Source organism: Pezoporus wallicus, unplaced genomic scaffold, assembly GCF_028554395.1.
Source record: "Pezoporus wallicus isolate ANWC-B61680 ecotype Strahan unplaced genomic scaffold, APGP_CSIRO_Pwel_v1 contig_8837, whole genome shotgun sequence".
Taxonomy (NCBI): domain Eukaryota; kingdom Metazoa; phylum Chordata; class Aves; order Psittaciformes; family Psittacidae; genus Pezoporus; species Pezoporus wallicus.
In genome coordinates this window covers 181,490-431,387 of record NW_026636730.1, presented here as the reverse complement: position 1 = coordinate 431,387, position 249,898 = coordinate 181,490, and the positions used below count along the sequence as shown (strand labels likewise).

The 249,898-nt window shown below is 46.3% G+C and overlaps 2 protein-coding genes across 10 annotated transcripts; both read left to right on the top strand.

Moving 5' to 3' along the window:
- Positions 1–6,317: 6,317 nt before the first annotated feature.
- On the top strand, positions 6,318–150,458 carry SLC4A11 (solute carrier family 4 member 11). 8 transcript variants are annotated; one of them, XM_057401250.1, is made up of 21 exons: positions 6,318–6,497; positions 71,131–71,181; positions 82,720–82,872; positions 93,232–93,278; positions 97,730–97,961; positions 98,600–98,662; positions 99,192–99,273; positions 108,479–108,602; positions 111,786–111,989; positions 117,494–117,578; positions 124,927–125,052; positions 125,808–125,921; positions 126,835–126,967; positions 127,281–127,354; positions 131,838–132,087; positions 132,846–132,952; positions 134,117–134,285; positions 137,053–137,226; positions 142,115–142,310; positions 144,700–144,869; positions 147,770–150,458. In XM_057401250.1, the coding sequence occupies exons 1-21, from the start codon at positions 6,356–6,358 to the stop codon at positions 147,831–147,833; spliced, it is 2,760 nt and encodes a 919-aa protein (XP_057257233.1). In that variant the 5' UTR covers positions 6,318–6,355; the 3' UTR covers positions 147,834–150,458. The 8 variants fall into 8 exon arrangements, with proteins under 8 accessions (XP_057257233.1, XP_057257234.1, XP_057257235.1 ...); XM_057401253.1 differs by lacking the exon at positions 6,318–6,497 and adding an exon at positions 52,393–52,549; XM_057401246.1 differs by lacking the exon at positions 6,318–6,497 and adding an exon at positions 57,044–57,451.
- Positions 150,459–162,329: 11,871 nt separating this feature from the next.
- On the top strand, positions 162,330–174,899 carry LOC130594957 (5-hydroxytryptamine receptor 7-like). Of its 2 annotated transcripts, none has more exons than XM_057401245.1 (3): positions 162,330–162,442; positions 163,338–163,891; positions 173,277–174,899. In XM_057401245.1, exons 2-3 carry the CDS (start codon positions 163,380–163,382, stop codon positions 174,049–174,051), a joined length of 1,287 nt encoding a protein of 428 aa, XP_057257228.1. In that variant the 5' UTR covers positions 162,330–162,442; positions 163,338–163,379; the 3' UTR covers positions 174,052–174,899. The 2 variants fall into 2 exon arrangements, with proteins under 2 accessions (XP_057257228.1, XP_057257227.1); XM_057401244.1 differs by lacking the exon at positions 162,330–162,442 and adding an exon at positions 162,476–162,608.
- The last annotated feature ends 74,999 nt before the right edge of the window (positions 174,900–249,898 follow it).

The following is a 249,898-nucleotide window of genomic DNA, read 5'->3' as shown; positions in this document are numbered from 1 at the left end:
GACAGTCAAAAAGAAACATGGCTAAGTTCACTCAGTTTGGTCTATGCTTCAAAGGCTTAGCAGCTGACGGCTGCAGCTACTTCTCTTTATCTCAGAAGCTAATCTCTTGGCTACTGAGAATATGCAGAACTTTTGGCTACTGAATTCAGAAAAAGAACCCCACACGTTGTGCTGGAACCTTGATAGACAATCTCCTATCAGTCATTGGGCACCCTTGGTTTGCAAACTGCCACAGATAGGGAATTCATCCTTTGCTTCATGAGCTTCTGCAGGTGCCACTGGGAGAAGGTTACACCTTCCCGTGTAACAGACATCTGCAAGTGTTGTCAAGAACATTTTCATTGTGACTTCCTCCTTTTGTATTTTTTCCTATTGGAAGCAGCTTTGGAATTACATTAAATCTAATGATGAAATTAAGATAACAGTGATCTCATTTGTTGACTCATTGAAAGCCCATGGCAGGGGGGTTGGAACTTGATGATCTTAACATCCTTTCCAACCCCAACTATTCTATGATTCTATGATTCTATGACAAATCTACATGCAGCCTTACATGACATTCTTCCATTTTGCCCGCAAAGGCTGGCATCAGAAGGTGCCCACACTGACACATTCAGTCAGCCTTGCTCCATGAGAGAACGTCTACTTGAGTTAATACAACAAAAGCAAGTTGGTTTTACTCTTGGGAGAAGGTGTGAGTTTATATAAAGTGCTGAAAGCTGGGTGTCTTTATTCACAGCCTTGACTAGGCTGCTGACTGGGACAGATGTTGTCAAAACACAGTCTTTCTGAAAGGTGATAAAAGGGAGAGTTTGGGAGCCACAAATGTTTCTCTGCCATTCACTGTTTCTCCAAAGTACATGGTGAAATTGCTTCTTTACTCCAATGTCAGGGTGTGCATCTTCTGTGCTCCTTGCCAGTCATTGGCCATGTAGCTTTTGCTTCCCTCCTGCTGGTTTTCCCAAGGATGGAGATTCAGCTGCTACCTATTTTGACAAATCCACCTGCACAGTCATATTCTTTCAGCATAAATGTCATCTTGGTCTCTTGATAGCACTGGCGAAGTTAATTCTATGATTCTATGATTGTCTTCTCAATGTTGTCCTATCAAGGGGCATGTGTTGATCCCATGCTGGGGAGATACAGTCAGCTGCTCCTCCAGGCTTTCTATTCTGCTTCCCAATTGCTTTTCTTCAGCTCTCACCCCACTGGGCTTATAGTGATGTGCTTTTAACACTATTGCTGTTACAGTGATGGAACAACCCACACGCTGTGTGTCTCCTGGTGCAGTCCAGCTCAAGCCAACCATGAATTCAGATGTGTTTCACTGTGAGCAGCATGAGGAAGAAGCTATCAGGCCTTTTTTGATTCAACTCAATGTCCATTTGTTGTTGTTATTGTTGTTGTAGGCCATCCTGATTTTCAGCTTCCATTTCCACGGCAAACTGCCTTGTGAAATAACTCCCAGCAGTGTGAAGACATTGACAAATGCCAGCACTGCAACAGAACAGCGTCACTACAGCTGGAGATTCTCTGGGTGTTTTATGTGGTTCATGGAGAATGCACACTACAAAACTGCAAAGGCTTTCTAGGAAAATGAAAGAAATGTTTTATATGGCACAGGGTACTCAGCGCATCCAGTTCTCATGGTCCAGAGCAAGTCCAGTTTGTGTGCATCATGCTCCTGTCTCACTTACAGCCTTGGCTCCATCTTGCCAACACATCAGCCAAGGTGAAATGCCACGTAGGGCATCCCAAAAGCCACATCACCAGCCTGTGTGGTGGGACATCCAAGTGGGGCTGGTCTGCTTCTGATGGGCCCAGGATACAGTGCAGACACAGAGCAGGACATCAATATCAAACTGTGTTATGATGGTACCACTTCCACTAAAGCAATGACAGCAAGGGGGGTGCAAGTGATCTCTGTGCTTTAACCCACTGAAATCCCTCCATAGAGTTTGGATCCTGGCTTAAAAGCCAAACTTCACCAAAACATCACACACAGACCTCCTGCTCCCATTCACATCTTGCTCCTGCTTACTGGCTAAGTAAGTAAGTACAATGCAAGAGCTGTAAGACTGCTTTATAGTGCATAACTAACTTCTAGAGAGGCTGTAGCTCACAACTCTGTCTTTAAAAACATATTTTACAGCCCAACACCCTTGATTTCCAGGAACTCATGAATAGAGAAGATATATTGTTCTTGGTAACTAAATAATATCGTTAGAACCGTTACGAATCCTGCAAAGATTATTCCTGTCTACCTAATTTAATCATGTAACAATGACTATTACTAACTTGCCTTGTGCTGTTGCCATTTGAGATTATGGCCCTGGATGCGTGGGTAGCTATTATATGATCCAGTTCTTGTAAATGTGCATTACCCTTAAGTGCTCAAGTGCCTGTCTTTCAGTTAGCTCCCTGAATTTACCCATTCCAGGGCACTATGGTGAAACTGAAGAAGAAAATGAGGAGTTCAGGGAACAGCAGAGAGATTAACTCCTGTCCTTGGCATATGGATTAGCGTCTCATGGCTGAGTTCTCACCTCTAGTCACACAAGAGATCCAGTTGAAGCTCTTCCTATGATCAACAATAACATCCCTCTGTGTGGCTTCTCGAGTGGCTATAAAAGGCTTGAACTCCTCAACAGCATGGTCACCCCTATGCGTCCTTAAGGAAAGTTATGTTTTTGAAATCCACAAGTTTCAGTTAATTTTGGCTCCATACTCTCAGGCTTTTGTAGCACAAGTTGTCACCTTCTGAGGAGAAAAAGTGAATCCTTGTCTGTCCTCATTGTCAGATCTTGACAGTGTGCTCCCAGCCTTCACCTCAGAAATGTGCTGTATTGAGCGGACGGCACTCCCTTGTGCGGCTGTCTGACCTCCCCCTCCACACACAGCTTCATGTCACAGGCCTCATTTCCTTAGGAAACTGGTTTCTAGGGGGAGAAAAGTCCTCTACCCATTTCTCTCCTTCCTTGGTAAGGAAAAAACAGTGCATTTTTTCCCTGATCACAGATTTGAGCTGAGCCAGCCAAATCCATTGGAGTCCCACAAATAAAAAAGAATAATAAACATGAAGTCTGCTTTACTTTAAGGTGAAATCACTGTCAGGACAGTATCAGCCTCAGCAGAATATGTTTCATGCAGTCAAAATCCCTGCAGAGAACAGAGCAGGACTAGGGCTGGGGTTCACCCGGGTCTGTAAGGGTGACCGCTGAAGGAGCTTAATGTATTCCATCTCACTCTCATTTCTCTGCTGTAGTGGTGTTTATCCTCTGCGCTACAGGAGCAGATAACAGTAGTTTCTAGGCATCTCCAGCAGGAAACAATGGTGTTTCTGGTGTAAAGAATGGAAAATAGGAAACATTAGCATCCTCCTTTACTAATGCAATGGGGCACATAGGAGCATCCTGTGTGAACGTACATGTTATTCCCACCCAGCTCCTCCCTGGTGTAACATTTTACTCCTTGTCCTGATTCCAGCAGAACCACAAGACTACTGATTTTCTGCAAGTTCCATTAGAACAGCTGAGCAGAAGTGGGAGACCACAGAAACCTCCTATGCACTCTTGCTCACATGGCACATCCTTGTGGATAGCAACACACATCTCCTCACCCCAAACCCATAGGAAAGCAGACATCTGTGTTCAGTTATTGCCACAGCTATTCGGTTTTGAATCTGGTTTTAAGTGAGAAGGGTTGAGGATGCCAGATTCTGCTCTGGATGTAGGTGTTCACATAAGAGCAGCTCAGGTACTCAGTTACCAAGACGTGTGTGATGGCATCCTCCTGCCTTCTTGAGCCGCTACATGTCTTCATTAAACACTAAATGAATGATGCTCCATCTTTCACACTGACAACACCTCTGTGGAGTTATTGCTTTTACTATCAAAAATAGCAAGACAGATCCCAATTAGGGGTTGTAAATGAGACCAGCCAGAGGAAATCCCACTTGATGGATGACCTGATCTCTGATTTGAGTCCTAACACGCTGCAGCAGAATGCTGGCACCAGTTGTGTTGTATAGTATAACCTAGCTGTCAGGGGCAACGTGTTTGAGAGCTGAGGTAATTTCCATGCTGGGTGGAAACTATTTTCACAGTGGAATTCTTGCATCTCATTAATTATGAGTGATTTTACAAAGCAAATGGGCTGGAGGATATCCCCTCCCCGTTCCTGGGCAGCGTGGTAGAGGTGTGCAGTCCTGGCTCTGTGCCTGCCAATGAGTCAGTCCCTGTAGAGATTTGCCACAAAAGAGAGTCACCTACAGAAAACAGGGGCTCCGATGGAGCATCTCCTCCTAATCTCCCAGGCTCACTGCAGCAGTTATACAGAGGGAGTAATAACACTATCCCCATCATTTCAGAGCTCTTTGCGAGTCCATGTATACTACCATACGCAAACCAACATGGATTTTGCTCTCCAAGAAGCCGTGCCATCTTCAGAGCCAAGACTGAACAATGGTCTTTAAGTAAGACCAGCTCCACACTGAGTATGGAGGAGATAAAGACATAGCAAATCGTTTTCTTTTTAGTGAAAGGCTCTGATGAGAGGAGGAACCCCTAATATCTGTAATTGAGCAAATCCAGATCACAGGTGAGAAAATACAGGTGGGTAAAGAGCAAAACCTGGCAACTTTAATGACGTTTTCTGGATTATTTTTTAGACCCAATGTAAGACCCAATATAATAACACAAGAGGGACGTGGAGCTGTCAGGGCAAGTCCAGAGGAGGCCACAGAGATGCTGTGAGGGCTGGAGCAGCTCTGCTCTGGAGCCAGGCTGAGAGAGCTGGGCTGGGGCAGCCTGGAGAAGAGAAGGCTCCTGAAGGGGAGACCTGAGAGCAGCTCCAGTGCCTGAAGGGGCTGCAGGAAAGCTGGAGAGGGGCTTGGGACAAGGGATGTAGGGACAGGCCAAGGGGAATGGCTTGAACCTGCCCGAGGGGAGACTGAGCTGAGCTCTTAGGCAGAAGCTCTTCCCTGGGAGGGTGCTGAGGCGCTGGCACAGGGTGCCCAGAGAAGCTGTGGCTGCCCCATCCCTGGCAGTGTTCAAGGCCAGGTTGGACACAGGGGCTTGGAGCAAGCTGCTCTAGTGGAAGGGGTCCCTGCCCGTGGCAGGGGTTGGAGCTGGAGGAGCTTTAAGGTCCCTTCCAACACAAACCACTCTGATTTTATGAAGAAGCAAATGATGAATATTTGCACCTGGTAACATGAGGACTGTGTGACACAGCCCTATATCATATAGTACAAAAGAATGAAATAATGAAATAGATGCCATTTAATACAAAAGAGTGAGATTTACTGTCACTTGAGTAGGTATTTGTGTGTACGTTTTTTCTCCTCAGAAACTGGGATTAAAGCCTCTCCCTGAGATACAAAGTCTGTAATGATACTGACCAGTTGATTTTCATTTCTTTTAGTATGGTTCCTTGACATTTTCTATCTTATCAATATCTTGTCACTTTTGTGAGAGAAAGATAAAGAAACATGCTCTGATACCAGGACAAGAACCTTATTGTGGAGAAGTATCAGGAGTGTGGGGTTGTACCAGAAACCCTATATATAATCCAGAAAAACATCCCTTGGAATAACACTGAAAAAGCAGGGAAATGAGAAAGAGCTAAATGCAAACTTAGCTGTATGGTCTAAACTTTCCTTGTGTATATATATAGGGAAATACATATTATATATATCATACATATATATATTTTTATATATATGTTATATATATATATATACCTTCAGGTAGTTCCCCAAATATCCCAATTCCTTTGGGGATCTTTCCCTTTACTTATCACTAACTATAGTTCCTCTAAACCTCTCCCTTCCCTAAACAATACCCCTGTAGAAGAGGCCTGGTCAGCTCCTGCCTCCAGGTGAACCCAGTTCCCCCATCAGGCTGCCCAGCATCACTTGTGTAGCCTCCATCCCACCCCAGTTACCTGTCCCACCCCAGTATCTGCTGTGTTTTCAAACCCCATCCCATGAAGCAGCAGTTAACCCATCACCACTGCCTCATCAACAACCCATCAAGCTGAACATCTCCAGCTACTCCTCATTGACACATCACCACTGCCTGGAGGAGAGATGCTGTCTGGCACACCAAGTACTTGAGTTTAACCTCCCCAGGCAAGTGAAGCCTGGGCTGTTGGACCACTGAGTTTAACCCAGTGAGCTGAAGAGCTTCCCGCACCATAAAGTGTAAATTAGCTTATAGGAAACAGCTGAGGGTAAAGGCTAGGGTGGGTGGGGAGGAAGATAACCTCATTAGAGGACCTGGCCACCTTACTCTGTGCCCTTTTTTCTTCTCTCGTGGTGGAGGGCAGCTCTTTCTCTAGGGCTTGTGGTGGGGTGATGAATGGGGTGGCTCCTCTGGGAGTCAGCAGGAAAGGGGGAGAAGGAGGGGGCTGCATCCTCCATCTCCTGAGCCCTGGGAAGATGAAAACTGAGTCAATAGAGGTTCTGATTGATGAAAACGGGTTTTCTGCCCAGCAAGGTAAGTTGTGCCTTTTGTCTTTTGCTGTTTTCTTGTCTTTTTGTGGCTGGTTTAACTCAAGGGAGAAAATGGAAGCGATGCAGTGAGCGTTTGTGTTTTGTGTGAGGCTGGTAGAGCAAGTGGAATGCTGTTGAACAGCCTGGTTAAAGGGCATCTGGTTTTGTTTTGTTTTGTTTTATTTTTAAAGGACTTGGGGAGTTTTAATGTCTTTTTGAGGAGCCCTGTTTGTCTGTGGTGCCTTTCCTGAGAACAGCAATGCTCAGGGGTCATCGTAGAGGCCTCACTGTAAAGGGAGGAGAGTGAATGGGCAAAGCTGTGGGATGATGTGAACCAAAGCAAGGGACAGAGGTGAGAAGTAAATTCTTTCCCTTGAATACAAAGGGTGATGTAGGGGATTGTTCATTCAATTATTATTAATCTTCTAACATTAAGTTGCTATTAAAAACCCCCTCCCTGTTATGCATCCCACAACTGACTTGTACTTTTAGCTTATAAAAAGCCATTGGCAGAGAGGCTACACCACAGCCTGGGAAGTGGGGAAGCCAAGGTGATGAAAGGCTCTGTCTCTTGTCCCTTAAGTGGTGGCATCTCTAACTGTGCTCTTCAAGAGAAAAGGTGGCTATTGCCAACAGCTCCTGGCTTGCTGCTCTTCAGAGGAAGAGCCAACAAAGCTCCTTGTGCCTCCTGTGGTAGCTTAAGCTTGTGGACAGGGTGATGTACGAGCTGTTTGGGTTAATGCTAAGATTTTCCTCGCTGGGAGAAGTTAAGTGTATGGGTTGGAGACCAGGCAATGGTGGTGCTTGGGGGTTTCACACAATGCCCAATGAGAGCCTGGGCTGGAGGGGGATGAAATAAACTGAGTGTGAAAGGAGCTACAAGCCCTTGGTCACCAGGGATGAGGCCACAACTTGTGTGATGCTGTGTTGGGGGCCTGGCACAGCTGCCTTGGGAGACAGAGATGACAAAGCTATGGGAATGGACCCTGTGCCACTGATTGTTCCTCCATCCACTTATGGGAGCAGCCCTTGGGCTGTGCATGTTACCTCTGGCTGAAGAGCCACCTTTATATGAATACTGATGGTAGGGCAATGGGGAGACTCATTGTTCCAAGAGTGATTCTCTTCCTTTATCTTGATGAGAAGAAACAATAAGTAGATCTTGGTGGGTGAGGTTACTCCTGAAGAGAAGGAAAGAGGGATGTGGGTAACCATGAGGTGGGATCTTGTATGTAGGTGACATGAAGGGAATTGAATGTCTGGTCCTTTCTTTAATCCATACATCAGGTCTGGGGTACAGGCAGCTGAGATGAGCTCAAGGGAAAATGTTCTGAAGTATGCAACGAGATGTTTAGGAAAATACCCTCAACCCCTGAGGTTGCTGTTGATGTGGGGTGATCTCCTACCTAAAACCTTGTGATTGTAGCTGGTGGGCTGCTGTTTGTGAGAGGCTCAGATGTGTCTTGGCACATAGTAGTTAATTCAGTCACCTGCTGAACCCACCTGTGTGTCACTCCTGCTCTGGAGTTCAGATGTACTCTGCAACCCAGGCATCCAATACTTGTTTCTGCTGCTTACGACTTGATTACAGGGTAACAGCTGTGAAAGGAGGCACTTTGCCTCCTTCCCAGGGGATCTAGGTATACCGCTGTGCCCTCTGCTATTGTAGGGGAGAGGCTATAGAGGAGCAAACTGTCCTCCTTGGAGCTGGAAAACTTCTCTCTGCATGGCCCTGGGAGACAATGTGAGACTGAACTTCCCCACAGTTTAGTCTTTAAAGCAGTAATCTCATTTGCTGAACTGAGACATGGAACTGACCCAGAATATGACAATTGCCTCCTGTTCCTTGCAGCAAATAGGAGCTGCAGTTCAAGAGCTGAAGGCCCCTGTTATCTCCCTCCTGATGAATGTCTCCTGTGATGCCATATGCTGTCCCTGTAGATCAAGCTACGGGGTGGGACTCGCATGGGAGCCCCATGGAAGACTCTGGGGAGCAGAGAAGACATTTCCCTTTCATAAATCAATTGGTCGTGATAGAAGAGCTCCCTTTGGGGAAGCAGTGGTTGGGAATCTTCTAATGAAGTGTGCCCCGCCAGGCTCCCCTTCCTGGGAAAGCCATGGTTCAGTGGGTGCCTTTCAACTCTGAACTTCACAGTTCTCTGGTATTTGAAGGTGCCATTAGCTGGAACTCTATTCTACTGCAAGTGTTCCTCTAAAAAAGGACCGGCACTTAAAACTTCAACTCAGACTTTAAAATCATCCTTTCTTTCTTGATGGGATGAGATGCATCATCTGCTTGGTCTGCAAGTTGCATTCCTGTTTCCCTGGTTGCCCTTTGTCATCCATCCTTAAAAAACCAAACCCTAAATCCTCTGTTATTTAACCCACTGACCAATCTTGACTGTGTTTGGTGGGAGTAGGCAGCCTGGAGGTTTTTTGGTTCCTTGTTCTGACCACTTCTGTAATTATTATTTCTAGTAAAATGGGAATCTTCAGTTCCCAAAACCTGCCAGCAAAGGAGAGGGGGGTGGAAACTGGAGTTGGTTTCTTTACTACATTCTGGTTTGCAAACCTAGGGAAGGATTTCCCATGTCAGAACCAAGGGCAGATGCTCTAAACCTTCTTGTCTGCATTACCTTGGACTGATGTGTAGTGTCTTGAGATTAGCTTGAGGGAGAAACGGACAGGATGCTTGTTTTGCCTTATAGGATAAGAGTGAGAAGCACTGGATAGCCTCTGGATTGGGGTGTTGGTACCCTGTCTGGGTAAAAATGGAGGATGGTGTTCTTGTGAGGCCTCAGGTAGATGGTTTGGGGGAAAAACTAGCCACATCCTACTGCTTATAATTGAGAAGTGATAATTCAATCAATTGGGCGTTTGACCCTTCATCCCAGTGACCAACCTAAAGTACAACTACTCAGTCAGTCAGTGCCTTAGAGGGTTCAGCAGCTACAGTTACCTGCCAGAAGCTTCTACTTCACACAGGTATATGCACATAGAGTGAGCTGCCCTTTGCCAAACCCTTGTTCAGTCCCATAATTTACTGGTATTGATGTAGAACTGACAGTTCAAGTTTCCCCCCCCTCATCAGAGTGCAGGGTCAGAATCAGGTGAAGTAAGATATAATGTTAATCATCCCATCTGCATGCTCATGGCAGGAATTGAGGTAAGGGACATGCTGATATCCTCAACCATACAATATATATGCTAATGTAGGAGACTGAAGGGTGATGTGGGCTCCAGCTTAGCCATAGGCTTCTCCTGGTCTTGGTAGGTGACAGACTTGCATAATACAGAGGACAGGAGGGGTTCCCGTTGTCAGAAACAGTGCCTACACTTAGATATTTCCTTGTGCCTGCTCAACATCTCTGGTGTTGCACCTTGGACGGGTGTGTGGTATCTGAGATCAGCTTGGAGAGAAACAGAGACTCTTCATAAAGCAAAACATCAACAGGATGTTTGGAGAGAAAGAGAGACTCTTCATAAAGCAAAACATCAACAGGATGTTTGATGTTTTGCTTTATAACATTAGAGTGAGAAACACTTAATAGCCTCTGGTCAGGGATATTGGTGGCCTCTGGGTAAAAATAGAGGTTGGTATTCCTGTGAGACCTCAAACAAATGATGCTTGGGGGGGGGAACCAAACCACATTGTGCTGTTCATCATTGAGAAGTGAGCTCATAGTTCTTTTTATTTTCTTTATCTTTTGGTTTTTATATTTTTATTTTTTAAATAAAAAGATATCTTCATCATTTAATTTTTTAAAGGGGGGTATTCCCCAGGGGAAAGCTCTTTTGTGGAATGAAGGTTGCTGTGTTGTAAGGTGTTGTAGCTAGCACCTACTGACCTCCATGAACCTACTGAGAGGGTATGGATGTACTAGGTATAATGGCTCAGCAGTACTCAGCGAGGAAGCTATGTGGGTGCAACATCCTTCAGCCACACACCTGGTGTATGGACAAGAGGATATGCTGTTGGGAACTGCATCTGCTCTGTAAATGCTATGATAAAGCAGCTGGAATGGTCTTCACTCATCTCCATCATAAGCCCTGGCAAGGGGCTGATTCATTCTCATATCTGGGGTTTACTGATCTCACTGTGGCTCTTTCTAGAAGCTCTGGTGCAGTTGGAATTAATGGATGTAAGTTCCCAGAACAAAAACACTTACATCAGCTGCTCCCATGAAACGGAATTAAGGCCAAAACCTCCAGATGTCACGCATTGGGGTTGTTTTATCTTCATTTGACTATAGGAACTCTTCCTTCACAATTCTCAGCTAATGAATAGAGCAAAAGGCAGAAATCTGCACTGGGTTATAAAGAAATGAATGTGTTTTTAAAAGCATAATGCATGTTGACATGGGTGTGTTAGGGCTTGTGGCTGTATCCATCTAGGCAAGGGGTGTATTAAGAACACATGGAAGCTGTGAGTGGTGCCTGGATGGCCAATCTAAAATAGCCTATAGGTATTCCATCTGAAACATCCGTTCTCAGCATGTGCAGAACATCTTTGCTGATGGCAGCTCTCCTCCTGCGGGTGGTACTTGTGCTGTCGTGCTCTTGCTCCCGCCGTGGCAATGTGATGTGTGTCTAAACCCGTTAGCTGGAAGACTGACTGGTCAGGACCCGCTGCTCCTGCTGTGAGAACATCTTGATTGCTGGCTTCCTCATGCTAATCGAATCAAGCTCTTTGCTTAATTTAATTGAAACAAAGAGGGATCTGATATGTGGCATCTGTCAGCAACTTCAGAAGGAGGTAGGGATGCAATTTGTGTGGTAGGCAAGAGCATTTGAAGTATTTCCTAGAATGCCATATTTCATGGGAAATGCCTTTAATTGGGTTTGGATATTTCCATGCTTCCTTACCAAGACTGCAAGTGGGTTGCTCAGCTTGATGCCAGGATGGAACAGCTCCTTTGTCAAGTTAATGAAGAAATAAGCTTTTATAAAATAAAACTATTACCTGGCTAAGCTTTCTGTTTCCATAGTTGTCTTCTTCAAAATGTGTTCAGTGTACGTTAAACATGGTTATTATGCAGGTATATAATTATACATGTGTAATTGGTAATGAAAAAGTCACAAAGCTTTTGCAGCACAAGGCTACTGCAAACATATAAAGAGGGGTTTAGAGGAGGGGAGGTTGAGGGGTGATTTTCCTACTCAGAGTGTTGACTGGAATTGGAGCCAGTGATACAAGGAGGATGAAGGCTGTGAAATGTTAACACCCTGGTTGGTGGATGCCATTGGAGGATCCAGCTTCTGCTCTTGAACATGGTGGTGGTGCAGAACTGAACTGCGTAACAACTGCCCCCAGTTGCCTTCCTGGTTTTGGTGTAGGGCAGAAGGAAAACTGAGGCTTTAGCTCCCTACAAAAGTCTTTGAAAAGCCTCAATTAAATGGGTAGCATGAGAAATGCTGCTCATATACCTAAGCAACTTCTTGTTCTTAGATGAATGGAAGACTTTGAGAGCAGAGGGACTTGCAGCTCTCATGGCTGGTGAACGTGTTGCTGGTAGATGTGGTGTATCTGTCCCACCAGCCTGAACTTGCATGGTCTGTGATGTGTGCCAACCATCCTCAGTCATTGAGCATGAGCCGAAATTGAACTTGCATGTATTGAGCTTTGCTTGGAATGAAGTATGTGCAACGACACGTGCAAATGCCTAACTGAATGTGGATTCTTCATAAAGCTGGTTCAAGTGTTGCTTCCCTAATGCTTCTGTACTTGATGCCTCCTGATGCAGGGCTGGGAGATGCTGGTCTGTGGATGAGGATGGTAGAGTAGATACAGGAAATGAAGCTTTGTGGTGGGCAATCAAAATGGGTAAGTTACATGGCAGTGCTGGCTGCACAACATGAAAGGATGCAGGGGTGAGAGGCTGGTGTGATCAGAGCTTGGGAGGCTGCAGATGGGCAGATCTGCAGATGAACTCCTCAGTTTACCTGCACCAGCAACCCTTTCCCCCTCCATGCACTCATTTTATGATGTTCACGTCTCTTTAAAACTGCAAATGGTACAGGCTCTTTGCATGCTGATTTAAGTTATTGAAAGGAAAATGTCAGGTAACTAGTTCATCTAGTTGAAATTTCCCTGCTGATTGCAGGGGGGTTGGAGTAGATAACCTTTGAAGATCCCTTCCAACCCAAACCATTCTGTGATTCTAATCATACTTCAGTGGTAGAGTAGTGAGAACCCTGACTGGGATGGCTCCATTTGTCTTGCTACTTCCAGGAGTGCCTTGCAGCTTTGTCAGCTCAGGCTGCCTGGTGTTTGAGGTCACTTGCACGCTAGAACAATGCGTGAACTCGTATTTGTTTTAACCCAGGCCGGGTTGTTGGGAGCTCCTGTTTCTCCTCTTAACCATGCAAATGTTTTATGAAGTGAGTATAAAGTCAATAAACACTTCCTGTTTAATGTCTGCCTCGCTGCCTTATGAAAGATGCTTTATAAAAACATCGGATCTCTCGCCTGGCACACGGCTTATCTCTGGTTCCCCGCTAAGCACGCTATCAAAACTCATCTAGTAGGGAGAAAATAGCCCAACTGAAAGAGAAAATAAACTTGTGTCTTCCTCTCAGCGATGCTGAATAGATGATGCACTAACACAGCATATTGAAATTGCTCTGAAATTGGGTTCTGGAGCCAGCTGGGCTTCAAATGCTGATGGAAAAGCTCATGGGGAAAGCTGGACTGCATCTAGTGAGGAAAAGGAGCACCCAGCTTGTTTCTCTCTCGCTGCTGTTCAGTGTGACAAATGAAATCTGAATAATTACTATGTAAACTGAGGGCAGTTGTTGAATCTGAGGGCTGAAAAAATATGTGCTTTTCAGCTCTGTTTGCTCTGTTGCCGATGTCGATCCGCGTTGATCGTGGTTGGCATCTTAATAGCGTGGAATACGGCAAGCATTCCTATTCAAAGAGGTAGGCAGGTTCCTGGTTTGCATGACTTTGCAGAGTTGTGTTTGGCACAGTCAAATCTGGCACAGGCTCACGGCTGGCAACAGTCTGATACCAGCAAGAGCTTTGTGCTGCCAACGTCCGTCTGCACTTGGCCAAGGCAACCCTAGGCCAAAGGTGGGTGCAGGTATAAATGAGGTGATGCAGATCAGAACCTTGTCTTTGCTCTTCCTTTTGTGTGAGCTGTTGGCAGGTGTGTCTAGTAGGTATTGGCTTTGAGTTTGCTCTGCTTATGTGTGTGTGTATATATATGTGTGTGTGTATATATATAATATATATGCATTATAAAAAAAAAACTTATTTTTAATTATTCCCAGACCTCTGTAGTACTATTTTTAGTTGAGTGGAATGGCTCCTGTGGGAGATGTTATTCAAGCTTTTACTCTGCTCCATCAGGTGAAATATCACCGCACAAATGTAGCTAACACATAATCTATGAAGCAAGGAAGATGACTTGGTGAAGGAAAACACTGATAATTCCTTTTCCTTAGTGGTTGTGTGTATGCTGGTATCATATCTTAAGATGGCAGTGATTTGTTTCAAACTGTCTGATCCTCTGGAAGATATTTCATGACAATAATAGGATAGCAGCTGGATGGGGCTTGGAGCAACCTGGTCTAGTGAAGATGCCCCTGCCAGTGTCAGGGGTTGGAACTGGATGAGCTTTAAGGTCCCTTTCTACACAAACCACTCTGATTCTACAAGATTCTTTATTCTGTGCAACCTCAGTTCTGATTTGCAGGGCTACTGCACCATTGGCTGTCTCTGCTCAGCAATTCTAACTTGACTTGTGTATTCAAACAAGGTTAAAAAGGACCCCAGCCTCACAGCTGCCTGTAGCTGAGATACTAGTAATGGGATGTGGTGAATTTAAAAGTCAGGTTTATTCTTCCTCCAGGTTCTTTTCCTTTCTCCACCTAAAGCTTGGAATATATAACTCAGCCTCTTGTGCTCCTATTGCAGCCTGGACTGCTGAAGAAGTTATGCCTGCAAAGTTTAGTAAGGGCAAACCTAGTTCTCCCATCCTCTGTGATATTTCTGACTCTTCTTCCAGTAGGCAGCTGCACTGGATGTGCCTTTTCCCTCGCAAGAGAGCCCCTGCTGTTCAGCTACAATGATTGCTCTGATGAGACCTTACAGGTAATGTCCTCTGTGTTTTGCCCTGCGTGGGAGAGGCTGAGTGGAGATGAGTTTAACAAGTAGCCTCTAGCACAAATGCTGTTTTATTGCTCTAAAGCTCCTTTGTGCCATTATAATTAAAAATAAAGGTCAGGCTTAAGATAATGCCTCCCACTCTGAATGTGTTGTATCATAAAAGTGGACAGGCTGTGAATAGACAAGGCAGCAAAGCTGCTGGAGGTGGAGCTGTCAGGCTGATGTTGCTGTACATGCATGACTGCTTGCTGGCTTATGCAAATCTGAGCTTGCATTGGGCTCTCTGGTTTCAGAGCCTCTCAAATAGGTTGGAGATGGCTCCCTGCCTCTGAAGTGCACATGAGGAAGGCTGCTGATAGGTGCTGACAACATCCCATCCCTTGCCAGGGTTAGTTATATGCAGCCGTGGTGAGTCTGGATAGAGAGAATCTGATTCCCCCTTTGGATGTGGTGAGGTCACAGTCAACAGACACCGTGTTTCACAACTCCCATCTCAACAGCTCCCAGTCTGAAGGAACTGGGATGTGTGATAGCTGGAGCCTGAAGAGGATTGCTTCCTTTTGAATGGCTCTCGGTGCAGATACAATCTGCTGTTGCTTTTGAAACGGCTTGCATGACAGCAGAGAAATGTTTTGGTCCCTTTCCCACCTGGAGGGAGGGACCGAAGTGGATGTGCTTAATGCATCATCTGGCTGAGGCTCCTGTGTTCCCTGACGCCTTTAGGTGATAAGATCTGGTAGGTAGGCTCCAGAAACCCTGCAGGGAGTCCTAGCTAGCTGCCCTTGCTGGCATCCAGTTTGCCAACTGCAGCGCTATAAACCAATGCCCAAGAGAGCAGTGGAGAGTGGCTCCAGGACAGAAAAGAAGCCACAGTCTAGCCTTGGTTAACACTTTTCTGTTTCATGTCTGTGTTCACAGCAGCCTGCAGTTAGGCTGCTGTTTGTGATCTTTGCTCTGAGGCTGTGATGCTCCCAGTGTGACCATAAGCATCTCCAGGGACCCACTCTCCTCTCGCCTGAGAAGGCTGCTGAAATCTCAGCTGAATACATTTGGTTTGATGGGGGGGGGCACAGTTACCTTGTCACTGCTGCTGAACTCGGTGGTTGTAGGCTTTGAAATGCAAGTCACGAAGACAGTTGAAAGGAAAATACCAGCATGGGTGTAGCTCTTTCTTTGAAAGACCCCTCTGTTTTTCATTAGTGTTCTGGGGCTCTATAAATCTCTGTCGTTAAAAGCCTTGAGGTGAGACAGTGGACTCCTGGTGGTAAAAGTATAGTCATGATGGCAGTAAGAAAGTACATGTTTTGCTGCTATGCCTTGGTTAAGGCATACAATACGGCAAGGGGAAGCTGTTCAAATGCTTCTCAATCCAATAAGCCACTGCTGTGTAGAGTCTGTTTGCAGGGTATGCCTTGGCTTGAGGTACTTGGGGGGCAAACACCACTAGTCCAGATATGTGGTCCCTTACTGAGTGGTCCTCCCCTATCCCCAACATTCCTTAGCAGACTAACCAGTGTTGCTTGCATCTTACAACTAGAATTGTCATCCTGGAGTGAAAATGGGGGGAAGCCAAAATACACATTAAAACCCTCAAATGAACAAAAATCCCACACTAAAACTAACACACACACCCCCAGCTTTGCTGTGTTCTCTGCAAAAGGACTGCATTTTCTTCCTCTTGCTCTCCCAGAGTATTGCGTGTTGTCTGCCTCTGATTGCTATCTCCTGGCAGGCAAGTCAGGGTTTCCTTTGAGTTGGCTGGGTTTGGGAGCTGTAGTTCTGCAAGGAAATCTTGTGACTGGCAGCTGTCAGAAATGCCACTTGCTTCACGTTTGAGTGCTCGGAGGTGGAAGAGCTGGCATGGGAAGGGGTGTGTGTGCTGTATCTGTCTGCAGTCCTCATAAGAAGAAGGTTAGGAGGAGATGAATGAGATGAAACAGAGGGTGTTTGATGGGGCTTTAACAGAAAACGTGTATATTCCATTTCAGCCGTGAATCCCAGACTGGTTTGTGTTGGAAGGGACCTTAAAGCTTATTCAGTTCCAAACCCCTGCCATGGGCAATATGCAATTCAGTCACTCCAGTCTCACCTCAAGAGTTACCCATACAAAGGGAACAAGTGTGGGAGATCCTTGCCTTGGCTTTCTTGCAGCTGAAAGGCAAACCCCAACTGCAGCATCACTTTAGCCCTGTTCTGCATAGAAATAGCTGTCTTGAGGTCACTCTGGGTAAGCTTCCCAGCCTGTTCTAAGCTTCCTTTAGGACCTGTTGTTTGGTCTCGTACTGTGACGTGACTCACTGGTGCTTTCAGCATCAACAGTGGCAGATTTAGGCAGTGTTTCCTATAATGCTTAGTCTTAATCTGTGCAGGTGTCCTGTTTGGGCTGTGATAGAGTTAATTTTCTTCCTAGTCGCTGTACAGTGCTGTGATTTGGCTTCAGTCTGAGAACAATGCTGATAACAATGATGGTTTAGTTGTTGCTCAGTAGCACTTACCCTGATCAAGGACTCCTCAGTCTCTCATGCTGTGCCAGTGAGGAGGGGCACAAGAAGTCAGGAGGGAGCAGAGACAGGACATATGACCCAAAGGTATTCCAAAAGGGATATTCCATACCATAGCATGTCATGGTCAGTATATAAGCTGGAGGAGGTGGCTGGCCAGGAGGCACTGATTGCTGCCTGGGGACAGGCTGCACATCAGTCAAGCAGGTTGTGAGCAGTAGTATTGTGCATCGCTTGTCCTCCTTGGGGTTTATTCCTCTCTCTAGCTCCCTCTTCTTTAGTAGTGTTATTTTGCTTTTTAATCTTATTTTACTTATTAATCTGTTCTTATTTCAACCCATGGGATTTCTCTTCTTCCAGTTCTTCCCATTCCACTAGGATGGGGGGAGAATGGGCAAATGGATACCTGGTACTTAGATGCTGGCTGGGGTTAAACCATGACAGCAGGATAGAGAAGTCTGGAGCGGAATTGTACTCCACCTGTGTGGATGCTGTCCTAAGGGGAAGGTGCCTTTAATTTCTTGAGCAAAGATTGGCAGTCTTGGTAAAAATGTATGTTTTATTTGTAGAATAAGTGAGGTTGGAAGGGAAGTCTGGAGGTCTCCAGTCCAACCCCTTGCTCCAAATGCAGTGGTTTTTAAAGCCAAGGTTTCTAAGAGCTTGGTCCAGTCAAGCTGTGAGTAATTCCAAGGATGGAAGACTCTCCCACCTCCCTGACATGCTGTTCCTGTGCTTAAACACTGTCATTAAGGAAGAAATAAAGAGCCCCACAATGTTACTAAGTTGGCATTTCTGGTTTTTACAGCTAGCGTTGTTACTGCACACCTCTGAAGTCTGTCTTCTCTGTTGCCTTATGCTAGGTAGCTGTATGCAGCAATGTGTTACCTTCTTAAGCTGAACAGATCCATTTCTCCCACTCTTCTCACTCACTGTTTGGTCCAGTCCCTGGTGGTTCTGGTACTTCCCTGTTGGTTTCACTTCAATAGCCTCTAGTTCTGGAGAGCCCAGGACTAGAGAAGGTCACATCCTGAGTGTTACATCAGTCCTGACCAGACAGGAAGCATTGCCAGCAAGTTACAGAAGAGCTTCTACATCCATGATACATGGCAGAAGATGCCAAGTCAAAGTCCACTGCTTCCTGAGGTCAGAACTAGCATGCTCTCAAACAGAGGCTGTCTGGGATGTTGTCAAGTAGCAAACCTGAATTTGGCTCTGTGTTGATTCTTAGTCACTTTTAGAGTTGCTTGCTTTAAGACAGTGGTTAAAAGCCACACAGCAGACCACAAGGGGAGTCTAGTTTTCCTGGTTGGTTATCTCTTCAAAAGAAGACGGGCAGAACACAAAATAGCATAAGATGAGACAACTAAGAGCTTAAATCTTACTATGAATCTACAAAGCAATGGTAGTAATGCTACTTTGCCTTGACCTAAACACCATGGGCTCTTGGTAGTCTGAAAGAAAAGTGGTCCTCTACTGCAACCTGGTTCATGGGTGCCTGCCAAAATGAGATGTCCCACTGAGTTATCCCTCATCCTTGATGAGCAAACACACAGCTTTAGCTGCTTCTTTGGATCTTGCTAGCTCAAGAATGTAGCTAATAGCATCCCCTAAGGTATTTAGAATCATAGAATAGTCAGGGTTGGAAAGGACCTTAAGATCATCCAGTTCCAACCCCCTGCCATGGGCAGGGACACCTCACACTAAACCATGGCACCCAAGGCTCTGTCCAACCTGGCCTTGAACACCTCCAGGGATGGAGCATTCACAATTTCCCTGGGCAACCCATTCCAGTGCCTCACCATCCTTACAGTAAAGAACTTCTGCCTTATACTCAATCTAAACTTCCCCTGTTTCAGTTTTAACCCGTTACCCCTTGTCCTGTTGCTACAGTCCCTAATGAAGAGTCCCTCCCCAGCATCCTTGTAGGCCCCTATTGTTATTTCAGGAATAACAATAGCCACCCCACATCTCTGGTGCACGTACATTCTTTCCATAGTTCTAAACATTGGCATTTCCCCAAATAACTCGCTTCCTCCTCTGTTCCTTTAGGAGCGATGACGCACTTGCTTGTGAGGGAGGCGACCTGATGCTCAGGCTTCTTCTTGTCTTGCATTAAGGTGATAAACAAAAGGTTTAAGGCTGCAGCAAGCAGGCTGAAGCTTGGTATCGGCTCTCGGATGACTCATAATTGAAAGGTGTAAAACTTCATGCACCAGCTGCTGCTTTAGCACTAAAACAATAGGCTTCTCCAGGCAATTAGCCTGGTGACTTCTGAGCTGGAGGCTTTCACCTGCACAGACAGTGAGACCAGAGGACTCCTGGGGTGATTTCCTGGATTCCTTTGTATGTGGCCAGGCTTGTTCATGCGGTAACTCTGCCTTGGCAGTGCCTTGTTTCCTAATCTGGTGGTAACTCTGTCATGACAAACGCTGCTTTCAAGTGCAAGTGTCTGTATCTGACGTCTCAGTAGGGTTTCAGCAGTGTTACGCAAATGTCTGGTCTTGTCCTAACAGGAGGTCTGAGCCCATGGCTGTTACAGTTTGCCTGTGCTTATTTCTTGTTAGGAAGTCAGGCTACTACATTACTGCTACTTGTTATAGGTCCAGCTCTGCTCTGGTGGGAGCACTTCAGGCATTGATATATTTGCCTGTGTTGTTTGGTTCAAAGTGGGTCTTTCTGGGATAGCCGGTTTATTGCATGGGGAGGGCCATTCCCTAGATCAGAACAGCTGGATGATGCTGTATGTCTGCTGAAGCTGGCCTCAAGACTGTTTGTTTTACAAGCTTGATAGCTAAGTCATCTTGCTGAATCAGCAGCAAAAGGTAAAATAAGGGAGTGCTGGGATTTTCCTGCTTTTCTATCACATGGAGCTTCTGCCAGTGTTCGTCCATAGCACTGCTACAGGCATAGAATGGTTTGTGTTGGAAGGGACCCAAAGACCATCTAGTTGTGTCACAGGCAGGGACCCCTTCCACTAGAGCAGCTTGCTCCAAGCCCCTGGGTCCAACCTGGCCTTGAACACTGCCAGGGATGGGGCAGCCACAGCTTCTCTGGGCACCCTGTGCCAGCGCCTCAGCACCCTCCCAGGGAAGAGCTTCTGCCTAAGAGCTCATCTCAGTCTCCCCTCTGGCAGGTTAAAGCCATTCCCCTTGTCCTATCACTAATCCAGACCCCAAACTTCCTTCTCCTGTCCCTCACTGGTAGGTTAGGATGCTGTTTCTGCTCCTGGGAATGGGGCAGAACACTGCAACTGGTCCCTAGGGTGGAACTGGTATGAGGTACCATTCCCCTCCACCAATCTGTCTGGTTCTGCTGGTAATGGCAATATCTATTTGCAGTAAGGTCTGGCTTTAGAGTCTAACAGCTGAACAGTCGGAGCCTCCATGTATCTACGTGTATGTTGCACATCTGTGTCTGCTTGTGCAAAATGGTCCTTGGGCTGATCCTGGAGGCTGTTGGTTTACTGATCTCTGGATTCCTGTGTTCTTGCAGTTATGGCTTCCCTTCAAATTAGCCATTCTTCTCTCGCAAAGCAGGAATGTATCTCTATGAATAGGAGGGTTTGGCTCTCCAGGCCCTATCAGACTGCTGGCATCCCCCCCCCCCAGGAGAAGGGAATTAAGGACTGGGTTTATAATAACAAAACAGCACAGGGATGCCTTGTGCAGCAGAGATGAAATGGCTGTTTTGTGTGCTGGAGGCTTGTAGCTGACAGCTTGCTCAGCCTGGGGATGCCTTTTATTTCGAACCAAAGCAGAAATAAACGTCAAAGCCTTTGCAAGCTGTTGTTGTGACTGAAGGAGGTACTTTGTCCTCAGAAATGTTCCCCTGGATTGTGTGCCCCATGAGCTGTCACAGTCCCTGAAGAATCAAACTTGATTGAGCCCCCAGCACTGTCTGCATCCAGATCTTGTCACTCTGAGATCTATTGTAGTCTCTGCACTGGGTGTTGGAAGTAGGCTAATAACTATGGAGGAGATGCTTTTAGCTGCTTTACCCCCTAAAGGAAGCAGGGTTTATGTAATGGTACCACGTGTGTCCTTCCTCTCGCAACCAGCTACAGCTGGACTTGACAGGTGATTTCAAAGCCTTTCACAAGACTTACAGGGAAGGGGTGCAAAGAGGCAAAGAAATAACTAGCATCCTGCTAAAGGAGTTGCTTGTGCTATGGCTGATACTGAGGAATCCACCTGTGATTCTGATTCCAGGGGTAAATCTAAGTCGCTGACTTTTGTTCTGCTTCTCAAGGAAAGACTTGCTTATCCAGTACTAAAGTCCTGTCCAACTCGGATTGTGGAGCTACTTCTAACTAGCCCCCTCCTTTCTATTCCTTGATGTAGGAGAGGGTTAGAGGCCACCCTTTTGAGTGTTCAGAGCGTTGCAGTCTCATCAATATTTTATTATTAAATAAAATGAAATAAAAGCATTATTAAATAATGCTTTGCTGGATGGATAATGGTTGTATTAAACTTTTATTCTGACAAGCTCCTTAACTCTGTAAGTTGAACCTTTTTCCCTTGGCTGTCATTTCGTGATGAGCGATGGTTCGTGACACCACAGCAAAACTGGCTGGCAGTGTAGCATAGCTGACACGAGGTGGGTGACAGTGATGCTGGCAGTGGGTTCAATCCTCACCAAAATCCTGTTTACTCTCATATTGGAGCATGAGCACAAAGCAGTTGTGCGATTGGGTTTAAGTTGATTTACTTTCAGGAAAAATGAGCTGTTTGGAAGAAGGATGTTTTGTTGGACATACAGCCATGCTCCTGTTGCTTCAGGAAAATGGGATACATCCGCGTTATTTAAGACCTGAGAGCAGATGCATGAGGGTGAGAGACTCAAGGTTTGAGAGGCCTTGCTGGTATCTCCTGAAGCAAAGCCTGTGTGTACACCCAAAACCTATAAACATCATGTGGCTGAGCTGAGAGCTGAACCTTCCCCAACGTTGGTGTTGACCAATATCTCAACTTGTCAAGGCACTATCAGTTTGTGTAAGAAAAAGTGGATGTGGGTGAGGTTATTCTTAAGGCTGAGATAACTTCCTGTGATTAGGATGCTAAAATGGGCAGCAGAGCACTTCTAAGACACAAGCAAGCAAAGGAAGAGCTCTGCAGCTGCCTGTCCTGCAGGACCATGTGCCTTCAGGCGTTTACTGCACAAGCACAGAGGAAGTGATAGTGTCACTTGGTGAGAGTGACATTTAGCTCATCTGTTCATAAACCTCTGCAGCTCAAACCTGGTTAATGAGGCAATGTTACAGCATGGCTGGAGGGAAAGGACCTGCTACCTGCTACTCAGTCCCTTTCCAGTAAGGAAAAGGTTGTGATGAGCTGCAGAGATTCATATTGGCATGAGAGGATGGATGTAGGATTGTTCTTCGTGTCACGTATGGAGCTATTGAGTCTGGGCAGAGCTGCATTTGATCTTTGTGGTTGAAATGAGAGAGATGTAACATACATGGGGAGCTTATAGTGGACTTCTTAAAGCTTAGTTAGAAGGCTCTTACCTCTGTAGATAAAGAACCAATCCTTGAGGATGAGATTGGGATTTTTAAGAAAGAAGCTGATATAAAGCTTCAGGATCTCCTGAGGAAGCATCTTGTGGAAATAAGACTGTATAGAGTGAGAGCAGTATCCCAACTACTCCCCATGGCTGGAAAGCCAAGAGATCGCCATCTTAATTAGATGAGACCCATTCTCTAGCTTGGTACCATCAGGTTTGTAGGGTGTCCTCTTTACCTTTCTGCTAGTCTTGTTATTACTCTTCAACTTCCAAGAATTTCGAACAGTTTTGCTATGCCCAGCAGTTGTTATAAGGATGATCTTGCAGAGCCAGTCGAAGTTGTTTGACATATTTGGGTCTTAGTTGAGATCATTAACAAGCACTTGCCTTGACAGAGGTTGGCAGAATGACTGCTTGTACTGTAAGCACAGCTGTCTAAAGCACAGTAGGATTACAGAACTGCTAATGAGGACTCTGCCTAGGTTGGGGATCCAAAAAACCTCATTTGTGAAAGCAATCCCATTGTAAACAACCTTTTTTTGTCTCAGTAAATAGACACTAAGTGCTGTGAAATTGCAAATGGTGAAACTGAACTGCAAGGGGTAACATTTAAGGGTAGACTCCTGTTTTGGACAGGCTTCATTACCATTCTGCAAAGCATAAATTCAATAAAGCAGTGTAACAGATCCATTTCTGCAGTGTTTTCAGATGCTATCATGTGTTTACTGTACCCCAAATAAGTCATGAAAAACTTTGTGTGGATGAAAAGCTGGCAAGGGCTAGAAAAACAAAGTAAAAACATATAAAGTTGACCTTCTCAAGAGTGTAGGCTGATGGAAGGGGAAGAAAGAGCTGCTGGGGTCAGAACTGAAGGTTAAGTTTGCATAAGTTGTGTACCTTTAGCTGCTTACACTTCCAATATAAACCTCGAAACACTTGACAGGATTCTCCCTCTTCAGCTCAAAAATGACACTGTATAAATTGAGGAAACCCAGTCTCTATAGAAAAAGTTGGTATGTTACTCTAGGTCAGAGGCAGAGTTTCTGCCTTAAAGATGTCATTGGTTAAAAGCAGGTTATGCTTGGCTGTCACCAGCAAAAGGTGAAATGCTCAAATACTGCAGTTAACCCTTTGCAGTTGCATTAGACACTCATTTTAAGCATGAGAAATCATAATTAGGTGTTAGCAGACTTTGAAGCTGCTTTGAAGGAAGAAAAGATCAGAGTTCTGACTTCTCATAAAGCCTCTACCGCACAAGTAAGACTGCTTGAAACTAGTGTGTATGTCGTTGGTGTAAGATTTAAACTGGAGGTGTATCCTTCATCTCCATGTTCTAGACATCAGATGGCCAGACACTTCACTAGGTAGCTGTGTTTATAACCTTTGCACCTTGCATGGGTAGTTTACAATGTACAACTGGTTTCTATCTTTGGGTATTGTGTAGATCCTTCTCCACAGAGCTAGAAATCCCTGGAGCAATCTATGGTGTTAGAATCATAGAATGGTTTGGGTTGGAAAGGACCTTAAGCTCATTCCGTTCTAACCCCCTGCCATGGGGAGAGGCACTTCCCATTAGACCATGTCAACCTGGCTTTGAACACTGCCAGGGATGGAGTGTTCACAACTTCCTTGGGCAGTCATCTCTAGTTGACTTCATGCAGGAAGATGTGACCTTAGCTCATCTCTGTTCCAAAACATAGAGGCAAACCGAATAATAATCATCTATAAGGTTCTACAAACGTGCAGTAAGGCTCAGCAAACAGTACTGCTTCGGATCTGTTTCCCTTGAGCATAATGCCCAACACTCAACTTCATGCCAAACTGCTAAAAACGCGCAGGCCACAAAAGCATCGCTCGAAAGCACAGCATAATGGAACTAATGCTGTGTGTTTTATGGTTGGATAATTAAAGACTGACTTACCCTCTTTCCCTCACAAAATAAGAAAAACTTGCAGAAGCTAATTCCTGCCTGCTTCTGTGAAAGTGTTTCTCAGTGTGCCTCTGGCGGCAGCCTTGTCCATCACTAGGTTTGTGTTTCCAGAGCTGCCGAGCAGGCTCTGCTCCTGGAAAGCAAAGGGCTTTCCAATTGAGCAGCAGTGGATATACACATTTTACTTTGGCCAACAGCTCTCCTGACAAGGAGAAGGGGTGAAATGAGGATCCCCCCCCGATACAGAAGGCATGTTCTGTGGTGGACCTAGCAGAGGACTTCTTGTCGCACCCATCCAACACAATCTGTTGTTACAACTCTGCTCTTCCCAAGCTGTTACCTTGGCCTGCTGGCTTCAAACCTGGGTTTTCAACCTCCTTCAGTCACCAATTATCTTGTTAGATCTCCTGCTGCTGCATATTTTCTCGTCTCTTTTTCGCTGGCCCCTGTTCTTCTGTGTGCCCCATACCTGCTTCCAATTTCACTCAGCAAAGCCAAAACCCTCGAGTCTTAAATTCTAATGTCTAAGGGTTGTTGAGCATATGCAATTTAGTTGCTTTTCCTTCTCCCCTCAAAAGCCTTATAATTTGCCTAGGCTTTGGCGATGACAAAAATTAAATTGGACACACAAAGCCATCCCCTGCTCATTAAAATCCCAGTTCTAAATCATGGGTCCGAGGCTTTTCAGAAGGGGTGGGGGGGGAGTCACCAGAAATTGAACAAAACAATGTGTTTATTCCCATGCTGCTTTCTGAGAAGCAGTTGAATTCACATGTTCCAAAACAACTCTGCCCGAGGCAGACCCAGCTAGCATGCAAACTCCTATCGTGAGCAGCCAGGACTTAGTGAATTTATAAGCAACTGAAAACAGTACTGGGAAGGGTTAGGCAGCATTAATAATATTGTCTAAAGACACTGTTTTGGGAGGAGGGTTATCTCTTTAAAATGTGTCCTTTTAGAAACATAAATGAGAAAATGAATTCCTGAATTCCCATAAGAACACGAAGGGTTTAATTCAGCCCTGCCACGCTCTTGCGCAGACCTCCACGGACCCCACATCATTCCTGTTTAAACAGGCCAGTATTCTTGAGTCCACCACAATAGCACAAAAGACAAATGGAAACGTTTGTGTGCTTGCAAAGTCTCTTTTCTTTAATGGATGCATTTCAGGGGTCATGGGCCATGTGGCCCTCCCTTAGATATACAATCAGGCCCTGAAAGAACATTGTCTGCTGGAGGACTTCCTCTGCCACACCACCCTGCTGAAACAGCATGACAACAGAAGTGTTTCATTATTCAAAGAGCTGCATTCAGCCAACTTTGCAATTAGGACAATGAGGAATACGTATCTCTAAAGCAGAGTGTCTTTTAATAGTTGATTTATTTTTAAGAATGGGTGTGATTCAACAGCTTCTTAAAAACTTCATCTCCTACTGTCTGTATCTTAAGGAATAAGCCTGGTGTTGATCTAGTGATTCTTTAAATGGGAAGCTGGAGTTGGGTGACTTCACTGTTTTGAATGCGTTTTGCCAATGTTATCCCAGTGTCTGGGTCCTCAAGACTTGCTCCTTGGCCTCTCTGTTACTGGCAGTCTCACAGTGTGTTCGTCTGACTTGTTCGAGCAATGGAGATGTTTCCTGTGAGAGGTCAGTGGCATTTGTGTAGCCTGACATCCGTGTGTGAGCTCTGTGTTAGCCAGCATGAATGCCTATGTGTTAGATGGGGTTGTGTTGCCCCAGTTTTGGGGGCTGAAGGGGAAAAGAGCAGTGTTCTGGGGCTTTTTCTGCCTGGGTAGGGGGTTATGGTGTATCACCTGGTGCTTCACAGTGGGCTTTGAGAGAATGATTTTAAATCTCTATTTCCATTGGTTTGGCCATCGTGTGTAAAGGCTGTAGCATGTTGGCAACTTCTGCAGTTCAGACTCCCCACAGTGGAGGATCCTTTCCATCCCTCAGGCTGGATGGGAAGGAATGAAAAGATGTTAGTTGTGATGCTCAACTAGGGCTCCTCTTCTGCCTTTGTTCTTTTAATGCTGCATCTGCAGTACTGGAGTATGAGGGACCTCTGCTTAGATCCTTTTCTATGCCAGGCCTCTCTGCCCTCCTCTTTCCTTACTAGGAAGTGCTGATGTGAGAGTAATCCTTTCATACAACGCCTCTAGACTCCTTTTCCCAGGCCTGAATTACGCTGGCAAGCAAGGTATGGTGCTGCCAACAGGGTTGGCATTGGGGTTTGCAGTAGGAAAGATGAACTGCAGTGTGTGATCTGGCTCTGCTAAAATGGTCTTGAGTCTTAGGTTAAGTCAGCTGCTTTATTCCTCACCAGAAGAACTGTCTCTCAAAGCTCCCTGATGCTTTGGCTCCTTGGGTACAGTAGTCAAGCTGTTGCTGTGTACGACTGCTATCTGTAAAGCTGAAGCCCTACATCTCTTCCTAAGTGTATCAGTCTGTCTTTTTCCTTCCTCTGTACTTCTCTCATGCTCTGAGCCTTAAGAGCAGTTGGGCATTTAACATTCAACCTGGGATGAACATAGGTGCTGAGCTCTGAGATGAATGAAGTCAACCACTTCTTTCTCCACCCCTCTAATGGTCACTTTGAATTCAAGCTACACTTGCTGATGGAAACTTACATTGCTCGTGGCATTTTGGGTGGGCTGAGTATCTCCCTGACCAGTTCTTGAAGCATCTTGATTGGAATAATGTTCCTCAGTGCTTGGTGTGGGCGAACAGCGCTGAACTCCCAAGAGAGCTCCATGGTAACAAGCAAAGGGATTAACAAGGAAAAATAGCCACTTCTGCTCACTAGCTCTTATAAAATAGCCCTGCAGCTGGAGGAGCAGATGCCTGGCTCAGGTGTGACCTGGGTTCAAACTGAAGTAGCCACTAATGCCGCTTTGTGGACCTACAACTCAAGTCTTGTTCTTCTCATAGGCCCTTGGTCTGCTCTGCAGGGCTCCTCTGGTTCTGGAGTAAAGTTCAGAAAGGGACCAAGAAATAGCAGGCAGTGAGCATAGTGATAGGCATCCATTTCACATGCACTCCAGCTACTGCTGACTCCTTAGAGTAGCTAGAAAACTCTTTGATTTGGATTTCAGCATGACCATCCTAAGGGTCTTGCCATTAGGATGTGGGATGGGGAGCAAAGGACAAAGGTTAATGAAACTGGATTTTCCCAAAGCCCCAGGATTTCCATTTCTTATCAGAGGGTGGTGATAGCTGGCAAGCGTTGGTGAAGATTTGTTTGTTTCATCTCCTCTAACTTTAAAATGCTTCTAACAGTACATCTTGTACTCTTGAAGCTAGTTGGCTTCTCAGGAGTTCCAATTTGTGTGTGTGAGTGCCACCTTGAAAGGCTTCACCTTCTGTGCTGAAAGAGTTGAGGATCTCCCTTATGTATAGAGAGACCTCTACCTGAAGGTGAAAACCATCAGGTTGGAGGAGACCAGCTCATGTCTACTGGAAACACTGCTCAGTGCCTAGAAACTGGCCAGGACTTGAGCTGACCAGGCAACATGAGCTATCACCAGGCTTTGGAGGCTTTCTGCTAACAGTGCATTGGAAATGTGTTGCTTCAGCCTTTAACACTCCCATGTGCTCATCTTTTACCTATTGCATATGAGAGCTGCATGAATATAATCTAATAGGAAAATAATAGGGCCACAAGGCACAGCAACCAATGAGTTTGGGTACTGAAATTGCAGCCTGGATTTGGGGTAGATGATGTAGGATCAATTTGAGAAGGGTTTGGGCATTGGTTTCCATCACCGATGGGCATTAAACTTAGCAATCTGCCCTCCTGAAAGTGCTCAGTCATTGAGCAATGCTTTAGCTCAAACTTGAGAGCATGCCCCATATGTAAGCGTGTGGATGCTGGTTTGCAAAGGAAACTGTTGGAAGTCGCTCTCCCTCTTGGTGGGGCCTGGCACATAGGGAGTTAGTGTGGTACATCTGGCCATGTTCCCATGTTGTGTGGTAGTATGGAGGAGCTTAAGAATAAGCGTGGGCAACGAAAGGACTGTGTGTCCCCTACGCAGAGGTGAGGAATGATTTTGAACATTGAATTTCTTATGAACATTGAATTTCTATTGGCAAGAGCAGAATCCAGTCACTGATTTTCTTTCTTGTTCCATCGTTTTGTTCGTTCAGAGTAGAGTTAAACCTGAACAATGGGAGCGTTGCTGCCGAAGCATTAATCACCTCTTTCTGACAAGTTAGGGTTTTCCTGTTCTTTGTTGTTGCTGGTAATGAAGATCTCCAAGATCTGACTGAAGAGCTGTAACAAGCCAGAGTACTGCTCCCCACTGCATTTTGTTTTAATGTAGATATGACTCCCATCTTGCTGATTAGGGGAGGAAAACTCTACGGATAAGATACAGCTGATGAAAAAGCACTTGGAAGAAAGACCCTTTCTTTATGAGAAACTTAAATGATTTTTCCCTGCTGAATTATCTTGGCTTTTCTTAAAATGGCCTTTTTTTAATACTTCATGGTAGCACTTAAATAACACTTTATATCTCAAAAGTACTGAGTGTGCATTAAATTCTACTGTAGCTGTTAGGAAATAAAGCTTCTGGCTACTGGCAGAAAATGAATGGGATGCTTCTGTATTGGAGTCATTTACCACCTGAAACAGTAAAAGATGGGGGTCTGGCAGGCAGTTATGTAGCCCAAGTGACACGGATAGCTAGTAAGGAGACAATACAGATGGGTATGAGAAGATTGAAATAATGAGCACTAATTCTCTGAGGCAGGTTGCTATTAACATGACTATTTCTCGAGTAATTTTCAGCTGTAGCTCTTGTCTCACTCTTCTACATGGATATATTAAATGGTACATGGTGTACCAGGGACCAAGAAATGTGCTACAGGGAAGGGATATATCCACACTGTGATGTGGATTCTTCCCCTAGCAGGTATGGGTTTATAACCAGGACTGCCAAAATACAACGACAGAGACTGGCTGTGTGAGGATGTTATTGGTTTTGCTTGAGTTGCTTTTAAATAAGCAAAAAGGGTTTTTTCTGAAGCAAACCTTCTTTGATGGAGGAAGAAAAGATGTCTTAAAATAACAAGGTTCTTGGCTTAACTGACATCCTCAGCAGTTCATCAGTGCTGTGTATTTATGGGTGACAGCTCCTTTCTCCTGAAGGAAGGAAGGTATGGGTAGTGATTACACATCTTGGTTTTGTGTTTTCTTCATTGCCATCACTTTACCCTCTTGCTCAGCTGATACTGATGTCTTGTTAACTTGGTTTATCCTTTTCCCTTTTCGAAAACACTCTTTTCAGTTCTTTTAGCAAGCTGCAAAGCAGATTCATCATGAATTCTGATTGTATTTTTGTGTTTACCCGCATACATCGAGTGTACCTTGTTCCTATAGCTGATTTTTATGGGGGCTCTATAGCTCTGTATGTCCTTCTGCTTTTCCTCTAGCTGCTATTAGTTGCAAGCAGGAATTCAGCTCTCTTCATGCTGACACACATCAGTAAGTTATTTTCCTGCAGAACTAAAAATCTCTGTGTGCAGCTGGGTATCAACCTGAGCTCAGTGTAGCTTAACCTTCATTTGTAGTACCCTCTTCATCACCAAATGCCCCAACCCTCCTGTTCAACTGTTCCGGGGTGTCCTCTGTGCCATGGGTCTCCTGTATCTTCACTAAGAGACGGCTTTTGCCCAATTTCCACCTCCTAGAAGGTGGATTTTTTCCACCGATCTAAATGTGGTTTTATACACAAGCATCTGCTTATGGTGTTTCAATCTTGCTCTGCCTGGGAGGATGGTTAATTATGACATCCCTGATGTAGGCAGTTCCTTCAGAAGATGGGCTAGTGCTCATCAGGAGTGATACTTGACTCTGAAAACAAAGCATCTGGAAGCTGAGCCTCTTAAAGCCTAATTGCATAGAAATAGGAGCAGCTTTCACCTTCCAAAGGCAACAGGTGACAGCTCTAGCTCAAATTGATCAGTCTGTGCATAGATCACCAAGAAAGTGTATTTCAAGCTCAACAGAAGCTCTTTAGAAGATTGGGGTCTCTATAACATAAGTATTGCCCCATGAGGCAGAGGAAATGGTGTCTGTTAGCAAAATACATCTGTAAAAGTTCTACTAGAAATCCTAAAGCTTGGTGTGGGAGATGGGTGACTTCATCCATGCTCAAATTCCAGCTGCAGGGGCTCTGTTGCCATCCTATGCCATAGGAATAGTTAGATGGATCCTGACGTGTCGATGCTGGACTGTTGCCTTCTCCCAGAACTGTCAGAAGGCATGATGCAGCTGCTGTATGCAGTAGTGCAAAGACTCTTGGAGAAGAAGAGGTCTGTGCACGTATGTCTTAACCTGACTCAGTTCTTTTAGCTGCATGTGAACTTTGAGTGGAGAGCATTCACATGCCATGAATGCACCGTGGTCACTTGGTGTCTCCAGCTTTGCAGATGAAAGAATATGAGAGCAACATCTTTTTAGTCTTAAAGGATATGCTGATAGAGCGTGTCAACATTCATCTGTAGAGGCAGGCTGTGTGTCCTGGAGAATGGAAGCTTATTTGCTCACTTGGATGATTGCTTAACTACCACTTGCAATGGGAAATATGAATTTGGAGAGCAACTAACAGAGTGGCTCCAGTGATGGAAGGACATGTGGTTGTGGGGTAGGCTCTCCCCACTGCTTGTTTAATGATTCTGTTTTAAAGGTTGAATGCAGGAACACAGCTATGCATGTGCATCCTCTGTAACCCTTACAAGGCCTTTGACTGTTGGATTCTCACTTAATTGTAAGTTTTAGTTATACTGAGTGGGTTTGTGTGAAAGAACTGGGGCAAACATTGAAAACAGCATCCTGGGAAGTCCTGGAGGGACAGCACTGCAAATTTGATCTCACTTTTCTCTTCTGATGGGTTTTGAAGCCTTTGTTTAAGTGTATAAAAGCAAAGAGCACTGCTCTTTGCCTCTATGGAGTGAGAAGGAGTGACCTTGACCCCCATTGTGATAAGTCATCCATCAGCTCTTCACACAGTTATTGCTGAGATGGGGTGATGGGGTCTGCTCTATCTGACTGATCACATGGAAGGGCAGCATTAAATACATCTGTAATACAACTTCAGATCAAACATGCTGTATGAATGTGGGTTTAGCTGCATTTATAGTCGAACTGAGAGCCAGCCTGGCACTGACAGCTTAAAAATGAATGTATGGTAGGAGCTTTTCTGTGTTCTGTCTTACTATTAATAAATGAAATTGGTTTTCTCTAGCCAAGCACTGGCAAAAGCAGAGCAGGAGATTAAAAGAAGTTAATACCCACCTCACTTTGCCTGAAAACCTCTTAGAAAACACAGTTCCGCATGATGGACTGAATTATTTACAAGTCTTTCATTGCTGCTTGGATGGGAAGAATATAGCATCTAAACTCTTTGACTTCTGCACAAACTGTGGATAATCCAGAGCACTCGGCTGTAGGTCCCTGAATGCCCTTAACATGAAAAGGACAATAATGTCCATGAGCCTGCCCAAAACAAGCTCTGCGACAGTGGCTGCCCCATCCCTGGCAGTGTTCAAGGCCAGGTTGGACCCAGGGGCTTGGAGCAAGCTGCTCTAGTGGAAGGGGTCCCTGCCCGTGGCAGGGGTTGGAGCTGGAGGAGCTTTGAGGTCCTTTCCAACCAAAACCATTCTGTGATTCTATGATGTGATTCTGTGACTGCCCGCAGGTCCCTCCATAAGGGTGGGTTTAGTAGTCTTAAGGTAAACCCATTCTAGTTGTTCTAGTCACTCGTACCTGAGCTAACAGTGCTTTCAAAATCAGGAAGCAAGCCTTTCTGTGAGGTTTACCTGTCAGGGTACTGTGATGCTAGTAAGGCTTGTGTTAAATGGCCACTAGTGATGATCTTAATGAGGGTGTTTGAAGTTGCCACTGGAAAAGTATAAGGCTGTTAGTGTTTAAAACAACATTCTAATACCTGCTTGCATTACCAGTCATTATATTAATACAGAAATACTGGTATCATCTGAGCACTTGAAATTAAATTTGCCTTAAGGGTCTCCTCAGGGTAAGGCAGTATAGAATATATCTATTACACAGTACTCAAAATATCCTGTCTAAGGTATCTGAAATTCCCTGTGGGTTAGCCAAGCCTTTGGCTCATTCCACGTGTTATTGCAGCAAGAATCTGCTAACCGAGACCAGCCTGATCCACTTAAATCAGCTTTTCTCTCGATGCCATTGGCCATTTTGGGCTCTCCTCTTGAACAATACACATGGCCTCTGGTCCCTCATCTACTGGGGAAGATGTGGGAGAAGGGATCATCGCTGTGGCTTGCATTGCAGAGCAGAGGGGTTCCCTGTTCACCTCTCCTCGGTCAGTGCTGGGGAGGCTTTGGGATGCTCTGCTCTGCCTGTGAGCACTCCTCACCTGCAAAATGAGGGATGATGGCTCCGTTAAGGAGGAGTTACCTGTAACAGGACATCACTTTCACAGAGGATAGGGTGGATGAGCTGCCTGTGGTCGCACATCCTGCATGAGCCTTCGGTCAACTAATGCACCCAGATGTGTTAGCCTAATGAATTCCTCCCATCTCTGGCAGCCGTGTTTCTATCAAACCAAATGAACTTTGAGATGAAACAACTCTTTAATGTCAACTCTTTGACATTAAAGTTTCTTAAGCTTAAAGCACTCCTGAAGTCATGCTGGGTTGCAAGATAGGTCTGAGTTTGCAAGCTTCCTAAGAAGTCTCCCATTTGAGTCATTTCTGCTTATTATAAAGCTAAAGTTAACCCCTGGGATAACACCCCCATGTTACAACCAGAGAACAAATTTATCTCTAAGGTGCTGAGTGTTTAATTCCTCCAGACTTGGGACTCTTGGCCCTTTATAGCAGATCTGAGAGTCTTTTGAACTTGGGCTCCCACAACTCTTTCTGGCTCAATGTCCAGTTTCACATCTGCCTGACTTCTAATTTGGAGTGTGTGAAAGCAAATGCAAAACCTATCCAGCCACAGTCCAAAAGAGCCAGGAGTTCAGGCCCACTTCAGAGGGCTTTTAGTCGAGCAATCCTACTTTATGGCTTGGATGCTCAAATCATACTACAAGCCTGTAGGCTAAGGTGGTGTCGTAGAGGAGCATGAGAAGTGGCTGTGATAATGATGTGTGAGGCTGGCAAGGTTGCAAGGGCTGAATCCTGTGAGATTACACACATGAGACTTTGCTATGAAGCAACAGATGTTACAGCAAGGCCAACAGGAATGCTGGCCAGAACTGAGCAGAGCACACCGTACGTACCTATTCTGGACTTCGTTTTGTTGGCTTATACAAAAGCATGGTTGTTGTATGGTGGTTGGGGTTCCTCTTCAAGCTGCCTTTGGCTCTTCTGGCTGTACGAACACGCCATCCCCCGAGAAGCCTCTGACACTCAAAGGCACTCATGCTGGGAGATGTCAACTCTTGAAAATGCTCTTTTGGGGGGAAGAAAAGCAGAACTCTGCAATTAAATTCAGTCCGATTCAAGATGTGCAGAACAGGAATCCTATGGTGTAGGACAAAGCAGGACATGCTGTGCTGTGTATTCTGCTGGGGTTTCCTTTCTTATTGAATGACTTAACAGAAGGAAGTCATAACCCCACTCTGTGTTCCTTCTTTGTGTGGAAGAGTTAACTTTGCAGCACAAGACCAATCCAGCACAACAGAACAACAGCATGGAGTGCAGCATAGCAATCCTTTTGCTAAATGGTGGGGTTGCAGAGTGCCTCTCTCTAAAAGAAACTCTTAGGTTACTGCAGGGGTCTTTTAGATGTAGCAAAGTCCATTTTGACCAATTCAAGATGTTTCATAATGTGTGACCTTGCTGCAGACTGCATTAAAGTGCAGCTATCTATTGAAATGGCCTTAGTCATCAGCCACCCCAGGAGCCAAGGGTCTATGTGCAAGGATGGAGTGGGCAGAGGGAGCTGGATGTGAAACACTTGTCACTAACAAAGTGAGGGAGCAAAACAGGCTGCACTGTGGTTCCTGCCTCTAGAAAAAAACACCCTCAGGCTGTTGAAGTGCCTTTTGGTTTTCCTTGGAGACAATACCAAGAGGGAAATAACCAGAGAGCTTATCTGGCTCCAGCTAGAGAAGTGAAACACACTGGAGATGGATGAGGGACCCATTCAGAGGCAAGGGTAAAAACAGGGCTCAAGAAAGGTGTTAGTATAACTGGTGTCCCATGCTCTTGAGGAGATGAGGAAAAGCTTTGTATTGGGTTTAAATGGCAAGGTTTTGGTAGGCAGGGCTACAGGGGTGCCAGAAGCTTCCCTTTGTTCAGCTGAGCCAATGCCAGCTAGGTCGAAGAAGGACTTGCCACTAGCCAAGGCTGAGCCCATCAGTGACAGCAGTAGAGCCTCTGGGATAATGGATTTAAGAGGGGAAAAGGGAGAACTGTGCAATGACAGCAACAGCTGGAGAAGAGAGGAGTGAGAATATGTGAGAGGAGCAGCCCTGTAGACCCCCAAGGTCAGTGCAGAACGGGGCAGGAGGTGTTCTAGGTGCTGGAGCAGAGGTTCTTCTGCAGCCCTTGGTGTAGACCCCAGTATGACAGGCTGTGTCCCTGCCTTCAGGTCACATGAAGGTGTGTTAAGGTTTAGGTTTATTTCTCATCATCCTGCTCTGATTTTATTAGTAATAAATTAACCTGATTTCCCCAAGCCCACCCTGTTTTGCCCCTGATGGTAACTGGTGAGTGATCTCTCCCTTATCTCAACCCATAAACCTTTCAGTGCATTTTTTTTCTGTCCCCATCCATCTGAGGAGGACAGTGACAGAGTGGCTTTGGGCACTTGGCATTCAGCCTTGGTCAATACATCACACAGCCCAAATGACTTTGTGTTCAAATTAAACAAGGAAAGGTAAGGTTGGATACAAGGAAGAAGTTCTTGTGAGGGTGCTGAGGCGCTGGCACAGGGTGCCCAGAGAAGCTGTGGCTGCCCCATCCCTGGCAGTGCTCAAGGCCAGGTTGGACACAGGGGCTTGGAGCAAGCTGCTCTAGTGGAAAGGGTCCCTGCCCGTGGCAGGGGTTGGAGCTGGATGGGATTTAAGGTCCCTTCCAACCCAAACCAATCTGGGATGCTATGATCTCTCCAAGGTCAGTTTTAGTACTGTGGTGTTGGGGTAAAAGCTACAGAAATTGGGGGAAATCTGGAGAACAATTTCAAATGAAGATGAACTGATCTGCAGAAGCTTTTCTGAAGAGTATTTGCTTCCATCTGCACCTGGTTAGATCTCTCAAGATTGCTTTTATTGAGCACCTTAAAGTCCATTACAGATATTCTGCTGCGTTTAAGCATGTTGCATTCACTCCATGTGCATCTGGATAGCTGGAAACCTCAAGAGCAGGCTTTGCAGGCCTACTCCTTTAATACTTCTAAGAACTAAACGCTGCAAGCAGAGTGTGTTTGTGCTGGGAATGTTGTGACACTCGAGTGACACCCTTAATTGGGCTCTGCCTTATAGACAAACTCGCTCAGTAACAGAACACAGCTTTTCTTACGCACAGTTCTGAACCTTTTAAATATTTTATGATAATTATTATTATTCTCCCTTATCCCCTTGAGCCAGGAAGCTTGAAGTGCATGTGCTGTTCTCAGCTGTAGTTTTTCCTCCCTGCTGTTCCCAGTAGGAGTAGCCTTTCTCCAAGAAATAGCCCCTCCGAGGGCAATAAAGGAACAGGGATGAGTGCCAGGCTTATCCAAGCAGGAAATGAGCCACAGGGCATTGAGAAGATGAAGGATCACCCAGATGCGTGGCTGGGACTGGAGAGACCTCAATTTTGCTCCTATTGCTCTGTTCCCCTCTTGAATTCAGGCTTGTGGGTTTATCTCTGCTTCAGTCTCCTCCAAACCTTTCTTCTTTGAAAGGGAGTAAGGAGAACCCCATGCAGGAGTTGGGGCATCTCAGGAGATGCTGAAAGGATGAGCTGCTTTTGGACGCTATTATCTGCTCTTGTGGCTTTGTTCCCAGTGCCCAAGCACGGTCCCTGGACATGGGTAATTGTTAAAGCTGAGACAAAACATGGCCAGCACAAACAGCTTCCCTGGCCAGCCCAGCCAGGAAGCTGCTGAGTGAGCGCTTCCCCTTGGAGCTCCTTCCGGAGGCAGGGGGTCTTCCTGCATGGGGATGCCAGCCCTTTCCCAGCTATATTTGGAGGATCCAAGCAGCACAGCCCTGTGTAACTCCCACTGCATCGGCCCAGCCTTGGACTGCTGCAGTGAAGAGGAGGAAACCCCACTTATGGGTTAGGGTGAAGCAGCAGGTGTGCAGGAGGTAAGGTGGTGGAATAGCTTCCCCCAGCAGAGGTGGTTATGGCAGGGCTTGTATCTCCATCCCTGTCTATTGGGTCCTGAATGCCTGTATCCCAAGGAGGTGAGAAAAGGCTTGGGGATTGCATTACCCAGCAAACGTGACAGCCACTGATTCCGAGTTATCCCCATGGCATTGCTTCAGAGTACAGCGAGGCAGCTGGACTGTGACAGTTCAGGTAGCAAACTAGCACTGATTTTGGATGGAGAGGCTGGAGGCAGGACTGTCAGCAGGAAATCTGCTCAGCTTATGTCTTTCTACCTCCCCCTTGGGGTAAGAGGCTCTGAGGGGGCTGTAAAGCAGATGGTGAGAGTTTGTCCTAGTGCAAGTTGGTTCTTATTGCTTTCAGACTCACTATTAGAGTGATGAAGTGTCATGGGTTAGTGGTGGCCTTGGCAGTCCTGGGGTAAAGGCTGGACTTTGTGGTCTAAAAGGTCTTTCCCAACCTACTTGAATCTAGGATGGTGAAATAGAAAACAAGATGTATTTAAGTGGGTGAGCATCCTGTGGGTCAGATGGGACACAATGTGATGCAGAATGCAGTTGGGGATGATGTTTCTGCCCTGTAGAGCTGCAAGGTGGATGAAGGAGGACATGGAGGGCTTTGCTATACCCAGTGCTGCTGGTGCTGCAGCTTCATTTGTGTTCCTAGAGCAGGTACACAGGCAGCAGCTCAAGTTGGCCAAGACTGGGATTCCCATCCCTCTCCAGCTCTCAGGAATATGGGTTGGCTGGGAGCTGTTCATGAAAAGTACCTGGAACCCACCCAAAAATTGCTGGTCTTAAACTTATGGAGAGCTTCCAGCTCTAAGGAGCTGGCTCCAAAGCAGTGCAGGTAAAAAAGGGTTGCTGTCATGTTTTCCTGTGCCAAGGAACTGTGTTCCAAGACTGTAATGGTGTTAAAGGCAGCTTTTGGCAGCCTTGGAATCTCTTGGATATTGGAGGACGCTCAGGTCATCTCGGACAGATGTGGTGTTCCCAAACACTTACCAGAACTCGAGTACCCCTCTCACACCAGCATGAGAGTCTGGCAATGGGAATACCACCCTGAGGGCACTGTCTGCTCAAGGAATATGAAAGCCCCCGGTGCAAAATGCAGGAATTCTACATTACAGGTAGACTTGTTGCTTCTCCTGTCCTGATCCCACTCCCCAGTCACCCTGTCCTCAGGGACGGTTGATTGGAAGTACATCTGTGTGTATCTCCCTCTAACAGGGAAGCCTTTACCTGCGGGAAGCCTGCTTCAAAGCACCTTGGCTCCTTCCTCCATAGAGCAAACTGTTCTGTTTGTTCTGGGCTGCCATGCTTTGTGCCTTCCAACAGCCTCTTCCAGATGGCTGTAATCACTGTGCAAATCACCTCGCTCTGGAGCAGAGGTGCTATTGCTTCATCAGGCACCAAGTTTTTGGAAGCCTTTTGTGTTAGCAGCAAGTATTCCACTGGGATAATAACTGGACAATTTAAATCCCAGCTTTAGTTCTGTGGTGCTCTCTGTTAATCCATGCTATCTTCATTAAACTGTGCTGCAGTGTCATTACTGGGGCGTGATTTACGGAGCGGACTGGAACATCAACTTGTGTTATTGAGCTAAATTTGCTTAACCTACCTAAAATAGTCTGTCGAAGTTGTGTTCCTCCAGGCCACCACTAATTCTGTTTGTGTGGCTGAAGATCTGACTGACTCCGTGTGATCTAATCTCCCTTTGATTTAGGGTCTCTTGGTTGCTGGAAGTGCAGTGAGAAGTTTCTGGCTTACACAGACAATAATGGAGGAAAAGCACTGTGACCTCTGGTAGGCAAGGAGAGGCATCTTCATGCCTTTGCTTCCCTTGTTCCTTTAAACATGGCTTGTACTCCTGTTAAATGCAGTGCTTCAAAATGCAGAGGTGCCTGTACTGTCCCTTGGCATCACTGGAGGTCAGAAAGGTAACAGGGATGGACAAGGTCAGAAATGGCTTCTGTACAAGGAATAATGCAAAGTTGGATTATCTCCAACTTGAAAAAGGTCCCAAGGGAAGAGACTGGAGAGTGCAGACCAAGGTGGGAAATGCAGGCACATTAAAGATCTAGCAAAAGGAAACTCTTCTTGTGCACTGTGCTAAGCTGTGGAGCTCCCTGCTGCAGGGTTTTGGAGATGCTGAAATGCAGATGACCTCAAAGACTGAGTGAACCCTTCAGTGTAAGGGTTACCATGCCCATCATCAGCAGTTCCCATTGTGTTCAAAGGTTAATGTACTGATAGCAGCAGTGCTCCAGGCCTTAGTTTTCTCTGCAGAACCAAAACCTTAATGGGATGTTTGTGTGGGAAGCATGGCCCACAGCTCATGGATGTTGTAAGGAAGATGGGCTGAGTCTTTACCTTTCTTCCCTAGCTCTTACTAAGCTGTTCTTTGTTTTTCATAAGACTTGCTAAACTCTTTCCTCATAGTTTCTGTTGCTTGTTGCTGATCATAACCCTTCTTACGGAGGAAATGTACCAGGGGAACCTCTTAGTCTATCAGAAAGTCAGATAATAACCTTGAATCTGGCTAGGATGGTGCTCTCAGCACTTCAGTGTGCTTTGTGGAACTAGTTAGTGATTTCAACCTTTTTAATGAGTGAGGCTTGAAAACAGTCTCAACCCACACCAGATGTAGCCAGTGATAAGCTTGATACAGTCTGAAATCAACTGCTAATTGTGCTAAAGTGTTCAGAGCTGGAGCATGTACCTTGGGCAATAAGGGACAGGATTTTGGTAAGGCTATGAACTGCTCTAGAGCTCTCAGAGCTTTTACCTTGCTTGGGGTAGAGCTTGAAACCTTGGTAGGTTTTGGTATTGAGACAGAACCAGCCTGTTTCTGATGAGGACAAGAATTCCTTCTCCAGTCTGCTGCTGAGGGACCAAAACCAGGGACGTGACATCTAAGCAGGGTGCCTGGGGAGAATAGCTCATGGTGAAGGCAGATACACAAGGCTGGGTAGCAAACTCGGGTCAAATCTTCAGTGAGGATTTCTTAATAGGAGTGATTTATAAGAGCCTAATTTATAAGTGTGAACCAAGATGGAATATGTTCATCCCTATCTATTGGGCACTGAATGCCTGTATCCCAAGGAGGTGAGAAAAGGCTTGGGGAGGTTGTATTACCCAGCAAATATGACCGCCATTGGCTTTTAGTACTTTGTGATCCCCATGGCATTGCTTCAGAGTACAATAAAGTATTTAGACTGTGATAATTCAGGTAGCAATCATCAAAATAGCCTGGCTAAGCAAGAGAGGAGTCTTGGAGCACATGCTGACAGAAGATGGCTGGCAGTTAACTGCTGTGATGTTCTTAGTGTATAATCAATAAAATACTTGTAATGGCATGCAAGCCCTCTATTGAAATGCTCCGTGGGTATCTGCTTTGTATCTCCAGGCTGAAAACAGCCTGCCTGATTTGCTCCGCTCTTTCACCAGCTGACTGCATTACAGCCTGTTGGTAGCTTAGTCTGACAGCGAGAGAAAGATTTGAAGGAATAAAGTTCCTGTCAACCATGACTCAGGTAAGGGGAGATGGACAAACATCTTGAAATAGCTTCATGGCCAAGAAGGTGAAGTAGATGCAATGCAGCTTCTTACCTGAATCACTGTTTTGGGGATGAGCATTGCTTGATGCGCAATATGCGTTTGCCATGGTTGTATATAAGGGCAAACATACTTGCAGGAATTTTTGACAGGTTATCTTCTATGGATCAGCAGATTGGGTGCCTGGAAGGGGATGGAAGGTCAACCTCTTGCTGCCCTGCAGGCAGGTTGATCCAGGAAAGGCATCACTGAACCTTTCCCTAAAGCCTAGAGCAGTATGGAGTTACAGTAAACACGATCACTTAAGGGCATCCTCCACGGTATCGTGCATTAGTTGGCTTAATAACATCAACTCTGTGACCCCAATTCTCGCTACTTCTCTGGTTCCCAGCAGGTCTCAAGCTCAAGATCTCAGTGTTCAGAGACAAAACGATCTGAGGCTGGCGCTGTGCTGGGGAAATAAAATGCTGTGAATAGAGGGGAAAGAAAATGCTCTTAAAATCAAAGTGCTGCCTACCTTACGGGGGTGTAAAGATACTCTCTTGAGGGAATAGCAGTTCTGCAGCCCGGTCTGATCAGCTGAGTGTAGCTGCCTCTCTTCATAGCAGCAGTTTCCCAGACACCAGAGATTTTCAGATCCAAGATGCATCTAAATCTTGTGTTTTTTATCAGGCAAAGAGCAATCCCCTTAAATTACCAAGAGTATTTGCCTTTATTTAGAGGCCACATGGCTGTTCTGCAGTGGGTGTTAAACCAGTCCAAGGGAATATTCCCTCCCTATAATGGGGTAATGGGTTCAAACTTAAACAGGGGAGATTAAGGTTGGATATAAAGAAGAATTTCCTTACTGTGCTAATGGTGAGGCTCTGGAGCAGGCTGCCAAAGGAAGTTGTGAATGCTCTGTTCCTGGCAGTGCTCAAGGACAGGTTGGATGGGGCTTGGAGCAACCTGCTCTAGTGGAAGATGTCCCTGCCTGTGGCAGGGGGGTTGAAACTAGATCATCTTAATGTCCATTCCAGTCCAAACTATTCTATGATTCTAAGTGAAGCCCTTGTTGTAGTGGTTCTGGTGCTGAGAAATCAGGAATTACGGTGAGGCTCCTTCCTTGTGGATGCCTCAAAAGAAGAGGAAGGGCATGGTGTTGCGATGGAGTTGTTCTCCTGACACGCTTCAGTCTCTCTTCTTGTGTGTATCAGTTGCTGCATCCTAGGACTTCAGGACCGTTCCTCCCCACTGTGAGGCTGGCAAAAGGGCAGGGCACAGCATATGGGAGCTCCTGAGAAGGGAATTACTGTCAAGTTGCACTCTGCTTTAATTTGAGTCTTTTCTACCTACTTTCTCAGGATTCCTAGCCAGGAGCCAGTCTGTCTGTGAGAGGAAACCATCCGAATATGGATGACAGCGTGCCAGTGCTTCTGTAGGTGGCTCTTTGAAGTCTACTTGTTATCTTCAGCTAGGGCACCCAAAAAATATCTAGCAGTGAAGGACAAGGGGTAGGTGTTGTAGGTGTTGTAATTGCAGCTGTCTGCAGAACAGGATCTGCAGCTTGGCATACACAAGTCTGTCATGGTGAACGATTCTCAATGCAGCTCTCAAACCGGCAAATAAGGGTTGGGTTTTGTCAGGTTGGTGTACAAGTCTTGTTTCTGCTCATTGTTGGGGGAAGAGCTCTACTTTAAGACCTCTCACATAGTTCTGTAATCTCAAGTGGGGAAGGAGGAAAGGGGAATATGGATATGCTATCTAAAACATAGATTAAAAAATGAAGTGATGGAGTCTTAGAGACATTAGCTTGAAGCCTTCAAGCTTGGCTGGACACTGTGGGTTTGCTGTTGGGCACCAAAGACTGAGCGTGCTCATTCACATCTGTATGAGCTGAAATTACCTGGATGGATTATGAGCTCTTGCACAGAAAAGAAAAGCTTTCAGTTGCCTTGTGGTGTCTGTGTGTCTGAACATGGTTGAATCGTTGTGTGTAGTTGCAAGGTTTAAGAAATTAATTCTACATTGACCATATTGCATCCCTTTATGTGCAGGGATTTTTCCTGTGACCAGGAAGTAATTTTACATTCTTCTAGCACAGGGTTGAAGGCAAGACACTGAATTCAGAGATAAGAGCCACTTGTTTCTCTTGCAAATCTCTGCTATTAAAAGAACATGACCACACCAAAAACCCTTGTTTGCTCTATGGCAACCTGTAGGTTTTTCCAGTGTGTGTAGGAATAATGCTCTCCTAGGACAGGATGACTGAGCTGTGGTCTGAGTGGCGTAATAGTTGAAAACCTTCTTGTTTGTGAGCCAGAATCACCTTGCTTGGTTTTGCTCTGTTCCTTCCCAGTTCCTCTGTCTCAAAGCTTGTCCTCAATTGTTTTCAGGTCAGTTTGCTGAGAAACCACAATAATTTTATAGCTTGCTCTCAGTATCCTCTTTATCTCTGCCAACAATGCCTGGAATGAGTGATTCCAGCTGCAGGCTCTAAATCTACCTGCCCAATGCTTCATGCCAAGCAATGGAGCTGAATTATTCAAGTGCCAACTATTAATGTAGAGCTGCTTGATTATGGGTATGAATGGGACAAATGCGAGGCACAAAACAGGCACAGAATCTTTCTGTCTACCTGGAATTTTTCACACAACAGCTTCTCCTTGAAGTTTTTATAGAGTGGCAAGTGATTTCAAGCATCCTCAATTGGGTATCAAATGCTTAAGAGCCTTCCCCTTTGTGTCTTGCAGAGACTAAGAAAGCTACAAGCCTCCAAATCACTCTGAAGCAGTTTATCGCTTTGTAAAAAGCAAGTTTCATCTTTCAGTTGGACTTGATGATCATTGTAGGTGCCTTCCAGCTGCAAATACTCTACCTCAAGAATGGCTTGTCCAACTGTTTATTCACTCTTATGGGGAAAATGAAGAGTGTGGCTGGTGTTAAAGAGGGGAAAAAAACCCCAAACCAACCAGTGGGGTGGTGTTTGATGATGAAGGTGCAGATGGTTATCACCATCTACCAGCCTCAGCTAGGTAGGTCTGTTTCTCTGCAGACCCTTGGAGTTCCTGCAGAAGGTTTCTTCTGAAAGCAAGCTTGGTCTTGCTGTTGTTTCAGTTAGGAAAGCCTTGGGTTGAGGGAGAAGTGGTTGGTTCAACACATGCCATGGACAGCTTGCTGTGGAATGGTGAACTGAAACACAAGGTCAAGAAGGAAAGCCCTGAAGTTAACTTCATCTATGCTTAAAGCACAGCTTCAGAGCCTCACTACTTGCATTAACCAACAAAGTGCAAATGTGTGCTTGAATAAGAAGGTTATTTGTAATGCTTTCAGACTCTTTCCTGCGTGGCCTTATACTTTGTCACTATTCACAGGGGGAGTAGCAAAGTCCCTGCGGCATCAACAGTCTATGGCATTTCATGCAAAAATACAACTATACAGGTACTGAGCTCCTTCATAATAGCACCAAGGGCTTTGTTTATCCAGTTCTCCAGGTGGTGGCAATGCTACTGATCCAAACTAGTTTTAAGAACAAGTCCTAATAGCTTGTATATTTGCGTCAAGCTTTTAACATCAGGAGAGACTGATTTTGTTTAATATGGCATTAGGGAAAATAACTTTTGCATGGGAGGTGGATTACAAAATGCTGACCTTGCTGTTGAGGGGTGCTACTAGTGTTGATGTTGGAGTGATGGCAAGGTCTGTGTGTACCAGCATCCTAAACCATGCTGGGTGATGGTCCCTCTGCACCCACGTCGCCTACCTGTGTGTGGAAATAGGTAAAACTCTGGCTTCATCTTCAGGCAGTGGCTCCTGCAGTCTATTATGCACTAATCATCAGGCAGTTGATTAAGTTTTTGATTGAGAGCACTATTTTAATGGCCTGTGCTTCAGTACGTGCATACCCAGCTACTGCTTTCATGCTCTAATTAGCTCTGAAAGGCTGACTTGTAAATGGGAATATTTCTACCCTGTATCTCTAAGGCTGGAATAGGATGGAAATCTTTTATAATTATAAAACTTGAGCTATTTTATTGGCTTTTTTTTCTTACATGTATCAATGCTGCCTGGCTGCTCTGTGCTAGAACATTTCCTACCAAGGAAAGTGGTGGAGGCGGCTAACATCTTAGCTCTGTAAATGACCAAAGTGTCATTCATTCTTTAGTGGAGATAAGGGACTGCAAGCGAGGCAGCTCTAAGCTCATCCCTTAGGGCCCCAAACCAAACTGAAGCTGCTATTAAAAGGGTTTTGTCCTAGCTATATTGTTGGGGTGCACTGCTAACTACTACAGCTTCCACTTAACAGTAGGAAAATAGTTCCCCTTGTTGCTTTCTTACAGCAGCCTGTATTTGTGCTAATGGTGGGGTGGTAAAGCCATGAATTGTTCTGCCCAGAGCTGAGATTAAGTTTGGCTTAATCTGAGCATCTATTACTAAGTCCAGTTCTAACACAGCTTTATTGCTGGTGGAGTGTTCTGCTCACCATAAACCTCTCTATCTAGGTAGTCAAAGAGGTAATCCAGTAGGGGCCAGATGCTGGCATTTGCATTCCCTTCCTCATCTGTTAAGATGAGCTGAGTCCCAGAGTGTTGCTCCACTGTTGGCTGGTGCTGTTGCAATTAGCTTTTACCATTACTTTACTTGTTTTGGAGGGTGTCCACTCAAAACTGATGTTGCTTTGAAGTGATGAGCTCCCAAACCTGAGCAGATGTGATAACCCATGAGTATGGGAATACCCGCTGCTCTTGGTGAATCCACAGAGGATACAATGCCCATTCTCTACGGACCTGGACAGGGACGATGCCTTTCTAACACTCAACTCCAACCCTTTGGCTACTTGACATGTTTATTGAAATGCCTCTTCTGTGGCATCCCCATATCCAGTTCTGGTCTCAGTCTTCAGTGTCAAAGCTGGAGGTGTCAAGTTGTAATCACTTGGAAAAAACAGTGCACCCCTGCTACTTGTACCCTACTGTCCCATCACTGGGAGAGGGTGGCCCTCAAGGAAGAGAAAAGAGAGGGGCATTTCATGCAACTTCATTCCAGTTAAAGAAGCGCAGCAAACTGAATCTGGTTCAGCAGCGAGTAAAACACTGGTTGGGCTTTGAAGCTTGTCATGGGACTTGAGGGGCTTTTTTTTCAGTTCCTGTGTGTTTGCTGCTAGCAATTGTATCTGCTCAGTGAGATGAAAGGCGTCATCCCGTGGTGTGAAGAATCGTCAAAACCGCATCCCAGATGATGATCCCTTTTTTTGTGTTAAAAGTGGTGATTTTAGCTTGTCTGGAAGCTGTTAGGGCAGCTCCCGATTACCAGTTCCTCCGTGCTGCAAGTCCTTGTGAACCTGCTGCTGAGTCTTTGCCTGGGTAACGTTGGTCTTTGTTAGGCTTGCCTTTGTTAAGCTTGTTTCCATCTCTGCTGCTTCCCGTGTGGTTTTGCTTGGCACGAAGCTGTGCTCCTTCCTGGTGCCCTCCTCTTCTTGGTCATGAAGGTTTCAGGTAAATAGTTAGATCCCTTTCTGTGGTGTAATCTAAGTGCATGTGTTAGGCAAGGGGCTTTGCAAGTGTGCATAGCTAAGACTGAAGGTTATTCCTTATTGCATCTTCAGATGTTGCTGAGTGTTCCTGTTTTTTATCTGCTGTCCTCAGTTGTGTAATTCCTCATTGCTCTATTACATGACATCATCTGGATCTGCTGCTCTAGTCTGTTCTTTGAGCTTCATAACACGTTCAGCTGAGTCTTGGGTAAGGGCCGTAATTTATGTCTAAATCCATTAGAGTTCTGCAAATAAATAAACGCCATGCTAAAGCCCTCAGTGCCAGCACGCTGCCTCCAGCAGCAGTGAAAACATTCACATTGTCTGAGTGGCTGCACACTGCAGAAGACAGGCTGGGTTCCCAGTGCCTGCTCTAGTGACTGAGGGGGTTTGGAGTTTAGATTGTGCTCTTGCACAAATAAACGCCTGGCAAGTGTGTTCTTTACTGGAATCAACAACCTCTTCATGCTCGGAGGCTGAAGTCAGCTATCAAGTGGTGGCTCTGTGCAAATCTATTGTGTTTAGCTCTGATTGAGACCTGCTCGTTGTGCTTGTAGGACTCTTTGGGTAGTTGTAACATCATTTAAGGGTAGGCTTTTCCCATGATCTTACCAATGTAGAAACCAAAGCAATGGAAAATCATCCTCTGAATGTCACTGCTCAAGTGGCATGGCCAGGTTTGCTAATCCTGTTGTACAAGTATATTGTGTCCTGTAAGGATTACGTGCTGCTTCTCAGGCATATTCTAGCAGGAGGGAGATGGAGCTTTGGGTCCAGGGAGCAATGACGCAGGCAGAGACACTTTGCCTTCTTGTCATTGAGCCATGAAATAAAGGCAAACATGGAGACATCCTCTGTTTAATTGCAACAGAAAGGTAAACTGATGCTCAAGTGTTGAAGCAGCAGGCTGGAGCCTAAGCTGCTGGTTGGAAGACAGATTTCAGTCCCACGTTTCCTTAGAATAACCTTTTCTTTTAGACCAAAATAACCATGACCAATGTTCCTCCAGTCTCTGGTTCAAATCTTGCCCTTGGGTGGAACGTGCTCAGGGGCCCAAGGACAGACCAAAGCTGTAAGATCAATGAAGTTCGTGTTCTATTGTTTCTCTCTTGTGCTGTTCTTTCTGCATCATCCCCGTTAGCTTCCTTCAGCTTTCCTACCCTATTTAGGTGTGATCAATCTCTCCTATAAGAGGTGGAAAGACTTGATGGTGTTGGTGTGTCGTAGAACTCCGAGGTCTGGCTTAGATTTAGATAAGCTTTTGTGTTGGCTCTTCCATAGGGAAAATAGCCCTTTATCAGACCTCTGAATGTCTCTCTTGCTCCCTTTGTGTCCAAGTTAAACCCAGCTAGTGTGGACCTAGGTCTGATGGAGTCTTGTCTTAGTGTTGTGCCCTTATCTTGCTAGTAAGGTGTGAGTTTGCCTGGTGTCAGGCTGCCTGATCTCAACCATGGCTTGTGAAAATAGGTGGCTGGATGAGGAGCATCTCTGTATATCCCTACAGAGGGGAAGGCTTGAGCATCCCTGGTTCCTGCACACATGCTAAGTGTGGTTTTCTCACTGCATGGTCTATGCAACTTCCAGGGATGACCCAAGTAGTCTCTAGTTAATGTTTTGGCCCTTAGGGCACCAGATAAGGAGAACAGAGCTCATTCAGTCCCTGCTAATCAATCAGGAGACAGAAGCCCAGGCTGTGTTAGTGTCTATAACATGAACCACAACTTAGTATTGCAGACCTTCCAGCTGGGGTGCCTAGCTTTTGTTAGGGAATCCGTATTCCTGCTGCTCCTGTCGATGTGAGACACACCTGGAAGCTCCTCCAAAGATGCAAAGACTTATTCCTCCTGCTATCCCTTCCCCACATTCCTCTCCCTTAGGAGAGCTGGAGCAGGGGCTTTGCAGTCAGATCCTCTCCAAGCAGTTCCCTCCTGTGGCATTCAGCTCCTTCCCATGAAGACAATGGATGTGTGAGAGCTGCTCCCTTTATGTGCTTGAAAGAGACCTTAAATACCTCCTGGAGGTGATAGCATCTTTTTCCCCAAGAAGAATGAATCCTGTTTGGGGGGCATGGGGACGGGGGCTCGCGTTTTAGGGGACGGGGGCTCGCCTTTTGGGTAAGGACTGTGCAGCAAACACAATTACAGTGTTTGAGCGCTCAGTCCTTTTCACATCTCCCTGTTCTAGCTGGTGGCAAGGAGAGTTGGCTGTGCAGTCCTGGCCTAATAAAACCTGCATGCTGGCATAACTCTTGCCAGGGAGTTTCTGCCTCTAGCTCTGGCAGCGCACACTGGAGGGACTGGCTGCCTTCCCAGCTCCTACCAGTGCCAGGAGGAAATCACCATCTGGGTGCAATCTGCATCTAAAGGAGCCTGACCTTCCCAGCAGCTCGGGGTTGGAGCACCAGCTCTGGTCCCTGCTGGCTCTGCGTAGCTCTGAGCATCTGATGATGAGAGCCAGCAGTGATTTGAGGGGCTGTGGGAAGGTGTATGAGAAGAAACTACAGGAGGGGAGACAAAGGAATGAGTATTTGACCATACAAATACATTTGTAAATACATATAATGTGCCTCTTAAGTATAATTAACTTCTTTTGCCAGACGTGGCTGGCTGTTCAACTTAGTTGTGAACATGAGCAAGGAGAAGCAGAGTGCTGTGTCTTTGCCTTAAAGCGTTAGACTTATGGGTCAGCTCCTTGTGCTGCTCCTTCTTAAACTCCCCTGATCTCCTTCCTCATGCTAAAGAGACTGTTATGCCTTTCCTTGGAGTTGTTTTGTGACTGTTCCTGTGTTCCTTTCTCCTATTTGGATGAGTTTCTCAGGCATGGGGCAACCCTAAAAGATGTGACTCTTTTATGTTATCCTGAGATGTGCTCCCTTGCATCTGGATGGAGCAACACTGTTCTGTCTGATATTGATTTGTGCCTTTGTGAGCTAAAGGACAGGCACCAAAGAGTAAGGCAATAGTTGCTACGCTCACCCCAGTGTCTTCATTTGCAGGCTGCAACTGCTTGAATCACGAGGTCATTATAGCAGCCTTAGCCTCTAGTATTGAATTTTCTTGTCTCAAGAAGCAAATCTGGTGCCACAAAGTAGCCTGGGTCTCTGCAGAGCAATTGGAAATGCACGTCCTGAAGTGGGATCCTTAATGCTGCGGTTGAGACCTGTGGGATTCAGCTCCAGCAAATAGTGCTGTGATAAACACTTAAACCCCTTCCAAATGGTAAGGACTCAAAGGGATGCTGTTACCTGGTCGTTTCCCCCTCAAGAGGGGGGTTCCCAGCAGGACACTGCTCCCTCTGCTGTGCTGCAGCATTTATTGCACTGTCCTGCATGCAGAGCTGGTGGCACAAAGCAGGGGCTTCACTTGGGAAGCAAGCAGAGGATTCACCTCAGGTGCAGTCAAAGCAGCAGGAGGTAGGGAAGGGATTTATAGGGGGGCTATAGGGATGCTAGAGGGGCTTTAGGGATGCTGGGGTTGGACTATCCATTAGGGACTGTAGTGACAGGACAAGGGGTAATGGGTTCAAACTTAAGCAGGGGAAGTTTAGACTGGATATAAGGAGGAAGTTCTTTACTGTAAGGGTGGTGAGGCACTGGAATGGGTTGCCCAGGGAGGCTGTGAATGCTCCATCCCTGGTGGTGTTCAAGGCCAGGTTGGATGAAGAATTGGGTGCCATGGTTTAGTGTGAGGTGTCCCTGCCCATGGCAGGGGGGTTGGAACTGGATGATCTTAAGGTCCTTTCCAACCCTAACTGTTCTATGATTTAAGAAGTTCAGGGCATGTTTAAAACAGAATGAACCATCTCTGACTGCAGGTACGGTGACTTTTGATCCCATGATCCCTTTGCTATTGTTTAGTTTTGGCTGTGTCATAGGCATGGGGATCCCAGTGCTGCTTCATGCATGAGGGCTCGATAAGGGTTTCTCTGCAATGCTTGGGTCCACCTAGTGTTTCTTTGCTCCAGACTCTTGCAGTCTCCAATGCTAGCCCACCAGGAACATCAGTCTTGGCAAAAGCCTCCTATTAGAAAGCAAAAATACCTGGGGTTTGTCCCTGGCTTGGGGGAAACCTTGAGTGCCTTCTGCTCAGATACATGGCTGGTCCTTCTAGACCAGGCCATCAGGTCCTGTATGATCTGGTTGTGAATGCAAGCACACATCCACTTCCTACTGGTTCCTAGCCACAAACCAGCCTTGGTACAAAGAGCTGCTTAATGTCAATGAGACAGTCAATAAGGAACAAGTTGCTAGGAGGGGATAATGAACATCTGCCTTGAAGGGAGGTGCATCAAGTTAGTAACTGGCTGGAGGAGAATACTCAGTGAGGCTCTTCAGAAGCTGAAGGGCTTGGGATAGGGTGCAATTCCTGCTTCCTGGATCCAGCTCCCTCTGGGTAGCTCTGCTTAGCTGGGCCAGTGGAGACTGCTTGTAAAGAGCAGGTCTGGAGACACAGGGGTAGACCAGTGAGTACCAGACAGAAGGTATCTCTGGTGCCCGGCACCATAGCAGATAAGCTGATACCTTGCAGAAAGCTATACTGGCATGGGGGTAATATTACTAGCAAGGGGTACCTACTGATTCTTCATCTTCATAGAGAAATATGGTTTGGTTTGACATATAAAAGGGAATTACTGCAGGTCCCATTTCCCACCGTTGGCTGTGTGCCCATAGGATGAAGGGCTTGAAGGAATCCTGCAACATCCTGCAGGAGACCTGGGTGAAATGCAGCCCTGCAAAGCCATCCTTGCATGCTCTCGCATGTATTCCCATAGCTGTCTCCTTCCTGGTTGTCTTCTTCCAGGAGGAGCTGGCAAGGCATTAAGTTTGTACTTGACAGTGTGTTGTCTTCAACGTATGCAGTCTAAACCACTAAACCAAGCATGAACTTCTGCGCTGCATGCATTTTCTAGACCACCATAATTGAATTTGAACCAGATCTTCTCGCTCTTCTTCCTATAATTTTGGGGTGGGAATGGGTTTCCCTTGTGAGCTCAAAGGTGGAACATAACATTTGAAACTGGGAAATAAGCCCTTGAAATGAATCTAGGTGCTAAATAAGCATAGATGCTCTTTTTTTGTCTATACAGTAGCTTAAACCTCCAAAGCTTGAAGGGGGGTTCCCACCTCTACCTGCAGTGATGTCAGATGGTTTTCTAGGTGCATGTTTCTGGATGCGGTTTGCTGATTTAGAGGATAGGGATGGTTTGCTATGGATATGCAGATACACAGATATGAGACAAAGATCTGCAGCAAATCACATGTCAAGATATTCTTAAGATTTCTTTAAATCTCCTTCACCCTTAACTTCCAAATGGCTTCTTGGAGCTGGATCAGCTCAAACCCTTCTGGAGGAAGGAAAGATGGAGAAACAAGACGGTCCAAGTCCAGTCTCCATGGTAGTAGAGCTATTGATCCTAATATGATACAGTGTACAGACCAGAGGCTATGCATATGTCCTCTTGCTGCTCTCCAATTGCTGCCTTGCTTTTATTTCAGTGTTAAGCTTCATTCACCACTTCCCCCATTGCTCTATGTCCAGTGCTGCTGGTGTTGGCACCTACCTCCTGGGGAGAGTGATTTGAGCAGGGAGGCAAAAAACCCCTCACCAAGTCTTGCCTGGGTTGTGAGCAAACCAGGCAGCAGTTGGGGAAAACACACAAAAAGAGCAGTGGAGTGCGAGACCCTAAGAAATGGGCTTGTTTTATTCTTCAAGCCAAGGCTGCAGATTGAGAGCATCATTCTGTGCCCACTTTTAAATGTGGTGGTGGTGGTGTTGTAAAGGAACTTGAGTTGCATCCCTGTGCTGAGCCCCAGGGGGTGATTATTAATCCCAGTTGACCCTTTGGGGCTCCAATGTGCCTGTGCCAGTTCTAAAGGGGCAGAGAGAAGCTTGTCTGAATGATGGGACCCTGTAGTGTGCATCAGCACACTTCATGGGAGAAGCAAGATCTGTCAGCTCAGTGCTTTTCCCCAGCTCCGAAGCCATTAGCAGCATCTCACCTGACAAAGCTTCTGATATCATAGAATAGCTTGGGTTGGAAGGGACCCTAAAGCTCATCCAGTTCCAACTGCTGCCACAGGCAGGGACACCTTCCACTAGAGCAGCTTGCTCCAAGCCCCTGTGTCCAACCTGGCCTTGAACACTGCCAGGGGTGGGACAGGAGCATCTTCCATGAGCAACCTGTTGCAATGTCTCCCAAAGCATCTCTCGAGAAGTGAAAACTGATTTGTTGCTTTTAATTGAAGTGAGCAGCCTCAATAGAGGAGGTGCGTGAGGGGAGAACTGCCTTCACATCGTCTCCTCCGGAGCGCACCAGGAGCCGGACGCGGCGCGATGCGCTCCGGCGGCGGGGCGGGCGCTAGGACCCGGTCGGGGGTGTGACCCCTCTCCGTCCCCTCCCACTCCACGGGGAGCTCGTTTAATTCATTAATTAATTTGGGGGGCTGTGCTGCCTCCCTTTAATTTGCCTTTATGAGGTTTGGCGGGGAAATAAATAACTGACCCCCCCCCACACCCCCATCTGAAACCACAAGAAAGCCCGAAAAGCGTCGTGAGGATGATGATGAGAACGGGATGAGCGGAGGAACCGAGGCAGCCATGGCAGTGAGACGGCTGTTCCACCTCCAGCCATGCGGTGAGAGGCAGAGCTGTCCCCGTCCCCCCTCCGCGGGCATGGGGGCACAAGTGTGATGAGTTTTGTCCGGTAGCCTGCGGGGTTTTCCCTTCCCACCCCCTTATTTCACTCCAGTTTTGCCTTATGCAGCAGGGGAGGGATAGGATGCGATGGGGAGGATGTAGCCTGCTTTCCCTTCTTGGAAGGGAGGGGGACATGTGGGAACTGTTCGGTTTGCATCTCTGCTTCAAGGCTTTTCGGTTGAGGAGCCTGTTGCTGGTGGCAGGGATGGGGGGACACCTGAATCTGGGCTGTAGCGGGATGTGTCAGCCCACATACAGCACAAAAGTACCACCAAAGAGTGGAGGAGCGTTGGTAACTTAAGAGTTGTTTGTTCTGGGTGTGTTTTTATATACTTATTATACCTAACGATGAGAGGAGGACACTGTGAGGGGCTCAGCTCCGCGCCGGCACTTGCGGATGCGGTTGCCTGACTTCATGTTGTAAAGGCTGCAATAAAAAGGGGGAAGAACTAAAAAGGTGACACCGTGGCTCAAGCTGAACTAACGTAAAGGGCTTTGGGGAGTCGTGTGCATTGGCAAAAGGCTCAGTGATCCTTCCTTTTCGTTGGAAGGAGGGAAGAGGGTGGGTTAAAACGCACGTTGTGAATTACATTGAACTTTGCAAGCGGTTTTCTGAGTGCTTCCCCCTCGCCTTAGCAAAGGAAGCACTTCCTTAATCAGCATGGCTGCGTGAGCACGGGTTTGACACGAAGCGAAGTGACAGGGACTTGGGTTTGTGCAGGATAAGCCGGGGTTTTGCTCTGGAGTAAAAGCAACTGTAGGTGGCACAACAGCTTTGCTGCCCGCCGAGCAGCGAGCGGGAGGCTGCTCCTCTGAATTGTCTTGAGGATCTTTTCTCCGGGAGGATTCTGCCCTTCGGGCTTCCCCCCCCCCCCCCCCTTCCAGTTTAATGGGAAAGTTCTGCTTTGGATCTGATGCTCTTCCTTAAAGATTTCTTTTGTGCGGCTTTGTCATAGAATCCCAGACTGGTTTGGGCTGGAAGGGACCTTAAAGCTCATCCAGTTCCAACCCCCAGGGACACCTTTCACTAGACCTGGTTGCTCCAAGCCCTGTCCAACGTGGTCTTGTCATGGCCACGTCTGTCCATCTCCCTCTTAAACCAGACAGTGCAGGCTGTGCAGCAGCAATGAATATGGGAACAATCTGGGAATATACAACTTTGTTCCCAGATTACTGCACCTTGTCATGTTTGCAGGACTTCTCATGTGGGTTTTCTCTAGGTGTGAACCCATCCTTGTCCCTCCTCTGCAGTTATTCCCCCTCAAATGCTATAGCTAAAGTATGGGGTAAACTGCTTGATGCAGGACTGGATAAATCCAGCGGTGATTCACCCTTCTTACCAGAGTTGCCATTGTTGGTTTTTGTGGCTGGTGATGTGGAGGCTGGGAGACAACTTCGATGCAAAGCTTCAGTCCTGTCTGCAGTCACCTCACTCACTGCCAGTCACCCAGAGAAGCTGTGGCTGCCTCATCCCTGGCAGTGTTCAAGGCCAGGTTGGACACAGGGGCTTGGAGCAAGCTGCTCTAGTGGAAGGGGTCCCTGCCCGTGGCAGGGGTTGGAGCTGGAGGAGCTTTAAGCTCCCTTCCAACCCAAACCACTCTGACTGCTACCACCCTATGAACCATGCATCACCGTTTCCCTGCTCTGGAGATGTGTTGGCTAATCCATACCAGCCAGAGCCCTTAACTTCCGAAATATCAGTGGCTTTTAAACAGTTGCTGCTCTGTAAGAATTAAGTACCACAGAGGAAGTTCCTCTCCAGCTCTTGTGCTGTTCCTTGCCGATTTGAACGCTTCAGCTTGTTTAAAGGAGTGCTAGAGATGTGCTGGGCTTTTAAATGGAGCCCTTGTTTCACTCCCTTGGTGGCATAAGATAGCTGTATGTAAACTCACAGTGCCTTGACTTCCAGTGAAGCTGTAGTAAATCATCTGAGGGTGTAAACAGCTGTTAAAGCAAGGCTCACTTTTATGTTGAGTGGATGTGAGAACAAAGATGACTTGGTTTTGAAAGGAAAAGGATCTGAAATGGGAGCTTTCTTTATTGGCTTAGAAGTGCCTGTGAAAAGTTGGCCATTTCTTGCAGAATGGAGCTTGAGGTGAGCTGTGAAGTTGGGTTTTAGTCCAGAGTTTTATCAGACTTAACCTGGTGCTGTTTTATTTGCCTCTATGAGACTCAAACCTCAAGCCTTGTCCTTGCAGAGCTGAGGTGATGCTCTGTGTGTGTACTTTATGCCTAAACACAGGTGATAAATCACATTACCTTTGGGAAAGCTTTTCTTAATGAGTAATTATAATACTGTGCTGTGATTTAGGCTTCTCTGTGAAGCCCCAGTGCTTATTATAGAACCATAGAACAGTTTGGTTTGGAAAGGACCTTAAGATCATCCAGTTCCAACCGCCCTGCCATGGGCAGGGACACCTCACCCTAAACCATCTCACCCAAGCTTTCTCTTGCTGTAGTTTGGGTGGCCCTTGACTTACCTCTTCCTAATGCAAACCCACTGAGCTGCATCTCCCTAATGCAAAACAGCTTCCAGAAAGGTCCCTTTTCCTTATGTAGGATTTCTCTGTGAGTAAACAACTCTGGGACATTTTAATGACTCATCATCATGAAACTGTCATCTCCCCTCTAAATATGCAAATAGCTGCCAAGCACACCAGCAGATACCCAGCATACCTTAAATCCAAGCTACCTTTGCTGTTAGCAGCAGCTGGGGCACAGCATGGTGCTGTCCCTGCTGGTAGGGAGCCTGCTGGGAGGGATGCAGTACAGAAAGGTTAACAGCTGGGAATGGTGAGGTAGTTCCTTCAAGTTCATCCTCATTTGGGTCTAAGCAGTGTTTTGTGGGCAGGAAATCTGCAAGGCAGCTCCTATGGGAGTTTGTGCTGGGATCTGGTGAAAGAGCATCTTTTTCTCCTTATTTTTATTATGGCAATATAACTTACTAAATATGATTTAGGATAAGCTCTTCGTAAAGCCTGTCTGCAGAGCATGGTGACATGCTGGCCCGGAGCAGAGCACCGTGGGCTTCTGCATCTGTCATTGCTGGCTTTGATATCAAAGCACTTAGCTATCACTTGTAACTCTGTGGCTTTTCTATTCCCTGTTTCTAAATTCATCCCTGTTTCTGACTTGCAATTAAAAACCCAGGCAGTACAAAGGGCTTCAGTCTAACTCTGTGGCTGAAGAATCTAACTCCGTTGCTGCCTTATCCTTAGCAGTGTTCAAGGCCAGGTTGGACAGGGCTTGGAGCAACTTGCTCTAGTGGAAGGTGTCCCTGCCTGTGGCAAGGGGTTGGAATTGGATGAGCTTTAAGGGCCCTTCCAACCCAAACCACTCTGGGATTCTAACAGGAAGGGTCTGCAAGCTGTGATGAACCAGTGGGAGCTGTGATTTGGGTAGGACACAGAATAGAGTCCAGTTTCAATCCTCATGGATGCCTTGCTGAAAAAACTGCATGAAGATGGGGAGCAAAGCATGACAACCTGATACAAACCACTGGAGTGGGTAATACTGACTTTATACTTGTGTTGGGCAGGAACCTTTCCTCCCTATGCCATGCTTTTTGGTTCCCCATGCTTGAAGGAGCTGATGCAAATGGCAGCAGAAGTGCTTGTGGGGCTGTGGGTGCCCTGGGGGCCATCTTTGCAGCCATACCACAGTGGGGTGGATGAAGACTAGTGATAATGTGGACTTTAGCAGGGTGGGAAAAGTTAGATTTGAAGATCTCAGCTGGCCAGTGCTTGGAGCTGGGCAACCTTCGTGCCAGTGTGCTGCGGGTGGGTTTTGAACAGTGAAGGTGATGGAACAACTTATTGCTCACGCATGGGGGCAGATAATAGGATCATAGAATAGTTAGGGTTGGAAAGGACCTTAAGATCATCAAATTCCAACCCCCTGCCATGGGCAAGGACACCTCACACTAAACCATAATAAGTGGAAAGTTAGGAGGATGGGGCAATCTGCACTGAGGATGAGGTGGCCTTCCTCCCCCTTTGGAGCTGGCACCCTGCAGCGGTAGGAGCCGCCACGTGGGCTCACCCCTGGAGGGGGGGGAAGAAGCATCCCACAGGGCTCAGTGTCAGGCATCAGCTTTATTCTCCCTTTCCTCTTGCCCGCTGCCATCTCCTCCTGCTGGAGTTAAACGCCTCTTCCCTGCTCCGAGCCTAATTGCGTCCCCAGGGTTTAACACGCGTGTGTTTGTTTTATTCCACCGTGTTGGCTGTTCCCACCGGAACAGGCTGATTTTTTTAGGGATTGAGCTTTCCTTTTTCTTTTTTTTTTTCCTCTGCTTATTGTGCACAAGAAGCTCCTGCACAAGACATTCGCTTGGGGGGGAGGAGGAGGAACTGTAGTAATGCCAATACTTCTTGAATATTATAAACCTGGCTTATCAGCCCGACGCAGAGCTGGAATTTGTCTCTTCCTGTGCTGCATCTCTGCTTTCTGAGAGGGGCGTTTAAATACAGGCTGGAGACGCAGTCTTTCCAGTGTGCTCTGCTGGGCTGTGACAGCAGCAGCGGGGCTGCTCGAGTGGCTTTTATTCTCCTTCTTTTTTGCACTAATTCCTCTCTAAAAAAGGAACTTTTTGGGGGGAGAAGGCTGCGAGACTGCATGTCCCAACAGTACCCGCTGAAGGAGGTGAAGGGAGACGCGGTTTGCTTCGTACCTGGCTCTCCTCTCTTCTCCGTCCTGATGGAGCCGGCTTCTTTTTGCTACCCCCGGCTCACCTTTCTCCGCTCGCCCTATGGCCAGTTTGGGGCAAGTGCTGGCTCTTCCCAAGATTTGGCTCCATGGCCACAACGTTTGGTGACGCAGAGATGGACCAGGCCAGTGGACGGTGCGTTAATGGGGATGGAAGGGTTGGGGTGGCAGCGAAGCCCACTGAGATTGAGGGGAGGCTCTGGATGCAGTGGTTAAGGAGGGAAGCAACGCAGGTAGGACTTGATGGGTGCATTGGTATGGATGTATTGATGCACTCTCCTCTTGGACCTCTCCTGATGGTGCTTGGCTGCTGTCATCTCCGCTAAGGGGCAGCTCCGGTCCCTGTTACACCCTCGTGCCCAGGCAGGATGGCCAGGGAGAGGTGATAAACAACCTCAGCATGGGAAAAATAAAAATAGAAGCTGATCTTAGCCAGTCTTTTTGTTACATAAGCCTGTTCTCTTGCTGAAATGAATCCGGGGTTAGGAACCTGAAATACCTGCTGGAGGCTCGTTTCGCCTTCAGGGTTGTGATGCTGTCGACTCTGTCCTTTAAACTGTTGAAGGTATCAAGTGTGGGTATAGGGGTAAGGTATTAAGATTCTCTATAGCAGATTTATCTTGCTAAAAGGAGAAGTACCTTACAAGCTTCACTTGGAATTTTACATGTTGCTTTACTGCAAAGCGTCTATATGGGGAGACTTAGTAAATCCTCCTGGTTGAGGAGCTGAGCGTGGCTGTAAGCACTGATGCCAAGGATGGGAGCGTTGACTTTGTGAAACTTCTTTGGGAAGGTATCAGGCTTGATGAGGTTCTGAGCAGCTTGATTTAGCTTTAAAGGTGATCCTGCCTTGAGCAAGGAGTGGGCTGGAGACCTCCAAGGGTCTCTCCTGCTCTAAGACTCTCCATGAGCCACAGCCTACCTCCTTTACATCTTGTTAACAGCCTGAATAGGATGCGCTTACCTGGCAAAGCTCGTCAGGTGGCATGCAAAAAGAATATGGAGGAGGCTGGATGAGCAGTCTCAGCAGAGAAAACGTGTAGGAGGTGTTTAAAAACATGCATTGCCTGTGGTTTCATGCAGCGGAAACAAGTCTGAGGCAGGGACTGAAAACGGGGCGATGTGGCTCTGACTGAATCCCGCTGCTGCAAGTGATGCTGCTTCCCGAGCCGTGCTTTGTGCTGGGAAACGTTTGCTGCCGCCTGGTAAATAGGATGAAACCTTTACTCAACTGACCCGTTCTTGCCAGCATGCGGATAACTCGCTGCTTGTTTCCGTTTCGTTTCTTTTTGAGGATTCTGCCTTTTCTAAGGCTGACTTGATGTTGCTTTGGGGGGAATTAAGGGGGTTTTGTTTCCTTTATTTTTGGCCAGGGTAGACCATTCCTCTGGGCTTTAAATACCCAGCTGGGAGAGACTGGGCTTATTGTTATGAAAATCCTGAATTGTAAGGAAAGTGAAGCAGCAGAATAGGCTGGAGGAGGAGGGGGGAGTGGATGTGGCATCTTCCCTCCGAAGCTTTTCAGGCACTGGGCAGACGGGCTTGGATAGAAGTCTCCGATGAGATGAGGTGAGGTCTTTTCAGTTCTTATTCTCTGTGACTTGCTGTTGGAACACAGACTTACCGCCCTGCTTCTCATTCCCTTAGGCAGGCTCCTCACTGAATGCATGCATTAACCCTTGCACTGCTGCTGCCAGTGAACTGTCATGCTGAGTAGCACGGAGAAAACACTAGAGCCCCGGAATTGGGCAGGCACCGCACTCGGAAAGTACAGCAGCTGTAGCTTTAAGAGATCTGTTCTATCTACCTCTTAGCAGCAGGTTTTTGTTTCCCCTCCTCTTTCTCCTCTTTCTGCATCTTCCCATCCTCTCGTTTTCCCTGTACTTCTGTCTGTAAGGTACAATATCCTCTCACTTCAGTTGAGCCTGGCTGCCACAAAGCTTCTTTCCTTCCTTAAGGAGGAACACGGGCTTTCTCCCTACAGCATCCAGCAAAACCCTTCGGCTCCGAAGCGCAGGGGCACTTTAAGTGCTCTATCCTTCCTCCTCGCTACCAGAGGCGGATAGCTCCAACAGGGAGTGGGACCTGGGTGGCCGGAGGAGAAAACCCAAACGCCACAGCCCGCGGTGGCAGGTAGAGCAGTGCTTTTGCCAGTGTGAAGTTAGCGGCTCGCCGGCATCGCTGCTCCGGTTGGGAGAGCCGGGTTGGAGGTGTCCATCTGGGAGCTAATGGGTTGTGCTCTCACTCCACCCATCCGCCGCTCACCAATTGGAAGTGAGGGAGAAAGATGCTCTGGATGGATTAATATTGGAGCCATTGAAAAAGCAAGAGCCATTGCCACCGTGGCCACCTGAGCAAGTGGTGTTGGGAGACAAAAGTGTGGTGGCTCCGGGGGGGGAGCAGCCAGGAGGGGAGCGGAGGCTGTTGGAACAGCATCTCTATCAAAAGTAGTGCAGGTAAGTTGTAGTCTTAAGGGGGAAAAGCCCCAAACGGGAGCACTACTGTTGCTGGGTGATGCGTTTGGACAGGAAATGTAGAAACCCAGCTCTGCCAGCTCTTGAATTATTTAATTCACTAAAATAAGACAGTACTTGATGTGTTTCCAGTGGGCTTTGCTGCTCAGTGATAACATCTATTGCCTGTGCCGGATGTCTCTGTGCTGTTGTGTTTAAGGCTGGAGAATACCTTTTGAATTCAATTTACATTAAGCAGAGTGCTGTCTGTCAGGCTTTGAATTTAGTTTCAAGATATGCAATGGGGAGAGATGAGCGCAAGAGATCCTTACCTGCTTCTGGTTTTTGTCTAATTAATGCTAAAACATCCTCACAGCCTGACTGCGAGGCTTTACATGCTCATGTTTCACGTGGGGAGAGGGCAGTGCTGAGTGAAAACAAAATGCATGGCTGTAATCTAAAATGCTAGCAAACATCAGCCCTGGTGCTGTAGCCATGGAAGCCGTGTAGACGAACCATAAACAAGGTCCTAATGAATAACACTTCATCGTTCATTGTCAGACTGCAATTATTTCACCACTGGATAAGGGGCATCTTTATTTTGGGTTGATGATGGACAGCAAAATCAGCTCTGGTGCTGCCGGCTCTGCCCCCTCCTATGTTGTTGTTGTTGTCACTGCTGCTGTTCTGTGGCTCCTAGACATAAAGACTGGAATGGGGTGATGTGTGTTATCCTGTCAAGCCCGTTGAGATCCAAAATCCCTGCTTCTGAGGGGATGGTTGAGGTTGCAGAGCATCCTTTGGACTGCTCTTACTCTAAATAGCAGGAAGAGGCTTTTTCTTTCTGTATCTTGCCTGGAACCACAGCTGAAAATGTGTTTGTGACCCAGGTGGCTGAGTTCACTGCTTTACTTCTGTGTGTTTCTGTGTTTCCAGTATAGAGCTTGAGTTTTGCCGTAACTTCTGGTTTTGTGTGAATTGGAGCTGGTTTCCCGTTTCATCTAGATGCCTTCTGCGGGGTGGTGATGGGAAGGGGTGCAGGAATCACTTTGTGAAAGCTTGGCCTGGCCACTGCTGCTGTTCTCATTTCTGGTGATAATAAGACCATAAAATGTTTGAGTTGGAAGAGGCCTTAATAGCTCATCCAGTTCCAACCCCTTGGGCAGGGACACCTTCCACCGGAGCAGGTTGCTCCAAGCCCTGTCCAACCAAGATTCTGCTTCATAGAAATGTACTTTGTTCCAAAATGGAACCCTGGGGGGGATGCTGGAGTGTGAACCTGCTGGTATTGAAGCATCTCTTCCAACTAATCCCTGACTAATCTTATAGCTGCTAGTTTACACCTAGCTCTAGTTTAAAACACTTGGGCGACTGCAGGGAACGGCTCCCTTCCTCTGAATAGCCCCAAGCAAGTGAAACATTGATAGACTGTCTCATAACCATTCTTGCATGTTTTACACAGTACCCTTGCAGATAAGTGGCAGGTGGTGGCCTCTGGAAGACCTGCCCTGTCCAAGGGAAGCATTTCAACAAAGACACATCTCAGGCACCTTTTTGAATCCATGGTCAACCCTGACCACGATTTGGGACCTTTGTGGTGTTTCATTTTATTAAGAGTTATGAGGGTTTGGACAGGGCCCTGCAAGCGAAAGAGCTGTCTGAAAAACTGTCAGGAAGAGTTAATGCTTTCTAAATTATTTAAATGCTTCAGGAAAAGTCTGGTGAAAAGCCTCAACCGGTCTGTTCTTGAGCCTTTGCCAGCTTGTGGGATCTCTGGAGGTATTGGCTTTCCTTTCCCTTCCATGTAGCACTTATGCAAGAAATCCTCGCAAGTCTCAAATCACTTTTTCTTTAGGAAGACAAATGAAACCTCCCCCTTCAACCTGGACAAGAAGAAAGGCAGACAGGCAGACAGGCCAAATTCTCTGTCCCGCAGCCAAATCCCAAAGTGTGGTTGTTCTCCTGCTGCCCAGCTTGTCCTGCTCACCTGCAAAACACTCGCCAAGAAACCCAGCTGAGGAGGAGGAGAAGCTGTATCCTGTCAGCAGAGAGCACGGCTTTCCATTTCCAGGGTTGTTTCCTCTTGTAGCTCACCTCTGGGAGGCACCCTTGGATATTGATTGCTTGGGTGGGCTGTGTTGTGATGACTCAAGCTGGACAGGCTGCTGGTACATCCAAGCATCACTGATACCAACCCTTAGTGTGTGTGAGATGGGAAGCCTCTGGTAGCTGTCACTGCTGTGATCTTTTATTAGCTGGATTTATTGCAATGGGTGTTCTGGAGGAAGGTGGGGAAGGGATGAAGAGGGGAATTGTTCAGTGCAGTGAGGGAAATGCTTTGAAAGCAGACATGTCTGATCCTTGAGCCTGTGTGTGGGTGTGTGTTTGCCTGGAGTGAGCAGGCAGGAGGATGTTTCCTGCTTCATCCTTTCAATACGATGCTTTTGATTTTCACAGCCAGTAGCTGTGAAAATTAGTTCTGGGATTTCATTTACTGTGGCATGATTGAAGACCTCCTCACACCTTTTGCTTTCATCAGAAGAATATCCAGCCCCTTGCATTATAATCCCTGATTTGATGTTTCAATGCTTCCTCAGCCTTAGAATCACAGAGTGGTTAGGGTTGGAAGGGACCTTAAAGCTCCTTTAGTTCCAAATCCTAGTCATGGCCAGGGACACCTTCCACTGGACCAACCCTGTCCAGCCTGGCCTTGAACACTGCCAGGGATGGGGCAGCCACAGCTTCTCTCATGAAGCTGTAAAGGTATGTTTTCTGCCTGGCTTGGGACTGGCAGGCCAGGGTGGTCACACTGTGGTGGAGGATTCCATGGGTAGATCCATGGGGCAAAGCTTTACGTCCAAGTGACTAGTGCACTATGGTGGAGGACCACGGAAATATCAGAGGGTTGGAGTCATGCCTTGCAGAAGTCCTAGAAATGGGACACTGCCCAGGTGTGTTAGAGGTGTTTGGGTTTTGTAATCCAGGCCTCTTTGTCCTAAAAATGAGTATTTTTTGGTAATGAAACCATGGTAGGAAGCAAAAAGGTGGTGAAGATCCTTTAGGGATACTTACAGCAAGGGGACAGGGGAGACAAGTGATGCATGTATGCAATTCCATGAAAGAAGAGTGTGTCCAACATACATAAGTTATCAAGAGGACTCTTTACTAACAGCAACACCTGCTCTTGTAAGCTTTGTCAGAGGACTTGGCTGTGTCTACACATAAAGAAAGCAAAGCTTGTGCCCCTGCAGGGCTGAGTGCTCTGGCTAAGCAGCAATTTGCTATTGGGTTTTTGGATCACTTTAAAAGCACCTTCCTCCTTTGTGCCTGCTTTGGCCAACTACTTCATCTCCTAAAAGCTTATCAAGGTGAAGGGGTTTGGAGTATAGGCTTAAATCTTCCTGGGTCATGGATGTCCTGTAGACTGTTTTCAAGACCCCAAAAGTTGATTTCTTATAGGTGCTTGCATGCAGGCAGTGTTTTAATCAATCCATTTAGGTAAAGGTCTCCAACAAAAATCCCTGCTTTATTACAATGGGGCACCAATACCTGCAGGTACTGCTGCCTGCATTAAACCTCTAGGCATGCCATGTGGGGATGTGTCCCTCACCCATCCTTCAGCATCTGGCTGTGTTTTCCAAAGGCTTGACAGGAAGATATTTAGACATGTGTGATGGGCATGTGGACATAATCAGGGGGAGGAGGAACACAGCTGGTTCTTTGTGGAGTTTGTCATGGGGCTGTGCAGTGATGCCACTGAGACAAATAAAGGGGAAGCTGAGGAGGGATAGGGCTTTGGTGTGCCTTGTGAAAGGGTTTATTCCCATCCTCTGCTGGGATGAACTGTGTATGGATGTGGAACTTATATGATGTTAAGGTCCTTTCTAACCCTGACTTTCCTATGATTCTATGTGTGTATGCACTGAGAAAGCCCGTGTGGTGCTTGCAGGGGGAGTTAGGCTGTGAAGCTGCGATGATGAGTCCTTTAGTTGATCATGACTCTTACCCCTTCAAGTTAAAACTCCCTGTGATGTAGCAGTGCTGGTATTTCCCATTTAATGACTTATAGAACCATAGAATAATTAGGGTTGGAAAGGACCTTAAGATCATCCAGTTCCTACCCCCCTGCCATGGGCAGGGACACCTCACATTAAACCATGGCACCCAAGGCCTCGTCCAACCTGGCCTTGAACACTGCCAGGGATGGAGCATTCACAACCTCCCTGGGCAACCCATTCCAGTGCCTCACCACCCTCACAGGAAAGAATTTCCTTCTTATATCCAATCTAAACTTACAAAAGGTCTTTTTATCCCCTTGAGCTGCTTTCTGTGACGTTTTCCTTTGCCTTCTGTGACGTTTTCCTTTGCCTTCTGTGACGTTTTCCTTTGCCTTCTGTGACGTTTTCCTTTGCCTTTATCAATAGGAAGTGTTGGTCTGGGGGGAAAGGTCTAAAACTGGGCTTGCCACAGGCAGCAGTATGTACCTGGTCATTCTCCTGTCCAAGTATTAACAAGCACATCTTACTCATCTTACACTTCCTTGAATTACAGTGGCTGGTTTTGAATCCTGACTTGTGAGGTTTGGGTTTTTTTCCTTTCTTTTGTCATGCCTCTCTAGGTGTAAAGAAAACCCAGTAAAATGTCAAGGTTCTGTCTTGTCAGTTGTTACTGCCCAGAGCAGAAGCAGAGGGGCATGTTTCACATCTCTGACTGGGTCAGGATGAGCTGTGCTTTCACCAGTGTTTTCCAGTTCAAGTATGCTGTGGGAAAGGGATCAGTTACTGAGGCGTAGATAGAAATGAGACGTGGTGACTTCAGGCAAAATGGCTTTCTGCATGCTGCTCTCCATTCATTCTTGATGACTTGGATGGTCCAAGTTTCACCCTGCAGCGAATGCCTCCACCAGGAGACCTTGCTGCTTGGTTGCTCCCTGAAAACTGCCAAAATCTCATGTTTTAAAAGCACAAGTGATGCTCTGAATGATAATGCTGCAATATTGTTGTATTTGGAATTGATCAGATTTGCTGCCTGTCGAGCTCTTTCCCTTTTCTTCTGCAGTGATGTGGTTGTATTACAAAAGGAGTTTGAGGCTTCCTCATCCTCCTGCTGTTGAGCTCTTGCTGCATACAGAAAACACTAAACTCTCAATTGTGGATTCCTTTCAGATGATGCTCCACATAATTTGTTTTTAAAAAGTCCTCTTCTGCAGATTTCCCTTGGGATATTTCTTGTGCGTGTGGCTCTTTCTGCTAAGTCTGTCGGCTTTTCTGCTGACTTTGGGTGGAGGGAGGAAGAAGCACTGTGTGGTTATTAGGTATCTGAAGCACATAAGCTGTGGCTCTCCTCCTGCCCCAAACTGCACCATCCTGGGTGCAGCTCCCAGGTTACTTGCGTAGCTCTGGGCTTCCTTGTCCTGTGATGTTAATTCATGGTAGGGGGGAGAGAATTAAGAGTAAGAGGTGAGCTTGGAGTTTAATATTGAACGCCAGGTCTGGTGAAGCCTTGGATAGGGGTGGTTCTGCTGTCTTCCCTCAGGTGTAAGCCTTGGATGAGACAATATATTTGGTTAAAGAAGAGATTCAGAGCAGCCCAAAGAGAAGGACTTGGGGGTGTTGGTTGATGAGAAAATGAACATGAGCCGGCTTCAGTGTGTGCTCACAGCCCAGAAAGGAACCCTATCCTGGGCCGCATCCAAAGGAGTGTGACCAGCAGGTTGAAGGAGGTGATCCTGCCCCTCTGCTCTGCTCTTGTGAGACCTCACCTGGAGCATTGTGTGCAGTTCTGGGGTCCTCAACATAAAAAGGACATGGAACTGTTGGAACAAGTCCAGAGGAGGCCACGAGGATGATCAGGGGCTGGAGCACCTCCTGTATGAAGACAGGCTGAGAAAGTTGGGGCTGTTCAGTGGAGACCTCAGAGCAGTCTTCCAGTATCTGAAGGGGGCCTGTAGGGATGGTGGGGAGGGACTCTTCATTAGGGACTGTAGTGACAGGACAAGGGGTAACGGGTTCAAACTGAAGGAGGGGAAGTTTAGATTGGATCTAAGGAGGAAGTTCTTTCCTGTGAGGGTGGTGAGGCACTGGAATGGGTTGCCCAGGGAGGTTGTGAATGCTCCATCCCTGGCAGTGCTCAAGGCCAGGTTGGATGAAGCCTTGGGTGCCATGGTTTAGTGTGAGGTGTCCCTGCCCATGGCAGGGGGTTTGGAACTGGATGATCTGAAGGTCCTTTCCAACCCTAACTGTTCTATGATTCTATAAGCTGGACTTGGCGCTGGATATGTTTGAGGTAGTGACACTAACAGCAATGTTCCCAATCATGCAGGGAAACCGATGCCCAACTATTTAATGGCAGTGATGGACACTTTTGACACTGACTAACAAACTCCTGGAAGTCAGCTTGAAGTGGCCAAAACCTTGCTTCAAAGCTAAAGCCCTAAGTGTCTTCTGGGAAGCAGGGTTCTTTCCAGATAACTGGGCAGCTCAGTTTGTTGTACTAAGAACTGGTAATTCCTCCTGGGAGGAAACTGGGAAAGTCTGAAGTCTTTTTCTGCTGAACAAGTGATTTTTGTTTAGCTTCTTGTTCAGAGGCTCAAGTGTTTTGCTTTATCAAATTTAAGGCAAGGCACTGCATGAGCTGATGAGCTTCAGAAATGCCCTCAAAGGGCCAGCAAAACAATGTTGAGGAAGGCAGTGGAAATTGGGATACTGGAGCACAGACGGAGTAAAAGATTATGGAGGTACATAATGTTTTCTCATTACTTATAGGGTAACTAAATGTTCAGAGACAACCCAAGAACAGCCTATATTAAAGGGCTTGTAAATGCAAAAACCTTTCCAGTAATTCCTTTAAAAGTGGCTTTGTCTCAAAGTGAACTCCAATTAAACATCAGGACACTAGAACTTGGAGGGATTTACTGGAGGGAACTCATAAAAGCCAAAGTCTGTACTGCCACTTGTGGAAAGCTTGTTCCAGAGCTATGTTTGCTTCAATATAAGGCTTGTGCTGCAGAGGACTGTTTACTTGGAAGATGCCAGCAGCAGAACATTGTAATTGAGTTACTGGAGTATCCAGAGAATGTGTTTTTATTTGTAATCCACTAATATTGCAAGGCTCGAGAACTTATTACTAACCTTAAAACAAGGGAGTTAAACCGGGTTATTAGCTCTGAGACACATTTCCCACAGGAATTTAATAACGGAGGATGGTATGGTGGGCTTTTGTCTCGTTTTGTTGTTCAATGTAAATCTAAAAATGGTAAGAATGCCAGAAATCAGGAAGTGTACCCACTTTTTGTCTGTGTCCTGCTAGAGACCATGTGATTCATCCTAGTCCTGAGACCAAGAACCTTAAGCTACAGCAAATGCAGTTACCAGTTCAGTAAACTTCATGTACCTCCCCCTTGGTGGCTCTTGAAGTCCCTTCAATTGCTTCAAAGGGCAGTGGCTTATTTCTGAAGTCTTAAGCTGCATCCTTGAGTCTAGAGAAATAGGCTTTGTTTTCCACTCTGCAGTACTTCAGTGCTTCAGCTCTTCTACCTTTTAATTCAGTGCTCATGAAGGGATGAAAAACTAGTCAGAAGCTTTCATTTGAAAAAGCAGCTAAGTGGTGACACTTTCACTTTAGTCTCATCTAATAGATATCCCTGCAGGGAATAAGGGCGGTGGGAGTCAAAACTTACTTGCTGCAGTAAATTCACTCATAAAAATTGAGAGCACTGCTTAAACTGTTAACAGAACTATACCACATGGGTTTTGGCACATAATGGAAGATAGCTTCTTGTTCTGCCTTTTGAGAGGGAGAGAAATTGGGAAGCCTGGTTGTCCTTGTAGGTGCTGGATGAGAAAGCAGAGTCTGGAGAGTGAAGACGTGGACCTGGGTTAATACTAGAGGCATGAATGTGGATCGCTGTGCTGTGTGTGTATCTTAGCTTCTTGGGGTAATGCTTCCCAGTTTTGTCTCTAGAAGCCTGACCTTCTGTCTTGCTGAAATTGCTTTGTTTGTGTTAAGTGATGAAGTCTTAGAAAGAAAACCTGGGGGGAAAGGAACTGGTTGATCGAGGGAAGTGGTGTGCCAGTATGGAGAGGGGGAACTCCCACACCTTGGTAATAAAGTGCTCCCTGGACCGTAGTTCTCTTCCTCCTGCCTGCAAAGGCTAGTGCAGGGGTTGATTCATACTTCATGGAATCCCTTCTGCAACTTCAGGCATACCCTGGAGCACTGTAATGTTGATCTCTTATGTGTCTGGAGACTTGTATTCCTGCCCAGGCTTCCCCGAGCTAAACACTTGCATCGGTTATTGCAATGTTGTATAACTGCCCCTTGGTTGAGTGCTTTTAATTTCAAGAGTGGAGCTGAGATGGGGAGAGGAGATGTGGGTTTGTGTGTGTGCATCAGGCTGTGAGTCTGTACCTTATTGCTAGAGAAAAGAGGATGCTGCCTTGCTCTGTTCTGCATAACTCGAAACCATTGCTCCTGTCTCCAGCAAAACATGACTAAGGAGCCAAGACCTTGGATATTAAAATCCCATAAGCCTTGTGAAAGGAGAGGCACGTGGAGCCTGCTGATATGTTTGCCTTGCTGGCTGCTACTGAGCATGCACTTAAGCACAGTCTGGCTGGCCTTGTCCTTAGCTAGCACCCCATAAACATAAGCTATGCTTGCTTGTGCTAAACTGATTGGGGAAATATGAAGAGCAGGAAGAAAGATTAATCACACTCTCCAAATCTGTCTCCTTTTATTCTGCTCAGTTAAATAGTTGGATGCCACTTTCTCTAGATTATCAGATGGAGATGATGTAGCCCACAATTTACCCTTCCTACCATCACTTCTGCTAACATGATGACCTTTAAGCTAGTCCCATAGCTCCATGCTTGTGTCTGGACTTGTGTATACACCCCATCACCTTTTACCTCCTGGGCATGTTACACACCATTCCTGATGTTAATGTGCGCAGCCCCTTCCGTAGGCTCCAACAAGCCTGTTTTGAAGTCTGAATCCCATTGCTGCAATGGGACAGGATTATGTAGGGAGAAGACAAATTACCAGGGCTGGACTTCAGCCAGGACATGGTAGGGTGGACGCCTGACTCTTTTTCCCAAACGTGCCATTGCATCTTTTAATTACAAGGTTAAGACCTCTGGTTTATGACTCATCTGAAAAAACAGCACCTCCAACATAATTGCCTGAGCATGTTGCCTAGGGGACTATCGCTCATTAGTGACTCAAAGCAACGAGTGCCACCTAATGAAATGGCACTGCCTGCTGTAATACCCCAGCCTTGCCCTTTTCATGCCTAGTCCACGCAGCGACCAAACCAGAGTCTCCCATAAAGGCGTGAAGTCAACCCAGGCAATGCTGCAGTTAGAAGATGTTTCTAATGAAGAAACCAATCAGCCAGCCCTGAATTCCTGCTCCTTGGGTGTTATCAGCGCATGGAAAAAGTGTGTTTGGTTAAAGAAAAAGCAAAGAGTGTCTCATTTTGCCTAGCGAAGGATGAATGTGTTGCTTCAGGCTCCCTCAGAAGCCATAGTAGGAATGAGAAATGGATATGCCATCCTGGTGGGGATGTCACTTCCTTGGGTAATCTGTCTGCTTAGGCGTATTCTGTTTGTTTCTCTGAAATACGTAAACGCAATCATTACACAATAAGAGTGTCTTTCTTTAGAGAACTTTCCTTTGATCCTTACCATGCTAATCAGCCTGGATGGATCTTCTCCTTCCCTTCCAGGTGGAGGGAAACAATTGTAATGGGTGCCCCTTGGCCACTGCGCATTTGTTCCTCCAACCCATTGTTCTGGGATGGACTTGGAACATCGTGTTTCTCTCTTGGACCAGACACTTGAACTACCCTCGGGTTTGTGTGGTTTGTTTGTTGGTGTTTAAGTGGTCATCAGGGTGTCCCTCCAGGAGCCTGTGCAGTTAAATGCTGTCTGCACTGAAAGGTCTGAGCCACGCTGGGCTGTGACAAGTGTTAGGGCTGGAAGGTGCTGTCGTCAGTGGTGTGACTTGTATCCGCCTGACAAACAAAGGCTCCCGGTGGACCAGGATGAATTATGATGCTTGAAAATGCGGTGCACTGTAAAAGCAAGGGGGGGAAAACCCACCCCTGTAAGCCAGAAGTTATGGGGTAGAGAAAGTGTCTTTGGGAAACGGTCTCATACCTCAAACGAAAAGCAGGAAGCCTAATCTGTAGAACAATAAAGCAGGCAAAACCTCTTTCCTTGTTGGCCCAAAGTCATCCCAGGCTTGCGTAGGTAATGTTTGATTAGCCTAATGAAGTGGGGAAAGACAGAGTGAATCTATTCCTCTTTCTGATTGCATTTTGGCTGGGAAGAAGCATGTCAAGAGGCAGCATCTAGGAGCAGATTTTGAAGGGACTGCTTGGGTGTCTCTTGCTCAAGGCTTGATATGAAGAGTTCTTCTGATCTGATTTTATGGTTATCTCACCGTAAAATAGGGCATGCACCTGTACTGGAAAGCTGGTGTTTCTAGCCCACACAGTCTGAACTGTCAAATACTGTTAGTATTAAAAACAGCCAGGCTGGGTTTGGGTACCAGGCTGATCACACCTGCAAGCAGGTGCTCCTCTGCTGCTGGATCATCTCTTTGCATAATAAATACCCCGTTTGCCAGCAGCTGTTTGCAGAAATGACTCGCCAGCAAATAAAGTGTGTTCCATGGGGATTCAGTCCTGGTGCTGCTGTGTTTGTGGGTTCACTCTTGGTCAGCGTCACTTCCCATTTGTGGCTTGTGAGACCCCACTGGTGCAGATGGTGTTTGCTGCAGGACCCCAGCTCAGGAAGCGGGCCAAGGAAGGCTGCAGCATTCGGGTGCTTATCTTCAAGTGCCAAGCACTGTTTGGGGATATCCTAATGATTAGGGAGCAGCAAAATAGGACATGGAATCCTATTCCCAGCTAAATTAAGTTGTGTTTTCTAAATTAAACTGGTTCTTTTTATCTGTAGCATAAGCTACAGCTTAGACTTCATTATGGCACATAAAAGCCTTGTAGATACTTAGCTTCTATTAATGTTTGGATGCCCTTGTTCAGGTTTGATCTGTCACCAAGATGATCAAGCCTTGTCCTGATCTTTAGTCTTGCAGAGCTGTGGTCCCAGCCCAGGATGCCTGAGACCGCTTAGCTTATTTTCAAGCAGCAGCTGTGACTGTAAGGGATATTCTGGTAGATGTTCAAGTCGATAATCAAAAGGTTAAAGTTTCCACATTCAGGAAAACCTAATGACTGCAGTATTTTGTGACTGGCTTTCTGCTGTAGTCTATGCTTATGGTGAGTTTAGCAGTAAGATGAAGACATTCAGCGTCTTGATGATTCTTATGCCTCCTTTCTTTCCTGTCTTTTTAGAGTCTCCACCAGCAGCAATGTCAAGAAATGGATACTTCTTTGAAGAAAGTGGCAAGTATTATTTGTCTTATTTGTACCTAGTATATCACCTTAGCGGAGGGAGAACTTGGAAGAGGTGATACAGCATCTATTTAGCTTAAGCAACAAGCAAAGACAGTCTTGCATGGAGGTTGTGTAATCTTGTACTGGAAGCAGACTCTGCATTTTTAAATCCCGTAGATGTTGTAGATATTCAAAGCAGTAAATAATCATCTTCATGTTGTCATCAGTGACTATTCTGGGTGGCTCCTTGTTTTTCAAGTTCTTTCATTATGTTTTTCCTGTAATACAGGCTGGCAGGTGTATTTGTCTCTGTTTCTGGAGCGGAGAACAGATGTAGGTGTCAGATCCCTTCGGAGACATCCTGCCAAGAGCATCAGGCAAATGTCGGATGGCTCTGGTAAATGCATATTTATTGCAAAGGGCTCTCCAAGATCTGTTTTCTTTGAAGCAAGATTAAGCTTTGGTGTTTAGAAACCTGTGTATCATCTGCCTAAACAAAAGTGCGTGAGTTCTTGGAGATATTGTACTGATCAAGGGGCAAAGTATCATACAACCAAATTGGAAGTGCAGTGAAGTCCAAGCTTCTTTACTGGATTTGGAGGAATAGTATATGTGAGGGTTGTTAGGGATAGATCATCTTCAGTGTTCAACTCAAGAACAGCCTCTTTGGGATGTAGTCTCTAAGGGTTTGGGCTTCTTGCCCTTGAGAAGGTGCAGTGCTTGGAGTGTTCAGGGTCTTCCAAAGGGTGAGAGCAGAAGACTTAAAATGCTCCAGTTAAGTCTCTAGATGCTTGTAAGCTGTCACAAGGCTCATCCTTTTTGTTCCAGGGGTTCAAGACTTAGGTTAACCTGTGGGAAGGGGAAGCTGAATGTCTGCCACATCAGCTGTAGTAAATCCATCATCACTGTTGACACTGCTTCCTTTGGCACTGCTTTCTCTGAAAGCATTATACGGAGCCAATTTCTAGGAGTAAAAGGATGAAACTGGAAGCAAACACTCTTAGCTCTAGTAAGAGGTCTTTTCTGAAGGCTGGGCTGAGTTGCAGAAGGGCAGAAACTAATGCCTGCTCTTAGGCTTTTTGTGGGCATGTGGGGCATGGGTAGCCCTGCTCCTAGCTTCTGTAGCTTACTTGTGGCCTGATGGGATGTTAGTGCTTTCTTGAGGACTGGGAATGTAAGAGTGATCCAGATTGGGACCTAGGACTAAGCCTCCAGCGTCTAAGGGCTTGGGTAGAAATGCTGCTGTGTTTAAAGAAAGGACAAAGGTGGTCATCTTCTAAAGCCACCTACTTCATCCCAAGCCCTCCTGCCACCCAGAACACAAGCACAGCTACTTGTCATAGCGTCTTATGTGGAAGGTCTCTTCATGTCCTCTCTTATGTCAGTCTTGTCTTCCTCAAAATACCCAAACAAATAAATCCAGACCCAGATCTCTGAATGTTTTTAGAGCACACATCTGTAGTTGTGCAAAACTCTCCTATGAGATACGTTTTTCTTTGTCAACCTGGTGCCATGGCGGTGAGCATTTATTTCTGCCCTATTTGTGTTATTACTCAGCTTCCTCTGTCTTAAGGAGATACTACCTTTGAGCTACTATTAAGGATTTAATGAGTCTCTATATACTTCTTTCCTGTTTCTGCATGGTTTAGGGGAAGGAGGTTGCTTGCAAGTTCCTCTTCAGCCTGCATGTGGTATTGAATGTTGTATTAATTGACATTGAAAATACAGTGCATTTCTTGGTTATTTCATGCTCAAATCCGCTGTCATTCTTGCTTCTCATTATAAACTGCCCTTTTTTGATAGCTGAGTTGCTGGTGAGTGATGAGTCATCTTCTACTGCCTGATTTTGCTCAGGGCTTGTTTTTTTCCTGCACAGAATACGTGGACAGCACATCTCAGGGGTTGCCGGTGTGAATATTCACATCCCTCTGCAAGGCAGTGCTTTGGTGCTTTCTGTACAGAAGGTTCATGCAGTCGGGTTCTTAAAGGCTTACCCAAAAGCTTAATCAGGGCTAGAGCAACCAGCAGGGAAAGAAGTCACCTTTTCACATGGTTTCAAAACCGTGCGTCTTGAAACAGAGTTATGGAATCATTAAGTGTTTGTTGGCACCACTTGATCAGATCTGCCAGTTGATTATGGAGAACCTGTAAATTAAAAACCACCTGTAAAGTAAAATAAAAACCAATCCCCTAAGCTGTGTGTTGGGAAAGGCAAAGAAAAAACAATAAACCTCTTTGATTCCCTTAGCACTTAGATTCTCAGTAGAGAAACACCTTTTGGTGCTATTGCTCTTTGCACAGCTGAGCTTTTCCCTTATCTCCTCCTAAGATCTTGCATATACATATGGCTCTCTGTATCCTTAGTAATTAGGATGGTTTTGTTTCTGACCATATCTGAAGCTCTGTTCAGAGACTGTGCCTGTCTGCCAGCTCACTCCTTTCTTTTCATGCTCTCCTTGTGCTCTCAATAGCAGCTGCAGCAATGCTATAACTGAAAAGCTGAGGCTCCAGTTTGAGTTTAAGCTGTTGTAGTGAGGGTCATCTTGGCTGGGGCACCCAAGCAGTGCTTTGTATGAATCTCTTGGCTATTTACTGTTCATAAAAACTTACTGAAGGATCTAATCATCTGTAGCTCTGCTGATTACTGATGAGCTGAGGAAAGCCCAGGAAGGATTTTCTAGTGAACAGATGCTAATATATGGCTTTTCTCAAAAGTTAGAGAATTGTTATGGCCCCAACTACGTAAAACCCTATTTGATAACTTCTTAAATGGCTAAAAGTCTGGGAATTTAATCAAAGGAGTCCCTGTCACAAGCTACAAGTTCCAGTTTCCAGCATATGCTGCTTTTCCCCAATGGCTAGGAAGAACTTGACTGAAAGCCAGCTTTGTGGCCTTTAGTGGATTGCAGAAGGTAAATGCATGTAGTATGACTGGGGAAAAAATAAGCTCTTTAGTACCTTGCTCTGTAGAGGCAACATTAAGAGGAAAAATAAGGAAACAAGTTTGTGCCTGCGCAGCTAGAAGCTCCTGATTGGAGAGTGTGGTGGCAGAAGGTGTGATGGCAGTTGTCGGCTGTGTTCTGTATTCAACCCATGTACGGTGTCAGTTATAATAGTTGTCCTCTGACACGTCTTGCTGATGAAAATCGAGGCCTTTACTCATGCTTCTGAGTCTGGACCAAGCCTGTTGCACATGCAAGTGAACAAAGTATGGTATGGCCCAGTAATAGTTGGTGTCCCCTTCCCACCCCATGAGCAGGCTGTGTGCTTTCCACTTGAATCTTCAGCAAGGTTGATTTGTCAAATGAGTTTTCAAATGAGTTGGCAAATTTAAGTGACTAATGAGATGATTGTGTAGACCCAATCCAGACCTGAAGATAATTGGAGTCCTGATGAAATGCAGCTTGGCAATCAATGTGCAGAATAACTACTCATCAAGCCCCACATTGTCTCTTGGCTGTCAGCCTCCTGCACCCGCTTTGGTGGTGATGGGGGGAGTATTCAGTGCCTGCTACAAGTGGATTAGCTCTGAAGGCACTGGTATTAGCTGTAAGTGATTAAATCATCAGTATATGATGAGGTCTTTAATTGACCCAAGAACTTTCCCTGATAAGATGCAAAACCAGAGGCTTTCTAGTTCCTCTTGGAAAATGCAAAGGAAGGAGTGCTGCTATAGTGCTGGGGATGTCTGAATTGCTGCATTGTTTTAAAGCTGGCTCAAGAGATGTTGCAGCATAGATTTGTCTTCCAGAGAAAATCCCTCACTGCTTGGGTCTCCTCTGACTTTTTAATTGGTGTTGCTGGCACAATAAACTGTAGTTGTGTTGAAAGTCCCCAAGGCCTCGGTCTGGCTTGGGATGCTTGGCTGTATTTTGCCTGCTTGTTTTTGTTGTTCAGTTTGGTATGCTGTGCTAGGGGGTGTTTTTTTTCTTCTTCAGATTTGCCTTTATCTGCCTTGGAGTTGTTTCCTTAACTAGGAGATTAATCCAAATGTCTTGGAAACAATCCTTTTGTGATGGGTTTTCCTCGATGAAATGCTCCTTTTACCAGCAGGAGATGCACTACTGCTACCTATCAACAGCCCAAGGCTTGCAGGTCTCTTGCAGGCTTTTATTGCTGAGAACTAGCAGGAGGCCTGTATGAAAATGAACGCTCCTGGTTTCCGTGGGTTCTGGTACAGAGCTGCAATTCCACGTGCTGCTGTGTTTTGTGAAAACAAAGCAAAGAAATAAAAACAGAGCCCCACTGAATTACTTGGATTATTCACAACATTTCCTAGAAATCTGGCTGCAAAAATACAATACTGGAATTAATTCAAAAGTGCCTGGGTGTTGTTTTTTTCTGTAGCAGATCAGTTCTTCCAGTTCTGGTATGAGTTATTACTGAAGTGGCAGAGGAAACTTTATGGTTCCATCTGGCTCTTCCTGATGCAAGTGTGACTTAAGTAGAGTTGGAAACGTGCATCTGAAGTTATGGCCAATAGTAGCGGGAGTTATTTCAAGAATGCAGGTCTGGTTTTGGTGACTCACCTGCTAGCCTCTTTATACCTCTGTTTTGGCAAGAAAAGCTTGATCTGTTGTTTCAAAGCACTCTGAAAGCTTAGGTAATGGATTGACATCTCCATAGCAGGTGGCTACTACTCCAGAAGGGTACAAACCCGTATCTGATGGGCTCTAATGACTGCTCAAGAGCCAAGAAGCATCATCCAAGAGTTCCCCAGATCTTCCACCCATTAAGCTACCTGTGGAGGGGCTGGGATTGGAGGATACTTCTCTAAATCTCATCTAGATGACCCACAGAAGTCACTAGTCTACCTCTGCCAATGTGTAATATCTGGTTTAATAAAGGAGGTCTTCTAACAAAAGCATGGGAGGTTCAGGACCCCTTTTGCCAGTAAGCTGTTAGCAGCAAACCCTCAGTCCAAGAACAGAGTGTGTGGATGACCCCTACCTTCCCTAGTTGTCTTCTCCTGAGCAGGCATAAACCCTGTCCATGTGGCTGCCTGCTGCATGACGGATAAAGCTCCTTAGGACAAAAATAGTGAGCTTTGCCAAGGAATCTCTTGACTGTGAACCAAAGGAAAAGCTTAACATTCTAGTGAGCACCCAGCTGTATGCAGAGAACTCCCTTATTTAATCAGCAGTGCTTAAATCTTTAATTCTGTGGGAGACAGCTTTGTAAGATGCGAGCTGATGGCAGCCTTTGGAGGATATTGCACTGTGGGTACAGCCCTGCAATTGTTCTTGTCTGTGAAATGGAGTAAACTGTTAGGAAGGAATCTTAAACGACTGCTTTTCAGACTCTTGTGAGCCAAAACAATAAGTAAACCCCTCAGCAGGAGCGTGTACGAGTATTTACCAAAAAGATGCTGTTCCACCAATGCGCTTGCTCTCTTTTTGTCTGAAATAGAACTATTTTGATAAGTAGGTGAGATGCATCGACATATGAGATGGGATCAGAAGCTTGTCTTGGTTAGTGTGTGAGTGGGATGCTGTTTAAACCTTTCTACCTAGAATGCTGTGCAGACTGGAGGACTGCTAACACTTGTACAAAGTTCTTCCCTGTCTCTCTTGAATCCTTTGATTGCTTGATCCCTGCTAATTTTAACTAACTGTAAGGTTATCTAACCTTTGGAGGCAACACAAGTCCCTGTTTTTGTGCAGAGTGTAAAGGTCAAAATGGAGGTGGAGGCTCCACTATTAATTGAGTTTCCTTTTGCACCCAGTGTTGGGGATTTGGGTATTTTCCGAGTGACGCAGTGAGGCTGCAAGCCTGCAGCACTCGGGGAACAAAGCAAGAGCTGAAAGCTTAGACTGATCACTTCAGATTAATTAAAACTTCATGCTTTTCTTGAAAACGAGTGTCTGCTGCTGGATAGAGCAAGTTGAAAATCCATGAGTGGAAAAATCAGCTGAAGCTGACTTCTTTTTAACTTAATGCCAGTATCATGACAAGGGTTTAGGTAGATTTAAGACTTAATTCTCTCTGAGTTCCTTTACGGTGTTGCTCAAAGAACCAGACCCGATTTTAGGGTGATGCCCCCTTACCTTTAGAAGCTATTGAATATATTATTGCTTCAGTTGCCCTTTTGTACTTGACGTGTAATTCTTCTGAGAAAGTTGATGTAAATAGCTCTTGGGCCCTTCCAAAGCAAGGACTTGCCAATTCACTTGACTGGCTGTTTATGTAGCTGTGTGAGGTTTACAGCTGGAAATGCTGAGTGGGGCCAACCGCTGGATTTCAGTTCTGAATGGATCAGGATGAGTGACAAAAATAGCAGAAGCAGTGATGTTGGGAGGAAAGCCTTTGCTTTTCCCAGTGTGAAATGCCTGAGGCTGCTGAATCCAGGCGGAGCACAGCGTGTACTGATGTTCCTATGTTCTGGCAAGGTGACCACAAATGCTGTTTCACATAGTCAATAAAAAGGGCTGTCCTGCAATTAGCTGCCTTCTCTGCCTAAAAACTCAGCTGAGAAACCTGGAACTGCTAGTTGATAAAGATGGATTGCCAGTCACAAGAGCTCAAAAGAAATCTTTTAATGTAACTTCAGCTTTCTGGCTTGTTGAAGACACTTTTTGTGGGAGGAAGAAGCTACCACCTCTGAAGAGGAGGCAATGTCATCCTGGAAGCAGGGACTTGCTTTTGGCTGAGGGCATAGGTGTAGCTCTGCAAACAGGTGCTATAAATGAGAATGCTTTTCCAGACTTAATGCAGACTACCTTGCAAGAGGAGGGTGAAAATCAGTGGTTTCCATAAGACTGCTTTGAGTATTCAGAGTGTTAACACAGCATATGTGGTCCTACAGAAACCGAGGCTGCAACTCTTGCAGAGACTTGGCAGAGGTCGATAGCTTTTGACAAGCTTTGATTTTTCAGCTTTCCTATTTTGCCCTGCTAATGTCACTACATGAACACGTACCTTAATCTCACCCCTGTAAGTTTTTGCTGTTAAAGCAATAGCAGCAATATATTTGCCTAAATAAAATGTGTAGCATGCGTATGCCCAGAACTAGGCTAATGCTAAAAGGAAAAATGCCTCATCTCCACCCCCAGACCTCCTCAGTTATTTTGTCTAGCTTTACAGTGTTAAACTGAGTCTGCAGCCAAATGAGGGTAAATGGATTTGCACTCCCAGCCTCCTGGTTAGCGTGCATGCTTGCAGATGTTGATTTAGAATACCATGATTTGTTTTGTCCTCTCTGAGGCTCACTGAGAGGTTATGCTGGGGCTGTCTCTGGTGTAACACTCATAACCTGGGATGCAAGATGATGTAGTTGGCAACAGAGCTGCTTCTCTCCCAGGAAACTTGAGTTTGATTAAGATTTGGCTTTCTTGGAGAAGTCTGCAGGCCCTGGGCTGCAAGTGCTGCTCCCACAGAGCACTTAAACCCTTCTAGAGAGCATATATGATGTGGCTGAAGTTATGCTTCCTGCTAATTACTACTGTGCTGAGCTTTATCACTCCAGGTGCAGCTGCCAGTGTCACCAAAGCAGTGGTGGGAGAGGCAACGCCACCTCCCATTGCTGCTGTTCTGTTCACTGCCTTTCCCCACAAAACCCTGAGCTCTTAAAGCTCAGCTCAAAAGCAAAACAGCTGCAGGGCAGGTGTGTTGTCAAAGCTGTGAGAGGGTTTATAGCAGCAGGACCAGGGAGATGGAGTGCCTCTGAGGAGGTGATGAAAGGAGAGCAGGCTAGGGATGGGTATTTTGATGTTAGGGCAAGACAGGCCTGGGCTAGCCATGAATTGCAGGGGAAAAGGTGATGCTTTAGGGGAGGATGGATAGAGAAATTGCATTTTCTAGCTTTGTTTTCCCAGCACCTGCATAAAATGGGAGATAGTTTAATATTGCATAGGATGGGCTTAAGGTATCAGAAGGCTTGGGGTCAAGGCATGAGCTACTCACGGCTGTATGGAGTGAGGAGTGGATTTAGTTCCTGCAGCACTGAAGGGTGGTGCCTTGCTGTCCTTTGCCCTCATGTACTTTCAATGCTTTTCCATTTCTCTTTGCTGTAAGTTGTCTTGCAGGGTGGAGTGAGGGGGATGGTCATGACCATGGTGTTCTTTTAAAGGTGCTGGAGAGCGACACCTATTCTCAACCAACCTTAACTTGGTTCCTAACTCAGTTAAATCTCTTTTCTGTACTGCTTTTAGACCCTATTTCAGGCTGAAGCTGTGCTCAGAGGTCTGACTTGCCCTATAATGTATCTCATGGAGCTTCAACAAATGTTGCCCTCATATGAAGGTAGCAATCAGCAGTGATAGGGATGAGGGGGGCACCACTTTGGAGATCTTAAACTCTTTCCCAGCTGATCTGAGTCAGTATGCAAGGGTGTCTGAGTCTTCCACCTCACTGAAGCAACTGCTCATAACACAGGCTATAAAGCATTACTAAGACAGTGCTTCCATATGGAAACCTGACTGATATTTAGACAAATGATGCACTGGCCTCATCAGATCCCACTCTGAACTTCTGCAGAGCACCAATCAGACTCTGAGAAGAGCTGAACAGCTTCTGCTGTCGCTTGTGGCATCTGCTGCCCTTCAAACAGCAGGGGTGGCACTCTGTGATCATCAGGCCATGGGGAAGAAAACAGCTGCGAGGCTGGAGGCAGCTATTGAGCTGTGCTCAGAGGGAAGGGAAGGTGCATCTGCCATGCGCACAGCTTATCTCCTCACCTCGAGGTGACCCTGCCTTTGAGAGGCAGAAGTTGGCTCACGTCTTAAAACAGCCTGGCGGACTGATAGGCTTGAAGGATTCAACCCAGGAGTGGTTTGAAGCCTTGAGGTGGTTTAGTGACAAAGCAGACACCTGCCCGGGAGTGCAGTTCCTGTGCAGCCCAGGTTTGGGATTATTTGCAAGCTGAGTGTTTTGTCCGTTCCCTTGCCCAAGGGACATGAGGCTCGGCTGCCTTTTGTTCTGCTCTTTCCTCCCCTAAAGAGGGAGGAACAGAGGATGCTTCCCTTGCCAGAGTCCTCGCTGACCTCTGCCCAACCCTCTGATCCTACTCCACCCTTGCCCTTCTTCCAGCTCCTGTGTTGCTTCTCGCCTGTCTCTGCTCTCAGGGCCCACCACTGCTGCTGTGCTTATACCAAGCCAGTTTCAGTGGCCCTGGGAAGTGAATAAATACTCTTCACTGCTTGGCTTTTACCCACTTTCCCATCTGTGCCTTAACTGCATTAGGACAGCGGGGAAAAACTCAACCATGTTCTGAGCTGTGTGCTCAAACCATCTTACCCCCATGTCCCTCCCATCTGACCCCAAAGAGGGAAGGATGGAGAAGCACTAATCTATTGTGACAACTGCCCTGGGGCTGCGATCATGGATATGGCTGAGATGGAAAAGGGTCCCCTTTGGGACATTGGGAAAAGGGTTGTGGATTTGAACCTACCCCAGGCTGACTTTTTTACTTTGCAGGGCTGCCCAAGCTCTTCTGGCACGAGGGCGACTGTGACCATTGCTTTGATGAGGAAAGGTTATGGTGTCTATGATGTGTTTCAGAGGAACCAGCCCCCACATTTGGTGCTTTGTTTGGGAGATGCTTGCACGGGGCTTCATAGTACTCCTGCTGCCAGCAGGCACCCTGTGTAGGTGTTCTCCATTCCTCTAGGACATGTTGCCCCTCAGTCCTGGCACATCTGCCAGCCTTTGTGAAGGTATTTCATCCTCGGTGGTGCCTGCAGTGCCATGGTGCTTCAGGTATTGTGTTCAGGGCTTTCCTGTCATTCCCTCACCTCACTTCTTTCTGTCTTTGGATAAGTTGGAAAGTTGGGGCTGTTCAGCCTGGAGAAGAGAAGGCTGCGTGGAGACCTCAGAGCAGCCTTCCAGTATCTGAAGGGGGCTATAGGGATGGTGGGGAGGGACTCTTCATTAGGGACTGTAGTGACAGGACAAGGGGTAACGGGTTCAAACTGAAACAGGGGAAGTTTAGATTGGATCTAAGGAAGAAATTCTTTCCTGTGAGGGTGGTGAGGCACTGGAATGGGTTGCCCAGGGAAGCTGTGAATGCTCCATCCCTGGCAGTGTTCAAGGTCAGGTTGGACAGAGCCTTGGGTGCCATGGTTTAGTGTGAGGTGTCCCTGCCCATGGCAGGGGGGTTGGAACTGGATGATCTTAAGGTCCTTTCCAACCCTAACTATGACTCTATGATTCTAAGTGTCTGTTGTGCAGGGACGGCAACAGCTGCCTAAGCTCCACCAGCAGCAGAGGATGGCACCCTTGATGCATTTTGCTGTCTGGCAGGCTGGGTGGGGATTGCAGCACGTTGGATGCTTTTTGAAGCCTTCAGAGTGGTTCTGATGGGGACGATTCCTGTTTATTCCTTTCAAGCAGATAAATGAAGGAGGGAAACATTAGGAGAGGGAATATTCTATGAATGAGTTTCTTTGCCATGTTTTCCACACCTTGAATAAGCAGCTCAGAAGCCACCTGAAGGCTTGAATCCCCTGCATGCCCTTTGCAGAGCTCTGAGCCCTCCCGGGCACACGACGAGTGCCTGTCATCTCGCTGCTCGCAGCAGGAAGTGCTGCAGCCCCTGTCCTGTGTTGCTGAGTTCCTGTTTGTGGCCTCCCTGCTCCGGGCTTGTTTTTGTGGTGGCGAGCTGTGGTCTCAGGATCCCTCCGAGGCTCTGCCTGCTGCTTTCAGCTGCTGCCGCCTCCACGTTTTGCTTATCCGAGCCTTTAAAAGGCATCAATATTTTAGTTCCCATTCAAGCCTCGAAGCTCACCCTTTTCATTGTGCTGCTCGTGAAATGGATCCCTCCTGCTTCAAATTAGGCAGAAAAAGACTTTGTCAGAAGCTGCTGAATAATCCCGGTAATGTAAAAAATTGACATTCTATAATGTTCCTAATTCCCCTAATTAAACACGATACACGAGCACGCCACAAGAGTCCTCCAGCTGCCTCGTTGCAGTGAGCCAGCGTTGCTGTCGAGTGAAGCTAGGTTAAACTCTCATTAGAAGCCTTGCAAAAGGCTAAGAGTTGTCTGCTGTAATTAAGAATCTTGTCTCGCTTTCTCAGCGCTGCCATCTCCAGTGACTGCTCCTCTGCCCCATGGGGAGCTCCGGGTCCGTCCATCCCTATCAGGTGTCTCCTTGGAAACTTTTTATTCCCTTTCTTGTGCCTCCCCTCCTCCTTCGGTTTCAAACTGCCCGGCGACAGCTGAGGGGATGGAGGTGCTGGGTTTGGGGTGGGCTGAGGCGGCGGTGGCTGCTTGGTGATCTTTATGGCTTCAGGTTGGGAGTTTCCAGTGTGGATTTGGATCCGAGGGGAGCGAGGTGCTGCCTCTTGGCTTTGCTGCTCGCACCCCGGGGGTGAAGCCTGTGGTCTCGCCTCCATAACAGCCCTTCAGAGCCACACCTGAGCTGATCGTTCCTCACTTTGACCCTCCACCAGACTAAGGGACAAAGAAACCCGTCACGAGGCGCTGGGTGCTGCTGAGGCCTCTGTGCGGCCATGACCAGTGGGTACCGCCGCAGCGCAACCAGCGCCAGGACCCCAGCGCCGCCGCCTTGTCCCTAACCACCCTCCCCGTCTTGTCACTGTCCCCAGGGTACCTCAAATGCGACATGGACGACGGCTGCGAGGCCAAGGAGGAGACGGGGGGCGAGGAGCTCTTCGACGCCGTGAACAACACCGTCGTCTCGGGGGACAGCATCCGCTTCTTCGTCAACGTTAACCTCGAGGTGCCGCCGAATGCCGCCGGTGAGTGCCATGGCTGCCACCACCACCCCAAAAGGGTTCTGTGGGTCACGGTTGTTCCTTCCTGAGCAACTTGGGAATGATATCATGGAAAACCTGAGGAAACAGCAGCATGAAGTGTCCTGACTCCTTTCCCCCCTTCCCTGTGGTAACAGGGCTGTGGGTTTGGGGCCTGACACCCTGCCACTGCTCTCACTGCTGTTGCCTGGTTGCTGCAGAGCCATTTCTAGCTGGGAAATAGGGGTTTTTAATTTTTTTTTTTTTGTGGTATATGTGATCCCTATAGATCGTTCAGGCACTGCTCTGGGGCTTCCCAGGGATTTTGGGGGTGTTTTGGTCATGTTTGAATTGGAACGCTGGAGGTGAATGGGAGCCATGGATGGCCTGGGGCAGTCACTGCTCTCCGCAGCAAATGGAAAGGGAAAGAAGAGAGTGTTTTGGGGCTTATGGCACCTGCCTTTTGGGGTTAATCACCCTGGCTTGGACACAAGTAATGCTTATACTTGCTGTGTGGAGGCAGATAGCAAACATGAGGAGATAACCATCCTGTTAGACACCTTTGATGGAGGTCAGGCAGCTGTGTCTGCACTCGGGGCATTGCTATTGTGCATTGTGCTCTATAAATACAAACTACCTGCTCCAGGTGAGGGCCAGTGTGCCAAGTTCATCCCCTAAATACACTTTAGTAGGATCTGTACCTGCTGCAAGCTTCACGCAGGGCAGGAGGACAGGGTTTGCTTGTGGTGGTGGGGCCTGCAATGCTGTTTGGGGCTGGGGATGAATCCAGCAGAGAAAACTCATCCCTAAGGCTTCCATCCTCATGGAGCTGCAAGTGTCAGCTTGGAGTGGTGGCTTTGCTCCTATGTGCCAAGTGATTTGGGAGGGGGTAAAGGAATGCTGATCTGAAAGCAAGCAGCAGGGAGTGCTTTGTCTAGCAGGGGCTTTAAGGCTTTACTGCTGGCAGTGGTACTGTGCTGCTCCTTGACTGAGAATAGACAGGTAACCATGTAGATGGACATACCTACCCCAGACAGTGCTTTTTGTGTGCTCCCTACCAAGCCAGCATCCTTTAGAAGCTTTGCCCAAGGTGAAGGGCAAAGCCTGGTTAACACAAATTGTGTAGCTACCTAAACTGCTGTCTATCGAGGGATAAAATCCCTGGTTTGCTCTAAAGGTTGCTTTTGCCTCTAGCACACTGTTTACCATCCTCTGTAATGCATGTGCTAAATGGTGCAGCTGCTGGAAAATGCAGCTCTGGGAGATGGCAGCAGCCTGGGTTTCATCCCAGCAGCTGGAAGGCATCCTGGAGCCTGTGTGGGCACTATTTTGGATAGTAAATGAAAGGGCTTTGGATTACCTCTGGAGTCAGTGTTGGAGAGTCCTTTAAGTTATATTTAGATTACAGTTGACCTATAGTGAGTGATTACTGGAAATGGTGATGCAGAATAGGCATGGCCCAGACCTCTGCTTGGCCCTCTTGAAGTCTACTTTTTGAACCAGAGCAGTGAATTTGACTTAGGAACAATATCTAGCAATTTTCAAGCCTGCAATTTTACAAATGCCATCTTAATGGAAAGGTTTAAAGGGAGCTGTGCTCTGCTATGGCAAGTCTGGGCTTAATGCCGTGGGGTGCATTGTTCTGGGATGAGGAATGTAAGTGCTGTGGATTCTTCAGTGTCTGAAGAAGCTGACTTTCCTTGTGTGTCTTCCTGGGCTTTTGATAATTGTTTTCCCTTCCATTCAAAACAGGACAAAAAAAGGCTTCCTTATTTCCCTGCAGCACTGATGTTTGTGAGGGTGGTATTAGTCCTGTTGTTCAGCTGAGATGTTTAGCATTTTTAGGGAAAAATGGACTTCTGATGTGCTGGAATTCCTTTACAAATGTGAGGATGCAGGTTTTAAAAGTGGGCTTCAGACAGAATAAAGGTCCAGACTTTCAATATGAGCAGGTCTGAAATGATATTTATTTTTCCTGCTTTTCCATGACATTAAAGCAGTCCAGGTAGCCAAAACCCAGATTCTTCTCTATCAGGCATAGGATTCCTCAGACCCCAGGTGCTTGAGTCTCCTATGCTGTCAGCTCTTCCTCAGAAGCAGTTTTACTGAAGCATCTTCCAGAGTGGATTATATACACACAAAGTCAGTCTCTGGCTGCAGAGAGTTAAGTTGATCCTCCTGGAAAGCTGACTTCTGAGGTGGTTGAAAGTGGCTGAGAGGAGCCCCTTAAGCTCTTCTAATGAAAGTAGCCTGACCTGTTGGAAAAAAGACCTTCTTCACAAGCTTCCTTATTGAGCTCTGCAAGGGGATGCTTTCCAAAAGTGCCCTTGCATTGCTGCTGCTCTCTGGGAGTTTTGTTTTATACTCAACCTTTTGCATCCCTGGAACAGAACTGTGGAGCTGAGCACTTGCGGTGCTGAAAAGAGAGCAGGTTTTGTCCCGGCAATGCAGCCATCCCCTAAACACCTCATTTCCAACCCTTAAGGGACCTAGTGCACCAGGATCCTACAGGATCCTCTGGGGCGCTTTAATCACAGAGGAAAAGCAAAACTAGGAATGACATCTTTCCATCACCACCTCATTTTCTTGCTTTCTCCAAGCTGGGTGAAACCTCTGAGCCGAAAGGCTTCCTTGTGCCAGAGAGCTTGATATTATGCTGTTGTGTCATGCAACACCTGCTGAGGCTTGGGCAAAGATGGACTGAACATGGGCCCTCTTGTACAAAGAGGGCTCTCCAGTGCTGCTTTTGTTGATTTGCTCCCTAGTGTCACATATACTTGCTGCATGAAATACATTTGCTCAATCTCCAGCAGGGAAAACCTCTAGGGTGACTTGAAACAAGACAAATGTGGTATCTGTGCGTGTTCCAGGCATCACTGTTGGGATTCTTGGCTGAAGGTGGTATCCGAATTCTCTCCTGATTGAGACCTTTTCCAGCAAGCTGCTGTGAGATTGCTGCTTGCCTTGGTGTAGGGCTGAAAGATCCAAAAAGTCCCATCTGGGGAGAGGATAAGTTGGTACCCCAGGGTCCGGGTGCTGGCAGGCAACCTAAGTGGAATTACAGATGCGGTGACAGCTCTGCCATCATCCTGTCAAGCTGCTAGTCTCTGTATGATGTATGTACAGCTTGCTTATGAACATAATTGGATGCACTTTACTATAATTCTGTTTTAAAGAGATCACTGCCTGGGATTAAACGTTGAGCCAACAAAACATAGCACGTCCCATAAAACTGTGACAATTAACCATTGTCATAAAATGCTGGGCTCTGCACACAGCTGCATATAAAACAGGAGAGCTTGGAGAAATCCAGGGTTTAAGGTATGGCCTGTCTCATTTTTAATGAATACTAGCTGCAGTTGCATAGGATGTTGGGCCAGAATCAGTGCAGATGCCTAGGCACTAATGCTTCTTAATCTTGACACTTGGGTCCCTTCTCCTGGGTATTTTGTTGCTTCCTTGCAGTAGCTGATGACAAGCACTTTTTGTTCTCTTTGGTCTCTCGTCTTTCTAGCTTAGGTTTTGGTGATAATGCTTGTGTTTTCAGCAAATGTTAGCAGCTTCAACATGAAGGTGAGTCTTCATGGGAAGCTGGATACTTTTTGACCTGGGATCTGCATTTGTGGGGGAAGATCAGGATGGCTTTACAACTGCTTTCCCATTATCTCGCTTAGCTAGGAGTGTATTAACCCTTCTGTCCTACTGCTATCTGGATGTCAATTTGACTATCTCTTTTTGTATTTTATACATGGGCTTTTCCATAAATCCCTCTGGAGCCTGGGCTGCAGGTATACGTACCTGCATCCCTTCAGCTTGTCGCAGAAACATCAAACTAGTGATTTCAACCATCTTGCTGCAACCATCTGTAGCATGCTTGTATTCATTTGCAGGGATTTATAGCCAGCATTTTGGTTTAGGTTAAGCCTTAAAGTTGGTGGACAAGCAATGCAAGCATCATTTGTTGCAGTAGGTCTGTGAAGTGTGTAGAGCCATAGCCTTGCTGTCAGTCACAGTGTTCTTATCTGCTTGGCAGCCCCCTTAAATCAGCCAGGCAAATCTTCTCATCATTTGGACCTTATTCTTGCAGTTTGGGGGTTAAAAACAGTCCTTTGGAGCTCATTCTTGTAGTTTGGGCCTTAAAAACAACGCATCACCTCCTTTTACCAGATTGCAATAGAGGTGTTTGCACAGGGGTTTCCTAAATGTGGACACAACTTAGTAGGGATTTGTGGGGCTGTAGCTGCTCCACTTTTGCACTATGCATTGTCACTTAGAGCTGATGCTTGCACCAGTGGGTTTAGCTGCAGAGAGGTGCCTGAAGCAGTTTCTTCTGGGGGGAGAAAGCTAAGTCCTGATGGCAGTGAAAAGCCAATTGGAAAGCAGGATGTGGCTTTGTCAGGGTGTGTGTGGGGGGAAATAACGGAACACGATTTACGCTTCATGAGAAATTAAAGCCTGTTCCACCCTCTGGACAATTGATCATTCCTAGATATGGAGAATCAACAGTTTCCTGTAATCCACTCCAGAGGCACACACGTGCACGCCCGACGCTGCTGCTCGGAGCAAAACACTGTGCTCTAACTCCTGGCCCAGCCCCTGCTGAGATGACTTTATTCTTTAAGGGGACGAGGAGAAATGCTAGATGCTGGCGCCAAGGATATTCCAGAGAGAGTAGCGTCCAGAGACAAGTGGTCTGGGCCTGAATGGGTATCATTCTGCACACAATAGTCACATTTCCTCACATTAATACCAAGGTCCTTTTTATGTCTCGAGGCACAATGCTGACCCACGCGTTCCATCTGATAACTCCTGTTTTAGCAGTTTGATGTCAGCGTGGGATGTTGGGCTCCTGAAGCTTCCTATACTCTAATGGAAAGTGGATACGCTGGTTGTGTTGTGGGGGGGGGAGATGACCTCCCTCCAAATTTCCTGATGAGGGTGTTTTCAAAGTGGTGTTCACAAAGCCAAGGGAGGTGTATGTGTGTGAAGGGGGGGTTGGGTAGCACGAGTGGTTCTGCACAAAGGCAATGTTCTTCCTTTTAGGTGCTTCACCTTGAGTTTGCTTTGGGGCAGCTTCTCCTGGGTTTTTTAGTACCCTGTCCTTGCAGTTGGAGGCAAATTGTATCCTGGGGTGTATCAGGAGGAGCATGGCAGCAGGTCGAGGAAGGTGATCCTCCCCTTCTACTTGATTCTGATGAGCCCACATCGGGAGTGCTGCGTCCAGGTCTGGCCTCTTCAGTTCAAGCAAGACAAGGACCTACTGGAGAGGGTCCAGCAGAAGCCACAAGGATGGACAAGGGGGAGCTCTCCAAGGGGGATTTCTCCATGCAGGATCTCTACTGGGAGGAGGGATTGCTGAAGCTAGGTCTCTTCAGTCTGGACAAGAGCAGACTGAGCAGGGATCTCATCAATGCAGATCAGCATCTCAAAAGTGGGTGCCGGGTGGATGGTTCCAGGCTCTTTTCAGTGGTGCCCAGTGACAGGACAAAGAGCAGGGGCCATAAACTATAACACAAGAAGTATGCTTTCAGCATGAGGAAGAACTTCTTTCCCTTTAAGGGTGGCAGAGCATTGGAACAGGCTGCCCAGGGGGGTTGTGAGATCTCCCTCTCTAGAGATATTCAGATATTCAGAACCCACCATGGGCACGTTCCTGGGTAATCTGCCTTGGCAGGGAGGTTGGAGCAGATAATCTCCAGAGGTTCCTTCCAACCCTAATGATGCTGTGAAACCTATTGCAGCTTTTCTTTTAAAAAGCACAAAGCAAATAAGCTGTTTGTGCAGTGCTTGCGTGTCTGAGGAGTTGCATGTGACAAGTGACAGAGCGCTCAGCACCCTTATCTTGTCCTGGCTCTGTACAAGAGCCCCGGTCAGTCTGTCTGCACTGTCGTCTTCTAACTCCTAGATGATGTCCATAGTGCAGTGCAAGATGACAGTCCTTCACACCCCCAGCTGTTGTGATGTCTGTGCTGAGCATTACTCAGGTGAGGCTTTCCTCCTCACCCTGCTTGCTCCTTCCCAGCCTGCTCCACAAACTTGTTACTTATTCACGTTTGCCTTTAACCTGGGTTCTGGTTTAAGAGGGGTGAACCCAGCTGATTTTAGGCTTTCTGCTGCAGCTCAGCTTGCTGCCCTATTGTGGGATAGTTGGGGCACCGTTAGTTATCTAACAATATTTAGCCTAAATTACTCGGGTCTGATGGGGATGAGTCCGCACTCAGGACAGCCGTGGCAGGACAGCGAAGCAGAGGATCCCCTTGAGATCCTGCTTGTGATGAGTTAGAGGTGTCTTCACTGATCATAACAAGCTCTTGTCACACTATGTGATAATGTTCTTACTTTTTAAGGCAACAGATTCTAAAAGCAGAATGGTTTTCTGCTCACAACGTGATCCAGTACAAGTGGTTGAGCTTAGATTTGCTCAAACCCCTGAAGAAAACCCAGATAAAATAGCTTTTTTTTATACTAAAACTTCCCATACCTTAAATACTTACACTTAACACCAGATGCTTGATATTTTTCTGAGAGAACCATGGAAGTGCTAATGTATTCTGCTCTGATTTATCAGCCTGTTTACCATGCAGATGCACTTGGAAGTGAATATAAATCTAAAGTAATGTCCACTGAGACCTGCTCAGCCAAAATTTCTGCTTTCTAATTTCCACTCCTTTATCCCAGGGAAAGATATGGTCTTAAGATGCTGCAAGCCTCCAGTGGTGGCTTCACTCCAAAGACTTTTGGATCTTCTCAAGTGTTAAGGGCAGCACTGGGGACCTGTAGCAGGGAAAAAGGGGATCTTAAGTGAAAGGAGATCTCTTAAGGCAAGGTGAAAGGCCTTCAACTTTGGCATATGACTTTCATGGGTTTGTTTTCAGGGTTGCCTTTGCATAGAAGATGGCATTGCCTAAACAGGGGGTGACAGGGATGCAAGTAGGGGATTTAATTTCCCTGGGCTGCTGTCAGGGATGTTATTCGAAGGGCAGTGTGGATAAAACCGCTTTGGAATACAGCAAATTTCCCGCTCCATTTCTTGCTTCCAAGTATTAAATCTCCTTGTTCATCTTAAAGCTGGATGGGCCCTGTTCTTCTGCAAATGGTGGGAAATAAACAATGGAGACGTGCCACAGTGCCTTGGCAGAGCTCTCAATGTGCTGACACAAGGCCACAAGTGTAAGTCCAGCGTTGGCAGCTCCTCAGCTTCACTTAAAACTGAAGTGAACTCCCAGCGAGTCACTGCGAGTAGAGCTGCGTGCCTGTGTGCACGCGTCCTAGGAATTCGGGATATGAGTGTCCCCTTGATGTGCCTGCCAGGGGATGCTGGAGATGCGTTGCTGGCTTTTTGGTTTTCCCTTGGGCAGAGCCTGGAGCACAGCCTAACAGATAAGGTCGCCCACCCCTGGCAGCTCTCCTTTAACTGTGTGTGAGGACACACACAGTAATGCCCGTAGCTAGCTAGCTTGCCTAAAATAGAGTTTTGCAGCCTGCTTTGTCCAGCAAGGAGGACTGTAAAAATAGAAGTGAAAAGTTCTCATGGCTCTGACCTCTTCTTTCTGTTTAAGTACGCTTAATCCTGACATTCAGGTGCGAATTCTTGTTGTTACTCCTTGTAGTGAGATGTAACTGATGATTAATGGGTAGTTTCTTCTTTGTCATAGAGGGTGGATTCATGGCTTTCTGTATCTGTTTTGTCCTCGTGAAGGGCTGGCTGCTCCACAGAGAGGCAAGGCTCTAGGGTGTTGCATCTTTTGAGCTCCTCCGTAACTGGAAGGAAGCAATAATAATGCTTTGAAGGAGGAGAAAATGGGTGAAAGGCTAATGGTGGTTGGTCTTGGGCTTTAGCCAAGCTGTCTCCCGGTGGATGCGTCATGAAACATCATACAATCATAGAATGGTTTGGGTTGGAAAGGACCTTGTCATCATCCACTTCCAACCCCACTGCCACAAGCAGGGACACCTTCCACTAGATCAGGTTGCTCCAAGCCCCATCCAACCTGCCCTTGAGCTCTGCCAAGGTTTTATCCCACATTGCCTAGTGGATTCCCCCACAGTAAGTAAATGGGTGGCTCATAAGTGAGGTAGGAGAGCACTTGGCAAGTCTGTGTGTATTTTCCTCCTATTTTTCATGTTCCAGTGGATTTGCTACTGTCCCTGAGTAATGTTATAGCACTGCAGTGGGCCTTTATGATAACAACCCAGAACTGGCATGGCTATATCCAGCTGTCTTCTCTCTGTGGATCAAGTCTGAGTGGCATGTTGCTTGGATGAAATGATGAATGAGGCTCCGAATCATCACCTCCATACCCAGAACAGCTTTTCTGAGAAGCTTGAAAGATGCTAGTCCAACAAATGTAATTAGATGGTTTTGCTTGTGGTGATAAAACAGCACTCGGTGCCCATCCGAGATGAGTACCTGAGAGAGCTGTCAGTAGAGAAGACTGAGACATGCTTGACACCGATAAGAGGAACCAAGAGTTGCTGCGTGATAGAAGGACAGCATGAATTTCTGTTGTGTTTGCAGGCATCTGTAAGGACAGACTGCAGATATGCAGATATCTCTTTAGCACGTGCTTGCCATTGTGCAGGGTTGGGGGTATTTTTTTGTCTCTATAAAACTATTTCTTGCAAGAGCCGAAAAACCAAAACATGTTTTCTCCTCACTGAATATTTATGGCTTCCAAATTTTCCAGCATACTTTTGCATGTGTAATTAGGCTGTAAGTTGAGTAAGTGAGCCATGGAGAACTACAAATATAAGAGCCTAGGGAAAATGCTTGATGTTTCTGGTTTATTTGGGTGCTTGCTTTTTAATAATAAATAGCATTCTTTAGATAAAACAGCTTGTGTTTTCCAAAAGATGCATCAAAAGCACAGTAATAGTTGGGACCATTGCACCAGCAGACTTGTCTAGTTAAGTGACGTTTTTAATCACATGTACAGCACCCAACTTCTTCCAAAGTTGGGCGATGTATCCAAAGCCTCTGGTTTATTTTGTTTAGTGTGAGATAAGGGAGATGAAACCCTCTTCTCTACTGCAGTCAAATCTGCTCCGAGTTTGAGTTGTAGCCTTTTAACCCTACTATGGGCATGACTTGAATTCCTGTTTGATCAGGGATGGTGCTGATTAAAGCAGCTTTCTCTGTGCAAAAAGTGGTTGGGTTGTTTTTGAGTTCTGGCCTTGTCATGTGAATTGCATCCTCAATCAGCTTATATTTTGGAGAGTACAAGGGCTAGCCTTGAAGGTGCCTCTGTGTGTGTGTTCAGCCTGTGAAAAGGGATTGCAGCAGTTCTTATAGGTTAGGATTTGGAAGCCCAGATCTGGAAAGCAAGCAAAACCCTCATCTGAGTAGCTGTAACCCTGTGTTAAATCTCTGTACTTTTCCACAGCTTGGCCTCTGGAAAAGTTTTTGGTCTTCAGTGGGTTTTTTCCATGCTCATCTGAACGGCAACTGTTCACGTGTTTCATGTATTTCTTTGGTAGCAGCTCAGTCTTGTGGGCTTTTTTTTTTTGGAGGGTGAAGATGAGGACTTAAGGAGAAGGATGCACAGACAGCACTTGTGCTACTAATGATGCTACAGAGAAGCTGCCTTGGATGCAAGCAGTATGGAATGGACTTGTGGCTAAACCAGCTGATTTTTCTTAGTCTTTTAGCTTATACCCCAAAAGTTGCTTCATAAATACCCAAACAAAATGTTAACATTGGTGCTTGAAAGGTTTGAACTGGGAATTTCCTTGTACCCCTGCCCTTGTATCTCGGCCACATGTTAAGTGACACTTAATAGTCTCTAAACAGCAGTTTTCTCTCCCAAGAGCGCCGTTGCTTTACACTGAGATTTATAGAGGCAGCGTGGTGAGTTGACAGGACATTAATTTGCTCATCTTGGACTCACTGCGTGTGATCTCTTGCAGCCTGCTCCCTTGGAAGTGCCTGGGTGTTATTGTTGACTCTTTTAAGGAGGACAAGAATGGTTTCCAACTGAGCGTGACTCATGCAATCTTAGCCTCAATCTATCAAACAGCGATGCATTGGATTAAATGATTACCTACAGGATTAGGAGTTAGTTGGTTTTGGGAGGCAGGGGGTAGGGAAGAGTAAAAATACATAGCAAATCTGAAAGTAACCCCCCCCAAAGTTGCAAGAGACAACCCCCTACTAATCAGATAATGCTAAATGCTGCTTCTGCAATTGGTTTACACTTCCAAAATGGGAAATGTAAAAATTGAATCTCTGCTTTGCTCTAGAGATCACCCTCTGCCAAAAGAGTGATACTACACCTCATTCTGAGCCTTCTGCTTGGTTCCTGCTGCCTGTCAGGTACCTGTGATAGCAACACTGTTCTGATTGGATTTTATTTTTGCCTTTCCTAGATGAGAATGAAAGCGCTGGCTGCGTGTTACTGCACACATCAAGGAAGGTAAGTAGGGATGCTGCATGGTCAGTTTGTTCTTGTGTCATCTAGAAGCAGAGAAAAGGACCTTAAAACACTTTGTGGGAGTGGGGAGATGTTTATTACTGGCCTAGACAGAGGGCATGTTAGTGCCTTTTTCCTTGAATTCCTCTTTCTTTAAACCTAACAAGCCATGTGCTGCCCATTCTCCAGTGTCTCTGTAATTCTGATTGTTCCACTGCTTTTTGTCTGAGACAATTCCTTGACATGTTAATTCATTGCTTTCTCTTCTGCAGCTGCCTGCGAAGGGATCCAAGCATACACCATAGGGATTCAGGCTGCTGAGCTCCTCTCGAGCCGAAAGCAGAAACACCCAATAGACATTGCTGTGATTTTGGTTTCCTGTTTATTCCAGCTAATCAGGTCTGCCTTCATGAGGTTCAGCAGGAGTGAATTCCCTGGAAACACACAGTCTAGGAGGACCATTAGGAAACAACGCTTAGTTTACACTTGCTCTCGAGACTGTAACTCAGTAACAATAAGGTGAAAGTGCAAAAAAACACTCATATAAACTCTCAGTTATTACAAACCTCTGACTATGAAAGCACACAAAGTATGCAGGGAGGAAATGGGTTGATATCTAATACCACATGAAGTCTTTGGGGTTGTGAAGCTTTGAGTTGTCTTGAGTCTTGCCTCATCTGTTGGTTGGAGGGGCTGGCTGCCTGCCTGAGAACTTGTAGCATCACTGATCCTGGTAAATCCTATTGCAGGCTTCGTTGAAGGTTGTTATCTTGGGTTCTGAAACCTATGTACCAAAGCCTTAGGGGCTTTTTAGGGAATCACAGAGAGCTCTTTAGCTCTGCTTTGCTTTTAGGCCTTTAAGCTGAAATCCTAAAAAGTTATTTAAGTGGGCTGAATTAATAGGGGGAGGAAAATGTGTGATGGCTTCAGTAGATGAAACCTTTCTCCCCCTAAGTTAAAACAAAAAACCCCAACCCCCCCCCCCCCCCCCCCCCCCCCCCAAAAAAAAAAAAGAAAATCCACCACCATCAAAAAGAAATTAAACCTTGTTTGCTAGTAAGCCATGGAAGTTAAAATTAGTTATTCTGTGCTCCAGAATGGAAGTGTCTTTGTCGGTAATTTGTCTTGTCTAATACTAGTGCTACGGTTCTGAGCTGTATACACTTGACTGAAAGTAACCTAAGAACCTAATCACTTAAAGTGCAAATTCTAACCTCCAATGTAGGATCTGCCTCCCATAAGAAATACTTTAAAACTGCTAACACAGAAGTGTCTCTTCTGTTTAAATTTTCCTTTTCAGAGCTGTAGGATTCCTGCTTTTTCTGGCCTAGAGTTCATGCTTGAGCATTGTAGTGAGCTGTTGAACAGCAAATACCAGAGAGCTAGCGTGCTTTAGCAGGGCTTGAGAGAAGATGCTATTACCAGGTTTTGCCTCCAGACAGGATGAGTGGAAATTTTGTGCTTTAAATGCAAAGGAAACTGGGACCTGAGTCACAGAGGAGATGGCTTCAAGTGTCTGTGAAGAGCAGGAAAGTGGTCAAGTCAGAAGCTTTGTCGAGAGATGTTTCCCTGCTAGGTTGTCCCTGTGTCTGGTGGTAGCCTGTGGTACTTGTGTCCCTTCAGGAGTGCTGGAAGGGCCATCTGTGCCTCAGGCAAGTTGCTGTCCAGCGTGGCACTTGGTAGGCATAAATAAGGAGCAGCTCGTTGGTGTGATTTGAACTATTTCATTACGATCATGGTGTGTTTCTGAGCAAATTTGCCCAAGTGATCACAGCAATAGCACGGGTAGAGCTCTGCCTGGGACAACATGGATTTTGGATGCCCCTTTTTGTAAGGCTCTTGCAGTGTCTGTAAGTGGAGGTGGTCTTCAGAACAGCCAACCAGCAGATAACTTGCATTTCAGACCTTGGGTAAGCATTGAGTGCTCTTTTTTGCACAGGTAGTGTGTGACTTTGGCCAAGAGACATGCCCTAAGTTGGTGGTGGCTGTTTCAACATGTTCCTAGTTGAGCCAACAGCCTCTGTTCTTGTTGCCATGCACTGTGCAGCTTTGCAATCAAGGATACTCAGTGCTATTAAAATGGCTATTGGGTAGCTGTCTTGGGTTTCTTGCTAAGTGGTTTCCAGCATCAGGTATCCTGGTGTGACTTAACTATCTAAGGATAGTTAAGGAAGGAGCAATCATTAATCTCTCCTTAAACCACCAGTGTCCTGACTGGAACAGTTCTTTCTGAGCTATCTCTGAGGTGTTGCTGTACCAATGCTCCCACTAATTTGATTTTGGGTTGTCTTGGGGAGGAGGTAATGTATTTGTATCCTTCCAATGTAGTTGCCTTGTAATGTTAACATCGAGGAAGATATGTTCATTTATGGTAGTGATAACCAGGATGGATATTGCCCCTATTTCCTGTAAAGGAGCAGGGGAATAAAACAGGAGGATAGAAGGATGTAGCATGGAAAATTACTTACCCAAGGCATTGCCTGAAGCCTGTGGCAGAGCTGGAGCCTCATCCTTATGACTTGCAGTAAGCTGCTGACAGGGCTGTCCTGCCACAACAAGCAAACGATGCTGTCACGCACAGCTTGCTGGAGGATCAGAAATGATTGAGATGATGTGGGCAGATAATAGCTCTCTTCTGAATGCCTTTGGTTCATTTCTGTTCTCTCTCAGCTATCCCTCAACTTTCCCCTTCCAGTGTTCTGCTTGTGGTGGCTTCTCTCAAGCATGGGAGAAGTTGGTGACATGAAGCCACTCTTCCCCCCTGGCACTCCTAATGCTCTTAACCTTCCTCATACCTCCATGGATATCTCCTCTGCCATCTGCCTTGTTAAATCCTGTCTAGGTCATTTGGCCTCTTTGCTGTTTGAACCTACAGCCTAGTTTGGACTCTGCATGCCAGACAAACCAAAATGAGTTACATTTGGAAGGTGGTTGCTGGTCATATGGTGACCCCATGAACACCAGTGTTACAGATGGTGATAGGTGTTTTAATCTGCTCTCGTGCTGTGATAATTTGAGATCGACGCGGCCACTTGCAGTTATATGGTCTCTTTTAGGTGGAATTTAATGAAGCTGTGTCACTGTCTCCTCTCCTAAGAGCAGATGGTAACAAAGCCTTGGGGGTGGGAGCTGAAATACTTCAGAGAATCCTCCCTCTCCAGAACGCTGTGTAAGAAGTGATTGATGCAAAGTAAAACAGTGCTAATTGCAATGGATGTGTACTGACAACTTGATAGTTGCTGTGATAATTACAGTAATTAGTGAGATGTTAGCATTTTTTTTCCCTGTGTCTAGGCTATAAATGGAAAAGGTAGAGAGGGTACGTGTGAGAGGAGGGGATCCATGAGTCAGGCTTAGGGGTGGCCCTTTAACCTGGGGGAAAACGTGCCAAGGTCCAGGTTGTGAAGGCAACTTGACGACAGATTTGTGAAAGCAATTCAGAGATTGTTACTGAGCTTAAGGGGAGCTGAGGTTTAAATGTATCTTGACAATCTGGTCCTCAACTTCATGAATTCAAGCCTGGCTGCTTTCCCGTCGGAAGGAAGATCCATATAACAAAGTGCAGTTCCCATTTCCTCACTCAATCTTAAGCTGTTGAAGGAGAGGACAGAACTGTCGGTCCTTCCTGACCAGCACTGTGAGTGCTAATTCCATGTGTGGATTTCCAAAGACTGTGAAATGGGAACCGTGCATTTGCATTTTGATCGCTCAAGTAACAAACTTCACAGTTGACACATACAGAAAGGAGTTGAGATTCTGTAATACCGCATGGGTGTTTCTTCCATCTCAAGGCCAATGAGCCTGGTAAAACAGGGGGAACCAGCAGAGAGTTGAGACAGTTTCAGCCTCTGTCTGCTGCCCTTCTTTATTTGATTCAAAGCTAAACGTTATGCACAAAAGAAGAAACCATCTCCCATTTCAGGCTCCCTAACTTGAGCACTGGGGAGAGATGGTTTGAGTAGAACTGGGTTAGATTGCACTGAGATGCATGCTGGTAATTTTTCATACTGCTGAGCTCAGTTTCCTTCCAAATAACTTCTCCTACATTTCTGTGAACTTCCTGAATTATTTAAACCTGAAGAGGATTTTAAATGCTACCTTTAGGCATTTTTCTTTTAGGCTAACTTATGTGCTTTATCCTAGGCAAAAAAAAAATCCTAATGTTTTTTATATCCTGACATAGAAAGCAGAATTAATGGTGTCTAGGCATTTCCCTATGGGTACTGTGTTAGAATAAGCATTGAAAAGGCAAGCCTTCAATGTATTAATGCACAATGCATCAATGCATAAACTGCCTTTTCTTCTGTAATGTGATCTGAATGGTCAGGTTGATTGCAGAATCACTGGTTGGGTGGCAGTAACATCAACAAAAACTGCTTGTGAACTACACAGATCCTAGGCCTTTGCTGTTAGGTGTTGCATGTATCTAATGCTGTGACCTCTTCTTAACACAGTATCTGAAATTAAAGAATTTTGAGGAGGAAGTCAGAGCCCACAGAGACCTGGATGGGTTCTTGGCCAGAGCCAGCATCATCCTCGATGAAACGGCCACCTCCTTGGACGATGTTCTTCGTGAGATGCTGAAGCACTTTGCTGAAGATCCGGAGAACATGGAGCCAAGCTGCAACTTTGAAAAAATCATGAGCACTTTATTCACGGATTCAGGGACCCCACGAGAAGGGAATGGTAACCAACTCTTGACTTGCTTTTGCCTATGGGTTACTATTAAGTTGTTGTCCTTTCCATTGGTGGTGTGTTGAACACTCAGTACTGTGTGGTCCCCGGCCTTGCATGTTGCATGTGACACTGGGGGTTTATTTTGCCATGTCCTTTAGACTGAAGGGTCTCATGTCTCCAGGCCTTTTATGTTTTGATGGAGTCCCTATTTCTTTAAGATAACACGTAGTGGTGGTCTCTGGGGTGAGAAGTTTACCCACTGGATTGTCTTGTCTGTTTGGACCCATTAGGTGTGCTTGTCCTTGGACAAGTTTGCAGTGCTCTTCAGCACAGAGACACTTGATGGTGTCTCTTCAGAAATGGCTCCTTTGCCTTGTGATTGTTTTTCCATCTGAATTCACACAGGCTGGGGAATTTTGCCTGCTTTGGATGAGTAATTGGTTGGGGAAGGCTGAGCCTTCATGTTGCTACCCACTGGAAGGGACAAGAAGAGCTTCATTTTCCTCCAGAAACTCAAGTGGGGCAGCTGTAGCCAACGTTGTGAAATATGTTACCTAAAGCTATCAGCAAATGTCATAGCATAGTCTAAGTCACTACCTTTTAGCCCAAGATGTGAAGAAGCTTAACCAAGCATTATTTCTCTGTAGGCACCCATGATGTTTCAGACTCAACAGGAGCGAATATACAAACATGTACATCGCACCTCAAATGTAACTGTCACAGCCTGAGTGAATTTGTTTAACAGATATGTCAAGTCCTGAGCATGTAGTAAGCATGTTCATGCTTTGGTTACTTCTTGCTACCTGTCTTAAAGCTTTGCATTTATGATCTCTTTAATTTAGGCTTTCTGCCAATAAAGAAAAACCTAAGCAGTGCTACAAAATAAGAACAGTAAATGGGAAGAGGGGGTGAGAGGGCAGGGGATTCAGAAGATGCCTCTTCCAGTCCTGTCTCTGTGTTGCGTGTGTTGAATAATGCTAATCTAATAGCCTAATATTGCAGTAGGTTAATATTGGGAGGAGCAAACAGCTGCCTTTCCAAGCTGTGAATAGCTTAAGGGCAGAATTCAAAAGCATCAGGATAAACGTTTCCACCTTTGTTGTCACCCCCTGCCCTTGCATCAATCCACTGTGCAGATAAGTGTGCTTTGTATTAGTACTCAGCTTCCATTTGAGAGAAAATGTTATTTGCAGTGACAAACCCAACAGTCTGTAATGTTTCCCTCTCTTCTCCTCCTAGTTCACCTCTTATCAGATACAATTCAAGGGGTCACAGCGACAGTCACAGGGGTGCAGTATCAGCAGTCCTGGCTCTGTATCATGTAAGTACTTGGGTTAGATTAACAGAATCCTCTGGCTGCTCAAAACTTGTCGCTTTTGCTGCTGCTGGGAAGAATAATGCTTCAGAATGTGTCCTTGTAGGTCAGGATGGTGATGCCCTCTTCATCCACCCTGTAGGATCTCAGTCTCAGCATTGGGATGCTCCTCTTGGACAAGCAGTAACCTAGGCAGAGGTGACCGCAGTCTCCACAGGCCATTAAACTCTTGGATGCTATAGAAATCTGGTGTTAACAAGCTAAGAATGCTGAAAATAAATTCAAGCCAGAAAATCCTAATTACTGAGAAATGTTAATGAGAGGAACTTCTGAAGGGGACAAGCAGACTTGTTGATGGACTACTTTGCCTGCCAAAGTCTGGGAACTTGTACCAAAAGATTTCTTGGGTCCTTTGATGAGAACATCTAAATTTTGTAACTGAAAATTGAAGTCAGAAATTCTGACACTATTTAGACAGTGATTACTTTGTCTGGCAATTAATTCAGGCGCTGATTAATTGTCAACACTGCTAAACGTTGGAGCAGACACTTAAGACAGTAAGGACTCTGTCACCTGGGATTTATGAGACAGGGTGGCTTCACCCCAGCTTCCACTTGACCAAAAGTGGGTTTTGAAACTATTGTCTCCAAGTCGAGTGTGTTGGGCAAGCCAAACTGTCCCTTCACAATTTGGCTTGCCCATTCTTCCCTGCCAGAACCTGAGTCACTGAGCCAACCAAAGCATTGCATTTTGACTTCTGGCTGTTGCTTTATGCATATGCAGTCTCTTAAGCTGAATTGTCAAGAAGGATGTTAATTCCTAGAGAAATTACTAGGATATGTTGGATAGGGGCCTAAAGGCTTGGGGAGTGCATGCACATATTTTAGCCTTCACAACCAGTTTGCTAGGACGACTGTCACAATAGTTTTCCTTCTACTATCGGTTCTTCTCCTACCCTTTGCTTATGGCTGGGAAAAAATGTGGAGTATTCTGCCTTGGAAATAGATGATTTAAAAGATAAAAAGAATAATAAATGACCAAGAAGCAACAAAAAATCCACCCTTGTTTCTAACCCCTTAAAGACAACGATATGGTTTAGTGTGAGGTGTCCCTGCCTATGGCAGGGGCGTTGGAACTTGATGATCTTAAGGTCCTTTCCAACCCTAACTATTCTATGATTCTATGGTCTCTGTGTAAAAAGGGAACTTGCATATCAGGGCTCTGTTCTTTGTGAGTGAGCTGGATAATATCTATGTTACATGTGCTACTGCTGGCTCTGCTCTTATGCCTGGTATGTACAGAGCAGCTTGCACAAACTAGGAAGAGTTTATACAGTAAAATGCTCTTTCCATGCTGATCAACAAAGAGGCTTTTGAGCAGTTCTGTCCACTTCAGATGCCATAGGTAGCAGAGTGGCAACAAGGTTATGTGCATCTTACTCTAGGAAGGATGGAGGGTGGAAGTTTCTACTGTGGCATGTGACATGGCTCTATGGAGGGCTTTGGGGAGCGTTGACTTAATAACAAAGCATTTCTAGAGATCATGATACAAATGCTGTGATTATATACATGAAACTGAAAAGGGTAGGTTCAGCCTCTCTGTAGAAAGTGTGCCAAAGCTTTAAATGCATCCATGTGAGTAATACTAGCTTCCATGACAAGACATGATTTGAAAACTAAGCTTACAGCCTGAAGGTGTCTTGTGCAAAACTTTCCTTGTTTCTTCCTTTTGTTACTCTGAAGAGGGAGAAGAAAGTGGTGGGAAAGCAGTGATGAGTTATTAACTATAATTATCTAATTATTGCACTGTATTACTGCTGTAGCTATTGTGCAACAGATTGTGAACCATATTTTTAGATCTCACATTTTTCTTGAAGTCAGATTGCAAAACGATTTCCAAAGCTCTGAAGTAAAAGGAATTTGGTGACGAAAAGAGCAGGGAGAAGCTTTTAGATATCTGTTGTTCTTCATTCTTGCATTTAGCCTATACTCTTGCCTGGATTTTAAACCAGTACTGCTGGGTTTTGTGCACCTTAACCAACTTGTTATTCCTCGTGGATGAGATAGGCTTCAGTATTGTTCTGGGATACAATCATTCATGAGGAAGAGCAGCTCAGAGATATGGTTTTGGCAGTGTTGGAATTGGTTCTTTCCTGATGGTTTCAGGTCTGTTGAACCACCAGCAAGGTCAGATGTGCTATGTGGATCTGGGCTATAGCCACATGACAGAACAAACCGTTGAGGAATTGAAGATCTCAAGGTTTGAATGTTCCACTGAAGTCCAGGGAAACAACTGGCTTCTGACCCGCAGGAGGCTTTTTTTTTGTCAGGAATGACCAAAACCTGCTCTGGCTGAAGCCATACCAGGGAACATAAGTTTATGGAAACCTTGAGACTCCTTCAGTGGAATTCCATGTAGCTGAAATTGTAGCACAGTCCTGCACAGCCTGCTAACCAGCAGTGTTCAGCTTGGGAAGAATTGCTATGTGTTTGTGTATGTCATGGTTTCCTAACTTGAAAACAAACTTCAGAGTACAAGTTAGTCAAGGACATGATCTTTTACCTTGGAAACTGTGGACACAATTCTTTCTTCCTCCTACTCATGATATTTGCTGGAACAGCAAGACACAAGCTGGCATAGAGATCTCTTGCTGTTCCACTGTGAAGTTGATGCTTGATTGTCTCATTAAAGAACTTAGGATGAGGGATAACCAGACCTGTCCCAGAATGGAAAGTGCTGAACTGTTATCCTCAGACTTAGTTATTTACCATGAGGAAGCTCTGCTGTTGGTAGGAGCCTAGGGATGTACTTTGGTACCCTTCCAGCATGCAGTGACTGCTGCACATAGGTGTACTGGTAAGAGGGTGCTCAGAGTTCCCTGTGAACCACCCAGACCTCTCATGATCCAGAGTCTGGAGCAGTTAGACTGGATGCTTTGCATGCCTGGATCATGAAAGGTGGGGACGAAACCTTTGTGAAAGCTATAGGTTTTGGTGTTGCACAGTTTTGTAGCTCAAAAAGCCCAGTGAAGGCCTCTACCCTTATCCAATGGGGAGAGTATATGGGAAACTATCTCTCGTCACAAGCTAAAGCCCTATCACACCTAATTGCTTTTTTCACTCTCTGACATATAAAGATGCAAAGGCCTATTCTAAACTATTTTTTCACTTCTAATGAATGAAACCTAATGCTAAGAATGTTAAAGTAGCTTTTAACTGACTGCTGGTGGATGTCTCCTTGAAGTCCTCTAGGAGAAACACCAGCTGTATGGGTTATTGAACAAATGCTCCCTGAGCTGAGTGGAATTCCCCAGGCATCACAACTTCCAGGCTATATTCTTCTCACCAGGAGATACATATAATTGCTTTCTTTCAAAGCTGAATCCTTAGAAAAACAAGAAAGCAAGCTGCTTCATAGTCTGGATTGAGCAGTTGAAGAGCAGTATCCTTTAGCTGCATTGCTGAGGCACGTGGATTGGTGAAGGACATATTTGCAGTGCATTAAACTGATTTGCTAAAGCTGTTTTAACAGGCAAAGCAGAGGGGGGAAAAAAAGCCTTTCTGCAAGCAAACAGTGGTTTAGTGGTTTGAGTGTGCTGTGTTGCTATAAAATTTCTTACTCTCATATAGCATGTCATTGCAATGATTCATGTGAAGGAGTTTAACTTGGAAAAACCCAGGTAGCCTTTTGAAAACAGGTATTGCAGGGCTATGTTGTGAATATCAAGCAACACTGCTGGCCAAATAGAGTAACTTTTGGGTAGTAACTTATGAGATTTAATGCATGATGGTTGTGTGAAACTCGTAGAGAGATCTGTTGGTAACATAAGTAATGCAAAGCCTGTTTCGGGTTTTAAAGATTTGTGTAGACCCAGAGGTTTGTGGGTCTATAGAAAAGCCATGTTCCTTCTGATTCAGATGTTGAGTAGATTTCAAGTAGAGTCCTTCAGTTACTGCGTATTCCTCAGAATATTGCCCCCTCTTTCAAAGAGCTAAATTGGATGCTATGGGAAATTAAACAGGTCAGCTGGTTAAAACAAATATTGCCCTTCAGATTAATGATTACGAAACGTGGAGTCTTGTTTACAAGAGCCTCTTCTCCAAAATTTATCACCATCATCTATCTGAAGTGTTCTTTGGGTTCAAAGAACTGATTAATTTCCTTCTAAGTGCCTGGCCACCCATATTGGGCTCTCACAGGTTATGCAGGAGAGCTGAAGCTCTTGCAGGTGCTGCATTAGGAGAAGGTGTTCTCAAATTCCTATGGAATATGGATCCCTGGGAGGATCTGTTGGAGAGAAGGATGACTTGTTTCAGTGCGTGCAGCATCTGTACAGAGAAGATGAGGTGTCTCTTTCTGCATTGACCCATAGGAAACGCTCTCCCCTAGAGAGATTAACTGCTAGAGAGGATGGGTCTTTCTGGAGCCCAGCAAAGTGCATTTACCAGTCCAAAATGATCCAGCTTGGAGCGACTTTGTTGCTGTACCAGCTCTGTGCCAAGCTGCGGGTGAGCTGGCTTGCTGGTCACAGCTTCATTCCTCACTTGCAAATTCTGGTTTCTGAAAGCTTGTGCCTGGAGCTGCTCCATGGAGGAAGATTTATGTGCAGTGGATGAGAACAAGACGTGTCATTGTTGTTCTGCATCAGGACAGGAAAAGGCTGGCTAGCTGATTACCTCTGCTGAGCACTTTTTCTTACTGCAGGGGATCATTTGTTTCTGAATTAACTTCCTTTCTTGCCCTGTTTAAAGAGGGTTTCTGTTTCTCTTGGGTCTCCATAGTTTGACCCTTTTGATGATTTGGTTGAGAAATGTGTTATTACTCTGATAACATCTTGGGTGTGGGGCAGACCTGCAGCTGTGCGTGACTCGGTGTATCTGTGATTTTGGTGGAGCGTTTCCAGTTCTCACCATCACAGTGCCACACTCAGTGCTGCTGGATACACAGCCTGGAATGAGAGGAGCACAGCGAAGCAGAATGAATGCTATAATGTAAATGCCCTTTTTATGAGCTCAGTTATTGGAGGATCAAGATGAAATTGCTGAGAACACAACCTGGCATCTCATTAAATCATAGCCCAGCTTTGCCTTGTGTGACTAATACTTGGTGAAAATAGATTTTTTTTCAGCTTTCAGGCCAAACCAAAAGGGAATCAAATTTAGCTCAAACCAAACCAAAAGGGAACTTGGAGACTTTGGCCAAACCAGACTTGATTTAGAGTCAGCTGAAAATGTCTTGCTAGACCTTAAGCTTTTGGGAGCCTTGGCTATTTATCCTTCTGATTATTCCTTCTTTTTTTCCTAGTAGGAATTTACTTAAGTGCTACTTGAAATAAGTTGCTTCACTTTGAAAGTGACTCTCTTCTTGGCCTGAGCTGTGCTGAGTTTTACCTGCACTCTTGCATAACGTGGGATTTCCCCATGTGAACCAAATAACTTTATTTCTTTTTGTGCTTTACAAATATTTGCACAAGTCTGGTAGGGACTGCAGTTTGGGTTCTATTATATTTGTTTCTGGATTCTGGAATAGAAAGAAAAGTGGGAGCTCTAAGTGCTACACCAGAGAATGTGATTTGAGTCGGCTAAATAATGGCTCAGATTTGAAGGAAAGCTTGAGATGCTGAATGGTGCATGTGCAAAAGTGACTTGTCCTTGCACTGAAAGTACCAAGACACCTTTTTCCCCTCAGATAAATGGAAATTACAGAAGGAGACCAGGTTCAGAGAAGATAAGGCTGGATTCTGTACGCAGGCACTGCTGCTGCTCCTCTTCTTGCAGCAGTGCTTAAGTGCCTCAGACTTTCTCTGTGGCACCTGTTTAAATCTGGTTTAGCCTCACTAAGCCTGATTTATGAAGGTGTTATTGACTTAAGTTGTGTCCATACATAGACCTGAACTAGGCTGCTGGTCCACTAGCTTTACTGGTGTAAGTGATGCTGACATTCAGATGCATGTGTTGGTGTCAATAATGCTCCTCACAGAAGAGTTGGAAGGAACTGCCTCATAGGTGTGAGAAGTTTCAAACTCCAGCACTGAAGATAAAACTACTTCAGATAAAAATGAGTAATGATGACAGTGGGTTTCTTTGGAGTGTTATAAACGTGCTCAGTGTTGCTAAATCTTCCAGTACTGCTTAAGTGCTGCAAGATCCTCTTGTTGCACACTTTCCCCGTCCCTCTAGTTAAGGAAAAAGTGGAGTCCTGATTCATTGAAACACAAGGTTTTGGCTTAGCTGCTAGGAAAATTAGGTTGTATGTGAAAGCGATCCAGTAACAAAGAGCAGCCTTTTAGAGTCAAGTTTTCCCTTCCATACCCAAGAAGTTATTGAACTGAACTGTGGTGTAGCCCTGTGGACTGGCACTGTTCGCAGGACTGTCATTTCTGGAGAGCACAGCCTTAGGGACTAGTTACTCGTGCTGGAACATAACCCTGTCACTTTGGGGAGAAAACTAGCTGCAGAAGAGCATGTGGCTTGCTTAATTATTGCACTATGTAATAGGTTTTTCCAAATAACTTGCTAAATTGCAGCATGACTTCATGTGTTGTAGCTTGAGGATCAGGGCTCTCGCACAGTGGCTTTCCTGCCTCAGGTAGGAGCAGTTGAATACTGGGTTTTGTGAGGTTTCTGTTCTTAGATTTACTCAGATTGGGTGGGAGCAGGCACTGCTAAGAAGCACTGCCAAGAGATGGCTGACAATAACTTGTACCTCCACAACACATACATAAACTTACCTGCACGTGCACAACTTGGTATCCTGCGCCTCTTCAGGCACCGGGGCATGTGCTGGTGTGATCAGCCCTTGCCCTTTAGTAAGTCTTCTCTAGTCATACTTTGTATGTCGGTAGTTTCTTGCTAGGGCAAATACATGGTAGGAAACATGTAGTAGACATGGTAGGAAAGGGATGATATCTGGCAAGTGGAGTACAACTAAGTGTAGTTAGTATGGCTCTGTGAGCAGTAGGTATCTGATATCTGCTTCTGGCCATCTCAGGAACAGAAATGATGCTCTGAATGCCCAGAAAGACTTCCTTTTCAAAACAAATAGATGAATTCAACAGCAGAGGTGTGAAAATGCTGAGAACAGAGTTCAAAATACAAGAATGTTTGCTCAGTGCATTAACCGTGCACTGTTAGTGACCAGGTGGCTGAAGGTGAGAGAACTTGAAGGTTCTTATCTAGTCTAAAGCCCAGAGTTCATGCACCTTCCCCATTGACTTGTTGAAATATAACACAAGGAGACTTGTATGCTGTCCAGCCACAGCAGGATTGCTATTAAGAGCTTTGATTTGCTTGTGAAATAGCGTTGTCTGTGCTCATTTGATCCCTTGGGAGGAAAGGACAAGGGTTGTTGCAGACCCAAACTATGGGTTTAGTCAAGAAGATAGCTTACGCTCTGTTTCTAATTACTTTAGAAGAGATTTGCTCCTAACCTTAGAACCTACTTTAATCTTTCTCTTTTCCAAGGCTGATTCAAGTAGAAAAAGCACAAGGGACTGTGATGGAGGAGAGTTGAGAAATAAATGAAATACAGTCATCTTTACTCATGACCTATATTGTTCTAATTAAGCTGTTTGGTTGTTCTCTGACAAGTGCCTTTGTCAGATTAATTTGTGTAAGTAGGCTGCTTCCAATCTGTGATCAGGAAGTCAATAAGAAAACACTTGGTGGTGTGATTTTTGCATGCAAATTATTAAGAACTGAATAGAAAATACAACACGCTCCTGATGAGTACATCTCCAGTCAAAGAGATGGCTCTTTATTGCTTCAAGAGTCATTGCTGCAACTGCCTTCAGGGTGCATGGGTGTGGGGATACATGTGGAAAGGAAAGAAATGAAAGGAGCTAGGATTGCAGGAGAGAAGTTAAAGGAGAGATGAATCCTCCTACCACAGAGGACTGAGATAGATGCTTGCTAGGTGAATAAAATGAAGCGAGCAGTCGAAGTGACTTTGAACCAGGAAAAAAAAGGGGGAAACTCACTCTGAGGTAGGAAAATACACTTCCAGACCTCTTTCATGTCAACAGGCAAACCCTGTGTACATGTTTTACCAGTGCTTTTCAGAGGAGTTGGGAAGTAGTAGGTAGCTTTAATAGGAACAGAGTTGCAGTCTAGGCTGGTGTCAGCTACCTCCTGCAACTGCACCAAGCCACTTTGCTGCTTAACCAGAGTTTCCCAGCAGGAAAAAAAAAGATGGCTATTCAGGTCACAGCTCTATTTAAATATCCCATTCTGCTCTTTCACAGCATCCAAAGATGCTTTGTGTTTATTTCAACTTGTTGCTAGTCTTCGTTACGGGAGTCAAACAGCCATCACATCCAGTAGGGCTGGCTGGACTGAAGCCAAGGGTTTCCCTCGGGGCAGTAATCCTGCCTCTGTTGATCCTGAGCAAGGAGGTCAGCTTGGTTTCTATAACTCACCTGTACCAGAAAGGGAAAAAATAACAGCTGAGAGCAAAGAGGGAAAACCATTCCAACAGAGAGAGCAGCCCAAGGCGAAAGTGGAAATATGTTGGTTTGGCAACTTGCCTTGATGTCTCCAAAAGCACTTTGGAAGATGAGGTGAAATGAAATGAAGTGTAAACTGCTTTCCAATAATGTTTAGGTGGTGGTTGTTTCGAAGAGGGCTTTTCTGTAGAAGCTTCTGTAGCACTGCAAGTACTAGGTTTGTTGTACTCGCTACCTTTTGATTTCTTGGCTATTAAAAAGCAGATGGGGAAGAGGGAAGACTGAAATCCGTAAAGTTATTTCCCATAAAACATGGATGTAAATTTATACAAGAGTTAGAATTGGGCTGATAGCAAGTTAAAGGCACTGTTTAAGGGTTCAGAGGTAACCCTTTAACAACCAACATCTGGTGTTTCTTAAAGTTGAAATGTGTGTGTGAACGTTGGAAAGAGCATTCCATAGTCTCCCAAGTGACAAGTCATAGGACAAGAGGTAATAGTCTCAAGCTGTGCCAGGGGAGGTTTGGCCTGGATGTTAGGAGAGGGTGCTCAGGCACTGGGATAGGCTGCCTGAGGCAGTGGTGGAGTCACCATCTCTGGAAGTGGTCACAAACCGTGTAGATGAGGCCCTCAGTGCCATGGATTAGTGGTGGCTTTGGCAGTGCTGGAGTAATGGTTGGACTTGATCATCTTAAAGGTCTCTTCCAACCTGGTTGATTCCATGACTGTGTCATAGAGCCTAGTATAACATTGCCATCTTCCTTGACAGTTGCACTATAAAGTCCCTTCAGCGACGTCACGTTTGCATCAGCCGCCTGGAGAGGCCTCAGAATTGGGGTGAGAACTCCTGTGAAGTGAGATTTGTGATATTAGTCCTGGCTCCTCCAAAAATGGTGAGTATTGTTTGCTTTTACCCTGGTGCTTCAGAGTGCTCTCCCAAGATTGCTTTTCCTTGGTCCCTTAGGGTTAATGACAACATATTATCCTTTTAAACACAAGGGGATGTGAAAAAGCCCGAGATCATCTCAGTAGCTGTCAAGATGATTGATACTGTGTTTGTGAGGGGTAGATTAGTCAGCTGCATTCTAGTCTCATCCCAAAGAATGGCCTCTAGCCTGACTGGGAGGAAAACATTACAGATCAAATGTGTCTTAGTCCCCATATACTTTTTTTGCTACAGCTACAGTGATGCATGCTTTACTCCACAGATAATGCACTTTTTGCATGATGCGATGCATGTGTAACTCCATAGATCTCCCCCTTCCAGCTTTACCAGTTTAGCTACTACTTTCAGGGGTAAGGAATGCCATTCCTGGCTCAAGCCATGCCTGTGAGTCTGCAGCTGATACCCCATTGCAAAGATCGGGGTTGCTTCCCAGCAAGCTCTCTTGATGGAACACTGAGTCATGCTGCAGATGTGGTTGCAGCAGTTGCAGATGGTCTGATGTAACCAAGAGGAAGATGTAATTTTGTAAGCTCTGTTACAGTATGGGCAGGACTACTTGGGGGCTGGGGTGACTGTAGGCTCAGACTGTCCTGAGGCCCATTGGGATGTGCTTTCGTAGCTTTTGGCACTCGAAGGAGGAAGGTTAATACTTGACCAAATGCACTGGTTCTTTGGTGTAGGCAAGTCCAACAAATAGCATGGTATTACATTTACTGTAATATCATGGGGGGCATCAAGGTTAATTGAGGATTGCCATCCTGTCTTCCTAGAAAGCCCTGGCTTGATGAAGATGATGTGTTCTTCTACCTAATGGTTGAATGGTTCAAAGCTCAAGACCTTTTCACACTTAAGCTGGCTGTTTACACCTTGGGTCTACTAGGTCTCTGCTTCTGGGAGGTGCTGGAGAGGCTGGAGATCTTGTCTGGAACAGGACACATCCTGATTCAGTTTCCTGCTCTTCAATGCTGTCTGTGTGACCTTGGGACCTTCTAGTCTGGTCTGTCTCCTCTACCCCTCCACCACCACCCTTGTTTAAATGGAAATACTGGTGTTTCCTTATTTCCCAGGATTTTTGGCAGATTTCTCCCAACTGAGCAGTTCAATGCTTTTGGCATAGATCTCAAACCCAACAGGCTGAAAACATATTGATGTTCCTTATAAAAAGCAGCAGGGAAACAACTAAACCCGTGTGCAATTGCATTGATCTCTCTTTCATTGTATGGCAGCTTGCTTATCTCCAGCCAGCTACGTGCAAAGCACCCAGCGAACGGCTCTGCATCCGCTTGTAGCTTCAAAGTTTGCATTTCCGATGGACAGCATCAAATTAAGGGAAGGGAGTGGAGGCCAAGCAGAGCTGCAGTTGCCAATATGCTTTTTATTTTAAATGAGTTTATCTAAGCCAGCTCTAAGTACGCATTTCTGGTACAGCAGTTAAAATAATTAACCTGCTGACAGTAACAGATGAAATGAGCCTTGCTGGGGAGAGGGGAAAAAAAAGCCCAGAAAATGGCATCTGTTGTGCTAAGGAATCCAGATCCTTGGCCTTCTCTAATGTGGAGAATGGAAAAAAAAACTTGTTCTTCTGCAAATCTCTCTGCTCTTTCTCTCTTGGAAAGCAAAGAAAGGGAACAGCATTGGGAAGCCTGGGGTAACTGCTTGCAGCATCCAGCCCAAGGGCCACTGCTTAGAGGTGAAAGAAGACTGCCCTGTGATGGGAAATCCAGGCTGAAAGAACCAAGCTTACAGTTTCTGCTCCCAGAGCAGATTGTCTTAATCCAAACCCTTCCCTAAAAAGTGAAGTTGAACATGTCCTAGCAATCCCTCAAGGGATATTCTCTGTGACGAAGAGAGGGTGATGGAGGAGGATGGAGGCAGGGCAATGTCAGTGACGAGGAAGTACAGCGTTAGTGATGCCTCTGGGATTAGTGCAATGCCACCCACATGTCCACGCTGTCTCCACCAAGCAACAATGAATTATTTGGTTGTGTTCATGAAGAGTTTGTTCATCTGCTGTGTTATGAATCATGCAAACTAATTCAGATCAATCACACATGCTCGCTACTACTTTTCACAGTACTCCGAGGAGGTTGGAGGCTGTTCAAAGGAGGGTGGTTGTTTGGGTGTCTTTGGCAGTTGCTGCGTGGTGAGTGTTGAGCATAGCTAAGGCAGATGGGTTAAAACTTTGCATCAAAAGAAGCTCTTAATGAGCTATGGTTCTACATAACTTTGCCTTGGCAAGTATCTGTCCTGAACAAAGTGGTACAAGCAGTTGAGCAAGTCAGGGGTGTAGAGCTTTGGATATGGTGCGTTTGCGTGGGGATGGGGAGCTCAGTCTCCTTTGGTGTTCCTTTGTGTCTAATTACCAGTGTGCTTGGATACTGTTGAAGCTGGATCCTCAATGATCAGGTCTGTGGCTCACAGAAAGGTTAAAACCCGCACATAGCGTTTGTTCCTCTTTTGTGTTTGCACGTCTTCTGCCCCTTCCAAGCATTTAATGAAGATAGGGCAGCTCATCTGCACGCTCAGCTGCTTCTTTCTTATGCTTTCCTCTGTGTGAGTAGTTATTTCAGCTGAGAGCTCTAAATCTCCACTTGTGCTGCCAGAATTGCCCCAGAGAGGCCAACTGAATTGGGTTTTAATGCCCCCAAAATGGGAAGCTGCTGAAGCAGATACACACAACGATCTCAGTCTTACAGAAAAGACATCAGGACACTTGTACCTGCAGGAACCTTGACTACAGCATCTTTCCACCTTCGTAGCAGTAATAATGAGATGCTGGAGGATAGTAAAGACTCTTTGTTTAGTCTTAGCAGCTTAGAAGGAAACCAGGGGTAAAATGGATGTTTAACACAATTCAGATTTGGATCAATCCTGGGAAGTTGATCAGGTAAGATGGGTCAGTGCTTCTGTATGTTGATGAATTCACAGGATTCTTCTGTGGCTGGTGTGTTTGTTTGCAGCAGCTGCCACGTGTACCCTCTTCCACTGGGTGTCTCAGGTCCTGGAAGCCAAGCAGCTTGCTCTTCAGTGCCCTAACGGGGTAAATCAGTGAGTTTACATTATAGAAGTGAAAGGAAATAGTTTTATAAGTGGCTTTTTTTTTGTCTTTTTTTTCCTTTTTCCTGTTCAGAAAAGTACCAAAACAGCCACAGAAGTGGGCAGGACCTTTGCCACAATGTTTTCAGACATAACCTTTCGGCAGAAGCTCTTAGAAACCAAAACGGAAGAGGAGTTCAAGGAAGCCTTAGTCCACCAACGCCACTTACTGACGGTGGTGAATCAAAGACCTTCGATAAGCGATGGGCACAAGTCGCACGGCTCTAAGCCACTCAAGGTAAGGCTGACCAACATCTACCTTGCCCCTGCTTCAGAGGTGCCCAAGTGCATAAATGCAAGGGGGTTGGGTAAGATGATGAAGCTCTTGGGCTGCTTGCATTTACTGGGCTCCCGTATCAGGCTGTCAGCACTGATATTTCTACACGCTGCTTCTGTGTCTAGGTCCACTGTCCTTAGCTCCTGCTGTAAATCTAAAAGAGAAAACCCACTTCAAAGAGGCAGGTGCTGAAGGGATGCAGAACAGTAGGGGGTTGAAATGGTTACAAGACTTTGATTCCAGATGCTCAGTCAGGGGTGGGATTAATGGATCACTGTACATTGTCAGTCCAAGGTACTTAATCCTTAGAATCAGCAGTCTCTGAAGGAAACTGCTGCTTGTCTTTTCCACAGCCAAAAGACTTCTTGGCCATCTCTGCATAGTAATTTCACTTAAAAGTTGCCTGTCAGAATTTGGCCTGACTTCTCGCTGTTTGATCTGTAGCTCTGTAAAACATTACTTGCTCCGTACTTTAAAGTACGAGGGAAATGCTGTAACCCTGCTTTTTTTTTCCCCTGGAATTTCCTGTGTGTTGGTCATTGCTTTGTTTTTCCGCTCAGAAATTCATTCTTTAAGCAGACAGCATACCTGAAAAACAAACCGTGCCATCTCTAGCCTGCTGCTCCTGTCCCTGAATTACAAATAACCTTAAAGCTTTGAGTTGCCTGCGGTGCAGGAGCTGGTTAACTTATCACTTCCACAGCCCCCGGGTTTTGATCTGCACATCTGGAAATAAGCAAAGCTCATGTTTTTCCTGCAGAATCCCTTTGCTTATAGGTACTGCTTTGAACTTTCTTACACCCCATACCTGCTCTTAACACAGCAGAACAAGTCCTGAAGCCCTCTTTAAACCTAGGTTGTGCAGAGTGGTAGTACTCAAGAGTAGCTGCCGAGGTGTCATTTAGGTAAAGCAGGTTTAACCCTTTACACGTGGTCTTTCAAAGGAGTTTTTGTTGTAGCAGTTGAAGCGTCTGGCTCTGTCTTCTGCTAAAACAATCCTGTAGAGGATTTTCTGGTTTGGTGAGCAGGAGGGCTGGATGCATCGCTGAGCTTGGTAGATGTTGGCCCTGAGAAGTGGTGGCTCCTACCTGCTTTGCTGGGCAAGCAGCCTTGTCCAGGCAGGCTTCTGATGGTTCTGAGCCAGTGCTGTAGATAGTGATGCTTGTTTCTTTAGTGCATGCTCTTGGCATTGATCATTGGTCTGGATTAGGTAAACTGTTGGTTTTGAAGCAGCTCTCAAGAGACACAGCCTGTGTTAGCAGTCACTCTTTCTCCTGTCTCTTTGAAGAAGTTATCCCTCACCCCACCTTGCCAGCATAGACCTTAAGAGCTGGTTTAGGGATTTCTTTTCCTGGCAAGCAAAGATCTGCCTAAAGAAGTGAGGTTGATTGGAGATCATAACCTGTGGCCCTCAGTTCCTATGAGAGCCATCTCTGGCATCTCCTCCCCCTCTGCCTGCCCTGAGCAATAGCCTTCTAAAAGGAAGCATTTAATATGAGCACAAACTCATATGAGACCAGGGGTGTAATTTCAACCTGTGACCCCCCCCAGTGAAATAAATACCCTAAGCCAGAGCCACTGTATTATTACAAGTGAGCCCTAAGGAGGGACCAGGAGGGTAAAGTCTCTTGGTAGCATAAAAATCTGCCTTCTGCAGACCTTTTCCACCATTGGCCCTGAAGTGATGGGGGAAAAATGGGCCTTAAATGCTCTGATTGCAGGGTTTTTGCAAGTGCTCATTTTTACCTCTGCTGAAATGCTGAAGGAGACATGACAGTTGCTTACCATGCTGTGCTTCCAGCCCAGTCAGTTTGCTTTGGCTCATGTCTGAGGACTGTTTAGGGAAGTCCACAGACTCAGTCATAATTAAGTCAGCCTGAAATCCTCTTGTTTACTGAGACATCTAATTGTGATTTTGCTCATGGAGGAGCCTCTCACAGTTGTAATGCTTTCTGGCTGTGATTTGTGTCTCCGTTTGATACCTGTATGGATTTCCTGAGAGGGCTGGGTTATACTTGCTCAGCATTAGCAGGAGGGAGGATAGCGTGGGTCCCTGGTCTATGTAAAATAGTTGTGCAGCCCCCCAGTACTTCAGGGGAGGATTTAGAAAGAGTGGGTGGTACTGGAACAGGTATTTTCTGTTTGACTTCTTAACTGCTGTTAAGAGGTGCTGGAGCAGGTCCAGAGAGGTCAGTGGAGCTGGTGCAGGGCCTGGAGCACAAGGGTGATGGGGAACAGCTGAGGGAGCTGGGGGGTTCAGTGTGGAGAAGAGAAGGCTCAGGGGGGACCTGATGGCTCCCTACAAGTGCCTGACAGGAGGATGGAGCCAGGAGGGGCTGGGCTCTGCTCCCAAGGAACAAGGGATGGGACAAGAGGAACCGGCCTCAAGCTGCCCCAGGGCAGGTTTAGATGGAGCTGAGGAACAATTCCTGCCCCAGAGGGTGCTCAGGCATTGGAACAGGCTGCCCAGGGCAGGGCTGCAGTCACTGTCCCTGCAAGTGTTCACACAGCGTGGAGACGAGGCCTCAGTGCCATGGGGCAGTGGTGGCCTTGGCAGGGCTGGAGAGCAATTGGACTGGGTGAGCTGAAAGGTATTTTCCAACCTGGTTTATTCTATGATTCTAAGTGCTGGCTTGGCCTCTTCCTTTGACACAATCAATCTTCACTTATAGGAAGACACTTGAGAGGATTCATAAAATAGAAAGTTGAAATTCATGAACTTTCTCTAGGTCTTTTGTGTGTGTGTGTCCTTTTGCTGTTCTCTTCTCCCTTGTGTATTAGGAGCAGCATGGGCAAAGCACTGGAAGGACTTTCAGAAGAGAATAAGGAGAGTGAAGGAGGATTAGGTATTGGGAACCTGAGCTGTGGCTCCGCTAATAAGCCTTGAGCTTGGTGTTGGGGAGGGATGCAGCTTTGGCCTCCTGGATAAGGCCACACAGGATGTTAAATCAAAAGACACTAGGGCCATGATAGAGCTGCCACCATAAATAGGAGTGGAAAGCCAATGGGTCAGCCAAATGTGACCCACTAAAGGAGAAGGAAGCAGGGAATGGCAGTCCAAGAAATTCCCGTCACTGGAGTGTATGAGGAAGCCGATCAAAAAGGGGCAAGAATGAAGCATCAACTCTGTCCTTCCCAAGGGTTTTTGAAACTTCACAAGGTGGGAGCAAGAAGGCAGGAGGCAAAAGCCAGACTGAAACATGTCTGGAGTGGAGTTGGGCAGTGAAGATGCGTGGTGGATAGGTTGGGGGATAAAAATAAAACCAGAAAGAGCAGTAACTTCAGAGGTCAGTAAACTCGGTCTTTTATCTACTCGGTGTAACCCAAGTTAAGTGTGAGGTTAGTAGAACAGAGAGGGAAGTTAAGAGGAAGATTAGCTGTACAGAAGAAACAGGTTTCCCCATATTTAGATGAGGTTTAGCTTGGCATCCCTATGTCCAGCTCTCGACTAAACTCACACACATGCAAGCAATAAATGCATGAAAGTATTTGGTATCTCAAACGTAACTCATTGGCTCACCCCTCTATCAAAGTTGGCCTCAATGTACCTTGCAGGATGAGAAACTGGGCAGGGCTTTCCCCTTCTGCACACTCACTGCTGCCTTTGGACAGGCACTGTTCATGAGTGCCCCTTCCCTCCCCACCCTGCACTCAGCCCCAGGCCGGCAGCGAGCCTGTGGCTTCTGCACAAGAAGAGATACCCCAAGCATTGTTTTCCATGTACTCACTGCAGCAAGATGAGTAAACATATTAGTCATTACAGCTATTGTGATTCTCTGGCTGACTCGTGCCTTCTGGAATCTCTTTCTAGGGGGTAGAAATTAAATTGCTTTTCAAGTGCATATAGCTTTGATGTCCAAATGCGTCTCCAAATATGTTTTAAGCTCCTAGCTTTTTTTGGAAATGCTTAAAATGCAGGTGTTTGTCTTTTCGTCCTGATAGTTTCAACTCTCTAACCTGAACAATCTGAAGGTAATACAGGTGCATTGGCAAAATGCAACAGAACTGACTTAAGTAGCTGAAAGATGATATATCAGCGACAGATGCAGGAGTTGGTCCTCTGAGGTATCTTTTGTACCCCAAACGTTAGTGCTTGCTGTGCCCAGTGTATTCCTTCTAAAGCAGAGGTTTCCTTGCTGTGTTTTACTTATGGCTTTGATCTTCCAAGAGCTGCAAAGCAGGTGAGTCCCATGAGAAAGAGCTTATCTGTAGGCTGTTAAACAAGCATTGTAGTATTGAGTCCTTTCCAAAGCAGTAGTTAGCAGTTTCCACATGAACCATCCAAAGGAAGATGTCCATGTTGTGTTGAGCTGATGTGTTGAATGTAAATTTTGGATCTGTGATTTCTTTTCCCACCCTTACAGAGGTAATCAATCTTGTGTGTCTCGTTCTTCAACAAACAAGGAATGTTTCAGAGGAGACAGCTGGAGTAATTAACACTGTATAAAGGTGCATTTGATTTCTAGAGTAGAATGTGTTCTCTGAGTTGAGGGTAACAGGGAAAACAACTGACAGGTGCCTCATTTGCAAGTGTTGCCTATTCTGATGCTTTCCATGTGCTTTCTGTAAAGATGTAGTTGTAAGAATTGGGAGGCTGTAAGTCAATAGCAGCTGTCACATATTTCTGAGAAGCTCCTTATTGCCTGTGGGGAGCATCATATCCTATAAACAGTCATACTGCACCTTGCAGGCCCCCAGACCAGCAATAAAGGGAAGATGTTGGGTATTTGAAACCTTTTCACAGTGATCCTACTGTCTTTTAATGGGTAGCAATTATGGCTTGCTTATATGAAGTTATTCAAGCTTTTGGTTGAGTTTGAGGTCTAGACAGTTCCCTTAGAATCACAGAATAGTTTGGCTTAGAAAGGACCTTAAGATCATCTAGTTCCAACCCACTGCCATGGGCAGGGATGCCTCACACTAGACCAAGGCTCTGTCCAACTTGCTTTGAACATCTGTTTGAGATCTCCTTTTCCCATGGCAATGCCAAAGAAGGGAGCGCTTGCTGGGGATCCCCTTTCAAAGGCTTTACATGAATCTGGGGAAGAGTTTTTGTGGTCGTATCCAAAGAAAAAGAAACTTGCTGGAGGGATGGGAAAGGCATCTCTGACTTGATATTTAACCCCAGGGTATGCAAGGTCTAATCCAGCTGTTGGCCAGGGTGTTTTCAGCGAGTCACACTGTGCATCAGCTCCCTCACCTGCAAAGCAAACATGAATGGGAGGGGAAAAAGGGAAGGAAGGGAGGAAAACAGAGTGGTCTGGGGGATTTTTCTCTTTCACAATGCTTCCGAGGATATAAACTGAAGTGCAATGAGTTTATTGTTATCATCATTACAAAATCAGATTTGAATGCCCTATTCAAAATGACCAGTTTTGCTCCTATCGGTATTGAATAAGGAGGTTAATCTCTTTTAACAATACATGAGCCTTTCAACTGACACAGCACTTCCTTCCTTTCTTTAGTTGCATGAGTTTCTCAATGTTGGCAAGGGGATTTCTGATGACATTGCACGAAGATTTCCAGTGTACGCTTTGGACTTCACTGATGGTATGTTGGCCAATGTTTATGAAAGCATTGGCCCGATCTTGAATTTTTTGTGATGTGATGTCCTGTTTACAGTGTGCCTTGAATGTGTTCTTTGATACGTGTAATACCTCTCTAACTCCTTGTTTAACAGCATCTTTTGACTAAAGCCCGTGACTAGGCAGCGTGGCACACTATGGATGAGTCTTGCAGTCTTCCCTTAATGAAGATGCTGGCTGTATGTAGATGAGGATCTTAATTTTTATTAAGCAATGAAGCGATTAAAGGGATTGATTGTTGTCTTGTGTAGACACAAATCAACTCGTTGTAACCTAACTACTCAGCTCTGGGCTAATAGACCCTTACTGCTGTCTTTGCAAGCCAGCATCAATAGCAATTATGGTGATGCTGGGGGAGTTGAGAATGCTTAAACAACTTCTGAGCTGTAGTAACTTCAGCTCAGTGCTTTTAAAAACAGGGATATAGCTTGTCTATTGTAGCCAGATCACAGGAGTGTTTATACCGAGCCTCAGGTTTCAGGCTTTATCTGGCTCCCACAATGGCCTTGTTTGGTTTTAAGAGTCACTTTCTCCCTTTTTTGCTGTCAAACTTCCACTTTCAGAGATTCTTAAAGGCTATGAAAAATTTTCAAGACAAACCATGATTACAGAGCCTCAGGTTGACATCAAAACATGTTCAGCTCTCATAGCTTATTAGAGAGTTGGTTAATATATTCAAGTATCAAACCCCGAAAGCTTCCATAAAATGAAGTGTTGGCAAGGAGAATCTTGGGGCTCTATCAGACGCCTTCTTGTGTTTAAATCCTTCTTAGCTTGAGACGCAGTGTCCCAGCCTTCCCCCATGCACCTCTGCTGAAGGCTCTCTCCCTTGGAGTTGGCATAAGAAAAGAAGATGCATACCTCAACCCCATCTTGTAGATAAGTCTTCTAGTGCAAAACCACCTTCCACAGCTGCTTAAGCTTGAGAGCAAGCATGAGCAGGGTATGGATGTGTGTCCTTCACCACATTTTGACAAGGATGGTCACCACCAGCAGAGAAAGCATAGGAATCGAGTAATGGCTGCCCAGCTGAAGGAGATGCATGTGTCTGGGGGAGCTGCCAAGCAGTTGTTTCCTGCAGAGATCCAGCTTTGTTGACTAGGAATGCTTCATCCACCACAGTGTGTTTTGCAGTTAGTGGTATCCACTGTGCTGGAAAGAATAAAATGGGATGAGATGCTGGCTTAGCACAGTGGTTGAGTGCTGGATGCTTTCTCCAGGTGCTTTGTAATTGCTGGGATGAAACTATTCTCAGGAGGCTTGGGGTGATAGGAGGGCAGGCTCTGTCTCAAGTTAAGATAATACTATATTCATGGGGGATTTGAGGCTATGTTGAGGAGGAAGGGGGGGACAGGGAGTCTGACAAAACAGAATAGCATGTGCATCATTGGCACCAGATGTGACAGGGGACTTATGCTGCTAATCTGGAGACCTCTGGAGTGGGTTCAAGACACTTCATCTCTATGGCTGTTGATTTGTAGTGCTAACCTTTCATTATATAAGGGATATTGAAGCACTTCAGAAGGGAAGTGCTGCAGAAACACCTTGTAGGGACCCATCGCATATGTGCTGTGGCTGTTGGTGTCCCAGGCACAGTAGGTTCACAAGCACAAAAGCATCATATGATGGTCCTGCGGCCAACTTTGGCTGTCAACAAATTTGGAAATGCATTTCAGGGCTTATGTTTTGGCTCTCTATGCATCCAAATTAACCTCTGCAAGCTGCCTGTCAGCTATATCCAGCTCCACAAGCTTTCAATGAACTGATGTGCATAGCAGATCAGGCTTGGCATAAACAAGGTGTTGGGATTGACTAGCTTGAAATAATTGTTCCCTTGGGTCCATCATACATCTGCCCTGAGTGATAAAACACTGTCATAGTGAGAATCCAGCGTTACAAGCATTCCAGAAAACTGATTTTGGTATAAAATACAGGTATGGGATTAAAAGTGTCAGAGCCTTGTTATACAATGTCTGGAGAGAGGAAAGTACAAAAACAATCCAAGTGAAACTCAAGAACTACTGGAGCTCAAATGTGAAGTTATCCACCTTAGGAGCAGTTGTGCTCTTTCAAATAGGATGAGGAGAAAAGAGGATATTTTCCAGAAACGTATATGTTAGTATATGCCATTTCTTCCCCAAAAATCAGAAATTAGGATGAGTTCTTTAAGGAGCAGCATGGAATGAAAACCAGATGGAGCATAATGCACCTGCATAAACCACCAAGACTGAAGGTGATCAGGAATGTGAAATTCCTGGACCATCTCAAAGCAGCAGCGTACCAGAACATTGGGGATTTGAGCCATCCAAATGTCTGCACTCCAGACAACAACACGTGCACCATCAAAGAGCTCTAAAATACAAAGATGCCTTTCTCAATGGTTGGAGTATCTAAATCCTCACTCTGAGAAGCATCCTGGGGTTTTGGGTTAGACAGATGAACAGGGTGATAAACAGAAAGGCTTTCGTAGAGCCAGCAAGCATTTGGTCAGTTGGATGTTAGCGGGATTCGTGGTCTTCACACATTGCACAAGTCTGGCCATTAAATTATCCTTACATTATGATTTGGGAGAGGAAAGAAAAATCTTTCTAATTTCTTTTACCTGCAGATTAGGAACTTGTCAAGTTTGTTTTGGGTTGTGAAGTCTTGTGCATTCTGTTGAATGTGCAATGGATCAAGGAAGAGTTCGCTGAACTTCTATTGATAAGTATGGCTTGTAATAGGTTTCTTCCAGTGGGAGCATCTGAAGATGAACAATTGGGCTATGCAGAACCTAAGAACACCTATTATTTTCCTTTTAATTTAGGATTTACACCATTTGGCATGTAGTTTCCTCTTAATGACTGCAACCTTTCTTTATGGGATTCTGCCTTAAAAAAAACTTGTACCAAATGTCATTCTGATATTGTCAAATAGGCTTAAAAAGTGTGTATCGATATTATTAGTCTTTAAAACTTAGTCAAAACTCTAGGAGCTTCCTGAATGTTTTAATATTGAGGCTGGTTTGAATGGAGGAAGGAATTCTGCCTGGACTCAGCTCTGAGTTTCCTGAAGCCCCTTAAAGCTGCTACATTTATTCTTCAGTGTGTGTTTCCTGCTACAACATGGAGGAATAAACACTTATGAATGGAGTGCCTGGAGTGCCAGAGGGGAAATTTGATGTGCCTGAGAATCTTATGGTGAGCTTTGATGCTGTGTTCTGTTGTATCCCTTCCCCTCTTGGGGAGAGAGGGTGAAGGGAAGAGAAGAGAGCTGAGATTTATTCTGCTTCCCTCTGTTTTCCTGGACCTGTGTCCTCAGCACACATGGATGTGGTGAGTGAATGGTTCAGCTGGAAATGTGGATTCCTCCCTGTCCTTGGTCCTGCAGAGGGTCCTTGATCAGCTCCTGCAAGTAAGGCATCTGCTGGCAGCATCCTTGGGATTTGATGGTGATGGTTTGCAGGAGGGGGAGCTCTTCAGAGCTCCCTGTAATGGGAGCAGGCTTAGAAGGAAGGCTTGAAGGCACTGGAAAACTGGGATGTGAAAGGGAAGTTTTGTTTTACTGGTTGTCTACAATAGCACAGAGCTTAAACTGCTGTGGATTGACTGTGGCATGTGCCAAACCTTCACCGACTCTCCCACCTCATTGCACTGACTACTTTGTTTGGCTGGATCGTATCCTTGAATAAGGAAGGAGAACAAAGGGATTGCATATAGGCTTTTTCCCTTCAGTGCCTCTGCTGCCCTCTGTTAGATGATAGGGCAGCTCTTGCATCACTTTGCAACCCGAATGTAACAGTTCAGTTGGCCAGTTGAAGACAGACTTGTTGGTTGCTCTGGGTCATCATGACCTGGGTTACTTTTGAAGTCTCTCTCTTTGTTCATGGCGAATGGGAACACATCAAAGATACATAAAAACATCTTGTTTTGTCTGCAGATGTTTCCTTCCAAGAGGCTTTATGACAAATGGGCTGAAAGAAATAAGAAACAAAAGCTGAGCCCTTGATTTGTTTGTTCATACCTCTCTGGTCTGAGAACGTGCTTGGCTTCTCTGCTCCAAAATCAGTAAGACTGGAGTTCCTTTTCCAGTTCTTAGTCTCAATTGTACTGTGATTTCTCTTTGCAGGACATCAGGGGAGACTGATCTTCTCTTCATCTTCTGAAAACTGGGTAGAAACCAGCAGCTATTAACATAAGTTAAAGTCCAGCTTAAGGGCATTAGCAGAAGTTTGTAATGCTTTGAGTTTTTATGGCTCAAAACCTGTGAACAGCTATCCTTACTGAGCTTTAGCACTGAAAGGTGATGTTTTTAAATCAGGGTTTGAATAGACACATCCTCACTGCTGTGCTGCTGATCAGTGTAATTAAACTTGCTTTGCATTGGATATTTCAGAGAATTGGGAAGGAATGTTAATAGACATAACGTAGAATGTTCATCTGTCTCAATTTTGCTCCAGTAAATGTACAATTAGTAGATTAAGGAGCTCTAGTCCCAATCTCTGGGTCTCTTGGTCGTTAATTTATTGATGAAGCAAAGTGAGGCCAGCAGTGCTTCAGTTTTCTCTGCAGCTCTAACCTTGTCTTTTAAAAACTACGACATTTCAGAAATGGAAGCAAGTGAAATAGAACTGTCATGTTGATGCCCATAATTGCCTCCCATTTCAATGCGTAGATGTACCTAATTTCAAGGGATTGCTTCTGTAATAGTCAGCTACTCCAGTTTCACAGCTGGACCCAGAGCTGATTTCTCTGCTACACATTTAGATTGTGCAGTTGGAGTGACACGTTATTCAATGGCTTTATGAGCCTGCTGCAGATGAAATGCCATCATACTGCAGCCCACCTTCTTTTCAATGAAGTCATGTCAGTCTCTAGATCGCAAATAGACCCTGAATCTGTTTAGCCAGATGTTGACTTTAAAAAGGCAAAAGGTAAATTGTGGTTAATACTGCATTTTTAGTGTTTGTTTCAGGTGCATCTGTACAATGAGGCTGTATTTCACCATGGTTTTAACTGTAATTTATGTGATTAATCGTGTTTGTGAAAGGGGATGTTCAATTATTGTCTCCATTATGAAGTGAATTTTGCTGCCCACCAGGAGGGATTCTTTGCTCCTCGGATCTCATCTGACTGATTATGGTCTAACGGAAGTATTGCTTTGTACAGGAAGTCTTGCATCCAGCCATGATGTGGCAGAAGGACCCCCTTGATCAGGAAGGACTCCTGCTGCTTGCTTTGCAAGGACAGAACCTGAAACTAAAAGCCATGCACGAGCTTTTGTGATGCTCTTCAAGGCTTCTTCCTTCCTTCAGCCCTCTCATACTATGGTTTATCTACCTGAAAGGTGTTTTTAGAAAGCACCTCATCATTTATGTACCTTTCTCTGCTCAGCAAATGAGCTTTTCTTTTGCTAACTATTAGTTGTTTCTTTGGTCCCAATTGCCTGTCATCTTCTGAATGATTTCAAAGCTTTCAGGCATTGTTGCCTCTGACCTTTCATGTTGGAAAGTCTCCTTTGTCCAAAAAGCAGTGTTCTGGAGCGGTACAGAGTCCTCTGAACAAGGATGTGACCATCTCTATGTATAAATCTGCCACTCAGTTCACTGTTTGCCCTGCCAAGTCTTTCCTTTCCCCTCAAGGTCTCGGGCACTTGGGAGTGTGAGGTAGGAGCCTACATCTGTTGGACTTGAGATCACATGAGAAAGCTTCATCTGCAAGAAGTAGATTTCAGGCTCTTTGGTTGCTAAGAGTGGTCAGGAATGTGGTCTGTGGTTTCTGAATCTTCATAGTAAACTGAAAGGAATCTGCCTGGAAACAGCTGGTCCTATGACTCCTGGAAGGTCAGGCTCATATTTGCATGCTTGAGATGTCTCTTGTCAAGTTTTAGCCCCTGCCCTTTATTTTGAGGCTGCTGAGCATCAAAAGTCCTCTTTTGTCTGTTTCTCCTGTCTGTGAACAGGAACCATCGCAAGGTGTCCCTTTATTCATGTGGCTGCCTTTTCATTACGCATCATCTTTGATTTTTGGTTTCTGCATCCTCCTCCTCTCCTTATCTCTGCACAGCAAATGGTGCAGAAAGCAGATGTTAGATAAGATCCCAAAGTCATTGACTGAAATATCATTCCAGTGATGCAGTTAGTCTGTGACAATGTCCAGATTCTCTGTGTTGCACCAACAGCCTCTAATGCAAAGCCCTGCCTTCTCTGGTTCAACTCAGCAGCTTGTAGCTCTCTTGGCAAGGGGCTGATGCTTGCAGAAGCTGAGATGAACTTTTGGGAGCTTAGAGGCAGATGCCTGTGTCAGAGTTAACTGCTAAAGAGGCTTCCAGAAAGTGGAATTAGGCAACTCCAATCTAGTCCAAGTGTCTTGCAGCAGAAAAGCCCTCAAGGATGGTGGCACAAGCAGCTTGAAGGCTGCTTTAAGGTTTCCTCTGAAGAGGCTGTCCTGTGGAAAAACTGTTCTCCTCAAGCAATATCAGCTGTGGCCATCTCTTATCCTTTCTCTTGTGTGATATGAGCTCACTGGGGGATGCGCATCAGCCTGAAAACAGGAAAGGGAAGGGAAGCTACTTCAGAGGCCCTTAAATTCATATTATGACACTTTAATTCTCTCTCTGGCTGCTTTTGTTTTGGCCTAGTGTGTTTTTTCCGATAGAGATGAGAGGGGGTGAGTGGATGGAAAAGAAAGAAGCCATTCTTTTAGAAAGGCTCTTTTTTCTAAAGACAAAACTCTTTAACATACACATTCCTGACCTCTTGTGCTATTTGTTTTTGTAAGTCTGCTAGCACTAATTGGCTCAGCATAGTATATTATTGATTTCAAGCCTATAATCTCAGATTTCTGCCTAAGGGAAAATGAAGTGCTTCATGTTTTCCTGCCCAAGGTGTTGTGAGTTGTGAAGATGAGCGATCATCATGAAATTCATTAGGGGCATAGACTGGAATACCTATAAAATTGATATTAAAAAGGTAGGGATAGGGGGTTTATAAAACCTAAACTTACGATTTCTGCTTTGATCCTATTCCAAGCTTTTGGGGCTGGCAAAACTGAATGAAAGGCTTCGAGTATTTCCTGCTTTTATGATGCCAGGAATGCCAGTTGAAGCAAACTGGTGGCATGTTGGTGCTTCTCCTTCTGGTCCCAGATGAACATGGTTATACAAAATCAAATGTTAAAGACCTACCTATATGTTTAAGGCTAAGTATGGACTGAATATCTACATCTGCCTTTCAACATGAAAAGAACTTATGGTACATGTGGCTGATTTGAGTAGGGTTTGAATGCTTTATAAATGGACAGTACTAACCTGACTTTTGTTATGGTTTACACTAGGTATTATTGGAAACAACAAAGCTATAGGGAAATACATCACAACTATGATCTTTCTGTATTTTGCCTGCCTCCTTCCTTCCATTGCTTTTGGGTCACTCAATGATGAAAATACCCGAGGAGTTATTGGTAAGTTTATCAGTTTTGCGCATCTGTTATAGGATTCCGTGTATTCAAACTGGGTAGCGCTGGACACAAAAAGTTGTGATGGTTTTCATTTACTGAAAAAAAACATAACTGAAGGTTTTCTAATTGTATGTTTGTAATTATTTCTTGGAAGACTAGATAAAATTAACACTACTTTGGATAGTATCATCTGACCTGAACTTAGATACATGCTGCTGTGTTTTTAAATGATGCTCACTTTATGACTATGTAATCTGCACGTTTTTCCTAGTACAAGCTCCTGTGTTTTTGATCTGATTCTGATTGCCAGTATCCAAACCGCTGCTGTAGCAAATGATTCTTTGCTCTGTCTCAGTTGTGGCCCTGAAGCAGTTCATACTGCTGTTAAGAGTCCATAGCAGTCTTAGTTGAAATCTTGTCCTGAAGGCCTCCACAAACACTGGTTATGTTTTTATAGCTGTTCAAAATAGGTGCTAAAAACCAAAACAAAGGAGGGGAAAAAAGAAACCAAACCCCCAAATCAAATAAAAAACCCCAGCATTCACAGTTTGACATCTGGAAACCTGATGGCCTCCTAAATTACTGGTTCAAGTTTGTTGGCAAAGGATCACTTCTTGCTTTCACAACCTTACCTCTGTACCCTCTGAACATCACTCTTACTCATTAGCAGTTGGCTTCTCTGCCTCATGAATGCTTTTTGGTCAAGGAGGTGTTGGTTTAAAACCCTGTTTATTTCCTTCCTTCCTATTTGCTTGTAGATGTGCAGAAGACAATCGTTGGCCAGTGTATTGGAGGGCTGCTTTATGCACTCTTTTCAGGGCAGCCTCTAGTTGTACTCCTAACTACAGCTCCTTTAGCACTCTACATTAATGGTAAGTCTATTAAACATGTACATCATGGGACTGGTGTGATTGGGTTTGATGGAATGGGACTTTGTGCAAGAGCTTTACAATCCTGTTAGAGCTTTAGTTGCTTTTGTTTAATAAATCAATGTTAAAAGGATGCTTCTGGTGCTGAGGGAAAGGGGAGAAATTTGATTCAGGTTTAGTTAAAATTGGTTTCTAAAGGAATCATTTTGTGTAGAAAAAAACACTTGTGAGGTGAAGCAATGAAAAGAAATGCTTAAGGGAGGAAATATTTTTCATCTAATGGTTTTCTTATGTGGCTGCCTTTAACAAACTTGATGCTAAGAGCCTGAAACGAAATGTTTCTTGTTGTTTGGTTTGGTAGTTTTTATGGGGGGTGAGGTGGGTTAGTTTGTCTCTTAAGATGTGGTTAATAACTTTCTAGTTGCAGTTGCAAGCTGATATTACTGAGCCAGAGGTGTGAAGGAGCAAACTCAGTATCTATAGGAACAATCAGAGGCTATGATAAGCTTGAAAGGTTTAAGACATGAGGTTTTGTCCATAACACAGTGGCTGAGTACACAGGGTGCAAAAACACGTATGAGATACCTTCATCAACAGCATTCTGGAATGTCAGTGAGAGCAAATTCCAAGGGCTGATTTTGTGGCCTTAATCCTTAGGAAAGATACTTTGAGCAGAGAATAGTTTTCCAAGTGCTTCTTCCTATTTCTAGTGGAGGAAAGGGGTGGGGAAGAGTAAAACAGTTTGGGTTGATCCTCTGTTCACTTGGATTTGCAAGAGCAGGCCTTTAATAGTATCTGCCATAAGTCCATTGGGGTGAAGTCTTGAAAATGGTGCTTTTTGCCATCAAGCAGATGGTGATCACAGGGTGGTAATAACAGAAGTTTAATCTGACATGTGAATGCTTCACTTTTGCAGTCATCCGAGGAATCTGTGATGACTACAACTTGGATTTCAGTGCTTTCTATGCCTGGATTGGACTGTGGAACAGCTTTTTCCTTGTGATGTACTCCCTCTTTAATTTCAGTCTTCTGATGAAACTCTTTAAAAGGTAGCTATTTTCAAGAAGTCATATTTTGATCAGATTATTCAGCAAATGGAAAAATTATACATTCCACAAGCTCCTTAATTACAAACTTACTGCAAAATGTGTTTTACGAGATGAAGCTAGTATCATTTCAGCTTATTGTTCCAGCTTGAAAGAAGCGCTTAAAAGATTCACTGGGTTTTGTTTCCTGAGTTGGAGTTTAACTAAAATCGGTGTAATTTCATGTAAATGCATGAATATGCTGATTTTCCCTTTGAATGGAGTTGAATGCAGACTCTGCTAATGGCTGTATTAATGCCTGGGATTTTTTCCACAGGTCAACAGAAGAAATAATTGCACTTTTTATATCCATCACATTTGTGCTTGATGCCTTCAAAGGCATTATTAAAGGTAAGTTCTCCAACAATGTTTTTCAATGCAGATCTCTGCTTTGCTTCCTTGTCAGAGAAATGTAAGGCTGCAAATATGCATGATGTTTGCTTGTTCCATGTTCATTCAGGGTCTCCGAGGGGAAGCTAAATCAGTGTGAGATTGAAACAGCGCATTGTCAGCAGTTTACCTGGATGTTCAGGATTTCTATCAGATCTAATTTCAGTTAGCTGAGATAGGATTTAATGTCTTAACTTTTACTGAATGGAGAAACCATAATAATGTTACTTTGGAAGTCTTTTCTTGAGAGTCTCTTTGGTCCTGGCAAAAAAAAAATGATCCATTGTAAGTGCAGGGCATCTAGACCTCTTTCCTAACCGTATTATTAAAACTATATGGCTTGAGATTGCCCATTCTAATGTGAGACCCTTCCTTAATGGCAGCTTGAGGACTTAGTGCTTTCCAGTACGCTCCTAAAGCTATTCTGCCCTTCCAGTTGCTTGGTCCTCTGTTAAGTTCTAGGTGAGCAGCCCTGGGATGTAACAGATTTCTCTGGTACATCTCTTCCCATCAGGATTGGCAGGATGTGTTTGTGAAGGTGGAAGATGTTGGCAGAAATGCCCCGTGGTTGGCAGTCTCTCTGTGCATCCCAGTGGGAAGTTGTCAAAGTCTACGTTCCTTGGGTTTTGTGACCTGAGGGATAGCCAAGCTTGGGCTATCCTTTGAAATCCTTCAGGATGTACCTAAGCACACTGAGCTTGTTTTCAAGATACTTGGGCTTGGCTCATTATGGTATCTTGCATGCAATGAGAACACCTTCAAAGAGCAAGTTTGACACTGCAAAGCAAGTTGAAGTCAGATACTTCCTCACTTCATTAGGAGTCCTTAATCTGGCTTATATGTGCTTTGATTGTGCAATAGGAAGGGGGTTTTAACTCTGCAGAACACCTGCATCTCTCATATACCCTGTTTAGACAAAGCTTGGTGAAGGAGAAGCTGCTCTGGGATACTTTGCTTTCCCCTTGCTCACCATGTTGCTTAATGTGTACTGTTAGTGCCCTGTTCTGGAGGCATGGGACAGTCTCCCTGTGGCTTTTAGGTGCCCCTGAACAGAACATTCAGCTACTCTGTGTAAGTGAGCAACTGCAAATGTTCACAGTGCTTCTGTAGGAGAGACCTGATTTCCCATAGCAGGGGCATGGAATGCAGGTTAAAGGTACAGAAAGCATCCATTGATCTCAGCTGCCAGACTTCCAGGAACATGCAAGTAATACATGAGTATTTGCTCAATACAAGAATACTGCAGTAGGAACAGGAGAGGCTTTTGGAGGTTAATTAGTATAATTAGTGAATTAGTGCCATTCTCCCTTGTATTTGGGAAGGGCTGAATTTGTAGGAACAATGGTAACGAGATCAAACCAATGCTCCAGCCATTTTCCAGCTCACTCTGACTTCAGCTGCATCTGGGACTATCAGTGCATCAACAGATGGGACCCCAGATCCTGCCGTGTCTTCAGATGGAGGGCACCGATGCTGCCGGGCACAGACTATTCTTAACCTCCTCAGTGCTCATATTTAAACACAAAACAGTGCAGGCCATGTCTGCATGCTTGTCTGTCATCCTTCACTCCTTGTTTTGTAGCAGGAGGTGATGGCTGCTGCTGCCTCCTCCTCCTCCCACTCGGAGCTTCAGTTGAGCAGTTAAGCAGAAAGAGAAAGCTGGTAACCTTCTCCATGCTGTTCAATGTGTTCTGGTTATGGCTAGGCAGCTGACAGCAGCTTTGGGCTTCCTTAATGCCAAGAGGACACTTTCTCCTGCCCAGATATGTTTTCCTCAGTCTGTTTATAGCCTTGATTTTTTTGCAAGGTACTCATACATGTGCAGGAAAGAGGGGGGTAGGGATGCAATACCATACAGAGGAATCCAGCCGTGTGCATTCATGCTATCCTGGTGACACTTTGTTTTCGCCGCGTGGCCCAGCCACCGAAGCTGTGTTTGTTTGATCTTGACATCTGCACTCTGCAGGAAACAGTGGTGAACTGGCTGAGGCAAACAAAGCGAGTTAATGTTGTTGGAGGGAACTTGAGCACACGCTAGGCTTGAGCATGGCTCTGTTTCAGCAAGGGAACCACCTGCTCTGCTGCTCTCTCTCAATGTGGGCAACCAGATTCACTTATCTCTGCTATAAAAACAAGCTATAAATCTGCGGGAGTCACATTATAGCAGGTCCGTGGTGCAGGATGAAGGCCTCCTCTAGCCATGTTGGCATGTTTTTGATGCTTTAACTAAAGAGTAAAGTCAAAGTTCCTTTCTCGGTATCCAGGATTGAGTGGAGCAATCCTATCTGTTTTTGAGGTGGGTGCAAATTGAATTGCAGCCTGAGAGGGAGTGTAGGTATAGTCAGGCTGAAGGCAGGGCACCAAAGATGTGCTCAACCCTGAATGTATTATTGCACTATAGCCACGTGATCTTAAAGGTCTTTTCCAACCTAGCTGACTCTATGATTCTAAGTGTTGGGAAATTGAGCAAATCCACAACACCCAGAACAAAGTAACTTGTTTCTTATTCATTACAGTTCAAATCTAAATGCAGAGGAATGCGAATACATCCTGCGTAGTTGCTGGGCTGCGCATGCTGTTGGTTTATCACATGCTCAGTAACTGTATATGTTGTTAGGATTTAGTAACACTTAAGGTCAGTTGAGATGGTGAACAGCCAGTTAGCCCTGGCCAGCTGCTAATCCCCAGGAAATGCTGCCATAATCACTTCTGTTATGACAAAAGTGTCCTTTCATGTTTAGAGCCAGAAACCACAAATCCTCCAACAACCTATTCTGTACTGGTACATGGGACATGGCACTGCTCAGTGCCTCAGTTTACCTCTTTGCAAAGCAGGTGTGGGTGTCCCGCTGGGCTGGATGCAGCTGCGAGGATGGAGGGAGGAAATGATAGCAAAATATCTTCCGCAGCACATGATGCAGGAATACTCAGTGCTAACTGAGGCTGTCATTGCTCCTTGCTGGGGGAACCTTTCTCATGCTTTAATAGTGCAATGGTCTCCTTATTTCTGCTACTGAGAATAAATTGAAAAGTTAAATCTTGAACTGTAAACCTTCTATGATCTATAAATCCATATACAGAAGTATTGAATATGAAGCAGCCAGGGTTTCTTTTCTCATGAGCTGTATGCCCTATTGACTCCATCCACTTGTCAAATGCCCGAACTCCTTTTTAAACATAAAGGTGGTAGAAAAAGATTATTACTGCTGTTAAAATCACAAAATAGCTAAACAGGGGGCATTTTACACTCGGGTGAGCTCCAGTCCAGCAGTAAACTGTGCTTCAGCCAAAATCAAGGTGGTTGCAAATACCAATTGAGCTTTGCAAGAATGTGTAAAGTTTTTCTTGGTTTCAAATATTTAGAATTCCAGTTTGGTTTGCCTGCTTTTCCTGCTGCAGGTGAGAAAATTGGTTGTTATTTGGGGCTGGGGGGAAATGTTATGAGGAATATTGTAGCCTAAGCTACAGATTGTTGTGTTTTTGGCTCAAGAGTATTGAGTTTCTCTGTACGAAGTTCAAGGGGTATTTTGACTAAAGAGAGAAAGGTAGAGAGGCTGCAGTGCTCTGTTGTGGTGGTTTCCATCCTTCTGTATCTTCCCACTGGTATGGGGGGCAGTGGGTGCTGCCTGCTGCCGTCTGATCATGGGAGCACCAAGGATGCAAAACCCAACTTCCATCTTCTGCTTTTATTTGCTCCTCGAAGCACCTCAAGCTCTTGCTTCCCAAAGAGGTGAAATCACTTCAAACCCACATTTATATGCTGGGAGCTAGCCAACGTTATAGAAATGGGAACACAGCTGCCTAAATGCTCAAAAGCAAGAGTGCATTTTCAACTGTTAATTACTTATATAAATGCTTCTGAGCTAACCTAATACATTTATGGGTAGTTCCAAAGGTGTTCATGGGTGTTTCGCTTGTACAGGTTTACTTCGGGTACTCTCTAACTCATTTTCCATTTGAAGTGTAAATTCAAATGTTCTGCCAGGTTTTGCATGCCATCAACACTTACCTTTAAAATCTGGACCAGCCCTGGGGGAAAAGTAATTGCTGGACATTTTGAGGTCCATTGAAGTATCTGTGCAGCCTGGCTGCTCTTAATTTCTATAGAGATTCTGATGGAATTTGTTTATCAGGCTGCTGAAAGTAAGTGTTAAATATATATATGAGCAGTGATTCCAGTGCTAGGAACAAAATCGCATTGATAATTAGCACTGAAAGTCCTTACAGTTCAAACATGTTGCTTTAGATCAGCTTGACTTCTTAGCTATTAAAATAAGAGAAGCAGCACTCATGATCTCTTTTCACTGGTTCAAGGGTAGAGCTATAAACCTGGTGAAGCATAACATTAATACTGCATGATCAAGCAAGGAAGAACCACTTTATTTTACTTGCTTTGATTGTCACAAACGTATCCTAATGCTTTGCCTGTTGGTTGTTTGTGCAGTTTTTAAGAAATATTACTACAGTGGGCGCACAGGAGAAAGTTACTTGGAAAAAGCACCAGCTGATGCTATTCCAAGCCTCGGCATCAATACCACCTTCTTGATGAATTCATCAGTGAGCAGATCCATGTCCCTAGAGAATCAAACAGGCACGCATGATGTGCATTATGGACGTGAAACTGCCGTCCTTAGTCTCATGTTGATGCTGGGTACCCTTTGGCTTGGTCATACGCTCTATCAGTTTAAGAAAAGGTGAGTTACTTCAGTCTTAGAGCTCAGACTACTGATTATCTCGTATTACCTGTTGAGGAATCACTACTGGTTTAGATCATGTAACCCAGAAAAATCAGATGGAACTCTTCCATTAGTGCTGGTGGAAGCCAAAGCCAGACATGAACTTGGCTGGCCACCTGGAAAATGTTTGCAGCACAACAAAATGTTCAGTCACTGGACAATGTCCTTCCGTATTTGGTTTGGCGTCACAAGTGACTTGTTAGAAAGCTTTGGGTGAACCATATATTTCATATTGGAACCCCTGTAACTCCCTCAAAATAGGCATTGAATCATTTTGGAGGGCAAAAATCACTGATGGTACTGGAAGGTCTACTGGAAATGTACCTTCAGTGTGCTCTTGGGTGTCAAATGCCCGGCTGTAGTTTGGGATTTACTCCCATTGCTTTTAAAGCTCTTCATTTGAGATGCTTGTGTAAGCAATTAAACTAAAGTGGAAATGAGACACAAATTGGTGTTTGGAGGACTTATTTTCTAGCTTGCATCTTAGTTTCTTCTTTCTTTATGGGTTTTGCGTATGCATTCATCAACCTTCAAAGGCTATAGATTCCAGAGGATTTAAAGCTGATTTGCAGACTAATTTTTCACTCCAAGTATCTCTTTAGAATTGCAAGACTGGACTGAATTTTCACTTGTTAGAGCATTAATGCTATCTGGATTGCATGATTGTCCCTACAGTGTGGTGTTGATGGAAGGTTTTATTTGTCTTTAAATTGCAGCCCTTATTTGCATGCCAGAGTACGGGAAATTCTATCCGACTGTGCCTTACCGATTTCAGTTCTGACTTTCTCTGCTGTGGGTTCCTATATCTTCAAGGAAATTGAAAGTAAGTTATATTTTTATGCTCTGGAATAATGGGATACATGAAAAAGAGAAATTAAATCCTAGGAAGGTTTTGCTAAGCAAAAGAAATGGCAAATATAACTCCATCCAACTTCACAATTGCCGTGTGTGCCTCGCACCACCCAAAGAGCTCAGATTTCCTCAGTATTAGGTTTAATTAATCCAAACCCCCTTAATCAAATGAGCCTGGATGAAGTTTTTTTTCTACAAATTATTCCAATGTGCCTTTTCATGTCAATGTAGTTTAAAGTACATATCTCTTACAATAAAGAGGATCAACAATTTCTGGCCAAGAACAAAGGGAAGAGTAATTAGCAGGCAGGAAGGGTTGTTGCCAGTCATGCAGGCGTAGAGTTGATGATCCCAGTCTGTCCTCTTTGTCTCCAGTTTACGTTTTCCTAATTTAGGTGAAATGGTGCAGAGCATCTGCGCGGTTTGAAGTTAACACAAGGAAATCTAAATATGAGGCACCATTCATTGGCCAAATAGATCAGCTTTTCCATATCAGGAAGCGATAATGGGGACAGGAATTGCATTGTCCTGTGGTGACGTGAGTGGGTGATGTGAGGAAATGTATGGAAACAAATAAGAAATGTCTTTTGTTTTTTTTCTGTGATGGCCATTCCATCCAGTTGGATTGTAAAATGATGTGTGGCCATGTGTGATTTATCCCTAGTCATGGATTTCTTCCAATGACAGGAAAGTAGGGGCATTTCATACTCAAATGCCTTGCACAGCTTGTTGGATATGAGGAAGTTTTGAAATGCCTCTGTCGGTTGATTAACTGAGCAGGAGGACGATCGTGTTGTTAGAAATAAGGTTTTCTAATCTAAAAATGCCTTGCATCTGTGGAAAACAAGTTTCCCTCTTTTGTTTTGCTCAAATGTGTGTAATGCCTCACTAGGAGTAGCAGTAATCTGTCAAATCAGGATGGCAGCCAAGTTCTAAGAGGATGGAGGAAAAAAATAAACTAAAACAGCCAGATGAGCCTGTCTTCTATGGCCTTCTGTCTCCCACATGCCAGACCATCATGTCTGGTTTGCTGCATTGGTTCCCAACAGTTCATGATGTGTATAACATTACTTGAGTCCATGTGGATGGTTGGATGAGAAGCTGCCTCCTAACATCATTCCTCTCCTCTTTCCAGTGTCCAAATTCAACTACAATCCATCTGAGAGCTTGTTCGTGCTCGCCCCAGTCCAGTCCCTGTCCATTGGGTCAGTGATGAGTGCCATGGGGCTAGGGTTCCTCCTGTCAATGCTCTTCTTTATAGAGCAGAACATTGTGGCGTCACTCACAAACGCACCGGAGAACAGGTAATGCTTTTGGTACTCCTCTGTGAAGGGATATACTTAGCCTCTTCTCAGCACTGCTTGTCCAAAGCTTGTTTGAACATCGGTTTTTCAGAACTTCTGTTGTCACAGATGAGGATAACTCTACTACTTAACTCCTCACCATCCCCAATACCCAGTACTGTGGCAGTAAGTCCAACCCACAGAGCATCTATGAGCTCAACACTTCGGCATATTTTTTCTTTGCCAATGTGTGAATGTTATGGAGATCTTTTGTATGGTCTGAGGTCTGCAGATACCTAGGGAGTCTAAAACTTGCGCTGCTCTTGCACTACAGGGAACTTTATGAAAATGAGAAAGTCAATGACCTGCATAAATGTCATAACATGATATGCTGCAGCTGAGCATCAGAAAAAGAAGTGTTTGGAGCTGATAGTCTCCAGCTGAGAAGGTGGAAATAGCACAGTATGTCTAACGTCTGAAAGGTCTGATTTATGTGCAAACTTGAGTTGAGATGTTGCGCTATTAAAATATTCCCTCTGATGTTTCTGTGCCAGCTGCAATCGGATATGATACCAAGAATGAACGTGTATGACTTTTCCAGGGAAACTACCATGTCTCAGAGGATTCTTTTGCTAATGTAATGTGTGGGAGGGTTCTCTCTTTGCATAACCTACATTAATATTCTACATGCTGTAGCTAGACTGACACCGAGCAGGGAGAAGACAAGCTCAGATTCAGCTATACTAATTTGGTTTTCTGTGACCACTTGATTTTTGTTCCTCTCATCTTTATTGTATCTGTTTAAAAGTGTTGCATAAATTTGTAATGTAACTGGGTCATCTATTTCCTGATAGGAGTTTCTTCTAAACTTTTGTGGGTTTTTTTCCACTAAAGCATCTTTAAGGAATGTAAAATATTCTTCAGTGTTTTTCCTAGTGTTTTTCGTAATGCCTTGTTATGGGACTGAGGAGAAATCAGGGCATGGGTTTTTAGAGATGGAAACAACAGGGCTTGACAGCTTCTGTTTGTGGTACCATCACATAATGAAAATACCATTGTCTGTACCAGCCAAATGGAGAATGTACTTCTTGGTGTCTTAATAAGTGCAGTGATTTCCTCCTCTATTAAGAACAGGGAAAAGACGATGCTTGCCTGGAAGTACACTAATATGCTTTGTTAATAATCAAAGCAAGGGTGTAGGACAGTCCAGGGAATACTGGGCTGGATGGGCTATGTGAAGATAATCTAGGATAAGGCATCTTTGCATGTTGGGCTGGACAGGCTCAATGTAGCCTTATCCATTGGTCAAAGCAGGTGTGTACTACACAGTTCTAGCAGGTTGCATCCCAAGGAGGCTAAAATGATGTGGCCTTTGTACATAGAAAGCCCTCTGAAAAGGGCAGATGGGATAATCAAATGATAACCCTGGGGATGCTGGAGATGCCTTTGCTCTGAGAAAGCAGCACATGAGCGGGGCAGTGCTTTCAAAGTGTGAGCCAACACGGGAAGTGTGTTTACAATCCCACCCTTCCTGCCAGCACCTTCCAGCTTGAGGTATTGCAGTGTAGACATCTACCTGACCTAGTCACCCTATGGACTCTTCAGTCAATGGAGGTGAGCACTTCCAATGAGACAAATCTTTTTGTTTCAAAACCAAACCCCACCCAAGATTTCTGCTGCCTAAAAAATGGCTTATACTCCTTTTTGAGGTAGGAACTAGGCATAGATCTTCATGTGCTGCGTCATGTCTACTAGCTCCATGCACCTCATGTCTTGGAGCATCTTGGATGGCTCCGAGTGTCTGCTTACATACTGAACAGAGATTGCTTGGTGACATTAAGACACCTAAATGGTGGTTCCTTTCCAATTGATGGTGCCTGGAGAGCAATTCAGCTGATCCTTTGTGTGAGGGTACCAATTGCTGTCTGGTCTGATGGCCAGGCAGAAAAACAGCTATAGACTTTTAAGTGAGGTGTCAAAGTCTGAGAGCTAAATCCTTCCCTAGCCTTTTTCTAAACTTATAGTATCTGAGGAGTTGTACTAGATGGGTACATTGAGAAAAGGGGCAGACCTTGCATAAAAAGGCGAGGTTAAACTAGATGTGAGTTCAGTGCTAGTAGCTGCTCTCTATGTAGTCCTTGCAAAGGGAAGGTCAGCTTCCTCGATGATGAAGGCTGCCAGTTTCCTCTGTCCTCTAAGAAACAAAACAGAGGTTCCCCAGTATTCACCAAAGCTAGGAGCATATCTCCTTGTTTGGCTACAAAGGAGGAGCTGAAGTTTAATGAATTCATGTCTCATTTCCTTATCATACAGTAACATTACACAATGAGGCGATTACTGCAGCACATGTTCTGCTCATCAGGAAGGAGGGAGGCCAGAGTTAAAAACAAGGCAGATGGGGAAACTTCAGCATCAGTAGTTAGGCAACCCATGCCCAGGTTTCTAACTACTCCCTACATGGACTCTGCTAGCAAGTATAGATGTGTATTTTGAGTGGACTGCAGTAAGCATAGGGGCAAAATGCTGTTAAAATCTACATGGGCCGTTACTTGAGTGGGTTGCCTTTCTGCTCAGTGTTGTTCTTTCCAGGAGATGACTGCTTTGGGAGCAAGCTATCCAGTTTTATTATGTTTTGTGTTCATGTAGCACAGACTGTAAGGCAGGAGGTGTGAAATCACTCGGTGGATGGAAGTGCACTTTGGTGTTTAGCATTGCAGCTCAGGTTCAGCAAGGGCAGTCTGTTAGCTTGTACTGGGTGTAACTGCTGTCGACAAAAACCTCGTTTCAGGTTGGTGAAGGGAACAGCTTACCACTGGGACCTCCTGCTTGTTGCGCTGATTAACACAGGGCTGTCTGTCTTCGGCCTTCCATGGATCCATGCTGCCTTCCCTCATTCCCCAATGCACGTCCGCGCCCTGGCTTATGTGGAGGAGAGGGTTGAAAGTGGACACATCTATGAGACGTAAGTAGGAACCACGGAGCTGTCTTGAATATCTTTGGGTTTATTTGTGGCTTCCTAATCCTTTTGGGTATCGTGGGTTACATGGCTGAGGAGTTAGCTGTCATCTTGAGAACCTGCAAGATATGGAGGTAGAGGGGGAGATGTGCCAAACGAAGCCACCTCAGCCAGCGTGATCTGTGACCTGGCTTCATCCTCCTTCACCAAAGTGCTTGGTTTTAGGACAGAGGTTTATGCTCTTTATGCAGTCTGCAGGGGTTCCACCCACTGCAGTGCAAATTGTCCTCTGGAAGAGTCAGCCAAGGCCTTTTTCAGGTTTATCCTTGTGGAAAGCTGAGGAGAGATGCTTTAGGCAGATCTTTCCAGATGTCTCCACCAGAAAAAATCCAGTCTGATTCATTGGCTGAAACCTGTCTGGTGGTTATTACGAAGAGTAGGAAAAATGCAGCATTGTTTCAGAGCTCCCATAGCATCTCCCGCCACATTCCGGGAATGCAAAACGCTTCTTAAATTCTCTTGCTTTTAAGCAAAAGCAACTCCAAAGCCATGCCCAGGTCACGACTTCCTATTTAAGACGAGCTTTTGGGCTGTTCTGAGTTGTCCAACACACTCTTAACAGAGACCTATTTAAAGAAGAAGTAAAATGAAATATCTCATTTCTCATGAAACCTCCTTCAGAATAGGGAATATCTGGTCTGTTTGATCTCAGGATTTTACAGTTGAGTGCTTTTACCTCAGAAATGGTAATTTCCACTCACATACCATTAGTTTTAATTATCCTGCCTTGGTTTCCATTTTCAGAGTTGCCACTTATGAAAAGTGAGGCTAAGTGGTCATTTACTTTGGGGGATGGAGTGGGTCAGTCTCTTTCATTTCAGTCTCACCTTCATGCTGTTTTCTGTGTCAGTTGGCCCAGCTCAACCTGCCACAGCTGCTTTTTGGGTCAGTGACATACAGATTTCACCTTCCACATCTGGAAATTGCTGTCCTGCTGCTCCCTCCAATGCTTTTATAGACCTCTCCTGGGAGATCAGTCCCATGGGCTTGTATTCCCGGTAGTATGTGTTGGTAGTACTTGTTCCCACAGCTATATCTGGCTTGAATAAATGCTAAACCCTATTTTAAAGCTCCCAACAACTTTGCAATTTGAGTTCTGTAGGGTGCCCTTTATCCTTGTGTCCCTAATCATAGAATCCCAGACTGCTTTGTGTTGGAAGGGACCTTAAAGCTCATCCAGTTCCAACCCCGGCACCTTCCCCTAGAGCAGCTTGCTCCAGCCTGGCCTTGAACACTGCCAGGGATGGGGCAGCCACAGCTTCTCTGGGCACCCTGTGCCAGCACCTCAGCACCCTCACAGGGAAGAGCTTCTGCCTAATTTTTTTCCTGATCCGCTCTAAGATATCTTTGATCTCCATTTCTTTGTGAAAGGCAGAATTTACACTTTGAAATCCCTGTACTAAGCCTCCCTCCTGTTTCTTCCATTGTCAGCTTTAATACCTGGTAGCTATTTCCCTGTTTTTCTACCCACTGTCTTGATTCTGCATTCTGGCTGCTTCTTGGCAAAGTCAAGTTCCCAGCTTGAATTAAGGTCTACCTGCTGTCCTTGTCCTCTTTTACCCAGCTGCCCAAAACTAGTGTCAGAGAGTCCTCTTTGGCCATGCTAAGCTAGGTACGGCTCCAGTTGTTATCCCAAAAGGGCAGAGGGATGCCTTCATCTCGCTAAGCATGTTCTCTCATGGTACAGCTCTCTCTCTGCTGGAGGTAAGTTGTCAGGTAAATGAGTGCTTTGAGCCTGATATTGGGAGCGAAAGAGGGAACAAGGATTTCCTAGCTACTTGAATTCCCTTTGAGACAGAAGTGGTTTTGTTCTCTGCAAAGCACCGAGCTATAAACAGGAGGCTCTAAGCAATGTTGTCATCTTTCTGCTTTGTTTTCTCCTAGTCAGTTCTGCTGAAAAAGAAATATACTGAAGCTCAGTTAGAAAATCAGGAGTTCTTTCAGTGCTGGCTCCCCTGGCAGGCTCCTTTCCTGCACTCAAATCAAAGCTCTTATTGAGGATGATGATATAAACAAGGATAAAGACCTGTCTCAATGAAAGCAAAGTTTTCTGCTCCCCTGTAGAGTAACCACTCGAGTTTCATGTAGCAATCTGCAAATAGGCTCTCACTGCTCAGATGGAGGAGGTCAGGAATGGCTAATCCTGTGCTAGCCAGATTTAAAGGATTCTGGGGAAATGAGCCTGGATTATGCTCTTTTAATTTCCATTAATTACTTCTTTTCCATTGCAGCAGACTTTCTGGAGCTGTTTCCTGAAGGCTAAAAGAGATTCTGAACACATGCAAATTACGGAGTTTCTGCTGTTGACTTAATGTGACTGTGATGTCCTTACCCTAGAAATAAGAAACATGCTAGAACTGACAGAAGACCAATTTGAGACTTGGAACTTTAAACATCTCAAGTTTGGTCAATTATGGGTAATTTTAGCTATGTTCCGATGAGAAGTTCCAAACTACTTTAAGTGGCACTAGCAGGAACTGGCAGTAGTAGTTGCAGTACATTTTATATGTGCTCAAACACTCTTTAGTGCCATGATTGCTGCATCCCAACAGTTCACAGTACGAAACTTCATGAACTTCAGAAATCCATTACTAAAGGGCTACTACTACAACCTGTTCTGTACTTGCAGGCTTGTATCTGACTGAAATGTGGTGGCTTCATATCTGATTTTGATCCTGAGCTCTTCAGCTTGTGTGACTTTGAACCTAGCAGATGTGTATGCTCAGACTGATGCTTGCAGGTCATGAGCATCCTCAGCAGCAGGTTTGATCTTTGCCTGAAGTAGCAGAAATACTGCTTCTGTAGCTTGCCCAATTTGGAAGCCAGGGAAACTCTTGCTGTACCTGGGTGAAGCTGAATCAGTTGGTGCATCCTTTCACTCCTGCTTTACTGGGCCACTTCAGAGCTACCAGAACCACTATGAGCTTCTCAAGTAGTCTGACCACTCTTTATCAGGCTATCGAATTGTTCTGAATTAGCACTTGCTATTGCACTTTAAGCTGCTTGGCTCTGCTCATCTGAGAGTCTTCTCTTTTTGGGGTGATCCAGACCCTGGAGACAATGGAAAAGGTGCCAAACTATATCCACCTAGGTGATGTCCCAGTTCTTCCAAAGCTGGAAAGAGCAGTCTGCAGATAAGAGTCAAGTGCTCTGCTCTCCCTCAGCTTCTTTAAGCAGTGGCAGGGACCCCTTGACATAGGAGGCTTGCAAGAGGATGTGAACGAAATCTGTGTTGAAGGAGGAAAGCTGTGGTTTCTGCTATTTAAACCTAGTCAGGGGAGGGGAGAGGTTACTTAAAGGTTAACACCTCCTGTGGCTCTTCTGTGCATCCTCTCTTGGTAACACTAGATAATATGTATGACCTCCTCTGTTACCCATCAACAAATTCAAGCCTTGTCCTCAGGACTTTGTGTACTGCTTGGGATATCTGTTGCTCTTGAGCTCATGTTAATTCTGCCATGTTATCCAAATCCTGAGAGCGAGCCTTAGGCTGTTACCCTTCCCTTTCTCTCTAAGTGTAGAAGGCTCCTTCATCCCCACAGCTTCATCATGCTCTTGAATGTATTCACAGATTTGAAGTTCAACCTGACCTTACTTTCATAAGCAAGACTCAAAAAGTTAATATTGAAAGAAATCACTGAGAAGCAATCTTCTTTAAACCAGAAGGGATTATGAAGTTCCAGCAGTACATATGTAATAGAAGGAAATGTATTTTGATAGATCTCATGGCTGGTTCTCGTGTTAATCCTCAGGATATTTTGGGTATAGGGTTATCTGGGATATGAAGTCTTGCATTCAGGGAATGAGGCCACTAGATGACACCAAAACAGCCTACGGACATTCATTTCTCCTGGTAACAGGGGGATTTACTCACTAGTTTATCCACTGAAGGGGTGGATTTATCTTCTCAGAAGAAGTTAGGAATCCTCCTTTTCTTTATTTACAAGTAGTCTTAAAAGATGAGGTTTTTCTTTCCTCCTGTTGTTTCTGGTAATTTGCTTCAAAGTAGGAGGAGATGCTCACAGGTTTAGCTGAAGTGAAAAGAAAACAGAGCAACCTCCCCTCATCTCCCATGTGGGCTCTGAAAGTTGCTGCTTGCTTTCCTGTCAATCGCCCCCACTCCTCCACCCCCCAAAAATCAATCTGTGCTCTGCCAGCTATGGAAAACTTGCATTAATTAATTACATGTTTTGCATGGTAATAGGCAATTTGCAGTGCAACTGCTATTATCCACATCAGAATTGGCTTTCTAGCTCCCTCCGTAGTGCTCTCAGCATTCCCTTCCATATAAACAAGGAGATGCTCATATACATCAGAAATGCTGACTCGCAGGCAATAAAATGCAGACTTCTTTATACAAGAGGTTCATTAGTTCCTGTAGAAGTCAATGAGTTTTCTTCTGGATAGGAGCCAATTGCATATGCACTGGGTAAATTGAGGAAAGGAATACTGCCCAAGAGAAGGATTCTTAACTAGTTGGGGGTTTTAGTTTGGTTTTGTTGGTGTTTCTTTACTTCAGTGTGCTGAACAGAATTAGTTTAGAGGGCAAATCAGTTCAGGATAGGGTCCATGGAGCTTTGCAGAAGGGGAATTGGGCATTTTTCCAGCTGCTGTGTTTGAGCTGTGGATTAAGTGCCTGGCCTGGATCCAGCAGAGCTCTGCCTTCTCAGTGTCAGCACGAGGCCAGAAGTGCTGATCTCAGTGCAGTGGAGATGAGTTTCCCTTTCCCGAGCGGCACGTGTCCTGCACCTATGCACAGTGAGCCCCAGCGATAATCTTATGTGGATACTGCAATATTATCCTATTCCCCTAATCCCTGTTCTCTCGCTTCCAGGATTGTGAGTGTGAAGGAGACCCGGCTGACAAGTCTAGTGGCAAACTTCCTGGTTGGCCTCTCCCTTCTGCTCCTCCCCTTCCCTCTCCAGTGGATCCCAAAGCCAGTGCTCTATGGCCTCTTCCTCTACATCGCGTTGACCTCCATTGATGGGAACCAGCTCTTTGAAAGGGTGGCGCTCCTGCTCAAAGAACAGGTAACCAGACTGGGGCACCAGACTGGTGGAACAGAAAAGGAAACGTTATTTACAACCTTTATTTTACCACTTTAGCACCAAAATGCGGCAGGAGCTAACATGGAAAGGTGCTGGTGTTGGGAATGGGACTAGCCCTAAAACTCATGTTCTCAGCAGGCTGATTTCTAGCTCCAGTCTGAACCTTGCATCCCTTTCACATTTCTCTGCAAAGTGGGAATGAAACTTGATGTCTCCAGTTTAGCCTGGTCTGCCACTGAGACAAGAGCAAGAGATGCCCTTTTCATTAAAGGGGACAAGTAAGTGGGAGAATAATTTAGTGTCAAACAAGTAAAGTGGCATGGTTGTTCTTGGGTTAAAAAGAGGTGGTAGCTGGATTGTTCAGAGAGTGGCACTGCATCTCGTCTGTCTTCTAATTCTGCATTAATTGCTTTCTGCACTTCCCTGCCACAGAAGTGTTTGAGCTTTCCTGTTCAGAGTTGGTATCTTGGGTATTGAATCATAGAATAATAGAATGGTTTTGATTGGAAGGGTCATTAAAGCTCATCCAGTTCCAAGCCCCTGTGTCCAACCTGCCCTTGAACACTGCCAGGGATGGGGCAGCCACAGCTTCTCTGGGCACCCTGTGCCAGCGCCTCAGCACCCTCCCAGGGAAGAGCTTCTGCCTAAGAGCTCATCTCAGTCTACCCTCTTTCAGCTTTAAAGCCATTTCCACTTGTCCTATAACTAGGATATTATATTACATATAATCCTTCTCAGTCTGCTCAGAATTGCTATGGGGCTTCTATCTCCAGAAAGTGAAAGCTAGTGCATGGATGGAGTCAGGATAGCTGCTATCAGTGAAGACCTGGTGTAGACCACACCAAAAAGAGATCTGGGCAATGCCTTTTGAAACAAGACAGTTGCACAAACTGCTGCTCACTGAATGTAGCATGTTTGTAAGCTTTAAAACCCCTCTGTGATGCTGTCAGCTGCAGAGTCCATGTGTTTTAAAACCAATAATAACAAATATTAAAGAGCATAGGCATGATGTCAGTAAATGGTGATCTTTGATTTCCCCAACAGAACTTCAGAACAGGTGACTTTTTTGCTGTGTTTTACACTTTCATTTTGACACGTGTGAAATGCCATAAGATTTTAAACTCAAAATGAAATTACTTATGTTATTGAAGCCCTTGTGATGTGGGATGAAAACAAATCTGGAAGATGTGTTTTCAAGCTCCCTCTGTTACAAGTGCTAAGAAGGTGTTAGTTTGCAGTGTAGGCGGTACCGGGGAGCAATTGTGAGTTTCCATCTTGCCTTCTTTTATGTAACAATGGTCAAGGGCTTAAAAAGCCCAACATTTCGCTCTGCATCTCTGCTAATCTGTCTTGATCTCTAATATTACATCCCAGAGGTCAAAACCAGTGAAACCTGGGTAAAGATTACATTTGTCATGTCCATTTTTGAATGAGGATTGAATGATTACTGATGTGTGTAGAATGAGACTTCTGCCTTTATTAGAAATAGTGTGGAATTTTCCAAGCTGGAAAATTAAAAACTATTCTCAAATATGGAGATCTCCCTTTTGTGGAAACCTTTTAATGAGTCATGGCACAATCTGAAATCCATTGAGTCTGTATCGGTGCCAGCAGACAGTCGCTCATACTCTTCATTGATGTATAGACAGTGAGTCAAAGCCTGTGCTCAGACATGAGCAAGGAACTGTCAAAAGAAACCACGAATGATATTTAGCCTATTAATGTCACTTCCCCCTCACCTTCTTTCTCAAAAATTAATATCTGATATGACTTAAGAAAATCACTGCACTGAATACAGCCTCTTCTTGCACCTCCTCAACCCCATCTCCTGGTTCAGCTAAAGAAGTGGGACCACTAGGGGCATGGAGATGGAGTCTGGTCAGCAGAGGACAGAAGGCTATAAAATAATGAGGAGCTGCTTTTCAGGTGGAGAAACCAGCCAGCAGTAACAGAACCTGAATGCATCTCCTTACCATCACCCCCCCCCCCCAGGCCTACAGGCACTTCACCTATTGCTGCAAAGCCCTGATAATCCTACTCCAGGGAATCTTATTACTGCACTTATCAAGATATGTTATTGCACTCCAGATGCTCCCAAAGGCAGTCTTAGTTCTTTGGTGTGCCTTTTCTTCTGCGGGTTTCTAGTGCCAGTCATCTTCTGTGTGTTGCTGCCAGTGCTGTGGTTTAAGACACTTGCTTTAACCCTACAAATCCTGTGTTCTGCTGCTGAACCTGTTGATGCTGATGCACTCTGTGTGTGTATAAATTGATGACTCCTTTAAAACCCTTGTGTTCGAAAGCCTGGGCCCTACATTCTGCAGTCACAAGGCTAGGTTTCTGCCTGTCTAACATGTAATTCTTCTCTTCCCAGACTGCTTATCCTCCGACCCATTACATCCGCAGAGTGCCCCAGAGGAAGATCCACTATTTCACAGGCTTGCAGGTCCTGCAGCTCCTCATCCTCTGTGGTTTTGGCATGTCACCATTGCCCTACATGAAGATGATCTTCCCACTCATCATGATAGGGATGATCCCAATCAGGTATGAAGCTTGGCTGCACTTTTTTTGTCTCTCATACCTTTTGTCTTCAGGGTTGAACTGTAGGAAGTCCAAGTGGTCTGGAAGTGCAACCAGCACTTTCCTGAATAGCCAGATGCTAGAGGTGGATGATGGTGACCTCTCCTTTACTAGTTGCTCAGGCTTGAGGAGAAATAGTGCAGGGAGCCTGTGATTTCACTGATGCTGGTGTTGTGCACAAGGCTCTGTGCTGGCCACGGACTCTTCTTCCAGCTAGCAGAGAGGCAAATAAGCCTCCCTTTGCAGTGCCTGTAAGATGCCTGGTGCTCCTGAGAAGCTGTAGGCTGAGCCTTGCCCTAGGTGGCATTTGATAGTGTTCTCTTTGTCAAAGTGCGTTGTAATTTGATTTCCTAAGCCCTGTGCTTGGAGCAGAGCTAGAAACTTTTCTTTATCTCTTATCCAGAGCTGTGGTGACCTTTCAGACCTCCTGCACTGCTAAATGTTATTGCCAATAATCATTTAGGTCAAACTGGCCAATATCTTGCAGTCTTGAGAGAGAATCATAGAGAAATTTAACTAATTTCTTCCTTAATGCTCATTAACAGTGACTGCCCATCATTCTTCAGTTAAATCATTCATGCTCTCCATCCTTTGGCTATAATGAGAAGCCATAATAAGATCTTGGAAGGAACAGATCTGTTTCCAGTCCATTTGATTATTTTTAGGCCAGGATGGTATCCAGTGATATCTGGTTGTCTTTGAACTTGCAGTCTCAGAGATTTTTCTGTCTGATCTCAAAGTTCAGAGCTACCAATGTGATAATCTGCAAAAGCAGCTATTATGGTGTTTTCCTTGGTTGATAAAGGCGAGTCCAGTTCTTTCCAAAATAAAAGCAAATGTCAAAGCTTACCATGGCCTTCAACAGGATCAGGTTAGATCTGTTTGGCTTGGATTTTTAGAGATAAACAGTCTTGGAAAACACTGGAAGTATTGCTCCTGTAGTAAGAGTCTGTCACCCACCCGTCACATAGGCATCACTTTGGATGACTGTTGAAGTTGCTGGTAGAGATTTCAGCTGTGTGCAGTGCTGGATGATTGACTCTTGTGGGAATTGCAGGTCTCTGCACAGAGCAGCTCAGTATAGAAATAAATGTGGGACACTCTTTGCCACACACATTGGACATAGTGTAATAAGCTAAATCAGTGTGGAGAGAGGGTGCTGTCAAAGAACCTGATTTTGTAGTAAGAGCTAGATAATTTAGTGCTGCATATATATCTTTACTTTTAAGTAAATAAGATCCTGTCATCTTATCCTGCTTCTGCTGCTGATTTCCCTTTACAGAGCAGCTTTTTCTAGTAGCTGGATAATCAGACCTGCTGCTAAGGGAAAGATGGTGCTACCAGACACAATACAGAGATTTGCCCTCGGCTTTCGTCTCTGATTTCTTTTGCCTTCATGTAGTTCCTGGGGACTCCAGCAGAGAAGGCAGCACCATGATGTAGCTCTGTAGTTAACAGTGGCTTTTCCACAAAGATTTGGCACTATAAATAGATGAGACAGAGTAGAAGATATTAAATCTCTCTTTTCTTCTTAAGAAGTGAAGGAAGGAAGAGGAGATGGGACAGCAGCCAGGGGTCAAAGTCTAGAATCAAACCCAGATGAGTGAGTCATGGCTCAGTGTCCTGTCCAGAAAAACAGTTATGTTACTTATCAATTTTAAACCCACGTTTCCATCTGTCCAACAGCATTAGACCCATGATTTGTGTTGTCATTGGTGAGGCACCAGTGGTGTAGTGTTAATGTGAAAGTAAATGGATTTCAATGGCTTCTCATTATTGCAGGGGAGAAGTGATCTCTCTGGGTATTACCAGTTCCTGGCTTTGATTCAAAACTTTGGGATGACTGGAGTTTAGTTGCTCAGAGAGGAAGAATCTTCTCTCCAAGTTCTGTGATGCTTACCTGTTCTCTCATGGCTCTCAGTTTTATCTCATGACAGGTCTATTTAAGCAGATGCTGGTATTCTCAGTAGTAAGTGCTCTTTAGGATCTCTTGCATAGCTATTGAAAGGGCCCTTCCAGGCTTTTTAGTGCTTTGTGCCTTATTTTAACAGCTGAAGAATAGCTTCCTGTTAAGTAAAGAGAAGTTTCACAACTAAGCTTGCAGCAGGACTGAATGAGAGCAACCCCAAACCCCTAAAGTAAGGGAATTGCTGTCTCTATGATCCAGTGGGGAATCCAGACACTGGATGGGGATGAAGTGTTACCAGCAGCTGGAGGGATGAATATCACAGCCCCTTTTTAGCCTCTTGTTATGGTCTTAAGTCTTGCTAATATATTTGGTGCTTCTCTAAAGAGTAAGACTTCAGGGTTGTCTGTTAAAGCTTCTTTGTGGTGAGAGCTGAAGGGAGTGATGTGGCATACTTGGAGAGCTAAGGAAGCACAAGACAATCCTTGTATGCAGGTCTTTGAGACAACATACCCACTATAGGGCAAGTAAGTGGTGAAGAAAGTTGTAATTGGAAATAGAGGGCAATTCTTGGCAAAGTAATTAATCCACTGGCAAACTAGAGGCAGAGGCAAGTTACTAACTGGTTCCCCAGCACAAACCAGGAGCATAGCAGAGGATGGTGACAGGATGCTCTAGGTGAGTGACTTTTCTCTTGTGAGGGTGACGATGTTCTCTTTCTTCTTCAGCTGAAATGAGGAAGCTTCTTGCAGGAGGACCTCTGCACTGTTATTCCTCTACATACTGTGTTTGCCTGCAGGATTGGCTGTTTTTACTTTGCCACATTTCATTTCCCCTTCAGCTGGGTGAATGTGTTGTATGCATGGCCACGGACAAACTCAGCTGAGAGTCTTGAGGCAGAGAAAATGTTACACGACTATAAGCAAGTACTAATGCTGTCTTTCTGGTTCAATCCTAGGTATAACCTGCTCCCTAGGATCATCGAAGCAAAGTACTTGGATGCTATGGATGCAGAACATTAAATGAGGTCCCCTGCACACAGAGCAGTGAGGACAGCTCTGTTAGAGTTGGAAGGCGGCTTTGCCGAAGCGTAGAACAATCTATCTGCAGTTCTTTCTTTCACCACTTTCTTTCTGCTCTAATCCAGCATTGGTAATGCACACATATCAAAGATCAATTGAGCGTTGAAGTGTCAGACCAGACCAGCCTTGGACTTGGGAGGCCGATGCTCTTTGGAGCTGTGAGGCAAGCAAGCTTTATGGAAAATGCTCCTTTCCACGTCCCCAAACTGGAAACCCCAAAGATCAGCATGTCTGTATGGTTGGAGCATGCATCCTCAGAGTTGTCATGTGGTCCCCTGTTTGAGGGTGGGGGGAATCTCTTTTTATGCGCCGTGTCCCTTTCTTCTAAAACACTATGAGGACAGCAACTGACCTTTCTTTTACAGAATGCCAGTCCTGTTCTGGCCTTGGAGTTCAATTTCCCATGTAACCAGTATTCCCAAATTGGTATTCTGGGTGGGATAGCCTCATGCTAAACCACTGATGTCAGGAGAGATGTCTGGCCATCTCTTCAGATTAGCAGGGCTGGAGACAGATTTAATTTGTACTGATACAATCCACAGCTTTGGATGAATATGTAATTCCTACAAATGAGCTGGAAATGTTTCGAAGTTGGGCTCACATGGAGATGTTGTTGAAACCACATCTGGGTCTAAGCTATTTGGGAATTATTTTGGGTGGTTCTACCATTACTTCTCAGTAATCAAAGACAGAAGGGTAGTTTTGCACAACTGCAACGTTCTTGCTTGCACCCAAAGTCAGATGCTGAAGCTTGTCAAAGGGCAGTTGTGTTAATGATTGCATATACATATGTACAGTAGTGCCTATGTGTACATATATACATATGGATTTGTGTATATATTTTGCATAGATATACAAATAGGCCTGGTTCTTTCCAAATATCAAGTGTTTTGTGCAGTGTTACCCATGATGTCTTGACCACATGCTCGTTCTCTGCTTCAGTGCTGCTTTTTTCTCATTTGTGATATGGTCACTTTTCAGTCACTGTTTTTGTTCAGGTGTTGCTTTGTTCAAGGTGTTCTTTTGCTTTCTCCTTCCCATGGCTTGAGGCCTTCATCATTCTGTCTGGATGCTCCAATGTGTGAATTTTGCGTTTAATTTTAATGTACAGCATGCAATGAAAGCTTTCCTCTTTTGCCTAATCAATATTTGTCAGTCATTTCATTTGTTTCTGTTTTGTAGCTCATCTCCAGTTTCCCCCACTCCCAGACGTTATATTATATTTCTGGACGAATCTAACTTCTGCTGTCTTTTTATATTTCAGTTTATTTAAAGTTGCTTGTATTATGGTCAGTTTTCTGATTTGGAGTACTGTGAAACAGGCTGCCCTTTAGTTCAGTGCTTGCCCTTTGCTGCTCACTACAGATAGCAGGTAAAGTGTTAACGAAAAATGTGGACCTCTGAAGGTAATGAACTTTCAAAAGAGTAGAAATGAGGGAAGAAAAGTAATGTAAAATGAAATCCAAATATACTATTAGCACAGAGAAGTGTTACTGACCGATTGCTCGCCCAGTAAATGGTGCAGGCTTCTTAGCAGCACATGCCCTACTGATTGGGTGTTCCTCTGCATGATGAGAAAGACCAGCTCTGTTATGGGGGAGGACTATGCTGAAACTAAGCCAGAATCAAGCCACTGAAGATTTAGTGTATTTACACTAAATATCAGGTGTTCTTTCATCTTAATGTAGCTGCTTAGGGCTTTAAAACATGTATGGAAAACTGAATTTTAGGCTCTTATGAAACCCTTCATCTCTGTACTGATATTTGATGGAGGAGATCAGTAAGTGTTCCCAAGAACATGGCCTTGGTTTATATATCCCCAAGCGATCACAGGAGAGAGCACTCAGCTTAGCAAGCAAAACAGCATTACATGACCTTGAAAGCACGATGTTCATATTGCACCCACCAACTCTTTTGCGAGTCTCCGGGTCGGGATGGCCACCCCAGTACATCAGCAGGTAACACCGTGTTTGGCTTTCAGTCTGTCTTGGAGGCAGCAGGGGTAACTCATGCCATGTCTGATAAGTGGTGTGACAGCAGGTATAAATCTGTGTGTGGATTCTGACCACCTTCATCAATATTTCCTGGCTTTTGAGTCATTGACGTGGTGAGATCAGTAATAGCTGTTATGAAGGTCTACATGTAGAAGCAGGGTGCAGACAGTCAGCAAACAGGATTTTGGGGCAGTGCAAAAGCAGAGGTGGTTAAAGGATGTCTGATCTTCAGTCAACAGAAAAAGAGTAGGTGACAGCAAACAGTTCGGTACCTGCTATAAGACAGGGAGTGCAAAGGCCTGATGATGCTTAAATAACACGCTTTTCCCACGGATGTCAAAAGCTTTAACCAAAACTAGAATCAAAAGTGTTTGAGCATCCTCTGGTTGAGTAAGCTATTAAACACACGTGTCCTGGCGCTGCATTTCTGGTGTCTCATCTCCTGGCAGGAAGAAGCCACCCTGTGGGATGGTTTAAATCATACTGTGGATGTTGTGGCTGGAGGGAGGAGAGGATGTGCCCAAGGGAATACGGCTCTGCTCCTTTTTGAGGAAGAGCAGAGGGTTTGGGTCTTGCCAGAGGAAATAGCTTTGAGACGCAGCCTCTATCCCCCTGCTTAGAAGGACCAAAAAAGCCCCCATTTAAAGCCGTTTTGACAGCATCCATTTCAGGCAGTGTCAAATGTTGCTAACTGAGATAATTTAAAATACAGATAGCTTGGGGGTGTGAGTGTTAAATATCCATCACAACTCTTGTTTGTATCTTTTATTGCTGTTGCTTTACCACTATGACTTCAGTGTTCATATTTGCCTTGTAGCATCAATAGGATTCTGTTTCATGGGGTTTTCTTTCTACAGAAGTCAGGGGCCAAAGGATCAACTGATGGGAAATCAGCACAACTTGGGAAGAGAAGTTGTGCTGGCTTAGACTTCTTGAACATTTGGACCCATGTCTTAATATATGGGTAGAAGGGAGATGTGAGACTCAAGGCTTCTTGCCTAATAAGGGGTTGTAATGATCCTGCAGAGGATTTTATTTCATACAAGTACCTTTTCTCTTCTTGTTTGCTGCTGGTTTTGCTGACTTAAGTGCAGGCGTTTCCAGGAAGTAGGCTAACTAGGGAAGGAGCCGAGAGTCGATTGAGCACTTTAATACTTCTGTGAAGGTTAAGACAATTAGAATGTAAAAGAAGTTTTATTATAAGCTCTTTATATACGCACAATGCTATGTATAACTGTTGCCAAAGAACTGGGTTTGAAAGATCTTGATGGCTATCAGGAGAGTCCACGATGTTCACCTGGAAGCGCAGGTAGTAAAAAGCTTCTAAAACAAGTGGGTTTTGGAAGTTACCTTTTGACAGCTGCCATAATGATCAGAATCTGGGGATAGGATAAACTTCTACCCTTAAACTTGTAGGTTTTGATCGTTGCATTGAATGTAGGAGCTAGACATTATCTTGACAATTAAAATTGGATTTATACCTGAATAGCTTTGTTGGTCTGAGACTGATTTTGTTGCCTTCAAAAATACTCTTGACACGCTCTGTATGGAAATAGATGTGTTTCTCCATGTGAATTAAGGGAAGCTGGTGAAAACATGGACTGCTGATCAGGCAGCATTGCACTTTCTAGATTGCTTAGGAAGCGAATCTGACAACTTCACTAGCAACAATCCCCAAATACCCTGGCGTCAACATTGGAAGCTATTAATAAATGTCAAGCTCTACTTGGATATGCATCAGTACACTGCTGCGAGAGCATGGGCATGGAGTAAATGAATTCAGCTGGTTTGCTTCAGGGCTGGTGACGTGCTTCATGATGAGCCCAGTGACTGAGACATGGGATGCTCTGGAAGGAAATGCAGTAGACGGTCACGTTTCCATATACCGTAGGTCAAACGATTCTCCCCAAAAGTCCACATCCTCAGCTGCACCAAAAGACTGAAACTGTAAACTTGTGTGTATTGTATTTGGCTGCTTTAGAAACTGCTGCTGGACTGTGTTCTGTGGATACTCTTGGAAGAAAGATGAAGTTGGCCAAAGCTGGATATAGCTGGAGAATGCTTTGGGGTGGGAGGGAAGGGGTTTTCTTGTTTGTGGACTTCTCAGCAACAAAAAAGGGACCAGAGACATGCCATGTCACCAAAAGCACCTACCTTTTCCAATCTGTGTCCCACTAAGCATGTATCTACGCTATCTGTTGACGCATGATCATGTTACTCCTTGATCAACCTTTTTATCTTGTTTGTTGTGTTTTATATCTGCCCTTTGCAGTGTTTCTACCCACCTGGAAGGTTAATGGGCAGAACCAGAGTTGGCTCAAGCTCATCTCTTGTGTTTGTACCCCCAAACTTCAATGCCAGCCACTTTGTCATCTCCTGACCCAGCTCTCACCTTCCCCAGCCCTTCTCTGGAAGCTGGATCTGACATCTCCACTATGGAAACGCTGCCAGAATGGGAATCTTTCTCTGGAGAGCTCAAGCCTGTGGCTGAGCAGCAGCATAGCAGCGTCAGCTCCTTTGGGACTCACTTTGCCATAATAATAAGTAATTACAAAGGATTCATAATTGTCCTACAGTTGTACTGTCTTCTTGCATCTCTTTAGATGATTACTTTATGGCGCAGTGTTCCGTTTGGGCTATACTCCTTTCATCTGTCAAGCTTCCAGAGCAACTTAAATAGACATAATGGGATGGGTTTGCCCCATTTTCTATCTATGCTGAGGCCTGTGGATGTTAGAATAGTCTTCTCTAATTGTTTTCATATCTAATTAAGGCATTTAAGTACCAAACCCTGTCCATTACATTTACTGGCTGTGGATCTGGTTGCGAAGAGCAAACCATCAATATTGTGTAAAGAGCAGACAGACGAGGGAGTTGCTGGAGTACAGGCTTTAGAAATACAAATTAGCACTTTCCTCCTCAGCTTTTGTCTTGGTTTGAAAGGAAAACACACAATCCTTGGCTGTGCCTGCCTTTCCCTTGTAGAGAACTCTGCATGAGCTCGGATCACTTGGCGCTGTTCTAATGTCGCATTAAATGTTAAGAGCCTGTCCTGGGGGACATGCTGCCTTCTGCTCCCCATCTGTATCTCTGCCACGAAGAGCTGCTCACTGACTTGGAGAGCTGAAGGAGGAGAAGAGGGGGATGCATGTGGCACCTCGGTTGGTCAGATCCTTGCCGCTGTAAAAGCGATTGGTATCCCTTGTTCTAGCTGCAGGAGTCCGAAAGGTGAGCAAAACGGTGAAGAGTTGGAAAAACCAGCTTGCAATTAAATTCTGTCCTCCTTGACCTGAACTATGCTGGAGTTCTGCTCTTAGTATGGAGAAAAGAGAGCTCTCTAGCAGTGAAGTATTTGTTATGTGACCAGGGTTTTGCAGGAAATCGGCATATCAAATTCAGTGGTATCAGTTTCTGTACTTGGGAGGCCGGGTGAAGGGCTGAGATCAGTTCTTGCTCTGCTATCAGCAAGCATGGGTGTCTCAGCACGCTCTTCCCAGGTATCAAATTTAGATAAGTTTCACATGATGGGAAGGCTTAGATGGTTTCTGCAAGTGTCCATAGGAGTGATAGCAGGGTTTACAAGGCATACTGGTCTCTGATGGATATGGCTGGAACACGAGGTGCATCCCTTGGTGCCGTGGGAGATGGCATCTCCAGTTTGAAGGTGAACTCTTTGCAGGAGGTGACTGATTGACATCTGATTGACAAGGCTGAGCTCATGCAGTGTACCCTGCTCCCAGTGCACTGCTTATCTCTGGAGCTGTCTTGGCCACCTTTCTGTTATTTAAAGCATCATGTATTTATGAGCCTCTCAAATCTGGGACCAGCTCTGCTGATTCCAGACTGCATCCCCAGCAGAGTTCCAGCATGAACTGGCCCTTAGAAGTGATTCACATCTTCATTATGGAGCTCCATTTGCCCACCTAGGTGTTAGCAGCCACCTCCCATTTCCAGCCCTTCTGATGCCTAAGTGTAATTAGAACTTCGCATTGAAGTGCCCATGTTTAGAAGCTGTGGCCACCAGGATGTGCATGGGATACGCTCATTCCCAGCCAGGTCTAAATGGATGAATTCCCATGGGACAAAGCATGATTCAGCTGCAAAGTGTGCACCTTACTGTGCTGTTGACCCTTTGAGGATTTAGCCTTTCATGTTTGGCAGAGCTCTCTGATTTAGTCGGGAAGGTGGCTTAGTGCCCTGTTATTTTCAGAGGTATTTAGCCCCTCGGTTCTCTCTGCCCTTTATTGATGTGGAGCTGTACCTTGTTCCCACACAGTTGTTGTCACTCAATAAAGCAGGAATTCTCCTATTGAAGTGCAGCAGCTCAGCTGCTAAAGAAACACCTTCTCCAAAGTACATGCTCTTGAATATTAGAGCAAACCAACCCCCCTTCCCCTTGGTCTGACCTAAAAGGGGCTGTATCTTCAATACTCCCTCATTTTCCCCTCCTGAATCCCTTGGAAGGGATGCAAATGCAGGATAAACTCTGAGGATGTGATTTAAGGAGAAAGCAGAAGCAGATCCAGCTCATCTCAAATCCCCCATCCCTTTTCCATGCAGAAGACCAGCAGTGGGTTGGTTTCCAGCATGTCCCATGGCACATAACTGGTTAAACGTGTCTGTATTTGGTGACCAGGAGGTTTGTGTCACAGGCTCCTGGGGACTGTTTGAAGTGAGGGAAAGCACATGTTCCTGTTTAGGGAGATATGGCCTATAGATATTGCACTTGCTAAATCCGCTCTTAAAGCGCATGCCTCTATCTAGTGTTGATTTTACAGTGAATGATTTCTTTTTGATAAGAGTTGCTTGGGGCAGGGGTGGGGAGGGAGAGGGAATTCCTTTATTGGATAAGGAAACTCTGTATTTAAAAGCAAAATAAAAAGAAATATACTGTTTATATATTTCTACTCTGTGCCTAATCAGTGTCCTTTATTTAACCTGACATTCCCAGTGTAGCTTAGGCTGCTCTCCCAGTGCTGATGTGTGTATTTCTTTGGTGAACTGATGGGGGTCCTTGTAGTAGCTGAAGTATTCTGTAATCCCCAACACTTGTAGCATTCTATGTGTAGAATGTAAGGACACGTGTTCTTACCCATGGGAGCCTGGGGAGCCATAAAGGTGATTCCTTCATCCTTTAATGGGGCAGTGCTAGAAATGACTGCAGTTTTTACCTGATGTGGTGCTCTGAGAGCAATTGGACCTTGTGGCTCTGACTTCCTTGGCATCATCCAACCCAGAGATGAGCCCAAAACCCGGAGAGTTTTGTCTTATGGGAGCCTGAGAAGGGTCCACTTCTCCAAGGAGTAAACTTGCTAGTTGTCCACTGGGATCCAGGCCTGGATTGCTCCATCCAAGCCCCTCTAACTCACCAGGAAAAGCTCACTTGGCAGAAAGAGGGGTTTTTTGCATGTGAATGATGCTGAGGGTTGGGGTAAGGGTAAGAATGAGAATGACCATGTGGGGCTGGCAGTATTATCTGAGAGGAGACGGGTCCAAACTTGTTCCTTGCCTCCATCCACTGCATCTCCAGGTCCTGTGGGTTTCCTCCTCCATGGAGAGGTCCAGTTCTGGCCTTTAGCAGCCTGAGCTGTCCTAGAAGCAATGTTTGTGACCCTCATATATATATATAAATCAAATATACATGGACAGGCTCTCAGGACAAGAGGGAAGCAGCCCTTGCAGTGTTAACTCTGGAGGCTGTTAAGCATGGTGGCAGGCTCATGTGAGACCTGAGCTGCTTGGCCTGGGGTCCTTTGCCATGCATCAGTCCCTGTGGTAGGGAAGGAGTGGTCGGGCTGTGTTTGCTGCACCAGTTACCTACCATCCCCTTCTGCAGCAGGGTGAAGCAGGAGCAGGGCCTGGGGAGCCTCATGACCCCTCTTGCAGCTCTACTTTGCCTTCAGGCTGTAGGTTGCTCATGCCCCTTCACAGCAAGGCCCAAAAAGAAGCCACATACTGGTCCTCAAGCTGGTCCAAGGACCTCTGCGTCGACAGCAAGAAGCAGCTTGGGGTGGGAGGGGAGAGGGGCATGTAGCAAACATCTCTCCCTTTTGAGGTCTCAGTCTGGGAGGAAGGATTGCATTGGTGAGGGAATGGCCCTGAACACCCAGGAAACCTCTTGCAATGTGACTGGAGACCAAGAGTGCTCTTACCCAAGCCTGCTCCCTCCTGGTCAGGATGGAAGCCCCAAGAACAGGACCAAAGCATGGGAAGGACGTGGTTTGTGCGCCCATGAAGTAAAGCCTCCCAGGCAGCCCCATGGTCTCTCTATGGTAGATGTCTTTCTCCAGCCCATGAGGGTCTCTCCCTAGGACAGCCCCCAGGTTCCTGCCTGGTGCCCAGGAGCAGCCTTGGAAAGCTGGGGATGCTTTACAGCACCTTTGGGCTCAAGTGGGGTGTAACGAAGGGCTCAGTGCTCCACCAGGACCATAAATACAGAGGGATGCAGCGAGCACCTCGGGATGGGTACTGAGGAGCAGGGAAGAGGAGGGCAGGACATGTATGGAGGTCACTGCATGGAGGTTTAGCAGGTGGGCATCTGCTTGTGACTGAGGGCAGCCTGGCAAAGCCATAACCCTGCGAGGTGCAAAGGGCCCCGATCAAAGCTTGATGTCTAATAATAGCAGGTTTAAATGTCAGTGGTGGCTGGTGCAGATACAGGGTGGGGAAGGAAGGGGTCAGATGGGGACGTGTTTCCCTACTGTGTCCTTCCTTCCCCACCAGGACATCGCAGGAGGGGTTTAAATAGTTATTGGCCAAAAATCACATGGATAAAGGGTTCAGAGGGGAGCCCTGCATTGATTTAAACTGAAAAGGGAGTTGACGTCTTCCTCCCTGCGCTTCCCAGCCCTGTAGAGGACTGAAATATCTTCCTGCAGTGCTCCAGGTCTGATGGGGTCTGTCACTGTCTCCATATATGCATATTCTACTGCAGAAGAGGTGATGAAAAGCCCATTAGGTCCTGTCTACTTCATTATGGGAGGGATTGAGGACCCAGAGGTGGACCCGGAGAGAAAGCAGTTGCAGTGAGGGGTCAGTTATCTCAAGCTCTTAGTGTAAGAGCTGAAAAAGCCATCACTTATAGCTGCTATTATTATTATTTATTATTATTATTATTATTTATTAGCACGATGTTTGGGATGGGATGTTCTGTTATTTGTTTTCTGGCCGGCAGTTTGCAGCCCTGAGCTTTCCCGTGCACTGAAACCTGCTGTTTTCTCATCGGGTTTAATCTGCTGAGAGCAGGTGCCATCTAGGGGACAGACAGAAGAAGACAAGGAGAGGCTTCATCCCCAAACCTGCACTCTTCGCTCCACCACCCCAACACACTTCCATCCTCCAAAGACCCTCAATCCACCTCCGCTTCCAGTCATTTCAGCACCGAGCGTGGAGAACCCTCAGGCTGACGATGAGGAGCCGGTGGGTGCATGGGTCGATGCAAGCTTAGACAACCCCAATCCTGAGCAGGAAAGCCTTTATGCAGCTCTCATGCCCAAAGCCATGGACCAGAGAAGTCCACACTGAGGTTGCTCTTTGGTGCTTTGCTCTGTATGCAAGAAGAAGCCCCAAGCAAGACAGAGACTGGGAGCTTACCTTTCTATAGGCATCACTCATGTTTGCAGCTCTATGTTTGCCATCGTGTCCTCAACCAACCTTCCCTCTTCCTGCTGCTCTCCAGAGGACCGTATCCTGCTGGCTTGTGGAATAGGTTTGCCCAGGAGTGCTTGATGTGCATCACTTCTCTCCCTCTTGAATAGGGATGGTCCAGAGGTGCAACACCAGGACCACGCATTGAGTGGGGCTGGTTTGGCATTGCATGGCTTTATCTGAGCTGAAAACACTAAATCAGCACCTACCTCGCTGCATACACTTAAGTGTCAGACTCTACCCAAAGCCTTGGGGATGGCAGATAGGAGCATGGTAGGTGGAAATGCTGCATGTATATTGCTTTGAATCAATAATGGGCACTAGTGATACCAGCTCACTAATGAAAGTCTGGTAAATGAGTAAGGCAGAACGGAAGGGTTTGTGTTGGAAACCTCAGCTACATCACTCGGTTTTCACCCTTTCCTCTCCTATTTCAGCCTTTAGGGTTTCCTCTGCTGGCTTCATCAGCTCGCCATGGAGATCCTTTTAGCACCCACCATAGGCAGATGAGGGTGGACAAGGAGGGTCTGCAAGGCCAAAGGTTCACTGTTGAGGTTCATCTCGCTCCATCTCACCCCCATGCTGCAGCAAGCTCATCCCCATCTTCCCCTGCAACAATGCCCCCTTTGCAGGGCATAGGGATGAGGCACTGGTGCTCGTCCTGGCTTTAGCTGTGATGGGACATGGAGATAATCCTTTAAGAACCCAAACTGACAAACCTCTTGTGGATTTAGGCACTAAAAGCTGCCTGTTGTCCGTGCAGACTCCAGCAGAGGGAGTGTGGCTGCATCCAGCAGCTCTGATACCCGCTTCTCTTCAGCAAACACTGTTTTGAGAGGAGCTATTTGGATGTCTCCTCTGGATTGCCTTTTCCAGCACATTCCCCATTACTCCCCGTGCACTCACCCAGGGATGCCTTTAGACATAGATGTAAAGGTCATTTTTTCTTCTGTTTTAGGGAGATCCAATAAGAAATAAAGCAACCAAAGACCCAGCCGTGAGAGTTTTAAGTCACAGGTAACTCGTCAATGCTGGTAGGGTCCCATTGCTGAAATCCTTTGGCTACCAATGCCACCTCTATGGTACTGGTCCCCTGGTCCCCACAGGGCACTTTGAGCCATGTCCTTGCTATTTGTCTCTGCCCCAGAGGATGGGTTTCTGCAAGGACGTAGATCTCCATTGCTGCTGTGGTGTAGAGGGATGCCAAAGAGATGGGAGGATGCAGGGATGCTCAGCTGGGCTCAGGGCTTCAAACCAAACTGGTCCAACCAAAACTGGTCCGCTTCAACCCTACTGTGCCTTATTTCAGGACTCTCCTTTGAACTGCTTTTGTCCTTTCTAAAATTGTGTGTTTATTGTTAGAGGATGTGTGTGTTTTGAGAGCTAAAATGCAGAGTTTTGCTGCCTTCTGAGACTTCCTGAGTGCCTCAGTTTCCCCTTAAGCTCTGGTTCGTTTGCCACAGATCTCTGCCAGCCCCACTACCCAGCCCATGGGCTGAGGGGCTGAGACTGGCCACGTTGGGCTGGACCCTAAGTGAGGGGGTCCACGTCTGGGAGACCTAAACATCCCTTGGATACCATTAAGGTAGTGTTAACTGAGGAGCTGAGATTTAATGCCCACCAGGAGAAGATGGGGCTGGTTTTGGGAGAGGGAAGACTCAGAGGGAAAGCAGGACACGTGCCCAAGGAGGGGACATGGTGCTTTGAGTGATTTGGGTCCCTAAAACACCTTGACCATCATTACTCCTGATCACAACCAGGATGCAGATACCATGGACAAGCACCACAGTATCTGCACATGGTCGGGTTATTGGCCACCCTGTTGTGACAGTGGGTAGAGGTCCTCAGTTTCCAAACCAGAGAGGGTTTAGATACCCCCGACCACTTCATGGTGAACTTCACTGGAGGCAAAAGCAATCCTTAGCGATGCTCCTTGGTAACTGATAGCATTGAGTGATGCGTTTTGCCCATCTGGGCAGGCTCTGGCTGCAGTGCAGGGAGGATCGCTTTGGGTGCAGGTCCTGAAAGCACTGAGAGGTTGAGGACCTTGGAGCTAATGAGATTTCTCAGAATCTGCATATTAATAACTGTGCCTATTACCATGCCATTAGCGTTAATAGGCTGTAATATTAACAACTAATAGTTAATAAAGTAGCCGCTTTAATGGTCATTTGCATATGAAGATGGAAGGATATATCTGGGCACTGACTTCACGAAACAGTGGGAGGACTTTGTTCATCTCCCCCTGCACATGGAGGGGGAAAACTTTGGGTATTTTGTGTCTTCGGTTTCTCAGCTTTATTTTTTAGGGCAGTTTCCTTTGGAATCATCCATCTTGCTCCAGCAACATCGCTGTGCCTTCAAATCAGTGCTTTCTTATCAGCTAGAGAGCAAATGATGGAGCTAAGGTGCGTTGGCCTTCCTCCCCTACTTGCCACTAAATGCGATCAGTGCTTCCAGGCATTCCCCAAGGAGCGAGTGCCTTAAGAAGGTCATCATGGCCTGCAGCTGGAGAAGTGCTGCACTAAGAGTTTTAGGGAGAAGAGGAATTGCTATTGTTAATCCTTCCTTCACACAGAAATTGGTATTTTCCCTTCTGGCCTCCCAAAAATGAGCCCATACAGAGAACGTGCCCTCCAGCCTCTTAGTGTGTGTCCCATGAGCTGGATGTGGCTTTCTGCTCTTGTTTCTCCAGGGATTTTCTTGCATCCCAAATTACCAGAGCAGCTCGTTGCCCTGGAAAAGTGGGAGAAAGCCCTCCTCTTGCGTCCCCAGACCCACAGGGATTTGGGGAGGGAGAAGGTATAGGCTGTATCCTACAGAAATGAGGCTGGGATGGGATAAAGGAAGGTTAATTCTGCTCCGTATAGCAGGATTTTGAGGCTCTGCCATAAGCAGTGTAAGGAGTTGGCCAGAGCAAAAGGAGCATGAGGTTCATCACCTTTATTGCACCTTCTTCCTTCCTCTGCCAGGACATGAACCTGAGCACTGTGCATTAGGCGCCGCTTCCCAGCAGCACATCGATAGGGAAGCAATCCCTCCCTGTCTCTGCTTCCTAACGCGCAGGAGCTGATGTTGTGTTCCTCTCTCAAAGGCAACCTCCAGGGAAGCTGGAAAATCCCCTTCTGAGCATCCCCACCCTGTATCCTTCCTGCCAAAGCCCGCACCCAGAGGTGGGAAGCAGGGCAGCTCATACACACATGGGGCAGACTGAGATGAGCTCTTAGGCAGAAGCTCTTCCCTGTGAGGGTGCTGAGGCGCTGGCACAGGGTGCCCAGAGAAGCTGTGGCTGCCCCATCCCTGGCAGTGTTCAAGGCCAGGTTGGATCCCTCTTTCTCCTTGGAAACACCGATACCTTGGGTGCATTTTCCTGCCCAGACGCTGTTGAATTCAGACTGGCTGCTGAAGCAGCCCCTCTGCACAAGGACCAGGCTTTGCAGGCTGTGTCTGTGTATCAGCCCCATCCATCCCAGCACGTCACCACTCGTGAGGGGCTGAATATAACCCACCTTTAATGCAAGGAGCAGGAAAACCTGGCGCTGCCACACAGCCTGCCCTGGTGAGGAAGCTATTTTAGCCAGCCTCCCACACAGGCTGTGCTGCTTGAGCAGCAAAGGAGAAACCCTGGTGTTAAGCACTGCATTAAGAGCCCTGTTGCAGCTCATCGGTGCTTTCCTTGCAGATGCAGGGTGCATCTGCTCCCCAAAACCTCTTGGGGTTGGTGCCTACTCTGACCCGAGGTGATGCAGAGCTCTGCACCTCAGAGGTTTAAAGGTGGTTTTGCCATAATCACCCCTTCATGATGTCCCCAGGAGAGCTGGAGGGTGCCAGGGTGTTTGCACAGTGCTGGCGTGGATGAAGGAGCTGGGGGCACCAGGGATGGAGATGTGCATCCTGCTCCCAAAGTGATTAACATGGGGCAGGGCAATGGGAAACACTTTAGGAGCTTGCAAACAGCCCCAAAGACGCTGCTTGCATTGCTTGTATCTGAACACCTATCACCTCAAAGGGTGCAGGATGTGGCCTGTGCAATGGGAGAAGCCCTACGCTGTTGTCCTCTCCTTAGGGAGGCAGCAGACGGGATGAGCCCCTGGGAAAACTGCCTTTAGGAGCAACCACATCCAGGAGATGTCCCTGCTCCTCTTCTTTGTACTGGGAGGAACAAGCAGCAGCTGCCTGATGCCCTGGGTCAAAGCATCCCAACACCAAAGCGCTGTGAAGCATTTGGTGGAGAGGGAAAGGGATGTGGATCTCCAGAGGCTCTTTGCCTGGTTGTTTTGTTCCCTCTGGGATAAGGGAAAGGCTCATCTTTAGGGATCTCCCTCTCCCTGGCTGGCTGCTGCTCTTCAGCACGGAGCTGAATGAATCATAGAATGGTTTGGGTTGGAAAGGATCTTAAGCTCATCCAGTTCCAACCCCTGACATGGGCAGGGATGCTTAAAAGCAGGGGGATGGAAAAAATGCATGGAATAAGGAACAAAACCCTCTCCTGTTAAAAATCAGCCATAACAAGTAATGGGGAATGGTGCTTTGAAGCAGCCTTTCTCTGTACCCCCGCTCTGTGCCCTGCTTCCCAAGCTTCAGGCTGCTCCTCCTGCGCCTGCCTCCGCATCTTCCCAACTTCCAGCCTTTCCTTTCAGCTCCCCGCACTGTGTCCCCCCCACCCCATCCATAGCTGCAGGGCTGGGGGTGTCTGCAGACCCCATCCCCGGTGCCTGCGGCTCCCGAGGGCTCAGAGGGAGCCGGGGACCATCTGGGTCCCTGCCCGGGGGAGGCGAGGGGAGGGCGGTAGGAGGGACCGGCGAGGCGGGGAGGGGAGAAGGATGCTCCGGGGGTGGCTCTTTGCTTCCTCCCCTGCCCGGAGCTCGCAGGGGCTCGCCTGGAGGATGTCTCACCCCCTCGGCACAGGTAACTGCGGGACCCCCATCGCTCCTATGAGGAATGGGATGCAAAGGGGAGGAAGGGGTTGGAATCCTGCTTTGATTTAAACGAAACTCCCTTCAAGGGGAAAAAAGGGCTTTGGAACAAGAAAGAGGATGCAGGATGTGCGTGATGCTTGGAGCCCGGCATAGGGGTGAACCTTGCCCTAAAGTTGATGGCTGGGAAATACTTACAGGGGTGAATACCCCGGGGTGGAAGCGTGGTACCTGCTCTCTGTGCTTCTCTGCTCTGTGTGTGTGTGGTGATGCTCACAGCACCGGGCATGGGCTGGGATGCTCTGACCGTGCGTGGTACCCCGGGGATGCTGCATGTGATGAATACGCTCCCACTGCACCCTGCAGCTCTGCACCATGCTCCTGTGTGTACCTGTGGTCGTGTGTTTCCATGACATGCCATGTGCATGGATTTACAGGCACAGCTCTGAAGTTCCTGTGTTAAGGCACGCAGGTGATGTGCGTGCACACGTTTGTGGCTGAGGCTTGTGTTGCCACACGCTCTCTGATAGCCACGTATGAGAACATGCATGTGGCTGCATGGGATTTCAATGTGTGGATGCACAGGAGAAGTGCACAGCTCGGCAGCAGCACGTCGTACCGTGGGCATTTATACCATGGGCTGCTGGTATCTATCCTGCTGGAAAAGCAGGCAGATGATGAGGCAGGCAACGCAGGCTCCTTTAAAAGTGGAGAGGAGCTTTCCTCGAGCATCCTTCAGTGTGTCTTTAAGGCAGACTTGGGAAGCAGCTTCTTGCCGAGCACGTGAGACCCAGCCGCATCCCATGCGAGAGCTGGGCTCGGGGTGAGGAGGGGGATTTTGTGTGCTTATCGTGTGTGAGACACCATGCTCTGGTTTGTCACTGGAGGTGTCACTGCTGGGAGTCCTGGTGCCGCGGTGAGCTCAGAGCATGCTGCTGAGGGTCAGCCCCAGGCGGTTCCTGGAGCATCCCCTTCTCTTCGTGGAGAACGCAGAGCAGCAGCAGCACCCGGCGCAGAAACCGCTCCCGAAGCCATTCATGACTGAGGAACCCTCCATCCCAACGGAGCCAGAGCTGCCCTCCTCCAACCTCACCAACGCCACGGACTGCGGCGAGGAGATCCTGCTCTATGGGGACACCGAGAAGATCGTCATCGGAGCCGTGCTCTCCATCATCATCCTCATGACCATCGCTGGCAACGGGCTGGTCATCATCTCCGTGTGCATCGTCAAGAAGCTCCGGCAGCCCTCCAACTACCTGGTGGTGTCCCTGGCTGCCGCTGACCTGTCGGTGGCCTTCGCTGTCATGCCCTTCGTCACCATCACAGACCTGGTGGGGGGAGAGTGGCTCTTTGGGAAGGTGTTTTGCAACGTGTTCATCGCCATGGACGTTATGTGCTGCACCGCCTCCATCATGACCTTGTGCATCATCAGTGTGGACAGGTAAGGGAGGGCATGGAACCTGCCGTGTGTTCATGTGGGCTCGAATATAAGGGTGTTTCGGGAGGTTGAGGGCCACTAGAATCATGTTCCTGGTTGGATTCATGCTTCTGATTGTGTTGCTCAGGTTCATGAGGTTGCTGAGGGATTTCTGTAGGAATTAAGGTGCCTCAGTCCCTTTGGAAGAGCTGCCTTAAGGTGCTTTCTCAAGCAGCTTCTCTAAGTCACTGGCATAACCCTCCCCCTCTAGGCATCTGTTTCACGTTGTTCTTTCTTCCTGTAAGAAAGCTGGAGAGGGGCTTGGGACAAGGGCCTGTAGGGCCAGGCCAAGGGGAATGGCTTGAACCTGCCCGAGGGGAGACTGAGATGAGCTCTTAGGCAGAAGCTCTTCCCTGGGAGGGTGCTGAGGCGCTGGCACAGGGTGCCCAGAGAAGCTGTGGCTGCCCCATCCCTGGCAGTGTTCAAGGCCAGGTTGGACACAGGGGCTTGGAGCAAGCTGCTCTAGTGGAAGGGGTCCCTGCCCATGGCAGGGGTTGGGACTGGGTGAGCTTTGAGGTCCCTTCCAACCCAAACCAGACTGGGGTTCTGTGACTCCTTGGCTTGAGGAATGGAGCTAGAGAATAGAGCCATGACCTGACCTTCTCCATGGGTGGAAGCTGGGCTATAAAATTACTCAAGAAAACAGAAACCTCCAACAGATGCACTTTGAAAACCCAGGTTATGGGGCTTCTGGACCCAAGTCCTATAGGATGCTCTGCTGGTCCCAGGAGTTTTGCCTCTGCTGGGGATCGTAGAATCCTAGAAGAGCTTGGGTTGGAAACAACCTTAAAGCCCTTAAAGCTCCTCCAGCTCCAACCGCTGCCACGGGCAGGGACCCCTTCCACTGGAGCAGCTTGCTCCAAGCCCCTGTGTCCAACCTGGCCTTGAACACTGCCAGGGATGGGGCAGCCACAGCTTCTCTGGGCACCCTGTGCCAGCACCTCAGCACCCTCCCAGCGAAGAGCTTCTGCCTAAGAGCTCACCTAAGGGACATCATCAGCTCCCTCCACCCCATCCCGATCCCCGTTTGAGCCCAGTGCAGGCATTCTTGAGGCTTTGCTGCCTTCATCTCCCACACCTGAGGCTGGGAGGGAAAGGCTAAAGACAAACTGGCAGGACTCGAGCAAGTCAGCACCTCCGTGGCTCTAATTATAGCATCCTGCGTCACCGGGGCCATGGCGGTGACGAGCCGGTGGGGCAGAGCTGACGCACGTGCTGGCTTTCATGGGGCTTGGTTTGGGTTTATGCTGGCACCGCTGCGCTGGGCTGTGATCAGCAGCTCGGGGACAGGAGGCTGCATACGAGCTGTGTGCCTTTAGCTACGCTCTCAGCCTCCCCAGGTGTGAAACGGGGTGACAAAGCAGAGAGGACAGAGCCAGTCCTGCTGATGGTGGGTGATGTTACCCCCATCAGGTGAACAGCAAGTTCTGCCCCATAGTCCTCACCCCATAAGCTGCTGCTCCCCTATGAGCTGCCTTTGCCCTGCTCAGCTCAGCACTGCTGGTACGAAAGCGCAGTCACTCCCAGGACCGACGGCAAGGTCCAGCTCCTCTGCTGAACTGGCTTTTCCTAATGAAAAGCCTGTCTGTACAGAAGGCAGGTGAGTGTCCAGAGCTGACAGAGGCTGGTTCTGATAGAGGGCAGAGAGTAAATGCAGTAATGGAACATGTCAATGCTTCCTCTTGATGAGTGAGGAGCAGGGAGGCAGCTACACACTGATCAGACTGGAAGTGCTTTAAAATTTCCCCTTCCTTTTCCCCCTTGATTTTCCCCTTCCTTTTCCCCCTTGCTTTTTCCCCCTTGCTTTTTTCCCCACTTCCTTTTTCCCCTTCCTTTTCCCCTCTTCCTTTTCCCCCTCTTCCTTTTTTCCCCTCTTCCTTTTCCCCCTCTTCCTTTTTTCCCCTCTTCCTTTTTCCCCTTTTTGTTTTTCCCCTTCCTTTTTCCCCTTTTCCTTTTTCCCCTTTTCCTTTTTCCCCTTTTCCTTTTTCCCCTTCCTTTTTTCCCCACTTCCTTTTCCCCTCTTCCTTTTCCCCCTCTTCCTTTTTCCCCTTTTTGTTTTTTCCCCTTCCTTTTTTCCCCACTTCCTTTTCCCCCTTCCTTTCCCCTCTTCCTTTTCCCCCTCTTCCTTTTCCCCCATTTTGTTTTTCCCCTTCCTTTTTCCCCTCTTCCTTTTTCCCCTTCCTTTTTCCCCCCTTCCTTTTTCCCCTTTTCCTTTTTCCCCTCTTCCTTTTTCCCCTTCCTTTTTCCCCCTCTTCCTTTTTCCCCTTCCTTTTCCCCCTTCCTTTTTCCCTTCTTCCTTTTTCCCCTTTTCATTTTCCCCCTTCCTTTTCCCCATCTTCCTTTTTTTCTCTTCCTTTTTCCCCTCTTTCTTTTCCCCCTTTCTTTTCCCCTTCCTTTTCCCCCTTCCTTTTCCCCTTTCCTTTTCCCACTTCCTTTCCCCCCTTCCTTTTCCCCCTTCATTTTTCCCCTTCCTTTTCTCCCTTCCTTTTCCCATCCCTTTCACCTTTCCCCTTCCCACTGATCCCATCCTTTGGCAAAAGACTTTTCTGCCCACTGACCCCATCCCATCTCATCCCATCCCCTGGAGAAAGCCTCTTGCAAACATGCAAACAAATGGGACTGGCCTTTCACAAACATCATTGCAATCAATTCCCATTGTCCATCACATCTGTGCACAGGCAGGTGCCTGGGGTTGACATCAGTTTATCTTTCCCCATTGAAATGGGACCAGGCAGAAGGTTTCTGGGTTACCAGCATGGGGGGATCCAGTGCTGATGGCCATCAGGAAGACAATGGGTAGGAAACTGTTCCATGGAGGATGGACATGAGTTTCATCTGCATAACTGAAACCCTTGGCTTGAATGGGAGCAGCTCAGAGGAGCCCAGGAATGGGGCAGGTTCAAGTTGTTGCTGCAAAACTCTTGCTGCCAGTGCTGATCTGTAGGGAGAGAAAAACTTCCCACCCCACAGCGACACTGAGCCCCATCTCCCATGGCTCTCAAATGCTCATTCATCTCCTGCCCCATCCCTGGCAGTGTTCAAGGCCAGGTTGGACACAGGGGCTTGGAGCAAGCTGCTCTAGTGGAAGGTGTCCCTGCCCGTGGCAGGGGTTGGAGCTGGAGGAGCTTTAAGCTCCCTTCCAACCCAAACCATTCCATGATCTCTGCTGCACCTTCTCCATCTGCCAGCCATGCGATCCCCACCATCCTTTTTGGGTGGTTTAGAGGAAAATGGAGCTGCAGGAAAGGAAATGCTGGAGGCAGCAGGTTCCTTCAGACCTCTCAGCAGGGGCATGAAGAAAGAACCTGTGAGACAAGAAGCTGCCATAGAGCCTGCGTCTTCTTGGGCTTGTTCTTGGGTGCATTTGCACAGCAACTGCACTGTGCTGGGAGCCCCGATGGGCTACAGCATTGCTGTTTGCTCCCAGACCTTCCAAATACCTGATGGTGGAAGTTGTGCAGTTAGAGGGCAATTGCCCAAGATGTGTTTTTAGCTGGGGAAAGAGGAAAAGAGCAAAGGTTGTGTTTTGAGCAGAAGGAGGACTGGCAGGGCATAGGAAGAGGGTGTGCTGTGCCACTTTGGCTCTAGGTGGGAAGAAGGGCATGCTCCAAGTGCAGGAGGTAATGGGAATAATTGGGATGCTCTCTGATGTTCAGAGCAGGAATAGGTGACTGGGGCACCAGCCTGCTGCTTTCTGCTTCAACAGTCAGTAGGAATGGGCTGCGAGTTGTGTGAGTTATCCCAGGGCAGTACCTTGAGCATCCTGTAAGTCAACATTGCTCCACATCAACCCATCATCCCCACAACTCCAACCAGGCAGTTGATGGAGATGGATTGAGGGAGAGCGCAGGTACAGGACCACTCCTGGGTGTCCTTCTCCAGACTTGGGATGGGCAAGTTTTTGCTTTAGCTCCTGTTGGAACCATCTCCAAAAGCACACTTTTCCCTTCCTATGATGCTACAAAGCAAAGCCAACCACAGAGCGAAAGCGAAAAGATAGCTGAGTTTGCAGAGAGCCTGAAGAGATGAAATGGCTTTTCATCTCAGCAAGGCATTAACTGAAATTCCCCCCCCTCCTCCCCAGTGATGATGGCAAGCTGTTCCTCCTGCCCTGCAAGAGACAAAAGGAGCAGATCTGGTGCTTCTCGGAAGTATAAATATCTCCTCTCATTCTGTCCTCAAAGCCAGCTTGGTCAGCACTGTAGGTACCTGCCTCGTTCTGCCGAAGAGAAGGTTGGGTTTTATTGATGGCTGAAGTGTCATCATATTTGGGTAGCTCAGATATACAAAGGGGTTGGTTTGCCCAAGATGATGAGCCCTATTAAAATGTAGGCTGCTCTTATTGATTATTAATGCAGAACGCTTTCTAAAAGCCTCTTGATTGGAGCTGGTAGAACTAATCTGGGCTGAAGGCAGATTTGATTGATTTTCTTTTGAATCCGAGAAGAAATATGCTGGAAACATCCATTTTTCTCTTACATTTTTCTGATAAAAAAGCCTGACAATGCTATGGGTTCTTTAATGCTACAGAGCAAAAACAAGATGACAAGGAAAAATCCCCTTTTGGCTGTTTAGCTTTTGATGAAGCTCTCTGTAAAAATGCCAAGTGGCTGACAAAAGAAGCTCCCAAATCCCACATATCACTTCAGGTTTTCCTAACAGAGAAAAGGTCTCCATCCATTTCCCAGGCAGCCCTACTGGGGCTCTCCCATCTCCTTGGCAGGTATTTTTTTACCCCAAATCAGATGATCTAACCCAAATTGGCATTGTCTTCCCTAGAAAGGATGCCTCCCAAAAGAGCATTTTGCTGGCTTGCCTTTCCCTTGTCCTTCATCTGAACATGTCCCAGGCCCTGTACATCCCTGCGCTGCATCTCCAGTGAGCTGGGATGCACCCATGGGATGCTCCCACCAAACCTGGCTTAGGACATGGGCACATGAAGCCACAGGGAGCCTCCAGTTGCCCTTTGCATCCTCCACCTCACTCTCCTTCATCAGGATGGGGCAGGCATAGCATCAGCTTGGGAATCAGGTGTGGAGCTTAAATAGGGCCAGGAGAGATTGAGCAAGAAAGCAGTGGGTTCCAAAACCTCCCGACTCTGGGTTCCTTTGGGCTCAGCCTGCCTGTGTGAGTGGAGGTTTGTCCTTTCCCAGAATGGAGAGAAGGGAACCTTGGAGAGCTTTTGTTTTCCTTTATTATTTAATCCTTGACAGAAGGATTCAAGAATTAACATTGATCTTACTCTAAGTGCACTGAATTGGGGTTGATGGTGGAGCACAGCTTGGGGCAGGCCTCCTACCCTATGGTCAGCACTCAGGCTGCCAAGACATCCATGGGAGCGAGGATATGGAAGGAGTTTATTGCGCAAGGAGCAAGTGGCTGCACAATCAGCTCTGCACGGGGGGGGGGGGGATCCTACAGAGCAGCACAAATCAGTGCTCCGGGTACTGCCTTTCGTTACCTGATTACCGCTAAACTTGATTAACAACAAGACAGACGCAACCAGAAGAAAAACAACAGGGGAAAAGAACCGAAGGGAGAGAGTTTGATTTGAATTTCATGGCATGCCTGTGCAATCTCGCCTCCCGCACTGCTCTAAACGCTGGCCTATTTTGAGGTCTTCCCGCTCGCATCGGAATGATAAGCAAAAGACCTCAAAACAGCCCCGTTTCCTCCACCCGCAGATGAAATGTGTCAGCTTTGCCTGCTTTTTAAATCTTGTCACTGTGCATTTGGCTTGGCTAGCGTGTAAATTCCTTGAAGTTTTCGGCAAATCCCGAGTGGATCAGCTTCTAAAAGGAAACCCAGTAATAGCATAATAAAGGATATCGCACCACACAGCATATATTAGTTTGCAAAGTTCTCAGCTTGGGATATAGAGATGAGTGATATTTTTAGGTGCTGAATTTGCAGATGCAACAGCACGGGCATGGTTTTCTCCCAGTTTAGAGGGACATCAACTCTCTTCTTCCTCTATAGCCCCTTCCTAGGACAGGCAGATTTCCAACCCAAACCATTCTATGATTCTATGACTATATAGAATACATATACATATAATCATAGAATGGTTTGGGTTGGAATGACCTTAAGATCATCCAGTTCCAACCCCCTGCCATGGGCAGGGAAGGGGACAATGGTGTGTATTGGAAGAACAGCACCAAAACCCAGCTCTGTTGTCCACATCTCCTCCTTCACCATGCTGCTGGGTATTGAAGCAACAAAGGTGGTCATGGGGGGTTTTGCTTGGGTTTTGTTTCTAAGGCCAGGTAAAGAAAAAACAGAGGAAAACAGGAAAAGAATAAGTCAGTGAATGAATTCGAATTCATTTGATCAGGGAGGCAGGGGAGAGCACTTTGGGCTTGGAATTTATTTAGCAGTCAGGAGGCAAGGGTGAATTGGATTTATTTTTACTTTATTTCCAATCTCGGGGAATGATCTGGAAAAGGGAAATAATCAGGGAATAAAAAAATCTCCAAACACCTGCAATGAGGCTGATTCTCAGAAAGGAAACAATGATACAACAGGGGTAAAAGTCACTCCAGAAATGTTCCTTACGGGGCAGAAAAGCCCGTTCTTCCCTTCTGTTCTCCCTGCCCTTTTGGATTGCTAGTTTATCCAAGAGCAGTTAAGAGGTGACGTGATCCTGCCTAAAAATGCCTACATGTTCCTGACAGCAGGTTTGGATCAAAAAGGCCATAGCATAGAAGAAACCCATATGAGTTGCAAGAGTTTTTTGCTGGATTGATTGAGGCTGAACAGCAGGCAGGTGTCTTTCAGAGGGAACATTGGCTGATAGTGGCCAATCCCCTGCTGATTTATGGGTTTGCAATTATAATTTACTAGCAGTTGACACCATTTCTTAGCCACAAAAACCCTCTCAATCAAGGCTGGGGATGATTTAAAATCACACCCTGTAGCCTGGGGTTCAAAATCACACAACCATAACCAGGAGCTGATGGTTGATGCACTCTCCAGATCCTTTCAGTCAAGGTAAGAAGGTAACACCTAACTCCAAGCATCAGGATGTGCAAATCTATGGGTCACCACATGCTTTTGAACTCTGTTACTTGAAACTCCTCTTATTTTACTCTCAAGGGAAGGCTGGATGTCATCACTTCAGGAGCTATGGGCCATGCAGGGGAGCAGACAGCTCGAGCTGTTTATGTCTCTCTTGTCTTGGCTTCCAGAGGTCATCAGGAGTAGATCACAGAATCACATAATCCCAAGGGTTGGAAGGGACCTCAAAAGATCATCTAGTCCAACCCTCCTGCAAGAGCAGGGTAACCTAGAGTACATCACACAGGAACTTGTCCAGGCGGGCCTTGAATACCTCCAATGTAGGAGACTCCACAACCCCCCTGGGCAACCCGTTCCAGTGCTCTGTCACTCTCACAGGAAAGAGATTTTTCCTGATGTTCCCATGGAACCTCCTATGCTCCAGTTTACACCCATTGCCCCTTGTCCTATCACTGGACATCACTGAAAAAAACCTGGCTCCATCATCCTGACACTCACCCTTTACATATTTGTAAACATTGATGAGGTCACCCCTCAGTCTCCTCTTCTCCAAGCTAAAGAGTCCCAGCTCCCTCAGCCTCTCCTCATAAGGGAGATGTTCCATTCCCTTAATCATCTTTGTTGCCCTGCGCTGGACTCTTTCAAGCAATTCCCTGTCCTTCTTGAACTGTGGGGCCCAGAACTGGACACAATATTCCAGATGTGGCCTGACAAAGGCAGAGTAGAGGGGGAGAAGAACCTCTCTTGACCTACTAACCACATCTTTCTAATGCACCCTAGGATGCCATTGGCCTTCTTGGCCACAAGGGCACATTGCTGGCTCATGGTCATCCTCCTATCCACCAGGACCCACAGGTCCCTTTCCCCTTCACTACTGCCCAGCAGGTCAGCCCCCAGCCTGTACTGGTACATGGGGTTGTTCTTCCCCAGATGCAAGACTCTACACTTGCCCTTGTTGAATTTCATCAAGTTCCTCTCCGCCCAACTCTCCAGCCTGTCCAGGTCTTGCTGAATGGAAACACAGCCCTCTGGTGTGTCAGCCACTCCTCCCAGTTTAGTATCACCAGTGAACTTGCTGAGGGTACATCCAGGTCCCAGCACCAACCCCTGAGGGACTCCACTAGTCACAGACCTGCAGCTGGATTCTGCCCCATTGACCACAACTCTCTGCCTTCTTCCTTCCAACCAGCTCTTGATCCACCTCACTACCTGATCATCAAGCCCACACTTCCTTAGCTTATCTATGAGGATGCTGTGGGAGACAGTATCAAATGCCTTACTGAAATCAAGAAAAAAAACATCTACCGCTCTACCATCATCCCTCCACCTAGTTACTTGCTCACAGAAGGCTACAAGGTTGGTCAAACATGACTTCCACCTTGGTAAAACCATGTTGGCTGCTCTTAATGACCCCCTCATCCTTGATATGTCTAGATGTTGCAGGAATAGTAGGTTTGTTCTAATACTGCACACTGGCCTTGGGTGAGATGGTTTAGTGTGAGGTGTCCCTGCCGATAGCAGGGGGGCTGGAACTGAATGATCTTAAGGTCCTTTCCAACCCACATGATTCTGTGATGGAGATGGGAGTGACGGGTGAGCTGCTGACAGTGAAAAGCTGTCAGTCTTGCACCTCAGTCCATCACCCGATCGCTAGCTCTGCTTTCTGTGCCCATCCAGACCCATCCTTAAGTATTCACAAAGGTGAGATTGCTCCAAAATTGCCTGGAAAAAATAAGAGAAGGGTGTTGTCCTTCCCACTTCCCATTAAACACTGGTATGGGTCTATTCATTTCATCTGGAGCCAGTCCTGGCGTATCCTGGTGCAAGTATTACTCTGTGGATCACCCACTCCACTCCTGTGTGCTTCCCTAGGAAAGCAGCAGTAAGGAGTGAGTCTCATGCCATAGACTCACAGAATAGTTTGGGTCAGAAGGGACCTTCAAAGGTCATCTAGTCCAACCCCATGTCTGGAAGTTGTTGCATGTTCCTTGTACAAACGAGTTCTGATGGAAAACTGAGCTTTTTTAAAGCATTATTATCCCTTAGAAAGCCATGTGGAGCTTGGACTGCTCTCACCAATTAAATGACACGTCATGTATGGAAGGGGCACAAGAAAGCAGTGGGGAATAGCTGAAATAAGGTGTTCAGGAAAGAGAGCTAAAAGGCTCTACAGAAGATACTCCAGCTATACAACCCTGTGTACGTTTCCGTTTGGTGATTTAATTTCTTGCCTTGTGATGGAGCATTAACTTGTGATTAGGAATGAAACCAACCCCAACACCACTCACCCCTTGCAACCCTCCTAACCCTTTACAACTCTTCTCTTTTCCAGGTATCTGGGGATCACTCGGCCATTGACCTACCCCGTGAGACAAAACGGGAAGTTGATGGCCAAGATGGTCTTCATCGTCTGGCTCCTCTCTGCCTCCATCACTCTTCCTCCTCTTTTTGGCTGGGCCAAGAACGTCACCGTGGAAAGAGTCTGTCTCATCAGCCAGGACTTTGGGTACACAGTGTACTCCACAGGGGTTGCCTTCTACATCCCCATGGCGGTCATGCTCGTCATGTACAGCCGGATCTACAAAGCAGCCAAGGTCAGCGCCGAGAAGCATCGCTTCATGAACTTCCCCAAGCACTATGAAGAGGAAGGTGTCTATTGCCTGGAGGCTTCCAACCGGAGCCACCACCACAGCTCCAAGCGCACCAAAGCGGTGGAGGAATGTGCCACGCTCTCCAAACTGCTCCGGCAAGACCGAAAGAACATTTCCATCTTCAAACGGGAGCAGAAAGCAGCCAGGACCCTCGGCATTATCGTGGGGGCATTCACCTTTTGCTGGCTTCCCTTCTTCTTGATGTCAACAGCTCGGCCTTTCATCTGTGGCATCCGCTGCAGCTGCATGCCCCTGAGGCTGGAGAGGACTCTGCTCTGGTTGGGATACACCAACTCCCTCATCAACCCTTTAATTTATGCTTTCTTTAACCGAGACTTGAGGACTACTTTCTGGAACCTCCTGAGGTGCAGGTACAGGAACATCAACAGGAGGCTCTCCGCCGCCAGCATGCACGAGGCCCTGAAAGCCACAGAGAGGCACGAATGCATCCTGTAGAGCCACGTCCTCTCGCCCAGTGCCTGTCCAACAAATCCCTGCCTCTCCATTTCAGGTTCCTTGCTTCTCTTGCCTCCTGGGGCTGGTGGAAACCATGCGTGCCATTGTCCCCCCTGCCACCGCTGAGAGTGACATCTCTTCCCCTTGCCCTTGGAGGAGCTGAGGTTCTTGCATTAGGAGCAAAGTGGGCAGCCCCTCCTTCTCACCATGTCCCAAGTGAGAGCTGAAAAGCTGTGAGCAAGACTGGGGGGGGTTCAAGGTCTACCGCCGACTGTGGGCAAGTCACACCACCTTTCTGTGCCTCAGTTTCCCCATCTGTTAAAAGGAAAGGAAAAGAAACCCTCCCAACCAAACAAACAGACAAAAACCCCTTAAAACTTTACCAGACTGTGGCTCTCCGCCTTCAAAAAGGGCTCTAAGGTCTGTGAAGGGCACACAATAGACTATGTAAAGATGACATTGGCTGCACTTCTCTCTCAAACATCACAGCAGCTGTAGGCTCTGTTGTAGATCCAAGCACTTGTGCCATCCCAGCTTACATAAACTCTTTCCACCTATGTAACTGCATTTTACACGCTGGCTCATGTCCAGGTTTGCATGTCAGAGCAGTAATACCAATGACCCCGTTTCCCCTCACACTGTAGCACTGCAGCACTTGAAAGAAGCACGCTTGCAGAGCAGAACAACTGAACATGAAGCTTCCTTTATGGCTGGATAGGAAAGTCTGACAGGCTCCTCATCGGGGCAATGACAGTTATGTGTATTGGATTGTATGGTAATTCGTTCTCAGACAAGTGATGTGTGTTCCTAATTCGTGGCTAATTGACTCCATAAAAGCACGCTTTGGTTGACAACAGAAAAAAGTATGTGATTTCTCTGACAGCTTTACAGTGCTTCAGTACAATGTCCAGCAAGCTTGGAAAAATACACTCAATGATGTATCCTTTTTAAAAAAAAAAAGGAAAAAAAAAAGCTCATCTGGTTTCCTTATTTTGGCATAAAGACTTCAGTTACTTTGATTTCAAAGCATCCCTTTACTTCTGTGTGGTGGTGGGACTTGTCTTCCTGCAGTCCTCTTTGCTCCTGACCAACCTCATTGCGTGAACCTTGCTTTGCAGCCCCACAAACCCTTGCCTATATGAAGTTGATGCCTGCTCTATGGGGTCAGTTGTTTGAACATCTCCTGTCTGGGTTTTCTAGTCAAAGCCAGACTGTTCAGAGGTTCAGGGAAAGAAGTTTCTAGCCCTCCTGCCACTACAGGTTTCCTTTATCAAGCAAGAGTGTAGGAGTGGCAGTAGTCTCAACTCTTGCAGCATCATGCAGTGTGATGCCTCCTTGCATAGCTAAGTTGGTTGTTGGACGTCTCGGCTGACAGCTGACATGGTTTGGCCTAGTAATCAAGATTTGTCCCATGAAATCTTTTGTGGTCTCACTTCTCTTTTGGATAGAGACTCGAGAAACAGAATAATTTCTGTTCCGTTTCTTTCAACACTTGCTGCCTCTAGAGATGTCCAACAAGTTCCTCAGTTTAGACTGGTAATTTACAGCAGGGAAAATGCTGTGAAGCCCAATGGAAATGTCCTAAGGAACTGAGAGGTTGGGTACAGAAACAACAGTGTGTCCAGGTATTCTCCGAGTTCAAGACCAGGTTGGACGAGGCCTCGGGTGCCATGGTTTAGCATGGGTTGTCCCTTCCCATGGCAGGGGTGTTGGAACTTGATGATCTTAAGGTCCTTTCCAACCCTAACTATTCTAAGCTTGTGTCCTCACAGCCACAATTTCACATAGGAACAGAGGAGGTGGTTGTAGCTGTTGTGTGGGTCTCCAGTGGCAAATGCTTAAAGAGCAGACAGCAAAGAGATTTGAAGGCGGACTTAGCCAGGAGGGATCATAGAAGTTTAGCTAGAGCTCTCCTTCACCTGTTATCCCACACAGGAGCTCTTTGAAGAGTAGTGAGTGATGCTGCTAAGATGGTTAACAGCTTGCTCTCTATCTCCCATGGTTTGCTCCCTACAGTTGTATGTTGGTGTTGGGTTTGTGCAAGGCTGCCTGGACCGGGCTGTCTGTTGAAGGCAGAGCATCACATCCCTTGCAGCCACACTCAGTCCCCTTGTCCCTATGCTCAGAGGCTTCTAATTTATGTCCAAGGCAAACACAAAATCCAGCCTGGATGAACTGTCTAGAGGGATGCCAGCAGCAGGGACCTGTCCTCTGGCATCCTGACCAAGACAGATGCTATAGCCCATGGAAACTTGAGGTCCCTGGGATACCCTGTGGTCTTGCATCCTGCTAACCAGAGCCCCACCAACCCACACCCTCTTGTGTTCACATTTCTTCCTCATGAGCTGCCTAAATCTTGCCACAACCTCTCTGCTTCCCCTTAAAAATGTATGTTCACCTCGGTGCTCTTGCTCCTCATCACCCTTCCCCAGCTTGGTTGCAACGTCTCATGATGCTCCTGCTTCCAAGCCCATACAATAAGTCAGAATCATAGAATGGCTTGGATTGGAAGGGGATTTTAAAGCTCATCTAGTCCAACCCCCTTTGCAATGAGCAGTGACATCTTCAACTAGACCAGGTTGCTCCAAGCCCCATCCAGAGTTCCCCACACAAGCCTCTAGGGCATGGTCCGACTGCCATGACCTGCTTAACAAAAACAGCCCCTTTCCTCCCAGAAAACACTCTGGGCCATCATCTCTGTCACAACATTTTAGCAGCAGCTGGTCTCTGGCTCTGGCCTGCCATGGGCACATGAGATTCCTGCAGGGATTCCTCCCTAGGTTCCCCCAGCTCTTCACTTGCCATGGAGTTAACGGTGCTCTTTTGACAGAGCTGTCTGGATTAAAGCTAAGCAGCTGCTAATTCAGGCTGTCTCGTCAGGATGTGAAAGCCCCCAGGAGAGCCCATTCCATATTCAGCACATAACAAAGGATTCTGGTTTGTGCTGCTGCAGTATATTTACATGTCTAAGGTCACAGTGGCAAGGGTTTTACTTATTTTCTGTATTAAGCATTCTTAAACTGCCTTCAAAATTCATAATCTTGTTTAATTCCACTTAACATCCCTATTCTAATGGCATTTCCAGCACTGCTTTAAAGTATTCTGCAGAAGACCTATGAAACCATGTTTGAAACTGAAATGAAGTCAGATGAATACCGTTTTTTCTGGTTTGATGGTTCTTCTGGCATAAAAAGAGTAGGGGAAAGGATATGATTCTGGATGATCCAAAATCCAAACTTCTTCCAAGCAAGAAACAGAGCAAAATGGTTCATTTGTCTTAAAAATCAATGTTTTCTTTGACAATGTTTATCACTCCCAGAGAAGTGGTAAATGCCCCGTCCCCTGCAGTGTTCAAGGCCAGGTTGGACAGAGCCTTGGTGAGGCATCCCTGCCCATGGCAAGGGGGTTGGAACTGGGTGATCTTAAAGTCCTTTCCAACCCAAACCATCCTATGATCGCTCAAGTCTTAATGGTCATCTTTATCTTATATCTTCATTTTAAGCTGTAGTTGTGTTGAAAAGCAAAGCTTTATTTTCCAGTAAAAATTCCAAGAGCTTTTTTTCCAAAGATATGTAAGCATAACTGCATGAAAGCAAACCATTTCCCTGAAAAACCAAGATAGCTTGCATGGTTTTTCCAGTAGTTATTTTCTCAAGCTGTGAGATTTCAGCTTAAACTCTTGCTTTTTAACTCTCCAACATGAAATCGTGTTTAGATTAAACAATGTGCAGCCAAAGATATCAAGGCCTTTTTCATACATGAGTGAGCACCACCCATTTAGTTAAAGCCAGTCAAGATCCTTGTAGATGAGCTGCTAAATCATGCTGAAAATACTCAGTGGGTTTTTCCTTTTTTAATCAGACAGGAATCAATGCATTTGGCATCTGAGAAAAAAGAAGGGGTTTAAAATAAACCTGAGCCATTTTGAAGCTGATTTTAGCTCTCACAGTGTGCCCAAGCAAACTGTGTGAGATGTGAGAGGAATCAGCTCTGTAAGAGTCCCTGGTTAAGCAATAATCTGAGCTCATGGAGGAAAGAATCAATTTAGGAGGACAAGAGAAACTTTTGTGGACAATCAGAGCCGCAGCAGGGGAGCAGAAACACAGTGGAAAAGAATGAGGAGCCTCGGGCAGAGGAAAATGAAGTAATTCAGGCATAAAACAAGTAGGTCTCAAGTCAGTTTTTATTCCACTCTATGTGCAGGAGAAGTACATACAGAAACATGGGCAGAAGTGACATGGGGAGAAAAGACAGTGTCTGACAAACCCCTATGGCTGTCCCAGCTGGGGTATGGAGGTTTTTGATAGAGACATTGAGCAAAGCCAGGCGAGATCAGCTTGAGATGTAACGAGAAGCCCAAGGCAGTAAAAGCCTGTAAAAGCCCATGTGTCTCTTCCCAAAGAGTGTGAAACCTGCCCACTCTCTGAAGCCAGCACTTTGTGGATGAGTTTGGCTGATAGAGATGAGTGCTGGAGATTTGCACAGGCAGCTCAGCAAACCCACTGTGTTCTTCATCTCCACTTGGGCCCAAGCATCTCTATAATCTCCAATGTAATATTAAGATAGCTGAACCACATCGGACTGGAAGCTGATCTTGACCAGGATCTTACCTTGAGCAGAATCCACTGGTGTATTCTTACTGAGATAAACCTGTTGTGGTACCTTTCCTTGTCCTAGCAATTAAAGGTTCATCAACTTGCTGAGCCAGAAGCACTCTCATATATTTTAATAACCTCCAACGGGTGCTTTTCTTCTCACCTTTTATGTCTGTCCCACTCTGCCATCCTGAGGCATTGAGTTCCACAGTTTAATTACATTTCAAGTAAAGAACTGTTTCCCTGCACTCATATCAAACCTGCCATCTGCTGAGCTCATTAAGGGCTGGCTAATCCTAGCATTAGGAAGGAGAATGAGCAATCATCCCTATCCACCCTCTCCAGGCCAGTTATGCTTTTGTAAATCTCTTCCATATTCTCTTTGACATAAAATCTATCCAGCCCATGAGTCCTTCTCCAACAGCAGACATAAGGAGATGCCTTGGGAAGAATACTGGCACAAGGACAGTTTGGATCATATGCTTTTCCCACCTTCCGCTACCTGCAAAGCATCCAACCATTTTTAGTTCAGGAAATTCCCCCTCAGATATGGTTTCCCCCTGTTTTTCCACAAGAAAATGCCCAACCTGATAACCCCATGTAACAGCCTAGGCTGGGGCACCTCACAGAGCTTCTGCTGAGCTTAGCAAGGAGAAGGCAAAGGGGAGAGCTGATGTTGGCCAACCAGTATTTAGAGAGGGATTACAGGGAGCAGGAGGCAAACTCACCCAGAGAGGTGTCTCCTCCTTTGGAGATACTCAAACCTCAGCTAGATGAGGTCTTCAGCAACCTGATTTACCTCTGGAAAGGTGAATTTACCTCTGAAGCTGTCTTCCTTTTGAGCATGACGTTGGTTCAGAAACCTCCAGGTTTCCCTTCCGACTTCAGTAGTCTATGATTCGGATGATTTGTCAAGTTCCCCACTCAAACTCGTGTAAATATTTACCATCCATGCTTTTTTGGCAAGACGATCCACAGATCTACCACCTGCCATGTGAAAAAAAGCTCCTTCTATTTTGAACCTTCTCAAAGCACTGAAGTTGCATGTCTAATAAAACTGAAAGTCGGCCACACAACATTTTCCACCTGTGTTCTTACGTTAGAAAATGCTTTTCCTTTGTTTATTGCCATTTTAATCTGGACACATTCCGTATTCACCACTCACTTGCCTGGCTCTATTCCTTTTCTCCATCTCGTGCACCACTGAGCTTAAGCAAAACCCCAATAACATCAAATGAATGGGCAAGCTATTGCCATTGTGGCACAGGATTAAGGCAATGGGTGGTAGGTTCCAGCCGTTCTCAGCACTGGCACACAGGGAAGGAAGCAGACGTTGCTCTGTTTAGATGGTCCCACACTCTTTAAATGACTACAAGATCTTTCACGTACAACACACGATTTCAGAGGAGAGCAAGAAGAAAGTGGGAGTTGAAAGATGATGTTGTACAAATGCCTTATTCCATGAAGAGCTGGATATACCCCGCACACAGAGTTTTCTTTAGCTCTCTTTGCTTTCATCGAGACTTCTTTTCCCTGGGTGAACCTTGCACTTGGCCCCTTGGTTATTCAGATGGGCACCTGTTTACAATGCACAAAACCTCACATACGGGTTGTTTTCCCATGTTTCCTATCTGAAATATCTGCTTCCCTGTGACAAGAGTATCACAGCTTCCTTAAAAATAAAGGGGAGAAGGCAGCATCTCCTATGGAAAGTAACCCCCGAAAGTGTCTTGTGGCTCTATGAAGGAGCATGTGAAACCAAGAGGTTTCAGGGCAGTGCTGGAATCACCATGCCTTGAAGTGTTCACAAACCATGCAGGTGAGGCCCTTAGTGACATGGTTTAGTGATGGTCTTGGCAGTGCTGGGGTAAAGGTTGGAGTTGATGATCTTAAAGGTCTTTTCCAACCTTGATTCTGTGATTCTATGATTCATGACAGCAGCTAACTCTAGGGTGTAAACAGCTTATAGGTGGTGGAAATTGGACCAGGACAGGTTTTACTGGTGATGGACATGAATAGGCATGGGACATGGAGAAGGTTGAGGTTGTGTACGGCATGGTACCCCAGCTTATGTGGAAAAGGAGCTCTCTGTGCAGCCCCACACTAGCAAAGGGTCTGACATCCAACTTGATGGATGATGACAACCATAAGATTGGTTGATCCCCATGTCCTTTGACTGCTAGAGTAAAGCATCACTTGAGTGGGCAGGTAGCGAGAACAGCCATCCTGGAGGCATGCTCACTGACAGTCAGGATATATTCATACCATTACACATCGATCAGCCCCCAGGATTTATGTGCTCACCCTGCTCTGTTTCACCATCAAAGTGCTGAGTCTAAGCCCTGAACATGCTCTTCTCTAAGGCAGCCACATCGCAGGCTATTCCAGCTACTCTCAGCTCTGGGCAGCCTGCATGCACTGTACGTTCTCCTGCTCCCCCACCAAGCACATGGACCTTGGACAGCAGCAGCCGGCCTCATCTGCTGCTGCACAACTTGCCAAAGAGCTGCTCGAGCAATTAAAAACAGCACAAGTCTTTATAGGCTGCAATGTGTGTGTGATGCCTGTGTGCGTGGTGCCAGCGCAGAGCTGGGAACTTGCAACACTTGCTCCAGCCCATGCAAAAAGATAATGAATATTAACTCTTTCTCGTCCTCAGAAAGGATGTATAAACACTGCACTATCCAGAGCCACTTTTTCAGCCTCTCTGCTGCTCTTAGCTTCACATCTCTGCCCCTTTGACCACGGTCAGTGGTCTGTTAATGCAGCAATAAGGAGAAGAGAGAGGAAGACAGTGGCCAAACGCCAAACGTTTGATGGCAACATGTAAAGCATCAGCACAGCTCACGAGGGCTCTGCTCAAAGGCTGTGATTTTCCTGTTTCAGCACAGACAATCTGAGCACCCAATGTACATTTTTAGACTGTGAAATGCCTCCGCCATTCAGCTCACAGACTAAAGCTTTGGGCAACAGCTCCCGTCATGTGCCTGGTGTGAGCAGACCCAGATGAACTGCAGCCATACCTCCAGGAGATGCTCTCCCTAAAAGAGAAGCAGTAACAGGTCTTGTGTATGGTCCTGCAATGTCCTAGCAAAGCTTACCTGTGGTTTCCATCAGTCTCATATTGCCACACTCCTTCCCATCTCAAGACTATGGTCAGACCTAGATGAGGACCTGAACACTCAGGTCTGGGTTACATGGTAGCATGTGGGACAATCACCTCTTAATTACTATGGAAAGTACTATTGCAGGATCTCTAAACAGAGCTATTTTCATCTCTTAAAGGCTGAAGGGGAAATATTCCTCCTAACAAACCATGCTCTTTCCAAGCACCACATTTCCACTGCATTGTCAAAAACGTCTGAACCACATACCGAAATTGATGCAGCTTAAAGAAAATGGTTCTTGTTGACTATCCTTGGAGACATTATTCAGAGTTTAGTGCTGTCATTTCTTTATTATACCTTCAAAAGACATCCAAATGCCAACAGCCTTTAGCAAGAACAATTCCAGTGTGCAGACACTGATGTGTTCATAGGTGCCTGCAGGCATGTTGTTCCCGTGGTGCAGCCTAAATACCCAGCACCCTGGGGACCACTGATGGCTCACCAGCCCTCCTACACAACCTGTGCATGGTCTCTATGGCCCTGCCAGCGCAGCAGTCCATGGGGAAACAACTCAAACAGCACTTTGGATCAGATTTGGGGCTGTCGTAGCTCTTGGAGCCAGGCCAGGACATAATGTCATCCTGATACAGTGGAAGGCTCCTTGGAAAGGGTGCAGAGACCCTCTGAGTCTTCAACGCTGCCAAACCTTGCATCATGAAGCCATGGTTGCACCAACTGAACAGTAGCAATGTGAAATAAATACATCATATAAATGAAGAGCAGTGAGCAGGGGCTTGGGACTGCAGGGTCAAACCAAGGGCTGAAGTTGCTTTCAAAGTAGCTGGGAATTAGATTGTTACAGGGAATGCCCATCTCTATAAGGAGCTGTTCATGACGCTTTGGGAGAAAGAAGCGTTCCTGGTACAGTCACCAAAGAGGCATCCTTCCCCAGCAGGTATAGACTGTGCTGCCCACCACTCAGGTATGTGTCTGGATGCCAAAATAGAAGGTTAATTACAAAGCCCAATGGGACACATATTTGCTAAAGTTTGTTTCACTGTTCTTCCTCATTCCTTTATGTTTTAACACTGGCAATTAGGTGAAACCCTAGGGACTGTAGTGATAGAACAAGGGGTAACGGGGTCAAACTTAAACAGGGGAAGTTTAGATTGGATATAAGGAAGAAGTTCTTTACTGTGAGGGTGCTGAGGCACTGCCACAGGGTGCCCAGGGAAGCTGTGAATGCTCCATCCCTGGTGGTGTTCAAGGCCAGGTTGGACAGAGCCTTGGGTGCCATGGTTTAGTGTGAGGTGTCCCTGCCCATGGCCAGGGGGATTGGAACTGGATGATCTTAAGGTCCTTTCCAACCCTAACTATGATTCTATGAAAGCTGACTACAAGTGTCTATAGACAGTAAGTCCTTATTTTAACAGCAGGAACACTAAAGAGCATTCCTCTCCCTTGGGCATTTAATACAGTTCTGAAAACTGGTCTTAACAAGAAAATCCCTGGCACTGTCAGACTTTTAGCCCAAAGACCTTCCAAAATGAATTCAGGTTTTTCTTGCTCCCCTAGTTTCCAACGTAAGGTTGTTTGCCAATAAGCAACACCCAGTAATATCTTTTCCAGCAAGAATCAAGGGCTGCATCTGCAGTTGGAAAGATGTTAGCAGAAGAGAGATGCAACAGAGAAAGCAAATAATATCACTGTGAGAGAATGCTGCAAGAACCAAAGATTGGGGGAAGAAAAATCAAGCAAGTAACAATCCAGGATGTGTGTTGATTTTGAGATCAGGGTGATGCAGCACCATTCTGCCTCTGTGTTTTATATAGCACATACGTTTTATGATACTCACTAATATATCTTTAAAAACAAAAAGCTTCAAGAAAGACACATCAACGAAGATGAACTGTTCGTAATACTACAGAGCCCAGGGAAGAATAAAGCAGTACAACCGGCAGATGGAGAGTAAATCAATACATCAACACGATCCCATTATTAGGTTTGAATTCTATTACCCAGCCTCCTAAATCACCACAGAGAGCTGCAAGAGGAGGGGAACTGTGCCTTCCCCTACTCCAGTAGCCCTTTGCAATAAGCGACAGGAAAAGGTTGTTCTGAAACCTAAGGGCTAGCAACTTTTGGGCAAGGCCATTGCAGGTTGTTACCTAAAACAACCCTTGCTCTGATGGATAACTTGGCAAGGCAATATTTAGGGCACATTAAGCCCAAGGAGATATTCTTCTGGCAACCTCCCCATGAACTAATTGGCATGCACACGCTGTCCATCTGAGTTAGCTTCTCTCATACCATGACTTGCCCACGTATCAGACACAACCAGCTCTTCAACTCGCAGCTCTTGTGACTGAATCCGCTCCCATATTGCAGATTTTAAGTGCTCGGTTCAGGCAATCAAACTGGGCTTTGTTAGCATGGCAGCAGTTATTCAGCAGAGTAAAAAGGAGCTGAAGGGCATGAGCTGCAGCTCTTTGAAGAGGCCAAACTCCCTTTCTTCTTCTGGGTCACGGCACAGCATGGCAGAGTCATTGCTTGCTGCACCCTCTTGCCAGGAGAGCATTTTAGGATCTAAACTTTATAGGGGATGGTGTCTAGGCATAAAAGGCTAGCTCTTTCCTTGAATTCCTTTCAGGAAATACTTCAAAAGAATAGAAACCTGATTCGATAAAGAGCTAGTTTCTTTTACCCTTTCACAGGCCCTATCAGAGATGGATTCCCAAATCCTTGCAGTACTAAGACCCACGGTTTATCTCCACTCACCTCTGGTATCAAGAATCACCAAAACACTCCATAAAGGTTCAGTTCAAAATACTCCATGGAGCACAGAAATGGGTGGAAATACCTTATTTTTGATCCTTGCTTATGCCTGAGGTTGTCACACAATGCTCCCATTGCCACTGGTGGGGAGAAATAAACAGTTAGGAGGTTATTTGCTTGACCAAATGTAGATGTCTGCTCTGGATGAGACTAATTTCACCCCAAACTGGCTGTTTCTTTTTAGGCACTATAGGGAGTGCCCACAGTGACTTGCTCAGAGTAGATGTCTACACTGGAGGGATCTGCATTTGAATGGATGAATCCTATCATGGCTGTGTATAAATTGGCCAGAGTTAGAGCTGTAACTATGCCTTGGAAAGCTGGGTCAGAACACAGTATAATGAGCTATTGGTGACTCAGAAATCCCACATATACAGGGACTGCCATGGTCTGTGGCAGAGATACCATTAAAAATCAGACCACAAAATGGGATAGAAATCTTGCAATTTCTAGCACAGAAAAGTAAAGGGAAATAAGATGGGCCTTCAACTCAATGTGAAAATGATGAGTATTTCAATGCTTGCTGTAAACTCATAAAGGGTCAGACCTGGGGTGAAGCTGATGCATAAGATCATTGTCCATCCTGTAGCAGTTTGGTCTACTATGGTGCACCTCTATCTCTTTCTGTACTGGGAGAGTCTTGTCCCTGCACATGGGCTTTCCCCACCTCTGCCCAGCTCAAGATCATGGGCTGAAATGGCCATTTAAAGCAGTCTCATGGTTTAATTTGAATGTGATGGATGCACAAATGCTTAGCTGGCCATGCTAAAGCACCAAGAGGGTCTGTGGGACATCAGCTTTCCCTTCAACAATGCACTGCCCCAAAAGACATTGGTTGTGAAGTCTCATTGATGGCAAATTCAGCTTACTCAGTCCCAGCAACCTGTTAAATGAGGGTCAAAACTGACCTAAGAGGGTCCAACCAGGTTCAAACGAGGGGAAAGCTTTAAGTCAGTGATTAAAAAGACACACACCCCATTTTGCATGCCACAAGGACTAAGTTGACAACAGTTTAATATCGCAGCTTTTAGATAGCTAAAATGGCACCATTTGGGATTTAACACAGAAAACTCCAACTGACACAATGGCACCAGCTGATGGGATGTTCAGCTCTCTCCCTGCTCCCCAGTGTCCTATAAAAATAGGTGATAGAAGAAAGGAGAGCACAGCAAGAAGTCTCAGTTGTCAAAACATCTATCAGCAAAATGAAAAGCAATGTGGACATCTTACGCTCAGTACTTTTGTTCTTCCTGCCAAAAGGAAGACAGAAATATTCCACTCTAGGATCTGGACAAAAGATCAAACGATCAGCCTTGGACAATTTCTTCTTAGTACCAAGAAAAGTTACCTTGATGCCTAAGGAGATGAGACCCACTTACATTGCTCCAAAGTTTTCATTAAAGCTCTTAGCACATGTGCTATTTTTTCCCCTCACAATATCTCACAGTAGGTGGGAACAGGGTGAAATAGTCTGCAGCCTAGTAATTAAATAGGCTTGGTTTTTATACTGCAAATTACAGCTCGATGTAACTGTCTCAGGTATATATAATGCTCCAATCACTGTCGCACCTCAGTGCTCTTCCCTCTCTAATGTATTTAGTCTCTCATCCCTCTGCAAGGCATAAACTGCTATTATCTGCATCACAAAGGCAGGGGTGGAGGGACCTCCTGGGTACTTTCCAGACACCTCGTTGCACAACCACTTTCTTGGTCATACCAAGGGGAAACTGAAGAATGGCATCAAACTTACAAAGGGGAAGCTCAGGTTAGGTATAAGGAAGAAGTTCTTTACTGTGAGGGTGCTGAGGCCCTGGCAGAGGGTGCCCAGAGAAGCTGTGGCTGCCCCATCCCTGGCAGTGTTCAAGGCCAGGTTGGACAGAGCCTTTGGTGACATGGTCTAGTGTGAGGTGTCCCCGCTGATGGCAGGGGGTTGCAATTGGATGACCTTGAGGTCCTTTCCAATCTCAACTATTCTATGATGCTATGAAGAATAAGCTTCCCCAGTGTTTTTCCCTTTCAGGAGCTTTTCACACCCTCACAGCTGCATTGCCCAAGATCTCCCTTCTCCATCCCATCCTGAATCCCTTCACCATGAGGTCTGGGCAGTTTCCAGTTTGGCAGCAAGACCTTTCCATGAAATGGTTCTTTGTTTCTAGCGCTTTCTTCTTGCGCTCCCTGCTCAGGATATATATAGAGAGCAATCATATGATGTCTTAGCTTGCACTCTCTAAGTGGGATAAGCCAAAAAACTTTTTGTCTCCTCTTATAAAACAAAGTCTTTGTTCTCCCCATTGCTCACATCCATAGAATCTCAGACTGGTTTGAGTTGGAAGGGACCTTAAAGCTCATCCAGTTCCAACCCTTAGGGCTCAAGGCTTATCTTGTCAGGGTGATTGCATCTACCCTATACAGTCGTTAACCCGTATCTTCTCTGGGCCTCATATAGCAATGCTGTGGCTGTAACAAACACATACACAAATACATATGGGTATATATTTATACTTACAGATTCTTAAATGCACACACAATGGTTTGCAGTCTTCAGAGGATGGAGAACAATGTGAGGACTGTCCCACAGACAGTGATGTGTTAATAGCATGACCCTGGGCCCAAACCCTTCTCCCAGTGTTAAATGTCCCTGGTTCCTGAATCCTCCAGATAGGAAGTGACAGCTCTTTAATACATCTCCAGTAGTTGCTTATACATGTGTGCTGGCCTCATGCTAAATATAAGCCAACCTCTCCCGCAGTGAGCAACCTCACTCCTACCACATAATAAGGATACACTCAGGGCTTTCACTATGGGAAGCTGTGCTGGTACAGGAATAACTGCAAAGCTTACGTGATCCACTGCAGTCAGAAACATGTCTGGAGCTGCCTCCAGCCTGGGTTTCATTCTTAAATCACACAAAGCTTTCTCTTGGCTCATGACGCAGCCAGGACTGTCACTGGAAGGGGAATGGGAGTGCAAAGGCAAGTCAGCCACCACCTCCTCTGACCAACCCTGCTGACTCTCACACCACTACTTCACTGCTGGAAAGCATACCCAAAGCTGTCCCCATATCCAAAATACCTCCAGCCCAAGTGAAATACCTGCTGCTGGTCACCAACGGGAATGAAGTGTACCGATGAGCTGGCAGGGTACCTGGGCTCTCTACCAAGCCCCATCTATGACTTACAGTGCAAACTTGGACAAGCTGTTGGACTCCCTGAGCTCCTGTCTCTCCTCCAACCCTGAGTCTGTTTTGCCTCTGCTTCACGAGCTTTGGTGGACAAGGAATAAAAGATCATATTCAGCCCCTAGGCTTATATTCATGTTTGAATAAACCACCTCTGGAGATGTTTCTTCTGACTATACATACATTACGATCAAGCATGAGACTTGATCCATGTAGCTGTGATATATCTATGACCCAAGGACTGTCACTATTTGTTAAAAACATACCACTAATGCAGTCAGCATTCGGGGATTTCAGCCCAGAGGGAGAAAAAGGCTTTAAAGGCAAATAAAACAAGCACATGTTGCATGAGGTGACAAGCAGAATAACCTAATTGGTGAGTATTAAAAATAAAAGAAGAGCCATTATATGCTTAAAAGCAAGAGATGTCCCAAAACTCTGGTATTTGCCAGTTTAAATGCCTCTTTAATCAGGTTTTCTTGTTTGTTTGCTGTGTAGCCCACCAGAGTTACTCCATCTCCTGCTCCAATTGCATCTGTGCCTACTTGAGCGTAACACAAGTCACCTTGGAAAGAGCACAGCAGAAAGCAGTAGATAAAAGCAACCAGTGGCAAATCTGTGAACAGTAGCTGAGGAGCTGCTCTTTCACTAAAACCAGCTTCAAGCCAATGTGCTCTCTCACCAGGCCAAACAAATGTTCCTTCCTTAGGATTAAAGCAGCTCTCCTAAATGAGGCTGGCTGTGATTGACGCTTTAATTGACTGGCACAATTTCATGCTTTAATAACTCTGGGCTCCTCAGTTTAGCCATGAATAAATTTAACTAAGTCCTTGCATATAAATCCTCTTCTCTGGAAGTTCCCATTCTCTCTTTAAAATGTAAACTCGGGTTAACAAGACTCACCCATGCATCAGGAGCTGGATGCGGTGACCTGCAGCATCCCCTGGTCAAAATTCTCACCAGATCCCCCAGCTCCTTCCCTTCTGATCCACCACAAACTGACTGATAAAAGGCTCTAAGATCTCAGCTGGAGAAGCCTTCATTCATTTTGTTATCTCAGCATCACATACCTGGTCAGCAATTAGTGGGATAATCAACTTGTGCTGAGGCTGATGACCCACAGAAGAGCAGAACAACATCTCTTCTCTGAGCAGCATCTTCTGTGCCTCTGGTACTTGACCTAGGACAAGGATAACATCTTACTGGGGTGCCTCAAGCAGCCCCTTTTAATGTGGTAGCCACAAGGCCTGACCATGAGAGGCTGTGCTCAGCCCCTCTCACCTTTTGCAGTCACACATTGTCCCAGATACAGCTTCCTCATGTTTCTAATTTCTCAAAAGCTCAGGTGTGATACCTAAGGAGAGCTTTGTGCTGGCCTATTTCCTGCTGTCTCTCATCTTTTATACAGGTATTGACGTTGTAGGTTTATGTAGGTGTTGACGTTGTAGGCTTATGTAGGTATTGACATTGTAGGCTTATGTAGGTATTGACATTGTAGGCTTATGTAGGTATTGACATTGCAGGTCTGGTCTATGGTTGCAGAAGGCTTCTTCCTTGATTTAGAGCCCATAGTAAAGAAGGGTGAAATTGCATCTCCTCGGCAGACTGTGTGTTTCAGGCTGTATTTTTAGCTCTTCGGTGTTTTGTTTATTCCCATGCGTCTCAATCTCCTAATTTAGCAATCACGGCTGGCTCCTGGACTGAGCACTTTTTTCCCAGGAATGTGCTCCTCCTCCAGCTCCTTAAGTGAGGAATATTTAGATTCCTTCCAGTTTGAAAAGAAAACAAGCTGCAGCTGAAGATGAAGTCAAAACACCGTGAATCCATCAGTCCTCAGAGGCTTTTGGGTTCCCATGCCTGTGTCAACACATGCAACGGGATCACTCAGACTGCCTTTGAGTGCCAGAGGTCTGGAAAAGCCCATTAGGGGGCCTAAGGGCCCCCATAGAGGGTGTGTAAGGATCCTGGGGTGGGACTCTTCATTAGGGACTGTAGTGATAGGACAAGAGGTGATGGGTTCAAACTGAAACAGGAGAAGTTTAGGTTGGATATAAGGAGGAAATTCTTTACTGTAAGGGTGGTGAGGCACTGGAATGGGTTGCCCAGGGAGGTTGTGAATGCTTCATCCCTGGCAGTGTTCAAGGCCAGGTTGGACAGAGCCTTGGGTGCCATGGTTTAGTGTGAGGTGTCCCTGCCCATGGCCAGGGGGGTTGGAACTGGATGATCTTAAGGTCCTTTCCAACCCAAACTATTCTATGATTCTATTTCTTCCAAAGGTATCTTTGATTAAGTGAGAACCACCCCCGTTTCCCACATCTCCCCTCCAGGTGCCCACTCAGCTCCATCTGACTCCTTTGGGCTGTCCCTTCCTCCCCAGGGAAACACTGGTTAGAAACTGGAATGCCTGCAAACACCTGGAGTCCACATCCAGGGCAAGGAAGATGCCATGTAGATGCTCATGGGAACACCATAAGTGTCTGATCCAGCTGGACTGTTGGTTGCTCCCAGATGGGCTGGAGGAAAGCAAAGACAAAGAGGAGGTGACCAAATAAAGACCATTAATGGGCCCCTTCTGCAGCATTGAACTGGGTCTTTGGAGTCTTCCCTATGAGGAGATGCCCCCAGCAGCTCCAGCATGACCAAAAGCCCTGCCAGAAACAAACTTCCCTGATCAGCACGCATGCCTAATTAATGGATCTTGGTGGACCCCGTTTCCTTGCTCCTCATGTCATAGCCTTGCAGCCAAAAAGAAAAGCAAACAGAGATAAAGATGTCATTGTCCCACTCTGCTCAGCACTGGTCAGGCCACACCTGGAATACTGTGGTTAGTTTTGGTCACTGCTGTACAAAAAGCTGTGGATGGGCTGGAGAGGGTCCAGAGAAGGACCACAGAGATGACCCAAGGAATGGGAAGTGTGTGAGGAAAGGATGAGAGAGCTGGGATTGTTCAGCTGGAGAAAAGAAAGCTCAGGGAGACCTTGTCACCGTGTTCCAGTAGTTAAAGGGTGGCTACAAAGAAGATGGAGACTCCTTTTGGACAAGGAATCCCATAGAAAACACGAGGGGTGATGGGCACAAGTTACTGCTGGGGAGATTCCAACTGGACGCAAGAGGGAAAATGTTTCCCATTGAGAACAAGCAGACACTGGGATAATCTTCCCAGGGAAGTGGTGACTCCCCAGCATTGGACATCCAAGACATCCAATCTAGGCCATGCTGTGCCTGGAAAGGTTGGACCAGATGATCCTAGAGGTCCCTTCCAACCTGGGATTCCAGGATTCTGTGAAGATCTGGATAAAAAGCTCAGCTCAGCAGTATTGATTTCCTAATATACAACTTCCACAAGCTCTCTCCCTGGTGTGTGTTAAAGCACTGGTGGATGTTGATAAAACAGATCAATGGTTCCTGTAAAAAAGAATAAATGCCATAAATACCAGGAGTGCTTGCTAATATATTAGTTTCTTCATAGTTTTCAGGACTCTCTTGTTGTTGTAGGAATGGGGTCCCTGAGGAAACCACGAAACCCACACTGATTTGAAGGAAAGTGGCTGTGGTTTTCCTATATGGTGTGTCTGCTGCCCCCTAAATCATGCAGACAAGAAGCAAGACCCCCATCTGTTGGCTGTCTATCCATCTGGCAGGAATTTGGTCTTGGTCTTTAGAGATGGACAGGGAACGATGTGAGGTTTTGCTGTTTTGGTATGGCCACCTGAACAGCGTTGCTTTGTTTCATTTGGGGGGGCAGTGGGGTTATGGGGAAACCCCATCTCAAACCTAAGCTTTGACCATGCCAGTCCTAAATTTAGACCTTACCCACTTTGTTAACAAACTGCAAAGCAGGAAGGTGGCAAAATAGGAACATTTCTGGGTATTTCTGTAGGACCTTTTACCTTTTGCACATCATGTCTGTTGCTAGTCGTGGTTACTTAGCCAGCTTTTCCACACAACAGATGAGGACCTGGAGACCCACCACACTGCTTGTTTCCACTTGGTACCCACGAATTTTACTGCTTCTCTATGTATCATTCCACTGTGCTCTTTGAAGATGGACTTGCTGCTTTCTCAAGGGACAGACTGCATTAGACAGGATAATCATCCCGGGTCTCTCTTGGTGGCCCCTGATCTTGTAGTCGCAAGCACAGGATCAGTTACCATCCAGTCACCATCCATCACTGGGCATTGCCAGCTCTGCCTCCTCTTTCATCACATGCCAGGGCTGAAACTCATCCTGCATCTTCAGCATCCATGATGCAGACCTCTGCATCCAAGCCCAGCACATCTTGGTGGCTGCACCAGCCCTCACCTTTCTTCCAAAGGAAAAGGCTCTTTCAACTTCAGTCTATCACTAACGAATAGCTTGGCCTTGCTTTGGTCAGTCTCAGTGCTGTGAACAAGGATTTATCAGTGGAGTTGGGACAATTCAATTTGCGTTAATGAAAGAAAATACAGGCTCAATCGCCCCGGTGATGGGGCACAACAGAACCGCAACTTGCTGAAGACCTTCAGCAGCACTTAGGGATAAACTGGCTTTCAAAAGCACTTGTTTCGAAGGCAAACAAGCAACCAAACCAGACTCTTTTTGTTGGAAACGGTGGGAGGAAGGTAAAAAATAACAGTGGTGGAAAACTTCGCCAGCTCTTTTCTACGCCTCATCTGCTGCTTTATTAGTACTCCTAAATCTGTTTTGCTAAATATAAGCATCACCAAATTTACATAAACTTCATTAAAAGCTTATATCTCAACTCTGCTGCTCCTGTAACACACCCAGGAAATGGAGAACTGGAGAACTTCAAACTCCTCTGCAGTAAAATAAGCAACAGCAAGAGAAACAAACCAGCATTTTAAGGGCATTTTTGTCTTTTTTTCCTCTTTTGTTGCTGTATGCATCTGCCTGTGCCTTCAAGGATTGTGTGTAACTTTTCTTTCCCTTTGGGGTCTTTTCTGCCCCAGACTGGAGCAATGCTTCCCATCTCTTTGTATTACATTAAAAAAGAGAAGTGGAAGGCAAAGAAGAGGCAAATTGCTCTTCTAAGTGCTTTTATTTCCCCATGGAGTCTCAGTCCTGAGAGATGTCAGATTTGGGCAGTTCTATTACACACCCTCTGATAGTGTACTCACTTGAGTATTTCCTTTCCATATCATTAATAACCTAATCACGATGAGGGGAGGATGGGATCTGGAGGCATGAGCAAGGCATGTACATCTATATCAGGACATCACAGGCTCCCTTTTGGTTCTGGCTGAGATGTGTCACCTCCATGCCTCAGCACACAGTGTATTGAAGGTAGGCAACCAAAAGGCTGGGAGTTCAGACCAGCCTTTCATTTCCACCCTGTATCCATCCATCAGACAGACCTAGGAGAGCTGCTTCCCTCTCCTTGCCCCTGCACCGGTGCTGTAGCAGAACCAGGGAGGAAACCCAGGGATATGTTTAGACAGGATAAAGTTCACCATCACAACGTCAAGGAGAGCATCTGGCCAGACAAATTAAGACATATCCTCCCCTCGCTTCCCTCCCCACTGCTCTGGGTGTGTTATGGTGGGAAGAAACCTAAAAGCACTTAAATACTGTGCCAGATCTGCTCAACACCAGGTGGCTTTGTCATTCAGTAGTGATGAGCAAGGAAAGAAGTGAGCGCAGGGGATTTGCTTATGTGCTTTTCTATCAGGAAAGCATTTCCACCTTGCTTTTACCCTTTCTAGATGTCTCAAGCACTGCTAGGAACAAAGTTGTTCCCCCTTTCTAAGGTTAGCCCTACCAGTGCTCATCAACAATAGTCATTCCCAAGATACTCCATCTTATGCCCGCTCTTTTCCCACTAGTTTTAGGCATGACAGCTTGAAGAAGAAGGTGGGTTGGTGCTGCTGCAGCCCCACCATATGTCCCCAGCCATGCTCCTTCACCAGCTTCCTCTATGTATTTAGGCTCTCATCCAAGGCAACCTCGTGGTAAGAAAACACTGAACAGTGCAACCCTGAACCTCTTGTGTTAACCCCAGACCTGGTTTCTGGCCAGAAATCCTCTCCTGGACAATGGGACACAGACTCACACACATGCAAATGCTCCCAGAATAACTGAGCTCTGTACCTGGGATGTGCCCAAGAGCTACATCTATAGTAAGGAAGGTCCCGGTCTCTCCTTGTCTCTGCCTTCACCCCTTGCACCATCAGGTGTTTGAATGAGATGGATTTATGTGATGAGGTGGATTTAGTAGGAGATGGATTTAGTAGATGGACTTAAAGGCAACCCAATCCCTATGATGGAGATAATTTTCCCTGTGACACTGAGGAAGAGACAGTGACCAGCATGCAGCGAGTGGTTTGAGAGGGGGGCACATTGCAGGTATTTGTCCTTTGGGAACACAAAGCTGTGATTAGGGCATTGACCTGGAGAGCTGAAATGGGAGGAAACACCAAGCCAGCCAATGGGGACCAAGCCAGACCCCACTGAAGGGAGAATGGGTACCAAAGGAATCCCAAGCAAGAGACAGACTGTTATTTACTAAAGGTGCAGTTTCTTTCCTTCTTTCCCAAAGGCTCTATTAATGCTGTTTGGAAAGAATTATCTGCAAAACATCCTCACTGTGACTGCCCATCATGCACTGGCGGTAGCGTGAACACGGTCGTCAGTGATTTGCAATCCCACAGTCAGAAAGCTCACTCTTTAGCATCCTGCCCTATGTGATAACAGGGGAAAACAAAACCCTTCTCAGGAACTGGCGTCTGCAGCAAAAGAGCCCTCTGGATTCCAAGTATTTCCTTTCACTGGAGTAAATTATGTTTTATGCCTATAATTAACTGGGAGCCAGTACACACTGCGCTGGTTTTAAGCTGACTCAATGCTGTCTGCGTAGCATAGTGTGATTAAACAATATTCAAATCAGCTTCTTAACTAAGCTGGCAAGTGGCACAATCTGGAGATGGATGCCAAAAGTAAGTGGAGGTTTGCAAAGCCCTGGGCGTGGGGTGGGATTTCAAGGAGTATTTTCCTTAAAGAGATGGTTTCCAATTCACAGCCTGTGGATGGGTTTTGAAACATGGGATGGGCCCCACAATGAGTTCCCAAAGCCTCACTGTGTGTTGATGCACTCAAAAGCATTGGAGACGTCTGAGGCTGGATGCCACAAGTGCTGGGGAAGGGGGTTTGATGAAGGCAGATGAAATAAGGAGCAGTTGTGGCTAAAAGGATCAAGCCTTTCTGTTCATCACTTGCTCTATGGGGAAATGTTTTACATACCAAGAGAGACTCACACATGGAAGTTACATACATGGGGTCTGGCTTCGCATGACTTCGTTCTGCAGGGGTTTGGCATGGTGCAAATCAAAACTGTGGTCTCACCACCCCATCCTCCTGCAGCAAAGGCAGGAGCTAATTCCCTTCTATTTGGTCTAGGCTTTATTATTGCTGTGCCTCCAAGCTAGAGAAAAGCATTTCTTTCCTTATTCTATTTTGATTTACAGAGAAGTTTGGCAATTTTTAGGCTGACAGCTCCACTTCTACATGTTTTACCCTGTTCCCTAAATGAAAGCATCAGAAAGGTGAAGGCTCCAGGAATGCTCCCTCTTCCAAACCACTGTATGGGTGAATGCTTACCTCAAGTTTTGTCAGTGGTCTAAGCATGTGGGAAGTCAAGGAGAGGTATAAAAAGCCCTAACGTGCTCACTGCCCTCAGAAAGCTGGTTTCAAAGAAATTAAATCTTCTCCTCATTAGGGGTTGCTTGATAAATGAACAGTCCCTTTGGCTGTGCTCATAATAGCTATTAATCACCATTTTTTGGAAAACAATGTGATTCTGAAGATGGTTGACCTGTATGGTGTCAACAGAGGCATTAGAATGGTTATAAACTGTGCCTTTCCTTGAATAGGCAATTTCCTTATAATTATGATAAATAGTAAATAATAAAAATACCAAAATTGAAATGAAACCTTTGAGTTTTGAAGTTTGAGACACCAAGTTTGAGTTTCAAACTTCAATTTGAGTGGAGCAGAAGAATTTTTCATTGGACTGGTGGAAAACCTGTATTTTTACTCATGGATAAGTTTGGAAAGTTGATCCTATCTGGAATAAATCTCACTGTTGAAATCACAGATTCCATTGCAACTGAAAGCAATAATCCCCTTCACTCTTAGTATTTGATGCGGTGATGAGAGTTAGCTCCATGGGCAGCCAACTTTGTTGACTCCTTAGGAGAGGTGGGGTTTACTTCCTTTCCCAAAAATACTTTAGAATTAGTGAAAAATTCCTGTATTTGCCATCAATATAATGGTAAATACAATTTATGTCTATAGAAATTGCAGTTACATGCAATTTACTATGCTTGCCCCCTCTGGATGGGATAAGACACACTTCCAGGAGAGCACAGGGGACATTAGCCTGTCTCCTGCCCCATTGAGCACAGTTCAGGGTTGCAAAAGGAGCCTGAGCATAGCAACTATTGATCCTAATCCTTTTTTCCCCTGCTGTAGAGACTCTGAAGCTTCCACTGGCCCATTACTGTCCAGTGAGGGCTCTGCTTTGCTGTAGTCCAGATGGGTATTAGCAGTAGCAGAAGCTGGCTGGATGAGAAGCAAAGAGATATAGCTGGAGGGCAGCTATTACATCCAAAAAGATGAAGAAGGGGAAAAAAAATGAAGAAAAGACCTAATAAAGCACTAGCAAACTTCCTGGGGGAATGGAAAGAAGGGAAATAGACTTTCAAAGAGCAGATGTGACTGGCAAAGCAAGCACTTGCAAAGCTATGCTTCCATTTAGCAAGTAGTTGCAGCCATTTGTGATATTCCTGTCCTCTGGCTGTTTGTGACTGTTCTGTGGCTGAACAAGGGGAAAGGAGGATGGAGCATGCTGGATATCCCATCATATCATAGAGTTATAGAATCCCAGACTGGTTTGGGTTGGAAGGGACCTTAAAGCTCCTCCAGCTCCAACCTCTGCCATGGGCAGGGACCCCTTGCACTAGAGCAGCTTGCTCCAAGCCCCTGTGTCCAACCTGGCCTTGAACACTGCCAGGAATGGGGCAGCCACAGCTTCTCTGGGCACCCTGTGCCAGTGCCTCACCACGCTCATCCTCTTCAGTATGAAGTCTCACTGTTCTGCTTAAACTACCTCCTGCAGCAACACCAACCTATCCCCATGCTTTACCTTGAGGCACCTGAAAATGGTCATTTTGTTCCTCTGGCGCAGTCCTTGGAGCCACAATGCTTCCCAGAAAGGTCCCAGTGAAGAGCTGGAAAGGGCTGGTCCTAACTTCTTCCTCAGCTTTCTGTGAGGGTGCTGAAGCACTGGAATGGGTTGCCCAGGGAGGCTGTGAATGCTCCATCCCTGGCAGTGTTCAAGACCAGGTTGGACAGAGCCTTGGGTGCCATGGTTTAGTGTGAGGTGTCCCTGCCCATGGCAGGGGGGTTGGAACTGGATGATCTTAGGGTCCTTTCCAACCCAAACCATTCCATGATTCTATGATTCTGCAACAGGCATGATGGGTCTGTAGCATCCTGGGCTCTGACCACAGCACTCTGTGCACTGCCTTTGCCTAAGCTTTGACATCACTGGTGATGTACCACATCCTCTGGGATACCACCAACCATTTCTTAACTTCCAGAGCTGTCCAGATGGATAGAGATAATGTATGAGAAATAACGGATTGCTTTGTGTTGCCAATCAGTATTTATTTCCCTAAACTGTGAGCTCTTGGAAGTGTTGTCATGACTACTGAGCAGTGAACTTGACTCACTTCAGCAGCCTTTGTTCCCTCCCAGTGAGCTGATCTAAAATCTGTCAAAGCTCTCTTGTCACCGGCTGCAAAAATATTGTTCCTATTCCTTGAGAGGAGCTTCTTTTGCAAGTCTCTCCTCGCTGCATGGAAAGGGCACAGGAACAGCCCAAGCCTGCCATAATGCAGTGATTTTAATGCCCCGCGGTGCTCTCAGCAAATAACTCTCAAATTGTTCCCTTGTTTCCAGCAATCTTTCTGCCACACATCCAAAGGTCACACTTCTATGAGGTCTTCCGTAATCCCTCTGCTGAAATGTGTTCCAATATCTTCTGATCAATGGTTGAAATTGGCATCTTTTTATTTTAATGGAACCTCCACTGGAGAATAAATTCCAAAAGGGTTTTCGGGAGCACTGAGATATATATCGTGCTTTTGGCTCAAATTAATGCATGACATAATTCCACTAAAATCAATGAAATTGTACTCTGGGATGCTTCTCAACTGCTGATGTTGAAGCTGTATGGTTATAGTTTATTGCTACTTACTGCTTACCCCTGATCTGTTTAAATATGATCTAAATCTTAGGTCTATCGTGAGGAATTCCCAAGGGCTTCATGGAGGTTTGAGTGTTGAAATCAATGGACAGAAGTGAAGAGAGTTAACCCCACACCTGGGTGAGTACTGGAGTTCCTGATCTCTCTGTGATACCAGTAGACATGGGAAACAGGCAGATGCTCTCCTGAGGAGTGTGGAGATAAAACAGATGATGCAGAGCTATGGCAGATATTGATTTCTGTATGCATCAATATTAACAACAATAATAAATTTTGCTACTAGGAAGGCTACTTAGACTACGTATTTCTCATGATCCAATAGATAGCCCTTTCACTGCTCTTAAAACTATAGTTATTACATTCAAATGTGCAGAAGGATAAGAGAGTGGATGTGCCAATACAGAATTGAGGAGGAACAAAGCAAGACAAGGGTCAGAGCAGTTGGCAAGACTGATTCACTCTGTCCCAGTGATGCTCAGATGCCCACTCTCCAAGAAGGTGCATTTGTTCCTATTGCAAAAAAGCTTTGGGAAAAGTTATACCTGAAAATGATAGTTGAGATCTCTGCAGAACAGATGAAACGCCCTGGGCAAATTCTCTTGAATGTAATGGGGATAATATAAGTTAAATCTCATCCTATAAAAAGATAAGTAGAAAGAAGAACAATATGCCTTTACTCCTACATTTCCTTGTAGTGTTTTAGTTGCCTGGACATATATATCATAGTAACCTCCTTAAGTTTATTGTGCCCAAAGATTTGTTTTCCTTCGGACTTCATTGTTTTCAAATCTGTGTTAATATTAGTACCTCTCCTCCAGCTATTGACTTCAGCAAATTTGCAGATGAAAAACTTTCTTCACAGCTTACTTTCTGCTTATTGATTTTGTTGTTGTCACTGTTTTTCCTCACTAAATATCTTTTCATGGAAAGATTTCTGATTCTTCCCAAACTGGCCACACAGGGGCTCATAAAGTTGATGTATTAAAGGAGCACCCTGCCTCACTGAAGGTCTTGAGTCTTTCTACAGCACATTAATCCTGTCAGGATCTGAGTTTCATAATATATATATCAGAAAAGCAAGCATCACAAAGTATTAACTGCATGAGGATTGGAAATGGCAGTTTTGTAAGGCTCTGAGTGGCCTTGGAGGCTGCTGTTGCATCACCTAATGTAGAAGTGAATACTTCACTTGGATGTCCACTTGAAAGATGGTTCAGAAATACACCCCAGCACCAACCATTGCATCATGTACAGAGAGAAGTGGCAAACTCTTCTGGCTTCTCACTTACTCATCATCATCATCATCATCATCATCATCATCATCATCATCATCATCATCCATCCAAGCTCATCATCACCCATGGCATCTGACTGACCTCTTCTTCAGTCTTGGGACAGGTCTTGAATTCAAGTAAGAAGAAGAAAATGCTTTCCCAACACAGAAGTCATGATTTACAACATAATCTCCATCTTTTTAAAGGCAAAATGGTTTCTCTGATGTTTGATGCAAGCTTGCATCTCACCCAGACAATGAATAAGATGGAGGAATAGGGGAGCACGGTGGTGGAAACTGAGAGTGTAGTCGCCACTCTGTTTGCATCTAAGCTTTGCTCTTCTTCCTGGCCTCAAGTTTGGAGGAATCCATAGACTGGGATCCCATCCCAAACCTGTCTCTTTTTTGGAGAGAGTACAACATTGTCCTACTCTGAAAAGCCAGCTTTGATGACATTCCCTTTGCATTTGTACCCACCAGCAATTCCTTTGAGTCAAATAAAAGTTAAGACTGCATATTGGAGGAGAAACATTTCCCACATCACGACTGTCAAGAAGTGGAACACGTTGCCTAGAGAACTTGTGTCATTTCCTACCTTGGATCTTTTCAAGACCAGACTATATACAGCCCTGAGCGACTCGGTCCAGCCACACAAGGTGAGCCTATTTTGAGCAGGAGGTTGGACTGGAAACCTCCTGAAGTCCCTTCCAACCTGTGATGTGATGATCCTATGACTCTGTGATCTTGTTAGGGAGCAGCCCAGTGGTCCCAGAAGCTTCCAAAGTTGTAAAGAGGAATTCTCCTGTGAGAAAAACACAGGACCTCTTTGTCCCCATGACAAAGAGTCATGGTTGTCCATCATAGAATCAATCATAGAATCATAGAATAGTTTGGGTTGGAAAGGACCTTAAGATCATCCAGTTCCAACCCCCCTGCCATGGGCAGGGACACCTCACACTAAACCATGGCACTCAAGGCTCTGTCCAACCTGGCCTTGAACACTGCCAGGGATGGAGCATTCACAGCTTCCCTGGGCAACCCATTCCAGTGCAATCAAGTCCCATCTTCTACGTAACCAAACCCCTGACTATGGCACCACCATTCTAACCATTTATTAACCTGCCAAATCCACCTGGCCTTTTCAAGGTCTTCCCCTTTGACCTGGAGGATTGAGGAAAAAGCTATCTGAGCTTCTCACCCAAGGCCTCATCTAACCTGGTCTTGAACACTGCCAGGGATGGAGCATTCACAACCTCCCTGGACAACCCATTCCAGTGCCTCACCACCCTTACAGTAAAGAATTTCCTCCTTATATCCAATCTAAACTTCCCCTGTTTCAGTTTTAACCTGCTACCCCTTGTCCTGTCACTACAGTCTCTAATGAAGAGTCCCCCTCCAGCATCCCTATAGGCCCCCTGACAACCTCTTTGCTGCTTCAAACCTTGAAGCCTGAATTGCTTCCTTTGTCATGACGTCTCTGCCTTTTCTTCTCGGATGCACTAAGGATGGGACCATTGAGGAGAGCAATGGCTGGGAAGAGGTTTCTATTCTCAGCACCAACCTTTTGCATAGAGCTGTAGAAAAGTGCTCCCACTTGCTTTCCTTTTCTGCTCTCCTCTTGTTAAAGTAGAGACAATCTCGAGTTGCAATATTTGTAAATGACTTAGCTCTCTGCTGTGCTGAGCCACTAAAATAATCATTGCTTCTCCCCCAGATTAGGACTCCATGCCAATGGGGATTTGGAGATGGGGTAGGCTGGTGTTTTGATCTCCCTGTTGTAGGTTTTATCCTCCCTCCTTTCTTCCCTCTGCGGGGAAATGCAATAATTCATCTGCCTCCATTGCTGGATATATTCTCAGGCACTGAAGAGCTTGACCACTCACTGTTAATCAATAGAGTTGGAATGTAGCCATCAACCTATTACTGTTTCGAGCTTCTTCAAAGCAGAAAATGTCTGGGGAAAAAAATGAAAGGCAGAGATGAAATACACACATTTCTCTGGTAACATTTCAGAGGCAAGGGCACAGCTTTTTTTAAGCCTGTGCCCTATATATAAAATGTATTTGAGGGATTGGAGAGTGAAGGAAAATTAAAATAATTAAGGATCTGACAGAATTGATTTAGAGTCTGAGGAAAGAGGCAAAGAATCCAACATGTTCACTGAGGTGTAGCTCGCCTGGCAGGGATTCGAGTGGTCTGGGAATGACCTGAATGTGGCAGCGTGATCCCCATGTAACCAACCCTTGGGTCTGCTCCAGGCAGACAACATGCTTGCACCTACTTCTCCGAGCTGGTGGGAAAGCAGGGGTAGCTGCAGTGGCCAAGACCCATCGTAAGGAGGGCTGTGGTCCAGCGGGTAGAGCTTTCCAGCACTGAAGTCAACCCAGAGCTCAACATTTGGTCCCCCAGGGAGGTTTTCAGGTGTTGTGTGTAGACACTCACCATGGAGGCAAGGTGTCCTGGTTTTGGATGGGATAGGGTAATTGTCTTCCTAGTAGCTGGTACAGGGCTGTGATTGGCTTTAGTCTGAGGACAATGCTGATAACAATGATGGTTTAGTTGTTGCTCAAGTAGCACTTACCCTGACCAAGGACTTTTCAGTTTCTCATGCTCTGCCAGTGAGTAGGGGCACAAGAAGCCAGAATGGAGCACAGCCAGGACACCTGACCCAATCTAGCCAAAAGGATAATCCATATTCCATATTGCATACTCTATATTCCATATTCCACACCATAGCGAGTCATGCTTAGTGCATAAACTGGGGGAAATTGGCCTGGGGAGGCTGATCAGTGCTCAGGGATGTGCTCAATGGGTGGTGAGCAATTGTATTGTGCATCACTTGGGGGGCAGTTTGAGGAGTGGTGGTATTCCTTTCTCTTTCCTTTTTTCCTATTATTATTATTACTATTATTATTATCATCATCACCATGATCATCATTATCATTATCGTCATCATTATCATTAGTATTAGCATTATTAGTACTATTAGTATTAGTATTATATTTTACTTTATTTCAATTATTACACTATTCTCATCTCAACCCACAGGCTTTTACTGTTTTTCCAGGTCTCCTCCCCATTCTACTGGGGTGGAGGGAGGGAGGGAGCAGCTGCCTGCTACTTAGATGCTGGCTGGGCTTAAATCACAACACAGGGTCTCTTTGGGCAGTCAAAGTAAAGGATGGAAAATTCCTGACAACAGGTTGAAAGAGGGAGCAGTATCACTGGCATGATGGCATCTTGGCCTGTGGATGGAGCTGGCCAAACCTGTACCACTCCCTTTCCCCAGGGTGACAACAAACCTTCACCTGCAGGGACATCAGCAAGAGATAGAAGCTGAGAAAGCATGGAGTAGGCAAGGCAGGGACGCATAAAACCTCTCCTCGAGCAGCCAGTGCAGCAGGACAGTTATTTTAAGAAGCGTGGCAGTTTGTGTGAGCATGCCTGTGCTCTAGTCAGCAGATGGAGGATGCATAATTTAAAGCAGGAGTGACCAGACTAAGGTTTCTCCATCTGCCTTTCAAGTGCAGCAGTAGGATGAATCTGCTCACATCACAAAACACTCATCCGGAAGCTTCACTTCCAACGGGCAAGCTGTGCAAACCCAAACCTTCAGAGGTTCTTCCCACCTCTCTGTGAAAGGATAATCCTTCTTTTCCATGTCATGTACCTCTTCATTCATTTCAGTTGTAAGAATCCTAACTCACCATCAGGAGCTCTGTTCATCTCTGGATTACATCATTTGATGTTTCCCAGGGAGCAACTTCACTATGTACATCCATGCTGATAGTCTGGAGTCCTTCATAGAATCATCATAGGATAGTTTGGGTTGGAAAGGACCTTAAGACCATCTAGTTCCAACCTCCCTGCCATGGGCAGTGGAGTCAACCAGTCCTTTCCCTTCTGCAAGAGCCAGTTCAGTTACATGCACTTCACTGCAGATGAGCGTGCACTTTATTGCACATGGACCATTCAGATGAGATTAGACACAGGAGATGGCTGGACATCTTCCACTGAAATGACTGGATTTTTCCCATAGAAAATGCTGGTTTACATCAAAGAAAGCTTATATTCAGAAGCTTCCAGAGAAAGCACCTTGAAATTGGTTTTTAATGAGAAATATTTTATATGGAAGATACTTAAACACACAACTTAGGCTACCCCAAAGCTCTGTTTATGTGTATTTTTAAATGCCTTTGGGGTTATTTCATGACACAACACGCCACTGAATCAAAACCTCCAAATGCACTGATAACATCCACACTGTGGGATGCTGTGTGTTCGTACTGGAACCTGAACATGCCAGCTAAGATCAGAGCCCCTCTGTAAAGACAGGAAAGCTCCAGGCTCCAAGGACATCTCATCTAATAGGAGAAACAGTGATTCAGAGCTACGGATGTGGAGAGGACTTGGAAAAGAAAGCTGGTGGGATCTCCATCCTTGCAGGTTTTAAGACAAAGCCCTTATCAACATGATCCAGCATTTGGGCTAATCCTGCCCTGAGCAGGAGGTTGGATTCAAGCCTTCCAGAGGTCCCATTCATCCATCTTCTCTTTGAATGTTTCCAGACCCTATTTTTACTCAGTCTAATTACCATTAGGACACAAAAGATGCCATTTTTTGCAGTGCTGAATTTCACACCTCTAACTTGGGGTGGGCTATTTCTTTTTTCAGCCCACATTCTCCTTTATTTGCAATGTCTGTCTCCGTCCCAAGGAAGTGTTTTTCCTCTAATGCGATTAGGAGAAGCATCCCGCGAGCTGGCTGGCAGGTACCCATCGGCACGCTGCCTAGGAAGCACAAAGAATGGGGTGGAAAAGTGGATTTTCCAGCAGTGAGAGCTAACTGCACGCTGCTGTCACTTCAAAATGCTTCCATGGCTGAAGTATCTGTGGCAGAAGAGGTGCAGAAAGAGACTCCTCCTGCTGCGAGAAGGCATTTTTCATTAAGTGGGTTTATGAAGGTCGTTGCTCACCCCAGATCAATTTGGCCCCTTGAAAGCTGCCATAGGCTATGATCCTTCTTATGCCTTTTGCAGCTACTCAGCCATCTGGACAGCCCAAAAGGAGGCATCTGTTCACTCTGGTTTCTTGCTGGGATGGAGATGCTCCTTTGCAAGCTGAGAGCCAGAGGAGTTTGTCCTGATTTTGACTCCACAGCATGATCACTCCAAACTAGCATCAAAGGTTTGGTCACAAACAAGAAAGTGCCCTGGAGAAGCTGGAATTTTCCTCCCAAAGTCAATAGGTAGGGGCAGAGACATCAGTGAATGCTTTGCCAGCAAGTGGAGAAGGACTGGGGAGAACACCACCATCCTGAGAGCAGAACTGCTGCCACAGGTTTAAAGGACATCCCAACAAGATGATCCCATGGGCTTACATGAATAAGAATTCATATATATATATATATATATACACATATGGCTGGAACTGAAATGGGGCAGAAGAAGAAAAGGCACCTACTTTTTGGAGAAGGCAGGTGACCGTATGAGGAGCTTGTAAGACAGTGTTCACCACAAGAGATATGCAGAGCTGCAGGAGAGGTCTATGGCATCTGCTCAGAAGCAGAGCATATTCTTAGGCCCTCCTTTTTAGCTTTTTTCCAAACCTATTTTTGATCCCTGCTCCCAGAGAGGGTCTTAAATATTCACAGCAAGTTCCAAACACTTCCCAGCCTTTAGTGCTTCCTCGACTAAATCCTTCTTTTTCTTTTCGTCCCACCCCCCAAACCCCTTTTCTGTTCTGTCTTGCCTTTCCTCTGTGCATGTCAAGAACATTCAGTCCTACATGTCACAATGCTTTAGCTGCTGGGAAGCTGATCTTTTTCTTACCTCCTAGTCCTGCCCCTTCTAAAATAAGTTAGCCCAGTTCATTTTGCCATTCCTCGTGCTTTGTGCTGTCTAGGTGTATCAGTCTTCTTCCCCCTTGGACACACTGTTCAGCTTCTCAAGGTCCCTTTTGATGGAAGGGACCCAAGTGTAGGCACCAAACTGCATCCGAGACCAGTCCAGTGTGAAGCCCATGGCAGTCCTCCATGTCTCAACCCCTCACCTCCACCCTGCAGAAGAAGCCAACAGACACCAGTCTGAATGCCTCCACCATTTGGCCTGGTGATTAGGAATGAGGATTTTGCCATAATCCTCCTGGATTGTTTTGGCAGCAGATGTCCAGATACTTCAAAGTGCACATCAGCACTGCTGGTAACTTAGGAAAGGACTTGTGGACCAGAAGAGCACCTCCCAGAATGGCTGGTCCAACCATCTACCTCATCTAGAGGTCCAGGAATTGCTGAAAAGCAAGGTCTTGCCTTTGGAAGCCTTTGTTAAATGCTTGAGACAAGCTTCTCCTGTCACGGTGGCCGAGTTGCTGGCAGGGTTTATTTCCACTCTTATCTTCATCCCCCTCTCTTCTTTTGCTGGACCACAGAGCAATATGTGTGCCTTCGTGTATAAAATAACACCTTATCTTCTTTTAACTTGCTGTAGAAACTACAACTACCTCAGCAACCCCTTCCTGCCTCCAGGATGCTGGTGAGTAGAAATATGGGATAAAGGACCATGAGACAGGAAAAAGGGAGTTTTACTGGAATAGATGTCAATACACATAAGGAGTGCATGTTTGCTTTCACTGGGCTTGATTCCAAAGTATGTTCTTCTAATTACACAGTGCTGGGACCTTGTGGTGAGTTTGAGTGCCCCAGGCTGCATGTGATGGAGCTGAGTCGGCTCGTTGAGCTTCCTCGCCAAAGCTGCTTCAAGATGTATTACCTGAAGTGGTTTCCCTTTGGGAATGGTTTGGGTTTGATGCTGGTTCAGAGGAAATGTTGCAGATGTTCGCTGGGGGGAGGGAAATCAAAAGGGATGGTTTTCCCCTGGGAATGGCTGACCCTATAAGTGAAATGAAGGACAACCGCTGCTTGGAAGTTACTTGCTTCTGGGTTTTATAGCATCATAGAATAGATACTAGAATAGATGCAGAATCATACTCATTTGATGCCAAATCAATATATACGGATATATCCGCTATTGGTAGCTAGACATTATCAGAATAAAGCAATTTAAAGCCGTTTCAAAGCTGGGATGCTCATTCCACAGGGAAATCTTGACTTTTCATCCTTCCACAGCAAAGCCTTCCTCCCAACTTCCATTGAAAAACTGCAATCTTCACCCTGTGCTTCAGAAGAGGATGAAGGAGAAGGATGCTGAGCAGCTTCTGAAACAGATGCACAGCAGTCATCTCTCCTTTGTTTGCCCAAGGCACTGCAAGCTCTCTGCAGGCACAATAGCATCCTGCTCCAACAGATTCCCTGCCCTGCAGCGCTTTGCTGTCTTGCAAGGGGAGAGTTTATCCTGAAGAAGGACGTTTTCCCTTTCCCTGGGAATATTTACAGCGGAGAGAACAAGCCAAATGCAGAAGAGGCCTGAGGAGAATTGCATAATGGTGGTGAGACTTCTGCTGTCCTTCCTTCATGGGCATCTTGTGCCCTGGGGATGCCCACATTGCTGGGAGACTGGGACCGCAGTTGGCAAAGCAAGCCAGAGCTTGCTGAACTCATCTAAGAAACTGCATATCTCCCCTTTTCTCAGTAGTGTTGATTCCTCTGGCAACCTCACACAGGATCTGAACTGTCCTAATCCATACCTTTATTATCCTTACAGGGGACCCAAACCTCTTCGGAGGCTGCATCCCAGCTCATCCTTAGCCCAAGGCAGGCAATCAGCTCAGCATCAAACTGTCACATCCCATCCCCTCTTCTTACCAGCCTGAGTCCATGCAGTTCTCACAGAGGCTTCACAGCCTTCTTCCCCTCCCACATATCCATGCTGGACAGCACTGGCCATTCTGCAATGGAGAAAGAGGCTGCAGTGCTTGAGGGAGGCATGCTGGCTTCTTTCCGTGATGGCAGATGATGGATCAGCTCCCCCATCACACTACATTGCCCAAGTGATGATTGCAGCTCTCTCCTGGAGCTTCTCATACACACACACATGCACCTTGTTCATCTCTTAAATACTTCACACCTTTCCCTTGCATCTAAAACCCCTTAAAGAAATCCTTCTTTCTCCTCAATCACTTTTGCACCCTATAGCAAACTAAAACAGCTGTGAAAAATGCATTCCTTTTGCCGAAATGACTGCAGATACTCGAGTTTTGGGGGCTTTAGTGGGGCTGTTTGATTGTAGCATCTGCCTTTCATAGTGCACTGAAGTGTAAAGAGTGCTGGGAATGAATCATGTGTTCAGTGTGATGCTGAATGGGGCACGAATTACCAAGCAGCACGTTATAGGCACAGGCACTGATGGATTTGAAGAGCGAAGCTGCTTTAGCTCACCATTGAGTCTGAGGTTGTAGGTGGGTTTCCATCTGTCCTCCCATGAAAGATGTGGGTACGTTGTTATAGCCCCCTGGGAAGCATCATCTGTTGGGATGTGGTGGATCTGAGGATGCGGGGGGACAGCGGGATGGGGGTTCAAAGGGCTGGAGGCCCTGTTTAGCTCATACATGAGCAGGCAGAAATGTCTTTCATTGCACAGGAGTGTCCCAAACACTTGGGTACAGGATAACTCATCCTGTCTTCATCTTCAACGGCCACAAACCCTTAACTCTGGAGGAGATTTAGCCTAGGGAGGCTTTATCAGGGCTTTTTTCCCCTCTTTTGGCATGCTGAGGTCAAGTAAGTAATTTTCCTAGAAAAGCACCTTAAACTAGTAAAATCCTTTTCATTTTCTGTCTGGATTTCCTCTGCCTCCATAGAAAAGGCCTCTTTGTGACTTGTGGGCAACGTAAATAGTTGACTTCCCCATTACCTACTGTTCTGCCACAGGAGCTCCTTTGAGCTCCTTGCTCTATCCAGATCTCCCCCTGGGTTATGTTCACCACTTCTTTGATTCAAGCATCTCTGTATTTGCTTTGCACATGCAAAATGCTGGACTGGAAGACACCTTGAATAGGACTATCGTACTCAACAGGTTTCACTCAAAACACACAATTCTGAAGGCCGGCATGAACTCAAAATGCAGTATATAGCATCAAATCATGGTTGAACTCTTGGTGAGAAAGGTCTTCTCCAAGCCAAAGCTCTTTATTGTGGAATAATGAACCTAAAGCAAAGCACGCCATGGACTTGTAGGCATATATATAAACATACTTGTAAGTATAAGCAATACTCCAGATGTGTGCTCTCAGACCAGCTCAAACTTGAGCAAACATTGACCATTTTCTGTTTCCTCCTTTAAAAAGAAATGAAGACATGATGTTTGGGTGAAATCTCTGCCCCTTTGTCTGTTCTGGAACTATTGAACCTGATGGCCACCAAGTCGAGTTGGAACTGGATGATCTTCAAGGTCCTTTCCAACCCAAGCCATTCTGTGACTTTATGATGCTATGACAAGGAAAAAGGTCTTAGAGATGACAGTGTCCTGGGACTTGGAAAGCACTCTAGTAGCAGCTGATGGAGGACAGAAACCCACTTTATCCCTCAGCTTGTGTCTGCTCTAACAGGAATAACCAACTGATAGCATTTGGCTCTTGCTGGTTTGAGGTCGTTATCAGCAGCCATTGCTGCAGGGAGGGAGGTAACACAGGAAAAGTGGCATCTTGTGCAACGTGCAGAGATTTCAAATTCCTCCTTCTCCAAGCTGCAAAGGATGAATTGATTTGTGTGTGTGTGATTTTGCTTCGCCTTTAAAGGGGAAAAGGCCCACAGTTCTCTCTTAGCAGCAGGGGCCTGGGGGGAGGTTCAAAGCCCTGAGCTCAGGTTCAAATCCCTGAGCAGAATTTAACTTCCTCAGCAAAAAATGTACCCCAAATTTTGCCTGAATCCAGGCAGGACCAAGGGAGATGATAACTGAGACCACTACGAATTCTGCTCAGAAGCCCTTTCTACAAAGCCACTTTCATTTCCAAGCTACTTTGGAGATAGAAAGGTACCACGAGGGTATTTTCAGCCTAACATGAAAGCACCAATTCTTTCAAGAAGAGAAGAATTACTTGATTGGGATTTCTTTTTGTTTCCCCAGGAACGTGCCCTCATTCCATCCCCGTGCCAAACCTTCCTTATTTACATGTATTCCCTGGAGGGCACTGACTAAGCTTTCCATTACTCAACAGCATCTTGGCACCTGAACAAAACCACTACAAGGCTGGGAGGACTAAAACATATATAAGGTTATCCTGAGGGAGGGCAGGGAAGTTGCTGTCGATTGAAGGTGACTTTGTTTTCCACCCTAATCTTGCTAAATAAATTAATGAATATTAATTGTGCTATTTTAAGTAGATCCCAGGAAGGATTCTCTCTAGAATCTGGAAAGTTATGATCTTCAATGCTGCAAATAAATGACCTATGCTTCAAAATGCATTGGGTTTTGTCACTTGCGCCTTTTCCTTCCTGGAAAGCATCCCACCAAATCCTGGATTCTGCTGCCTCCTGAAAGACTCCAACATGAGTTTTAATGAACACAATTCTTTTTGGCTTTGTTGTATTTCTAAGAGAGCCACAAACGCCATAAATTTAAATATAAAACCCCAGGATATCTGAGACAGACAAAATAGGAAAGCACTGCATGTGGCAAATACAGTCTGAAAGCAGCAAAATATGTAATTCCTGGCTATCAAGGAATCGGAGCAGAAATCAAGCTATTGCCATAATCTCTGGGTTGTAAAGAAAAGGGCTTAAGAAGCTCGGGAAGGGAGTTTATCACCACATTGCACATGTTCCATCTTTGCTGTCAGCTGAACCATTCGCAACCATCCACGTTCCCAGGGTGTCCTGGGTTGAGATAACTTGTATGCAATTTCCCTGCCGTGGCATTAACAGCAGTTCTGCATCTCCTCTTCTTAATCTGGTTGACACAAGGAGAGACCGAGTGCCTTTAATTAACAGGGAGGGGATATGATGAATTAAACCTTAGGCTCTGAGTCATTAACAATTGAAAGCATTTAGACAAGTCTTTTTTCCCTGCAGCGTGGTGTTATTATTAATTATAATGATCAAGCGGGCAGATATTCCTTAGGATCCATAGCAAGGTATTAAATATTTCAGGGGAATAAGTGTGCATTTGCAATCCACAGGAAAGGCTTAAAACGGTCCTTTTAGGTCCTGGACCAAAGCATTGATGTGCACAGTCCCACCCTTTGCCAATCCCTGTGGATGCTGGGGAGGAGAAGGCCTGTTCCCACCGATGCCATAGCCAACAAAATGCACTGATATGGTGTGCTCCATGATTCATCAGCATGCAGGGATGGGAAATGCCTTCCTTCAGAGATTTGCTCAGCTTTATAGCTAGATGGCAAGGGGTGGTGTCAAAGGGATGGGTTGGGGGAGCAAGGGATCGTGCTTTGCTCATACTCCCAGGGCACTGGGAAGCTTCTGCCCCAGCACTTCTGAATCATCTTTGTCCCAGCGTCTGATGCTGATGGAGCCAGGAGCTAAAATCTGTGCAGCTCTGAGGGCAGAGACTGGATGGAGCAGCCCTGAGGAGAAGGACTTGGGGGTGTTGGGTGATGAGAAGCTCCCCATGACCCGGCTTCAGTGAGCGCTTGAGCCCAGAACCCCCCCTGTGTGCTGGGTGCACCCCCAGAGCGTGAGCAGCAGCTCAGGGAGGGGATCCTGCCCCTCTGCTGTGCTCTGGGGAGACCCCCCCTGCAGCCCTGATCCAGCTCTGGGGCAGCAGCACAAGAGGGATGTGGAGCTGTTGGAGCGAGGCCAGAGGAGGCCATGGAGATGCTGCGAGGGCTGGAGCAGCTCTGCTCTGGAGCCAGGCTGAGAGAGCTGGGCTGGGGCAGCCTGGACAAGAGAAGGCTGGTGGGCTCTACCACTTGCTTTCCCCAGACCCATACTCCTTATATCCTCAATTGCCTTTCCAAAGGTCTGCTTTGTCCAGTGAATTCTGGACCCAGGTACCCATATTCAGAGCTTTTCCAACATGCAATAAAGCATTTTGGAAACCTGTTTATGGTTTCACTGACTTGAATTTCTCAGTGCTGCCTCTTAAGGAACATCAGTTTGAGGTCCTGCTTTGCCTGTCTCACCCAGCTTCATCTGATCTGACAGAAGCACTTTGATGCCAAGCTCCTTTTTTTATGACCTCTAAAACCTCTTCTTTTCTCTCCAAAATCAAGTCTGAAATACCTTCACCTCTGTGACTCACTGCGATATTACGTGCCCTGCTTCAATCCACACAGATCTCTTTCTCAGCTGAAAATATCACTGTCTATGCTTCCGTATCGTTGGCTGGGCTATTGGCAAAAATGTCATGGCCAGAAAGAGCCCTTTAGGAGGACCCATGATGTCTATGCCTTCTTCCAGCTTCAGCTCTGCACTGAGTCATGGGCATGGGTCATGGAGCAAACCATGACCCATCGCTTCCTTTGTAGTAATGGGGCTGGAGAATGACCCATGAGTTTTGGACAGGCAGCACCACGCATCCTTCCTGCACCAAGTGCCGTGCTCAGCTTGGTTTCCCAAGAGTGCCTCCTCCTCTCACCCAGCCACCCACTTACATTCTATTTATTTAAGCCCCCAGAGAACAAACCAGGAGAGAAGAAAAATATCTCTGAGGCAGCATAGGAAAAGCAAGAAGCGACTATGGCCAGAATGCTTTCAGAGCCTGGAAAGGGCTGTGGTTGGGAGCTCAACGGAGGATGCTCACTGCCTCTCCACCACTTATCTCATCGAGGCAGAGCTATCACGCTTCTCCCACACACCAGCCCTCCTCCAGCCCAGCAGGGTCTGAAGCACGAAACGGTCCCAAACTTAAAAGGGAATTATTTATTTACCCTGCTGCGAGATGCTTTTAATGACGTTTGCAGCCAGGACTCAGCCGGGTGTTTGTAACCGGCGTTAAGATTCCTGATTATGCCATTCCAAAGCCTATGGAATGTGGATGGGCTGTTCTGCAAAGGGCTGCTGTTATTGTAAGTAAATTGGGGAGGATAAAGTCTGTGGAGTGATGTCCTCACTCAAAAAGACTCATTGACTCTCCTGTTGTCCCTTGTATTGCTTACAGACAACAGGAAGGTCTTGAAGGTCTTCAGCCATGGCTCCTGGAGTAGGGGAACCTTCACTACGATGAAAGCACCAGCATCGGAGTGCTCTGGATTACACGGAAGGTGCAACACCATCCCCAGGTCCCACGTGCACAAAGCAAAGTGAAAAAGCCAAAAGATTCCCCTGTTTAGTTGCCCATGTTTGGGGCCAGCTGGTTGGCATAGTTGACTCATGGCTTGAATCTCCATGACTGGTGCTATCAAACATATCAAAGGAGCATGCAGTAATATACTCAGCCCATAAATGTAACGAGACCTCTTCCTGGCTTGAATATGGAGGGAGGGATATAATCCCAGCCCACTGGGAAGCACTTTTCATCAGGGAGGTTTTCATTCTCTTGCAAGCCTCGTTTTCCATTTTGATGTGGTTTTTAGAATACATATAACCTAAACTGTTACAGAAATTTATCCTCTGTTTGAAAACCACAATGAGCAAATATTTTAGAAACAGTTGCTGTAAGGAAAATAGAAAAGCTGTGAAAAAAGAAAAAAGAAGAAGAAAAAAGAAAGGATTTTCTTTAGGGGGAGGAAAAATGCTTCTTAACCCACTGCTTCTGGCCTTTTTCTCAAGGAAGGGAAAAAAGACACGGTTCAGGAAAAGCTGAGCATTCAAAAGGGTGTGAAATGAGGTGATGTGAGCATTAGCCTTGTGCTGACTCTTTTAAAAGCTCAACTTACCTAATAGCTCTGTTTCTTTTCAGCTAGGAGACAGAGGAAACCATTTGTACAACTGATTGCTTGGAGAAAGGCCACAGCAATTTGTATATGCTAATCAGGTTGTACCTGCCAATCATATCTTATTTTCAGTAGTATCTGTGGTTTGCAAATGCAGAGAGTCAGAGCAGGGTACCTATTCATAGACACAAGCAAAAATAGATGTATTTTCTCTGGTCAGAGGCATCACAAAGGCATCTTCCTTACAATTATGAAATCCTTTGCTATTTGCAGTGATTCATGGATGCCAGCCAGAATAAATATATAAATAGATAAAGCTGATCTCTAGGACATTCCTGAGTCACTTGGAAGCCAACCTTATCTTTTGGGGGACAGAATGACCCAGCTTTTTCCTTTGCCTGCTGTCCTGTTGTGAAAATAGGATGCGTATGTGTCTCTGCCTGCCGCAATCTGTAAAATAGCATTTGTATCATTGCAAGCATCTGCATGGCCAGAATTAATATCAAGGCAGAACAGCTCCAGTCATCCAACTCAGCCCTACCTTTCTGGTTAATGTTGTATTTCAGCTGAGTCATGATAAATGGCCCAAATTTTCAATGGGACTAAGTGCCAGCAGCTCCCACTGACACTGATAGGCTCAGCAGATGCTCATTGCTTTGGAAACCTGGACCCCGAGGTGTGATACGGGGCAGAAAGGGAAAATCATGGCATCCTTCTGAGCTGTTGGTGGCACTGGAGCAGACAATGCAGAATTCAGCTGTGCTAAGAGGTCCTGCAGCACGGCTGGGCAGGGATGGTCTTCTTCATCATGGTGGGAAAAGCCTGTCGTGGTCTCATGGGCATCTTCATGGTGCAAGGCATGAATATCCATCATCCACATGAGATGTCCCATAGGCCTGCCAGCTTGGAGCAGTTGCAGAGCAGGACAGATCCCTGTGCTTTGGCATACGAAAAGCAGTGTACATAGGAGCATTGGGGTGACAAGGGCAGCATAGACCCCATGGAGACACAGAAGAGAGGGTCCTTGCTGCTCCGAGCATGGTGCAGAGCCCTTGGAACCTACATCTTGGTGCTCTCAAAGCACTTTCTGCTTTCCTTATTTCTTTCCCTTTATGAAAAAGGAGAGTGCTGCCAAGGGTGAAGAAAGGAGGCTTCCTCAAATCCTGCTCCTCAGTAGGATTTGCCTGGGATAACCATGCCTTAGGCTTCATGAGCTTTGGAAGGGAAGCAGATTGAGCCATGTGCAAGGGTCAGTGAAGGCTTTCACCTTTGGAGCAGCCTGATTTGAACCTTTCTGTTGCTGAGATGACTCCAGTAATGGACCTGCACCTGGAAAAAGGTGACCTGAGGATCACCCAACCACAACCTCCAGAAACTGGAGACATGGGCACTCACAAACAGGCAACAGCATGAAACTGTCCCAGCGGGATCGGTTTGGGAAAGCTGCAAGGAAACTCTTTCCCTGGAGCTGTTTAACTCCAGTGAAAATGCCAAGGAAAACATCAGCAGGATGGGAAGCCTGGCCAAAAGCCTGCGGAGAACCCCTCCCTCTATCCTGCTAGTGGTACTGCTTTTGGATGTGTAATCATCCATCACACGGGCTTTGCAAGTGGTAAAAACTCATTTACTCACCCATACAAGTTGTTTATTTTCTCTTGAGCTCAAGGAGCAGGAAGCCATGTATTTTTGGAGCTGTTTGAGCAAGATTCCAGCTGCTTATCTGTGCCTGAGAGCAGCTATTTATGAAATTCTTACTTTCAGTTACAGAGCACAGCAGTAAGCTGTGGCCAAAAGGGAACTCTTCTCTTTACTGGACTGCAAAAAGTCAAGTTTCAGGGTTGAAATCTCAGCTAACGCAGGAGCCATAACAGCAGGAGTTGGGTTCATGCTCCACATCATCAGGCACATTTAGCATCTCCCTTAGCCTGGCCTTTTCCATCCAGGAATCTAAAAGCATACTACACAGATGAGTCTTGCAAGCCCCCTGAAAGCTTGGCCATGGCTGGTAGCCCCTCTTGATCAAGCACTTAGCCAGTATTCAGGATCTTGCTGTCTGGGATAAAGCAACTATTAGAAGAGGTCTTTCAGAAGCTTGCACACAAGCAAAATGGGGATGAAAATGTTTCTCTGGTTGTAAAGGAACTGGGAAGAAGCATGTTTTTTTCTATCAATGCTTCAAGCCTCAATTTTCCCCCTATTTTAATCCCCTCTCCTCCTACTGAAACTGACTCTTCCTGGCCTCTGTTTTCCAACCTCGAGGTATCTCCCTCTACAGCCATTCGCAGCCGCCCTTCACCACTGTCCCTGCACCCTGTTCCTCTCCAATTGCTGCTCTCTACTTGGTAGTCTTTGCTCCTCCAGGTATCCTAGCCCAAATGATTCCTGCTTTGTCTGAGAGATGAGCTTTCATGCTACATCCATCACAGCCTTATTTCTGTCACAGACTTGCTTTGCCTTCTATGGACATTTGCAGTTCCTCACCCAACTTAATCGATGTCCAAGCCTCTGCTGCTTATGGAAATCACAAACACATGAGGGACATGGGTTGCATTAAAACTCTTCTGTAATTCTAAGTATCCTAAAAAATAATCTGAAATCTGTAAACTTGGACTTTGCTGGAAAACAAACGAAGTTCAGGATAGAAAAGATGTTTGTGATGGTATATGAGGTATTTGTGATGGTCTATGAGATGCTTCTCATTATGCATCATTATGCCTCCTTAGTGGCTAGCAGTCTTCATCAGTGACCCTAGGACTTGGCTAAAGGATTATATGAACTCAACATTTGTATTTTAGCCATAGCTGGCACCCAGGATCCAAAATGTTTATGATTATCTGCAGGGAGAGAAGAGGAGAGGGATGAAGCTGAATATACATCTTAGCTGGAAAAGCCTATAGAAATCAGGGCTGCTTAGTTCTCACATGTAGGCACCCCAAATGAGGACACAGAAGGCTACCATAGAATCATAGACTCACAGAATAGTTAGGGTTGGAAAGGACCTTAAGTTCATCCAGTTCCAACCCCCCTGCCATGGGCAAGGACACCTCACACTAAACCATGGCACCCAAGGCTCTGTCCAACCTGGCCTTGAACACTGCCAGGGATGGAGCATTCACAACCTCCCTGGGCAACTCATTCCAGTGCCTCACCACCCACTCCAGTGCCTTGCCACGTTAACCATGCACACAGTTCTACCACACCGCAGCCTTCCCCCTCTGTATGTATGAAGCCGTAGGATGCTTTTCTGGAGACCTCATTTCTTCCCTACCTCATCATTAATCACAGGCTCCCAGCAGATCTCCGGGGCGGATGCTTCCTGCCACTTCAGACATCTCCTGCTGCCCATAGAGCTCTGCCCTTTCAGATTGTCCCTGCTGAGACAGGCTGGTCCCCCAATGGGAAACGCATCAGTTACTACCGTGAGTGCCTCTGACAAGAGACTTCTTGGGACCATTTTGATGCCGTGGAGCGTGTTTTGTTGTGAGGATGAGATGGGAAAGGAGTGGGAGAGATTTTTTGCCTCTCACAATATGAGTCAGATGAGTCCATATGACCCAGCTCTCCTCTGCAAGCCTGTCTTTACCTGTCAGCTGGATTTTGCTTGTTACAGCGCAAAGTTGGCCTCTGAGGGTTTAGGTTTGCAACAATAAGGAACAAAATCACCACCACCAACACAGCAACTCACATCTCAGACAATGCTACAGGGAGGAAGGCAAAAATAGGGGAGGGAACAGGCTTTTGCTTGTCTAGAAAGATTAATTTATAGCTCTGTGCAAGGACAGGGCTGTGTGCCCAGCCCACCTAAAGAAGATGAAACCAGTTGGGAATGTTTCTTCAATTTTTGGGACTAACTGCATCAAGTCTGCCAAATATGCATTTATCCAACAAAAGCACTCAAGAATGGTGGCTTGTTCCACAGTTCAAGCACATTCTTGGACACTGAAAACCAGCCTAAAATCCAACAAAGAAAAGCATCTTCATGACAGCTTCCAGCTTAGGGAAGAAGTCTCTTGAGAGTCCCCCAATGCGTCTTTTTGGCAATACTACTTGGGTTTTGCTCTACTATGTGCTGGGGATAAGATGAGGATGGGGTGGTGCAGGTAGGATTTATACATGTACAAATGTATTTTTCCTTCCTATGTCCTTCCCTTCTATTGGCCTTATTCATCCTCAGGACATCCTTAACTTAATTGGCCAAAGATTGAAGGGTTTTTGAGGGAGGACTCTATAATCTATACCACATGCTGATGTTCTTCCTCAATCATCTGCCAGAACATGGCCAATTCTGACTGTCAGCATCACCCAATTTGGCATCAGCATCATTTTACCTTCCAATTTTGTGCATCTTCAGAGCATCTGTCACATGAGATCACAAGGTTCCATAAATCTGCAGGCTCTGCAGTGCTCCTCAAAGAGGGACTGAGCATAAACTTGCATGCTCCTCGTCAGGTATTTGTGCTAGAGACAGAGCTGGCTAACAAAAAGCAATTGATAGGGGCTGGTGATGGTTAAGATGTCATGGTCACGAAGGAGTTTGACTCATGTACATGTTGACACACCATGGCCAAAGCCATGAGCTGGTACACGGAACTAGCTGGTACCCAGGGACAAACATGGGTCCCAGAAGGAGCAGTCCACCATCTCCAGCATGATAGGTTTGGGCTCCTCTTTATCTCCACACTATGCAAAGATAAACCCTAAGAAGAAAGGATTCACCCTTCAGAGGGGCTTATTTCCTTTGACCTGGTGCCAAACACCTACATTTAGGCTCCCTTCAAAAGATGCACCATACCTAGTATGGCCCGGTACGTCTTTTTCTGCCACAGGACCTTGTTTCTGCCGCCCACCTAAGAATCTGTATTTCAGTCATGATTCCTGGTCCCTGAGTGCTGCCCTCCCACAGCACACAGCAGGTGATTTTCTAAGTCCTCAAGGGACCTACCCAGAAACTCTGTGATGGATGCTCATGGGGATGGAGCTAAGGACAGAAAAACTCTGGAGCAATTATGTCTAGGCACAGATTTATGGATTCATGTCTCCTACACCCTGCCAATCACATCGTGCTACCTCAGGTTCCTACTTACACTCACTCATCGTAAAAATAGGCATGAAAGTTAACTCCAATAATAAGCAGTCACTGAGTGTGGGTTCAGCTCTCTAAACGCTATGGGTTATCCCAGAGGACCTCCAGCCATACCTTAATAAAGGTGGGAGTTTCCCATGAATGCTCATCCAGATCCATGGATGGGGCAGCCACAGCTTCTCTGGGCACCCTGTACCAGCGCCTCAGCATCCTCACAGGGAACAACTTCTTCCTAATTTTATCCCCATCTGCTCTGGGATTCCTCTGCTCTCCATTTCTCTAGGAAATGTAGAATTTAGAGCTTAAAATCCACGCACCAAGCCTCCCTCCTATAAATCTACCCTCTATCTAATCTACTCAGTTTAAAGCCATTCCCCCTTGTCCTATCCCTACATGCCCTTATCAAAAGCCCCGTGGATGTTGCTGAGTGCTATTTTAGGGCTTAATTACTTCATTCGCTTATTCCTGGCCTTTTTCACACATTATGGATGGAGTCAGGACCAGGTTTGGATCAAATTCTCAATTATAGCTGTTTCCTCCAAGGAATCGGATTGCCCTATTTCTCCTCACACTTACAGATATTCCATACTAAATGAGTTTACCTCAGCGACTCCCACTACACAACCTTAAAAACCACAGACCTATGGGGACAGCAGATTTAAGACTGGCCTATTTTGTGCCATTTTAAATGGTGACTCTAGCCAGAAGGCAGGGAGAAGGTGAAACAAGACCGCATACAGCAGCGCAAAGCACTCAGCGGCCCTCGTTTGGATGTGATGGATGCTGTAGTTGTACAAATCAATGATCCATCGCACTATATAACATCTTCATTACAAGCAATGCATAATTTTACATGTAAACTCTCTTCCCTTTGGGTCTTTGTTATTCATAAAGATTCTTGATATAGTATCAGAGCACATCTTGCAGGTTCCACCCCCCCGCCTTGGCTATCCTTATCACACCAGGCCTACGAAAACAACTTACCAGCTCATTTCTGGGTTGGACATAAAACCAGCACAGTCCTTTGGATGGTGTTTCATAAGGAACAGTTAATCATGTTAACTACTACTGCCTTCCTGAATAAAAGATTGTGAGTGCTTTTGCTTTCATCTCTGTACAACTGGTGAGGGAGAATCCTACAGCTCATCATGTGAATCCAACACACGCTCCCAGTGAGAATCTGGTTATTCCTTTCTGCATTTCAAAAGGCAGCTATTGTGTAAAAACACATCTCAAAGGCACCGGAGCACGGGGATTGTTTGCTTTATTTTTCCCTCCCAGTACTTCAATGGATTTCAGAGAATCATGGAATGGTTTGGGTTGGAAGGGACCTTAAAGCTCCTCCAGCTCCAACCCCTGCCACGGGCAGGGACCCCTTCCACTGGAGCAGCTTGCTCCAAGCCCCTGTGTCCAACCTGGCCTTGAACACTGCCAGGGATGGGGCAGCCACAGCTTCTCTGGGCACCCTGTGCCAGCGCCTCAGCACCCTCACAAGGAAGAATTTTAGCTCTTGCGTGGCCAAATGCAGCCTCCTCCCAATCTTCCATCCAGATTTCTGTCTCTGGGGAGCCCCAGCCCCACTTCCTTACTCTCCACCAGCACCTCAGCGCTCCTGTCATATTTAAGCTCCTTTTCTTCAGCCCCAACCTTCAGCCCAATACTCAAGCTTTGTTTCATCCTGATCTGGTCTCAGGAGTAGCTATTAGAAACTAATAAAAGCAGGAAGCTAAAGCTGCAGAAAGGATTTGCCCTTGCAGGGGATTTCTGCAGCCCCAGGAGGCAGAACTTAGCACAGGTCCCATGAGAAACCCATCACCACAGGAACAACAGTCATGGTTCGTCTGTGCAGGAATCAAACTCTACAGTGCTTAACTTCACCACTGCACACTGAGCAGCCATCAGCCCCAGGGGACCAGAACGCCCCAGAAAACCAAGACAAAGAGTCATAGGAAGATCTAAATGGCTTTTAAAGTCCTCAGCTCTGGGCAGGATGCTGAATTATTAATACCAAGTGTGTGCTCATCTCTGCGCTGCCCATGCCCACATTCATCACATGGATCTCTCATGGTCTTCTGGGTCTTTCCAGCCAAGTTTTCTTCATATGCCCCCAAACTAGGGTGGTGAGCAAGCTCTTCTGGTGTCCACCTCTTATATTAGAAACAAAGCTTTTGCTGAGGGCAGCTAAGTACCTAGAAGGGCTTTGGTTCATTTTATGGATGGAAAGAAATAAGGAGGCTATGAACTTATTGTATTGTGCCTATTTTGTTGTAATGGTGCAAATGTGAACTTAAGGAGCACCACGCATGAACTGGGGTAGCTACATCCACGGCTGACACCTCCTAACATCCACCTATCAATAGTAACCGCATCCTGTGTTGGCATCATAGCTCAGGGCTTCATGGTTTGTCTTTATTTGGGAAAGAAAGAGTAAAGATTGCTTGAATTTCACTTGCTGGGAGGCTGGATGGAAATAAAGGGACTTTTGGGTAAACACAGTTTAATTGGTTTGCAAAAACTGCAATTTTGTTGCTATAATTTGTCTTTTAACTAGGCACTGACGCCTTCTCCCAATGCTGCCTGGCAGGGGTGGTAACACGTACCAACCAGCTGCCTGGGAGAGAACACATGGGGAGAAAGGGTTATTTATATCCACTTCATGGACCACCTTCTGATGTCTTACAGGCAACAGTGAGGCACCAGCACAAGGCTACAGGATCTGATGCTATTTTCTGGTCTAAGTGTTTTTTTATCAAAGCTGTGCCTGTAACCATACTTGGGGAAAAACAGATTGTTTGTTTCTTCGTACTACTGAGAAACACGTCCTTAAAAAGGACCTGGGATCTAAAGGAACATTTCGCTTTGGTTTGTACCTTTTCAATAAGGTATTTTGAGGATCTTTTCAAATAAAAGTTTGGAAAAAATTGAACAGAACTTTCAAAATTGGAGGATTTTCATGCAAGTGCGTTAAAACGTTCCAACTGTCAAAACGCTTCAGCTATTGCAGTGCTCTCCCCAGCTGAAGTGATGGGTGAATTAACAGGAGCTCATGAAGTGTTTCTGACAACCAGATCAGCTCTTTTGGTTGCATCTCCTGTTGCCCCTGACTTTTGAGGGAATGGATCAGATTCTGCACCACCACAAACCTGAGCTGCTACTCCAACAATTAAAGCCGCATTGGAGTGAGATGAGACAAGACTTGACTCACGTCATCCTTAGTTGGGACTTTTGCCCTCTTATGCATGTATTTGTCAACTGTCCTGCAGAGTGAGGCTGCAACCCACAAACCTCTGTGCAAACAACATCACATCCTGAAGGAGCTGGGTTTGTGCTTATCACACACGAAAAAGCTGAAAAATGTCAAAAGCAACACAAAGGATGCTGACAGCACCCACAGCCTGAGCTCCGGCTGCTCATGCTGATGGGGGCATCGTGCTTAACTCCAGCACTTAGGACAAGGACTGAGTTTCAGTGTGTTGCCTGGATTCCCTTCATGGTCTATAAGAGGTGGCTTTGATGGGGGCAATTTATCCTATGGTAGGCAGGTAAAATGGAAGGGCTGAGTCACTGCAGATACCAAGGTCTCTCCCACTGTCTACAGAAGGAGCTTGGAAATCTGGCTGAGACAGAATCATGGAATGATAAAATCATAGAATCATTAAAGGTGGAAAAGACCCATCAATTCCAACCAACTGTGAGGGTGCTGAGGCGCTGGCACAGGGTGCCCAGAGAAGCTGTGGCTGCCCCATCCCTGGCAGTGTTCAAGGCCAGGTTGGACACAGGGGCTTGGAGCAAGCTGCTCCAGTGGGACTGGATGAGCTTTAAGGTCCCTTCCAATACAAACCATCCTATGATTAACCTTATGCTGCTAAGTCAAGACAATGCATCTAACATTGAGATGGCTAAACTTAAGTGAGATGTGTCCCACTGCAAGGGTTTACTGTCTCCCAGTGCTGAGCACTGCCATTAGGCCCATGAATTAACAAGAGACCTAAATGCAGCAGGTCCACACACACCAACAAATGGACAATCTGCTATGGGAGAGAGTGCACCCCATCCCTGCAGCCTGTCTTAGCTCATTTCATCTAATCATCTAGTTCCAGCATCACAGGAAGCAAAACCACATTTTTCCTTGAAGGTTGGGTACTCACAAGCTTGCATACTGATAGGTGCTAAAACTTCTGTTCTCCCCCCTGTTACACGTTATGCCAACAGCATCACTGCAGATGTTGAAGTGGGATAATCCGCAGAAATAACCATTATCATGCATTTCTAATCAGGCACTGAACTGCCATGTAGCATCTTGGGGTTGTTTGCAGATCTGCAAAAGACAACTAGAATAAGAGAATACGAGTGCTGTTGTGTGCAGTGCTGTACATCCATGGCCCAGGAGAAAAGGGAAAACATTGTGCTATTCAGGCCAATCAGACAACAACCAGGATGGAGAAAGATGATGGACCCACAGAAGTGCAGCCTTATTTGTGTGTGGTGGGATGTGGAAATGGTTGATCTACCACTGAATAACAGTGGATTTTGATGTGAGAGGACAGAGGGGATGCTTGGATACAAAAGTCTTGAGGAACAGCAGCTAATGCAGCCCAGGAGGCTCCTTCTGTCCCCATTACTTCAATCCAAGTTCACCATTCACAACTGGGCAGGTTGTATTCATCCACTTGCAGCAGATGACCAGCATGTTCTCTACAGCATCTGCAGTGGGTTTTCACCCTGTTCCCTTTCCTGACCTGCCAGATCCCAGCCAAGCTCTGAGCCTTTAGAGTGATGGAGAAACGGTCACTGCACATCTCCTGCTGCATGTATATCCCATGGCATCCCAGCCCACAGGCAGACATGGACTCAGCCTCAGTGCCATGTGAACAACATGGACCTGGACCTCTGCTCCACCTCTTGCAGAGCCAGCAGGGACATGTCTTCCCTTGATGGGTTTTAAGGGAAACATTGGGCCCTTTAGCTGCTTGGAGCAATGAGCCAAAACACCTCCAAAGCTCAGGAACTTAGTAGCTAAAATTAGTATTTTCTAGAAACTAAAAGCCCCAAACTCAGCTATTTATCTTTCATTACGATCTCCCTCCCATCTATTATCCTTTTTCTTTATCTATTATCCTTTTCCCTTTTCCCTCCATGGCCTCTTCCATTGGTACCAATTACCTGCTCCTACAGATGTGTAAACCTCTCACCAGGCAAACAGGCTCATTTTGGAGCTCTGCTATTTCCATTTCCAACCCCAACATAGACCCAGAACCTGTCTTATTTTTTCCACAGTTGGTTTAACAAAAGAGAGCACCTCTACCTACAAACCTTGACCAGCAGAGAGAGATCTGGAGATGGGGACTCTCCACCGTGCTCTCAAAGTCAAGCAATGCACTGAAAACCCCATCCTCCTTCACCCCCACATCTCACCCTAAAGCATAAAGGACCATCTCAGGCCTGAGACAGCCTCTATGTGACCAAAGAGCAGCTGAACACATAGGGGAAAGTGCCAGCAGCTCCTCTCATTGGTAGCTTTATTTGTACCATCTTTCCCACCAGCAATCTCACACCCAGCCTCTTCAGGGCTGAACAAGCCCAGAGCTGGACTTGTGCATGCCCAGGCTTGAGCATCGCTTTCATGTGTAAAAAGGACTCGATTACATTAAAAGACCCTTTGAGGATGGAGAATCCCTAGGCAGGAGGGAGCCCAAACACCCGGGTTTCTCTCTAATCAACGTGCAGAGCTAAATCAGGGGGGTTTTAGCCTCTTGGAGATATTTGTAGGCGAGGCACCGGAAAGGCTCCGGAGGCTGCCGTGGAGTGTTGATGCTGTTCATCCATTATGGATGAAGAGGTTTATGTAAGAGTCTTTCCCTGGCGTTCATCTGAGGCCAGGCTGTCCTGGGATGGAGATGGTAATTCGCAGAGCATCACAAAGGAGAGCTGGGACAGGAGGAGGGAAAGGGGACCTGGAGTTGTGATTGCTGTTCTTCTTCTGACGACTGGGACCACGCGGCTTCCCAACAAAAATAGCCTCCAGCACCTGATACAACATTGTCCTCTCTCCAAGGTACATCCTTGCTGTGAAATATGCATAAAGCCTCTATTTGGACATAATTCATGCTGCTTTTTTTGTGGATGCAAGCACCTCGTGGAAAGAGGGACTTTCCATGGAAGGATTCACCTCCCGTCCTCTTGGGTGATGCTCTGACCGCTGTTCCCCTGAGACTGGTGAGACAGCAAAGCCTTGCTCACTCTGCTTGCTTTAAACAGGAGATTAATGAGGCCAGAGAGTTTGCTAATGCACTGCTGGATCTGTCCACAGACGAGGCAGGGAAATGGACCACAGTTAATTAGTAAAGGTGTTATTAATAAGACAGTCAGATCAGAACCTGCCCGGATGGGTTATCACTGACTGCCCCCCAGCTCAGACCTAGGAAGCTCGTTAGAGTGTCTTTGGACATCTTTTTTCTCTTCCTGACTCTGCCATCCATCACAGAGGATTCCCACATATTTGCATGTCCCCATGTTTGTGGCCAGGACATGGGAAGCATTTGAAGCCCTACCAGGGGCTTCAGTGGGGTGAGATGGGCCACCATTAGCAGAGACCACCACTTGTGGCAGAAGTGCCCACAGATACAGACCAGCAAAGCCTGTGTAATGGCCTCCTGTATAATGGGCCTCCAAAGACAACAGGACATCTCTTCATCCTTAAAAAAGCCAAGGATTGGTATGAATGCACAACAAGGGTGTTACTACAAGATGTCCCTTCCAGGAGCCCAGTCCTATCCTCAGTCTTAGCCAAACATCTAGACCAAATCAGTCAGATCTTTTCACTCTCCCAGTGCACAGCAAACCTCATCTCCAGCCTCCTTTCCTGTAACACCTCTCCCACACAGGAACAAGCTCTTTCCAGTCTTTTATAGGCCCTGTAAAGCCTATTTCCATGAGCAGAGCCATTATTCCAGGTGAAGGTGCCCCTCGGTGGGCAGAGGACACTGTGCTCCCCATCCTATGCTCCATCTCCTCTCTCATGTTTGCAACTTTACTAAACACTGCTAGAGATCAAAATGACATCTTCACTGAGCTCATCTGCATCAGCAGCTACATCTTTGCCTTCCTTTCCCCCCCACAGAGGTTACAGAAGTCCTCTGTGGGCACAAAATGCGTCGATTCGATTTGCGCTGCCTTCTACTTAATCCGAGGCTTCCACCACACCTACAGACACGAGCGTTCCCAAAATACATGGGACTTGCTGGGGCAAGGGCAAAGCAGAAGCACGGCAGGAGGGTTCCTGTGCTTTCCAGGAACTTCCCATCTTTCTCACCAATTCCCCTGAGCGACCTTGAAGTATTGCGTTGGTCTCGCAAAACGCACATGGAAAAAGCTGAGCATAAACCTGCTGCCAAGGGAGAAAGTGGCTGCTCTTTTCTCTTCCTCGCTCGCTCCTCCCATGGGTTTTATTGTCTTTGCCTCGGGATTTCCTGTGCTTTCCTGTATACAGGAATTTCCGGTACAATCCTATAGGTTTGTCTACTCCTCCTTCGGATGCCAGGACAGCCTGTTTATATCCACTTCCCACTGAGTCATCCAGAAATCCAGCTTTAGATTTAGCCCCCAAACTGAGCTGAGTTTAGCATCTGCTGTGCCTCAGCATCCCCCTTCCATCACCTGACAGGCAAACCTAACGTTTAACTCCAAGAAAGCCTTTTTCTGTCTTCCATGAAAAGCATCCTGATGTTTTATTCACTCCAAGGGAATCATCTTCTGGGGGAGCATCTCTCTGCTCCTCACCTATACCATGCTAATGGAGCAAACTGACAAAGGGATGGGACTTAACCCCTGCATCCAGGCTGCAATCATGGGAAAATAGAGAGCACAACCTCTGCAATTCCCTGCTCTTGCCTTTTGCTCTATCTGAGCATCTGCTCTTCCTTCCTCCCACAAGGGTGAGAGGACCAGCCTGAGATGGGAGGTGAGTTTCCTTAAGATCCATTCCAGGAAGGTCTAACTCAGATAACAAAGTGAAGGTGGGAGCTTTGGGATGAGCTGCAAGTCATGAGATGGGTGGAGACAGGGCTAAGTTAGTGATAGAAACATTCCCAGAGATGCCCACATTCCCTGCTGGACCAGGAGGTGGCACATCCTCTTTGCTGTGCCCATTGCCCCAAGCAGAGACTCTGTAGGTGGAGGAAGAAGACACCAACAGGGGTACAGGACTTCTGCCTGCAGCATTTCCAACTCTTAGAGGTCAATATCCCCCCCCCAAGATGTGCTGCCAGGACCATTCCTGTGAGTGTTCTCTCAGCACCTCAATCCCAACTGGCTCCAGCAGCTGAAACAGCAGCTCTTTACTTGGCTGGTTCCTTTAGCTGTGCTAACGTGGGTGAACCATGGCTCAGCCCAGACAATCACGTATCTGCAGTGAGGTGAGTAATAGAGGGACCAAAAATGATGCAGGGCTCCAAAACACTGCCATCAGATGGAGGAATAGTCAGATCTCTGCCCTGCTCCTTCTGGGGCTTTTTGGGCTCAATGTGAGCTCTTTGGAAGCACGATGCAACCCTTCACCTCGAGGGAGACTTGCTGTTTTGGGCCACAATCCCTCTCCCTGCCATGTTGTTGAGGTTCAGCACTGCGGATGCTGCTGTAAGATGGATGGATGAGCTCAGCTGGCCAAAAAATGGAGTGCAGGGGTGCTGGTTACACCAAGAGACCTCCCCAGCACATGGTGGGATGAAATAGGGTCTTCAGGTGGATTGGAAGTGAGATTTACATTTTCCTCCTCAAAAGCTTCCCTAACAGCCATAGAATCCCAGAGTGGTTCGGGTTGAAGGGACCTTAAAGCTCATCCAGTCCCAACCCCTGCCATGGGCAGGGACACCTTCCACTAGAGCAGCTTGCTCCAAGCCCCTGTGTCCAACCTGGACTTGAACACTGCCAGGGATGGGGAAGCCACAGCCATTCCCCTTGGCCTGGCCCTACAGGCCCTTGTCCCAAGCCCCTCTCCAGGTTTCCTGGAGCCCCTTTAGGCACTGGAGCTGCTCTAAGATTTCCCTTCAAATTGAATGGGAAATGCAGTGGTAGATGTCCTCTGGTGGTAGCTTTTAGCCAGATGAGCTCCAGGCTAACATCTAGACAGGAGAGGGTCCATGGTAAACATTGGAGATAACATAAGCATGCGATCAGAGCTTGTTTTCTTGTACCTGTAGCTGTTTCCAGCCTGAATCACCTGCTGTCTGGCAAGGGAAAGGAGAAACACCACGCACAGAGACACCTTTCCATCTGCTCCTCTTCAGCAGCCAGCAGAAACAGTTGGAAGAGAGCAACATTTTCTGTTGAGAAGATGACAAATTGCTGTGTAGGAGATCACACAAATGCAGAACCAGCTCCTCTGGGCTCCGTCTGACCTCAACAAGCACCGAGGGGAAACCACCAGCACCACAAGAGGACAAAAGGCCACAGCTCAAAGCACTGTACCCCTAAATAAATCACAATCTTCCAGCAGATGGATGAAACCAGCCCAAAGATGGCAAAAAGAGCGTTAAAGATGCAGCTCCCTGCAAGCCCTCTGCCAGTGTTACAGCACACCCAAGGTATTAACAAACCTGGTGTTTTGGATGCCTGGCACAGCTCAGAGGGACCTGTTCAGCTCCAAGTGTGGAGCCTGCAATTAATACATCCATTCCTGAATGTGGATCCTCCCTCTAATTGTGGCAGCTGTTTCCAGCAACAACGTGTGCATTTAAAAAGGAAAGAGACAATAATAAAATAGAGCATTAAGGCTTCAAGTGTGAGAAACCAAATGGCCAGAGCCCACGTGTAATTAGGCTACTGATGAGTATCTTTGGCTGAGGGGGTTTTAAGTTGTTCAGGTCTACCCAGCATAAAGCAGTGCATCGCTAGACGGAGGCAGCTATGAAAAGAGCCAGGTAGTTTTTGTTCTTCTTCATGGAACAAGCAATTCTCCTCTTCCTCAGCAATTATTTGCCCAAGATACCTAAAAATACACTGCTTTTGGAATTGGAAAGCTTATTTCTTGAAACAGAGTAAGCACTGAACTAACACGGCTATTCAGCATGAAGCAAGTCACGGCTTACATGGGTTTTGTCTCAGTTCAATCCCAAAGCTCTGTTCCAGTTTAATTTTAGTCTGTTATGGATTGTTTTAGACCTTCCCATCACTTTGGAGGTGCTCAGTCTGGGGTTGTGTTAACCTCGGCTTTGCCACAGCCACATCCCAGGCGCAGGTGATAAAGGGAAGGGAAGGCAGCAGAGCCCCCTCGTTATTTAAGCACAACACCTTGCTGCATTCAGGCACCGAACAGACTGTCTCAACTTGTCACACGACTGAAAAAAACCCAGCAGTGGTATTTTTTTGCCAGGTTCCTAAGGAAACAAGGGTTGTGTCTGTGCCTGCCGCTCCCCTCCTGCTCACACCTCTCCTCTGCTTTTATCTTCACAACCTGTTGACCAGTTTCAATGGAGAGGAGTAAAAATATGCTGTTTGGGAGGGAAAAGATGCTCTTTTGGAGATGAAAGCCCTTGCAGGCACCACCACTCACAGGAGATGGTCAAGGCAAGCTGGACTTCAGCTTGCAAAGAGCATCTGTGTTTCTCGCATTCCCCAGGGGCACATTCACATCTTCCTCCTCAAAAGCATCCCTAGCAGTTACAGCATCACAGGACGGTTTGGATTGGAAGGGACCTTTAAACGTCACCTAGTCCAACCCCTGCCATAAGCAGAGACATTTTCAAGCAGACCAGGTTGCTCCAAACCCCATCCAACCTGACCTTGAACACTGCCAGGGATGGGGCATTAATCATCCTTCTGGGCAACCTGTGCCAGTCTCACCACCCTCCTTATAAAACACTTAGCCCTTATATCTAGTCTGAATCTCCCCTCTTTTAGTTTAAAACCATTACCCCTCGTCCTGTTGCTACAGGGCCCTACTAAAAAGCCTGTCCCCATCTTTCTTACAAGCCCATTTAAGTACTGAAAGGCCACAATAAGGTCTCCCCAGAGCCACCCTTCCTCTGCACCGATGGGTACCACATGTCCCCAGCCTGTGTGTCACCAAGGAGGAAGGGGTGGCCACAGGTTTGTTTTCCACTGTTGTTTGCATAGGGTTGGGAGATCCCAAAGCTTCGGATGTGTGAGTCATTCCCAGTGCCTCACCCACCCGTGTCATTCCATAAGCCCTTCCTTGGGAGTCTTTCCTGCTCTTTGGCTTTTAGCTCCCTATACGGTGCTCCTAGGCACGTGCTCTGCAATCTGCAGGAGGAAATGCCTTCTCCGGTCCTCCCAGGTTTCTCCTGAACTCCTCAAGAAACCAGGAATGGGATAAACCAGAGCATTTCCTGCTAACGGAGAGGAGTTGACGTGGCACTAAACCCATTGCCTGCAGAACAGTTGCTGGAGAGAAAAGGCGGAGAGGAAACGCAGAAGTCCTTTTCTATTCCATGTGCCGGGCTTCCAGTGATGAAATCCATGCCAATGAATTATACAAATGCTTATGCAATTAGAAGGAGCTACAGTAAGTCCTTCTGCAGCCAAAAATAGCTGCGTGCACCAGCAAAGGGCCTGCCTGCCTTCACATCTCGTTAGGAAGAGAAAACACTCAGGGCTGGTGAGTGGGAGAAGCTGCAGACAGAACAAAATCTTCCTGTCTGCTAACGCTGGAGGGCAATGTGATACAGGGGCGAAGCACACAGCGGGCTCCACGTGGTCCTCAACTGAAAACCCTCTGCTTGAGGGTCATGTCACCCTCTGGGGACACAGGGGGGACACCTCTGGCTGTGCAGACATCCAAAAGGGTGCCTTGAAATGGTGACAATTGGGTGCACACGGTCCCAGGAGCTCTACAATGGTGATGTCTTCACATGAGCATACGGGATTTGTCTCCATAATAAAGAGGAGTGCTCTCATCCCTGTATGAGGGGACTGAAGGGAGTCCCCAGCCCCAAGTCCCCATATCCCTTGCAGCCAGGGCAGATAAACTCAGCTTCCTTTGGCTCCCTCTGCACCACTGCCCATTGCTCTTGCAGAGCCTTTAATAGCATTTTGCCTCATCCTGCTTCCAACCTTTTTACTCCACAATTTGTCCATAAGAAGATGGTTTCCTCCTGGCAGCCCCACTCTGAACAGATCAACAGACTGAAGAGGAAGGGCAGGAGGAGAAAAAGGGTTTTCTCTGCTCTGAGCTGAGATTTTGGGGTCTTGCAAGGGAGGGTGCAGACCACCTCCAAGCTCCTTCTTGGGGGCTTCTTGACTACATTGACCAAGTCCTAGTGCGTATTCCTCAAGTCTTTCCTTGCATCCATGACATCCAGGGTAAAGAAAACTAAGAACTGAGGGAAGGAGCTCAGAAAAGGTGCTCTGTCATCTCCCAGCCCACCACACACGTTCCTTGCAGAACATCCAAAAAACCATCTAAACCATGGCATTAACAGCAAACATTCCCTGCAGCACCCACCTAAGCCTCGAGGGGTTGGAGTTGTTCAGTATTTGAATAAGAAGCACACAATAAGATATCTGTGCTGCGAGAAGCTGGCATTTAAGAGATGATAACTTTCTATTTTCACTTCCTCCTTACTAGCTTTGACCCAGCATCTCTCTGCAGAGTTCGATGGCCAGCTTGCGGTCATGGGTTTTAAATGGAACACGAATCCATCCCCAAACCCCATTTCTCATCAGTACAGATGGGGCCAGCAGCTGCTTTGAACAAAGTCCCATGAGTAGTTTTGGGCTTAAACAATTGTGTGATCTCACCATGAGGATTTCAGGTGGTTACAGCACTCTGAGAGCAGGGAGGTGATTTATGGCTGGCATCAGCCCAGTCTAACCTTGTGCGCATGTGGCTGCACGACAAGAAATGTCACAGGAGCTGGCGACCTTCTTTGAGTCTGAACCTTCCTGCTCTTCTGGCACAGTGTATAGGAATACCAAGGAGACTTTCTGATGAGGGGAGGCAAAGCCAGGCTCAAGGAAACTGCAGACTGCACCGTGCTGCAGGATTGCATCCTGCTCCATCTCTTGCTGTTGGGTGTCACTTTCCAACTGCAGCAAGGGAGGGAGGGAACGAAACTCTCATGAAAAGCTGTGTTCCCCCAGTGACACATTCTCACTTCTCTCCCAAACATACTGCTGTTCAACATCTGGGACACGGGGTGGGAGGCTGGTGCTCAGCCAAGTTATCTGGGTGAGGTTGGAATGATGAATTCTCCCTGAAATTCTCCCCTAAGCATAGAATCACAGAATCCCAGCCTGGTTTGGTTTGGAAAGGACCTTAAAGCTCATTCAGATCCAACCCCCTGCCATGGGCAGGGACTCCACACACCAGACCATACCACTCAAGGCTCTGTACAACCTGGCCTTGAACACTGCCAGGGGTGGAGCATTTATCACTTCTTTGGGCATCCTGTGCCAGTGCCTCAGCACCCTCACTTCTTCCTTATATCCAACTTGAACTTCCCCTGTTTCAGTTTGAACCCATCACCCCTTGTCCCATCGCTACAGCCCCTAATGAAGACGGATGCATCTACACTCCCAAGTGGGAGAGGGCTGGAAAAGAGACCACTCTCAGCCATCAGACCTGGGCAAGATGCATCCACCAGCTTCCTTCTCAAGCTATTGGGACAACAAGGGGCAGTCCAGTTTGATGGAAAGGTTGGCATGGGGCAGTACTGAGAGCAGCTCTAACACCATGCTGGCCTTTGGGCAAAAGGTGGGAGGGTGAGGAAGTTATGAAAGCTGGACTCTGCACCACGCTATGGGATGTGCTTGGCCATGACAGTGATCTACAGGGTAGATCCATTATAGTCAATAAAGAAGAGCAAATGTTTCTGGTGTGCAAATCATCTCCTTCTAAAGTCAATGTCAAAATGAGCTGAGCCACCTCCAGAACTGGCTGTCTCTGCACTAACAAGACAGACCTGGATGACTAGATAAGTATTTAAAGATTTAATATCAGGTAAGGCAAACCTTCCCCTTGTGACTAAGCTGGATCAGCGCTCCCAGCCAGAGCAGTGGAAGAGTTTGGATTCTGGAGGGCACAAAGTGCTTAATTTCAGAGGCAAAGTCTGACATTTACCCTGGGAGCACCAAGAGGATTAGCCTGAATCTACAGCAGTCTTCAAAAAGGGATTTGGAGACACCCACTCTCTGTGCTGGCCAGGGCATGGGTAGGAGCTTGAAGGGAAGCAGAAAGCACCATCTGGGCTTGGCAGAGATGCTCCTGAGATCCGTGTTCTTGGCAAATCCCATCACTGCTGAGGCCTTCCAGGATAAAGTGGCAATGGACCAAACACACCGACTCAGCTGCACTTGGCCCAGGGCTTGGAGAGGGGTGGAATGAGGCCAGAAACTCTCTGGGAGTCCATGGAAGTCACCAGAGATGTTAAATCCTTCCTGGCAGCAGTGCTGCAGCCAGGGAGGGAGGCGGATGGCTGCGAGTCCCAGAACACCACGGTGGCAGGCAGATGTCTGGGTGGTACACACCATCCTTGAACAAGCCTCTAAAACAAGGTGGATAAACAAGGGTCAGCAAAGAGGTCTTCTTCTGGTGGTCCATCACAGGGTGGGAAACAGCCCATGGACAAACCTGCATCCACAGAGCACAGGTTGAAAACCACTGGTGGAAAAAATATGGCCACAGAAAGGCTCGTAGGTGGCAGCTGGACCTGGATGTGCAATCCCAGCTGGAAAACCCACCGTGCCCATCTGTGTCCACCCTGCCAGCATCCCAGGTACCTGAGGGTATTGGAGAAGAGAAGCTGCGTGGAGACCTCAGAGTAGCTTTCGTGTCTGAAGGGGACTACAAGGATGCTGGAGACTTCGTAAGGAACTGCAGCGATAGGACAAGGGGTGATGGGTTCAAATTGAAACAGGGGAAGTTCAGGTTAGAGATAAGGCAGAAGTTCTTCACTGTGAGGGTGCCGAGGCACTGGCATAGGGTGCCCAGAGAAGCTGTGGCTGCCCCATCCCTGGCAGTGTTCAAGGCCAGGTTGGACACAGGGGCTTGGAGCAAGCTGCTCTAGTGGAAGGGGTCCCTGCCCGTGGCAGGGGGCTGGAACTAGATGAGCTTTAAGGTCCCTTCTAACCCAAACCAGCCTGTGATTCTATGACATAAGGATCCAGGGATTTCATGGCACAGTTCAAGGGTTGTCACTTGGTGCAACATCTCACATCTCAGTTTGTCTGGGAATCAAACAGAGGCTCCAAGCTCTGGGGTTGTGTTTACTATTTGGAAGCAGTGTGTGTTGCACACAGCAGCATCAGCCCAGCCTGCCAGGGGATTCATGTCAAAGTTTTGCTCATGTTAAAAACCATATTGTCGCAGATAATGTTCTCACTGACAAGCCAGATGTCAAAACATGGCAGGATAATGTTACTGAAAGCTGCTATGAAAAGGAAGTGAAGAGACGATTGTTCCTTTGTTAGACATCAAAACTTGATGGCGTATCACTGTGACTGAAACGCTCGTGAATGCTCAGAATAAAACAGGGCTAAAAGTTCCCCAGGATAATCATTTGGGGAGTTTCATGGGAGAATCTAACCACTTTTTGTCCCTCTCACGTTCATATTCACAGCCAGGAGATGCGCAGGGATGTTGAGAGCTCTGCAATAGCTCATCTACAACAGATGAGTCAAGACAAGGCTGCTCAGGGTCAAATCTTCTTTCCCTTCTGGTAACTCCCTGCAAATTATCTCAGGTAGAGTCGATTAGCAGGAGCTGCATTGGGTTAAATCATAGAATTCCAGACTGGTTTTGGTTGGAAGGGACCTTAAAGCTCATCCAATTCCAACCCCTCCACGGGCAGGGACACCTTCCACTAGAGCAGCTTGCTCCAAGCCCTGTCTGAAGGCAGCAGTTCGATGATCTCCATCCTGCAGCAGGTCTTGCAGTGTTTCCCCCTTGGTCCTACTCCCATCAACCAAGCACAGAGCAGTGAAAGGCAAGAGAAAGGGAAAGGGAAGGTGGTTGCTCATCCCAGCTCCTTCTGAAACACAGGGACAGGATGTATAGAGGCAGATGCTGGAAAGATGCTTAGTCACCATTAGGCATGGGAATGCCCAAGGGATCCTATTTTCACCTATTTCTCCAGATTTTTACACTTCCATGACGCTGGTCCTGCAGACAGAACTGCTGTGCTGAGAGCACCAGAGAGCAGTGAATCATCAGCTGGATCCCATCTTGCTGTCCCATGAAGGTTGTAAGGAAATGATTATCCTGGAGAACACAAAAACGAGAGGATTTAGGTTGGTTGTTTGCTGTTTGGGTTTTTTTTTTCCTGTACAACTGCCTTAATATTAAACTTCACTTTTAGATTCAGACTCTTGAACAACTGTGTTACTATTTAGCTTCGCTTTTCTATTCAGACTCTTTGAACGAGGGCTTCAGAGGAGAAGGCCTCCCAGCTCCTTGTGCATCAGCTGACAAACACAAGTACCTGTTTGCAAACCAGAACACAGAGAGTGCTGCAAGTTCCTGGACAACGGGAGAATTTGGCACATTCAAAGGATTGGAAAGCCCATGCCTGTTGCCCAGGTTTGCTGCACAAGGTCTCTTTCCCTGTTGTGCACCACGCTGCTTCTAGATTGCTGTCTGAACATACTGGAGAGATGATGCTGGAAGGATAATACTGGACAGATGGACATAAACCACAGCCAGATCTTGCCCAAAACAACAGGCAGAAACATCTCCTGTGATTTACAGGTAGGGACCTGTAAACCATGCCCATGGAGGGGCTCAGGTTAGAGCAACATGAAGGACCAGGGGTTGAATCTCACACTGGGGAGGGTTGCCCAATTCCCCATCGTTTTCTGCCTAGCCCAATGTGCCAAACACCAGTGTTAAGTCTGCCATGACAAATGTGACTTGAGGCTACCAGAGCCATCAGCATCCTCTTTACAAGTCATAAGGACAGGCAGTGGCTGTTCAGCTTGCTTTTCAACTTCGCTGTTATCATTTATCTACATTCAAGCTCCAAGCCCCATCTGTCTCACACAGATTTCCTCCTGACATCAGCCCTGCCTGGCAGTTCTTTATCAACTTCATTGTGTCTTTTACCACAAAGGCAAACTGCCATGGCTCTTCCAGGAGCTTTTGTAGCAAAGGAAGATGAAAACGCTCCTTCTCTGCTTGCTTTACCTACTTCATGAGTGATTGATGGGTGTTACTGAATGCACACATTGTTCACAGAGAGGCATCTCAGGCAGTTAACGTGGGGCTCATCTCCTGAGCACCTTTTGAATAAAGGAGAAGGAAAAAAACCCAAACATAAAACTAGAATAGGTGCAAGAACAGAATAAGAAGGGTTTCTTTGGGTAACCTCTGCAGGGTCTCAAGACCTGTGTGAGAACCTGTAGCTGCCATCTCCCCCTTTTACAGATGAGAAAGCAGAGGTGAATTGTTCCCAACTGGTTATGAAGGGGTTAACGGATTAAAAGACCTTTCTAGAATAATAAAAGTGCCATAATAATGTTTGTCCACATATTTTCACAGTGTTGGAGATTCCTTCACTGTGTAAGACAAAAAGCAATAGGACTCTGTATCGGGTACATGCTTCAGCTCTAGTTCCCACGTCTTCCCCAGCCCACCTGAGCAGTTTCCTTTCCCACAAAAAGGAACAAAATACCAGATCATACATTTATAGCAAAGCAATTCTCACTATATCCAGCACTGGCTACTCTGTGCATGCCAGAAAGCCACCCACCATGACAAACAGCTCTTTCGGCCAACACAGCCCCAACTGGTGCCTCCAGGACTTTCATCACTGATGTAACTGCCCATATGCTGGCTATCTGCTGTGCTGCCACCACGACAAATACAAGTTTGGATGCCCAAAGCCACATCAGATCTGAGCATGCTGAACACATCTGCCCAGAACAGACAGCCTGGAGCATGCTGTGCATGCAGAACAAAGCCCAGGCGGAGATGGACAGAGGATGGGCTGTGGGGCTGGAGGCTCCTCAACCTTGGTCTGGTTACTCCTGTGTTCCTCCTTGGCCATGTGCACCATCCTCAGCCCCAGGATCTGCAGGAGGCATCATCATCCCTATATCCCTATTAATGGCTAAAGCAGACTTAGTCAAACCATGGAGAGTCCTGACTCAACTGAGAGCATCTGCAATTCCCTTTTGCTCCAGGCCAATTGCTGATATGAACCTCGCATCCTTAATTTCACATTAAGGCACATTTTGGTGCTGATCAGACAGGAAAGTGGGGACTGGGACTGCACAAAGAAGCATTTAGTACTTTGGTTCCTAAATTGATCTGTTAGTTTTGAATGACTGGCAAAGACACAGCCCCCATAACCTTCTCCCAACACTTCTTACGTGAAAGCCCTTAAACAGTGGGCAGATCATTGTCTCCATTTCAGAGTAATGAAGAGCGGTTTATTCATCATCTGTCATCTTTTATCACTTCCTTTTGAGGGGGTTTTAGACACCTTTCCAGGAAAATAAATCTGGGAATGCTCTTCATAACCCACACGCCTGATTAGCGGTTATTACACTGAGCCGGGAAGGTGACACCCTGCTCCATCCTCACTGTGCACCTTGGGACCATGAGGAGGAGTGATTGATGCAAGGCCATCCAGGCTGGCTCGGGAGGGAGCAGGATGCAAGGCTGTGAGGATGGTTTCATTACAGACTCTGCTCCCAAGTTACTCGCAGCAGTGCCAGCCACAGGAGCTCATTGTTCAAGTCCTCCTTTACTATCAAAGTGGGACTGCAAATGTTTTGGCTGCTGTTGGCACACAGCTTTTCATCCCTCATGCCTGTCTCCATCATCACCACTCCCATTCAAGCACCACCCCAATTTCTTCCCCTTATCCTCCATCACATTGAATGGGTTGGAAAAGACCTTTAATAATATCAAATCCCACTGTCAACCCACTACTGACAAGGCCACCACTAAACCATGCCCCTAAGTGCCACATCTGCACATCTTTTAAGTACCTCCAGGGATCGTGACTGCAGCCCTGCCCTGGGCAGCTTGTTCCAATGCCTGAGGACCCTTTGGTGAAGAAATTGTTCCTAATATCCAATCTAAATCTCTCCTGGTGCAGCTTGAGGCTGTTTCCTCCAATCATGCAACTCACTGCTGTGTGGTCTCCATCCAAGGTTACATGAGGGAAACTGATCCAAGACCTTCCTCCTGCAAGAAGCCCTCCTTCCCCAAGAGACATCACCAGGCTTGACATCAGCCTTCCCCATGCCCCCAGACCCAGCTCCCCTCTTAACATCTCTCACCACCCTCTTAGCACTTCTTCCTCCTCTGCTCTCCTCTTCCATTCATGCCCTAGGGTGGCCCATCCATGTGGGTCAGCCAGCAGTCAGCATCAATCAGCCACAAACCCACATGAAGCTTGCCAAGGCTTCTGGGCATCCAAGGATCTTCTGGCCATGAATTATCACACTCAGCTCAACCAGCCTGGATAAACACCGCAGTCAGGCTGAGCAATGACCTGAAGAGGGATGGATGGAGGTCTAGGAGGGGCAGAGAGTGAGAAACACTGATTCCTGCCCCATCCAGCTCTGAATTTAGATAGTCTTCTCCATGTGACCTCCAGCCTACCTCACTCCTCACCCACACAGCCTAGAAGACAGAAGCAAATGGGACAGATCATACCAAAAAGCAATCCCCTGCTTTCAACACTGATAAATTAAAAGCCCCTTGGCCTCTGAGTGAAAGGAAGTTTTCCCACACAATAGCTCCGATCCCATTAGAGCAATGACAAGCAACCACTTTGTGCTCCACTTCAAATTTAGCCAGGAGGGAAAACATTCCTTTGGATGGCGAGAAAGATTGCTTTTAATTGAAACTCTTCTTGCACTGAGCTGCTGTTGACACGCAGTTTGCAATTAACAGTTCCAAGGGTTTTAGTTCAGTTCTGAGTCGAGGCTGTGAAGTGAGAGGCAAAAATCAAAGCAAATCAGAACTTGTGGCTAATCTTGAGGAAATTCAAAGGGATTTAAATGCAAGTCTGTGTGCTTGTTTCCCTTCATATCCTTGACTTGGTGGACTTCCTGCTGTTTCCAAGCCCCACAAGGTTACCTTCACAAACCATTGAAGAAATGATGCTTGGAGGGACATCTAAGGCGTCTAGTCCACCCCTTTGCTGAAAGGAGGATCAACTTAAAAGCCAGAGCTGGCTGCTCACAGCCTTGTCCAGGTCACAGAATCACGGAATGGTTTGGGTTGGAAAGGATGTTAAGGTCATCCAGTTCCAAGCCCCTGCCATGGGCAGGGACACCTCACACTAAACCATGGCACCCAAGGCTCTGTCCAGCCTGGCCTTGAGCACTGCCAGGGATGGAGCATTTGCCATTTACCTGTTCCAGTGCCTCACCATGCTCACAGTAAAGAACTTCTTTCTTATACCTAACCTGAACATCTCTAGCAGTGGTGGTTGCACAGTCCTGGTGGGAGGTTGGAACATGGGGGTTTGCTGGGACATGGCCATGGATCCATACAGCACAACAGCCTAGGACAAGGTGGGAAAAACACATTTCTGGCAATGGAGAAAGGCATAAATCAGGTCAAATCACCCAAAAAATGATAAAAAAGAAAACTCAAAATGATCTCAAAAATGATCATATTATAATAAGAAGAAAAAAAATCAAAGCCACTTTCTGGGAGTTTTTCCCAGCATTCCTACACATGACAAAAACATCCCCTCACCCACCAGCACATCCAGGGAAATCAGTTCAAGTGTAACCCATTGGGATTGCTCCAGCCAAGAGCACATTTGCTCCCAGTAAGCCCCACCACAGGAAAGCCAGATGGAGAGGAGCAGCCTCTGCATAGCCAAGCCCTGAAACCCCAGTTGATGGCATAGTGGTCCAAGCAGCAGTCGGCAAGTCTTCCCAAAGACATTAATCTTTTCATTAAGGCCTGATTTAAGCACTAAAGCTTTTATTGTCTTCAGTCCCTAGAGGTCAATAGAAGGAATGGGTTGATTGTTGGGCAATTAATTTGATTCAATGTAATAACATTTAAATGGGCTGTGAAGACAAAACAAGATGCTCCTTGTTTAAGTCTACCCAGAGGCTACTTTTGTCCCTTTTTTTCTTATCACTGGTGATAAAAGTGTAACTCTTCCAGGTCCTTCAAGCCATTTGCTGTAATATATTACCTGCCAGACTAGAGATAAGTGCGGCTCCATCTCTTCAATTTTGTGTGGGTTGTTCTTTCTCAATTTGGTGAGGCTTTTTGGGAAGGGTGAGAAAGGGAAAAGTTGATTTTAGTTGTGGGTTTTTCCTGTCCTTCAGTGAAAAAGGATGATTTACAGATTGTGCTACAGAAGCTTATGTACGTTAGGCAGTTAAACAGGCTTAAACCTGGCCTTGCTCTTGCTCTAGATAAATTGCCTACTGCACGTTCAGGTAGCACCTCAGGCCACTGGAAATCAGATGCCTGGATCCTGTTGCCAGCCCTGCCAGTGACTTACCCCACCCTCCTGAGAAGGTCACCCAGGCTTAGATAGGGGTGGGCAAATTCATCATTCTAGAATCATAGAATGAGTTGGGTTGGAACGGATCTTAAAGCTCACCCAGTTCCAACCCCTGCCATGGGCAGGGACCCCTTCCACTAGAGCAGCTTGCTCCAAGCCCCTGTGTCCAACCTGGCCTTGAACACTGCCAGGGATGGGGCAGCCACAGCTTCTCTGGGCACCCTGTGCCAGCGCCTCAGCACCCTCCCAGGGAAGAGCTTCTGCCTTATCTCTAACCCGAACTTCCCCTGTTTCAGTTTGAACCCATCACCCCTTGTCCTGTTGCTACAGTCCCTAATGAAGAGTCCCTCTCCAGCATCCTTGTAGCCCCCTTCAGACACTGGAAGCTGCTCTGAGCTCTCCACACAGCTTCTCTTATCCAGCCCCATCTTTCTTAGAGTATCTTACTTTGTGAGTGATCTGACATGAATAATTTGGGAAGAAGACCAGTTGAAACACCATTGCCATGCTCCTCTGCATAGCAGCGCTGTTATGAGTCATTAAAAGTGACTTGGTGAATTAATTCTTCTCATGATTGAATGGAAAGGAGTGTGTTACTGAAGTGCTTGGTGGGCTGCACGGAGGTCAACTTGTGAGTGCGCATGGATGAGTCTCCTGGCACCGCTCAACCTCCCTGAGGGATCCCCCTTCCTCACAGGGTTTTGGGAGGGGAAAGGTGCTGAAGAGCACAGATTGGGTCCTGCGGCAAAAGGATGCAGATGGACCCCAGGGAAACATGCCTCAATCAGAACTACAGAACAATGGAGGTGGGAAGGGGGATCTGGAGGTCTCCAGTTCAATTTCTGATCAAAGATGGGCCATCTTCTAATTTAGCAGATTGCCCTTGGCCACAACCAGTAGGTCTGTTAAAACCTCCAGGGATGGAGAATCCACAGGCTCTCTGATCCCCTTTTCCTATGCCTGACCACTCTCAACAGTGAAAAATCTTTCCTTGCATCCCACTGGATTTGTCACTTTCTGTCCCTCCCCGTGCCCCTCTCAGAAGAGTCCAGCTCCATCTTCTCCATAACCCCCCTTTAGTGGTTCCAGACCAAACTTATGCCCTCCCTTTAGACATTTACCTTTTCTCTACCAATATATCACCCCTCTTAAACATGCTTGCAGCCAGCAAGAGGATATTGGATGTACTCTGAGACACAACTGTATTTCACATGCGCATCCACCACTTACATGACCTTGCAGGTCCCAAAGATGTGCCAGGCTGGTCCGCATGAGCTGCAGGAACCTGGAGCATCTCCTTATGGCTCTTCTGGGCTGGGGCGCTTTTGGTTACTGCCAAAACTAGCCCTGCACCACAAGGAGAGGTTAGGAAAAGCTGGTATTTGACATCTCTCTGGAAATCAGAGGCCTTCTGAGCAATGAAGTCCGGTTCACCTGATGTATTCTCTGGATCAGGATGTGAAACAAGTAGGAGAAAGCAGGAAGAGGGGAGAGGATGTTAAGAGAGATGTGAATATCAGCATGGAAAGCTCTGATGTGTGAAGGCAAAATGTGCCTGCTCAGCTCTTATCTGTACTTCTTCCTTAGGAGTTTGAATGAAGGAGGGTATCATTCACTGCGATATCCTAGTTTTGGTGTCCAGCGTGGGTGAGAGATGTGCAAGATAAGAAAAACTCCAGTTTCTTCCCCAAATTCGCTGTTAGCTTTGAAGACTGCAATTAGAAAAGGAGGTGCAAGCCCTTGCAACAGGTAACTGAGGCAAGACATGGCCATAAGTTCCTCCTATGGGAGGTGTCCCTGCCCATGGCAGGGCGTTGGAACTGGATGATCTTAAGGTCCTTCCCAACCCAACCCATTCTATGATTCCAGAGCGGTCCTTCCACATGTCCTCAGCAGCCCCAGACCACTGCTGCTCTCCTTCCTTGACTTTCCTGCTATTAAACTAAAGAAGTCTTGTTGTGCTGATTTCCCTTTACCATGGCCTAACGAAACTGTAGATAATGACAAACAAGTGAGCAAGACAGCTGGCACAAGCAAACAAGATTTAATCCATTAGCCTGTGGGTGGATGGAGCAGGATAGCGCTGGCTGCATTCTCTTAAGGTGGCTCTTTCCATCCCTGGAGCAGATGGGGATACAGAATCATCCTCGATGCTGAAATACAGCTGCTGCATCCAGAAGATGTTGCTTTTTGTGGCGTCTCTGCTCTGACACACTGGATCCACACTAGGCACTCAAGCACCCACTGGGAAGTCATTGCCCAAAGTGCCATGGGCACTGGCTCACTGGAGGCAGTGAACCAGCTCCCCAGCAAGGTTTGAGCTTGGTTTCGGGGTTGAGAGGGTTGAAGCGTATGAAGATTAACATGAGTCAGCTTCAGTGTGCGCTCACAGCCTAGAAACCAACCGTATCCTGGGCTGCATCCAAAGGAGCGTGACCAGCAGGTCCAAGGAGGTGATCCTGCCCCTTTACTCTGCTCTCATGAGACCTCACCTGGAGCATTGTGTGCAGTTCTGGGGTCCTCAACATAAAAAGGACATGGAACTGTTGGAACAAGTCCAGAGGAGGCCACGAGGATGATCAGGGGCTGGAGCACCTCCTGTATGAAGACAGGCTGAGAAAGTTGGGGCTGTTCAGCCTGGAGAAGAGAAGGCTGCGTGGAGACCTCATAGCAGACTTCCAGTAGCTGAAGGGGGACTATAGGGATGCTGGAGAGGGACTCTTCATTAGGGGCTGTAGTGACAGGACAAGGGGTGATGGGTTAAAACTGAAACAGGAGAAGTTTAGATTGGATCTAAGGAAGAAGTTCTTTCCTGTTTGGGTGGTGAGGCACTGGAATGGGTTGCCCAGGGAGGTTGTGAATGCTCCATCCCTGGCAGTGTTCAAGGCCAGGTTGGACGAGGCCTTGGATGATATGGTTTAGTGTGAGGTGTCCCTGCCCATGGCAGGGGGGTTGGAACTGGATGATCTTAAGGTCCTTTCCAACCCTAACTACTGTATGATTTTAAGATCAGTTGGACTTGAGGCCACAGAACAAGCCCTGGCTGGGTTGACAACAGATACAACCACAGCGCACAGACAGACCCAGGAAACACAAGAAACGCCTCACTTGATGTGATCTGCACAAGGCTATTTGGTGTTACAGCTTCCAGCCCATGCTGGGGTCTAGCCGAGAGTTCAAGGGACCTGGACACACATCCATGAGCTGCTTAAGTTACCCCATGACTCCGGAGGTGGCAGTGGCTGCTCTTCTTCAGGTCCTGTTGCATTTGTTTGCTTCCCTATGATCCAGGCTGTGTTGGGTAGATGAAGATCCTGCTTGGATCATACCAAGGACATGTTTGGACTCATGTCTGTCCTCTCTTTACAGGCAAAGGAAAAGTTGGGAGAGGTTAAGTGACTTGCTCAGTGGGAGACAGGGATGAACAGAGATCAGAACTGGATGATCTCAAGGCCCTTTCCAACCCTAACTATTCTATGATTCTGTGATTCTATATCCTGACTCCATCAATAACAGGAGCCTGAAAGGGGACAGCTCTATCCATCAGCAAAGGAGAAACAGCTGTGATGTCCTTTAACATACTCTACCCCAAGGCTCGGCTGTTAAAGGCCATGCCTTGGGGAACCAGGCCATAACATGTGGTCCAAGCACCACATAGTGACTGATCCCACGCAGAAGGATGCTCCATTCCCAAGGAATACACGAGGGTGACAGAAATTGCATGCAGAGAGTGGTAACAGTCCTGCAAGTGACTCTGAGGAGCAAGGGGGACCTTGGGCTTACTCAGGGCCCAGAAAAAGGATAAACTGCTGCAGGGATGCTGCACAGGACAGGACTGGCTTTGACACCAGGATAAGGCTGGGGTGAAATCTCTCCGAGAAGGCAGAAAACAGGGCTGACAGTGACAAGTGGAGAACCATCAGGGGAATAGGAGGGAGGTGGAGGCCATAACCACAGAGCCTGAGGCTCCATGAAGGACTGGGGCAGAAAAACATCCAGTTTGGCCAGAGCAGACCAAGTCTTAACCAGGGACTGTGTGAGGGCTGACCAGCCAGGAGCACATGGGCATCCTTCCACCCTTTATCAACCCAGTTTTACACTTGGCAAACTGAGACACAGAGCAATGATGCTGACTTCTGTCAAGCAGCAGCCATCAGAGGGAGATGAGCCCCTTCTCACGGCACCCAACCTTCCTGCTTGTGTCCTTTAAGTATCTGAGGGTACCTACAGGTGAAAAGAGCATCCCTTGGGCATTCGCATGCCTAAGGGTGATTAAAAACCTTTCCAGCATCTGCTCTTATACATCCTGTCCTTGTGTTTCAGAAGGAGCTGGGAGGAGCAACCACCTTCCCTTTCTCCTGCCTTTCACTGCTCTGTTGATGGGATTTGGGCCTTTGGACAAGGGCCTGTAGGGACAGGACAAGTGGGAATGGCTTTAAGCTGCCAGAGGGGAGACTGAGATGAGCTCTTAGGAAGATGACCTGCTGCAGGATGGAGAGCACCAAAATGCTGCCATGAGACAGGGCTTGGAGCCATGGAAGAAGGTCAGAACCGGATGAGCTTTAGGGTCCCTTCCAACCCAAAGCATTCAGTGATTCTATGATTCTAGACCAATTCAGTGGCTTCCAAAGGCAACGACCACAGAATGACAGCAAAATCCATCCCTGATGAAGTCCCCAAACCCAATCTCCCCAGTCCTTCCTGGCTGGGTACCGCTGGTGGCACCAGTAGATAAAAGGAGAGCACAGAACCCAACCCAAGGTTACAAAGGGATGGGGTTGAGGGGATGTAAACTCTCAGCTCCATTTCTCAGGGTTATTTTAGCTCTCCCGTTGAAAAGCAAGTCCTAAAAACAACCCCAATATAACTGCAAAATCACACCAGGATATTTCCATTCCTTTTTGGCTCAGGGGTGGATGCTTCCTATGGAAGGTGCAGAAGATGAATGGGAGAGCTGAAAACCAAAAAGTGTTAGCAAAAGCTGCCCTTTTCCTTTGCAAACACACACACATATATACATATGGGTATGGTAGGGTGCAAGAGGAAGCTGTAAGATTTAGCAGCGCTGAGGCTGCAGCTACCCAAGCACTAACCTCTGCAGATGGCAGGGGAGCAGAAGACAACCACAGCACGCTCAGGGCAGGGAGAACAGGCTGTTCTGCTGAGAGATGCAGAGATCTCTGGCTAATGACTTGGCTTCGCTTCCAGAAGGACTGCCAGGATGAAATGGGGTGTCTCCTCTATTTATTCTGTTGAATTGGCCGCTTAAAACCTTTCCGTCTGTGTCATTTCTGGGATGGAAAAGAAACAAATTGGGGAGAAAAAGAATGGATTTCCATTTATCTCTCGGGAGGGATTTTGGCTGAACCCCATTAAAACGAAGGTAAATCAGGGCTTTCTAAACCAGCATCTACCCAATGTCCTTTCCCTTCCCTCTCTCATTTCTAGAGCAGATGAAAACTGCAGGAGAGAGGAAAACAACACTAAAAGGGTGAGTTTTGGAGAGGGATATTTTGGGGAATTAAATATGTATTTTTTAAGTAAATATTCCCTGATTCACTCCCTCTCCTCCTTTTTAGCTCCCATAAACTTACTGCCTTCACATAGCTGCAATTTCTGAGCGCTTCATTTGATTCAGGGCATGTCCCAGGTATCAGGCAAGGCAGAGAGGCCTCCTTAGAACCATGGAATCAACTGGGTTGGAAAAGCCCTTTCAGCTCACCCAGTCCAACCATTCCCAGCACTGCCAAGGCCACCACTGACCCATGGCACCGAGGCCTCGTCTCCACGCTGTGTGAACACTTGCAGGGACGGTGACTGCAGCCCTGCCCTGGGCAGCCTGTTCCAATGCCTGAGCACCCTCTGGGGCAGGAATTGTTCCTCAGCTCCATCTAAACCTGCCCTGGGGCAGCTTGAGGCCGGTTCCTCTTGTCCCATCCCTTGTTCCTTGGGAGCAGAGCCCAGCCCCTCCTGGCTCCATCCTCCTGTCAGGCACTTGTAGGCAGCCATCAGGTCCCCCTGAGCCTTCTCTTCTCCACACTGAAACCCCCAGGTCCCTCAGCCCTTCCCCATCACACTTGTGCTCCAGGCCCTGCACCAGCTCCAGTGCCCTTCTCTGGCCCAGCTCCAGCACCTCAATGTCTCTCTTGTAGTGAGGGGCCCAGAACTAAACATAGGATTCGAGGTGCAGCCTCACCAGTGCCCAGTACAGGGAGACAATCACTGCCCTGGCCCTGCTGCAGCACTGGTGCTGATACAGAAGGGCTCTCAAGCTGCTTTCAAACATAATGGAGACACGGCTGTCCAGTAAGGTGATGGCTATGGAGAGGAGGCAGATGCATGCTCATTACCTGCAATGAATAAATCCTACATAAAGACAATAAGCTTTTAATGGGCCTCTCAGCAAAACCCATCCAGCAGCCCAACAACTTGGAGCAAGAGCAAAGCAAGCCCCAGTTCTCCACCTAACATCCACACAGTTGCTTCAGACCATGACCTATGCCCAGTCACTTTGCTCTGCAACAAGTTTAAGCTAATGTATGTTGCTTTTCAAGGACCACATGCATCAAAACATAGAATCCCAGCCTGGTTTGTGTTGGAAGGGACCTTAAAGCTCATCCAGTTCCAACCCCCTGCCATGGGCAGGGACACCTTCCCCTAGAGCAGGTTACTTCAAGCCCCATCCAACCTGGCCTCCTCCTTCCATCCAAGCCATCAATCCCAATTACTTAGCCCCTCCAAACCACATAAATGAATCCACTGGCTGAGAGGATGCTTCCTCCCCACCCATCACAACTTCCCAAAAGTGATGGTTTCAATGAAATCATCTTTACAAGAAGATTCAGCTCGAAAGCCACCCCACCAAGAGAGGATGCTTCACTGCACCTCTTTGAGGGGTCAGCATGCATACAAATCAAATACCTACGTCTCCAACGTAAAGAGATCTCTTAGGACTGTAGGGTTGGGACTGAAGAGTCTAATAAGGGGAAAGAATTAAGCCTGCAATCACTTGGACTGATTTAAATTAGGGCCTTTTTTCCTCTTGCTTTGATTAAAAGAAGCTGATTTCCCTTTACACCTGTGTTTCTTATGCAGGCAGAATTTCCATTAACTTCAGTCAATGTTTCCTTTAACTTCTTGAAGCAAAACCTTCATGGCAGCCCTTAGCACATTACCACTCTTGGGATATTAATTCTACCTCCTTGCTTTATACAGCAGTCACTCCCGTTATTAAATGGACCTCTTCTACCTTATTAAAGAACACTGACCTTTGTTATTCATTACAGAGTTATAATGAATATTCATTACAGAACAGCAATGATATTGGGCGCACATTGTCCCCAGGAAGATTTAGGTCAGACATAAAAGAAAGCCTTATTAACGGGACAGTGATGAACTGGAAGGGGTTGGGATAGGGCAGGCATCCCATTGCTGGTCAGGCAAATATAAGGGGTGCAGCTGGTAGAGCTGATGGGGATTTGGGTGGGATTTTAGACAGCCCTTGCACTTCTGCACAGTTTCTATGGAATTAGAAGTATTGGAAACCTTCCAGAAGCTTCCCCCTGTAGCCATCAAATAAAAGGAACAGTACAATGTTTAATAGTGTAATTGTCAAGCTCTGGACTAATCATACAGTGATTAAATCAAAGCAAAGACAAAGTAACCTGGGCAGCCATCACCGGCCATCCATTTGTTCTTCCAGCCCTGCACAGAAGACACTACCTGTGCCCAGGACCATCACCCTGCTCTATTCATTAAGCTCCACACAATCCTCCAGCTCAGCTCCTCACTGCACACCCAGGTTGTAGCTGAAATAACAGCCAGCAATGGGATGGGAAGTACGTGAGGAGCAAGCTGTGGCTCTCAGGCATGGAGAAGGCTATAGGGATCCCATTGGGATGACCACTTTCCTGCCTCCCATAGGTATTCACCTACAGGAGGCATGCCTTTAAATGGATACAAAGGCAAAGATGCAAACCCAGGGAAGAAAGGCCCATTGAAGGCACAAAAGCAAAGACAACCCCAATCAGGAGATGCTTTAAGCTGCTGATTCCTAAATGCAGAGAAAAGACCTGCCACTTCTAGAGCAAGAAGCTGCTGGCCAGAAAGACAACACAGACCAAATATGAGCTCTTACATGGGAATGACCTCAGTAGGAACTGCAGTAGGAGCCCTCAATTGAGTAGCAGGGTTATCTGCTCATCCCCATGCATGGCCACAGGAAGACCACACTCAGCAAAAGCAGTTTTCCCCAGTAGGGTCCACGTTAGGACCTCAGAACCCAGTATGGTACTGATCTCCATCATGGGGAGGTCCCATTCTCCCCATCTGATCCAGCTGCTGTGAATAGCATTTGGGAACAAAGCTGGGATAAAAATCAAATGTGTTTTTTCTTGTGCTTCCAATGGAAGCATACATATATATGTATATGTAATTTTGCATGGTTTCAATTGCAATCAGTAAAATAAACGGTCAATTAATTTTGAGAAGTCTTGTAAAGCAGAAACAAACCCCAGCCTCTGATGTTGAAGCATTGCCTTAAAATAAAGGAGTGTTGGAGAAGCCTAAAAGCAAGTGGATTCTTTTCCTTCTCCTCAGAGAAACTATTTTAACCACTGAAAGCCCATGCAGTCCTCACCACATCTAAGGATGCCAGACCACCACTGCAGCAGAACATCCCCTATTAGTCTCTGTGTACCAGCAATGATGCCGCCCTTCCCAAGAGGCACAGAAGAGGAAGATGGATGTGAACAAAGCAGCTTGAGCCTCTCTCACCTTTGCTTTATACAGAAGAAAGCTCAGAAGCTGTGACCTGAGCTTTTGTAGGAGCCCAAAGCCATTCTCTCACCATGATCAGGCTGCTCCTACCAGCACCCCACCCCTGCTCCAATAGGATTTGCATGGTGGGGAGCCAGGATATCAGGCAGCTTCTTCCATAGAGCAATAAAAACCTATGCAGATGCTCTCCTTTTAAGTGCAAAGGGAATCTATATACCAGGTTTTTCCTTTTTGTATTAAAACAACTACAGCTGCCTCATGCCAAGGGTCTGATGATGCTGATCCCAGCCATGCTGATGATCTCTGATGAGCTCCAATTACTCTCATCAGTGCAGGATCCCTACACTTGATCTGCTTATCTGAGTGGGGCATAGTGTGAGGTGTCCCTGCCCATGGCAGGGAGGTGGAACTGGATGATCTTAAGGTCCTTTCCAACCCAAACCATGCTATGATTCTATGATTTCTGTGTGTGCCCAGAGGCAGATTTGACAGGCCTGAGGGAATAGGAGAGCAAGATGAGGAGTCTGATGAGGTTCAGTGCGATGGGTGGGAGTGAAGGAAGGGGGGGGGGGGGGGGGGAACCATAGTTAAGGCACACACCTCTGTGTTTCAGTCATGGGCTCTTTTTAATACCTTTTTTCCCCAGTGTTTGCTCAGAACAACTCTGCCCTTTCTCCTTCGCGACACACACCCCATCCTGTCCCATCGAACCACGCTCCATTAACCAGCACCAAGTGATCAGCCACAAAAGAAGACCTCCCAGTTCTCAACACAAGCTTCCAGCTAACTTCATTTCTCATGTACCACCTCCAAGCCCATCACTTCTTGCAGAGCTTTTTACCTCCAAGCCTTTTGGATTACATATGCAGCATCTTCAGCTGCAGCACAGCTCCCTGTGCTGTTGCCACTCTCCCTGATGCTTCCAGGTGAGATAAGGGAAGCAAAGGAATCAAAACTAAAGAAGCTGAAGCTTGTGGTGTGCAGCAGAGATACAGCTCCATAAGAGAGGTGGTAGCAACACTGCCATCACCAAGTCATGGTACAGAGGCAGATGTGGCAGGTTCTAGCAGGCAAGGCAAGGAGAAAGAAGTTAGGAAAGCAGCTGGGAAAGGCTGTGGGAGCCTCTCTTCAGGTATCAGTTATGGTATGTAACCCTATTTCCATCTTTATCTCTTGGTTATTCACTGTCACAATAGGCAACCTCACTGTGCCCTTTGCCTTTATCAATAATGCAATCCAGCACTAAGTCCTTCAGCCAGGATCACTGTCCATATGGCCTTGCTCTATCGCTACAATGAGGACCCAGCAGACCTCTCCCTTGCCAGCAGCAATGATTCTGGTAAGAGGGGGTGCTGCATCCTCCTCTACACATATTGCATGCTGATGCTGATCAGCATCTGGTCAGTGGAGAGCCGAAGTTTCCTCCACTTGATAAGGATCTATAGAGCAAACCATCACTGGTCCAAGTTCATCTACAGGTACCACAGGCAGTACACTAACAGCATCCTTGCTGGCTGCTGGATCTTCAGCGTTATCTTCCAACTGCCCTACCTTCAGTACAGCACA

Bases quoted from the DNA above. Each gene is read 5' to 3' on its own strand.
- SLC4A11 (XM_057401246.1), top strand. From the start codon at position 57,226: ATGTCCCAACAGTACCCGCTGAAGGAGGTGAAGGGAGACGCGGTTTGC. The intron at 126,968-127,280 runs GTAGCTATTTTC...TTTTTTCCACAG, and splicing joins CTGATGAAACTCTTTAAAAG to GTCAACAGAAGAAATAATTG. The intron at 137,227-142,114 runs GTAAGTAGGAAC...TCTCGCTTCCAG, and splicing joins AGTGGACACATCTATGAGAC to GATTGTGAGTGTGAAGGAGA.
- LOC130594957 (XM_057401245.1), top strand. From the start codon at position 163,380: ATGCTGCTGAGGGTCAGCCCCAGGCGGTTCCTGGAGCATCCCCTTCTC. The intron at 163,892-173,276 runs GTAAGGGAGGGC...TCTCTTTTCCAG, and splicing joins TGCATCATCAGTGTGGACAG to GTATCTGGGGATCACTCGGC.